Consider the following 288,358-nt stretch of genomic DNA (forward strand, 5'->3'; position numbering starts at 1 on the left):
ATAGATTGTCTGCTTTACCTGGTGGAGAATCTCTATGTGGGTATGATAAATGTGACAAGATTTCAAATTTAACAGGGCATATCTATATAACCATTTATCTATGCATTCATCCATCAGTCATTCATCTTAGTAAAGCTTGGTCTGAGATGCTCTGGAGATAGGGAAATGAAAAAGACCCCACCAGAGGAGGGGAGGCCGATGTGACAATCAGAGATCACAGGCTGGTGTGATAGGGAAGGTGCAGTCTAAGCACAGGTGCACTCTGAAGTTGGGCAAGGAGAGAAGGGAAACTAACACCTCCCCCGGAGAGTGGTCGTCCAGCGTGGACGGGGCAGAGCACACAGAGCCCTCGCTCTTATGAAGAAGGTAGCAGAGGTATGGAGTATTTGGGGAAGAGCCCCGAAGAATATGTAACTCAACCTGAGAGTGGGAGAGAGAAAGGAGAGATGAAGAGATAGAGAGGAGGAAATACTAAGAATACGTACTTTATGGGGAGGGGTGTTGGGAGAAGGGGGTGAGGTTATGGACATTGGGGAGGGTATGTGCTTTGGTGAGTGCTGTGAAGTGTGTAAACCTGGCAATCCACAGACCTGTACCCCTGGGGATAATAATAAAAATATATGTTTATAAAAAAAATTTTTTTTAAAAAGAATATGTACTTTACAAGCTAGCTGATAGTTTTTAGAACTGCATTATATTCACAACAAGCTGGTGATTGTACAGCAAACAGAGGCTGGATTTTTGTCATGAACTCGAGTGCAAACAGGGCCACTTCCCCTGCTATACTGGCAACAAGAGACCAAGGTCTCCCATCTTGTCTCCTACGGACATTTTACACTGGATTACTCTGCTGCAGGGAGTTGTGCAGTGTATGGTCAAATGTCTAGCAACATCCCTTGTCTCTACCTCCTAGATGCCAGGAGCAGTCCTCCGGTTGTAACAACCAAAAATGGTGTCTGGCCTTTGTCAAAAGTCTCCTGGGCGTCAATATCCCCACACCCCAACTAAGAACCACTGCCTCAGACTGAAGTAATTTCATCAAGTATTTTTAAAGTTTAATAAGCTACTAAGCTGCAAATGGAAAAATTAAGGTTGATAGAGAACCAACTTAAATATTTTCCTTCTATTTTGATTGCTGCTAAATGTATTGTGACGAAACTATCAAATTAACATGTCTAGAGGCTGGGTTTATTCTCATTTCCATTTGCCAGTCATAACAGTGTCTGAGACATAATCCAGGAAAAGGGCTCAAATCTGACATGGGCATCACTTACTCAGGGAAGTGAGAGCCTAGGCTAAATTCTAAATACATTTATTCACTTAAGCCTTCTTTGCAACAAATGTAATTTAGGGTGTTTCAGTCTTCAAGGCCACCACAGCTCCCAGAAAGAAAGTTGGGGACTCTGGTTTCCTGATGCCTCTTCCTGGCCTGCTGGCACAAGGTCCTGGAGAGGTGACCCATCTTTTTTTTTTTTTTTTTTAATTTTATTTATTTATTTATTTGACAGACAGAGATTACAAGTAGGCAGAGAGGCAGGTAGAAAGAGAGAGAGGAGGAAGCAGGCTATCTGCGGAGCGGACAGCCCGATGCGGGGCTCGATCCTGGGACCCTGGGATCATGACCTGAGCCGAACGCAGAGGCTTTAACCCACTGAGCCACCCAGGCGCCCTGAGGTGACCCATCTTTGATCATCTTCCTCTGCCCCAGACAGGAAACTGTCAAAAGTGAAGGTAACCCAGAGGATGCTGGGATATTTTTTGTTTACTTGCTGGGAAGATTCCATCCTGCCTCTCTGCTTTTAAGTGCTGGAGCAAACTTAAGTCATAAACCATGATGCACTGGAAGGTACTATGTAAAAAACTGAACATTCTTTATTTTATCTTTTTGGGAAGAAAACAGGAAATTGGAAGAGGCATGTTTATACTTGAAACTCATTATCTAAAAAAAATGAAACCTTTAGGATGAGAGCTGGGTTAGGAGTAATGAGTCAAGGACGTCCTTAATTATGTGTAATTGATCAGATTGATTCTGCTGCCACTATAAAAATAATCGAAGTGGGTTTTTATTTTCTCTTTAGATGGTTTCTTCCATTTTTACTTCCAAAATGATATTAAGAGTTTTCCTAAACAACCACATATGCACATACCTACACATATATGCAGAAATGGCCCTCTCTTTTTAATGATATCAAATTAGAGCATATTCTACACGTTTTCCTATAGATTGCAATTTTTTTCTTAACAGTATATTATGGAGACTATTCTATATCAGTCCATAACACTGTAATTTGTTTTTTTAAATAGTTGTATAGTATTCCATTGAATGAATGTACCATAATCTATGTAATTAGCACCTAATGATAAACATGTAAGTTGTTTCTAGTGTTTTGTTGTTAAAAATACTGTAATGAACATCCATATTCATATAGTCTTTGTGACTTTTTTTTTAAGTCTTTGTGACTCTTAACATAAATTCTTAGAAACCGAGCTGCTGGGTCAAAGATATGAGCATTTAAACTTTTTTTTTTTTTTTTTTTTTACGATTTGTATTTATTTATTTGAGAGAGAGAGAGAGAGCATGAGTGGGGAGGAGCAGAGGAACAAGCAGACGCCCCACTGACTTTGGAGCCTGACGCAAAGCTCAATCCCAGAACCCTGAGATCATGACCTGAGCCAGAGTCAAGGCACTTAACTGATTGAGCAACCCCTTTGTTTTCAATACTAACAAATTATTTCCTATACAGGCTATTTTAATTTATCTTCTCACACTGTAAAGAGTGATTGTTTCCCGAGATCTCAGCTAGATAATATAAGACTTTCTGTACATTAAGAATATTGTTTTTAAATTTTGCATTCCTTCGATTGCAATTGAATATGAATATATTTTCCTATGATTAGGCAAACATATATGTCTGCAAACAACTTTTTCATGTCTTGGCAAGTCTGTTTTTTCTTCTTCCCTCTTCTTCCTTTTCCCTTTCTTCCATTATTTTCCTGTCTTGGTCTCTTTCTCTTTCCTCTCTAAGGACTCTCAGAAATTTACCTTTTATTTGATCATGTCTGCTGCAAATATTTTTTTCTGAGTTTGTTTTTGCTTTTCAACTTCCTCTATGGTAACGTTTCACATAGAAATAGTTAATATAGGCAGTCAATTGTATTCATTTTCTCTATGACTTCTGTATTTTTAACATTTTATTTATTTATTTACTTATTTTTAGAGAGCACAAGAGAGCAGGGGGAGGGGCAGAGGGAGAAAGAGAGGCTCAGGCCAATTCCATGCTGATTGTGGAGCCCAATGCAGGGCTCAATCTCATGACTCTGTAATCACGACATGAGCCAAAATCAAGAGTCAGGGACGCCTGGGTGGCTCAGTTGGTTGGACAACTGCCTTCGGCTCAGGTCATGATCCTGGAGTCCCGGGATCGAGTCCCGCATCGGACTCCCAGCTCCATGGGGAGTCTGCTTCTCTCTCTGACCTTCTCTTCATTCATGCTCTCTCTCACTGTCTCTCTCTCAAGTAAATAAATAAAATCTTTAAAAAAAAAAAAAAAAAAAAAGGAAAAAAAAAAAAATCAAGAGTCAGAAGCTCAACTGACTGAGCCACCCAGGCGCCCCTCTATGACTTTTGTCTTATGCTTTGAAAGTCTTCCCTTACTTTGAGGTTAAAATGAAAAAAATTATTTTATGTTTTCTTCTGGTATTATTACAGTTCTACTTTTCGTCTTTAAATCTTTGGGCTATCTGGATTTTATTATTGAATATGGGTTGAGGTGGGAATCCAAGCTTTATTTTTTTCCATATGGCCAGCCAAGTGTCCCAACAACATTTCTTTCCTCTCCAGATAGATTTATCACCTTTGTCTTATACTAAACCTTCACATTTAGAACTATTTCAGAAGTCTTAATTCTTTTCCATTTATCTTCACGCCTTCATCTACCAGTAGCAAACTGCTCATAATGTTTTAATATATGCTTTTCGTTTACTGTTTTATTTTGTGTATTTATCCATATCTCCTTCTAACTATAAATGTGGTTTATTTCTAATCCTTTAGGTGTAGTAACAAAGGTACAGGGTGTTAGGATACAACTATTTTCTTTTAAAGATTTTATTTATTTATTTGACAGAGAAAGAGAGAGAGCACACGGGTAGTGGTGGAGGGCAGAGGAAGAGGCAGAAGCAGGCTCCCCACCGTGCAGGGAGCTGGGCAGGGCTGGATCCCAAGACTCTGGAATCATGACCTGAGCGAAAGGCAAATGCTTAATGGATTGAGCCACCCTGATGCCCTAGGACACAACCATTTTCATAGTGAGAACCTTTTTGGACATTTATACTAGTTTGAGAATTCCTAGTAATTCAACTTAAGCCATTGAATGCTCAGCTAGTTTTGATCATCTTTCAAACTCTGAGCATTACCTTAACTCTTAACACCAAGTTTATCTTTCTCATCTCACAGTTCACCTCAAGAGCTTGAAACCAAAGTCAGTTTGCTGATTATAGCAGGCATGAGGCGAGATGAAACAGTAGGGTCGAGTTAAAAGCCACATGGAAGGTCATTCAGACAGCTGAAACCTCCAAGCCTGGATAGCAAGCTGCCAGGTAAGAGGCCTAATACCCCAAGCTTACCATTTATGGGGACACAGGAACAAAGTTGTCAGGTAATGCAAAGGACTATTTGATTGTATCAGAGTTAAAAATCTAGACCCGACTAACAGGATCCTGTACCCAATTCAAACTCAACAGAGCAAGGAGTCCTGGGCCCTCAGGCAAGTCCCAGACTTGAGTTCATTAAAAAAAAAAAAAAAAAAATCCAAGGCACTCTTAACAAAAGGGGTTACCTTTAAAGAAGGTAACTATTTATTGCTATAAAACCACAAATGTATGTCATGAATCTTCTTCCTTGTCTTCCCTTAAAGAGACCTACCCAGGAATGTTTCCCACTAGCCACATGAGTTCAGAGCGGGCTCTGGAGATCAGGACACTAGTGGAACCCATAGAAATCTGCATGGATGATCCTGGAGATGCTGGAGTGAGTCCATGCCCTCTGCAACCATTCTCTCGTTCACAGGAGGGAGTTCCTCACTTGCTCCGGGACTTCTAAATTGCTTATGGTGGGGAGAGGGATGATTTGCTGGCGTTCATATTTGTGTGTTGACATCTCATGGGTTCCAGATGGGTCATTTACTGGCTGTGATACCACAGGCAGCTACTTGGTTTCCCTAAGCTTCAGATTCCCTTTTTGTAAAGTGGGTTTTACAAAACCTTAGGTTTACCTCCTCGGGTTGTTGTGAGGATTAAATGAGCAAGGACATTTCATGTACTTTAAACACGAACTGCCATATAGTAAGTCCTCAATGAATGGTAGGGTTGTTCATTGTTATTATCATTATTACTGCCACCATTTTGTTTAAAGAGCAGGATTCCATAGGGGGCAAACAGAAAATAACTTTATTGAGGGAGAGGTGGGGTCACTGGGTGATGGGCTTTAAAGAGAACACGTGAGGTAATGGGCACTGGATGTTGTACGTAACTAATGAACCGCTAAATTGTACCTCTGAAACTAATAATACACTCTATGTTAATTAAATTGAATTTAAACTTTAAAAAAAAGGAAATAAATGTCTTTCCCTACTGCCCACTCAAACCCACTCTGGATGGCTAATATTTCCCTGTCCCTTCGATGAAATCTAAAGTAGGTCCTAGGATACCTCCAGTCACTCTTGGGCACAATAAAGTTCTCTGTCACATATAGTCACAGAACAGTCACATTTTAGCAATTGCAATGTCCAGTTCTGTGCAAAAATCTACACTTGAAATTCATTTCCCCTTTCCCTGATGTCCGTCCTCATTCATTATGTGAGTCCACAAAGGGAAAAGTGTTGCGTGGGCTTTGATTGGTTTTTTCTCTCTTTCCAACCTAGGCTTGCCCACCTCTGCACCCTGACTCCCCACCTCCCTATCCCACCCTTACCACCAGAGGAGCTGAGCCCTCTGTGATCTTCCTTGACTATCACCGGTTTTAGAGTTCTCTGGAGATAACAGATGCTTAATATGACTATTTCTGTCATGGAATGTTGCTGCAGGTTTCTTGGAGACCCTGTTTGGGAACATACTAGCAGTGCCCCTGACACCAGTCTGGGCAAGGTCTCTCTTGGGACTGGTCATTGTAGGCCCTGATGACCTCCCACTTTCTGCTTATAGTCCAGTGTCCCTGGTACAGGCCTTTCTAAAATGACTCCTGTGCCTGCCTCCCTATTTGACCATCTTATCCATGGAAATCACATACCTCTCATCTGCCATCCCCGGCATGTCAGCTTGCTCCTAATGAAGCTACTCTCTTTGCTCTACCCACACGTTCAAAGTCCCAGCCTGGGATGCCTGGGTGGCTCAGGCATCAAGTGTCTGCCTTCGGCTCAGGCCCTATCCCAGGGTTTGGGGATTGAGCCTCACATCAGCCTCCCTGCTTGGTGGGAAGTCTGCTTCTCCCTCTCTACTCCCCCTGCTTGTGTTTTCTCTTTTGCTGTCTCTCTCTCTCTGGGTGTCAAATAAATAAATAAATAAATAATCTTTAAAAATTTTTAAAAAGATTTTATTTATTTATTTGACAGACAGAGAGATCACAAGTAGGCAGAGAGGCAGGTGTGGGGGGGGGGAACAGACTCCCTGCTGAGCAGAGAGCCCGATGTGGTCCCAGGACCCTGAGATCATGACCTGAGCAAAAGGCAGAGGCTTAACCCATTGAGCCACCCAGGTGCCCTAAATAAATAAAATCTTAAAAAAAAAAAAAAAAAAAAAAAAGACAGTCCCAGACCTTTAGATTTTTCAGAAATGGTGCCCTACCCCTTTGACCCCAAACTCCAAGAGACACTGCGCAAGCTCTCCTTAATGCCCTTCTCAGGAAAATACTCCTATTCTCTTCTCATTCCTTTTCCAAAGATGTCTTCCCCCTCCTTGCCTCTGTTACTGTAGGGTCAAAATGGTTCTTAGCTGCTTCTTTGCATGTCCTGTGGAAGCTGGTTAGCATCTCACTCTTGAATATGGGTATTCTTGCTAATATTTTTTCTCAGCTGGAATGCAGGACTGGAAAGAGTCTCTTTTAAGCATCTTGTTATACTATTAGTGTCATCTTCATAGTGTTGTTATAGGTTTGTTTGTTTTGTTTTTTAAAGATTTTCTCTATTTATTTGAGAGAGAGAGTGAGAGAGCATGAGCAGGGGTAGCGAGACAGGGAGAAGCAGACTCCTTCCTGAGCACGGAGCCCAGTGCGGGGCTCCGTCCTGGGACTCTGGGATCATGACCAAAGCAGAAGGCAGATGCTTAACCAACTGAGCTACCCAGGTGCCCCTGTTATGGGTTTCTTTTTTGTTTTTTTGTTTTATTTATTTATTTATTTATTTATTTGATTTTTTATTTTTTTTTATAAACATGTATTTTTATCCCCAGGGGTACAGGTCTGTGGATCGCCAGGTTTACACACTTCACAGCACTCACCAAAGCACATACCCTCACCAATGTCCATAACCCCACGCCCCCTTCTCCCAACCCCCCTCCCCCCAGCAACCCTCAGTTTGTTTTGTAAGATTAAGAGTCACTTATGGTTTGTCTCCCTCCCAATCCCATCTTGTTTCATTGATTCTTCTCCTACCCACTTAAGCCCCCATGTTGCATCACCACTTCCTCATATCAGGGAGATCAAATGATAGTTGTCTTTCTCTGCTTGACTTATTTCGCTCAGCATGATACGCTCTAGTTCCACCCATGTTGTCGCAAATGGCAAGATTTCATTTCTTTTGATGGCTGCATAGTATTCCATTGTGTATATATACCACATCTTCTTGATCCATTCATCTGTTGATGGACATCTAGGTTCTTTCCATAGTTTGGCTATTGTAGACATTGCTGCTATAAACATTCGGGTGCACGTGCCCCTTTGGATCACTACGTTTGTATCTTTAGGGTAAATACCCAGTAGTGCAATTGCTGGGTCGTAGGGCAGTTCTATTTTCAACATTTTGAGGAACCTCCATGCTGTTTTCCAGAGTGGCTGCACCAGCTTGCATTCCCACCAACAGTGTAGGAGGGTTCCCCTTTCTCCGCATCCTCACCAGCATCTGTCATTTCCTGACTTGTTGATTTTAGCCATTCTGACTGGTGTGAGGTGATATCTCATTGTGGTTTTGATTTGTATTTCCCTGATGCCGAGTGATATGAAGCACTTTTTCATGTGTCTGTTGGCCATCTGGATGTCTTCTTTGCAGAAATGTCTGTTCATGTCCTCTGCCCATTTCTTGATTGGATTATTTGTTCTTTGGGTGTTGAGTTTGATAAGTTCTTTATAGATTTGGGACACTAGTCCTTTATCTGATATGTCGTTTGCAAATATCTTCTCCCATTCTGTCAGTTGTCTTTTGATTTTGTTAACTGTTTCCTTTGCTGTGCAAAAGCTTTTGATCTTGATGAAATCCCAATAGTTCATTTTTGCCCTTGCTTCCCTTGCCTTTGGCATTGTTCCTAGGAAGATGTTGCTGTGGCTGAGGTCAAAGAGGTTGCTGCCTGTGTTCTCCTCAAGGATTTTGATGGATTCCTTTCGCACATTGAGGTCCTTCATTCATTTTGAGTCTATTTTCGTGTGTGGTGTAAGGAAATGGTCCAATTTCATTTTTCTGCATGTGGCTGTCCAATTTTCCCAGCACCATTTATTGAAGAGGCTGTCTTTTTTCCATTGGACATTCTTTCCTGCTTTGTCGAAGATTAGTTGACCATAGAGTTGAGGGTCCATTTCTGGGCTCTCTATTCTGTTCCATTGATCTATGTGTCTGTTTTTGTGCCAGTACCATGCTGTCTTGATGATGACAGCTTTGTTATAGAGCTTGAAGTCCGGAATTGTGATGCCACCAACTTTGGCTTTCTTTTTCAATATCCCTTTGGCTATTCGAGGTCTTTTCTGGTTCTATATAAATTTTAGAATTATTTGTTCCATTTCTTTGAAAAAGATGGATGGTACTTTGATAGGAATTGCATTAAATGTGTAGATTGCTTTAGGTAGCATAGACATTTTCACAATATTTATTCTTCCAATCCAGGAGCATGGAACATTTTTCCATTTCTTTGTGTCTTGTTATGGGGTTTAAGTGGGAAAAAATGCATGTAAAATACTTAGCATGGTGTCAGGCACATCATAAGTCCTCAATAAACATTAGGAGGTATTTATGTAACAAACATTTATATGGCATTAACTGAATAATCTAAGTGCTTTATAGGTAATAACTCTTTGAGTCCTCAATACAACTCTATCACCCTCATTTTATACACAAAACTGAGGCACAGAGAGGCTATATATCTTGCCCAATATTAAACGGCTGGTAAATAATGAAGCTGGGATTCAAATCCTGACCGTCTGGCTCCAGAGGTCATATTGTTAACCACTGTGTTATTTCCCATTCCTGATAATAGCTGTTGTTATCCTCATCATAATGATTATTTGATATGTATGAGACCAGGCTTATGTGAGCCTCTGGGCCAAATCAGTTTCACAAGCAAGCTGTCTGAATGTACAGTTTGACTTCATCTAATTTAACTACTCTCCCTCCCTAGATCAGAGCCAATGGCTGGCCTGGTTTTTCCCAATGAGGTATTGACTGAGAATGAATACACATAGGTCTGGTTCATAGATAGCTGCATTCAGTATTACATCACATTCCAGAAATTTCAGCTTTATGGATCCTGAACACCCGTGTGGGTATCCCTGAACACCAATGAGGATGAGGACGGCTCCTTCAACTTACCCTCATACAAAAAGGAGCATTGGCCTAGATCAGAGTTTATAGACACTTCTGTTTGGCCTGATAGGCAGGAACTTGGGAAGAGCAAGTTTGTTTACAAAGGAGGGACCTGTAGATCCTGTCGAGTGATTTCCAGCAGAAATAAGAGATCAATCATCCTCAGGGGGTATTACAGGAGTAAAGAACTAGGGACACCTGCCATCAGACAATTAGCCCTATTCCTTTGTCCTAAGCAAAGTCCCACTCCGTGTGGCTGATTCCTTTCCTCTTGACTTCTGGTGTATTTTTCATAGTCAATTGATACAACTAATTCAAGCTGAGCATGCTTCCAAGGTTTGCAACAAGAAGAACTTAATACAATATTATCCTCAACTAATGATAACCTAAACTTTCTCATCCCTAATGGTTATGCATGTCTCTTGGTTCTGTTTCTTTTCATATGGCATTAGCTAGAAATTCCAAAATATTATTAAATAATAGTGGTGATAGCAAGAATTCTTTTCTTGTTCCTGATAACGATAGTAATACCTCTAGAGCATTTTTGGTATGCTCTGTCCCTATCCCTCTGAGAATGTGATAAAAGCTAAGTCTAGAAAAATGCACATACACGCAAAATTTGTTGATAGTTTTAGAAGTTTCAAGGACTATGGACCACATAGAAAGTTTTTGTGAATTCCATTAAGTGTGTGGTTGGCTACTGACTTAAGATAATTTTTTTTACCATATTACTAAAGATTCCCTTGTGTGCTAGTTTAGAAGTAAGAATTTTTAAATGTATGAATTTCATAAAATATCTTTTTACCAATCAATTTATTCATATCTTCTTTCTCTTTAGCCTTCCTGATGCTGAATTATATTAATACACTTATCAATCTCAAACCACCCCTCATTCCTAGAATAAATTTTACTTGGATTTGATATATGTTAGTTTCAATATTCTGTCAGGTTTTTTTTTTTTTTTAAGACTTTATTTATTCATTTGACAGAGAGAAATCACAAGTAGGTAGAGAGGCAGGCAGAGAGAGAGAGAGGAGGAAGCAGGCTCCCTGCTGAGCAGAGAGCCCGATGCAGGACTCGATCCCAGGACCCTGAGATCATGACCTAAGCCAAAGGCAGCGGCTTAACCACTGAGCCACCCAGGCGCCCTATTCTGTCAGGTTTAATCTGCTAGTGTTATATCTGAATTTACTAAATGCATCAAAATGCATGTCAGAAATATTTTTGAGCATAAGGAATTATAAGAACAGTTATTTTTTAGTTGAACCTCACTTGGCAAAATACACTGTCATCAAGGCATTTTTTCCCCTAAGCATCCTGGTAAAGATTAAAGAGTCAGAAGCTGAAAAGGAGCATCTGATCAAACTTACTCATTTTGCAGGTTAGGAGGGAGCTGTTTGGAGAGGTTAAGTGACTTGGACAAGATCACGCTGCTTAACAGTGGCCGGCGTTGGAGGTACAAGCACGTTGCTGAGGCTGAAAGAGAAAATCAGGGGGAAAGACTTGCCTCCATTCCAGTGGAACAGCACTTTAATTCTATGAGAGAGTGAAAAGAGAACCAAGATTTGTTTCTGAAACAGTGGAAGTTTCACAAAGAAATGATGTCAGCATTTTATGGGGCACCTGGGTGGCTGGCTCAGTTGGTTAAGTGAGGGAGTCTAGCTTTCAGCTCATGTCATGATCTCAGGGGCATGAGATCGTACCCCATGTGGGCCCCTTTACTGGACCTGGAGTCTGCTTAAGGTTCTCCCTCGTCCTCCCCCTCTACCCCTCCTGCACTCTCATGTTGTCTTAAAAAATGATATAAGCATTTTAATAAATGAAAGGTATTATTATCCTCTTTGAGGGATTAAAAAATTATTTGGCTCGATTTTCCCATATCTTTCGGTTCCAACCATCTCACTTTATATGTGTGGAGCTGAAATTCTGAAAAAGCAGAGTTTCGGCTCCTTGGACAGTTTTCCCCAGTACACACCAGGGATGCCTTCCTGCCAAGAATGGACTCAATGCATTGCCAATAGGGATGAAAGAAACACAGAACAAAGACAAGAGGCTTCGAGGCTATATATTTTAGAGAGTCGCCAACTTTTAAAACTATCTGGAACTAGACTAACACATGTGTAGGACCCAGGCAAGGGAGGAGCTTCCTTTGCTTGCTATTGGTACAAGTTCACGCTGCTTGTCTCTTAGGGTCTCCAACGGGGTTCTGTGAATCCCGACCGGCTTTGTGCTCAACCTGTCTACCCACCTGCTACCCCAATCCCTTCCTTTCACCTTGTTAGCACAGAGCCAGCTGGAGCCTTGCAGAGCAGCACAGCATGAAGCTGAGGGGTGGGAGGGTGGGGGGGTAGGGGCAGCCCAGCACCTGATTTCGAGTGTGGCCCAGGACTGACCGCGACATCTGTACTGTTTGAACACGTCAGTGAGAAACTCAGCCAAACTGGTAGTTTGGTGTCACATGGCAAAACAATCGGTGAGATGACTGATTTTTTTTTTCCTCCCAACTGCTGTGCTGACACAGATTCTAATCTGATGGTACGTTTTTTTGAACCCTTGCTGCAAAGAGCACACTTAAAAAAAATTTTTTTTAACCATTTAAGGGGCTGTTATATTTACTATTGATGTGACGCTCCGCTCTGTGCCACAGGTAGAGCCGCTAATATTATCCCAATTCAGTAGGAGATGAAACTGAACCCGGGAGGATTGGATCAATTTGCTCCAGATCTCACGGCTTGTCCGTGGTGGGGCTAGAATTCCCACCGCCTGGGGCCTGCCTCTGCCTGCCGAGTCTCCAGCCATGCAGCGCGGCCCCTGTTTCATGTGCATTTCTCTTCCAGAATGTGCACTTTCTAGAAAGAAAGTTGTATATGTTCGGGTTTTAAAATTTTAAATACTTCCAAATATTTGTGGAATATGGGAGCAGTCGATACATACATGTTATCTAAGTTGTAAACATATTTTGAGGAGGAAATTTATTTTCTTTCTTTCATTTTTTTTTTAAAGACTTTTTCCCTTTATTTGAGAGAAAGAACACAAACAGGGTGAGGGGCAGAGGGAGAAGCAGGCCTCTCGCTGAGCAGGGAGTCGGCTGCAGGACTCGATCCTAGGACCCTGGGATCAGGACCTGAGCCAAAGGGAGGCGCTTAACCTACTGAGCCACCTATATGTCTAAGAAATTTATTTTCATGTAGATTTGGAAGATCACTGAAGGGAACTGGAATTCTTTTCAAAGTAAATTAATGGTGTCATTATGGAAATATTAATAAATTAAAGCCTAGTCACTTAAGTGATTATTTGGTATAGAGCCTGAATTTCTTTGAGTGTTTCCACCACACTGAAAGTACATCAATACATTAGCTTTCTTACAAAGTTAGGACATGATTTTTTAAATTTTTCATTATGAAAAGGTTCAAACATACAGCAGTAGAGCGAAGAATGTACAGCCCCCGTCACCCCACATCAGCAAGGATCACTATATGGTCTCTCTTTTTTCCCTACCCTGGACTCTCCCCACCCCTTCCTTGGATTATTTTAAAGTAAATCCCAGACATTAAATGATTTCATCTACAACATTTCACTACATTTCTCTAAAAGATAAGGAAACTGTTTCTCAAGTCACAAGCTCATTATGAGACTTGGAAAAAGTTAACCGTAATTTCCTAGTATCATCTAATACGCAATTAGTATTCAAATTTTTCTGATTGCTCCCAAAATGTCCTTTAGAGTCATTTGTTCAAATCAGGATTCAAACAAGATTCACATGTCAAATGTGGCTGGTACATCTTTAAATCCTTTTTGATCTATAAAGTTTCTGTCACAAGAAATATTTAAATAACTGCTTCATGAAGAATTATCTGGCTTTTGAGGGAATAATTCTATTTATATGTACCATACTTGATTGATTCTAAGGCACGAATAATTGTAAGATGCATTATTATTTTATGTACCACTAAAAAATTTAAAACGCTGACAATTATAATTGTAAGATGCCACCAACTGTGAGCTATGTTCCAACTTCAGAGAGAGAAAATGGGAAAATATATGATTTTAAATCAATGAAATACGGTAGTTGGAAGACAGATAATTCACATGTCATTTTTTATTTCAAAATGAGGTGTGGGAATGGCATATGGGCTGTGCAAAAAATCCTTTACACAGGGATGGTTTACTTCTTTTTTTTTTTTAAGATTTTATCCATTTATCTGATAGAGATCACAAGTAGTCAGAGAGGCAGGCAAAGAGAGAGAAGGAAGCAGGCTCCCCGCCAAGAGAGAGCCAAATGCGGGACTTGATCCCAGGACCCCAAGACCACAACATGAGCCAAAGGCAGAGGCTTAAACCCATTGAGCCACCCAGGCGCCCTGGGATGGTTTACTTCTGTCCTGAAGCAGATACAGAACCAAGAGTGATTCCCGTCCTTGTTTTCAAGGTTGATCATATGTGGTAAAGTCCTTTCCCCTCTGAGTGCTTTGACTCCAAGTTTGGCATACAACGTGAATTTCTTAGAGTGTTTATGCCACATTTAATATACATCAATACATAATGTTTTCTACAAATCAGGGTCTCTGAGAAGGCAATGAAATGCTTACTCTTTGGATGACACGGACTTTAGGATGTTAGGTGAGCCCAGTTTGAAAAACACATATTCATGAGGCCACGCTGTCTTCAAAATGCAGAATGCAATGGTAGATATCTTTTGTTCTTGGTTTGTGTCATCACAGATGAGTGGTTAATGGATAGTCATATTCTTTACAACAGCTGGATGACACAGAAAGGAAAATGAGACTTGGAGAAATTCTATTTGGCCTCCAATGTGGTAGGTTTGGTTTTTACGTCTTAGAGAAGCTGACATCACAGATGTGTTCCTGATAAGGCAAGTGTCTACTTCAAAGAATTTGGGCTTCTACTTGTGCCCTTTTTGTTAACAGGAGACTTCTGATAAGAAAGGGGGGGGGGGGGGTAGGAAGGTATGTAATTGTATCACAGGTATGGATGAAAGCAAGCTCTAAACTCTTTTGCCTCAGGTCCCTGGCAATTTGCAATTTTCAAAAAGCCAAAAACTTTGATTTCTCCCCAGAGAGATTCCAACCTGTGGCTAAAAGTATTTTGCTTCTGGCTATCTCTGCTTGTAAGAAGAATCTGGATTGTTTATTGACCAAATCTGAAGTTGTCCAAAGGCAATTCACTCCAAGGACTCTGAGACCTGGGATATGGACATTTTTAAACAAGTAGATATGTATTGCCCAAATCTTTTCTGTGCATGTGCTCTCCGACGTACAGAAATGGGTTTGTTTTAGCAAAACTCGAAAAACCTACTCTTTAAGGCACAGTATGATCCAGAATCTCTCTCTCTCTCTCTCTAACTGCATCTCCTCCTTCTCTAATTCTCTTGCTTGCTTCTGGCCAGCTTCCCTGACTCTTTTCTCTTTCTAGAATGTGCCAGACATTCCCTTTGCCTTGGGACCTTTTCACTAGCCATCCTCCTCCTCTGGAACACTGTTCCCTGAGACAAAGCCAGAGCTCTGTCACTTCTCAATGAAAACCTTCTCAGTTCTTACATTTAAAATTACAACCGGTGACTCCATCCACTTATTTTGCCGCAACAGAAGATTCAGTGACCATCAGTAAGTCCCTTCTTCATATTAAAGGTTTCCAAAAGGTTATAAAATAATGCTTACCAACTGCACAAACTGGAAAGGCTCTTGTAGAGATAATTCTAAATAGTCAGTATATTTAGTGTACACGTTTCCTAAGTATGTCTCAAAATAACAGAATTATTTGGGAAAGAATTTTTTGGTCAAGTTCTTTTTTTTTTTTCCATTTTATTTTATTTATTTATTTATTTATCTTTTTTTTTTTTTTTTTAAATAAACATGGTCAAGTTCTTTTTTATACAGACTCTCCTTCAAGTTAAGACAACCGCTTCACTCATGGTTGCTGGGCAAAGAATCTTGTCTTCAATCAGCTCATTAAGGTACCTTTGTAAGGATAGTATTTTTTTAAAAGGCACTTTGCCAGCTCGCTCAAACATAACATTGCAAATGGACAGCAAGAAAAACATGGCAAATCACTTCCATATGGCTCAGGGCAATGAGAAATTTTTTTTGATTAACAACACATTCAGTACAATAAAATAACTTCCAACTCTGCTCGAAACATACTAACTTATCTGCTACATCTATTTGCTGTTTGATTTTTCATTGTTTTGACTCTCCCCAAGTGCTCCTCAACTCCCAATTGGTTCATTTTTAAACAGCAGCCTCTTCCAAGACAATCACCTGTTCCTATTTGTCAGCCCTATCAAGCAAATAGTTGCTCTTAACCTTATTTTAGAACCAGCTGCTTTAGACATATGTTTCAAAAATTCAAGGGATGGTTTTTATGGACTCATCCGTTGATAAAATCGTTAACATGTCATCTGCATGTGCAAGTACTAGTTTAAACCTCTGAACTACTCTATTTCCTTCCACACCTGTCTAAATAGTAAATCAAGCAAGTTAGCTCACATCATAAATCTCGTCAAAGACTTTTAATTAATACAGAAAGGACAAAACAGGCACCCTCGCCTTAATGTTGTCATTATCTGGATCTCTCCATTCCTCCCAGACAGAAACTAATCACATCGTTTTTGCGCTCCTGACAAATTGGAAAGGTGTGATGTAAGCCTTATATAACTTTAAACAACATGTCCTTACCCATCAAGAGCTATTTTTTCTTCTTCAAATAAAAGAGAATAAGACTCCAACTGCCTTTTACTGTGTGTTTTACAGTTTCTCTTGGTGTAACTAAACCATCTGTCACCTCTGTCCCTAACGCCTGGAATGAATCAAATCATCTTCCTTGCAAACATTGTTAATCTCACAGTAATCCCTACTAATCACTTTGTCATCAGCAGTCAGAGGGGCTAAAAGTCCTTGATTCTTAATCACAATATTTTAATCATCATTCCTGTGAGATGGCCGTTAGTAATCCCCGAATCTTGGGCTTATTTCTTCCCAATTTCCTAATTACTCCCTAGAACAAAGAACAGGAGCTCTCTAGATGTGAGAAACCAGATCTTTCTGGCTGGAACTGGCTGTGGGGAGACCATGCCTGTCCCAGGGTGGTGTTTCTGATGACTGTTATTTTTGATTTTGGATATTGAAGACAGATTCTTATTCTTGTTTTTCTTTATTTTCCTTTTTATTTTATTTTTTTGTTTGTTTTTGCTTCTTCATTCATGTACTTAATCTCTTTTACCTCTATTGCACTTTTTACCTTGGTAAATTTTTGCATGAGAAACAACTTCTTTTTTTTCTCTCTGCATCCATAAAAGTCTTTGGTTTCTGGGTTGTATAATTTCCTTTTTTATTCTTTCCCAAGCTGAGGAAATTTCCCTCTATTTCTAGTTTGCTGAGAGAGCTTCTGTCATGAATGGGTATTGGACCTGGTCAAATGCTTTTTCTGCATCTATAGATAATGATGATATGAATTTCCTTCTTTAAACTGTTGGTGTGATGGATTACATTAATTGGTTTTTGTCTCGTTTGGATTCTTTTTTTTTTTTTTCTTAAGATTTTATTTATTTATTTGACAGAGAAAGATCACATGTAGGCAGAGAGAAAGGCAGAGAGAGAGGGGGAAGCAGGCTCCCTGCTGAGCGGAGAGCCCGATGCAGGGCTCGATCCCAGGACCCTGAGATCATGACCTGAACAGAAAGCAGAGGCTTAACCCCCTGAGCCACCCAGGTGCCCCTCTCATTTGGATTCTTAAAGTGTAATATTCTTACTCCTTTATATAACTTTACAACCTATTGTTTATTTTTCTTTCTAATTGTTTTCTTTGAAAAGGATGGAAGAAACTCATGAGGTAACTCAGAGGCCTGCTACCTTGTTAAATGGTTGAATACTCCTTCCTCTTCATTCTTAATTTTTTCTCCATCTCCAATTTAAGATTATGTGTCATTTTCTCATTTCACAATGTTTTTCTTGGCCATATTTATATAACACTTATCATAAAGTCTATTTTTATTCTTAAAATTCATGCATTTAATTTATCTTTAAAAACATTGCTGCAGACTACTCTGTGTTGGGCACAAAACAGAAACTTACTCACCATATAGTCTGAGGCTCTATATTGACTAAATACTTTTTGCCCAGAATCTAAGTTTAAATTCTTTACCTCAGGGGTGCCTGGCTGGCTCCCGTGTTGGGGTAGAACTTACTTAAAAAAACAAAAAAAGTTCTTCATCTTTAAGGAAACCATTGAGAAATGGGTCTTTTCCCTTGGTGACTTAAATAATAGTGATCACTTTAATCATTTAGAGTTTAGCTCCTTTTATAATCTCCTTTTCCTAAGCCTCGCCCTCTAGCATATTCATCAATTTATCAAGCATAGATTTGAGACTAAGTGTATTGTAATTATATTTTAAGGGAATGGCATGGAGAGTGAAGAGAGAGAAGGCCTGAAGATGAGCGGTCTTCTAGGGTCTAGCTTAGAAGAGTGGGCTCTGTTTCTCTCCCCTCCCATCAGAGTGATCTCCCTCAAACACAGAGCTGTTTTGTGTGTGTGTGTGTGTGTTTTTTAAAGATTTTATTTTATTTATTTGTCATAGAGAGAGAAGCGAGAGCAAGCACAGGCAGACAGAGTGGCAGGCAGAGGCAGAGGGAGAAGCAGGCTCCCTGCCGAGCAAGGAGCCTGATGTGGGACTCAATCCTAGGACGCCAGGATCATGACCTGAGCCGAAGGCAGCCGCTTAACCAAATGAGCCACCCAGGCGTCCCCACAGAGCTGTTTTTTTAAAAAACAATTTAGTGTTTTTTTTAGTATGCCCACAGAGTTGTGCAGTTATCACCACAATCAATTTTAGACCATTTTTATCATCCCGAAGAGAAGCCGTGCCCCTTCAATCTCACCACCCAATCCTCTCATCTCTTCATCCAGCACTAGAAATCACTAATCTGCTTTCTGTCTCTATAGAGTTCCCGAGTCTGGGCTTTTCGTATAAATGGAGTCAGACACTGTGGTCTTTTGTGACTGGCTTCTGTCCCTTACCATATTGTTCTGAGGTCCATCCATGGTGTAGAATGTAGACATACCACATTCTGTTTATCCACTGATCAGTTGGTGAACATTTGGATTGCTTCCACCTTTTGACCATTATGGATATTAACTGTATGCCCATTCATTTACAAGTTTTTGTGTGGGCACATATTTTCATTTTTCTTGGGTATACTTAGGAGAGGAATTGCTAGAATGTAGGGTAACTATGCTTAATTTTCTGAGGAACTGCCACACTGTTTTTCAAAAAGGCTGCACTATCTTACTTCCTTCCAGCAGTATAAGGGGACACCAATTTCTGCACATTGTTGTCAACATTTATTATTACCTGTGTTTTCTATCCTAGCCAAACTAGTGTGTGTAAAGAGCCCTCGTGGTTTTGATTTGCATTTCCCTTAGGACTAATGATGCTGAGCATTTTTTCATGTGCTTATCAGCCATCTGTATATTTTCTTTGGAGAGATGTTTATTCATATCCTTTGCCTATTTTTTAAATTGGATTATTTGTTGCTATTGACTAGAATATTATGTATTTTAGATATAAGTCTCTTATCACATATATGATCTGCATATACTTTCTGCTATTCTGTGCTTTGTCTATTCAATTTCCTGATGGTGTACTTTAATGAATAAAAGTTTTTAATTCTGAGCAAGTCCAATTTACCTATTTTTTTTCCTTTGATTGCTTGTGCTTTTGGTGTCATATCTAAGGAACCACTGCCAAAGCCAAGATAAGATTTAGCTTTTGTTTCCTTCTAAGAGCTTATCTTTTAGCTCTTACATTGATGTCTTTAATCCATGTTTAGTTAGTTTTTATATATGGTATAAAGAAGGGGTCCAACTTCATTCTTTCGCATGTAGATATCCAGTTGTCCCAGTACTATTTGTTGAAAAGACTATCTATTGAATTGTTCTGATAACCTTCTTAAAAAGCAATTGACCGTAAATGTGAGGATTTTTGTTGGATTCTCAATTTTACTTTATGTGTGTGCACGTGTGTGTGTGCATTATTATGCCACAACAACACAGTCTTAATTAAAAAAATTAAGTTTTAAAATTGAAAAATGTGAGCCCTTCAACTTTGTTCTTTTTCAAGATTGTTTTGGCTATTCTAAGTCCTTTGAGTTTTCATATGAATTTTATTTTATTTTATTTTTTTTTAAAGATTTTATTTATTTATTTGACAGAGAGAAATCACAAGTAGATGGAGAGGCAGGCAGAGAGAGAGAGAGGGAAGCAGGCTCCCCGCTGAGCAGAGAGCCCGATGCGGGACTCGATCCCAGGACTCTGAGCCGAAGGCAGCGGCTTAACCCACTGAGCCACCCAGGCACCCTTCATATGAATTTTAGCATCAGTTTGTTAATTTCTACAAAAATGACAGCTGGGGTTCTGGTAACTATAGCATTAAATTTGTAGGTTAATTTGGTAAATATTACTGTCTTCGCAATATTGTCTTCTAATTCATGAACATGAGATGGCTTTCCATTTACTTAGATCATTCTTAACCTCTTGCCACAATTTTTGCAGTATTCAGAGTATACATTTTACACTTCTTTTGCTAAATTTATTCCTAAATGTTTAATTCCTTTTGATGCTTTCATAAGTAGAATGCTTTTTTAAATTTCATATTTGGATTTCTCATTGTATAAAAATAAAATTGATTTTGCATATTGATCCTATATCCTACAATCTTGCTGAATTTTTTTATTAGTTTTAATGGGATATGTCTGTGTGTGTTCCTTAATATTTCAGCATACAAGATCATGTCACTTGCAAATAGTTTTACTTATTTTTCACCTAGCATGCCTTTTATTTCTTTTTCTTGCTTAAATGCCCTGGCTAGAACTTCAGTTACAAAGCTGAATAGAACTGGTGAGAGCCTCACTTTCTCCCTGATCTTAGAGGGAAAGCATCCAGTCTTTTACCAGTAACCATGATGTTAGCCATGGGTTTTTCTAAATGGCTCTTATCAGGTTGAGGAAATTAGCTGCTCTTCCTAGTTTGTGGATTTTTTTTCTTATCGTGAGGGTTTGTTTTTTCAAATACTTATTTTGCATTTATTAAGATATGTGGCTATTGGGGCTCCTGGATGGCTCAGTGGGTTAAAGCCTCTGTCTTTGGCTCAGATCATGATCTCGGGGTCCTAGAATCAAGCCCCGCATCGGGCTCTTTGTTCAGCAGGAAGCCTGCTTCCCTTCCTCTCTCTCTGCCTGCTTCTCTGTCTACTTGTGATCTCTGTCTGTCAAGTAAAGAAAAGAAATCTTAAAAAAAAAAAAAAAAGTATGTGGCTATTGTTAATGTTTGCTATTCTATCGTTATGGCAACATCACTTGATTTTATTTTTTTTTTTTAATGTTCGACTAACCTTGCATTCCTGGGATAAATCCCTTTTGGTCATGGAAGATAATCCTTTTATAGGATGCTAGATTTGATTTCCTCGTGTTCTCTTAAAGATTTTTGCATTTATAATCACAAGGGATATCGGTCTATAATTTTCTTTTCTTGTGATGCCTTTTCCTGATTTGGTATTAAAGTAAGTAATACCTCTATAATGATCTCATAGAATGAGTTGGGAAGTACACTTTCACTCACAAATTTTAAGATGAATTTATGAATAATTGGATTAGCTTTTCCATAAATATTTGGTAGAATTCACCCAGTGAACTCAGCATTGATATCTTTTTATCGTTCTGTTAAAAACACTTTAATGATTACCAACTATGAGTGAATTAGATACAACATCTGGTACCATGCTGTCCACAATGTCATAGTCTGCATTCCCAGTCTTAGGTTCTACTATTTCCAGCTAATATCCCACTGGCCACTACTGAGAGGCAACTTGTCCACAAGCTATCCTACTTCCTGCCTTAACTTATGTTCCTCATGTACTCTTATTTCTCACTAGTCAGACTGTCATCCTTTCTTAAGACATCTCAAGTTTACTTATACCTTGAAACCATTTATTGACTTTACTGTCTAATTAGTTTAGGCTTTTGTGCAATTTTCTAGCCAACTTTCCTTAATAGGCATTTCAAAAATCTCTTATCGATTTCCAGAGGGAATCTTACTTACTTAAAAGTCTTCACAATAGGCTTCTGTAATTGATTAATTTAAAAAGGCACCTTAATGGGATAAGCCCCATTCCAGTTAAATAGGGACCTGTTAGTTACTTTGGTAATGACACATAACTATCAAATGCTATATGGAATCCACTATGAACAGTATTTCTCTGTGAGTTCTTTTTCCAATGTCAGAATAATTAAAAAGAATTTTTGCTTGAGGAACTCATTATGAATGACTTCTCTGTGTTTCACCATATTTCTGAAGAAAATTTGTCTTAAAAAATTGATTCAGTGCTGGGGGAGGTTCTGCATGCCTTTTTGCTGACTTTCCAAGTCTCAAAATAATAATCTTCACAGTAAGGAATACCAAAGGAGCTAATGGCAGAGTTACAATGGTAATAGTTTTCTAAAAAGTATTTTTTCTTCCAATATCTAAAATAAAGTTGTTCAGTATTTTAAAGCTGATGTATAATTTAGTAATAAGCTATATTATCTTAGTGAATATAATATTTTATGTATAACATTGTTTTTCAAGTTCATATGAAGATTGCATTTTAATAGACTTCTGGAATGTTTATAAGGAAAAAAGAACTATATAGAGCCTGCTTGAAACCCTTTTCTGTTTTGCCATCTCTATTAGGCTTACTACATTAGTGAGTTAAAACTATGACAGAGCGGGGAGCACCTGGGTGGCTCAGTGGGTTAAGCCTCTGCCTTTGGCTCAGGTCATGATCTCAGGATTCTGGGATCAAGCCCCACATCGGGCTCTCTGCTCAGTAGGGAGCCTGCTTCCTCCTCTCTCTCTCTGTCTGCCTCTCTGCCTACGTGTGATCTCTGTCAAATAAATAAATAAAATCTTTAAAAAATTTTTGTTTTTAAGTAATTTCTACACCCAACATGGGACTCAAACCCATAACCCTAAGATCGATCAAGAGTTACATGCTCCATGGACTGAGCCAGCCAGGTGCCTCCTAACATGGCAATGTCTTTTTTTTTTTTTTTTTTAAGATTTTATTTATTTATTTGACACAGAGAGAGACACAGCAAGAGAGTGGGAGAGGGAGAAGCAGGCTTCCTGCTGAACAGGGAGCCTGATGTGGGACTTGGTCCCAGGACACTGGGATCATGACCTGAAGTGAAGGCTGATGCTAACGACTGAGCCACCCAGGTGCCCCTAAAATGGCAATGTCTTAAACAAGGGAGAATTTTGTTTCTCTTGCATAAAAATACAGAGGTAGGCACTGAAGTGTTGGTTTCACAGTTCTGCTTTACAAAGTCCTCTGGGACTATAGCTTTCTCCCTTATCATCGGCTCGTAGTTATGATGTCATCAGAGAGAAAAAGATGAAGGAAAAGGGGGCAAAGTAACTGTACCAGCTTCCTTAGGAAGATTTCTACTACATCATATTTCATTTAGAGCTCATTGGCCAGAACTTAGCCACATAAAATCACCTAGAGAGGGGGCGCCTGGGTGGCTCAGTGGGTTAAAGCCTCTGCCTTCGGCTCAGGTCATGATCCCAGGGTCCTGGGATCGAGCCCCGCATAGGGCTCTCTGCTCCGTGGAGAGCCTGCTTCCTCCTGTCTCTCTGCCTGTCTCTCTGCCTACTTGTCATCTCTGTCTATCAAATAAATAAATAAAACCTTTAAAAAAAATTCACCTAGAGAGGAGCTATGTGCCCAGCTAAAATTTGGGGACCTGAAACTCAGAGCAAGGAATAGAAGATATTAAAGGATAATAGATCCCTTCTCTGCCACAATATTTTAACTCTATTTTATAAGTAAGGAATGTGAAGCTTAGAACTATTTAATTAACTTACCCAAAGCCATCTGGTTAATAAACGCTTTAGAGAAGATTTAAACCCAGATATGTCCTTCTGAATAGTCTATGATTTGGGAGCAGGAGCAAAAAGTGTGAGGTAGTAGTAATTTCTCTCAGAAACCTAGTTATATTGCTTTAAACACTGTCTCAGTTAGTTATTGCCACACAAAAACCATGCCAAATTAAAACAAGAAGCACTTATCTAACTTGGGAATCTGTAAATTGGCTGAGCAGAGTTCTGTGATCCAAGGCAATCTTGGCTGCTCTCTGCTTGGAGGTTGGCAGGGGGCAGATCAAGAATTGCCTTGGTTGTGACAACTTGACATTGCTCCACATAGCCTCTCATCCTCCAACAGGTTAGCCTGGGCTCATTTTTATGGAATAGTAGAAGTCCAAGAACAGAAGCATGCAAGGTTTCTTGAGACATGTGTTCATCATAACTGACTCAATATCATTTCCATTGCATTCTATTAGCCAAAGTAAATAAGAAGGCCAGCCCAGATTCAAGGGGTGGGAAAACAGACTCCATCTCTTGGTGAACCACAAAGTCACACTGCAAAGAGCATGGTTAAAGGGAGACCACTAACAGCAGCTGTCAATGCAACAGTCTACCATCATGTTAATAATACAGAATTGTTGGTTGGAATTGAGAATAGTAAAGGTAATTTTCAACAAAAAAGTATGAATAATATTGTCTTCCTTTAACATGTAATCAATCATAGTTTTGTTTTGTTTTTAGAGGAATTCATGCTCTATAATAGGTCTACTCAGCAGTCATAGACACACACATGAAGTGAAGCATAGAAAAGGGTTGGGATATTTTGTTTTCTGTCAGACTAAACCTGGATTAAGTATAGGAAGGGATACAGAGAGAAAGAGTCTGTGGCTAAAAATTTCTTGAATGTTCTGTGAAATTGTAATTTGTCCTGGATTACATTTTTCTCTGAACTATGTCTGTGTTAAATCTTAATAAAAAGTATATGAGTGTTCTCAGGTTCTTGAGAAAGAAAATGAAAAGAGTTAGGTTTGTTTTGGGGTTTTTTTGGGGGGGTGGTTAGAGGGCAGGCAAGGGCAGAGGGAAAGAAAGAATCTTTTTTTTTTTTTTAATGACCATTGTTTTATTTATTTGACAGACAAATCACGAGTAGGCAGAGAGAGGGAGGAGGAAGCAGGCTCCCCACCGAGCAGAGAGCCTGATGCGGGGCTCGATCCCAGGACCCTGGGATCATGACCTGAGCTGAAGGCAGAGGCTTTAACCCACTGAGCCACCCAGGCGTCCCAGAGAGAAAGAATCTTAAGCAGCTGCATACCCAGTGCAGAACCCAATGCAGGGCTCAAGCTCATGACGCTGAGATCATGACCTGAGCCAAAATCAAGTGTCAGATGCTTAATGAACTGAGCCACCCAGGCACCCTGAAAAGAGTTTTGTTTCTTTGATTGTTTGGACCAGTTTGTTCATTAATTTATTTAGCATAAATGCCTTGCGTTCTCCCCATATACCAAGCACCATATTAGGCACGGAGATATAATGATTACCAAAAATAGAAATGGTGTCTAGGTTCATGGAGTATCCCTGGTGGTTGGGGAGATGAGACATAAATTAAATGATCTCACAAAGAAATGCATCATGACAAAATGTAAAAAGTGATATGAAGTAAAGGTTCATGATGATATGAGACTTTCTAAAATAATACGTTGATGTGGTCAAAGGTATTGAGGAAGTCTTTCTTGAAGAAGGGATGTTCAAGTTGCGATCTGAAGGATAAATCAGAATTAAGAGGGCAGGGGCACCTGGGTGGCTCAGTGGAGTTAAAGCCTCTGCCTTAGGCTCAGGTCATGATCTCAGGGTCCTAGGATCAAGCCCCTCATCAGGTTCTCTGTTCAGCAGGGAGCCTGCTTCCCTCTCACCCTCTGTCTGCCTCTCTGCCTGCTTGTGATTGCTCTCTCTCTGTCAAATAAATAAATAAAATCTTAAAAAAAAAAAAGAAGAAGAAGATTTAAGAGGGCAGGGGTAGAGACTAGGGTTCGAGGCACAGAAACAGCATTCTAAAGGCCCGGAAGTTACAGAAGTTACAGAAACAGAAAGCCTGGCACTTAACAAAGAGCTAGAAGAAAGGCACTGAGCTGAAACATGGAGAATGAGAGGAAGTGGGTTCTGAGGTGAGGTGGAAAAGTTGATGGCTGTCAGATTACATTAGGCCTTAGCTGATATAAGAAATCTTTAGAACCAAGAGGAGTCATAGGAAGTGAAATGAGCAGATTGGCAAATTTGAAAAAAATAATTTTGGGGGTTAGGTCCAAGATTGGTTACTCAGTGGCCAGTTAGGAGGCTATTGCCGAGTACAGGTAGAACATGACAGCTCGACCGGGATGGAGATGGAGGAGAGGGTAAGAAGTAGACCTATTCAGGAGATGGAGGGGATAGCAAACCCATGTAAAGGGTCAGCTATGAGAAGTAAAGAAGAGGAAGCTGTGGTATATTGAATCTTTCACCCCTTCCTACATCTACACTGTTGACTTTGGACTTGAGTATGTGGCCTGCTTTAGCCAATGACATAAACAGAAATGCCACTGTGCTGTTCCAAGTCTGGGATTTAAGCGACATTGTATGTTTCTGCTTTGCTTCTGAGTCTCAGCCACCATCATAAAAGGAACATACCCACATGGGCCTACGGGTCTGAGAAAGATGAGAGACAATGTGAAGTAGCTCCACTCCCCAGATCTACATCAAGAAGCAGAGCATCCTGGAGGCTACAAGCTAGAAGGAGTGGCCCAATGAGCCCAGCCTGGTCTGGGCAAAATCCAAGTAAGCTCTAGATATGTGAGTGACAATAAATGAATGCTGTTTTAAATATTTAAATTGGGAGCTGTCTGTCACTCAGCAATAACTAACTGATACCATAGGGGGTCCAGAGTTAAAGCTCCAGTCTTGGGTTTTAAGCCTGCAAAATTAAACAAATGGTGGTACCATTCACTTTAGTTAATCCATTTCCTGCTTCTACATTCCTTTCTGTGCTATAGAGATAGCAGAAACCACTTCCCTAGTTCTTTTCCTCTCATATCTCCTCCTGTTACCACCACTAAGTTGCTAGAGCCAAAGGTAAGTAGGAAGCAAGGTGGGAGGGAGGAAGTCAGGGTGATGCTATAGACTAAACTGTGTCTTCTTCAGATTCATATTTTGAAGCTCTAACTCCTAAAGATGACTTATTTGGACACAGGGCTTTTCTGGAGGTAATTAAAGTCCTAAAGTTCAGGCCCTGATCCAGGTCCTTATAAAAGGAGGAGGAAACCCTAGAGAGTTTCTGCTTTCTTTTTCGTATTCTCATTCTCTTTCCCACAACTCCCATCTAACACACACCCAACTTGAGTACAAAGAAGAGGTTGTGTGAGCTCACAGGAAGAAGACAACCACATAAAGTCCAAGAGGGGAGGCCTCAGAACATACCTTGGGAGGTCCCTTGCCAGCACTTTGATCTTGGACTTTCCAGCCTCCAGAACTGTGAGAAATCAGTATCTATTGTTTATAGCCCCGCCCCTCCCAAGGTATGGTATCTTGTTATGGCAGCCAGAATAGATTACCAGGGTGGGTGTGAGGCTGAGTGATAGAGAGAAGATGGGGGTGACAGTGTGGATGACAAAGGACAGCTCTGTTGGGAAGAGGCATTGGCTGGTAGAACATGAGCATCTCCTTAGAAGGATGTACTTCAGACAAGTCAGATACAATTCCTCTGTTACTGGCCTAACTGAAGTTCACAGAGTAATTGTCAACCTTTCCAAAGAACCTATATTTTAGCATAACAAGCAACCTTGAAAAAAGTTGCAAGTTCATAGTAAAGTAAGGGAATGCAGGAACATCAACTACTACTGAATCCACATATTCCACTGTCCCGATTAGGGGACTGCTCTGTGTCTGGGGCCACACCCAGGACAGGACTCCATACCTCATCCAAAGTCTGTGAGGAACCAGAGTGAAAAAGGTTGAGGTCAGAGGAGATTTTTCCTCCTGTTGCCCAATCCCTTCCACTAGCAAAGGCTGCAGACTGAGGTTCATGGGCAGAAAGAATTTCCATGATCTTGTTATTTGGCTTTGGGGTTTCTTCTTCTTGGTTGTGGATCTGTGCTGTGGTGGATATAGAGCAAAAGTGGCAGCAGTGGTGGTGGTGGTGGTTGTCCAAAAGGAGAGATGGCCTAAAATCACCACATAGCCCATGTTAGCATCTTTCTTTCTGCTTTTTAGGGTGAAACACTTAGGACATGGCGGATCATAGTAACACCGCTTGCTGTTCTTTGCTGCCTGAGAATTTCATACCAGCAATTATCGCCAAGTTTAAGTATCAAGCCAAAAGAAGTTCTCTGCCCTGACACAGTTCTGATGAAGCAAATTCCATTTGTGAAGTGTGTGTGTGTGTGTGTGTGTGTGTGTGTGTGTGTATGGGAGAGACAGAAACACAGAAGGAGAGACAGAGGGCTGGTTGTGGCATCTCGTTCCTATAGCTGAGCTGTTGGCTGTTGGCTGGTCTGGTTTTGGTTTCCCAGTTCTTTGATGACATTTGACTCTGTTGCTTCCTTAGAATAAGGTCTTTTATAATTTCCTCCCTTTCCCTGCATGATTTCTGCCCATCACTGGGTAAAGCAGAATTATTCCTAATGGGTTTTCGATTTGTTCTTTGGAGCCCCCATTTTTAGCAAGCACACAAAAAACTATTCATCCACATGGCCACCTTACACTAAACCTTCTTTGTTAAGTTAAATTCTACAGGCTGGGCAGCATAAACATTCAAGAAAAAAAATTCATTGTACGGCCAGTTCTAAGAATCTGGCACCAAACAGTCCTCTAAGGTTTGTTTAAACAAGAAACATATTAAAAGAGAGACATTTCTTATGGTGATGATGGCTTGGACCACAGAAGTCACATATTTGAGTCCTGGTCCTTGCAAGAGCATTAAGGGGCCCATCAATGAAGCTTTCCTCCAAGGAAACACCAATTGGAAGGTTTTTTGACTTTGAGAGTTGTGCATTTTTTAATTTTTCTAAGGATAGTTCTGCTTTTTTTTTTTTAGGCTTAGCACATGTCAATCCTTGAGGAGAAGGTCAGAGAAAAGTGGCTGGAAGTGAAAATAATTTGCTTTAAGAACTCAGACCATTATTCTGTGAAATCATACTATTCATTGACTTTCAATCAAGTAGATCTTAATTTTCTAGCCACTTCACTTAGTTCAGTCTCCCTACACAACTTCAGCATTAAGGATCACAGTGAGAAGAGGTGGGGTCAAGATGTTATTTTCCTGGGCTGCAACCCCATGACTTTCTCAGTCTTCCTTTCCCTGCTCTGGGCTGCTCACTCCCTATTTCCTTCTCTTCTTTTTTTTTTTTTTTTTTTTTTTTTTTTTTACTTTATTTGACAGAGAGACATCACAAGTAGGCAGAGAGGCAGGCAGAGAGAGAAAGAGGAGGAAGCAGGCTCCCTGCTGAGCAGAAAGCCCGATGCGGGACTCGATCCCAGGACCCTGAGATTATGACCTGAGCCGAAGGCAGCGGCTTAACCCACTGAGCCACCCAGGCGCCCTCCTTCTCTTCTGCTCAGACCTCCGTTCATACCCACCTTGCTGCAAATCATTGCCCAGGTGTTCATTTCACCATGGAATTGGATCTTCTACTTCATATTTTGCACTGAAGCATACATAGATTTACAGGACGTTTAGAACTGACAGGGTAATTCATTCACTCATTCATTCATATATTCGTCATATGTTTGTGGGTTTTTGTCAGGCAGTGTTCCAGGTCCTTAGTAGCTTCTATTTGGGGCCGGTTAGGAGGTCGGGGGTGGATGTGCAGAGAAGCCATTATAATCCAATCCAATTCTATAATGGAAGTGTGAGCAGAGTTCAGTGGATGCATAGGAGAGGTTGGTCAGTTTTCTGGGAGCAGACTGTGAAGTCTTCCCACAGCTAGCGGTGGGCAGGTCATATCCGGAAAGCAGGTGAAAGAAGAGGATTTCTGTTGGAGAGAACCAAATTCAGGAACCGCTGGTGGCCGATGTTGCTGTAGGGTATACTGCGAACCAGGAAGCCACAGTCAATGGCCCTGAAATGGCAGGAGACCAGCTTGAAGGAGCTTGAATGCCATGCAGGGGTATTTAGAGTTTAAACTAGCGGCAGAGGGAAAATCAATGAAGACATTTTAACAGATTCTTTATGTTAGAAATGATCACTCTGAAATCAAGGGATCTGGTTGGGGGAGGAGGAGGAATCAGGGAGATCCAAGTCAGGGAAAGGTAGAAAGACACTAGTGTAATAATCCAGCCAGTGGATGATGGCCTGAGCTGCGGCGGTGTGACTCTGCGCATAAAGGAGAGAGATACTCGGGACTGAAGGATTAACTGGGTGGGGAGATGGAGGAATCTAAAATGAATCCAGTTTTCCCTGGCTTCATTAATTGGGTAGATGGTTGTACCGTTCATCGACCAGAAATCTGGATATTTACAGAGTGGTTTAGGGCCTGAAGAAAATGACGAATTTGATTTTGTGCTTCTCAGGTTTGAACTGAAGACACAGAGTCCAGGGAAAATGGATGGCACCAGAGTGAGAGAAGTTTGAGAGAAGAACGAGGTTGGAGTTGTGGGGTGGTCCACATTTAAAGATATCATTAGAGATGATCTCCTCAACTCTGAATATTCTAGCTCCTTCAGCTAGATGATTTATAAGGTCTAGATGAGGGTCTGAGGTTCTGTTTTTAAAAAGTTTCGCAGGGGATTCTGATCAGCAGCTAGAGCTAAGAAGCATAGGTCAAGTCCCACCTTATTCCAAGACAGAGCAGGAGACAAGGTCTCCTGGTGTGGGATGACTTTCCCAAGATCATAGATTTCCTTGAGGCTGATTGAGTCTCTGCTTTGTACTCCACTGTCCTTTATCTTCTGTGGTGCTCAAGGTCTCTACCAGATCCCTTTGTCTTATTTAAATTTTAAAACACTGCAGATGGGGGCATCAGTTGGTGGTTCAGTTGGTTACGTGTCTGCCTTTAGCCGAGGTCATGACCCCAGGGTCCTGGGATTGAGCCCCATGTTGGACTCCTTGCTCAGAGGGGAGTCTGCTTCTCCCTCTGTCTGCTGCTCCCCCTGTTTGTGTGCTCTCTCTCTCTCTGTGTCAAATAAATAAATAAAATCTTTAAAAATTAATAATAATAAAATAACCACCCCTGGGGATGGTCAGCTCTTCCTCTTGCATTTGCAACCTGCATGTCAGTTACAAGGGCATATCTGTCCAAGCAGTGGATCTGCTAGATGGAGAGAGAGATCTCTCACAAGTTCATGCCACTGGTTTCCTAACAATCCTGTCTTGCAGAGCACACTTATCAGTAGAGGAAAAGTGGATGTTAGGGGCTCAATCTTAAAAAGCTGCTAGCGACTTTTTGTGGAATCTGGTCTTTAACCTAACATCTTCCTATATAATCTGGCTCATGGATTAGAAAAATGCCTCTATATTTTAAGAGATGCTCAGTAGGAGAAAAGTGGGCCCAGGATCCACAAGTCTTCTTTCAAGAATTTATGGATGATATAGAAACAACAACAAAACAAAACAAATCACTATGTTTAGGAAACTTAGAATCTCATGGGTTGTGGGAGACCATACTAATGAATATCAAGATTTCTCTTCAGTTCTTCTCTCCTTTGGAACATGCATCCCCTTGGAATCAGTCACAATCATGTGACTTGCTTTAACCAAAGAGACTGTAGCATAAGGAATGTGTATCCCCTCTAGACAGAGGAAACATGTGAAACTTTCTGACCCCCACACTTTGTGCCCCTGCTCCCAGCAAACCCCAAAAGTTCACACTGAGGTGATGGTGTCCCAAGATGGTAGAACTTCTGTGAATCTGGACCGTGGAATGGCCATGATGATCAGAGCCCCACTGCTGGTCAGGGTGGGCGATGAAGCACAAATAAGAAAAGAAAAGCCAAAACCATTGTTTTAAGCCACTGAGATTTTGGGGGTGATCGGTTTACAACAGCACAATTTAGCTTAATCTGACTAATGCACTGATCTAGAGGAAATATCCACAGGAAGTAAGCAGCTGATAACTCAAACCCAGAGGTGCCACAAAAGGAAAAGATTTCTGCAGGCTAGAGTAGTCAGAGAAGGCAATGCTGGTCAGCCGGAATAATGGGACACAGGCCGGATGGAGTTCAGCAGAGAGAAATTCAGGGTTATGCACTTGGATCTGAAAAGTGAACATATTCAAAGGCAAGGTGCCAGCCACTCAAAAGCAGTTGGCTGGAAAATTGAAAGTATAGCTTTAGTGGATGGCCTGTTGACCGGGAGGAATTGTCACAACCCTGCAGTTCTGATGATTAAAAAAAATGCAAGCAGAGAACTGTGGCAAATGAAAAGCATGTCTGTATCATGAGGTAATTGCTACATGGCTCTGCACTGATCTGAGCTGTAGCAGAGAACTGGGGCTGGCTCTGGTCTCCGTAGCTCGATGGGATTGAGAGAACCTGAAGAGAGTTCACAGCAAAAGCCAAATTGTCATTCAGTGACCAGCCAAGAAGGGCTAGAGGACCTGGGATGATGCAGCCTAGAGAGGAAATGCTTTGGGATGACTTAAGAAGCATCAACAATGGACATGGACTTCAGAGGAACCACTGCATGGAGGGGGATGGCTGCTTTTACTCTGTTGCCAAGAGCACACACACAAATGGACTTATTAGAGTTAAACAAAAGGAAGAATTCCCTCCCCCAAGGGTTGCCTGACATCAGATAGGGTTGGAGATTTCTCTCTGGAGGGAGTTACAAAGATCAATGTTCTTTCGAATGTAATGGATTCAGTGGGTCCTTCCTGAAGCTAGAAGAGGTTGGAAGGTTCTCAATCTCTTTTCTGCCACAACCCAGATGATGGATAATGTGCACCGGGGACACACTCCCATGGGCATGCGAACATTTTACGCAACACCCAGCATCCTACTGGCAGCTGTATTTCTTTCCTTCCTCTCAAGAAAACAGACCAGAAAACAAGGAAGAGCCATATTATGATCAGAATAACCTCAAATCCTCTTAAAAAAAAAAAAAAAAGGTAAATGTTTTGTAGATATCAATACTTTGACTATTGTAAAAATAACCTGTGATATGGTCATTCAACATTCGTTGAACAAATCATTATTGAGGGGTGTGTGGGGTGGTGGGGGTGGGGGGCATGTTTAAGGCTAAATTAACACACGGTTACAATCTGGTGTGATAATGCTATGGTAATGGGAAATGTGATACACTGGGAGATGGTGGGGAAGGACCGATTAGTCTGTACTTGGAGGCATGCAGAAGGCCTCCAAAAGAAGGTATGTACAAGTGGAGATCCACAGAAGAGAAGAAAGTTGATCAACAGAAGAGGAAAATCAGGAAAGCAGAGAGAACCTTGTGTGTGAAGGCTAGGAGGCTGGAAGCAGAGGGAGAAATAGACAAATGGGAAGATATTTGGACACAGCCCGAGGGGAACGGGTGATGGCAGGAGATGAGGGTAGGGTGCAGGAGGCTAGACTCTCGGGGTCCCATTGGCTGCGTAAAGAGGCTTGAGTTTCATCCTGGGAGCAGAGTGGGGGCACAGAGCTGTTTGAAGCAGGAAAAGGACATCATCGAGTTTATACTTCAGAAAGGTCATTCTGGCTAGAGGGCAGAACATTGATTAGAAGGGCTTTGAAATTAATCTGGATTTGAATCTATGTTCTGCATTATTAGCTCTCAGGTTTTTGACAAAGGAAATCTCCCTGAAAATCAGTTTCCTCATCTGTGAAATAGACATAATGGTGTCTCTCTGACAGGGTAAGTGATGAGAACAAATTCAAATACTGTATATGAAAGGCCCGTGAAGTGTCTGATACCCCGAGAGGGTTCAACAAACACCAGTTCCCTTCTGTACGAATGAATTCATTGTCAATTAGCAAATGACCAATGCACTTGACACAGTACAGAATCCAATAGTTTTTTCATTTGAGAGGGATTATTACATGAGTAGTTTCTGCAGTCCTCTTAAAACTGTAGAGACCAGACTAGATTTTCCTTCAGTCCTTTAATCATCTTTGTGGTTCTTTGTGGAACACTCTCCAATTTTTCAAAATTCCTCTTCAATTGTGGCGACCACAGCTAGATTAGTCACCGTAGAGAATTCCTTATAATTAGATCAACACTGTGCAGTCGCTCGGGCGGCTGGCTCAGCCATGTAAACCCAGTCAGCCGGTCCCCGTCGACAAATAGGTTGTGTTCCAGGAGTTCATTAGTAAGTTGGTTGTTTGGAACACAGAAAGCCTTTCCCCATAGAAACAGAATTATAGATGGTGGCTTGTTTCCCAGGCCAGTGCACAAAAATCTATTTAATGCACATGCAGCTGAACCAGGGCCTGGCAATAATAGTCCCTCAAGCCCTTGACTTGCTTAAGCCCCAGTGGAACTCCTAGTCCTACGGAGCCCCCAAATCCTCTGTGCCCTGGGCTTCTAAGCCTGAGCTCTCTGACGGGGTAAGAAGTAGGCTGCTAGCTTCGAGAGTGAGGACCATTTGCAGCACGATTGTGAAGAACACTTCTTGGATCTAGGCCTTCCCCTGCAATTGTGCTGACTATTATATAAGCAAGTAATCAAGAGCTAGCTTATGAGAAATGCATCTGTAATATGCCGGATACTTGACCTAAGTGATCTATCTAAATTATCTACATTCCGCACAATAATTCTGTAAGGAAAATATTCTTCTGCTCATTCTTCCCGTCTTGCCAGTGACTTAAGATTGTGCAGGGCCCAGGGAAAGGCAGGTAGAAGGGGGCAGAACGGTGTGGGAACCCGGGTTTTCTGGCTTGCAAAGCTAAGAGCTTTTCACTGCACAACACTGCCTCCCAGTGGAGAGTACTTAGCACATAACCTAGCATCGCTAAACCAGCTATGTATAATCTAGCGAAGTAACAAGTTCTTCATTCATACGTCCAACAAAGAATCTTTGAGTGCTTCCAATGAGCTAGGCCTTGGGAACGCAAAATCAAATTAGAGTTGGCGCTCTCGCAGAGTAGTTGGGAAAAGGAACAAGTAAATCAATGACTGAAATCAATGAGACAAGGATATGATCAAATTAAAAAACAAATTACACAGTAAGCCAGAAGAGAGATTAATAGGACTGGGATGGTCATGATGGTAAACTAAGGAAGGCTTCCTGGAGAAGGTGAGATGAGCTGAGTTTTGTTGGATGAGCTGGAGTTAGATGTAAATCTATATGACAAATGGTCAAAGACCATTCTTTGAGGAAGGAACAGCATGTTTAAATGCAGAGGGATAGGAAACCCACCAACTATATGTTAAGCATTTATTTGACCCATCTACATTTGTGGTAGGTCAGCACCATGCAAAGATAGAGTAGCTGAGAGCCTATCTTGGGAGACAGACAAGTGAAAATAATATTTAACATAGCTTTAATTTGCTTCTCTTTCAAAGAGATGTTTTTAGATTCTTTACATATTAAAAATATATATTTGTGGGTTTTTTCCTGTGAACTGCCTGTATTTGTTGATTTTTCGATTGGGTGTTGGTTACTTAAAAAATAATTTGTAAGAAAATGAAAAAACTAACTTGAAACTATACCTGCCTCCGTCATGTTAATTGAAGCTTTACAATAGCCAAGATATGGAAGTAAGTGAAGTGTCTATCAATGGATGAGTGGATAAAGAAAATGTGGCACGCGGGCAACAGGGAAAAGGTCCAAAGGCCGGAAAGGGCAGAAAGGGCAGAACGGGCCGGAAGGGTCGGCGGGGAGTGAGCTTGGGAAGAAAGGACCAAGCAAACCCTTCAGCCCGCCAACACCCCCCCCACACACACAACAAAAGCAAAGAAAGGAAAACAAAAGCCGCCAACAAAATCCCAAAACACATGAAGAAAACTAACCAACTAAAAGGAGATAATTTAACTGCTAATAATAAAACCACTGGCAGCCTCTGCACCAGTCTCTCTTGAATCTATCAGGACTCACCTCATTATGCCTTTAGCTCTGTTCACTCTTCGAAGCCCCCAGACACCAGGTCACTCCTCCTCTCCAGCCCTCCGAATCTCCACACAGGTATCACAGCTTCCTCGTTCTGTCCGTGGCAACGATGCCTCGCCGAAGTCCTGAAACCCTTACACGAGCCCTTGGGCATTAGGCAGCCCCCCTATACTCTCTACCTCATTCCTGAATGTTCTCAGCTTCTTGCCCTGGACAACATATGCATCTCGCCTGAGGTCACGGCTTCCCTGTTGTCCTCTTCCCAATCCCCTGCACCCCTGCCTGGCGCCCCTGAGCCAGGAGGGGCCCTCCTTCCTCCTCGTTGAGGCTTCTTAGCCCATTGCTCCGCATCCTCCGTAGATTCGCCTGGCTTTACTTACTACACAGCAATTCGTAATTGTTCTCACAAGGTTGTCTCAATATCAAAATTACAATAAAGACAGACATTGGCTCACTTTTTATGAAACGCAAAGATTTGCAGTGTTTTTACTTTTTGTTCCCTTCTCTGATCACTGTCTTCAAGAAATTGAGATCGTGTCATAAATCCTTTCATCCACAATTTACTCTATCAGAGAGGTGCTAACCTGTAGGGCTTGATATTGGCTTATCTTAAATTGATCAGATGGCATGAAGCCATTGACCTCGAATGCTGTGGTAAAGAAAGCTGACTGAAAGCACGGAGTGTGATGGTGGGGATCTTGCTTATTGTATTACCAGCATCTCCCAGTAAGACAATGTTCTCAGATCTCAGAATCAGAAATTGTGCTTTTCATGAGCACGTGGCTTATTTTTATCTCAGAAACCTGGATGTTTTCCATTTTATAATGTTAGTTCCCGGGAAACTTAGAATAAATTTATTCTGTGTTGTTTATATCCTTGGAAACAGTCTTGAGCCCATTTAGAAATGAGATGAAATAGCAATCAATGTGACAAGGCAAAGATGTCTTTTAAGTCAATGGTGGTGACTTCCAGGGAAATAAGTGAGAGTAGCAAGAGTAAAGAATGAAAACAACTTTTTTTTTTTAAAGGTTTATTGGGGTGCCTGGGTGGCTCAGTCAATAGGTGCCTGCCTTCAACTCAGGTCATGATCCCAAGGGCCTGGGATCGAGCCCCATATCCAGCTCTCTGCTCAGCGGGAAGCCTACGTCTCCCTCTCCCACTCCACCTGCTTGTGTTCCCTTTCTCATTGTGTCTCTTCTACCAAATAAATAAATAAATAATCTTAAAAAAATTTTTTTTAAAGTTTTATTTATTTTATTTGAGACAGAGAGAGGGAGGGAGAGATAGAGCAAGTGTGGGGGAGGGGCAGAGGAGGAGAATCCCGAGCAGACTCCCTGCTGAGCATGGAGCCAGGTGTGGGGCCTCAGTCTCACCACTCTGAAATCATGACCTGAGCTGGAACCAAGAGTCAGATGCTTAACTGACTGGGCCGCCCAGGTGCCTCAAGAGAGAAAATAACTTTTACTGTTTATTCATCTGTGTTATTTGAATTATTTAAGTATGAATTTCTATATTATTTGTAGAATTAAAAGAAGACAGGTATACATCGAAAAGAAAAAAAAAAGTAGAATATATTCAAGAGGTAAAACAGAACTTCCTAAGTAAGATGGGAGACCCAGAAACCATACAGAAATAAGGGACAGTTCTGAGTCAAAAATTAAAAACCTTTCCAGCAAAAAAAAAACCAAAAAATAAAAACAAGTGTAAACATCAGTGACGAGTGGGAGACAATATTTATCACAAGTATTCTGGACGAAGATTAAGAACCCTAAAATAAATGAGTTCTTAAAAATTAATAAGAAAAAGAAAAGAAACAATAAAAATGAGCAAAGGATTTACACAAGCATTTCACTGAGGAATGAATTATAAGGGACATATAAGTGTATACTAATTGAACTAATAATTGAAGAAATGCAAATTAATAAGAAAGTTTTTTACCTATTGGATTGACAAAAATTCAAAAGATGCAACTGATATATGTTTAACTGATGTAAGTGAGGGAGAAAAGGCATGCTGTTGGTGGTTATATAAAAGATCCCAGCACTTTGGGAAGATAGTTGTGTACTATATGACCTATACCAGCTCCATTTCTTGGGCTCTCTTCTACAAATTCAGAAATACGTATGAATATATACACATACATACACACACACACATTGTAGTACTATTTATAGAAATACAAATAATAGAAATGATTTCAGTGATCATAAATGGGGATATCCATTAATACTAAGCATCTAGTAAGGAAAATGTGGTTGCTCTCTCTATGTCCTCACCTGAAAAGATGCCCATGATGTATTATTAAGGGAAAAAAAGCAAATTGCAGATTAATATAATCCAAGTTGTGGTACTCTCCTTGCCTGTAAAAAGGGAATTTTCATAGGGTATGAATGTGTCTGTATAAGCAGAGAAAACTTTTGGGAAGGACACAAAATGTTGGATAGTGGTCTCCCATGGGAACGGAAATGGGTGTGGAGAGTAAGTGGGGGCCTTTTCCTTTTCATTCCATATACATTTTTCTTCAAAAGCAGTGAGCCTCGGGTTAATTCCTACTTGCTTTGGTTAAGTCTTTCAGTAACCCTCAAACACCACTTGCTTCACACACAATGCCAGTAGATTGGGGATTCTTTCTTTCTTTCTTTTTTTTTTTTTAATTTATTTATTTGACAGAGAGAGAGATCACAAGTAGACAGAGAGGCAGGCAGAGAGAGAGAGAGGGAAGCAGGCTCCCCACTGAGCAGAGAGCCCGATATGGGGCTTGATCCCAGGACCCTGGGATCATGACCTGAACTGAAGGCAGAGGGTTTAACCTGCTAAGCCACCAGGTGCCCCTGGGGATTATTTCTTAATCTTAGCAATTGTTTGTTTCTTTCTTTTTCCCTTGTTTACAGTGGAAAAGTTACCTTGTTTTAAGAGGTAATAGGTGACAAAGCATATTCCATAATTAATTAGGCTATGGGATCAATTAAATAAAATAAAAATAAACCAGTTCAAGAGTATGTCATTAACAATGTTTGTTCAAAGGCAAAACACTACGAAAATATGGCATGGGGTAGGTATTTGGTTTTTGTGGTTTAAGGAGTACCACTTCGGTGACAGGGAAATAATCAAAGGCTGCCTAGGTACACTTGCAGACGTTGTATCTCTTGATGGTGATGATTGGTGGTGGTGGCGACACTACAGTAACAGTAACAGTATTAGCTCAAGATTGTGCACCCTGGGTCTCTTCCTTATGCAGAGACAAGAGGAGCCCTTTCCTGGGCCTTGCTGTGACCCACTTAAGCCTATACTCCTTCCCATGGCACAGAGTCCATATGGCCCAAAGTTCCCCCGCCTGGAGTGTGTTCCTGGCCTTCACATCCAGGGAATAGATGAGTCTTGGTGTTAAGTCTGCTGTCTCAGATGTAGGCTGTGCTGTAGGTATGTGCAGCTCTGGGTCCAAAGTCTGGCCAAAAGGAGGTTGTTTTCAGGGATGAGATGGAACTTGGACGTGTGGGTTGGAAAAACATAGGGGGAGGGGAGGTGTGGATGGGTAGGGAGAGGAGTGCTGGATGCAGGACAGAGCCAAGGATGGGAAGAAAATGGGGTGTGCAGGACACAGGGCAGGGTCAAAGGTGGGAAGTAGAACAGAGTGGGTGCAGCCTAATGACCCTAAAAGTTGCTCCACCAGCGAAGGCAAATGCTGCCCAGAAGAACCTTGGACCGCTACAATGCTGAGAACAGAGCGGGGTGGGGGTGGGGTGTCAAAATGGGGCTAGGGACACCCGGCACATGGAACACTTCAAAATATTTTCTTGTTTCCACCACCATTTCTTTTTGGACCTTAGATTTATTTAAAAGCATAATACCTACCTTCCAAGCCATTGGGTGTTGTAAAATTATTTTCATGATTTCTAACCTAGTTCCACTTGACTGATCATAATTTTAATGATGCACACCCCGCATAGCTTTCTTTCCCCCTGGCCTCTTTTTATATTTATATATAATATATGAAGTATATATTATATTACTTATAGTACCTATCTCTTGCTGATAGACAACCATTTCTCTACCCTTCTAAGCTCTGTGCTGTTTTTGTTTTCCGTCCTCTTCCTAGAATGTAAGCCCCGGGGATAGCAGGGATTTTTGCCCATTTTGTTCCCTGATGTATATTCCTAGTGCTCAGAATAGTTCATGTTGCAAAGTAGATACTCAGTAGTTTTTGCTGATCTATGGATGAACTTCAAGGTTGAGTTCCTTGAGGGAAAAAAAATACAAAATAGAGGCATCGGTGGCTTTCAAACAATAAATTTCCTTGCCACTGAATCTTACCAGGACTTTCCCTTCTTCCTTCTCTCAGAAGACTACAATTCCTTGCCTGTTGGGCCAGTCCAGGGATGAGAATTCTGCCCTCCATTTGGAAGAGTCATCCAAGACATGGCAGCCATTTTCCCCCACTCTTCCGAGCTCCATGCTTCCTTTCCCTCTTGTCATCCCTGATGTCTCTGGCTCAGCCCATTTGCACAAAAGTTTGTTTTGGGCAGAGGACTTTAGCCCCAAAGGTTGCTTTAGTTTATAAATACAATGAGAAATGTTTATAAATATTCATATTTATAATATGAAATAAAAATCATTTATAAATACTATGAAATATGAAATAAAAATCATTCAAAATACAATGAGAATGAAACTCCTTTATGCTGAAGACATTGGCTTTTAAGCCTAGGTTATGTGGGAAAGACAGAGGGCAGAGGCACATGTGACTTGGGAAAGAGGAAGCAAGAATATGCACAGAGGTTTCATCAAATATTTTATTTCTTGGGTTTGGTTGTGATAGCGTATTCATATTCTATCCTTTCTCCACGGATTGATTTAAAGTGATTTACAGGGACGCCTGGGTGGCTCAGTTGGTTAAGCAGCTGCCTTCGGCTCAGGTCATGATCCCAGCGTCCTGGGATCGAGTCCCACATCGGGTTCCTTGCTCCGCAGGGAGCCTGCTTCTCCCTCTGACTCTGCCTGTGCTCACTCGTTCTCTCTCTCTCTCTCTGACAAATAAATAAATAAAATCTTAAAAAAAAAAAAATAAAGTGATTTACAAAGATACAGATATCTAAGCTCTATGAGAGCAGGCACTTGGTTTTGTTCATATCCGCATTCCTGTCTAGGGCTAGGACATGGTAAATTCTCAAGTGTTGTTTGAATGAAAGAATGAGTGAATGGCAACACACTTTTCAAATCTCAATGAAAGCTCAAATATTGGGCTTTATGGGTCAAAATTGGATACTAACCCACCTCTGGACACAGGAGTGCCAGAGGGAGTTCTGGCTTCTTTAGCTCTGTCTTGTGGTTTGATGGGCACTGGCCCTGCAAGGTCAGATTAAGGCTAGTTTGCCTAAGAGAATTATTGTGCGTAGGTATGTATGTGCATGCATGCATGCGCATGCGCACGCGCGCGCGTGTGTGTGTGTGTGTGTGTAAGAACTTTGCTGTCCATATCTTTGGTTGGGGTCAGACTTTGAATTGGGTTCTATATTTGCGAATTACCCTATCCACTTTGTGACTACCACTACTAATCTAGCAAGGAAATCTTCTAAGGAAGAGCAAAAACTCTCCAAGTCCAGTAAGCCTCCATCTCCCCCAAAAGATTATACCCACACTTAGTATTGCCATTTAGAAACAAGTACAATAGGTGTTTAGAACCCTGTTACAATCTCTTTCCACTTTGGATCTGCTTTTAAATATCAAACTATGAATGAAGTGGGTGCACAAGTCTCTAGGATGTTAGAGAGCTGCAGCCTTTTCGAAGAAAGGAGACAGACGTCCTCAGGTACAATCTAGACCTACCTCTATGTTTTGTTTTGCCTTCATTCTCCCCTGTTGCTGCAAATGGTTAGCTAGCTAGGAGTGTGGCATTGTCCTAGGGGTGAATGGAGAAAGTTTATGAAAGACTTAGGGAAGCATCCCATATCTCTCCATGACATCCTCTGTACTCTCACAAACACCTACTAATGAGGAACACATTGCTGTGCAAGTAACTGGACTTCACCTTAGCAGGAATTAAATGGTTTGTTCCCTTTCAGAGCTGGCTCTTAATTTTTTTCCCCAGGTTTCTTTCTCTGTGTCCTTCCTTCCCTTTGTTTTTTGATTTAAAAAAAAAACAAAATCCCATTCTGAAATCCTAGGAAATATCCTAATATAGCCTATGTGATTCCATTACAGGTAGTGAAGTTCTGACTTCAAAATGAATTGTTGAACCAAACTGTGCACACTAATGAAGGAATTATTCTATGAGCTTCTGCCAATAGCAAATATGCCAAAATTATGCTACAAAACACATTTCTCAGAAAACCAAACAAAGGAAATAGGAAGGAACAGGCAAAGCGTTTTTTCTCTTTTATTTCCCCCTGTTGCCTAATTTTCAGCTTTCTTAAGGTCATTTGAAAAAGGACAAGATTCTAGAGACTCAGGCCTCTGCTTATTTGATCATATTTTTTGCAGTTCTTTCTCTATCTTTACCTTCTCTATTATGGCTTGTGCTCACGTAGAACACAATTGTCCTATGAACAATAATGTTTCTATATGAACGGTCTTGTTCTATGTGAACAATATTATTACCAGATGGCCTTACAGTGGCATAATCAAATAGGTCTTTTCTGAAAAAGTCTGTAATAAGATTCAAAAACACAGCTTGTGGGGTGCCTGGGTGGCTCAGTGGGTTAAGCCTCTGCCTTTGGCTCAGGTCATGATCTCAGGGTCCTGGGATCGAGCCCGGCATCGGGCTCTCTGCTCAGCAGGGAGCCTACTTCCCCTCCTTTCTCTCTGCCTACTTGTGATCTCTGTCTGTCAAATAAATGAATAAAATCTTTTTAAAAAAACCACACAGCTTGTAATTCTCAAAGGGTTTAGTTAGCATAGATGCCATCTTATCTGGGGAGTTTGAGACTTACTGTATTTGAAAAGTTTTGGGTCTTTCTCAAAGGAATTATTGGCTCCACTTGCAGGGAAATCAGAGAGGCGATGGGGAAACATACGAAAATGGAACCCTCCTTTCAAAATATAATGTGGGCCACTTCCCACCCCCACCACCCGCAGTCAAGCAAGTTCCTCTCTTTTCTCTATGAGAAGGGAAGTGGGTTGGCTATGCAAAATTGGGGATGGAATGAGTGAATGCAGGAAAGAAGGAGATAAAGAGATGATGAGGGAAGAATGCAACAGAATTTCTATGCCCTAGGTGCTGCTGATTCTCTGAATGGAGCTTGTATCTACAGTGACGGCCTGAGGTTTGCTTTCATAGATTGGGCTTAGGCTCTCTCTTCCTTGGCCTTGCCACCCTCATGTCTTCCAGGTTCCCTCACCTCTAGGCCCTTGTTCATGGTATGTTGTGGCTGACTTCACTACTACAAGAAAGAACACGTTCAGTTTCCATCTGAGCCTTTCTACATAATTTTTGGGAAATTCAAGAAGAGGTAAGAAAAGGGAACAGAAAAGAAAAGAAAAGCACTTTAGGTCTCTGTTTCTTAATTTCCCTTCAAGAAGTCACATCAGTTGAAAGCTTCCTCAATGGGTGAGGTAGCTTGGATTTTACCGGAGCTAATGAGGCATGGATACACAGTTCCCAAGTTCTGCAGTGGGGTGTGATAGGTGAGTACACAGGATCCAAATGACCTAAGTTTGCATTATTTTTTTCTCTGTTCCTCTATTTCTAAAAATATAAATCAAATTCGTGGAGCTTTGAATAAAACAGTACACCAACAAAGAAAATAAATGCGCTGAAAGTGAAAAAAAAAAAAAAAGGAAACCTGCTGTTTGATTTACATCATTTTATTAACGGGTTAGTCAACATTTACTCAGAGCCTACTGGGCACAGAACGTAATAGACATGTGGGAAAATTACAGAAGATATGGGAAGATATTTTTTTCTGCTTGTAAAACTCCAACTCATTTAGTCTAATGAAAGACACCAACTAAAGACATCTGAGTACAGCTAAGAATACGAATAACAGGAGCCTGGCGATGTTTGCTAAGGACACATTAGTCTCAATTGTCTATGATTGCCGAAGGACTGGCTCAATGAGTGTATCCTTAGACCTGAGCTGTAAAAAAGCATCCCATTGGGGATGTTGTGGCATCTCGATGGCTAAAATCAGTCTAACAGCAGACCTCGCCTCTTTTAGTCGCTACAGGAACAACGGTATAGCAGAATGTGGCAACCCTAATGGGCTGGTTTTGTACCCGTCATATCTGATTTTATTTAACTGATGATACAGTCGTGGCCATTGGGGGATTTCTGTCACAGGCTCTGTGACTATCTGGACTCAAGACTCTTCTACCTCCTTTAAAGTCAGAAGAAGAGGGGCGCCTGGGTGGCTCAGTGGGTTGAGGGTCTGCCTTCGGCTCGGGTCATGATCCCAGGGTCCTGGGATCGAGTCCCGCGTCGGGCTCTCTGCTCAGCAGGGAGCCTGCTTCCTCCTCTCTCTCTCTCTGTCTGCCTCTCTGCCTGCTTGCATCTCTGTCTGTCAAATAAATAAATAAAATCTTAAAAAAAAATAAAGTCAGAAGAAGAGAAGTGACATTTCGCTCTGAAGACATCACTGGTAACAGTCTCTTTGTGCCTCTGTTTGGCCAGCTCACATTTTTGTGGGCTTTATGAGAAATGAGGTGGCATCTTTCTGGATCAATCTGGTTTTTCAAGGGGAGTGTAGCTTCCTTATCTGTGCTTCCTACTGGCAGAAATCTGGAAAGCTGCCAGCAATCTGGCCAAGAGGTCTGTTTTGAATGAAAAAGTCTACAGGGTGGGTCCTGACTTGTTGGTAGTGTTTCTGGATCCTTCGAGAGCTGTCGTGCATTGAGCTGCTTGTTCTTTTGAGTGGAGTGCCCTTGAGGCCCCCTGAGCGGCGCTGAACAAGGAATCTCAGAACACCTGTGTGAAAGGCCTGGCTTTGTCTTAAATCCATCGTGGATCCATAGTTTTACAAAAATAAAATAAAATAAACAGAAAATTCAATTTAAAAAACCTCCAAAGGCATACAGAACACAAGCTCAATTCCTTCTTTCTTTTTTGCCTTCTTTCCTTCCTCCCTCCTTCCCTCCCTTTCTCCCTCCTTCTCTCTCTCTCTTTCTCTTTCTTTCAATTCAGCAGACATAAAACTATTCTGCCAAATTGCCATAAAAGTTCTAAATGCTCACTTTGTTTCTGTGCTTACCTCACTGCAGACGGGGTTACAGACAATTGGCAGAATGGAACAGGAACTGGTCCCTGGGTTGTAGTTCCAGTAACACTGGCTGAAAAGAGGAGGGGGCTGTGAATTATTTTCAGCTGATTGTTCGAGAGCCAGAGAGCAGACCCCTTGTAGCTGATTTCGGGTAGCTCTCTACTCTGATTTAAATCAGAGCTTGCAAGGGGCACCTGGGTGGCTCCGTGGGTTAAAGTCTCTGCCTTCGGCTCAGGTCACGGTCTCGTAATCTCTTCATTCAATGAATTGGGTTTGGTAGGGTGGAATCATGAAGAGACTTGATTTTATCTGTTTCATTGTTCCTTCAAACCCCACTCCGTGAGCCCTTTTTTTCCCCCCTGCCATGGAGATGATCTCAGGGAGGCCTTGTAGGTCATAAAAAATCACTGCAGGACTCCTGGGTGGCTCAGTTGGTTAAGCGTCTGCTTTCAGCTCAGGTCATGGTCCCGGGGTCCTGCGATCCAGCCCAGCATCAGGCTCCCTGCTAAGTGGAGAGTCTGCTTCTCCCTCTTGCTCTGTCCCTCCCTGCAGTCCTCCCCACCCCATACTTGCACTGCCTCTCTCAAATAAATAAATAAAATTTAAAAATTAAAAAATTTTTATTTTAAATTTAAAAATTTAAAAATTTATTTATTTGACAGAGAGAGAGAGAGAGAGAGAGAGAGTGCACAAGCAGGCGAAGTAGCAGGCAGAGGGAGAGGGAGAAGAAGGCTCCCTGCTGAGCAAGGAGCCCGACACAGGGGATTGATCCCAGGACTCTGGGGTCATGACCTGAGCTGAAGGCAGTAGCTTAACCAACTGAGCCACCCAGGCGCCCCTAAATAAATGAAATCTTTAAAAAAAAAAAAAACACTTGCACTCGTAAAAGCTGACATATTAGTACTTAAAGCTGAAACCAGGGCCTGAGAAAAAGCTGTCTTTTTCTCAGAATGTCTGCCCAACCTGCGCGGCGTTGGGGCCTCATGCACAGCAGTCCTGGGATGCCTGCACCCAGTGCCCAGTGAGGGGAGGGCTGGAGGCAAGGTACTGGCACCCCCCACCACCCTCACCGGCACTTTTTCAATAGGATCTTCTGCAGGCCATGGTAGGGGGTGGTCTGGGCCTGCAAAACTGCCTCACAACCTCTTCCCCTGAGCTGGGAGGCATCCTGCACCTGCTGTCTACATGGGAGTTGAGGCTGTCTTTCGTTGACTGTTCTTTACACAGCCTTGTCCCCAAGTTGCAGGCTCAGTTTCTTCCAAGCCATAGTTGATTTCTTTTTTCAGTGATTGATTGAATCATTCGCTCACTCATTCATTCATCTTCTGACACTGTGTGTGAAGCCCGACGTCAATTCTCATGATTCAAAACTCAGTCTCAAGGTCAGTTCCTCAGGGGATCCTTCTCTCAGCAACCAGAGAGTCTGGCTCAAGTTTAGCATTATACCTGAGGTACCTCATACTGGAGGTCCCCGGTACTCACCCCTGCTCTAGAACTTTCCCCATGGTTGATACTATGGTCTGGGATATCTGCCCCTCACATTAGACTGTGAATCCTTGACGGCAGGGACTGTGTTCTAGGAATTTTCATATCCCTGTAATATCCAGAAAAAAGTCTATTAGTGTTATTAAATAAATTAAAATAATTCCTAAACTATTTGACTTTACATGATGAGTGTTCTATATTTAGAACTTTATCTTTGCAAAACTCCTCGGAAGGAAGAACAGTGGAGATCAAATCAAATGATCCTCTTCCGAGGGCAGGCTTGGCTGGAGGAGAAGGTGTGTGGTGAGACCTAGTGGCGAACAGGCGCATGATCAGACACACCTGTGTTCAAAGCCTGGCTTTGTGGCTTACCATGTCCCTTCATCTTTCCTTGATGCAGTTTCTGTAAATCGGGGCGAAGAACGGTTCCTGTTCATAGGGTTTCTATGGAGGGCCAAAATGAGATGGGAGAGCACTTAAAATAATAATTGGGACATGGTAAGACTTCAGTAGATGCTACCAATTTTTACTGAATTTCATACAATCGAAGGATTCACCAGGTTTCTTAAACCCTTATTTTCTGTACCCTAAGAAAAATGCTAGAAACTGACATGCCACTGATTGAAAAACCCCGCTCTTAAACCAGAGATGCTAAAGTTTGGGGTGAGTACATTTTGGAATCAATAAGGTGCAATATTATTGTGCCTTATGTATAGAAAAAAAGATTGTGAAGGATAAATAATGAGCTTTGGGAGGGTGTTTATGGGACTGAGGTAGGAGAGGCCGTTCCTTTGCTATATGAGGATATAAAAATTCAAACATCTTTTCCCCATTTCTTCCATTTCAGATGCAAGACCCTAGCCACCGGAACCCTGCTGCATCCAGGCAACTATGAAGACACAGTGTAATTAATATAAGCTAGTCTCTCAAAAACAGACATTTGCAGAGCTAAAAGAGAGTCAGAGCAGGGTAGGAACCCATCAAAACTAAGCTTCTGGGAAATGAAAATCACTAAGGCTAAAATATCCTACATAATTGTTTGCTTCAGGTTTTTAGGCAGTTGGTAACATCAAGAAGAAACAAATGTCAAACGCTTTTCAAGCCAAATTCAGATCAATGAGTGAAGCTCTCTGGGCCACCATTCCCCTCAGTGCCCGCCACGGGCCATCCTATTGCATCAAATCACGGTCACAGGCAGGTCTTCTGTTCAGAATTTTGAACCTCAATGTGTGAAATACAAGAGTACTTTTTTAGATGCAAAGGCAGATCCCGAAAAACAGCTGAAATAATCAATGCAAAAAAAAAAAAAAAATCACAGGCGGAGAGTCTTTTCTTTCACAGAGAATTTGCGACATTAGGTTTAAAAAAAAAAAAAGGAACAAATGTCAAGGGCGGCTGGGTTAATGAGTACAGAGAGTACAGCTGCGCTTACCTCTGGAGACGAGCGCTGACGTGGATGGAGCGTGAGCGGAAAATTAGGGTGGTGATTGCCGCAGCCCCTAACGGGCACTTACTCTGCATCCATATATAATGGGGTGTGATTGGTACCGCCTGCCGGACCAGAGATGCTGGACTGTAATCAGAATGTTGGCTCTCATCAAAATACAGTAAAACAAGGAAAGCAGTGATTACTTAAACCTAAAGCTACGGTCCACAAGATGGCTTTGCTTTCGAAATTCTTTATTGTTTCAGTGTTCATTAAAACAAACAACAACAACAACAAAACCCCACAGGCTATACAAAATTAAGATGCTCTATATTAGAAGCATAGAGGAGATGAGCCTGCACTGTCTGTATAATGGCCAGTGTTTAGAAATGGGCTCCATAAATTTCAATGAGAATCACTGTGGAGTATTTCTTTGCAGGAAGAGAATTCTTGCTGAATGACTGTCTCCCTATCTCCATCTCACTCTGCAGTACTGTTGTGTCTAGGCGGTAGCAGAGTTGCCCCAGGGTATCATAATATCAACAGAGAAATGACTTGTAGATGTGAACAGGGGCTTTCTACTCACTGAGTGCAGTTATGTTAGTTCTTCTGAAGATAAGTTTGAGCCAAGCTTTGCTGCTGCTGCTTCTGCTTCTTCTTCTTCTTTCTTCTTCAGACTTATTTATTTATTTGAGAGAAAGTTGAGTGTGTACGGGGTGGGGGGAGTGGTGGGGTGGTGGGGAGAGGCAGAGGGAGAGAGAGTCTTCAGCAGACCCCATACCGAGTGCAGAGCCTGAAGTGGGGTTTGATTCCTCCACCCTGAGGTCATAGACCTGAGCCAAATCCAAGAGCCAGTCGCTCAACTAACTATATGCCACACAGGCACCCCAAGCCTTGCTTATTTTCTTTCAAGTTTTTCAAAGCTTCCCACGTGTATTAGGATTTAGGTATATTACCAGTCTTCTAACACTCCTAGTAGTTTTCTAGACCTTAATCCTACAGAATGGAATTTACCTTCTTTTTTTCTTTAAAGTTTTATTTAAATTCTAATATACAGCTCAATATTCATTTCAGGAGTAGAATTCAGTGATTCATCACTTACATACAACACCCAGTGTTCATCATGACAAGTGTCTTCTTTAATCCCTACCACCCATTTAGCCTGTCCCCCACTCACCTCCTTCCATAAACCCTCAGTGTGTTCTCTATTGTAAGAGTGTCTTATGGCTTGTTTCCTTCTCTTTCTCTATTCTCCCCCTTCCCATAGGTTCATCTGTATTGTTTCTTAAATTCCACAGTTGAGTGAAATCGTGTGATATTTTTCTTTCAGTGATTTATTTTGTTTAGCACAATACACTGTAGCTCCACCCAAGTCATTGCGAATGGCAAGATTTCATTCTTTTTGATGGCTGAGTAATATTCTGTTGTGTTTATATACCACATCTTCTTTTATTCATCAGTCGATGGACATTTGGGCTGGTACCATGATTTGGCTATTGTTGATAATGTTGGGTTATAACATCAGGGTGCACGTATCCCTTCAAATCAGTATTTGTGTACCTTTTGGGTATATATCTAGTTGTGCAATTGCTGGCTCATGGGATACTTCTTTTTTTAACCTTTTGAGGAACCTCCATACTGTTCTGCAGAGTGGCTGCACCAGTTTGCATTCCCACCAAAAGGGCAAGAGGGCTCCTCTTTCTCCACATCCTTGCCAACATCTGTTGTTTCCTGTGTTGTTAATTTTAGCCATGGAATTCACTTTTAAAAACTACACTTAATTTTTCATTCTTCATGTACTTATTATGTATAGTATAGACATTTTCCCTTTCCGATCTATGTAACAAATGACCTGCATCTTATTGTTTTGTTTGTTGTGAATGAAATCAGCAAGAAAAAGAAAAGGACCATTCTAATTGGTCAAGAGGTCACTACTAACCTAAATTAGCCTGGTAAAATTGAATTTAAAAAATTATTCTCTAATCGTTCTCATGAAAAAGTTTTATTATAGTTTCTCATATTTGATGAAGGAAAAAGGGGATTAGTTTAGAAGTCAGTCAGCAAGTAGACAACAGAGAAAGGAACTTGGTCTTTAGATTTTAGTCTATTTCATGCATTATCCACACTTTTGTGTATATCCCACACACACTCTGACAGCCATCCTTCCAGTCCATTTACAGAACTGGATTCGTAGGACATTTTATAAGATTAGTTCAAGTATATTGATAAACATTGCTTGTAATACATACTTTTCTTATCCTAGGTAAATATTCTTATTCATCTGATGGAGTTTGATTCTTCCCATTAAAAGGTAAGGGAATTCCAAGCAACTAAAAATTCTCTAGATGTTGTATACACCAACTAAATGAAACTACGGTATCATAAACCCTAGGTATCGGATTTTTAAAAATCATTATTTAGAAACTATACATGCTATTTGTTGCTTTTATTATTATTGGACCACCTAAGTAAAAATGATTCAGTATAGACTTGGATGTTTGATTTATGAACTTTTGTGCTAGATAAGCATGTTTGCAGTCTTGCAAGGATCAAATGGCTATAATGTTGGCTTGAACATTTCATGGAAGTTTATTGGCCTGCCTACTCAAGATAACAACCATGGAACACTGTACTTGCCTTAGATAGAGCATGAATGTTCAATATCTTGTATAATGGATCATATATGGAGAGGTAGTCAACTGAAATTACCTAACACTATTAGCCATTCCTTCCCTGTGTTTGTCACAACCTTAGGAGCTGACAGGTAACATTTAGTGAGCATTACAAATGGAGCTATGCACAATTTATGTGCGTTATCTCAGTTTGTAGAACTACCTTGTGGGATAGGTGCTATTACGTATCTCAGGAAACTGAGTCACAGACATTAGATTACAGAGAATTATCAGTGGAGGAGCCAAGATTTGGACCCTGGTCTGCTAGTCTTACCATTTCGTGCCCATTAATGTTAACAGAAATCAACAACAGAATCAAGAAATCACTTGAATTGGTTGAATCTTCAAAAGAGAATATGCTTTTTGTTTTCATTCCTTTACCCTCAGAGTTACAAATAGTCATGATTTAGACTATGTGATGGACCTAAACCTCTTAATATTTTTTTTCTGATGTGCTTGTTTTCAGGACACCTGAAATGTTTGATTTCAGCCTTAAGCAAACACAGTGTTTTCACTAAAAATAGTTAGGCTAGACAAATTGGCTTAGCCTTCTCCCTAATGGTATTGGATAAAGCTGTTAAATGTGTGGCATATAGATACCTAGTAGAGCTTTTCGTAAAGCAAATCATGCTTAAACCCAGGACTAGTCTATCTGGAAGTATGAGGCTCTCTGCTGTCTTCACAAGACAGAGCGAAGCCATGGCGGTCCACCGCTTTTTGTAGATGGCTAATAGCTTTAAATAAGTGCTCACTAGCCAGATCAACAGCACTATTGTTATGAACTTGTCTGCTTGCCTCATTAGGACTGAGCTGTATGCCCAGGGTTTCTAAAGCACCTAGAGACTTTGCCCAGCTGCATTCACTCTCTTCGTGACCTGGGTTACTAGTGTTTCATTTTCCCGACTAATACTTGTTAATGTCTGCTTTGAAATTCCTAAACCTGTCTTGTGCTGAAATTTTTATAGTCGATGACTCTTAATTGAATCACCTAGCACAACAAAGTTGATCTCTGGAGAGAACAATCTGTTTAAGCTTTACCCTAGAAATTCCCCCAGGATTACTTCTGAAGCCACTCCTTTAAAAATGTAAACAGGTGGGCACTCCCCACGGGCTGCAGCCTGGCACGTCCCGCAGCCTCCCAGTCTCCCGCGGCCACCTGCCCAGGCACAGCACAGGGCCTCACCTCAGTATGGCAGCGGCATGGCATAGCATGCTCAACTTCATGCTCAGCATCACAGCTGATGGTGAGACCATTCTAAAAGGCCTCCGGGTCCATTTTCCAGGAGCAAGGAATTACAGTCTACACAGCTGGCAGGACCACGGTTATTTAGCGGCCCGCATAGACAACAAGGGCAGCTTTGCCAATTAGAGAGTTTACCCACATGGATTGGTGGTGTTGGACTTTCAGAGTTATGATGGTGATTCACCAGGCCAAGAAGCTGACATATCTTTTGAACAAAGTAGAAGAAAGAGTGTAAGAACTGGGGACAGAATCGGGTAGGGGAAGCAATTACCACCCATAGTTAGAGGGACCATGGACAGATACTGGCCCACTGCTAATTGTTGCCTAGTTGAGGATGACGTAGATGAAGTGGTGTCTGATGAAAATTCACCTTATCAGAATGTTGAAATTCTGCACTCGAAGTAATTTGGAAATATTCTCATCCTTGGTGGTGAAGTTAATCTCGTGGAGTGATTTGGGTATACCCAGGCCATCATGGGCAGTGAAAGACTATAGCGGCAAAGACACACTGATTCTAGGGGACGGAGATGGGGGCATATTATGTGAAATTGTCAAACGGAAACTAAAGATGGTTACTATGGTAGAGATTGACCAAATGGTGGTCAATGGATGTAAGACATACGTGTGAAAAACATGTGGCGATGCCTGAGACAATCTTAAAGGAGACTGCTCTCAGGTCCTAATAGAAGACTGCATTTCAGTGCTGAAGACATATGCCAAAGAAGGGAGAGAATTTGATTATGTGATTAATGATCTGACAGCAGTTCCATTCTCTGCATTTCCAGAAGATCCCACATGGGAATTTCTCAGACTGATTCTTGACCTCTCAGTGAAGTACTCTAACAGGGTGGGAAATAACATTACACAGCATAACTGTGTCAATTTGACGGAAGCCCTGTCATTCCACGAACAGCTTGGGCACCTGTGTTGTCCGGTAGGATTCTCAGATGTCACCTCTTCTGCCACACTTGGAATTGCCAGTATTTTACAGTTTGTAAAGAAAATGAACCTTGAAGACCAGTATTCTCTAATCATGTGTGCTGCAAATGGCCCTCCTGACCTTCATATGCTGTACATGACACTGAAATGAGTAAGGCAGTTGTGAATTCAAGTTTTCTTTTTTAATCATTATTTTTAATTTAAAAAATGCAAATGGAAAAGTGTATTTTGATGAGGTAGGGTGTTACTTTTTTAAAAGTCAGCTGAAGGATGATTAGATAGCATAAGCAAAGGCTGCTAAATGCATGGAACTCCTAGAATGTGATTTTTGCTTCTTTGTGTGTGGGCTTTTTGTTTTTAATTTGGTAGACTTCAAATGCGGTTGTTTGGAGGCATGAACATCATTGTTTTGTTCTGGAGGGAAGTTCTTGATGGTATTTCCCCCCAAATTACTTATATATTAAAATTTGGTGCTTATAAGAGAGTTAAGAAGAAATGAATGGCAATGCTTTGAATAACATTGAGAAAAAAAGTACAAACAGGTGATCAATTTCATTATCACTTCTTAAAAACAATTTTATATTTTTGTCCATATGTAGACAGGCAGTAGAACTAGTTTTCAGTGAAACATTTAGAAACACCTTGCAGACACAAGGTGTCAATGGTTATTGCTAACAAAATGTGCAACAAAAAATTCATCTTTCCTGTTTCTTCATCTATACAAGCTTTGCTTCAGGATTAGCTCTGATTTTGACTGTGTAGAATTTCTTAATTTTAGAAGAATGCTCTTAATACTTTTGTTCCAAAATAGTCCACCTGGACCACCCACAACCATACTCTAAAAGGCAAGCAAAAAGGCTTTTTACAGAGGCAAAGACTGAATCCCAAAATGGCAAAACAACTAGTTCAAGGTTACTCAATGAATTTGACAGCTGTCCTAGGTCACAGTCCTGCATGCTTGCCATCAGGCTTCAAAGCTGACCTTAGACTGGGTGACAGTGACACACTGCACAATCTGGAGGCCAGTAAAGACTTTCCTGAGAGCATTTGGGGCGAGGGGATCTAGAGCTTATACAATTAACAATTTTACTTGGGACTATATGTGTGCCTATCAAGTTTTAGATACCTACAAAGGGCTTTTTTCTTTCCTTTTCCTAAACCTATGGCATGGTATGGTGTAGAACATGACGCTGTTAAGTAATTCCATATAAAGAAGTTTCCACAGCCCAAAAAACACCGCACATTATATCCCTACTGTAAACATTCTTAGTGGATCAGGAAGCTTATTTGCATATAAAGGGTTGAACAGTCCTATAGTAAAGAAACACCTTTTAAATTTAACTCAGTAGTCTATGAATTTGGTGATTAACCATTTTTTCCCCCTCAGTAGCTCTCAGATATTATATGAAACGAATACTCTTTTTTTGCAGAACACTTCTTTGGCAAAGGCTATTCTAAATGTTTATCAAGGGTATACTCTTTAAACATGGTACATTTTAATGAGATTATATCGTCTAAGATAGCATAAAAACTTGCTAACAATAAAGAGAACGTTCAGGATACAGCTTGTGAAAGTAAAAATTTTATTTTGATTGATTTCTCAATGTATAGTTCAATATAATGCCAGTTTTTAATGGCAAAAATTTGGTTCCACTGAAACTCCATGATGCTACAGAGAGCTACTACTTTTTCCAGGAAGTCAACAGCTGGAAATAGAAAGCACAACTTTCTAGCAGCATGGCAACTTACTAAACTGCAGACCTAACAAGCCTGCAACTTTTATACTAAAAATGGCACAAACATGAGCTGGTGACAAAAGTGAGAAATGGAGAACAAGATGCGAACACCAAAAGGAGCAGTATAGGTACTGTGAAGACAACAAAAAACCAAATATAGCTATAAGAATTTTTAAGGATAATTATAGAAAAGGGAACCAAATGTTTTACTCAAATGTTTTTTAGAGCCTTTCTGTAGAGATACAAATATATATATATATATTTATCCAAAAATATGTTTTATACAGATAAATGCTTCTCAATTAAAGGTGGGACCAAAGCTATAGTTATAACATAAAGCACTGTCTTTTCTAAGATTAGCCAACTGAATTTTCAGTTTAAGATTAATGCAGTTTCTCCCAATATAATTACCCACCATTCTCTTTATAGATATAAATCAAATAGGCATTATTTTTAAAAAGGGTTTGCAGGTTAAACAATATTTTTCTAAGATGCTGTGCATATTGATCTTATAACAAGCCCCATTAAGAATCATTATTAATAAACATATCAAAAAGGGCTATAGTCAGATTTGGTTCTTTATAGTAAATATTTAATTTTCTGATTTTCAGCTCACAAGTGTTGAAAATGCACAAGAAAGATTTTACTTCACAGGTACTTTCATGTTCATGTATTTTGATTCACTATATATGGCAATAATCTCCACACATTGTAACCAATACTATTTTTTTTTTAAATGGGGATGTAACATTAACAACCATTACCTATAATATAAAGCACACAATTATTTTAGTGAATTTACAAATCTTTTTTCCCAGGTGTAAAGACTACAAAAATTCCTAAAAATTAGAGAACACTGAAAACATATTAAAGTTTGACTTCCAACTTTATAGTATTTCCATATTACCCTGAAAGATAACTTAAAAAAATATGACCTTGCTGGAAGAGGCCATCTTGCTAATATAAAAAATTGGTGAGAGCAAGAAATTTTATCACTGATATGTAGAATTTCTGTAAATAGTTATCTCTCCAAATCATTAGAAAAACGTTCAAAGATAAAAAACAAAATAAAATATGGTGGTGGTCCCTAAACTATTCTGAAGGCAGGTAGCTTAGTCTAAGCTAAATATTTTTCTCACTCATAGTAATCAACCTTCCCTCAAATGCCCTTTAAAAAAATGCATGAAACAGTACAATAGCAAGAATCAAAGAGCACAAACTGTATTTTTAAGGACAGAAAAAATCTCTAGTGCTGAAAGATACAGTAAAAAGCGTATTTCTTTGGGGACATTAATCAGTTAGATTATAATTCATTATGAAGATTTCTCTTTTCTATTACGGGGAGAGTCTGCTCCATTTGAAGTTACTGTTCCATTTACACCATTTTCTGAAAAGAGAAAAGAATCAGTATTACTCTCTCTTTATTTAAAAATAAAGATTTTATTCATTTATTTGACAGAGACAGAGAGCACAAGCAGGGGGAGCAGGAGAAGCAGGCTCCCCTCTGAGCAAGGAGCCAGATGCAGGGCTTGATCCCAGGACCCTGGGATCATGACCTGAGCCGAAGGCAGATGCTTAACCGACCGAGCCACCCAGGCGCCCCAGTATTACTCTCTTTTATAAAGAAATGCAAATAAAATCATCTTTATACACAAAAGTACCTTCATAAAAGAAAATTTAAAACCCCAATAAAGATCTGGATGCCCTCAGGTAAAACTTATTTCGCAGTAATAAATCTTTACCAGTATTTAACCAATCATAAAGCCTGATTAAAAAAAAAAAAACAAAAAAACAAAAAACAAAACCCCAACCCAGTAACATGTTAAACACATGTTCAGTAGCAATTTTTTTTTTTTAAAGATTTAACTATTTGAGAGAAAGAGTATGAGGGAAAGGGAGAAGGAGAGAGAAACTGAAGCAGACTTTGCACTGAGCACAGAGCCAACATGGGCCTTGATCCCACAACCATACAATCATGACTTGAGCTGAAACCCAGAGCCAGATGCTTAACCAACAGAGCCACCCAGGTTCCCCTAAAAGTAACTGTCAATTGTATCTCAATAAAACATAAAGCAATTAGTACTGAAAGCAGAAAAAAGTGATAGAGAAAAGAGAAAATTCCAAAAAGAAATGACAAGAATTTTAGAATAGTCTTAAGAGCAGTACTTTTAGTAGCAATAAAGAACCTTTCACATTTGTCTGTAAACAAAGTTCTTAGGGATATGTTTCCTTACAAGATATAAAGTCAGTGTTTAGGATAACTTTAATGTTTAGGAGTATACTATGGCTGCCTTCTTCAAGTTATGATGGAGGTATCTATCGATTGATCTGTAACTATTATTAGACTGACCCTCTCTCCAAAAATGTCCATTAAATTTGGAATACAAAAATGGCTGTCTAAAGGGAAAAAAAACCCCAAAACAAAAACCGAAGGCAGCTCTGTATTTCTCCCTTAAGGCATCTGCCTATTACTGAATGTGCATGCACAAAGCAAGACTCAGAGGAATCAAACAGAAAGCAACTCCTATGCAAATGCAAAACTAAACAGAGACCTGGTTGGTCTCATAATGACAGAAGAAAAAATATGAATCCAGAGTCTGTCAGAGAAGACAGACTATACAAATGGCTGATGTTCTAGGAATGAGGGTAAACTGGAAACAGATCAGCTTTGACAGGACAGAATGATCTACCCATATTCAATCCAGAGCCTCTATAAACTCGACTAAAACCTATACCCATTTTTACATAAAACACCCAGTATTCAATTAAAAAACTACCAGGCATCCCAGAAAGCAAGACCAAGGTACTAAAAACTGAGAGAAAAAAATATATTAGGAATAGATCTTCACTCTTTTCAGCCAGCACCAAGTGATGGGCATCTGCTGGGACAACTGGTACAACTTGCAAGACCGGGGGCAAGAGAAAGCCCTTCCGCAAGAAGCAGAAGGATGAACTGGGATGCTCTGCCCCATACACACAGTTCCAATCTGGGGAGGTAATAAGAAGTACACTGCTTGGGGGCTGGATGTGGGGAACTTCTTGTGGGGCTCTGAGTGTTGGAAGAAGCAAACAGGAATTACTGATATTATCTACAAAGTACCCAACAGTGAATGAACAGTCCACACCAAGACCCTGGTGAGGAACGGTACCGTGCTCATTGACAGCAGGCCATCCTGACCATGGTATGAGTTCCACTATGTACTACCTCTGGGCTTAAGAAGGGGGCTAAGTTGACACCTAAGGAGGAAGAGATTTTAAACAAAAAAGAATCAAAGAAAATTCGGAAGAAACATAATGGAAGGAAAAAGCAAGCCACAATCAGCAGTTCCCTAAGAGCAGGCTTCTTGAGTACACTGCCTGAAGACCAGGCCAGTGTGGCTGAGCAGAGGGCTATGTGCTAGAGGGCAAAAAGCTGGAGCTCTATTTGAGGAAAATCAAGGTCCAAAAGGTAAATAAATCCTCCTCCCTCCTATCTTCAACTCACATAAAGAAGGTGTTTACCTTTGAAGAGAAAAAGAAGAGAAAAGAAAAGAAAAAGGTCCTCAGGTGATCCACATCTGGAGTTATCACACAGGGACTCATAAAATGAGTAATAAAAATAAATGAAAAGATGGAGAATTTCATGAGAACTAAATCTTTAATCCTAGAACTGGAAAATACAGTAACTGAAAATACAGACTTAAATAATGAATTTCATAGCAGATTAGGCGCAACAGAAGAAATCAGTGAACCAGAAAAAAAATACTTAGATTGGGGGCGCTTGGGTGGCTCAGTGTGTTAAAGCCTCTGCCTTCGGCTCAGGTCATGATCTCAGGGTCCTGGGATTGAGCCCAGCAGAGCATTGCCTCTGCTCAGCAAGGAGCCTGTTTCCTTCTCTCTCGATGCCTGCTTCTCTGCCTACTTGTGATCTCTCTCTCTGTCAAATAAATAAATAAAAATTAAAAACAAACAAACTTAGATTAAAACTCAGAAAAAAAGGGATGAAAAATGCAGAAAGCATGGACAGGGTAAAAAGGGTTTAACACATATATTGGAGTTCCAGAAGGAAAGGAGAGAGAGAATGGGGTAGAAGAATATTTGAAGAGATTAGGGTCAAGAATTTTCCAAAAATGATAAAAGAAGTCAAGCCAAGCAAAATTCAGGAAGATCTGTATGACAGAGAACAGGATAAAGACAAAGAAAATCATATTCCTAAAAACAAAGACAATAATTGTCAGATAATTAGATGCAATTATATGCTGCTGACAAGAGATGAAATTTATATTTAAGGACAAAGAAAGGTTTAAAGTAGAAAAATAAAGAAAAAGTTGCACCATAACATCTTACCAAAAGAAAGTTGGTGCAGCTATAGTAAATACAGAAATTTACTAGAAATGAAGACAGACATTCAGTAAGAGGACAAATTCATAATTTACAATAACCCTAAATTTTGATGTACTTATACGTCTCAAAATATTTAAAGCGAAAGCTGGTAAACTACATGGAAAAGTTCAGTATCTCCTGCAATAACTGACTGAACAAATAGAACTCCTTCTACCAAATCAGTAAAGATATAAAAGATTGAAAAATACAACTAACAAATCTGACCTGATATACAACTAATAACCAAGAAATTCAGAAAACACATTCTTTTGAAGTCCAAATGGAACATTTACCAAAACTGAACACATGCTGAGCCATAATGAAAGTCTCAACAAATTCCAAAGAACTGAAATCATTCGGAATATATTCTTTAGCCATAACAGAATTAAGCTAGAAATCAGTAACAAAAAGAAAACTAGAAAATGCCCACGTAGTTGTAAATTGAACAATGTATTAATAAATGATCTGTGGATCAAAGAAGAAATCAGATTGGAATTATAATATCCTAGAGTGAATGATAATGAAAAAGATATCAAAATTTGTGAAATTCAATTAAAGCACTGCTGAAAGGGAAAGCTTGCCTTTAATTGCAAGTAATTCACGAGATGGGCAGAAAATCAATGATGTAAAGATCTATCTCAAGAAGGTAAACCACAAATAGCAAAGTAGCAAATCAAGCCCAAAGAACCACGAACAGAAATCAATGATATGACTAAGAAAATAAAAAAAGAGCCCACAAATGTTAGCTTTTGGCTAATGGGGGGGGGTGGGGGAAGGGCATAAATTACTAACATAGGAAGTAAAAAATACTACTATTCTACACAAATTAATAAAAGAATATTATGAATAATTTTACTGATACATTTGCCAAGTTAGATGAAATGAAAATTCTTGAGAAATACAATTTTCCAAAAGAGACACAATAAGGAATAAAAACCTGAATAATCCTATTATCTATTAAAGAATGTAAATCTATAGGTAAATAGCCTCCTCCAGAGAAGATTCTAGGTTAGATGGCCTCACTGGTAGATTCTTCCAAGCATTTAAGTAAAAAAGAATGTTGACTTCACACAAAGGATAAAACTGCCCAATACTTTTATTTATAAAGTTATCATAACCCTGACACCAAGATGTGCTAAGAACATTACAAAAACAAAACCAGGCTAATTAGAGGCCAATCTTTTATATGAACACAGGTACAAAAATCCTAACAGAGATACTGAAAAACACCAATCTACTAAAAGCTATGTATTATCATCAACTTGGATTTAAGCTAGAAATGTAAGGCTGGTTTTACATTTGAAAATAAATACATTACTAAAAAATACACATCAATATCCTTTATGAATATAGATATAAAAATGCTCAATAAAATACTAACAAACCAAATCAAACAATATCTATAGAGGATTATATGCCATAACCAAATGAAATTTATCCCAGGAATGCACTGTTGGGTTAACATTCAAAAACCAATTAATAGTAATACATGATATCAATAAAATGAAGAACAAAAACCATTTGATGATTTCAGTAGATGCAGAAAAAGCAAGTGACAAAATCTAACATCCTTTCATGAAAAAAATACTAATAAATTAGAAATAGAAGGGAACCTCCTTAAGCTGATAAAAAGGCATTTAGGCAACCCACAGGCAACATCATATGTAATGGTAAAGGACTACACGCTTTCCTGATAATATCAGGAACAAGATAGGAATGTTTGTTCTCTCCGCTTCTACTCAACATTGTTTTGGAGGTTCTAGCCAAGGCTGTTTGGCAAGAAAATGAAATAAAAATCATCCAGATTATGCGGGGGAGGAGTCAAGATGGCGGGGGAAGAGTCAAGATGGCAGAGAAGTAGCAGGCTGAGATCAGCTAGATAGATTATCAAACCATTGCAAACACCTACAAATCCAACGGGAGATTGAAGACAAGAAGAACAGCAATTCTAGAAACAGAAAATCGATCACTTTCCGAAAGGTAGGACCAGCAGAGAAGTGAATCCAAAGCAAGGGGAAGATAGACCGCGGAGGGTGGGGCCAGCTCCCGGCAAGTGGCAGAGCAATGGAGCACAAAATCAGGACTTTTAAAAGTCTGCTCCACTGAGTGACATTGCTCCAGAGGCTAAACCTGGGTGAAGCCCACGCGGGGTCACGGAAGGATCGGAGGTGTGAGTGTCGCAGAGCTTACAGGTATTAGAGCAGGGAAACCGGCTACAGAGACAGAGCCGAGGAGTGAGCTCTCAGCTCCGGGGTTACCTTGAACTGGTCGCAGGCTGGGTGAGCTCAGAGTGCAGCCAGAGGCCAGGGAAACGGGAGTGATTAGGCTCTTTTCTCTGAGAGCGCACTGAGGAGTGGGGACCCCAGCTCTTGGCTCCTCCGGCTGGAGACTGGGAGGCCGCCATTTTCATTCCCATCCTCCGGAACTCTACAGAAAGCCTTCAGGGGACAAAAGCTCCTGAAAGCGAACCTGATCGGATTACTTAGACTGGCCCCTGGTAAGGACAGTGCAATTCCGCCTCAGGCAAAGACACTTGAGAATCACTACAACAGGCCCCTCTCCCAGAAGATCAACAAGAAATGCAGCCAAGACTAAGTTCACCTACCAAGGAGAGCACCAGAATTCCAGAGGAGGAGAAAGCAAAGCATGGAAGTCATGGCTTTCTCCCCAAGATTCTTTAGTCTTGTGGTTAATTTAATTTTTTTTTCTTCTGCTAACTTTCTTTTTTAACTTTTACCCTTTTCTTTTTTAATGTTTTTTAACTAGTTTATCTAATATATATATATTTTCCTTTTTATATTTTTTATTTGTTTTCTTTAAAAAAAATTGTTTTTTTTCCTGAACTTCTTTTTATCTCCTTTATCTCCCCCCACGATTTGGGGTCTCTTCTCATTTGGTTAAAGTGGATTTTCCTGGGGTCTTTGCCACCTTATTAGTATTTTATTTGCTCCTTCATATACTCTTATCTGGACAAAATGACAAGGTGGAAAAACTCACCACAAAAAAAAGAACAAGAGGCAGTACCGAAGGCTAGGGACCTAATCAATACAGATATTGGTAATATGTCAGACCTAGAGTTCAGAATGACGATTCTCAAGGTTCTGGCTGGGCTCGAAAAAGGCATGGAAGATATTAGAGAAACCCTCTCTGGAGAGGTAAAAGCCCTTTCTGGAGAAATAAAAGAATTAAAATCTAACCAAGTTGAAATAAAAAAAGCTATTAATGAGGTGCAATAAAAAATGGAGGCTCTCACTGCTAGGATAAATGAGGCAGAATAAAGAATTAGTGACATAAAAGACCAAATGACAGAGAATAAAGAAGGTGAGCAAAAGAGTAACAAACAGCTACTGGACCATGAGCGGAGAATTTGAGAGATAAGTGACACAATAAGACGAAACAACATTAGAATAATTGGGATTCCAGAAGAAGAAGAAGAAAGAGAGAAGGGAGCAGAAAAAGGTATATATTGAGAGAGGGGAGCAGAAGAAGGTATATATTGGAGAGAATTATTGGAGAGAATTTCCCTAATATGGCAAAGGGAACAAGCATCAAAATCCAGGAGGTGCAGAGAATCCCCCTCAAAATCAATAAGAATAGGTCCACACCCCGTCACCTAATAGTAAAATTTACAAGTCTTAGCAACAAAGAGAAAATCCTGAAAGCAGCCCGGGAAAAGAAGTCTGTAACATACAATGGTAAAAATATTAGATTGGCAGTGGACTTATCCACAGAGACCTGGCAGGCCAGAAAGAACTGGCATGATATATTCAGAGCACTAAATGAGAAAAACATGCAGCCAAGAATACTATATCCAACTAGGCTATCCTTGAAAATAGAAGGAGAGATCAAAAGCTTCCAGGACAAACAAAAACTGAAAGAATTTGCAAACACCAAACCAGCTCTACAGGAAATATTGAAAGGGGTCCTCTAAGCAAAGAGAGAGCCTAAAAGTAGTAGATCAGAAAGGAACAGAGACAATATACAGTAACAGTCACCTTACAGGCAATACAATGGCACTAAATTCATATCTCTCAATAATTACCCTGAATGTTAATGGGCTAAATGCCTCAATCAAATGACAAAGGGTATCAGAATGGATAAAAAAACAAAACCCACCAATATGTTGCCTACAAGAAACTCATTTTAGACCCAAGGACACCTCCAGATTTAAAGTGAGGGGGTGGAAAACAGTTTACCAAGCTAATGGACATCAGAAGAAAGCTGGGGTGGCAATCCTTATATCCGATCAATTAGATTTTAAGCCAAAGACTAAAATAAGAGATGAGGAAGGACACTCTATCATACTTAAGTGGTCAGTCTGTCCAATAAGAAGATCTAACAATTTTAAATATCTATGTTCCTAACATATGAGCAGCCACTACATAAACCAATTAATGATAAAACCAAAGAAACACATCAAATATAGAATAATAGTACGGGACTTTAACATCCCCTCACTGAAATGGACAGATCATCTAAGCAAAAGATCAAAAAGGAAATAAAAGCCTTAAGCGATGGACCAGATATATTCAGATTTCCATTCCATCTCAAAGCAACTGAATACACATTCTTCTCTAGTGTACATGGAACATTCTCCAGAACAGATCACATCCTGGATCACAAATCAGGTCTCAACAGGTACCAAAACACTGGCATCATTCCCTGCATATTTTCAGACCACAATGCTCTGAAGCTAGAACTCAATCACAAGAGGAAACTTGGAAAGAACCCAAATACATGAAGACTAAACAGCATCCTTCTAAAGAATGAATGGGTCAACCAGGAAATTAAAGAAGAATTGAGAAAATTCATGGAAACAAATGATAATGAAAACACAACGGTTCAATATCTGTGGGACCCAGCAAAGGTAGTCCTGAGAGGAAAATGTATAGTGATACAAGCCTTTCTCAAGAAACAAGAAAGGTCTCAAATACACAACCTAACCCTACACCTAAAGGAGCTGGAGAAAGAACAACAAAGAAAGCCTAAACCCAGCAGAAGAAGAGAAATCATAAAGATCAGAGCAGAAATAAATGAAATAGAAATAAAAAAAACCAACAGAAGAAATCAACGAAACTAGGAGCTGGTTCTTTGAAAGAATTAATAAGACTGATAAACCCCTGGCCAGACTTATCAAAAAGAAAAGATAAAGGACCCAAATAAATAAAATCATGAATGAAAGAGGAGAGATAGTAACTAACACCAAAGAAATACACACAATTATAAGAACATACTATGAGCAACTCTACACCAACAAATTTGACAATCTGGAATGAAATGGGTGCATTCCTATAGACATATAAACTACCACAACTGAACCAGGAAGAAATAGAAAACCTGAACAGACCCATAACCAGTAAGGAGATTGAAACAGTCATCAAACATCTCCAAACAAACAAAAGCCCAGGGTCAGAAAGCTTCTGAGGGGAATTCTACCAAATGTTTGAAGAAGAACTAATTCCTATTCTCCTGAAACTGTTCCAAAAAATAGAAATGGAAGGAAAACTTCCAAATTCATTTTATGAAGCCAGCATCACCTTGATCCCAAAACCAGACAAGGATCCCATCAAAAAAGAGAACTACAGACCAATATCCTTGATGAACACAGATGCGAAAATTCTCACCAAAATACTAGCCAATAAGATCCAACAGTACATTAAAAGGATTATTTACCACAACCAAGTGGGATTTATTCCAGGGCTGCAAGGTTGGCTGTTGTATCAATGTGATACAACACATTAATAATAGAAAGAACAAGAACCATATGATACTCTCTATAGATGCTGAAAAAGCATTTGACAAAGTACAGCATCCCTTCCTGATCTAAACTCTTCAAAGTGTAGGGGTAGAGGGCACATACCTCAATATTATCAAAGCCATCTATGAAAAACCCACTGCAAGTATCATTGTCAATGGAGAAAAACTGAGAGCTTTTCCGCTAAGGTCAGGAACATGGCAGGGATGTCCATTATCACCACTGCTATTCAACATAGTACTAGAAGTCCTAGCCTCAGCAATCAGAAAACAAAAAGAAATTAAAGGCATCCAAATCGGCAAAGAAGTCGTCAGACTATCACTCTTTGCAGATGATATAATACAATATGTGGAAAACCCAAAAGGCTCCACTCCAAAACTGCGAGAACTTGTACAGGAATTCGGTAAAGTGCCAGGATATAAAATCAATGCACAGAAATCAGTTGCATTCCTATATAGCAACAGCAAGACAGAAGAAAGAGACATTAAGGAGTCAATCCTATTTACAATTGCACCCAAAACTATAAGATACCTAGGAATAAACCTAACCAAAGAGGCTAAGAATCTATACTCAGAAAACTATAAAGTACTCATGAAAGAAATTGAGGAAGACACAAAGAAATAGAAAAATGTTCCATGCTCCTGGATTGGAAGAACAAATATTGTGAAAATGTCTATGCTACCTAAAGCAATCTGCACATTTAATGCAATCCCTATCAAAATCCCATCCATTTTTTTCATAGAAATGGAACAAATAATCCTAAAATTTATATGGAACCAGAAAAGACCTCAAATAGCCAAAGGAATATTGAAAAAGAAAGCGAAAGTTGGTGGCATCACAATTTTGGACTTCAAGCTCTACTACAAAGCTGTCATCATCAAGACAGCATGGTACTGGCACAAAAACAGACACATAGATCAATGGAACAGAATAGAGAGCCCAGAAATAGACCCTCAACTCTATGGTCAACTAATCTTTGAAAAAGCAGGAAAGAATGTCCAATGGAAAAAAGACAGCCTCTTCAATAAATGGTGTTGGGAAAATTGGACAGGCACATGCAGAAAAATGAAATCGGACCATTTCCGTACACCACACAGGAAAACAGACTCAAAATGGATGAAAGACCTCAAAGTGAGAAAGGAATCTGTCAAAATCCTTGAGGAGAACAGAGGTAGCGACCTCTTCGATCTCAGCCGCAGCAACATCTTCCTAGGAACATCGCCAAAGGCAAGGGAAGCAAGGGCAAAAATGAACTACTGGGACTTCATCAATATCAAAAGCTTTTGCACAGCAAAGGAAACAGTTAACAAAACCAAAAGACAACTGACAGAATGGGAGAAGATATTTGCAAACTACATATCAGATAAAGGACTAGTGTCCCAAATCTATAAAGAACTTATCAAACTCAACACCCAAAGAACAAATAATCTAAGAAATGGGCAGAGGACATGAACAGACATTTCTGCAAAGAAGACATCCAGATGGCCAACAGACACATGAAAAAGTGCTCCACATAACTCGGCATCAGGGAAATACAAATCAAAACCACAATGAGATATCACCTCACATCAGTCAGAACAGCTAAAATTAACAAGTCAGGAAATGACAGATGCTGGTGAGGATGTGGAGAAAAGGGGAACCCTCCTACACTGTTGGTGGGAGTGGAAGCTGGTGCAGCCACTCTGGAAAACAGCATGGAGGTTCCTCAAAAAGTTGAAAATAGAACTACCCTATGACCCAGTAATTGTACTACTGGGTATTTACCCTAAACGTACAAACATAGTGATCCGAAGGGGCACGTGCACCCAAATGTTTATAGCAGCAATGTTTACAATAGCCAAACTATGGAACAAACCTTGTTGTCCATCAGTGATGTCCATCAGTGACATCAGTGATGAATGGATAAAGATGATGTGGTATGTATACACAATGGAATACTATGCAGCCATCAAAAGAAATGAAATCTTGCCATTTGCGACGATGTGGATGGAACTAGAGGGTATTATGCTTAGTGAAATAAGTCCATCGGAGAAAGACAACTATCACATGATCTCCCTGATATGAGGAAGTGGAGATACAACATGGTGGGGGGGTTTGGGGGGAAGGAGAAGAATAAATGAAACAAGATGGGATCAGGAGGGAGACAAACCATAAGTGCCTCTTAATCTCACAAAACAAACTGAGGGTTGCTGGGGGGAGGGGGTTGGGAGAGGGGGGTGTGGTTATGGACATTGCGGAGGGTATGTGCTATGGTGAGTGCTGTGAAGTGTGTAAACTTGGTGATTCACAGAGCTGTACCCCTGGGGATAAAAATACATTATATGTTTATTAAAAAAAACAATAATAATAAATAAAAAAAATTAAAAAAATCATCCAGATTAGAGAGGAAGAAGTAAAACTATTTCCATCTGCAGATGACATAGTCCTGCATACTGAAAATGCTAAAGAGTCCACACAAAAACCCTACTACTAAATAATAATCCTAAGAAGTTCCGGGGCGCCTGGGTGGCTCAGTGGGTTGGGGCCTTTGCCTTCGGCTCAGATCATGGTCCTGGTGGTCCTAGGATCGAGCCCCGCATCGGGCTCTCTGCTCAGCAGGGAGCCTGCTTCCCTTTCTCTCTGCCTGCCTCTCTGCCTACTTGTGATCTCTGTCTGTCAAATAAATAATAAATAAAATCTTAAAAAAAAAAAAAAAAAAGAAGTTCAGGGGTACCTGGGTGGCTCAGTTGGTTAAGTGACCACCTTCGGCTCAGGTCATTGTCCTGGAGTCCCAGGATCTACCCTCATCAGGCTCCCTGCTCAGCATGGAGTCTGCTTCTCCCTCTGACCTTCCTCCTCTCATGCGTCCTCTCTCAAATAAAAAAAAAAAAAATCTTAGAAAAAAAATCCTAAAAAGTTCAGTGATATTGCAGGATAAAAGATCAATATGGAAAAATCAATTATATTTCTATATACTGGCAATAAACATCCAAAAATGAAAAGAAGAACATTCTATTTATAATATCACCAAAAAGAATAAAATACTTAGGAATAAAAAAGATTTGTACAATGATAACTACAAAATTTAACTAAAAGAAATGAAGGAAGACCCAAATAAATGATAAGACATCAATGTTCCTATTTTTCAAGGAAATCGACAAATTCAAAGTAATCCATATCAAAAGCCCAGCTGGCTTTTGCAGAAATTGACAAGATGATCCTAAAATTCATACGGAAGTGCAGAGGACCCAGAATAACCAAATCATGAAAAAGAACAAAATGGAAGACTCACATTTCCTGATTTCAAAATGAACTAGAAAGCAACATTAATCAAGACAGGGTGGTACTAGCATAAGAAGAGGCATATAGATCTAAAGAACAGAATTGAGAGCTCAAAAATAAATTCCTACATTTTGATCAACTGATTTCCTCTCCCCACTGAAAATAAGTTATTTATTCTGCCCTGTAAGCAGCTGATCAACTGATTTTCAACAAGGATATCAGGACAACTCAATAGAGAAAGATTAGTCTTTTCCACAAATGCTGCAGGGGACAAAAGAATATTGTAAGAACAATGAATGTCAAATGGTGCAGCCACTGTGGAAATCAGTTTATTGGTTCCCCTGCAAATGTTAAATATTCAATTAACATTTGTCCTAGCCATTCTATTCCTAGGTATATACCCAAGAGAGCAAAAACAGATGTTCAAACGACAATTTGTACATAAATGTTTACAGCAGCATTATTCAATTAGCTAAAAAGTGCAAACAACCCAAATGCCCATCAGCTAGTAAGTTGATAAACATAATCTGTGAAAGAAACCAGTTGCAGAAGATCACAATTTATACGATTCCATTTATATGAAATGTCCAGAAAAGGCAATCGACAGAGACAGAAAATAGGTAAGTGGTTGCCAGAGGCAGGGGGAAGGAAGGGATAGGAAAAGACTGCTAGTGGGCATGCGGTTTCTTTTTGGGGAGATAAAAATGTTCTGGAATTAGTGGTTCACACGCTTTGTGAATATACTTAAAAAACCACTGAAACATACACTTTAAAGGGTGAACCCTATGGTATGTGATTTACTAGATCCCGACAAAATGGTCATTAAATAAATACCACTGAAAGAAGTTAAAAATAATCTAGGTAAATGGAAGTATATACCATACTCACAGGCTGAAGTGTTCATTCCTCCCTAAAATGATCTACAGATTCAATGTAATGCTAATCAAATATCCCAGGAAGAGTTTCTTTGGCAGGGTGGAGGGCAGAGAGTGGAAAATGACCAAGATGTACTAAAATTTATATGAAATGCAAAGGCCCAAGAGTTGCTGAGACAAGCCTGAATAGGACAGGGCTGGAGGGCATAACTATCAAATATGAAGACTTCTAAGGAGCAAACCAGAGTTGATGCCATCTTTAAAACTGGAACTCCTCTATGTTACAATTCCAAGTATAACACCAAATACTAGTTGAAAAAATTATTGCAATGTCAATGCATTTTCAATCAGAAGCCAGAAGGAGAAAAGAGGGTGGTAGATATAGACTCAAAGATGAAGGATCAAGCAATCAAAAGTTATAGAAAAGCTGTTCTACTCGGACCTAAAGGCAGATGGGAGGGGCTATAAAGAGGTTTTCCTTTTCTTTTTTAAAAAATATGAGTAAGATGCTTGAAAGCACAAACTACCAATTGCTGGGTTAATAATTCAATCAAAAACGGCCCATATACATGGGTCTAGTGGAAAACCTGGGAGAAGAGAAATTTAGTAGACAGCTTTTGGGAAATAACCAATCCTAGGGAATCAATAAATTGTCGAATGGGTAAGTTTTACTTTGCTTCTGATTTTGCTAAAAACAGAATCAAATTTTCTTTGTAAGATTTAGGGATGCTTGAGTGGCTTAGTCAGTTGAGTGTCTGACTCTTGGTTTCAGGTCAGGTCATGATCTCAGGGTTATGGGACTGAGTCCAGCGTTGGGCTCTGCGCTCAGAACAGCATCTGCTTGTCCCTCTCCCTCCCCCTCTGCTCCCTCCCCTGCTCCTGTGCACAGTGCTCTCTTGCTCTCTCAAATGAAAAAAATTTTTTTTAAATCTTAAGTTTAGAATGAAACCCCACAACATTAAAAAAGAAAAAAAGTTTTCTACTTCAGCTTTTCCACGGCTTACTGAATACAAACCTGTTCCTTTTCTAGAAGACCTGCCTTTAGTCACTGTTGGTTTCTTCTTCACAGCTGGTGCCTGAAAAGCAGAATGTTCCCTCCACCTCCGAAGCTGAAAATTAATGAACTTCCACATCATGAATGCTTGGGTAATGCAAATGGATGCCAGGACAGCAATTCTGAGAATATTAAGGTTAATAAACAAAACATTAGAGTATATCAAAGCAATGGCCACTGAATGAAGTATTCTATCTAGCACTGACAGGATTCACTTGGTGCTAAATTCCCAATGGTGACAAGATGATGCTAATAAATAATTATCCCATTAATAGTTAATCTCTAAATTCAAAGAAATCCCTTAGCATTTCAATTAAAACATATGAGATTGCAGCAGGTTTGAAATCACATGAATGTGTTCCCCCCTGTATCTGTCTCTATTTTTTTAAGATGATCTACATCATAAATGGATAATATATCCTATATAGTAGTACAAAGTAAGAAAAATGTTAAAATGGGCTGTACCTTACGGCTAACACATTGAAGTTCCCAGCACTGAAATCCAATTTCTGATTCTCTGCTCTTGCAAGGCCAAAGCCAACCGTGAGTACAGAAAGAATTAAAGTCAGCAGTCTTCCCAAAACAAATAGAACTGCCCACAGAGAAAACCTGTAAGAAAATGTCTTAAGTCAAACTCATAAGATTGCGAAGATAGGAATAGATTCTAATAAAAATCAGATTCCTACTAAGCAAATGCATATTAAAACAATGTGCTATGGTGAGTGCTGTGAAGTGTGTATGCTTGATGATTCAAGACCTGTACCCCCAGGGCAAGGAATACATTATATGTTAATAAAAATAATTAAAAAAAAAAACAACATTTCTTATTGTTCTGCAATAAAGGATTCTGAAGTAAAATGTTTGGGATCTGCTATATACTATATCACACTTTTGGAGATAAATCACACAGCAGCTTTAAGATTCTAGAAGTCCAGTAAAGAAATAATTGACTCTTCGTTTAGCTGATCTCCTTTTTAAAAATGTAACTATTGGGGCGCCTGGGTGGCTCAGTGGGTTAAGCCACTGCCTTCGGCTCGGGTCATGATCTCAGGGTCCTGGGATCGAGTCCCGCGTCGGGCTCTCTGCTCAGCAGGGGCCTGCTTCCCTTCCTCTCTCTCTGCCTACTTGTGATCTCTCTATGTCAAATAAATAAATAAGATTCTTAAAAAAAAATAAAAATGTAACTATTATTAATGACTACTGGCACAGAAAAATTCTGAAAACTGCTGGACAAAAGTTGTCCTGTTAATAAACAGGACACCCAATTCCCACTTAATAGGCCTAGTTTTACTTTCTTTTTTTAACAAGTCATACTATTCCAATTCTGTTTTCAGTCCAATTTTCCATTGAAATATTTTAGTATCTTTTAGGCTATATAGTCTTTTTTTTAAAGGCTATATAATCTTTTATTTCATTTTCTTCTTTCCTATTCCTGTTATCACTTCCCCATTACTCTTCCTCCAAAAGAAAAACATGCATTAAACCAAAGGGCAATTATAACAGAAAACTAAACCCCCCAAAACCTTCAAAATTATAAGTTCCAATATAACATCTCTCCAGCAAAGATGAGACTCCCATTTTAGAGAATAAAATGCCAACCTGAATTGTAAAGTTTTTAAATTTTATTTTAAGCTACTACTAATAGCTTACAGAGTGATCTAATTGCCCCCAGCATGGACCTTGGCAATAGCACAGTCCTTGGCAACAGACTTGACTTTAATTACACAAGAAATAGAATGGCTAAACAACTTACTTACCCTTTCTGATACTTTTCGTCACTAAAATAAAACAGGCGGGAAATGTGGAAAAGAAATTCAACAAAATAATGTAGCACCAGAAGAACAAGTCCTAGATGATTCAAGCTGTTAAAAGGACAAATTTAAAATGTAAAGATGAATTATCAATTAAAACAGACTAACCCACTATCTACCCAGTCCATTTACACATCCAAGCAAAACCCCAACTTACTTTAAAAGATAAGCTCCGGCAATGTGAAAGAGGTAAAGACCAATGTAGACAAGCTGACGAGGAATATCTTCCTGTAGATAGAGATGCATAATAGATTAAACATGCTGAACCATTTCTGTGTACAGCATATTATACTGTTTCATAAAAACTTTATTACAGATTTCACACACACATACACACTAAATTATGATGTAAAATCTAGCTTTTCATCTTGAGTTGTAGTCACAAATGTCTATAAAAACTGACAGTGTTAGGGACGCCTGGGTGGCTCAGCTGGTTAAGCGGCTGCCTTCAGCTCAGGTCATGATCCCAGCATCCTGGGATCGAGTCCCGCATCGGGCTTCTTGCTCAGCCGGGAGCCTGCTTCTCCCTCTGCCTCTGCCTACCACTCTGTCTGCTAGTGCTCACTCTCGCTCCTCTCTCTCTCTGACAAATAAATAAATAAAATCTTTAAAAACAAAACAAAACAAAACAAGAATGGTACAAAGATCAAATGTTAGAAAGGGAGAACATAAGACAGTCAAATAGTACCATATATACTACTATGTTTTGAGACTCTTCGGGAAAAAAACCCAAGATATAATATCAAGTTTACAGTGGTTCTTCCAATTGGAGAAAGAAGGATCTCTGAAAATAAGCTGTCTTAATTTTTAAACTTCCAATGAAATATTTCTCCTTACAAGAGAGAGGGAGAGGTGCCCTGAGGTGGCTCAGTCGGTTGAGTGTCTGCCTTCAGCTCAGGTCATGATCTCGGGGTCCTGGGATCAAGCCCCACATCAAGCTCCCTGCTCTGTGGGGGGTCTGCTTCTCCCTCTTCCTCTGCCCCACCCCCCAGCTCATGCTCTCTCAACTAAAAAATCTTAAAAAAAAAAAAAGAGAGAGAGAGAATGGGAGAACAGTGTCAAGACTTAAATGCTGAAGTTCAACACAAGGGGCAGACAGAGAGAGAGGGAGGGAAGCAGGCCCCCTGCCGAGCAGAGAGCCCAATGCAGGGCTTGATCCCAAGACCCCAAGATCATGACCTGAGCTGAAGGCAGAGGCTTAACCCACTAAGCCACCCATGTGCCCCCGTGATACACATTTCCCCAGATGTGGTGTTTATATCACTGGCAACGTACAACGTGATTGTAGACAGTACACAACAAAACACTTTTAACTATAATTTTAAATAAAATATTTTAAATTAAAACAAGTGGCATGTGACTTGATATGGGAAATACTGCCGTATTCTTCAGATGTATTAATCTATGCTCCAAATTTCTGAGGAGAAAAGGGACTAAGGGGACTCCTGATACTTACAAAAAAAGCTTTACAAGTTTTTAAATTGCTGATTGATCACTAAACTCATTTTATAAAACTTGTCTAAGTCAGTGTAGCTAATTTGCTGAAATAACTGCTGGAAAAACTATTTTAAAGAATATAACTTCTGGGGCACCTGGGTGGCTCAGTGGATTAAGCCACTGCCTTTGGCTCAGGTCATGATCTCAGGGTCCTGGGATCGAGTCCCGCATCAGGCTCTCTGCTCAGCAGGGAGCCTGCTTCTTTCTCTCTCTCTCTGCCTGCCTCTCAGTGTACTTGTAATTTCTCTCTGTCAAATAAATAAATAAAATCTTTAAAAAAAAAAAAGAATATAACTTCTGGGGTGCCTGGGTGGCTCAGTCGTTAAGCATCTGCCTTCAGCTCAGGTTATGATCCCAGGGTCCTGGGATCGAGCCCTGCATCAGGCTCCATGCTTAGTGCAGAGTCTGCTTGTCTCTCTCCCTCCCCCTGCTTGTGCACTCTCTTTCTCTCTCAGATAAATAAATAAAATCTTAAAAAAATACAACCCTTCATCACAGTCTCCCTATTCTTAATGTTAATGTTTAAATAATTAACGCAAGAATGAAATCATGGAACGATGATTTAAAATTCTAATTGTGTCACTTTTCATGGAAAATCTAGTAAATATAGTACATTAAATCAAAACAAGTTCTAAAATTATAACTTCAAGTGACATTTTCAGTTGTTACCCCAACATCTTTTTATTAAAAAAGATCAGCCATATACTTCAGTAAATTTCTGTTCTTTTTTTTTTTTTTTTTTAAGATTTTATTTATTTATTTGACAGGGAGAGAGATCACAGTAGGCAGAGAGGCAGGCAGAGAGAGAAGGGGAAGCAGGCATTCCACTAAGCAGAGAGCCCAATGCGGGGCTCAATCCCAGGACCCTGAGATCATGACCTAAGCTGAAGGCAGAGGCCTAACCCACTGAGCCACCACAGGCGTCCTAGTAAATTTCTATTCTTATAAAAAAATGTTTTAACTACACTGTACTAAAAAATTTGACTTTAAACTGAATATCATAAATATGCCCACATATAAGGCAAAGATTTCCTCCTAAACCACAGATAGAGCCATCTCATGTTTAAAACTTTTCATAACTCTTATGTAATAGGGATCTATATTGATTATTTTGAATAAGAAATACATGTTTGGGGGGGCGCCTGGGTGGCTCAGTGGGTTAAGCCGCTGCCTTCGGCTCAGGTCATGATCTCAGGGTCCCGGGATCGAGTCCCACATTGGGCTCTCTGCTCAGCAGGGAGCCTGCTTCCCTCTCTCTCTCTCTCTCTGGCTGCCTCTCTACTTGTGATTTCTCTGTCAAATCAATAAATAAAATCTTTAAAAAAAAATACATGTTTGGGTAAGATACACAGCCTTAAAAAACCTCAATCAATGTGATTTCCAAGTGTTTATAGAGGGCCTCGCAAAGGAATCAGTAGAGGGATGATGATGTACTCTGGACAAACTGAAAGGTTTCAAAAAGTGGCTCTAGTGATGAATGACAGATATGAACAACAAAGCTGCATGTGGAGAGTGTGAATATACCTTCCATGAAGTGGGGAGGGGAAAAAGCATTATTTCTAATTTAAAATACTCATAGGATATGCAAATATTTATATGTGTATATAATTAAACTAAATAAACTGAATATGAGAAATAAAACATTTGGCTATTTCACTGAGACTTCCCCAAAATTCCACATATTCAAGCTGGATAAGAAATTACATTGTGAATCTTCTTATGGGCAAAATGGAATAATGTTTATATTGAGGCATACATATTGTATGTATTTAAAATATTCTCCTTAAAAGAAACTGAGTTATCTGTGACTAACACACCTCTTGAACTGCTACTAACAGCAGTGTTCCTTTCTTTCTTTCTTCGTTTCTCTGTAGGATCAGTTCAAAAACAATCACTGTACTAGTTTCTTCCAGTAAAGTGTTCTTCCAAAAATAATTTTCATAGAGTAAATTTTAAGAAACTGTTTAACACATATGCAGCTGTTACTTTCAAATTATGTTAATTACTTGAAACAGTTACTTTAGACTGTCATATGTAGGTGTTAAAAATAGTTTCAGTTAAGTTCTAAGTTATGCAAATTATTCCATAAAAATTAGATTGCATTTCTGGAGAAATGCCATCTGGCAGGAATTGATAAAGAAAGGAAAACTTTGAAAACTAAAATGAGCAATTACTTTGAAATGTCCTTCCTTATTTACATGGTCAATGACTAAGAGACATATAGATTAATAATGGAGCCTAGAAGTATTATGTCTATGGGTATATAAGTCTGGACATGGAGAAAGCTTTAAATATTTGAGCCACAGTAGTAAGATGTTAAGAAACAATGATGTTCTCAGCAACACTGCCCGACAGAACTTTCTGCAATGATGGAAATGCTCTCTATCTCTGCTATACAAAATGGTAGACAGTATGGTCACATGTGGCTAAATGAGTACTTGCAGTAGGACTAAGTGTGACTAAGAAAGTACATTTTGTTTTTAATTATAATTACTTTAAATGTGGCTAGTGGATTCTGTTTTGGGCAGTGCAGCTCAAGGACATCTGTGGTTCACACTAGGTGCTTACTGAATATGGAAGGGCTTCTGGAAACTGTGAGCTTAAGGATCTTATCTTAACACCATTCTAAGCCAAAGGTTTTATCATCTTAATCCTTATAATCAACTTAACTAGAAAAACACTCCACTTGAAAAAGAAATCAACATAAAAAGAACTTTCAAGCCATAGTAAATGAACTCTATTTGGTGCAGTTTTCTTTTTTTTTTTTTTAAAGATTTTATTTATTTATTTGACAGACAGAGATCACAAGTAGGCAGAGAGGCAGGCAGACAGAGAGGAGTTAGTAGGCTCCCCACAGAGCAGAGAGCCCCACGCGGGGCTCGATCCCAGGACCCTGGGATCATGACCTGAGCTGAAGGCAGAGGCTTTAACCCACTGAGCCACCCAGGCGCCCCTGGTGCAGTTTTCTAATCATAGCAGACAGCATCAGTGATGACAGACGCACAGGACACAAAAACCATAGACACAATGCAGTAATAAATTAGGTAGCTATACTCTGGATTAACTACTTGCAGTACATATACAAATAAGTGTGGCTTTGGGGAAGTCAGAAAGGAAATGATCATGTTACACTTCTATCCTGAAAAGTAAGGGAGCTTTAAATGTGGACACATGTAAATATATATTCAACAAAGAGAGAGCATAATGAACCCCCACACAGCCCTCTCCAGCTTCAATAGTTGTGAACTCAGGACAAAACTTGTTTTGTCCATACTCCTGTATAGGATTTTAAAAATAATCTCTCCCCCCAAAAGGGAGTAATAGTGTGTGATTAATTTAACAGTATTCCAGAAAAAGATGTGCTGGGATCATAAAATTAGAGAGTATCACTGTGAATGAAGCCTAAAGAGAGCACAGAGGAAAAGAGAGCAGGGAGGAGGTGGTATAAACCAGAGAAACCACCGCAGAGCACAGGTGACCTGCTGTATTTAGTTTCAAGCTACAGGGAGGTAGTAAAGGTTTGAGAGAAGAAAGAGTTGGAAGAAAGAAACTAAAGTGTGCTCAGCAGTATCACAGAGTCTGACCTGAGAAGTACTGAGGGTAAAATGGAAAGAAAGATATCGCACTGCTCCAGTTGTTATTTGTTAAAACAAACAAACAGATATTTTTCTCACATGCTAAAATAAAAAGAATGCTCCACCCATTTCAGGAAAAGCTTCACTGCTGAGTATTTAACTACGGCTTACTTTATTTAATACTGAATTTTTTTTTTACTGGGCCTTAACACATAGAACTGTTAGCTGCAGAATAATCTGATTAATCCATTTGTCTTATCTGTGAAACTCCTAAGAATATCAGTAACATACAACTAATATTACATTATTTGTAATACTAATATAACAGATTTTAAATTTGTTTAAATTTTATTTTAAAATTACCACGAATACAATTTTAAGACAAGTGATTAACATGTCAAATGTAAAAGATTCCACTCGAAGTTAAACTATGACCAAAGATTTTCCCCAAGAAATATGTGAGGATATTTAGTCCTTGTGGAAAGAGCGGAGGTGGGAGAATAAGTGGGGAAGAACTGAGGTGGGAAAGAAAACTTGAGGTTAGAGGCATGAGAAAATGTCCAATTTTAGAGTGACTTTTCAAAAAAAGGAAAAAAACGGCAAGACAACTTGTAAAAATACAAAATCCCAGCTTACTTTTTTGGTTTTCTGGAAGTAGAGTTCAGGAAAAGCATGAAACCAGTAAGCCAACTGGGCTATGTAGAAAAACTTCATTTGAAATCTGCAAAGAAAGGAAAAAAATACCTTTTAAAGCACCTTATTTTTAAAGAATAAAGTAAAAACAAAAGTGGGAAATCAGGATGTACAAAGTAGCTACCTTCTGTTATCATGTCAGGTCTCCCGGCAGTACTCTGCTCCCCTTTAACAACTCCCCAGCAGCCACTTCCCTATCTCCCTAGAATATTCTCAGCACCAGTTGATTCCTCTAGATTAAACAACAGATGCAAAGACATTATCTGCAGAACCTTGCTGACCTGCACGCTAGCAGGGAGGAACGAGATGCCCTAGTTTATTAGTAAATTAATACTGATGTGTCATGCTAGCTACCAGAGACATAAGGAGCATGACTTTGAGGGAATCACCTTACAGACCTTTAAGAATTTCACCAGGAGGAAAGCAGGAAGGGCAAAGAGATGGACACAAAGTGAAGGTGCCTGGAAGAACAATCACCTGAAATTGGTATAATCACAACTGCAAACATCCATTGACTTTTTTCTTAGGGAAATAAGGTAACTCTACTTGCTTGGAACACTGAGAGAGCTCCCAAATAAATGGAGGAAAACCAGGATCAGAAAGAGGAATACAGCATGGAATGTTCCCCAGGAGATTGAGCTCATCAGTCTAGAATCAATAGTCCCTGGAATTATATCCCTCCAGTCCTCTTGTGTTCTCTTTGTTCTCCCTTCTCCTTCTCCTCTAGACTTCTAAAACTGAAAACCAAAATCCAATTGGAAATAAATTTTTTGTGGGAGGAGAGGAGAGATAGTCCTATATAAATATGATGTTTATTGCATAAAAGCTCACTGAATTAGTATCATTTGAAAAAGGCAGAATGACTCAGCAGCATGGGTATTATTGTTGGACTTAAAAACAAAGGTATGCATGGTCATGTTATTCCCTTCGTACTTTTCTCTCCAATTCCCACATCACAGTGCATTTATTGAATGTTGTCTAGTTGACAATCACCTACATATGGCCTGGCACATTGAAGGATATATAATATAAATAGTTCCTACTTGCTGTCAAGTTACACAGAGTCTTGGTGGGCATGGGCACAATATAAGACTTACATAAATGAAACAATTATAGAACATCCAAGACAATGTAGAGATATTACCTAAGATATTATACATAGAAATGACAAATTCAGGAAAGCAAAAGACAACATAGGCTAATGCAGCAAGGGAAAATATGGAATAGCTGTGCTAGAGGTGGGCTTGAAGAATGAGTAACATAGCTGAATGTCTTGGCAACACTGAGCTTTTTTACAGGACTGTATTGAAACCTTGGGGGCTAGGAAGATAAAAAAGAGACAATCGCTACCCTGAAGTTTACAGTGTAAGAGAAGAAATGAAAGGAGTAAAAAGAGACTGGGGCGTGGACGAGGAGCAAAAGTATGGAGAAGATGGAGAACTAACGAGGAGAAAGGTTGAGGAAGAAGGGAACTAAATTAAGATTATTGTTAAAATCAGTTTTCTCAAGCTAATGAACGTGTCGGAAATATTATCACATACATAAAAAATAAGTAAGTGCACAAGAAGTTTTTGTTCTTATGGAAGAGGGACTGCCAATGACATACCTATTGTATGAATTTGCCAAAGTCTTAAAAAGAATGACAAGAATGGGTTCCGCTCAAAAGTGACATGATCATGGTCCATAACTAAGAAAAGCCTGCTAAAATGACTTACGTCATCAGGTTATGGGGATAAGCCCTCCACAAGATAGTTGGGTCTGAGATGTAGTTTTCCTAAGAAAGAAGATATAAAAATTAGCCTATTGAGTATAATGCAAATTTCTTGGACAATAAGACAGTATTTTCATTTCTTGCACATTTATAGTTTCCCAGATTGGGCTCCAAAGAGCCCACTGAAGCTAAAACTTCTTAGTTGTTTTAGTTATCTTTGATTCACTTGAATTGCTTATTTTAGCAAAATGACAATCACTATGAAGGATATGAAGTCAAATAGTGTAATTCCTGGCCTTCAAAATTCTTTCAATCCAATAGGGTAAAAAATACATGTATACGAACAAACATAAAACAATAAAAAAACAGTAATGGTACATAACAGAGGCAACAACACCTACGGGAGAGATGAATTTTGTTTTGGGTGATCAGAAAAGGGTTTCAGGAAAGATGTAGCACCTGACAGGAGAAGGAGGATCAAGGTGCTGTCAAGTTTTATAGGCTGATGTCCACATACTAATCCAAATCTTTTTCTTAGATAACCAGATCTATTCAGTGAGAATTATGGTATATGAAAAAAAACCCACAACCAAAAAACCCCAACAAACCTCTCAAGTGACTTATCTTTAATAAGAATATTTTCCTATTGAAATGTATCTTTGTTATATTTAAGAAAATTATACAATAGATTTTAAGCAGAAATTACATATATTTATAAAGTATCTTTAAAAAAATTAAAGTATCATTAAAGCAGCAGCATAAAATGGCATGAGCCCTGGAAAGATTGAGTCTTAATCTATTTCCAACTATTACACACTTTGCTTGTTTATTCATCTCTAACATGGCGATTAAAAAAAATTATGAGTCCTAACAAACTAAAAAATATGTAAACTCTAGAGTGCATATAAATTTCAGAGACTGTTAATACTATTGTAAACACTACCTTCCCCCCTCACTAGTTAGAATGATACAGTTGAAGGAATGATACAGTTGAAGGATTTGATAGCTTTAACTGAAAAGTCACACAGTATTTTAAGTTGCTTGGACACTACTTGGACTGTTTATAAAAGAAATGATTAGAAACATTACAATTCACATAACCCAGGAAAAGTTATCACTAACTTACCCTTTTTGCTAATATAGATATATCTGCAAATGACTACAGGATATAAAAACATTCAGGCTGACTAAAAATGAGTGAGACTTTCTGAAACATTAAACACAGTTTAAAATTTCTGCTGTATGAAAACTAATGAAAAGAGAGGCTTACTGCTGAAACTTGATTTATACTAGTTCAATAGGAGAATTCCTAATCTCAGATAAGAACAGAATAGAGGAGGGATTTTCTAAGGTTCAGGATTTGCTTATGAGCATTAAAAACAGGACATCATTTTCTGTTCTGGGTATATAACACAAATACTTCAAGGAATGCAAATTTAAGCATAGTATATACTTACAGATATAAGAATGAATGTGCCCCAAATACAAGAAAAAAGGTAGAATGCACTAAGCTGACCAGATTCATTAAACTTGCTGTGTTTCGTTTTGGAGAAGTGCATTCGCCTGTTAATTTTCTAAAAATAAAAATAACCATTAGTAATTAAGAATATATTATAAGGCATATTTAATATGTGACTATTATAAGTACGGAGAGCTAGTATTTTATCAAGTATAGATTTCTAAGATTGTATACTTACATCCAACACATACTCTTGAATTATGGCATGAATAATTATCGCCACTAGCATGTAGAAGAAAACTGTAGCCAAGTCTTTGATACCATAGTAATAAAGGGATGTTGATTCAGTAGCTTGTTCTTCTGAAGGCCAAAAAGGACAGAACACACATATACAAAAATATACATAAGATTATAAGAACAGTACTAAGTACAACATAGTTATGGAAACAAACAAAAGAACACTAACTAATAAATAAGTTCTATAGAAACATTATAGGTGATTTGTTTTTGGATATCTTGAGTCTTAGAAGCAATGAAAATTGAAGACTACCCAGAAATCCAAGGCCTCAAGAATTATAAAAGACTTGACACATGTTAGTTACAGCCATCAAAGACCAAAAAACAGGGAAAGGGAGGCCATACTCAGATCCTTGGGAAGACTATAAAATTACCATTATCCCAGGTAGCGATTAGGTTACATCAAAGTTATATTTAGCCTATCTGTCTGTCTTTTCAAAGAACTTTTGAAATTTTCTACCTCTTTTCAAACTAGACACTTCATTATGATTCTGATAGGAAAAACTGATTTAACCTTTGTCTAAATGAGTTTTGACCTATAAGCACTATACATAGAGGCAACTGTCACTTAAAATTGTCTTTAATGGGGGCGCCTGGGTGGCTCAGTGGATTAAGCCACTGCCTTCGGCTCAGGTCATGATCTCAGTGTCCTGGGATCGAGTCCCACATCGGGCTCTCTGCTCAGCAGGGAGCCTGCTTCCCCCTCTGTCTCTGCCTGCCTCTCTGCCTACTTGTGATCTCTCTGTCAAATAAAATAAATAAAATCTTTAAAAAAAAAAAATTGTCTTTAATGCTCGAAATTGTTCTATTTTTCAAAACAAATCTTAATCAAATACTTATGAGTTGCTATAAATTGTTCTCAAGCTTTACATTTATATTTATGGAAATTATTTGAGAAAAAGAGCATTATTCTTCTCTCTGACATATTCAAATTTCAAAACAACTTTGTGATTTTGAGTGATCTGATATCTAAATCACTAAATCAAATGTGACTGACCCTTGAACAGCACAGGTTTGAACTGCGTGGGTCCATTTACCTGCAGATTTTTTTGCAAGAAATATAGTACTGCCAATGTATATTCTTGTCCTTATGATTTTTAATAAAATTTATTTTTAAAAAAATAACATTTTTTTCTCTTTAATTATAATAATGAGGTATATCATACATTTAACATAAAATATGTGCTAATCAACAGTTTATGTTATTGGTAAGGTTTCTAGTCAACAGTAGGCTATTAGTAGTTAAGGTTCTGGGGACTCAAAAAATTGTATGTGGATTTTTGACTGCACAGGCGTCAAAGCCCCTAACCCTCTGCATTATTTAAGGGCCAACTGCATGTATACAACTATGTAACTGAATTAAACCCAATTAATTCAATGTTATATAACTGGTCCTATATTCTAAATACAGAGCCAATACTTGTCTTGAATATGTTAATATTTAATTAACCAAATGCCCTCATCCATGCTGCTTAACTGTATCACTGTATTCAACTACAATCAACTCTGAATAACAACTTTCACATTGCATAATTTAGAAATAAAACTTTTAGGGCTGCCTGGCTGGCTCAGTTGGTGCAACATGCGACTCTTGATCTCAGGGTCATGAGTTCAAGCTCCACATTGGGTGTGAAGCCCCATGTTGGGTGTTTTAAAATTTTAAGCCTACTTAAAATTAAAAAAAAAAAAAAAAAAAAGAAATGAAACTTTTATAAATAGAGCCTGATATTGTAGTTTATAATTCCTAGAGCTTACTGACATTTAGAGGTAGAGCACAACAAAACACAAAAATAAAACAGGTTTAAAAGGACTTTTACTTTAGGTCTAAAACATAACTCACAGGTCAGAAAAACTGAACTTAAACATTGTATCTTTAGAAACCTTAATTGAACGATAACACTTTAAACAAATATATAGTATCTATTCTTAGAATTTTCTTATGAAAAAGATCAGAGGGAAGAGAAGGCAAAAAAAAATGTTCTCCCATGGAAAGTCAAGTTCATTTATAAAATATACAATAAAGGTCAGACACATAAAATCTGATTTTCATATAATCTATAGGGTGAAGTCAACAAAATACATCATTTCTTGCATTACAAAATTAAAATAATGTTCAATCTAATCATGAATGGAATCTATTAAAATCAACGAATTTAGCATTCATGATAATCTCCAAATTTGCTCACGTAAACTTACTTCTACTTAAATAGAAAATTCTGAAAGAAAACTACCTACCTGTTGCAGGGAGGGTAACATTGTACTGAAGAGTAACAAAAATGATAGAGGCTTTTGCTGTTATCTAGAAAGAAAGAAGGAAAAAAAAAAAAGATCAAGTCAGTTTGTGACCTTATCCCAAATAGCAGATCGAGGGAGAAAAACATTTTAAGTGCTGTCCCCAAATATAAGAATCAAGGGCACCCTAGTTCTCGAGGCACTGTGACAGGCATAACTGATTTCCTGATCACCTAGGGGTTGAGCCTGGGAGTACTGCAGTTTAGGTGAGTTTGTGTTATTCCTAACTTTAAGAATTCAAAGGAGACACTCTTTAGTTTCAGTAAACAGAAATTTGACAAAGAGTCTCTACTCTAGACCTATACAATGAACAAAGTTCCTATAAAAAAAAATTGAAATGCAAATTAACAAAGAAAAGGAAGCACGGTTACCACCACAAAAATAGTTCAAAGGTGGGGGTCTGTGGTGTGTGTGCATTTATCTCTCACACACCTGGGATAGTTAAGTGGTCAATAAATATTTAACTGACCTGATTATTGGTAAAAGTAAAGTGGTCAGAACAGAAAAATGGAATGCTTACTCAGTATTTATGGGCACCAGGTAATGTGCTAGACAAGAATGAATAACAAAGATGAACGATACAATCCCTGACCACCTGTAGCTCAGTTGGATCAGGAAGATGGGTAAACATATTGCTATAATATTATTGAATCAGATATTCTATAATATTGTAAGCCAACAGGTATTCACGATAAACAATGATTATTTTTTTGTTTTTGTTTTTTTCCTGGGGTGGGGAATGAGGCATGTTCTGGAAAAGCTTCTTGGAGGATACGGTGTGGAACTGCTTCTTTTTGGAAAACAGAAGTTCCCTAAGCTCTAAGAAGGGATGGTGAGGGCAGCTTGGGTAGAAGAACAAAAAGCACAAAGGTTAAATAGCAGCAAACAGAGGCCCCGCATGGATTCACATTAGTAAGCAGTAGAAAAACCTAGAAAACTTCTCAAGTGCTAGAAAGGGCCTTGTTTGTTGGACTAAATACTTTAGATTTATTTTGACACAAACTAGACAATTAGGAGGTGGGGGAAGTTCATTTGTGCTTTTTGGAAAGATCATGGATACACCTACGAGGTGGTCTTTCAAGCCCCCTCAAATTCATTCTCCACACTGCAACCAGAATCAGCTTCTGACCATGTTAACACCTTTCCACATGCCCATCCATCCCCCACCTCCACCCTAAAAATTCTTCTCTGGATTCCCATTCTTCCTAGGATAAAAAATACAATCTTTTTTTTTTTTTTAAAGATTTTATTTATTCATTTATTTATTTACTTACTTATTTATTTGTTCACTTACTCAGAGAGCACGAGTATAGGGGGCAGAGAGAGATAGAAAGAATCCCAAGCAGACTCCTGGCTGAGTGCAGAACCCAATGTAGGGCTCGATCCCGCAACCCCGAGATCATGACCTGAGCCAAAATCAAGAGTCAGACGCTCAACTGACTGAGCTACCCAGGCACCCGAGGAACAACATTTTTAATGTGGCCCATACCGTAATCCACCACCCTTCCCCTCTGCCTCTCCACTCTTGACTCAGATCACTGCCTCCTGGATTCCTCCCATCACAGGGTCTATGCACATGCGATTCTATCTGAAACCCTGTTGAAAACCTTCCCCCTTCAGATCTCAGTTCGATCACACCTTTTCAAGAAAGCCTTTGTGAGATTAACAATTGTGTTCCTTTTTTAGAAAACACATACTCTCGGTGTGATAATATCACTAATTTCTGTCACACTCATTAGAAAGTAAGCTCCGTAAGAGCTAGGACCATGCCTGTTTCTTCACTGTATGTTTAGAGCACAGCATGGGGCCTGGCCCATGTTAAGTGACTGATCAATTCTGTTAATTAAATACTACATAAGACATAAACCGGAGTAAGTACACAAGTCAAATATAAGACTTCTGTAAGTGCCACATGAAACATAATAAGGCCTGATCTAAGGCAGTGGTAGTGGGACAGAGACAATACTTTTGAGGCAGAGTAAGGTGTGGGAGTGAGAGGGAAGAATCACAGATTATGTGAGAATACGTAATATCTTGAACAATGGGGTGAAAAGTAATACTATTAATAAAAATGTGGAATACAGGAGGAGCAGCAGCTTTTGGGGAAAAGAGAAAAAACTGAGTTTTAGATGGACTTAGATTTCTGTGAGATATTTGGGTGGAAAGAGGCAGATAAGCCTAAGCCTGGCACTCTGCAGGGAGATTCTTGCTTAAAGACTTGGGAGTCTCTACTTATAGTAGGTAGTACATATACATATACATATACACATATAGTGGGGTACATAAATCATCTATGGAGACAGCATTGTGTTTGCAGAGAAGTAGGACAACATCACAACTGTGGCGTGGGCAGAGAAAAAGCTTGTGGCAAAATAAGAAGAAATGATCAGACAGGCAGAAAGAGAATGAAGACAGCTTGATGCCCCCAAGGCCAAGACGGAAACATTTCAAAAAGGTGTGGTTAATAAAGTCGAAATTTCAAAAGACACTTGGCAGGAAAAGAGTACAATGGACTGGACATTTTAAGAAGCCATCAGCAGTCATGGCTTGAGTGATTCCTATGAAGCAGTGAGAGTAAAAACTACACCACTGACTGAAGAACACAAGAGAAACAAAGTGGTATCCAGTGATGGATGCCAGATCAAGATTTATGTTGTTTTTATGAGACTGAGTGTATGTGGGGGCAATCAGGAAGATGCCGGGGAAAAGGAAGAAATTAAACATTTAAGGGGGTAATGGATAGAAAGATCTGGTAGGAAATAAAATGTAAGGATAGAGCTAGAAGTTAACCTCGAAGTTTTCTTCTTAAATGGGGAAGAAGGCAGTAATGGATAAGACAGATTCAAAAGGCAGGAAAAATGAAGAAACGCACATCTAGTAAATTCTTATTTTTCTCGTGGCAGAGAAAAAAAAGCAAAGCCATCTGCTAAGCATAATTAGGGACTTGAAAGATGAGTATTTATTTCATTCCTATAGGAAAGGAGCTGGCCAGGGAAAAGTAAAAAAGATCACTGGGTGTTACTGATGTCTGAGATTAGAAACTTTTGATCTGTAATATAATCTATCAGTACAAGTGTATGACTTTCTCTGGCAACCTTTAGCAATCCACAAATGCAGAAGCACAGAAAAGGCAGAGGGTGGGCTGAATCCACAGTTGGATATTTACAGGGCTAATATGGAGAAAAGACCAAGAGGGAGAGGGAGCTGAGGCCTGGGGAGTGTGGACAAGTAGTTAAAGTCTGTAGGGAGAGAGCAAAGCAATGAGGGAGCCAAAGCACCATAAAAGCTTAGACTAAGTGGACAGTCAGCACATGAGCAGCAGAATGAAGGAGGTGAAGCGACATGTAGGTTGTGGCTGAGCTCTGCTATACTGCAATTCAGAATCTGGAAACAACGCAAGCCTACGTGATAAAGTCCATTGTATGGCCACTAAAGTGAGTTGCTTAACCGTCGCAGATACAGAAAGGTCACCTGCATAGAAAAGGCCAGCAAGGGTTCTGGTACTACCATTTGGGTCATTCACATGAATGCATCAGAGCAGAATAATGGCATGAGTTTCCAGGGCAACACGGCTTTCATGTGATTATTTTTAATAAAGCTGACTGATGACCAAACTTCATTTTTTGATATCTTTATTCAGACTCCACATGTATCAACACATACATAGTTTCTCTATATACCTGTTTCTAGTTTAGAATATGAGGTCACCATTACTGTAGCTAAGAAAATTTCTCAGGAGCTCTTTACAAATGACAAGTGAAATTCTTCAAAGATACATTTAATATCAAATGCCAAAAGCAACAAAAATTAGATTATAGTTTTATGGTAGGTTTCCAAATAAAATTAAAATCTGGCCTCCAGCTACTTTAGCATGTGGCATTAAGTACAGCAAGAGGAAAAATACCACCTACACACCCCAAAAGTTTATAGAAAAATCATGCTACTAGCCATTTCCAGGCCTCCCTAAACCTCGCACTACAGCCAGCATTACTTTAAACTAATATTACAATCAATTAATAGGAAGACAAATTAGTTTGGAATAAAATAAGCTGCAGAAATATATAATACACTCAAAAGTAAAAATAACTGAGTTTATGACAGTTTTGGATATTGATTAACACTGCTTTCCACTTATAAGAAAAGAAAGAAACTTATTCAGATACATCTTAAACAGGCTCCACAAACTCTAAGGAATTATCTAATTCTATGTTGTATGTAATATCATGAATATCCTAATGTTTCCTTAATTAAGAGGTCACCAGTTTGAGGTTACTATTTTTTTCTTGTTCAAATTATATTGTACTTATTAGAGGCAGGTGTGATTTACTACATTGACTATATACCTAAAAGATAAAGACAATTTCTGAATATCACATTCTACTTCTCCATCACTTTAAGTTTAAATAAAATTATGTTCTTAAAAAATGAGATGGAAAGAAAATATGAGCATTAAGACGAGTCATTCTTAAAAAAAAAAAAAAAAAAAAAAAAAAACCCAAACCCTCCAAAATGGTTCCAAGATTTGTTCCCCCAAATCAGCACAGCACAAACCACCTAGACTCCTGCAAAGAAGCTCCCTTCCAGAAGAAAATATTCCTCTTGGAAACCCCTAACTTCTCACTCCTCTTATCCTCGCCTGGATTCCCAAGCACCCTTCTATTTTTCAACTGTTCAAATATTCCCAACTCAAATATGAAGCCATTAACCAAAGACCATGATTTGTATTATGTGGACAGATACTGACTGTAATTAAAACCATGATTTCAAAATTTACAATCAATTTTTGATAACATGAAGTTTCTTGGAAATCAAACTTAGATTTTTCCAAAACAGACCTTTTTTTTTTTTTTTTTTTTTTTTTAAAAATCAACCTTTTTCCATAGAATCTCTTTAGAAGCTAACCACAGGACACTTTTTTCACCGAAAAATGCTGTCTTCTATTTTCAACTTTGATAAATATCTAATGAATAATAATAGCTACTATTTATGGCATGGCTCCTATAAACCAAGCACTGAACTAAAGCCATGATAAACATTAGTTAATTTAATTCTCCTAGTAACCCAATGAGCCCTGTTTTACAGAAAGGAAACAAGTTCTGAGAAGTTAAATGATCTGCCCTAGGTCACCCAGGGAGCAAGCTGCGGAGCCCTAACTATTACCCCTAACTTGAACCCGGCCCCTTTAGCTACAACGTCTATGCTTCTACAGTATATTTATATTGATTTTTCATTTTAGTTAGTAATACAGTATCTGTTACCACTCCATCAATTTCTCCATAAATCCTCCGATATTTCCTCAATATATTTATACAAAAGCCTAAGAAGTTCTACTGCAAAAACATCAACTTCTCTATTATTCAAACACAAATACTGTAATTCTATAATTCTGCTAATTTTGAGATTCAGCAGCAATTATTTTAAAACTCAAACAGCCAAACTAACTTTGTCAATTTTTTTTTTTTTAAAGATTTTATTTATTTCTTTGACAGAGAGAGATCACAAGCAGGCAAGAGGCAGACAGAGAGGAAGGGAAGCAGGCTCCCTGCTGAGCAGAGAGCCAGATGTGGGACTCGACCCCAGGACCCTAAGATCATGACCTGAGCCGAAGGCAGCGGCTTAACCCACTGAGCCACCCAGGCGCCCCTAACTTTGTCAATTTTTCCTGATATGTATATAACATGCACTCAAATCCTAAAACTTTAACATGTGGTAAGAAACAAATACAACTTGCACAAACTTCCCTCTTCCATATCTTACATTCTCTTTTGAACTAAAAGCTTCTATTTAGATCTTTGTTGTGTCTATTTAGACTTATAAATTTTGTAGATTTACACAGAAATAAAAATCCACTCTCTATTATAAAAAAATCACTGACATGGGGCGGCTGGGTGGCTCCGTCATTTAGTCCTTTGATTTTGGCTCATGTCAAGATCTCAGGGTTGTGAGACTGAGCCCCATGGAAGGCTCCATGTTCAGCAGAAAGTCAGCTTGCCTTCTCCCTCTGCTCCTCCCTGCGGCCACCCCTCCCCAACTTAAAGAAATAAAATCTTAAAAAAAAAAAAATCACTGATATGTGAGGCAAAGTATAGGTGGTGAACTTCCCTAGAAATGTAGTAAGAGACTGTGAAATCTTTTACAAAAAAGCAAAGTTATACCATTTCTAAGTGTTGGGATTTCTGATTAATATTCCATTTCACTCAAAGCACTGTAAATATACCCTGCAGGTAATATTATTCTTAGATTAGATTTTTAGAGTCAGAATTCTTACCATATGGAGATGGGTTATGACAAGTTTTATAAAATTGTTGATTATACTGTACTTACAAAGGTATTACTTCTAATATCAAAATAGAAAGTATATAGAAACAAAATTCAGAAAGTGAGTACAAATGTTTAGAATTGCACTTTTAATATGATACGCTCATATAGTACTTTAAACAACCATGAGCCGCAGTCACACCATATTATCTGATCCTTATAACCTAACAATGGCTGTGAGAATACCACAGGTGCTGTTATTTCCTTAGGTTGAAAAACTGAGGCTTAGACTTGGGTCACCTGATAGGTAAGTAGCACAGGGCCAGCCTAAAAGGGTGGGACATATGTTAGTTTCCTTCTTCTACCTTCAGTTCCATCATACCCACTGCCCCCTTAGCAGGGGGCTCAGCAGAATAAATGGCACTGTCAGGAATAAAAACATCTGTGTAGATCCAGAAAAGCCTGTCAGAAAAGAAGCACAAGTAAACTAAAATTTTAAGTTATCTAATAACATTTATAAAACCCACGTGGACGCCACTTAAAAATTTTATTCATCTTAGTCATAAAAAACCGTATTCAGCTGTCACTGGCAGTCTCATTCTACTAGTTTTTCTCACGAATTTTTAATTCATCCATCAAATACTTTTTAAGCACCTACTATGTCCCAGGTGCTATTCTGGGCACTGGGAACAGCGTAATAAAACCTCAGTTTCTGCCCTCACTGAGGTTATATTCCAGGAGGAGAGAGACAAACAATTCACAAGTAAAATAACTAGTGTATTTAATGGGGCAGAGCATCTATACAGAGAAATTTAGAAGTTCAAGAAGATAAGGAATGGGCGTGTGTACTGAGTGAGGGAAAGAAAACCGTAGGATGTTATATACACGTTCACCTTGCAAAGTTTATTACCCACATTCAACAGCTGTTAAATAAGTCATCAAAATACTAGATATGTGGGAAGAGAATTTACACACTCCTGACATTTCCATCCTCTCCTACTTCACGAAACAAAAAGGGAATCACTCGGCTTCTTGGCACTGCTGTTCAGAAGCGAGATATACGGATCAGACCTTGTTCAAGGGAAAAGCAAAAGCACGGCAAAAAGTTCGGCAAGTGGCAATAATACCAGTTCGGGAGAGAAGAATGAAAACAATCGGGTGTGCCTCAGTGTGCCGAACTCGTGGCGATCACTCGCTGCCCCGGGCCACCGCCCTTCAAAGAGGGAGCGGACGCCCGGTTCCGTCGGTTTCGCGTTCATCCCTGACTCGGTCCCACAGGCGCCCCCCGCCCCCGCGGCCCACCGCCAGGCCTGGCCTCCACTCCTCTCCGGCCCTCGCCCGCCGGACGCACTCGGCCCCCAGGGCCGACCACCCGCCCGCCCGGAGCCAGCTCGGCAGCGCAGGGGCCGCCCCCGCCGCCCGCCGGCCCCTCGCCGGCTGCCACGTAACCCTTCGCGGAAACCAGGAACTGCGCGGCGCGGCCGACGGGAGGGGACGGGGGCGGGGGCGGGATGTGCGCGGCGGCTAAGGGGGCGACGCGGCGGCCCCCGGGTCCTGCGGGCGCCGGCCAGGCCTGCCGGGGCTCGGCAGCCCGAAGCCGGCGCGGGGCACGGCAGGGCAGGGCAGGGCAGGCCTCCACCTCGGGGTCCGGGGGTCCGGTACCTCCCCCTCCCCGTCCGGTCCCCCGCGGTCCTGGGCCGAGGGGCCAAGGCTGGCAGCCCGAGGAGGGAGCGACGGGGCGGTTGGGGCGCGGGACGGACTCACCTCGAACATGAGCCCCAGAAGGAAGACCATCGCCACACAGGAGACGATGTCCGCGTGATTCTGCAGGATGAATTCGTGGCTCAGGACCGGGGGGCTCTTAGTGCTTTTCTTGCGAATCGCCATGGTGAAGCCACCGCCCGTGCCTGCAGGTGCTCCTCCCCGGCTCCGCTCTTTCCAGCTGCTCACCGACTAGCTGCCGCCGCCGCCTCCCCCTGGCTGCTCCTCACAGCCCTGCCGCTGCCGCTCGCTGGGGCTTCACTTCCCATCCCACAGCCAGTACGCAGCCGCCGGGGCCGCCCGGAAAAAAAAAAAAAAAAAAAAAAAAAAAAAGCAAGCAAGCCCACAGCGGGGGTGAGCATGCGCACCCGGGAGACGGCGCTCGCTCGTGCCGGGGTCGCCCCTGCGAGCCCACAGCGCCGCCTGGGGACCGGAGGCCGTCGGCCCACGGCCTCTCCTGGGTAAGGAATCAGAGCGGCACGCCCACTGCTCGGCTCCAGGATGGAGGTTGGCAGTCGTTTGAGGCGCGAGCTTTCTGCGCTGAGTTAACAGGCTGAGTCCGCGGCGGGTCGAGAATGGCCACGTGCTGTGGCGTGCATGGCCGAAAGCATTGCCTTCCCGCCCTCCTGGGCTCTCTGGGCTTGGGTGTCAGTGCTTGCTTTCATATAGATTGTCACTTCTTGTAAGCCACAGCCACCACCACGGTAATCAAAACATGGGACTACAGTCTCACTACACAAGGGTAAGGTGACTTCTTCAGTTTTAGTGTTTTAAATATTAACTTCAGAGTTATTTTATTTTATTTTATTTTATTTTAAGATTTTATTTATTTGACAGATCGCAAGTAGGCAGAGAGGCAGAGAGAGAGAGGAGGAAGCAGGCTACTCGCTGAGCAGAGAGCCCGATGCCAGGTTCGATCCCAGGACCGTGGGATCATGACCTGAGCCAAAGGCATTGGCCTAACCCACTAAGCCACCCAGGTACCCCCAGAGTTATTTTAAACACTGTTGGGGACTTAAAAAAAAACACTTGTTGAAAGCTTGAACTAGTTTTTGTTTTTTTCTTTTTCTTTTTTTTTTTTTTTTTTAAATTAACAGTTCCTGTTCAGTCCCACCTACATCCCCATCCCTCCCTGCCTCTCACTGAAGACAATCAGAATTTGTTTGGGTTTACTTGCCCGATACTTATTAACATTTCTTAGTAATCTAGAGAGATGGTACAAAAGGTTTGTGGAAAAGACAGATCTTCCTCTTTCATCTTTCTACCCAAACCAAGACTCCTTTGTGTTCTTTCTCTTAAATCGCACCACTCTTTACCTGTTTGCCAAATCCAGAAACCACAGTCATCCTGGATTGATACCTTTCAGCATCCTTCCATATCCAAACTATTATCACACTCAGGTAATTCTATTCTTTTTCCCCCTTACCACTGCCACAGCCTCAGGAGGAGACTTATCTTTCAGCTACAAAATTCTCGACAACTTTGTTGAATTGCTGAGTGGTTTAAGATGATGGGTTTTTGAGTCAGAATTCTGCCACTTATTACCTGAATGGCGGTAGACAAGCTACTTAATCTGAGAGACTCGATTTCCTCATTTATTTATGTATTCATTTATTCAAAAAATATTGAGTATCTACCCATACGCTAGGAAACTGGGGATACAGAACTGAATGGAAAATACAAATGAATCTGTTCTTAGGAGCTTTCATTCTAGAGAGGGGAGAGGATCTTTAAACAAGATTTAAAAAGTGAAACAGGTTAAGTTGAGATGAGGGTCTTGGAGAAAAATAAAGGGAATAGGGAAAGCATGGGGAGGTTACAGTTGCCTGAAGACCTTAAGGAGGCAAGGGACCAAGCATTACAGCTATCATTTATAAAGAGAAGGCACTTGTAGTTAACATGTGATGCATTTACATAAGATGATTCCTGGAAAGTACTTAGTAGAGAGTTAGGGCTCTCTACATTTTAGCTCTTGTTACTGTTCTCTATTCTGGTCAAGTGATTACTAGTTTCACTTACCTCCAAATCACCTCCTTTCAGTTTTTACGTTAGAATGATGCATCCAACAGGTACAAAAATTTTTGATGGTTTTCCTTTTCCTTCATGGATAGCTAGGAGTACTGAACAGCCCTTCATGATTGGACCCTTGCCTACACAGACAGGCTCAAACCCAATCTCAGTGTGAGCATTTCTGACCCCACACCTCTAGATCACGCTCTCTTCCCTTGCTCCCCCCAGCTTTGTGTCTGCTGCTGCTTCTGTCTGGAATGTTTTCTCCTATCCTCTTCATAGACCCAGCCTGCTCCCACTGAGCTGTCAAATCTCATTCATGTGTGATCTCTTTGAAACCTTTGCTTACTTCTATGACTGATCTAGGCATTTGTCTCTTAGGATTCAACTGTATATATATATATATATATATTTTTTTTTTTTTTTTTTTAAAGATTTTATTTGTTTATTTGACAGAGAGAGACACGGCAACGGAGGGAACACAAGCAGGCAGAGTGGGAGAGGGAGAAGCAGGCTTCCCACCAAGCAGGGAGCCTGATGCGGGACTCAATCCCAGGATCCTGGGATCATGACCTGAGCTGAAGGCAGAGGCTTAAGGACGATCCACCCAGGAGCCCCTCAACTGTATTTTTTGAATACACATTTTAAAATTTTAAGTTAAAATTTTTTTAACTTAAAAAATTTTAAGTTTATAATTTTTATCACATAGTTCACCTATTTCAAGTGTACAATTTGGTGGTTTTTAGAACATTAACAAAGTTGTGCAGCCATCCCCATATTCTAACTTTAGAGCTTTTTTATCACCCTCCAAAAAAATCTTGTACATGTTACCACTCACTTTCCATTTTCCCTCACGGACTTGGCAGTCCTTGGCAACCGCTCATCTTAGTGCCTCTCTAGATTTGCCTATTCTGACATTCCACATACATAGAACTGTGGTCTTTTCTGACTGGCTTCTTTTACTTAAGATAAATGAGGGTTTTGAGGATCAGCCACGGTGTAGCATGTATCAGTATTTCGTTTCTTTTTATGGGCAAAACAATAGTGTATGGATATATCACATATTATTTATCCATTTATCAGTTCACAGACATTCGGTTTGTTTCTCCCTTTTGGTGATTGTGAGTAATGCTGCTGTGAGCATTAGCGTGTAGGTTTTATAGGGACTTTTGTTTTGGATGTCCACCTAGAGTTGCTGGTCACATGGCAATTTTATGTTTTACTTTTTGAGAAACTGTCAGACTGATTTCCAAAGGCGCTGCACCATTTTACCATCCCACTAGCAATGTCTGGGGGTTCTAGTCTCTACTCATCCTTGCCACTATTTGTTATTTTTCTATCGAGTAATTTTATCCATCCCAGTGGTTTAAGGTTGCTTTTTATGATGTCTTAGACGTGCATTTCCCTACTAATGCTGTTGATTCTTAGCCATTTCATGCGCTTGCTAGCCATTTGTATATCTTTGGAGAAATGTCTCTTTAAATCCTTTGCTATATTCTGGGTTATTATTATTTTTTAATTCATTCAGTTATGAGTTTTTAAGATATATTCTAGATACGAGTCCCTTTTAGATAACCTGATTTGAAAACATTTTCTCCTAGTGTGTTTGTCTTTCTGTTTTCTTGATGGTGTTCTTTGAAGCACCAAAGTTTTTAATTTTGGTGAAGCCCAATTGAACTGTGTTCTATTTTATCATTTGCTCTTTGTGTACTAAGATATCATTGCTTATGGGCCCTGGGTGGCTCAGTCGGTTAAGCAGTTAAATGTCTGCCTCCTGCTTGGGTCGAGATCTCGGAGTCCAGGGATGGCATGCGCTATCTGCTCAGTGGGGAGCCTGCTTCTTCCTCTGCCTTTGCTGCCCCACTCCTGCTTGTGGTCTCCCTCTTACTCCACTCTCTTTCTCCAATAAATAAATAAAATCTTAAAAAGAAGTTATTTAATGCAAGATGACAGAGGTTTGCATGTTTTTTCTAAGAACCTTACAGTTTTAGTTTTTGCATTTGAGTCTATGATAATTTAGTTGTATTTTTGCAACTTCTGATCGCTTCTGTTTTCTCAGTAAAATATGAAATGAACTTATCAGGAGTGGGGATGAGGTTTGAAGAGAGAATGGTGTTAAACTATGGGAGGGTGAATGGATTGGGGGAACATAATCAGACAGCAGAGGCTCCTTGAGACTTGTGGACATAAATTCAAAGTGAGACTTGTTTGCAGCCACACCCCCTGCTTGGATCCAGGTGTGGAGAAGGCAGAAAGCTGGGTTTTGCAAGGCCCGTGTGGCAGAGGGACGAGGATGTTGAGGATATTTGCAGATAAGGGCAGAGCTAATGAAGTGAACACTGTGAGGGGTGGTTGTGTCCCATCCTCTATCACTTTCCAGCCCGCAGTCCACCCTTTCCTGCTGTGAAAGGCAAACTTTTGCAGACTGCATCCCTGAGGCTTTCTTGCCCTCTGACTTCTAGTAAACTTTGGCCAAGGGAAGGCACTGGTCAAAAAGTCAGAGGAGAGTTTTGGGGATTTATTGTCCCTGATTCCTCGTTGCTTTACTGTTTCTGGAGTGCCTGTGTTTTTCTGTGGTCAGCCCTTGTCATGTAACCTTTCTCTCACTGTTTGGCTCTTCCTGGGCTCAGTGAGCTCATTCTCTCCCTGGCCTCTTCAGGCTGTTGGTGGTAATGGCTTTCCACACCCCCAGTCATCAGAAGCTTCCCTATCTCTTGTTCATTCCCTCTACCTGCCCACTCCTCCGTGAAGTGGCACTTTGTCAAACCCTCTCCAAATAAATCCATCTGAACATGCCTCTATTCCTTGCCAGTTCTCTGACAGATGCAGAGAAACAGTGCTAGGGCCTCTGAGTGGGGGGCGCCCATGGGGTTGAAGATGGCTGGAGTGGAACTAGTTGGTTAAGAAGGACGTAGTGAGGGAGTTGGATGCTGGGAGTGAGTTCAGATGTTCTGCAGTCATTGGCCAGGAGATGGCAAAGGCATGATGGAGGGAGGGAGTACTGAGGTAGATGGAGAAGGAATGCATTGGAAGTGGGGAGTCAAGGCACCAGGAGGCTAGGATGCTTGACACACGATTTACATGGATGTTCAGTCACCAAGAATGACTGGAGGAGTAGAATGGGAAGGGAGCCAGGGAATGAGCCAGGTGCTAACGTCTGACATAAATGAAGAGGAGTCCGAGAGTTTAGCAGATGATTACCACAGGGGGAATAGTGGGTGGTATAGTTGGAGGGCATGGGCTTCCAGAAGAGCTGGGGTTTTTGAGCGAGGGAGGAAAACTGTCATCAGCCATAAGGATCATGAAAAACACCCACTCCACCCCTGGTGGTATGTGAGGAGTGGGAGGGAAGAAACAGCCACCTCTTGACAAGGCACTAAGGAAAGCAGGTTTCAGTTTTCAGTCAGAGCTGTAGCCAGGTTTCTGCATAAGAGGGTGAAGAAAATATACAGAAAGCAGTGGAACGTGCAGAGGATTTGGCAGTTGACACAGCTGGGGTCCCAGGGGATAAAGTAGAAGGGTTTAGGGGCGAGGGGCATGGCTTTTAGTTTAAGTCAGCAAAGGGATGAGCAGAATCATGTGGGGAAAGAGAAGATGGTGACAATGGATGACTCTGGAGGTTTGCTTCTGGAGGGTACCAAGGTGGAGAGTGTTTCAGTATATGGTGGAATTATTTTCATGGTCATTTAGGGGAAAGCAGGGAATCTGTTCTAATTCCAACTTTCTTTGTAGAATTGGCTTCTTAAGCAGTTTGTAAGGAGCGGTGACCAGCATTGAATCCTCTCAGAGTGGGTCATGGTAGTGGGGAACTTTGTCTTACCAAGATCCTTGGGTTTCTGAAGGCTTGTTTCAAGCAGATTGGTTGCTCAGGTATGTCCCACTCTGGGACCGATAGAAGCGAGGATGAAGTGGGACTGTTGCATTTCCACCTCTCCTAGATGCCAGAAGGATAAAGGATGAGGAACTATTTGTTGCATGCCTACTACGTTACAGGTATTTTGCTTTCACATGGGTCAAAGCATTTAGTCTTCATGAAAACCCTATGAAATAGGTGTTATTATTTTAATTTTAACAGGGAAACTGAGGCTCAGAGAGGTTAAATAATTTGCCCCAAGTCATGGGGCTGGTAATCTGTTTGCCAAACCCTTTCTTGTTTCATGTAAGTGCTCCTCCAGAAGCTTCACTTAGCAGGAAAAGGTTGAACTTGTAGGGAGAAATGACTATCAACCTTAATCATTCCAGAGGATAGTCCTGCCCTGATGGAAACACAGCACTTTTTTTTGTTTTTGTTTTTGTTTTTTTAAAGCAGGTCATTGATCTGTTTACATGCCATTGTTATATGATTTACAGTAAATATTTAAAATATAAAGTTGCATTCAGATGTAAGGAAGAAATTATATTTCTATGAAGAAGCAAATTCACTCCATTAATAGTTGGAAATTATATATTTTCCTTGAGTATAATTTTTACTGCTGTGGAAATAATAAACACAATTCATAATGCTGTGTTGTTATTAGTAGGAAAGATTGGCAGGAGATGACACATCACACTTGGAGGGGGTTGAGGGAGAGCTGGCTGGTAATGGTTATGAAAGTCTGTGAGCCATCTAAAGCACCCTGTGTCCCGCTAGGGTTAGGACTGTAATCTTCTGCCTCTAGAAGCTTAAGGGGCCCAAGGTAGACTTTCTCACCTTTAACCTATAACTTATTTCACTTTATTTAATTTTGCCTTAGTTAACACATCAGGGGCCTGAGTCAAAGCTTCTCTGGGAGAAGGGAGATCAGTTTCAGAAAGTGGTGCAAAGTGAAGATAGGGAAACAAGAGTGGACATGCTTCCAAGAAGTTTAGCTTTGACGAGGAAGAGAGAGCAAGGAATAAAGGATCCAGGTAGGGTTTGTGTTTGCTTTTGAATGATGTGGGAGGTATGCATGTTTAGATGACAAGAAGGAGGGATGAGAGGGAGAGGTTGAAGACACTGGGGCAATGGGAAGACGTGGGAAGGGACTGAGGTCTCTGTGGTTTGGGATCCACCAGAACATAGGTAGAGAATTCCATTTACATAGGAGGGGACACCAGTTTTCACACGGAAAGGAAGGAGTAAAGGTCAGTAGAGACAAGGCAGTCATGGATCTGAGAGTGGAGGTTCTCCCACATGGGTGATGAGATCAGGAGAAGCAGTGCCAGGAAGAGTGGGAGCCAGATTCCTTTTCTGAATGAATGAATGAATGAATGGGGAGACTAAAGGCAATAAGTGTAGAGGGAAAGATGGCTGAAGAAGCGGGGTTTTTTTTTTTTTAGGAGTAGGGTGGCTCTGTAGTTGAAAAGGAAGGTCCTAAGAGAGCTGAAGGAGATTGATGGTTTGAGGAGAGGGCTATGATACAGTCAAAGCAACTGGTGAAGGGAATGTTTGGTCTAACAGGTGAAGATGAGGGGAGTTTATTTATAATGAGATGGTTTATATTAGTTATAATTCTTTTAGTTGCAAGTGACTGAAAATTAGATATATTGGGCTAAAAGTTAACAGACTGGAAAAAAATCTTCGGGAATTGGAGTGCATTGTGGATCTTAGAAACTAGAACCAGGAATTTGACTTCATCAGGACTCTCAACACATCTCCTTTTTTCTCTTTTTTTTCAGCTTGCTTCGTTCTTTCCCTGTTATAATTGGAATTTACTTACATGGCAGAGAACATGGTCACTTGGAAGTTCTGTCAAAATAATCCCAAGGAGATACCCAGACTAGTCTGGCTTAGTAGCATGATCATTTCTGGGTCAATTTTTGGTCACCCTGTGGCTAGGGTGGGTGCGCTTATTACTGGAAGGTGTGGAGGAAGGGGTGTTGGGCAAAGAAGAACATGAACCACCACAGGTGCTCCAGAGAACATGATTCTGGAGGTCAAGGAACAGGAGGAAGTGATTGGATCAGGGTGGAAAAATCCAGTAGCAGCATGAACATGAGTGAATGAAAGTAATAGAAGGGAGTGACTTGTACTTGAGGCAATGGCCAAGGACTATGGAGATGCACAGCAAGAAGATTTCTGAAATAATCTCAGCAGACACAGATAGAAGGGGCCTGTAGTTGGAATTTGTTGTACTTTCGAGAGGGTCCTAGTTCTCAAGAACAGACAGGAAGATGGTAGTAAGTGGTTCCTGGGGAGGGTAACACATGCAGAACACAGCAGCGGATGTGAGGACCGCTTCATGAGATAATTGGGCCATTACATCTGGCAGGGAGGCTGCCCAGTAGATCCCTTTCACCTGAGGAGAAGGAACTAAGGAAAGCATCTGTCCGTGCAAAGTGCTTTCCTAAATGGCTTCTAACATTAGAAGGCCTGATGCCTCAGGGAATTTGTGACTAGTTGAACTGAGTCGATATTTTGGAGTCATCAAAAACGGTATATGGCTTAGTGCCTAGTAGAATCAAGGTCCTGGGGTGGTGGCCAAGGATTCTTTGGCCCTGTTTCCTTGTTTTCGTCAGCCTGTACGCCCTAAGGCACAGATGAAAACAACTAAAATGTATACAGACCGTTACAGCCTCCCAGGTGTTGTTGATATACATTATTTTATTTTATTTTATTTTATTTTATTTTATTTTATTTTATTTATTTGACAGACAAAGATCACAAGTAGGCAGAGAGGCAGGCAGAGAGAGAGAGGAGGAAGCAAGCTCCCCACCGAACAGAGAACCCAATGCGGGGCTCGATCCCAGGACCCTGGGATCATGACCTGAGCCAAAGGCAGAGGCTTTAACCCACTGAGCCACCCAGGCGCCCCGATATACAGTAGTTTTAACCTCATATCAACCTGGAACATAATGTTATTCCTATTTAAAGTAAGGAAACAGAGGCTCAGCAAAATAACTTAAGATTTTACAACCATCAGATTTTAATTCCCAAGATGAACAATGTGCACTTTATCTTATAAAAATCTCACAATCTTCTGCAAGATTTTACCAAAGAGTAAATTAGGTGTTTTGTGGAGCTTAATTGGTATAAATCAAAGTGAAATAATCAATAATAGGTGAATATATTCTGTTAACAATAACAGGAAAAGTAATAGCAACTAATACTTATTGGATACCAAGGACTCTGCTAAACACTATGGATATTTAACAATCATAATGACTCCTTGAGTTAGGTACTGTTATTCCCCTGTTACTCTCTGCAGAGGAGGAATTGACTGGAAAATACTACTACTAAACCATCACCAGTACTGCTACTCCTACAATGAATGGAAACAGGAGTAGGTCACATATGGGGAAATCCGTTAGTAGTTTATTTTGATTTGGGGCATGAGCACTAGGCTGGGGAAAAGAGAAAGGGCTCTGTCCCTGAGACTGTCTATGATGAATGTTTAGTTTTGTCCCTGTGAAACGAGGCACATTTATCCCTATTATTTATTGCTTCTCCTGAGCATTACTCATAACCATTGACATTTTCTTTGATTTTCAGATTGCATCTACATCCTCAAATTAGGACACAAATACTGCTCTGCTAAGTGGAGTGGGGATTAAAAGAAATGAGTGACCAAGGACTAATTCAGCCTGGGTGTGGAAGAACGGTGATGGTGATGCTATTTACCCAAAGGGTGAGTTGGGAGAGGACGGTAATCAGGAATGTGAAAATGTGGATGGTAGTGAGTTTCTTCGCATTGATGCGTGGTCTTTGGGAGCCAGCCAGGTGAAGAGTTTATGCAGTTAGCCAAGGATTTAGGCCTGGGGCTTTGGTGAATGACTCAAGCTCAAGCATACATCTGGAAATTGTTCAACATTATGGCAATGGTTAACACCACTAAAATGGATTAGATCCTTGAGGTGGTGAATGAAAAGAAAGAACAATGTTATATAGTCTTGGGAGTACCCGTAGCAAAGGGGCTGAAAGGGGATCAGAAGCTTAATTATGTATATGGCTTTTAATAGCAATGATTTTCAGAGCGTTTCTCAAACAACAATTTCCTGTGAAGTCTCCATAAAATCTGAATGATGAAACTTTTCAGCCCACCAGATTTTTTCACTCTGTAATTCCTAATAATTGATTTATTTTAGGCTTAAATGCTCTTGCAAGGAATGTGCTGGTCCAAAGGATGGTATTATTATGAATTATTTCCCCTGAAATTGAAATTCATTAAAAAATACCAAAACAGACAAATAATACAATGGGGAAAGAAAAGGAGAATAATTATATTAAAGAACTGAATTCTGGGGTGCCTGGGTGGCTCAGTCAATGAAGCCTCCAGCTCCTGATTTCAGCTCAGATCATGATCTCAGGGTAATGGGATTGAGCCCCCGAGTTGGGCTCCACACTCAGCAGGGAGCCTGCATGGGATTCTTGCTCTTCCTCTGCCCCTTCCCTCTCTCAAATAAATAAATAAATCTTAAAAAAAAACCACCAACAACTGAATTCCAAGAAAAAATTGTTTTAAGTCTAGCTTCCAGGAAGTCAAAGCAAAAAGTGATCATTGTGAATTATCTACATACCATCCCATGTACAGTTTTTGAAACATGGTTAATTATTAGCATCACATGAATGGGTTTTACAAGGGGTCTGGGAAGCTGTGTATTTTTAAAAATTTCCCTGGGTGATTTTGATGATTAGCCAAATTTGACAAATACTAGTCTAATAAAAGAAACATATCAGTTCACAGGAGAGAAAACCTTTTATCTAGCTCTGGGATCAGAAAGGGATTTCATTCCATGGAAACCAAAGAACATTGAATAATAAAATAGGCAATGTCCTCAATAGCTCTGAAACAAACAAAAAAAAAAACAAACAAAAAACCCAAACAAACCCAGAGATTTTGTACGTATCTCACACTAACCTTTAACAAATAAAAACCAACAACACAATACTAAATTAGAATTCTCTTGATCTGGGAAAACAATCATCAGGGTTGATAGAAAAAATTGTGTTCCTTAGTCCTCTTCAGAAATTCTGGTTCAGTAAATCTGCTTAGGGCCCAGAAATATGCATTTGAAATACTCAAGTGTCCCAGCTAATAGGGACACAAGTGGTCCAAGAGTACATTTTGTGCTGGGAGAATGGACTGCTAATAATATTCCTGGAGGTTTCAGGTTTAGATGCAGAATTTTGAGATCTATCATTTGTGACAGACATTTTTACCATTTTTGAAAACTGATTTAGAGGAAGGAGGCTGGATTGGCTACTTCCACAAAGTATGCTGGGAAGACTTCCGTGGTGCAAAACCAGAGAACTTCTGTTAGTGAAAAGTTTTCTTCAACCCTGGGGAAAACATGAAAAGCATAGGCTTTTCATGTTTCATGCTTCATTTGCCTCTAGTGTATCTGTCAGGCTCAACCTAAAGGGAGGAAGTAGATACTCAGTGGGTTAAAATCTTAGGGAATCATAGCAACAAACATGGGAAAAACTAATTGGCTGGTCTTTTGGTTGAGATGCACTTTCCTCCAAACACTTCAGTGCCAAAGATAGCACAGTATTAATATACTCACACACAGGGGTGCCCGGGTGGCTCTGTCGTTAAGCATCTGTCTTTGGCTCGGGTCATGATCCTGGAGTCTTGGGATGGAGCCCTGAGTCGGGCCACATACTCAGTGGGAAGCCTGCTTCTCCTGTTCCCACTCCCCATTTCTGTTCCTTCTCTTGCTCTCTGTCAAGTAAATAAATAAATTCATTAAAAAAAAATACACTCATGCACAAAGTAAGGTCATATACATGTATATAGTATATACCTTATATAAATAAGGTCATGTACATGTCCAGCTTGCTGCAGCCTAACTTATATTTGAAAGCCTATGATTTGAAAAAAATACTGTTTTCTTCAGAAGAGTACTTTTTCAGGGTCATTAGCCACCCCGAAGTTCTTAAAAACACTAGTGAACATAAGTGAGGGAGTCTGTCATATCAGTATTACCTTTCCTGCAAATTTTGTCGTAAGAAACTTAACGGACAATATAGAGAGTTAGCTGAAGTCTCTGAGAGATAGAGGCAGAGTCTTTTCTTCTTTACATGGGCTAGTTGCCGAATCCTAAATTCAGTTTAGATCTCAATAAGAGAAACTCGAACTATGATAGATCTTGAATACTGTACTATATTAGGGCTGGAATACAACGTTGGGATCTACCACAGAGTTATAAATAGCACTCTGCTGGATTCCGGGTGACTTCAGGTCTAGTTATCTTTAGATGATTTTCATACTGCAGTGAAACTTTAAAGGTCACGGACATCTATGACTCCAGTTCAACCTTAATTCTCCAGGTTCTCCAGGATAGTAGGGGCAGGATTTCCTCTTAGGGAAAACTTTATGCTTGACATTTATATCCACTAAGGAATATGAACTTCAAGATTCTTATCCTTAGGGCTATGAGAACACTAAATAAGCACGAATCTCATTATTTCCAACTGCTGATAATTTTTGCAGGAGAAAATTCTATGACAAAAGTGCTTGTTCCACTGGACTAAAAGAGTTGGAACTCACCCATTGCATAGTATCAGGATTTTGACATTAAAATGTTTAGTTTATATCAAACCATTTACTTAATTTAAAAATTAAATAGCACTAACAGGAAAACTATTTCCCAATCTCTGTTTTTGAGATTCTTTTTCTGGCATTAGTAAAATGCTTATACTTCTATTTCCTGATTTGTTAATTTTAGACTTTATTGACTTTCTGTTATCTGAGCTGATGATTTAGCATTCTCAATCTCCCATTTCCTTTCTTCTATTACCCTAGACCATAATTTTTAGGCAGTGCTTACCTTATTATTGCCTTTGTAAAATTGCAGTGACAGATACTATTTCATAATTATTCCTTCCTTGCGTAGCTTTTGTTTTTTGGAATCCAATGATTGCCTCATGTTTTCCTCACCAGTGTAGTTTTCTATTAACTGGTCATTGTTTCAGTTGGTCAACTAGGGCTGTTGTATGACTACCCAAAGGCTCAAACATACCAGCGAACCTGTCAGTTCCATTTTCCCCTCTGGAAATCTCTCTCTAGGAGCCCCCACTTCCTCCTGCTCCAATTTAGAGCAGGTTTTAGGCACACCTTTGTCTTATAACTTATTTTTGACATTTTCCTACGTTGGATTTACTATTTCAATTGTATACCTTTCTGTTTTTGTTCTTCTGGAGTACATTATCCAGTAGTTCCCTAAAGGGGCATACAGATAATACATTTTGAGTCCTTGCACACACACCATAAATTGGTTGGTTATAAACTTATCGGGCAAATAATTTCCTCCCTCAGATTTTTGAAGGCATTATGCCTTAATACACACTGTAAAAAGTAGTGCTGTTTTCATCAGGCTCTAAGTGATTCCACACCCTCAATCCTACCACCATACCCACAACCCAGAATCTCTTAAGATCTCCTCTTTATCCTGATGGTCTGACATTTTATAATGTTATGACTTAGTGTGGATTGTTTTAAGTAGACTCTCTCAGCTGAGACTCAGGTCCTTCAGTTCTAAGAAATTTTCGTATTTCATTTTGATAATTTCTGACTATTTTGAGTTTTTTACTGGAACCTCTAATACTTTAATATTATACCTCCTCGTTTCCTCCTAAAGCCTTCTATCTTTTCCCTTCTGTTTCCTATGTTTGTTTTGTTTTCCAAAGACTTTCTCAACTTTCTTTCCCAAAATTTGTTTATTTTGGTTATATTTTTTACTTTCTGAAGTTTTTTCATAGAACTGTTTTTCATAGTATCCTGTTGTTTCTTGTTTTACAAATTATAATACTTTTCCTCATCTAAGAATACTAATAATTAAATATTTTTTCTTACACTGTCTTTTTCTCCCTATACTTGCTTATTTTGTTCTTTCATTTCTGATGTACTTTGGATTTCTGTTTATATTGAGAAATACTGACTGGAAACTATGTATGTGTGGGTGGGTGAATGGAAGGGTTTGTCAGACGGTAGGCTTCACTGTAGGGAGATGGGCCATTCTGTTGTAGAACCTATATATAAATGTATGTTAAGAATTTTTAGTCTGTACCATTCACTTTCCCTAGAGAGGAAATTCTCAATCTTCCACTTCGCAGCCATCTGCTTGGAAGCCACTGTTCTGAGGACAGGTAAGGAAAGGGGGATAGACGTTTACTGTTTTTTTCACTTTTTTTTTTTTTTTCCTGCCTTTCACTTCCAAGAATAAATTTTGGTTTCTTTCCTGGGGTAGCAGTTGCCTGGCTGTGTAGCACTCAGGTATGTTGCACATAGAAGCTTTCAGCAATCCCACTTTTAGAACAGAGAACTGCCCCCATCTTCTGCAGCACCTGGTGCCTCTAGGCCCTAACCTCTCAAGGGGTTGTTATGGTGAATCGGCTTTCTTCCTTCCTACAGTAATTTTAAACTATCGTTGCATCACTGCCCTTGCTCTGTTTGCAGTTTTTCGAAATTTGGCTATAATCTGTGCAATCCCCTCTTGCACTCCATCTTCTCCGGTTTGTACCTTTTAGTGTGTGTTTTTTAAAAATCTATAACTCTGTACACTTAATATGTATTTTTTTATTGGCTCTTGGAAAGGAGTAGCAATAAACATGTGGTAAGTCTGTCATAAATAGTACTAAATAGAATTACATTTTCAAAGAATAATGCTTAATGTTTTTTGAAACTGCCTATAATGTTAATGGATTTTAATGTGGATTTGTGGAGGAATCAGAATATTAAAATTTATGAGCAATCTTTCAGGGTAAAATTGGTAATATGCAGTAACAATATGATAATATTTTTGAGAATTTAGTGTCATAAAATCCAATAACGAGTAAAATAAGCATAAACAGCACATAAAAAAAGTCTTTCTTTAATACTATTGACCTTTTTTTTTTTTTTGGCTGCTAAAACACCTCTGTCCTAGTGATTATCCTATCCTTGATCAAGCTTTCTTATAGTTTTGGTATCTTTCCAGAGATACTTTCTGCATACACAAGTAAATACACTTTTATCTATCCCTCCTCCATTCTCCATTTTAATTCCAAATGTTTCAGAAGGCCCAGCACCAAGGCAGCTGGAGCTAAGACTTTCACAATCAATATTTCAAATATTGAACTTTTATTTTTCAAAACAAAGTGTCCTTTCAACAGCCCCCCCCCCCCCCCCCGCCGTGGATTGGGGGAAAAGCCTGATTATGGTACATTTTCCTGCTCCAACAATTCCTGGAAATTGGTAGGAAGTTTCATGCTGATCCATGCTCTGGTAAGCAAGGAGGTACTTGCAAAGGAGGGGACACCAATGTATAGTACTGGCAGAATTAAGAAACATCTGCATTTGAATCTTTTCTCATTTTCTCTAGGATTTTAGTTTCCCTGCTGCTAGCCAATTTTTGTGACTTTTTCTTGAAGTGACAATCTGGAGGTATGAAAACACTCCCAGATAACTTAAAAACACACACAAAAAATCTCACAGAAACACACAGAAAAGATTCGGTTTGCATGAAGTTGGTCCAGTCATTCTGTGAGCTACTGCAGAGAACTGTTTTATATACATTGGAAGGAAAGGAAAGCTATTCATTAAGGAATCAATATTGCTCCAGAATCTTCCTGTGACTCTTATTTATCTGAGAACAGTTCTCACTCATTCTGACCACAGGGGTAGACATGTCACCAAAGCTGGGCTAAATGTAGTATGGTCATGTTTTGTAGATCACAGAGACTGACCCAAGGACTGGATAATGAGCCAGTGTAAATCATTGAGTCCTTCCCCTAGCGTTTTCCAAACTGAAGCTGAAAGAACCAGTTTTGCCTACTGCTTATGGAGTGGTTAGGCTCTGAGTCCAGAGCTGCCTATAGCCGTGTCCTTTACCATGTGATGAAGCCAATCTGCTTTGGGGTCTCTGACATATGAAAAAGGAAATAGGAATGAGAGGTTTGGGCTGTATTGATGGGATCCAAATCTTCGTCCTTGTTCACAAGCCTGGCTCTACCCTTATCCTTCTTAGGTTGGTTACATGTGTCAATGAACTTTGCTTAAGCTAGCTGAAAATAAGTTTCTTTCAGCTGCAGCAAAATATATTGTACCTATTAGCCCCAGCTCCATAGATCAAAGTGCCTTCTAGGAATCTACCTTTGGATGTTCGTTGGTACTTCAAATTCATCTGCAGTAGAATGCAGCTTTGCTTCCTTACCCATTCTACCTACTCCATTTCCTTTATTTTTTTTATCTTGATCATCAGGTCAGCATCTACTCAGCTGTCCAAGCCAGAAACCAAAGCTCTACTAGACTTCTCCCTTTCTACTTGATCCCCATCCTTCAAGATCTAGTAGTTTCTAAGTGCTGTTCCTTTTCATAAAATTTTTAAGATTTTTAATGTATTTATTTATTTGACAGAGAAATCACAAGTAGGCAGAAAAGTAGGCAGAGAGGCAGGCTGAGAGAGAGGGAGAAGCAGGCTCCCTGCTGAGCAGAGAGCCTGATGTGGGGCTCCATCCCAGGACCCTGGGATCATGACCTGAGCCAAAGGCAGAGGCTTAACCCACTGAGCCACCCAGGCGCCCTCCCCCTTTTCATAAATATTTCTCATATCTGTTACCCTGTTTTCTATTACTTTTGAGACTCCTTCTGCTGCTTTTTGGCTTCTCCCACTGACCGAAAAGGCCCAATCTCAGAATCCTTACCCCATCTACTGTTGAATGGGTTCCCTTTTAGTCCCAGATGATTGGTCTAGCATAGTTACCATAAAGGCTGGTCAATAATATAAGACACAATGTCAGGAAAGCTCTTTTAAACAGGGGCAGTGAAGATTAATTACATCAAGCAGGTCCTTTTCTATGAGTCTGAGTCTGAGACCCATGGAGGGCTATTCTGTTGCAAAACAGAAGTTGAAGATATACAGAGAGAAGGCAGAGGTGATGACAAGGAGAATGTAACTCTTGAGTAAACAGAAAATGTGCAAGCCGAAGCTGTGAGTAATCCAAAACTACAGGGTATATTGAGTGGAGGATAAAGTAATTGGCTGATATGAGAGAAACGAAGAGATGAAATTACCATATTGGTTGGGGACAAACTTGCTTTTGAGGAGGGAACAAAGTAAGACTAGAACTTCTCTGGACTGTGCTTAGCCTCTTAATTCCTTAATTATGCATGCTCCAGCCTTTGTGAAGCATGGCTGGATGACAGTACATTGATTCCTGTGAAATTTCTGTGTTTCTGAGCTGCTGCCTGTTTCTAAGACCTCAAGCCACAAAAATGATCTACTCTAGCTATAGAACTTAGTTCCCCAACTGTGTGACACTCTGCCATCTCTCTGTTTATGTGCATATACTATTTCTTCCAACTGGAATAATAATTCTCATCTCCTAAATATCTCTAACTTCTTTACCTGGATCTGGATACCACTTTACTCATCTTTGAAGACTGAGCTCAGGCTCCTCTAAGCTTTCTATAACTCAACCAAATTTAATGGTATTCCGTATTGTGACTGTGCATCTCCATGACTGCTTTTGAGGGTAGAGAATCTCTTTTGTTCCCCAATGTGTCCCCAGTGCCTGATCCAGTACCCAGCGCAAAGCAGATACTCAGTGGGTGCCACTGTTTTTGTTAAAGGTCAGTTGCCTAGACTCTTTCAAAAACCAGGAAATTTAAGGGCCTTCCATTGTCATCCCTCATCCAGTAGCTCCAATTGCAGTTGTGCCATGGTTCCTTAAAAAGACAATGATTACATGGCTTTGTGCAGACTTCTTCAGTTCAGAATGCCCTTCTCTTCCCTGTCCCCTAACTCCTTCCAAGAACAGAAGTAGGGAGACCAGAGTTAAGGAATTTTGCAGTTGTCAATGAAAGAGAGGATGACTGCCTGGACTAAGAAGCACTGGTGGAGACAAAAAATTCTAGAGCTGGAACAGTCAAGAAGTACTTGAAGAATTGGATGAGATGAGGAATGGGGGCATGTCAAAAATAACTACTGGGTTTTTCTGGTTTGATCAACTGGTGTAGTCAGAGATAGGAAAGAATGGAGGAGATGCAGATTAAGAGGTATCTCAACATTTACATACATAATCAGATTTCTTATCTAAATTTTGCTGATATATACTATACTTAGGAAATGGGAATACTGATCTGTTTTTTTGGGTGGTATTGGGGAAAATACTTAATTTTTTTTTTTTTTTAGATTTTATTTATTTATTTGACAGACAGAGACCACAAGTAGGCAGAGAGGCAGAGAGAGAGGGGGAAGCAGGCTCCCTGCTGAGCAGAGAGCCCGCTGCAGGACTAGATCCCAGGACCCTGAGACCATGACATGACCTCAGCCGAAGGCAGAGGCTTAACCCACTGAGCCACCCAGGCGCCTCTACTTAGTTATTTTTTTAATTTATTGTTTTAACTATTTTAAAGTATACTTTTCAGTGGCATTAAGTACATTCACATTGTTTTTGTGGGTAATCATGAGTAGCATCCATTTCTAGAACTTTTTTCATCTTCTCAAATTGCAGTTCCTTGTCCACTAAACACTAGCTGCCCATTTCTCCCTCTCTCCTAGTCCCTGGCATCCACCATTATACTTTTTGTCTCTATGAATCTGACTACTCTAGGTACCTCAAATGAGAATATAGTATTTGTCCTTTTGTACTGGCTTATATCACTTAGAATAATGTCTTCAAGTTTCATCCATATTGCAGCACATGTCAGAATCTCCTTCCTTTTTAAGGCTGAATAATATTCCATTGTCTGTATAGACACCATTTTGTTTATCCATTCATCCTTCAATGGACACTTGGGTTTCTTCCACCTTTGGCTATTGTGAGTAACACTGCCATGAACCTGGGTGTGCAAATGTCTGTTCCAGTCCTTGTTTTCAATTCTTTTGGGTATATACCAGAAGTGGAATTTCTGGATCATATGTTTAATTTATGAGGAAGCACCATAATGTTTTCCATAGCAGCTATACCATTTTATATTCCCACCAGTAGTGCACAAGCATTCCATTTTCTCCAGATTGTCCCCAACACTTTTATTATTTTTTATTATAATAGCCAACCTATTAAGTGAGTGAAGTGGTATCTCATTGTGGTCTTAATTTGCATTTCCCTAACGATTCGTGACATTGAACATATTTTCATGTGCTTACTGGCCATCTGTATATATTATTTGGAGAAATGTCTATTTAAGTCCTTTGCCCATTTCAGAATGGAATTATTTCTGTTGTTGTTGTGGAGTTCACAGTTATTTTGTAACATGAAATGGGTTTTAGGAATAAAACAGGTCTCTAAGGCATGAAAACAAGTGTTACATATAGTATGACAAAGCTAGGGATCTTGGGAAAAGGGGCAGAAAAAGGTGAGGATGTCAAAGATAGTTTAAAAAAAATGTTAAAAGTTTTAGCTTTAGTAAAGAATTAAAATAAAGGACATTCTCAGGATTCTGAGCTCATTTTAGTATAGTAGTTTGGCAACCTTATGGGTTAAATAAGCCTTGCTGGCTACCCTGAGAACCTAACCACTATATTTAAGAACACTACTTGTATAAAAAAAGCCCTTTCTTGCAAATCTTCTAGTTAAAAACAACAACAACAAACTTTTGGTATATAATTCATATATATGGTGACTGTCTATACACTAAAATCTAAACTTGAAAACTAAGTTAGTTATACTATGGGTTATGGAAATAACTATCATATAATGCTTTTATTTATTTTTTTTAAAAGATTTTATTTATTTATTTGACAGAGAGAGACCACAAGTAGGCAGAGAGGCAGGCAGATGAGGAGGAAGCAGGCTCCCTGCTGAGCAGAGAGCCGGATGCGGGACTCGATCCCAGGACCTGAGATCATGACCTGAGCCGAAGGCAGCGGCTCAACCCACTGAGCCACCCAGGCGCCCCATATAATGCTTTTAATTAGGAATTTAATATTTTTTAATTACTATAAGTTGATGTTTATGAATCATTTGGGAGATACATTATAAAAAATACACAGGATACAGAGCTATAGAACTAAAGCCAAATCATAATACAATTGATAGAAACATGAAAACAAAGCTATTATCTACAGATAGAAATAAAGAAGGATTATATAGAAATCTGTTCTGTTAACTGAAGCAGCTGGAAAAAACACTATTATTAGCCATTTGTAATAGATAATGAATCTCCAAGAATAATACCCAGTTTAACCTAAATAAATTTTATGATTTTTAAAGTAACTATAAATCTGCTGAACTTGGATAAACTGTTGGATTCTGAGTTTTTGGTAAAATGCTATAACACTTGGATTAGATAAATAACCTATATTATATACGTAAAATGTTAATATATATTTCAGAAGAAGTAACATATTATTATAAAGTATATCTAGGGTTATTTTCAATGTTCTATACTCTATATTCATTGTAAATAACTGTAGTTGAGAAAACATACCATTCTCTAAAAATAAAAACAAAAAGCTTTCATTAATCTGAAACTAAAGATTAGCTTTCCATTTCTTGTCAGGATCCGTGTTGCTAGCTGTGGAAAGAAAATTAGAGAGTAAAAATTTAACAAAAGATAAGCAATGGATTTTAAGTTATTTTGTGGCTAGAAATTCCTAAAACAATTTTGTTGCTTAATATAAAGGTGGTTTTTTTTGTACATATAAAAGTACTGCTGAAGCTTCTACAGAAAATTCAAGTTTCAAGCTTCTTGATTTTTAAGGATTAAACTTCTATAAAGATTGTTAATTTGCTGAATTAATCTAACACTAGTAAACACTTATAGAATTACTGCTTTAATATTTTTGAGTTTATTACCTTTACTACTGCTAAAATGTTTGGCTGTTCCCAAATCTTCTGCATGTGAAATTCTTTGTGGTCTCGTGGTAGGGAGAAGAGAGGCTATCTTCCCGTTACATGCTTTTGATTGTAGTTGTGGTGGGTAAGAACTGCAACCCCTAAGCAAAATTCTAATTCCTGTGGGAGCTTTAGCTTCCAATTTGTGGTCCACTGGCCTTTCACTACTAACCCTTCATATCGCTTTTTTCTCCTTCTTACAGTGACATTCAAGGAAGGACTCTGGTGGGCGTTATTTTTCCTAAAAGCAAACTAGTTTGTAAAAAAAAAAAAATACATATATATATATATATATATATATATTTTAAAAGCTGGTAATAAAATAATTGAAATTTGGAAATATACTTACAAATTTTTCCTTCTTTTTCTAATTTTTTCAAATGAAGTGAGACATTATGTTCAGCCATTTTATGTAAATGCTCAGGAATATTCTAAAAGAAAAAATGAGGGTGAAAGAAGACATTTCTTTTTTTAAAAAAGAATGAGTTAATCTTGTTGAAATTATTAAAACATGGAAGAAAAGGAAAACTTTAACTTAAATACATTTTTATATAGGAATAATCAAAGTGATTTCACTTTGTATATGTCTTGCTTTAGGCCACTCTATTTTTATCTATATACATATACATAAAATAGACTGTAAGATCTATAAGGACAGTATCAGCATTGGTTTTGTTCATTACTATATACCCAGTGCTTAGCAATGCTTAGCACATAGTGGGAACTCCGTATTTTATGAATGAATAAATAAATAGCTGTAAAAATTATTCTAGAGTTTTGATGGTACTATGGACAATTGGCCCTATGGTTTACTTATTATGTTACATGATAATATCCTTGTACATTTCCCTTGGTTATCCTATCTCTGTCATCCTTTAGTTTTCATCTGGAAACTTCCTTAGACTTCTCTTAAACTTCATGTTTACTTACATTGAGTTGTATTGTTGACTCACTTCTTACTCAACCAACTTAACACAGCAACATCACACATTATTGTTCCCCAAATATAAACTTCCAAAACCAAGCCCTCTCTTAAGCTCCATTACCATATACTATATCCATCACTGTGATCTTCTAGATCTAATTATGTGACTCCTCTGCCTAAGATCCTTCAGTGGTCATGCCCAGGTTATTGGCTAATGCCCATATTTTTTAGGATGGCAGTCAAGGCTACCATGATCTGATCATGTCTGTCTTTCTTGCTTCATTTCCTGAGACTCCTTTCCTGCCCATCCACATGTGCATTCTGTGCTCCTGTCATATGCAATCTCTTTGTGGGTTTTCAAACATATACAATATACATATACAATTCTCTTTTATTACTTGCAAAGCATGTTTTTCCTTCTGTCTACAATGACGTCCTCCTGTACTCTGGCTTGGAAAATTCTTGGAAATGGCTTCTTCAAAACTGGTTAAATAACTAAGTTTTTAAAGCTTTTCCAGACAAGCCTCGGTACCCTGCATCTTCCATCAGGTGAAATTTATTCCTCTTTCTTTTATGCTCTGATATACTGTGTAAAAGTCTTATAGGAAGCCTGGTATGATAGAAAAAACAAGACTTGAGTATCTGACATCTCACTTTTGAGTATGTGCTACCTGTTAGTTGTGTGCCTTTGGAAGTTACTTAGCTCACACTTTTTAAAAGTCTATTACATTGGAATAATTGTATCTTTATGTATTAAAAATTCAAGGCATATGAATTAAGGGCCTCAAATTACATTTGTAAGTGTAAACCAATGAGTACAGAGTCTACCACACAATAAGGTGCTCAAAAATGATTAATTCGGTATTATAAGCATCTGTTGAACATGTCTGTTTTCAATAAACTATGAGTCCTTTGGGGTAGGGATGTATGTCATCTTTGTGTCTCAGTACCTAGTCTACTGTGTGGCATACAAAAGGCATCCAGTAAATATTGAATGAATAAATCTCTCTAGAATACCTATGCCATTCTATACATAACAGGTATGTGACACATTTTTACAGTGAATACAGTGACTACACCTCTAAATGCAGAATCATCATTTTGAAGGGATGGACAATTGCTTGATGACTCATCTGGGAGGGTGATTCCAGAGTTCTGTTGTCAGTACTTAAGTTAGGAATAAAAATCCCAATGTACCAATGTATAGTCTAGTGTGGCTATATTCTATTATTATGAGGAAAGGAGCTCTTTCACAGAATTTAAATATTTATATTACCCTTTTGCCAATGGCATTTTTTTTATCTTTAGCTGTTTTAACCTAAGCACACTGAGTATATGATTGTTTTTTGATCACTTGGGCCAATGGAACATTAAATTTCTTTACTAATTATAATTGTCCCCAGGTACTTTTCACTCTCATGTATCTTATGGCTATACAGTTTGTAGTAGTGGGAGGTGTTTTTTGTAGTGGGAGGTTTTTTTTTTTTTTTAGTTTATTTATTTATTTTTTAGTAATCTCTGAACCCAACATGGGGCTTGAACTCATGACCCTGAGATCAAGAGTCAGCACACTCTTCTGCCTGAGCCAGCCAGGTGCTCCAGTAGTGGCAATTTTTAAACCCAGGTAATCTTTGCTGAAAATGGAATTATACTAATTGATTGCCTCACAGTGCTGTTATATATGTAGTCAGAGGCCACTGAAGTGAGAGCACTTTTTTCTCTACATTGTAAGTTATTCTAGCCATGTTCTTTTATATGTACTTTCTCCTCCTTCTCTCTCGTTAGGCATTGCTACTACTTTCTACTGCTATTAACCTAGTATGTCACTAGCAGATCACCCTTCTCACTTGCTATGAGCTAGGACACCAATTATCAAGATGGCTACAATAATACATAAATCATTACAAAACTTAATCATTAGGGTGTTGATAATAGTCTCTCCTACAAGATGAAGTATGTACGGTTTAATGATAGCTTGGAATGTTTCTTTTGGGTTCCCCAGGTCCGTTTCTATTTGTTTAACTTCTGTGTTCTAGAAAGTTGAGATTGCTGATCTTGAATTTATATAAGCAGCACTACTTATAAAATTAATAGACTTATTCTGTTCTAGATTGTGTTAAGTTTACCATATCTATAGTCTATTATAAAGATTATTCTAATAAAACCATTGCTATGTACAAATAAGATAAATGAAAATTACCTTGTAAATGTTTTTTACAAGCTCCATTACTGTAAATGATTTTTCAAAATTGTCACGAAACAATGTAAGAATTTGCTGTTCTCGGATATTTCTGTGAGAAATGTATTCTAGAATTTTAGCTTCAGCGTTACGGATTACTGGGCCATGTCCTGAATTAGAATTATAAAAATTATTTCAACCAGATAAAAAATATCAAGTACAAATGAAGTTAATTTGTTCTATTTAACCATAATTCATATGATGTACTGAAAAAGCACACTAAGTATATTAACAAATAGGAATTACCTGGAAAACCATACAGATAGAAGATTTAAAAATTATACTCAATGCCAAAAAAAACAGATAATTATATCAAAATCTGTATGGAATATTATTATATATATTAAAAATAAACAATAAACATTTAACAATAAAAACAGCATCCACAAGAGTAAGGATCGGTAACATTTATAGAGTGCTCATTATTTGCCAGGCACTTTTCGAAAGGTTTAATATATATTATTCTTAGAAGAGTCCGATGAGGTAGCAACTATTATTATCCCTTCTTTATATTCAAAGCAGAAGCTGAGATATGGGGGGGTGGCAGATAACTTGCACACAGTTACACAGTGAAGAAGAGATGGAGCTGAAGGGCTGACTTGAGAGCTCTTAATCAATCACTCTATGCTCTTAACCACTGTGTCACACTTAATGTAAGAGATTGAAAAGGGGAATGTAAAAAGTAGCGTTATGTGACTAAGATCTATTAAAAATTCACAAGAACCGCAGTAGAACTTTAAGAATCTTACGTATAAGCTAGTAATTCAGAAATGTCGACAACCCAGATTAGGTTATATTAAAATCTAGTTGCTCTTTAAGACAGTACAAATGAATTTATGACACGAGTCTGCAAGAGGGGTATTTAAAATTTTTGAGAACAAAATATTCAGAGGCGGTCTCACCTGTTATCAAGTAAAGAGCATGGGCTTTGGTTAGAATATTGACAATCATTTACTTGTATGGGGCCATGAGGGTCTGAATCCCTGAGCTTGTTTCTTCAGCTGGGCAGTAAAGTGAAGTAAAGCTACCTGCTTCACTGGGTTTTTGTTTTTTGTTTTGTTTTGTTTTTAAAGTTTTTTATGTATATATTTGATAGAGAGAGACACAGTGAGAGTGGAAACACAAGCAGGGGGAGCCGGAGAGGGAGAAGCAGCCTTCCTGCCAAGCAGGGAGCCCAGTGTGGGGTTCGATTCCAGGACCCTGGGGTCATAACCTGAGCCGAAGGCAGACACTAAATCAGCTGAGCCACCCAGGCACCCCGTCACTGGGTTTTTGTGAAGACAACACAGTATAGGTCCCTGCACAGCACTGGCCAGGCTCTCATATATGGTGGCTGTGGCTATAGGACACAATTTACATATAAGCTCCTGCTGTGTCAGGAATCCGGTTTAAGGATTCATTAAAGCAAACACTCTAAGAACCATTACTAGGTAGCCTCTCATTAGCTTTGCTTCATTCAGTGTGAGTGAAACATATACTCTCTTCTCTTTAAAAACAGCTGTCAGCTTCCATTCCTCTTGTGTCATAATACGAATTCAAATGCCCATGTTTCCGATTCTCTCGGCAAGAGAAACTCATGAGAGAATATAAGGGTACTGACAATACTCTATTTACAGATCTTTCTGTGACTCTGGTTAGGAACAAGTTAGAAGGACTTAAAAAATTAGGTGACCTAGTTTCTTCTTCCTTCTGGGCCCTCTTGTTGAGTCTTATTATCTTTCTCCACTTTTAGGATGGAAGGGAGATTCATGCTGCAGAGCAGTGTGCGACAGCTGAGACACTAAAACAGGTTTCTTTTTCTGGAGAAGTGAAATTAATATAGCTTTAGAGTTGACATAGAAGCTACAGATATTTCAGTAGTGTGAGTTAAAGAAACTGAAGCTTAGAGTTCATGGCTAAAATGTGGCCTGCGACAGAAATCTAATAATTAACAAAAGTGAAGATACCAAAAGATAAATTTATTTCTTTTGTTTAACAGTTCTATTAATAGCTTTAAGGGTATTAAAAAATAAACCTTGTATCTTTATAAAGTAATTAATGTAACTCTCAGCCTTTTTAAAAAAGATTTTAGTTACTTAATTTAGATAGAGAGGGAGCATGTTGAGTGCAGGGGCTGGGGGAGGGATGGAGGTGGAAGGAGAGAATCTCAAGCCCATTCCCCACTGAGCCCAGAGCCCAATGGATAGCTGGATGCGGGGCTGGATTGCACGACCCTGAGATTATGACCTGAGCCATGAGCTGAAGACGAGAGTCAGTCACCCAATCGACTGAGCCACCCAGGTACCCCAACTCTCTAGCTTTTTTAATTGCATGGCTAGTTAAGATTTAGGGGCATAATAAAGCATAAAAAGAATTGCTTTATGGGTATCTCTTCTAACTCTGAAAACATATAAAACACACACATAGACAAATCAAAATGAACCTTCTTCATCATTTCACACAAATGGTTTGCTAGATTTAAGCAACTACCCACCTGGATATATGATATTAGCTTTGATCTTTAATAGCTCTTTTAGGGAGTTCATATAATCATAGAGGTCTTCAAATACAGTTGTTCCTTCCCCTAGGATGCAATCTCCAGAAAAGATAGCATTCTCCTCTTCTAAAAGTAGAGCCATATGATCATCAGTGTGGCCAGGTGTGTATATAACCCTGGTTAAAAGAAAACGAAGAAATAGCAGCAATTAGAAACTCTTAGGCTTAGAAGAAATTATTCTCCAGCCTTATCTCTGGATAAGACACAAGACAGCCTAATCTCAGGGCAGGGAGGTTGGTGTGGGTCCTGGAGCCTGGGGCTGTGTTTGGCCTGGGGTTCAGATCTCAGATCTCAGGGCTGGGTAAAAAGCTCCCTTTTCTCTTGTGGCCCACTGAAAATTATCATCAGAAAATTCTCTGCTTTAAATCAGATTTCCCACTCTGAAGTATAAATTTAATACTTTTCCCTTTTTTAAAAATTTTATAAATAATAAGCATGCACCAATTACAGCAAATGTTGAAAATAGAAAGGAAACTACTTAAAGGAGATATGAAGTCACAATCATTCCACTACTCAGAGACAGTGCTTTTATTATTAAAAAACATTTTGTTTTTTTTTCAATTTCCTTTGCATAGATGTTTATTTTACAATATACTTTGTGGTGAGACTTTGAGAAAAAAGCACTTTCCTAAGTTGCTGTTGGGAGAGAAAAATGTATAGTATAACACATATGGAGGGGAATTTGGCATTTCTAGCAAAATTACATAACCCTTTGACCCACTGCTCCCATGGCTAAAAATTTACCCTGAGATTACACGTTCACAAGTACAAAAAATATATACAAGTTATTCATTACATTATTTATAAAAACAAAATATTAGGAACAACCTAGATACCTAACCATTGGACAGACACTATGGACACATTGTGATACAACCACACCATGGAATACAATGCAACAGTCATCAAAAAAAAAAAAAAAAAAAAAAAAAAAAAAGGATGAAGATCTCTGTGAACTGATATGGAGTAATTTGCAGGATATATTGTCAAGAGGTAAAAAAAAGTGTGGTTCTTTTCATGCCTCTGCTTTATTGCTGGAGCAGGCTGCAAGCTGTATCTATGTTGCAACCCAACTACCTACCCCCTGACCTTATTAGTCCAGTGTTCCAGGCCACACAAGGCAGGCCTCAGAGCAGGGAGGTTGGTGTGGGTCCTGGAGCCTGGGGCTGTGTTTGGCCTGGGGTTCAGATCTCAGGTCCACAGGCCCCTGTGCTCTGCAGCCACCCTGAGGAGGCTGCATGGCCCTGGGCCAGTCTCTGACATCAATTTTGCTGAATGTGCCACAAAGCAGATCCTTGATTCTGCCAGGGCTATAGACCCTTTGCAGGCAGGCAAGTTCTCCTGGTACCTGCCTCTTTTTGGCCATATCACCAACCACCTTTTAGCCACACAGCCATCCAGACTGAGAAGATCCGGAAACTTGGTGGCCACGTGAGCCACGGCCGCAGCCCCACTGGCCAGCATCTGCGGGGGTAATGCTGGTGGCATGTGTCACCACAGCATCAGTTTCAACACCCATTATCCAGGTTACTTTGGAAAAGCTGGTCTGAGACAGGACCACTTAAAGAGGAACCAGAGCCCAACCAGAGCCCAGCTGTCAACTTTGATAAACTGGGAACCTTGCCGGGTGAGGAGACTCAGGTAAATGCTACCAAAAACAAGATGGAAGCTGCTCCTGTCGCTGATGTAGTGTGGTTCTGGGAAAGGGAAAGCTCCCCAAACAGCCCGTCATCCTGAAGACAGGAAAGCAGAAGAGCTGAGCAGAAAATCCATGGGTGTGTGTAGGAGCTGGGTCCTCAAGCCATGGGGGAGGAGGTTCATTAAATGCTAACCAGAGGGGTGCCTGGGTGGCTCAGTGGGTTACGCCTCTGCCTTTGGCTCGGGTCATGGACTCAGGGTCCTGGGATCGGGCCCCGCATCGGGCTCTCTGCTCGGTGGGGAGCCTACTTCGCCCCTCTCTCTGCCTTCTTGTGATCTCTCTCTCTCTCTCTCTGTGAAATAAATAAATAAATAAATAAAATCTTAAAAAAAAAATGCTAACCAGGGCTTTTCTCTTAAAAAATAAAGCATGAAAGAATGTTTACAGTTGCTATTTTGTCCAAGAAAGGTTGGGGAAATAAAAAGGTATACGTATATATTTCCCAATTTTTGTAAAAAGAAACGGAAGATAAAAAACTAATGAATTACAGCTGCCTATGGGGGCAGGCAGGTGGGTTGTAGGGAACAGATATGCAAGCAAGACTTATCTGATAGTAACTTTTTTTATTAGTTTTAACTTCTGAGCTATGTAAATATATATTCTAAACATAAAACTAAAACTATAAATATGAAAGAAATCAATCTTACCATATACTGGAAAGATAGCACAATCATGCTACTATTAATTCAAATAATTCTGAAATACTAAGATTATACATCTTAAATAGAATGTATCTTAAGGTTAAAAGAAATGGAAAGATACTTTGAATTTTACTTAATAGGTTTATTGTTGGCAGTGTTACTGGTTACTGTGTTTCTGAAACTGTTTTGTGTTTACTGTATGACAATATAAATAATAAACTGGTGTTGAAAAGCAAGGTTTTTACGGTGGGATAAAGAAAAAAATACATAAATGAGGAAATTAAGGTTTTGGGGGTTGTTTCTCATCTGAATTGAGGAATCATTTTGAATTCATCATTTCATTTTTTTCCTTAACTCTATGAAAAGCCCCGAAGTAATGACACTCCACTAGTCTTGAGCATGCCTGACACTTAGTTCTGGATGGAACTGAAATACCATTTCCCACTCAAAGAAACCAGGGCTTCTTGCAGACGTGGTTGGCTCCAGGTCTGGGACAGGGAAAGTAAACTGTGATATGGAGACTTTTTTTTTTTTTTTTTTGATTAAACCTATTGATGAAAGTATTCAATATTACATGAAAATAATTCCAAGAGGCATATTTCCACAACTATAAGAATATGTAAGTGTGGGTGTGCTTGTATCTTATGGACAATCTTACGAACAGACAATGCATTTACATACAATACAATACATACAATGCGTTTACAAACAGACCCCCAATCTTTTTTAATCTACAGAAACTCACTTGGAGAACCACCCTTTTTCAGAGTCTGCAGACTGTCTTATTCTTTGATGGGTTCGGAGTGTACCCTCAATTTGTCCCTCTACCCCCTACTCCAGAACTCAGTAATGGTTTTCTTTGATAACCAAGGCAACAGATTTCTTAAATTAGGGGATCAGAAATTCTAATTCTCCAGTCACCTGGGTAGCTAATGCTTTAATCTGCATAAAAACGGTGTTAAAATTCACTTCACATAGGCAGGAGGAAAAAAGGAGATGACATCAGAGATGCTTTGCTAAAGATCAGAGGAACTGCAGCTGTGGCCTTCCCATTCATCAGGTGGCAATTTATCTAGTTCTGCCACTTCTGTGATAGAGTAGACTTTATAAAGATGGCTCTCTAAGGAGATTTAGAACAGTCAACAAAAGCTGTCAGACTGGCTTTTCTTTGAGAAATGGAACTCAGGTCACTAGAAAATTCTTGAAGGTTATATTCAGAATCAAATCCTACTGAAAAACCTGCTTCCTACTTTTTAACCAAAGGGTTCTTGGTGGGTATTGTCCCCATCTCTAATGTATTCCCCCCGCCCCAAATTGGCAAGCAGACCAGATCAACTGGACATCAAATACTTGAGAACTTAAGTAGATTTTACCTTCTGTTTATGGAACTTTTGCTTAATGATGAACTTTTGCTTGTTAATATTTAAAACAATTGGGTTTTACTTACTTGATAAAAATGGAAATAGGAAGCATCGTCATCAGCAAACGAAATGTTTTATTCAGATTCTAGCATAATTATAATTTATTTTTGTGAAAACGTTATTTACTAAATTATTTTTTAAAAGATTTATTTTAGAAAGACACACACACAGAAACAGAGACAGAGTGGGGAGGGGCAGAGGGAAGAGGAGAGAGAGCCTTAAGCAGACCCCACACTGAGTGCAGATCCTGAGGTAGGGCTCAAGCTCATGGCTCTGAGATCGTGACCTGAGCTGAAACTAAGAGTTGGATGCTTAACCAACTGAGACACCCAGGCACCCTTGTTGTTTCTTGATCTGAAAGCTGCTCATATGATTTGTTCAGTTTATAACAATATACCATGTTGCACATGGATGATATACACTTTTCTTTTTGTATATGTTAATAAAAAGCTTAAAATAGGGGGCACCTAGATGTCTCAGTTGTTAAGCATCTGCCTTCAGCTCAGGTCATGATCCCAGGGTCCTGGGATCGAGCCCCACACTGGGTTCTCTACCCAGCGAGTAGCATGCTACTCCCTCTCCCACTCTCTCTGCTTGTGTTCCCTTTCTTACCATCTCTCTCTCTGTCAAATAAATGAATGAAATCTTAAAAAAAAAAAGCTTAAAATAGGGGAGTTTGGGTGACTCAGTCAGTTAAGCATCTGTCTTTGGCTCAGGTCATGATCCCGGGATCCTGGGATCGAGCCTCACATTGGGATTCCTGCTTAGTGGGGAGACTGCTTGTCCTTCTCCCCCACCTCTCTGCCTCTTCTCCCTGCTGTGTCGCTCTCTTAAAACCTTACAATATATGGTCTGTTTATGGCAGATGGGTGGTAATTAACTACCAAGGGCCAAATGTTCTTAATCTGCAAATTAGGTATAGATCTAATATCCATGATTCTGTGATAATTAATAAACCAGTACTGTGATTCCCAAGACTTTGAGATAGGTCTTTAATGTGTGGTGGGGGAAAAGAATTGTCAAGAATACTCTCTTGTAATGTAATGTTTATTATCTTTTGGTTATCATGAACAAATTACAGGAGACACTATCATATTTCCAACAAGAACATTTTAAGAAAATGGCCCAGAAATTAGTTGGGTTTATAAATTAAATTTACAAATCAAAGGCATATTAGGAAAAAGGGAACACTGGCTTGAAAGGGGGCATGGATACCCAGTTATTTTCTCTTTCTCATTCACTTACTTATACTTATCCACTGCCCTCTTTGTAGATATTTATTACCTGTTGGATAAATATTCAGTATTTCCATATGCCAGGGACTGAGGATCTGAAGATGAATCTGGCTTCTGCTGTGTATCAGAGAAAAGCTAGTTTATCATCAAACCTCCTTCCTCTTTCTCCTGGGCATGAAGTTAAACCTTATTTCCCAGCTTCCTTATAGCCAGGAGTGAATGAATTTATTTATGACTGAATTTATAGCCAATGTAACAGAAGGTCTGGTCTATGAAAGCCTCCCATGAAAGATCCCTTCCATGCTTCTTCTCTGCCACCCCCTGGACTGACTGAGGTGAACAAAGCAACCTTGAAACCAACTCTTGAGGATGGTGGATTCACAAGATGGAAGGTGTTTGAAATATTCCTGCAGGGGGGCCACTTGATAATCAGGAATCCTTCCTGGACGTTATATGACTGAGAAGAAAACTTATTTCATGTATGAACCATGATATATTTGGGGGTCGGTTTGCTACAGCGACTGGCATTAACTAATACTGTGAACCTAAGGGGTTGATGACCTTTTATGGAGATACCTACTTATACAAAAATTACAATAAAACTTAATCAGTGCTATGATAAAATAATGTTAAGTTATATGAAAGTAAGAGAGGAAAGGGGCGCCTGGTGGCTCAGTTGGTTAAGCATCTGCCTTTGGCTCAGGTCATGATCCTGGGATCCTGGGATCAAGACCTGCATCAGGCTCCCTGCTCACCAGGGAGTCTGCTTCTCCCTCCCCCTCTGCCTCTCCCCATGGCTTGTCCTCTCTCTCGCTCACTCGCTCTGTCTCTCAAAAAAAAAAAAAAAAAAAAGTCAGAGGAGGGAGCAGTTAATTCTGCCCAGAAAGGGTTCCTGAAATAAGTAACTTGCGAACTGAAGTCTGAAGAATGAATAGTAAGTATTTATGAGGGAGACAAGTAGGGGGAAAGCAGTGATGCATACCTGGTAAAGGGGAAGGCATGAGCAAAGGCATGAACATACATAATGTGTCCAGGTATCTGGATATGGTTAATTGTATTTGCAATGGCAGTGGTAGGAACTTAGACCAGAAAAGTGGTTTGGGGCTAGACAGTGACATGGTAAGGAGAATAAACATGATCTCATATGCACTAAGAATTACTCAAGGTTTCAAGTGACATTGGGTATGAAGGGTAGTTTGGAAAGGGGAGCCTGGAGACAGGAATACTAAATAAGAAGTAGTGGCAGTGGACATGAAGAAAAAGGGACAGCATGGGCAAATATTTTTAAGGTAAAATCTAACACGATAAGATGTGGTGGGTGGGGAAAGGGGGAGTGATAAAGAGGAACTGGAGCCAGCTTCTATCTTAGAAGAAAAAATAAAATCTTAAGTGCTGAGAGCAGTAGGTGTTCTGAAGTCAGAAAGCAAGTAGACTGGGGGACAGAGGAGAACCCTAAGTAGTTCAGTTTTAAAATTACTGAGTATGAAACAACTTTTCGACCTGATTTAGGTCATGGGGGATTATGGGGCTGACCTAAAATGTATTTACTTTAGGTATGGGTCATCTTTTGAAATTGAGAGCATGAGAAAGTCCTGAATTTAATTGATGAGTAGAGCCCTAAACCATTCCCAGCAGGAAATACTAATCTATTTCTTAATTTAAATTTTATTAAAAAACTGGTAATCATGTAACTGAAACAAATAACTTAAAAAGGGTGGATAGAATGAAAACTCTTTCTTTTCTCCTATTTCTCAAGCAACCTGGTGTTTCTTCCCAGAGTAACCTAACAATGTTATCAGATCTTCTATATCCTTCCCGGGATGTTCCTCACTCATATAAGCAAAAATTCAGAAATCTTCCTTTATTCCCTTTTTATAAGACACATACATAACCCTCCCCCTTCCCTGATTAAAGGACATTTACTGACCTGAGAGTGGCACCTTCAGTTTTTATCACATCTCCGTCTCGCAGATAAACATATTGTTGCTTTCCATCTCCTATAATTTCTTCTCTCGGAGGATTCCGTGGGAGTTTTTTAATGCAATATGATGTGTCTAGTAACAAAACAGATGAAATATATTAAGTCATACTCTAAATGATAATTCAGCCTTTTAAGAGATGAACTTTCTTTCCTAATGTTTTTCCTGTATTTGGTTTTTGCAGTAATTTCTTAAGCTATTTCTCTACCCCATTAATTTATTTCAGCCATTTTTATTCTTTCTTGTTTCAAACTCCTTCCTTTTGTAACACTGTTGCTTAATTCATGATTTTGTTCTTCTTTATGTCTGCAGTCTTCCTATTAGTTCAATTTTGCACTTTTGTCATTTCATGTTTCATATCTGATTTCATTAAAAGTATACTCTTTAAATTCTTCAATGAAAACAAAAAAAATAAGAGATCAAATTTTCATAGAGCTAACTGTGAATGATTGCAAAAAATATTAACATTAAGAGACAAGAGAAAATGGGATGGATTATAGCAGCCTATCTCTGGGATTTGAACCATTTTTTTCTACCTCAACAAAAGAGCTTTTTATTCTCTCAGGCACTTCTAGGTCTACATAAAGGCCTTTGTGATTTTCTAATCACTCTTATTTTATATGAAAGTTTGAAAGTAGTTCTTCATAATCATAATCATGTACTCCTAATTTTTAATTTAAAGATATAGCTTAGGTGTCCATAGCTTAGGTACTTTGATATCAAGATGGGTGTTGAAGAGGCAGCAATACAGAACCGAGGAATGTTATTCTGTCTAATCTTAGCATATAGCAAAAGAAGTCATGGCATCATGGCAGTACTTAGTAACAAAATGATGATAACATGGTGTTCTTTCTGTAATTGCTGAAAGAAAGCCCCAAACCCAGGACTGAGATATTACATCATTAAAATAAATTTAACCCATACTACCTCTCACTGACACAAAGAAAATCAATTAACCAATCAACAGCTGGGTGCCAAGTATACTATATATAGTGATTACAAGCACTGTGACATTGAAGTGCTTAAAAACTATCACAGTTGGGGAAATAAAACTTACAGATAAGAAATAATTAGAGAGCTATACTCAGTACCATTTAATGTATGCTAAATGGGCATTTCAGCTAATAAAAGCAATAGTTTAGAGAAAGGAAAACAATTAGGAAAAAATTCACAAATATGACAGAACTTGAAATGTGGCTAACAAGATGAATGATTTGGGAAAAGGTACAGAGAATGATTTATAGGCAAGGGAAAAGTATTAGGAAAAGCATAGAAATGACAATGAGCATGGCAGATGTGCAACAATGTATGCTACCAACTTGTCTAATGCAAAACACTGGCTAAGACATGGAAATAAAGACATGGATATTAGATGAGCTCAGATCATGGAAGGCCTTAAATTGCCTTTCACAGAAAAGAGGAATTTAAACTCTACCATATGTGTGCCACTGTACTCTCTTTAGAAAGAAAACCAAATAGTGTTAACTGATCAATACGGCAGCTCTAGGTGGGACACTGGAGGGTGAGAGATCAGAAAGACCAGGAGGGGATGACTTGTTAATAACCCAGCTGGAAGAATGTGAGTATTAGAACTAAGGTGACAGCAACGAAACTTGGGAGAAAAAGACATTCAGAGAAAAACTCATAAGGCACAGAAGTCAGGCTAGTATAGGAGATAAGGAGATAGAAATATTGCAAATATAATAAAAATAAAACACACTGGGACTAGACCTACTCTCTCCAGCCCAAACTCTATTATTTTATATCTTAGAGGCTGAAGCAAAAAATAATATATGCTATTCTGGGAAATGGCATTACATAATAAGGCTGTCTTCATTCTGGAATGAGATGGGGAGGTTTTTCGGTATGTGTTTATTTTTAATCCGTATAATTTTGTCTTTCAGGAAAGAAGGAGAGGTATTATATTTCTAGTTATGTGAGACCTCTGGCACACAATCCTTCCAAAAAACTCACCATTATCTCGAAATTACAAAACAAATGTCATACTATGAAATAACTTTGTGTCAGTTTTTAAAGTTATGTACAAACATGAAAACACACACATCCTACTCACAATAACAATCTGTCTAGGCAGGATGGAGAAGGGCATGCTGAAAGCAATCATATAATAATTGTTATATTTAAGAAAAGCTTATGGAGATATAACACAATATTATAAAATTCATCCTTTCAAAGAGTACAATTCAGTGTTTTAAAAATATATCCAAAGAGCTGTATAACTATCATCACTATCTAATTTTATAACATTTTCAAAATCCCTCAAAAAACCCCTTTACCCAACTGTAGTCACTCCCTATTCACTCCTCCTACCAGCCCCTGGCAATCACTTATCTACTTTCTGTCTCTATCATATGACTATTTTAACAGTAGAAAATCTTTCTTGTTAAAGATTTGAATAATGGGTTATAACATCATTGTTAATGCTAATTATGGGAGCTGATGCAAACACATGATATTATAATACTTTCTAATGAAAACACAATCTAACTGAGAGGCATAGAAGCAAACAGTTGACTCTTAAGACCGGGATGGGAAATATATGGCAAAGACCCAACTTCAGCAGCAAAATAAATCACATATTTATCAGGTCACAAAATATATTTTATAAGATTTACTCAAAAAGAAGCCAAAACACTGGGGCAGCCTGGGGCTATATAGTTCTCATGTCTAGTAAAATTGTGGCTTCCTGCCAGCCACTGGGAGTTCTAGAATTATACACTGATTGTATCTTAAATGTTTGAAAGCAAGATTGCTGTATCTTTTCAAAGGAATCTTAGAAATGACATTTGTAATTTTGGTGTTGCCAGTAAAACCACAGGTTGTTAGCATCATAAAGCAGCTGACAAATTTCTGCCATACTAATAATTAACTGAAGTAGTAAAATGATATGGAGCAAAGAAAATAGTAGAACAAAATGGAACAAGAATGCTAGCAATTAAGGGTTTAGAGAATGAAGAAATACATGGACTCTTGAGGGGAGATTCTGAAAGGTACCTCTGAACTGTTTCAGTGCTGGGCAACTCAAGGTCTACATCCAGCTGGTCTAGCTTCAATACAGTTCAGAATGAAAGTTGATGAGCTAGTTTTCAAAGTATTAAAATTTTAGTGGCTACGAGGAAAATCGCCTTTATCTTCTTTAAATCATAATCTATTATGCAAATATTCATTATTTTGTATGGAGCAAAAAATGATTTAAAAATTTTAAAAAAGATTTTTTTTTATTTTTGAGAGAGAGACAGTGAGTGTGCATGTGCGTGTGCACATGCAGGGGGAGGGGCCGCGGGAGGAGAGAATCTCAAGCAGATTCTTCACTGAGCATGGAGCCTAACACAGTGCTGGATCTCATGATCCTGAGATCATGACCTGAGCTGAAATCAAGAGTCAGATGCTTAACCAACTGAACCACTCATGTACTCCTAATTTTTAATTTAAAGATAGAGCTTAGGTGTCCATTAACAGATGAATGGATAAACAAATCCTGGTATAGTCCTCCCATGGATTACCACTTGGCAATAATGGAAAAACCTACTGATACTGAAACATAGGTGATCTCAAAAACATGACGCTGTGTGAAAGAAGCCAGATAGTGATTCTGTATGCTTCCATTATGTGGTATTTTAGAATAGGCAAAATTAATATAGTGAAATAAAGCAGATCAGTGGTTGCTAGAGGGGGAATCATTGCAGACAGGCAGGAGGAGACCTCTTTTTGGGGTCATGAGAGTATTCTTTATGTTGACTAGATTGGTCACAAAGATGTTTATCAAACTATATTCTTAAAATGGCTAAATTTTATGTATACAAATTCAAGGTCAATAAAGTTGATTTATGAAGGAGAAAAAGTAGGCCATAAACATTTAAAATGTTTAACATTAATATTTAATTTAACATTAAATTAAAACTCATGCTAAAAAATTTGGCCAAAGCTAGTCAAGAACCTTCAGCATAGTTTTTTTTTAAATTTTAATTTTTTATAAACATATAATATATTTTTATCCCCAGGGGTACAGGTCTGTGAATCACCAGGTTTACACACTTCACAGCACTCATCATAGCACATACCCTCCCCAATGTCCATAACCCCACCCCCTTTCTCCCAATCCCCCTCCCCCTAGCAACCCTCAGTTTGTTTTGTGAGATTAAGAGTCACTTATGGGATGCCTGGGTGGCTCAGTTGGTTAAGCAGCTGCCTTAGGCTCAGGTCATGATCCTAGCATCCTGGGATCGAGTCCCACATCAGGCTCCTTGCTCGGCGGGGAGCCTTCTTCTCCCTCTGCCTCTGCCTACCACTCTGTCTCTCTGTGCTAGCATGCTCTCTTTCTCTCTCTCTCTCTCTGACAAATAAATAAATAAAATATTAAAAAAAAAAGTCACTTATGGTTTGTCTCCCTCCCAATCCCATCTTGTTTCATTTATTCTTCTCCTACCCCCTTAACCCCCCATGTTGCATCTCTACTTCCTCATATCATATGAGATCATATGATAATTGTCTAGCATAGTTTTTTTAATTCACAAAATGTAATGGGTAGATAGACAAGAGAAAGGTGAGGAGACGTTAGACTGAAAGATGGTTTCTTGTGGCATACAGTCCTCTAGGATTGTACAAAAGGAGGCTAGAGGATAACAAAGTGAGGTTAAAGCATTTTTTTTAATGGGCAGCCTGGTGATCTGGGGTGCTTTGGTTGATAACACCTTGGTGTCCTAATTGTAGTCTCAAGTCCTAAAAAAAAGACATTTAAAAATATTTAAAAACATAAGATGAATGTGTATGTATGTCCCTTCTGTGAATGAATGTTCCTGACCCTCCTGTCCTTCATTTGCCCTGAACTTGCCAAGTATACCCCAATTCCAGTAGCTCTGCTCCTGCAATGTCTTCAGTCTGGCATAGGCTCCTCTCAGATACCTGTATAGCTTTCTCCCTCTCCCTAGCCACCTTAGATACAAGCTACTGCCTTCTGTCACTTTATTTTCTCTCCCCTTTTTCTTCACTTAGCTTTATTTTTCTTCATAGCACCTATCACCTCTGACCTATTATTTATTTACCATTTACCTTCCCTACTAAAATGCAAGCTTCAGGAGAGCAGAGTCTTTGTTTTGTGCACTGCCACATCCCTTGCACCAAGAACAGGGCCTGGGCAAGAATGGTCACTTGAATTTGTTAAAGGAAGGAAGGAAGGAATTGATGTGTGTGATTGTGAGATGGGGGTAAAAGGACCAAGATGGTAAAGTGTCAGAACTTTCAGGGATGGAGAACTGTCAATACAATGATCTTTCCCCAGGATTTTCGTGTATCATAGTAATTGCCTTAAAGTTATAGAAGACCTGAGATCATGTTTAGAGTGTGGACAGTAATAGAAGCTACCTCACAGACCCATGTAGTGTTTATCACAGTGCTTGGCACATAGTAAATGCTCAAGAGTGGTTAGTTAGTATTAACTCTGAAGCAGCAACTGTCATTATTACTACTACATACAAAATCCACTAACATTCTCCCCTGGGAAAAGGGGAAAATTAAGAGGGATGAGAGTTTTGAAATAGAAAATAGGACTTTTCTTTTCCTCTTTTGTTAAAATTGGGGGCAGTATCAAAAGTATATTAATTTCTAAAAGTACCATTAAGTATATGAGGTATTCAGTAAATGACTGACCGGCTTACTTAGTTCTGTAACAGAAATAAATATTCTGAGAACATAGTTTTTCTCAAAGAGCTTAATTAATGTTTTCTGTTTACCATTATCGATGCTTTTACAAATATCTCCTATGCCTCCAGTATGATCATGGTGCCAATGAGTCACTATGATTTCCTGGATTGTTGTGTTAAATTCAGTCAGAGCCTGCTTTAAACAGCTGATATATTCTGGAATTGCTGGTTCTCCAGTGTCAATGAGGATTCTCCTGAAAATTAAATGGACGGTAATCACACAATTGGAACACAGAATTAATAGAAGCATATTTCTCACACAGATAATTCCCATTACATTTAAGAAACTGCTTAAATTGCTTGGCTTTCAACCTGCTTGAAAACCAGCTATATGACATTTTGCCCTAACTATTGTAATCTCACTGTAAGAAAAGTTCTCTGAAAAAATCTTAGAGCTCCATATAAGTCTGAACTTGGCAAGTTCAAGGCACAATAATATTGAATACTTACATACCACTTAAATATGGCACTACTCCAAAGACCTTACATACTTTAACAATTGTGTTATTCATCACAAATATTTAAAAGAGGTATTTTATTATATAACTTGCCCAAGGTTACTCTGCAAATAAATGGCAAAGCGAGCATTCAAACCTGGGTATTCTGTCTCCAGAATATGTGCTTTTATCCACTCTGCCTTTGAGATCTTTTACAACATATTCAGACGTCTCATAGATATGAAAGAATTAGATTCAGAGGTATTCCTCAAGAAACCTAGTCTTCTGCACTACATGCAAAACTTATCATTAAAGTTTTACATGGCTTCCTTCCACATGAAAATGAAAGGAATAGGGAAGCATGGGGAGATGTCTGAGTTGCTTTATTTCTTTACCTAAACAACCCTATCAGTTATATTTTTCTGCTTGTGGTTCTGAACCTTCTTTATTCTGTTTGCCCTTCCTCACCATTTCATGGGATGATGGTCTTTCTCTATAAAATTTTCCTGATTTTACATATATGTAAATAATATATATAAATATGTATATAAATATAACATATATATGTGTATATATATATAAGCAGGACATCTTCCTCCTCAAGAACCAACTCATAAATTTTTAATTCATGCTGCTTCACAATAGTACCTCCCTAATTCAGGTTGGGGGAGAGAAGGTTAGTCTTGATGAAAAGCCTCAGTCATTCACTCATTAATACATTATTAACTATAAATTATCTACTATGTGCCATGCCTTTCTTGCAAGACAAAAAATCCTGTTTGCATTCTAGTGGAAAGTGGGAAGAGGAATCTATGAGAACAAACAGTAACAGGGACAGATAAACAACATTCTGCAGAACATTCAAATGGGGTAAATATGACCTGAAATATCTGAATGGCTATTTTATATTGGATGGTTTGTTTCCCTAACCCTGTTCCCTGAGATGCACAGCCAAAAAAACCAAACTCTCCTCCAATGGGGGAAGGGTCGGGGTGGAGGTGGGACAATGGCCTTGTGATCCACAGGGTTTTATCTACACCTTAAGTTCCATAGAGCAATGGCTCTACTTTACAAGTACATAGAATTATAACTGCCCCTTCTGGAGAAAGGGAAACTAGATGGATATACTGGCCCACAAATACATTATGAGGTTCTGTAGGCAGTGGATATATATGGAGGTGGTGGTTAAAAAACATTTAGGAGGCACAATCAACAGGATTTTTTTTTAAACAACTGGATCTGGAAGGAAAGGGAAAAAATGATTTTGAGGTTTCTAGGTAAGATGACTGGTGTGTGATTAATTAAGACTATAAACACTGGAGGGAGCAAATTTGAGATAAATATGGTTTGGGTTATGATGAATTTTGATGACGCTGCCAGCCATCTTTCCTTGCTTTTTCTTCATAGCACTTATTACCATGTGACATATTATATATATACTTGTTTATTAATTTTGCCTATCTCCACACCTTCTCACAGCTTACAAATTTAAGTTTGAGGGGAGAAATCTGGTCTGATTTTGCCAGGATCTAGATGGTGGCATGTACTTGATAGTAAATGTTTGTTGGATGAATAAATAAGGTAATGGCTATCTTTCATTTTATTTAATCATCAAAACAATCCCAAAATTTTACTCTCATTGTACAGATGAGGAAACTGAGACCTTGACATGTCAGACATATATGTAATACCGTAACTTGCCTAGACTTACGAATTCCAGCACACCTTTGAACCCACACCTTTCTAACTGCAATGCCCATTTTCTTTGAATATGGGGAATACTTCAGTAGGTTTTGATGGACAACTTTAGGTAATGGGTTCTTAACCTTTTTGATGTTTTGGGCCCCTTTGGCAGTGTGGGCTATGGACTAGTCTCAGAATAATTTTTTTGGAGTGTATAAAATAAAACATGTTAGATTACAAAATAAATCAATTCTATTGAAATAGTTATCAAAATTAAAAAACATTATGCTATAGTGTTACATGTGCTTCTTTACTACCATATAAAGTAACAAGATCAGCATCAAAGCTTAGAATAATCATAACTTCTTTTCTTTTCTTTTTTAAAAATATTTTATTTATTGTTAAGAAAGAGAGAAGGAGTGCGTGTGCATGCACGCACAAGTAGGCAGAGCAGCAGGCAGAGGAAGAGGGAGAAATAGACTCCCCGCTGAGCTAAGCAGGGAGCCCAGCAGACGCTTAACCATTGAGCCACCCAGGTGCCCCAATGATCATAATTTCTAAATGGAGATGAATACACATGCAATTTTGAGATATCTATCATGACTATAATATGCAATGAAAATATTAGAGAAAAAAATCATAGGTACTGCTACTACTACTATGGTTTGTTGTCCATATTTATAATTGAATAAAGGCTAATTTTCAGTTTGAGGTATTTTAATAAGGGCATAATTCAGCCCCTCCCACCCCGCCCCGCTAAGGTGAGACTCCCTGAACTATATCGTTTTTAGGACCATAGAGTTCCAATTAAGAACCCCTGATTCTGGTAGAGGAGGAAGAGAAGAGATGATAAAATCAGGTCTGAGTTACTATGAATGAATTATTATTTGTTGATGTACTCCTAGTAATCTAGAATAGTCCTGGCCACAAAGTAAGCACTCAATATATATATGTTGAATAAGTTTAGTTCAAATTCTAATGAATGATTACCATGTATAAGATACTGTGTTATGTTCATTATAAGATGCAAATCATTAGGTATTTTTCTGAGCACCTACCATGAACCTAGTGTTGTCTGGATGCTATGATGGAAGAAGTGATAACAGTAGCTAACATAATAGTATGCTTTCCATATGCTAGGATTTGTTAAGTGCTTTTGATTAGATTTTTCATTTAAATTTCACTGAATCTTCATAATATCCTTTGAGGTGGATGCTATTCAATTCTCAGTGTACAGATAAAGAACCTGAAGCTTAGATAATCAACTGCCTTGTCTGAAGTCATAAGCTAGGGTTTGGATTTAGGTGACAAGAGTACAGAGTCTTAACTCTAATTACTACATTAGATTGCCTTTCCCTATTAAAAGATAAACTATTTGCCCTCCAGGGAGTTACAGTTTTGGTAATAAAGGTTAAAACTGCAGCTTTTAGAGTTTCTTGAGCAGAAGAGAAACATGGAAATACACTTCAGAAGATCTATTATTTATCCATTCAAATGTTACTGAGTACCTATACACTAGGCATCACACTAGGTTTAGTAATGCTTTAGGGAAAATTCATTTGAAATCCAAATGAATTTCCAAATGAAATTCATTTGGTATTCCCTAAATTCATTTAGGGAAATTCATTTGACACGAAGGAAGTTGGTAAGATCACCTAGGTAGGGAATATAGATGAGAATAGGAGAGACTAAGATTACATCTTAAGGAACTCACACACTTAAAGATCTGGTAAAGAGGTGGATTCCATGAAGGAGATTGAGAAAGAACAGCCAGAGAGGTAAAAGGAAACCAGGAGAATGTGGCATTAGCAAATCAAGGAGGGAATGGTCAACAGTGTCAAAAGATACTGAAGTTCAAATAAAATGGGAATGGAAAAATGCCATTGGATTTGGTGATATAGGAGCCAGCTGTGATCTTAGAACAGTTTTGTGCAGACAGGTGGATACCAATATCTGAACCTCTTACTTGAACCCAGTTAGTATTCATTGCTTGCCATCTGACTTCTACTTTATACAGTAGAGTAGCATTATCTACACACTAACTTACTTATTCTGGCGTGACTATATGGATTCATCCATATATGTATCACATATGAGTGATTCCACTGGCCATTCCAGTGGCCATTCCCATGACTTTATGTGAGTAAAGTGGGAGACCATGAATGTCTTCTCTCAGTTACTTTCAGGTTCTTTATGTCTCTTTTTAGCACAAACACTTTGCTACACTGAATGTGGTTCTAGTGTTTAAAGATAACAGTATGTATTTTTCATACAACATGGCCCCTAAATGCAAGCCAACTTCTTCATCTGGTTTTCAAACAGAACCAGCCATCTGCTTTATTGCTGGAAGAAAAAGCAGGCTGCACCAAACTTCTTGTGATTGTACATGATCTCTAAGTACATGATGTACTTAGATGTACATGATGTACATGATTGTACATGATCTCTAAGTACATGATGTACTTAGATGTACATGATGTACATGATTGTACATGATCTCTAAGAGACTTTTTAGGGCAATTTTGACTATAGTCAATTTTTAGAATAGGTACTGATGTTAGAACTAGTTTAACATGACACACTGAAGAGAGAAGAGAATGCCTATGGACTTCTGGGGTGAGGGAGTCCCAGACAAGACAGACTCCACTCTAAAGTATTTTTTTCCGCTGAATTCTCTATCGTCCTAGATTCTGGAGGCTGCCTAAAATAAAGCTCCTGTACCTACTGGACCCTGCATTGTTTCTTCTGAACCTAACTTCTGCCTGTCTGACTTCAGTACTTCTAGTTCCTTCATTCTGCTCCATCTAAAATTCTGATTTACTGGAAAAAGGCAAATCCAGCAGATACTTCAAGTGGAAACTCCAATTACTACTAAACTGTTTTTTAGAAATCAGTTATGTTAATTTTAACACATCTTGAAATATACAGTTAAATTCTACGCTTAAGGGGAACTGTATTTTATTTTTATTTTGTATTACCTAGGGTATACTAAAGACGAAGCATATAAAATTTTGTTCATGCACATTTGTGAAGTACACCGTATCTTACTCACCACTTAGGCAAAATTACACTAAAATAATGCAGCTGAACAAGAGAAGAATCTTAGAAATACATATAGGTTATTCCATATGCAAAGTAACTTAAATGAGGTTACACAATAGTAACGAAAACTAAAATTAGTCTGCTCCTCTTTCCCAAGAACTACGGGGCTCCTTGGTGTTTCACTCCAGCAATTTGGAAGCATGAAAATCCTGCCCTCTGCCGCTTAGTTAAGAAAAAGGCCTCAGCACAATTAACCACTTTTGTGAAGGGCAAGTTAGACTCTTGAGCAAAACACTAGTGAAAAGTCAGAAGGTGAGCAAAGTAAATGCTTTCTTGGATTTCTAACTCCAGGCGATCCTAATTTCTCAACAGCTTAAACACAGTTTAAAACACTCAACAGCTTAAACATTTAACATTAGGCAAAGCCCATTGGGTTTCAAAAGCTGGTAGTTTTGATTTTTCTCACTATTTCACCCTCATTAGTCATTTCTGAGGTAGGTTACCAGCCGGTATTGCAGCGATTTGGGGGAGGCCTGGAATGGGGGCGTCGGAAGGTGGTCCTCGGTGCGGCTGCCTGGACCGGACTGGACACTGAGCTCCAGGTTGCAGGGCCGCCTTCGCCGAGCAGTCGTCCCAGCCCCAGCTCTGGGCGTCCCGCAGGCCGGGACGTCTGTTAGAGAGGAATAGGGACGTTTACCTGGTGCCGATCCCTACCAAGTAGGTGTTGGTGCCCTGCAGGGTCATGGGTCCCGGGTTACAGCCCAGGACGCGCACCACCCGGCTGGAGAGCCGCTCGATGCGCTGCAAAACAGCCGACATGACCGCCTCTGCAGCCCGCGGCGGCGCAACGACTTGAACACGGAAGCGGCGACTAGGCGGATGCGGAGGACGAGGTGGGGCGGGGCCAGCAGTCGCCCAGGAGGCGCGAGCAGGCGGAGGGGAAATCGCCTGCTGTGCGGGGGGCGGGGCCAGAGGTCACCTGACGCCGCCCGGGCTCCGTAGGCGGAGGCGGGAGCGCAGTCCAGGGCGCGAGGCGTGAGGCGTCTCGAGGCGAGGTTGCGTTCTGCTGGCCGCGCGCCATTTCCTGTCACAACGAGGTGATTTCACAGCAATTTGTGGCGTTCATCCCAGTGGACGAGAGACCGTGTAATCTGGGAAGTCTTGTGGAGCACAGGGCAGGCCGATTTGGGGTTCGTTGCGGAGCACTAAATTCTTGGAAGGAGGGCTTCTTATTTTCAGGCAATGGCAGTGTGTGTGTGTTTTGTGTGTGAGGTAAGAAACCTGTTTGCTTTTTATGATAAATAGGGGCAACTAGTATTTACTTAGTGCTCACTGCCATGCTAAGTCCTTTTTCTAAACACTATCTCACTTAATTCTCCTAAGGACACGAGGAGGAAGACACTTTTAATGTTTGTTCTACAGATGAAACGGGGATTCGGAGACTTGGCGGGGTGCCAGCTGTGTGAACCCAGTTCAGGGTCTGAAGCCGTGTTCCTGGCTGTCTTGCCCCAACACTTGTCCCCCTCTCGTTAGATTCAGGGAGCTTGGGCCTCTCTCCTTCTGCTGTGTTCCTGCCCAGAGACCTAGCTCGGCCTTGAGTTTTGTCCCATTTTCGCTAATGAGGAGCCCTTTTCTAATCTGCTAAGCTTGGACTATCCCAGTATTAACCACCCCTTCCTATTAAAAAAAATTGAGTTACGATTTGCCTAAAAGGAAATGCGCAGATTCTACAATCCATTTCATTGAGTAATGATAGTTGTACGTAAGCTACCGCAAAAGAGATACATACCTTTGTCCCATATCCGCTGTCCCGATTTGTCTTTTTCAAAACACGTAGGAGAATAACACATTAGATGCTTGTGGTTATAAAATTTAGGAAACATATTTTAACACTTTTTTTTGCAGGTGTTTCTGAAGAAGAGACTACCATTTTACAGTATTTGTTTTACAAATCGTTAGTTTAATATTCTGGATTTCTTGAAAGACACACCTGTTTTATGGGTGACAAATTTCTTTGCCTTGTGTCTCAAAGATGTACTTGTAATGGAAAAGTGTTTCAAAAACCTTTGCTGAAAGGGCAATATGCCCTTTAAAAAAAATGTTTGAAGAACCATCAAAATTCCTCACATCAGTTACTTTCAACTCCCCAGTTTTATTTATTTGTAGTCTCTTAATGGCTATTCAGTCAGGAAGCTATCTCCATTTTCTCTTTTGAAAAACCTGGTGCTGGAAATTCAACAAACCTTTGAGAAGAGGGTGGAACAGCAATTTCTGGGACTGGTGGGCAGTTCCATTTTTTTATCCCTTGGTTTTTTGTTTTAAAATAGAGTTTCCCTTGTGGCTTACAGCTCTGTTTCTTTTAATTCATTGCCAAGGTCTTCCATCTGCCAAATGGACTTAACAAATAATTTAAAACTCTAGTGACCTCAGTTGAGTCATACAAGGAGCTACCACCTGAAGAGGGGGAATAGAATTTGGGTAGTTAACTTGGTTTAGACAAATTAAAATTGGGATGATTGTGGGATATCCTGGTAAAGAAATCTGTAGTAGACTTTGGGTAAATATGGGTTGAACTTAGAAGAGAGTTCTAGGTTGCTACTACAAAATTGTCTTTGTGGATATGTTTAGTATGTGACTTGAAGTTTAAGCTCTTGTCCAAGAAATAAGAATGATTTTGGGCAATCTTCCGGGGTCCTTGCCCTCTTCGGGAGCATTGTACCCAATAAAACTCAATAAACTTTGCTTTCCTGCCCACCAAAAAACAAAATAAAACAAAAAAACCCAAAGATTTTATATTCTGTTCAGTTACATTTATAATTATTTATCATCTACCTACAGTATGCATAGTATTATTATAGACATATGGGGTGGGTGTTAAAATTATAGTTGGCTTTCTAGAGGCGTATTACCAGGAAGGAGACATACATTATCTTATTTTAAAGAATATCTGAGTAAATCCTAGAGAAGTATAGTTGAAGTGATAGGATTGCAAGGAGGAAGAGAGAGAGTCAAATTAATTGGGAAGATTGGGAAAGCTTAAAGGTGGTAGGGTTTTGAGCTGATCCTTAAAGGACTTGATATAACCTTATCAGGTAGATGGAGGTAGGAAAGGCATTCTAGACAGTAAATAATCTTGAGAAAAGGCTTGGAAATAGAACAACTGTAGTATTTATTTTGGGAAACCAACAATCATGTTTTTGGGACACAGGTTTTAAGGTGTACAGTTTGAAAAAGGTAAGACTAAGTTAAAAAATACTTTGTGAATTCTTTATCAGAGTACTTCAAATGTAAGAATCTCTCTCCTTCCTTTTCAAACACTTGTTGTCTACTTTGTCTACTTGGATATTCTGTGAGGTAAATTGTATTTTCTTAAAACTTAAATTTTGAATACAGTTAAACCTTGTAACCTAGTCAGCCTGTGAGAGGAGCCATGTTATTCCTTCTCCCAATGTGACAGTTATAAAGGGGTGTACTGTAGTTGCAATGATACAAACTCTCTTATCACTAGATGAAAAAATCCCACATATGACTAACAGATGACTTCAGTTTCATTTTAGTATTCGTGCTGAAAGGTTTACACGCCCTTTAATGGTACTCATTTTCAGTGAACAAGAAATAAAAGATTCCCATGATGAAGATTTTCCAGGAGAGACTTTGAGTTAAAGAAGGCTTTTTATACTTGACAAGTAAGTCTCCATTTTATATGTGTTGAATTTGGTTGACAAATGAAAGTTTGGTAGTTTTTACTTCTTCATACATATGCCTTATGACCAAGAGATTATGTACAGTGAGCAAAGGTCATTTGGCTGGCAGCTGGTTAGCCACATAGCTGAGTTGACCTCTGAATGAAAGTGGATTGAAACTGTCCTATTTAGTCAGCAAGTGTCATGAATTCTCTGTAAAGTCAAACTTTATAGGTGGTATTATTTCTCCTAAGGTAATAATTGGAAAAAGTGATTAACTGTAGGGATAGAGATGAACTAGCCTTCATACAAGTTAAGTCACTATGTGGTTATTGAAGGAGGTGTAGGCTTTCTTTATAAGAGCTGCTATATTTATTTTCTTGCTTTGTAGTTTTCTTTTTGGTTGGCATTATGTTCTGCCTGATTAAATTAGGAATAGAGACATTGCCATGTCACATTAGTCTGTTGAAAATGTTTTGCTAATAATGGAGTTTCTATGTTTCTTAGAAAGTATTTTTCTTGTCTTGTAAAATTTATTTCAAAACTGCTAGTATTTTCTATATCCATAGCCGGGTAAAGGAAATTCTCTTTGTGGGGAGAGTGGTTAAGAAATGTACATGTGTTGGGCGCCTGGGTGGCTCAGTGGGTTAAGCCGCTGCCTTCGGCTCAGGTCATGATCTCAGGGTCCTGGGATCGAGGCCCGCATCGGACTCTCTGCTCAGCAGGGAGCCTGCTTCCTCCTCTCTCTCTGCCTCACTCTCTGCCTGCTTGTGATCTCTCTCTGTCAAATAAATAAATAAAATCTTTAAAAAAAAAAAAAAGAAATGTACATGTGGAGTGCTTAGGTATTAAAATCTGTAATGTTAAGGAAATTATCTATATTAAAATGATTTACTTATTAGAGATAACTCATCTAAATACCCAAAATCTCTAAGTCTCAGTGTTTTGGTCAATAACACCCTTCCCAAAGAGATTTGTGAGTATTAAAGTAAATGTATGTATAGTACTCCACACACTGAGTAGATACTGAGCAATGATAGCTACTGTTATTACTATTTTTCCATTATATATGTGATGTTCTTTTCCTCCCTACATAGTGAAGCTTAAGAAGTTACATTTTTTAGAATATTAGAGTAGGACTGGATGCACATTAAACACATCCAGTATTACCATGGTAAGGAATTTGCCAATATTTTGTGGAACTTTTGTTTCTGGAGGACATATTTGAAGTCTGGTACATTAGATTTTCAAACTAGCTGTTCTTTCCACCTGGAACACTTTTACACATGATATTCACATGACTAATTTCACTACTTATATGCCATCTTCTCTGGGAGGCCTGTCCTGATCATTCAAGACCTGAACTGAGATCAGGAGCCAGACACTTAACTTAATCCACCCAGGTACTCTCTGACCTGACCATTCTAATTAAAAATGCAACTCATGATGTGCCGGTCTCTACTTCCAACACCAAGGTTTGTATTTTTTCCTTAGCACTTATCACCTTCCAATATAATATTCAATTAATTAATTTATTTAATAAATAATATTTTTATTGTTAATTGACGGTCTTTCTCTGTTCAGATGTAAATTACACAAGGGCAGGGATTTTTTGTTTGTTTGTTTCTTTTGTCATTTGCTATATCCCCAAAGCCTAGAACAGCACATCGTAGGTTCTAAGTAAGTATTTTCAGTTGAACAGAACCTTCTGATTAAGTCTCATCCTTCTAAACTCCATACTTATGTCTTTCATTTTAAGATAAGAAACTTAACACATGGAAATTCATGGCCTGCTCTTTTGGGAAAACTCAGATTTTAAAATTACTGTTATCCATCCCATTGGTCATAGCATTCTTGTCAGGGAAGCTAGTGACAGTGATTTTTTTTTTTTTTCCATTATGAAGAGTGAAATACCTTTTAGTTTTATTTTGAAAACTTTAAACAAAAACTTGTAAGTGGTAAAATGACAAGAACACTAAGTATTAGCTGGTGTGTGTTTTCAGTAACATTTTCACCTCCTGGTTTTTAAAGTGATAAGCATTCTTTATAGAACATGTAGGGTGTTAGTCTACTTGGGCTGCCGTAACAGAATAACTACAGACTTTGTGACTTAAACAACAGACATTTATTTTTTCATAGTTCTGGAGACTAGTAGTCCAGTATCAAGGTGCCAGCAGGGTTGGTTTCTAGTGAGGCCTCTCACTTTGAGTTGCAGATGATTGCTTTGTAGCTGCATACTCATGTGGCCTTTCCTGTGTGGGTATGGGAGTGGAGTGTGTGTAGGGGGGAGGTCTCTGTTGTCTCTTCTTTTTATAAGGACATCAGCCCTATTGGATTGGGGCCCTGTCCTTATTACTCCTTTTAATCTCAATTACCTCCTTAGAGGCCCATCTCTAAGTACAGTCACATTGGTGGTTAGTATTTTGTAAGAACTTTGGAGGGAAAACATTCAGTTCATACATATAGAAAAGAATAAGAAGAGGAAAAAAATTCATTTATAATACTATTAATTCCCCAGATAAAACTACTGTTAACATTTTTTTATTCCTCCAGTCATATTTTTTTTTTGTATTTTCAAAGCTTTGTGATCATGCCATAGTATTTTTTTTTTTAACTTAACATTCTTTAATGTGAAGTCAAAGTTTACAAACTCAGATGCTTATAGGGTTCAGGCAGGCAAGGTAATAATGGTAACCAACATTTATTGAGTTCTGTTTGCCAAGTACTTTCCTAGAAATTTATATGTATTATATATGTCCTCTTTCTTAGTCTTCACCGCAACCCTATGAACTATATGCCATTATTTTTTCCATATTTCAAGTGAAAGAAAATAAGGCATAGGGAGGTAAAAGAACATGTTTGAGGACACAGCTAGTAGGTAGCTTTATTGTCATTGAGACCCAGCTGCTGAGATGACTGAAAAGGGGTCGTGGGCTACTGTGGTGAACTTGAGAGAACATGCCCCATCTAGGGCATCCACAGCTCATGAAGAAAGGTCAGTCTATTGTAACACATCTTTCAATTTTTTGATAGCAGTGAAAAATCTGTGTTTTACATGAAACATTGGCAATTAGGAAAGTTAAAAAAACATTGTTGAATAGAACTTTTTTTTTTTTAGCTTTGAGACATTTTATTATAAAAAGCTAGTACTTCTAAACATAAACTAGTAAGAACTTAAAACTCATTGCACTTTTACTTCACTTTTTGTCTTGACCTTGTATTATATCTTTAGCTTCATTGATTTTTCCTGCTGTATAAGGAGGTCCTCCCTTTTAGGGTGATTAAAAAGTACAATTTGTAGAAGAGCATCTCTTTTCCATTATTGGTAGTAGAGCTTACACCTGCTGTTAATGCTGCCTCTTGTTTGGGCACTTTGTGGTCAAACCCACTTCTGTAATAGCTGCCACTGAAGGTAGATTTTGGTAGACTTTGAAAACTTGTTTTGCTTGAAGCTCTATATGCTTCATGGCTTGCAAAACATAACAGCCTGCAAATCCCGCAGCAGTAATGGTCAGTCCATTTGCTACTACTACACTGCCCATAGCTCTGGCTTGGTGCCCCTGCATCCACCGAGAGGTTTATCCCAGCCCAGAGCCTGCAGCCATCAATTCCATGCCTCTACCAGAAAGCACCACTGGTAGGTACAAAGGGCCCAGACACAAGTACCCCAGGAAGTATGGGAGCAGCTGCCAAGTCAGACAGATCTTGTCTGTAGATTGCATTCAGCCCATATTTATAAAATAGGGGTCACAATAGTAATAATACCTGTCTCCAAATTTTGAGATGTAAGATTTAAGTGGGGGTTTCTATGTATAAGGTTTAGTTTAATACCTGGCACATAGGGCTAAGTAATTGTTAGCTAACATTTGTCCAGTCATTGGAATTTTTTAAAAGTATCATTTACTATTACTATTGTTTTTATTTTAGGAGATTATGTAAGCAATATATGGGTACATGTCTTTTATAAAAAATTCCAACAATATAAAAGAATAATTAATTATAGGATTGAAGTTGCATTTGCTTTCCACTCCCAACTTCCTTCCTCTCTCTGTATAGAATTAAAAACCCATAAATGTTATATTTATCTTTCTGGCATTTTTTTTTCCACTTTATATGTCTTGGGAGATCTTCTGAGGCCAGTTTATACAAAACTTCTTCATTCTTTTTAAAGGCTATGTGGTGTATTCTTTACTCTGGTGTACCATAATTTATTGAACTAGATCTCATTTGTCATTTACACAGTTTTCAAATAGTATATATATTTGTGCACATTTGTGACATTTTTCCCTAGGCTTGATTTTTAGATGGAATTGCTGAATTAAAAGCATATTAACTTAATATAGAGAACACACTGATGGTTATTGGAGGGAAGGTGGCTGGTGGGTGGGTGAAATAGGTAATGGGGATTGAGAAGTGCGCTGTGATGAGCACTGGGTATTGTATGGAGTTGCTGAATCACTATGTTGTACACATGAAACTAATTTCACACTGTATGTTAACTGGAATTAAAATTTAAAAACTATATTAAGAATTTTCACAGCTATTTCACCTTTGTTAAATATTTTTTAGTAGCTTTGTAGTATTCCATTTTGTGAATCTACCATTATTTACTGATTCTTATGTTGACACAGATTGTTTCTAATTTTTTGCCACTGTAGATGGACCTGTGATAAATATCTTTGTTAGTAGGTTATGGTTTTTAAAAGGTAAGTAGTCAGGACGTTTTCAACTAATAAGTATTTTTCTGAGGCTTTTCTTTCCCAAACTATTATAAGAACCATATTTAGTCATAATTTATTATTTCTAGGAAAATAGGGGTTTGATAAAATCATGGCCTAGGGTTTTTAATATTACAATCAAGATTTTTAGAATCTTTTATATATATTTCATTTTAGGTGTTGTCATCTGTAATGAAGATCACTGAAAAACAGAAGATTGAATAAAGCCTTGTAACATTGGACCTGGATAGGAGATTTAGAAAAGAAAATTACTCACTTTGGTTTTAGTGTTTCAATTTCATAATATTTATTCTTTTGAATAAATTTAAGGAGTAGAACTTAAAATTCAGTGCTATACTAACAGATGCACTATTATTATTATTATTATTATTATTTTGTATAAGAGAAGAAAATAGATAACCAAGAGCTCTAGTGATTCATAATGAAATACACTAAATTGCACTTTATGTTGTCAGTTCTTGGCATTATAATCTATATAACTGATTTAATTGTGGACATTTGGGTATCTGTCAGGTTTTTCTATGAAGGACGAAATGTTTTTGGTATTTTAACAGTAACCTTTATGCTCTTTGGAACACTTGTGGTGCAGTGTTTTAGTTACTCTTGGTTCAAGGCTGATTTAAAGAAAGCAGGCCAAGAAAGTCAGCACTGTTTTCTTCTACTTCATTGCTTGCAAGGAGGAGTTTTTACAAGGTGAGCATACACTTTTGATCATTAACATTATTTTTCTTTTATGTAAAAAGAAACTACCTTTCTGTGTTTGGGTAGTCAAATGTACAAAGTTCCCCTACTTGCATGTAGCACAAAGGTCACTTGCTCCTCACTATCAGTGGTTATATGAGTCATTGCTACTGTTAGAATTTTCTAGGTTCATTAATAGAATGTTTTAATTTACCTTGGGATACCTGGGTGTCTCAGTTGGTTAAGCATTCAGCTTTTGATTTCGGTTCCACTCATGATCTCAGTGTTGTGGGATCTAGTCCTGCATCAGGCTTGGTTCAGCATGGCGTCTGCTGCTCTCCCGTCTCCTTGCCACCTTCCCCTGCTTGTGTACGTGCACACATGAGCGTGTGTGTGTGCGCGCACACGTGTGTGTTCTCTCTCTCAAAATCTTAAGGGATGTTTTCTTAAATTTCAATTCAATTAATATATAGTGTATTACTAGTTTTCAGAGGTAGATTTCAGTGATTCATCAGTCTTACATAATACCCAGTGCTCATTACATCATGTGTCCTTAATGTCCATCACCCTGTTACCCTATTCCCTCAGCCCCCCTTCCCTCCAGCAACTCTCAGTTTGTTTCCTATGGTTAAGAGCCTTTTATGGTTTGTCTCCCTCTATGACTTTGTTTTGTTTTATTCTTCCCTCCTATCCTCCCACAATCCCGTTTTTTTTTCTATTAAATTTCAAATATGAGTGAGGTCATATGATTATTGTCTTTCTCTGATTTATTTTGCTTGGCATAATACTGTCTGGTACCAGCCACGTTGCTGCAAATGGCAAGATTTAATTTTTTTGGTGGCTGAGTAATATTCGTATATATCTATATCTGTATCTATGTATCTATACAGGTGTGTACATGTGTGTATGTGTGTATATACACACATACACACCACATCTTCTTTCTTTATTCATCTGTTGATGGACATTTGGTCTCTTTATATAGTTTTGGCTATTGTGGACATTGCTGCTATAAACATTGGGGTGCACGTGCCCCTTCAAATTAAGTTACTTTTTCTGGTATGTACTCACTTTTTGTGGGGAGATGACTCATGTCTGTGTCTTATGAATCTTTTATCTTCTATTTTGTATTCCAATCCTGATTATATAAATATAGTTTATCACATGCAACTGTGTTAGATCCCTTAATTTTTTAAGTTTCTTTTATCACTGATTTCACGATATGAAATTTTTATTGTAATAATTGCAGTAGCCATATGGTTAGTTAGGTACAGAATCATATGCAGAACTAAAAATAACTTTAAGAATCATTTTGTTTGAGGACACCTAAATGGCTTAATTGTTAAGCATCTGCCTTCAGCTCAGCTTATGAACCCAGAGTCCTGGGATTGAGTCCCATGTCGGGCTCCTTGCTCAGCAGGGAGCCTGCTTCTCCCTCTGCTTGCTGCTCCCCCTGCTTGTGTTCTCTCTTTTTCTCCCTCTCTCTCTGACAGATAAATAAAATCTTAAAAAAAAGAATCATCTTATTCATCTTGTTATTTTATAGTTAAATTAGGAATCTAAATAAGTCCTGAGAATTCTATGATTTTCCATATGTCTAATTTCATTTGATCTTATTATTATCTTAAGGCATTTAATTCTGTTAAAAGCAATATATATGTAATAAAGAGAAAAATAAAGACAAATATTAGATGGATAATATTTTTTTTTGTTACAATTAGATTTTGAATTTAGGCTGTTTTAACTACCATCTTTCTTTAGAGATATTTTAGTGACTATAGAATTCTAATATGTAGTTATTTTGTCTCTGCATATTATAGTCTCTGCATATAAGTCTCTTGGTTTCTGTTGTTGCGCTTCAGGAATTAGATATCAGTTTTACTGCTGTTCTTTTGTTTTTTAAAAAAATTAATTTTTTTTTAAAAAAGATTATTAGAGAGAGAGAGAGAGTGAGAGATCATGAGCAAGAGGGAAGGATAGAGGGAGAAGAAGACTCCCTGATGACAGGGAGCCCAGTGTGGGACTTGGCCTGGATCCTGGGATCATGACCTGAACTGAAGGCAGATGCTTAACCAACTGAGTCACCCAGGTACCCACTGCTATTCTTTAAAAAGTATTTTATCTTTTGGGGTTTATATACAGTTTCCAATATATCTAGGTATAGATTTTTCTTTCTTTTTTTTTTTTTTTTGCTTGGGATTTGCTGGCCTTCTTAATTCTGTGGATTATTATCTTCCATCAGTCTTGCACAATTCTCAGCCATTATCTTTTCTAATGTTTTCTGTGCACATTTCCTTGTGGGACTCCAAGCAAATGTAAGTTAGATCTCACATTATCTAATATGAGTGTTTCATGTTAGGTGTTTTGAATTTTTATTTTTGGACTCTCTGTGGTGTGTGGTACATTCTGTGAATAATTTTCATAACTCTTTTTATTTCACTAGTACTTTCATTGTGGCCAAAATGTTATTCCATCCAACCTCTGGGTTTTATTTTACTTTTTAATTTTAATTTAATTTTATTATTTTTGATTTAAATTCAGATTGTTTAACAAATAATGTAGTATTGGTTACAGAGGTAGAAGTTAGTGATTCATCACTTATATGTAACATCTAGCGCCCATCACAGAATTGCTATCTTAATACCCATCACCCATATAACCCATTCCCTCACTCACTTTCCCTCCAGCAACCCTCAGTTTGTTCTCTATAGTTAGGAGTCATTTATAGTTTCCCTTCCTCTCTATTTTAATCTTATTTTTCCTTCCCTTCCTCATGTTCATCTGTTTGGTTTCTTAAATTCCAAATGTGAGTGAAATCATAAAATATTTGTCTTTCTCTGACTTACTTTGCTTTGCATAATAAATTCTAGTTCCATCCATGCACTGCAAATGGAAAGATTTCACTCTTTTTGATGACTCAGTAATAATCCTGTGTGTGTGTGTGTGTGTGTGTGTGTGTGTATGCATGTGCACGCAACATCATCTTTATCCACTCATCAGTCAATGGACATTTGGGCTCTTTCCCTAATTTGGCTATTGTTGATAGTGCTGCTATAAACATTGGGGTGCATGTGCCCCTTTGAATCAGCATTTTTGTATCCTTTGGGTAAATAACTAGTGGTGCAATTGGTGGGTGGTAGGGTAGTTCCATTTTTACCTTTTCTTTTCTTTCTTTTTTTTTAATTTTAATTTTTTAAAATAAACATATAATGTATTATTAGCTCCAGAGCTACAGGGCTGTGAATTGCCAGGTTTACACACTTCACAGCACTCACCATAGCACATACCCTTCCCAATGTCCATAACCTCACCCCCTTCTCCCCAACCCGCTCCCCCCAGCAACCTTCAGTTTGTTTTGTGAGATTAAGAGTCACTTATGGTTTGTCTCCCTCCCAATCCCATCTTGTTTCATTCATTCTTCTCCTACCCCCTTAACCCCATGTTGCATTTCCACTTCCTTATATCAGGGAGATCATATGATAGTTGTCTTTCTCCGATTGACTTATTTCGCTAAGCATGATACCCTCTAGTTCCATCCACATCGTCGCAAATGGCAAGGTTTCATTTCTTTTGATGGCTGCATAGTATTCCATTATATACATATACCACATCTTCTTTAGCCATTCATCTGTTGATGGACATCTAGGTTCTTTCCATAGTTTGGCTATTGTGGACATTGCTGCTATAACCATTCGGGTGCACATGCCCCTTCAGATCACTACGTTTGTATCTTTAGGGTAAATACCCAGTAGTGCAATTGCTAGGTTGTAAGGTAGCTCTATTTTCAACTTTTTGAGGAACCTCCATGCTGTTTTCCAGAGTGGCTGCACCAGCTTGCATTCCCACCAGCAGTGTAGGAGGGTTCCCCTTTCTCCGCTTCCTCGCCAGCATCTGTCATTTCCTGACTTGTTAATTTTAGCCATTCTGACTGGTGTGAGGTGGTATCTCATTGTGGTTTTGATTTGTATTTCCCTGATGCCGAGTGATGTGGAGCACTTTTTCATGTGTCCGTTGGCCATCTGGATGTCTTCTTTGCAGAAATGTCTGTTTATGTCCTCTGCCCATTTTTTGATTGGATTATTTGTTCTTTGGGTGTTGAGTTTCATAAGCTCTTTATAGATTTTGGATACCAGCCCTTTATCTGATATGTCGTTTGCAAATATCTTCTCCCATTCTGTCAGTTGTCTTTTAATTTTGTTAACCATTTCCATTGCTGTGCAAAAGCTTTTGATCTTGATGAAGTCCCAGTAGTTCATTTTTGCCCTCGCTTCCCTTGCTTTTGGCGATGTTCCTAGGAAGACGTTGCTACGGCTGAGGTCAAAGAGGTTGCTGCTTGTGTTCTTCTCAAGGATTTTGACAGATTCCTTTCTCACATTGAGGTCCTTCATCCATTTTGAGTCTATTTTTGTGTGTGGTATAAGGAAATGGTCCAATTTCATTTTTCTGCATGTGGCTGTCCAATTTTCCCAACACCATTTATTGAAGCTAAATGGACATTTATTGAAGATAAATGGACATTGTTTCCTGCTTTTTCAAAGATTAGTTGACCATAGAGTTGAGGGTCTATTTCTGGGCTCTCTATTATGTTCCCTTGATCTATGTGTCTGTTTTAGTGCCAGTACCATACTGTCTTGATGATGACAGCTTTGTAATAGAGCTTGAAGTCTGGAATTGTGATGCCACCAACTTTGGCTTTCTTTTTCAATATTCCTTTGGCTATTCGAGGTCTTTTCTGGTTCCGTATAAATTTTAGGATTATTTGTTCCATTTCTTTGAAATAAAGGGGTGGGATTTTGATAGGGATTGCATTAAATGTGTAGATTGCTTTAGGTAGCATAGACATTTTCACAATATTTGTTCTTCCAATCCAGGAGCATGGAACATTTTTCCATTTCTTTGTGTCTTCTTCAGTTTCTTTCATGAATACTTTATAGTTCTCTGAGTATAGATTGTTTGCCTCTTTGGTAAGGTTTATTCCTCAGTATCTTATGGTTTGGGTGCAATTATAAATGGGACTGACTCCTTAATTTCTCTTTCTTCTGTCTTGTTGTTGGTATAAAGAAATACAACTGATTTCTGTGCATTGATTTTATATCCTGACACTTTACTGAATTTTTGTACAAGTTCTAGCAAATTTGGAGTGGAGTCTTTTGGGTTTTCCACATGTAATATCATATCATCTGTGAAGAGTGATAGTTTGACTTCTTCTTTGGCGATTTAGATGCATTTAATTTCTTTTTGTTGTCTGATTGCTGAGGCTAGGACTTCTAGTACTATGTTGAATAGCAGTGGTGATAGTGGACATCCCTGCTGTGTTCCTGACATTAGTAGAAAAGCTCTCAGTTTTTCTCCATTGAGAATGATATTTGCAGTGGGTTTTTCATAGATGGCTTTGATAATATTGAGGTATGTGCCCTCTATCGCTACACTTCGAAGAGTTTTGATCAGGAAGGGATGCTGTACTTTGTCAGATGCTTTTTCAGCATCTATTGAGAGTGTCATATGGTTCTTGTTCTTTCATTAATGTGTTGTATCACATTGATTGATTTGTGGATGTTGAACCAACCTTGCAGCCCTGGAATAAATCCCACTTGGTCGTGGTGAATAATCCTTTTAATGTACTGTTGGATCCTATTGGCTAGTATTTTGGTGAGAATTTTCACATCTGTGTTCATCAAGGGTATTGGTCTGTAATTCTCTTTTTTGATGGCATCCTTGTCTGGTTTTGGGATCAAGGTGATGCTGGCCTCATAAAATGAGTTTGGAAGTTTCCCTTTCATTTCTATTTTTTGGAACAGTTTCAGGAGAATGGAATTAATTCTTCTTTAAATGTTTGGTAGAATTCCCCTGGGAAGCTATCTGGTCCTGGGCTTTTGTTTGTTTGGAGATTTTTGATGACTGTTTCAATCTCCTTACTGGTTATGTGTCTGTTCAGGTTTTCTATTTCTTCCTGGTTCAGTTGTGGTAGTTTATATGTCTCTAGGAATGCATCCATTTCTTCCAGATTGTTAAATTTGTTGGCGTAGAGTGGCTCATAATATGTTCTGTATTTCTTTGGTGTTGGTTGTGATCTCTCCTCTTTCATTCATGATTTTATTAATTTGGGTCCTTTCTCTTTTCTTTTTGATGAAGTCTGGCCAGGGGTTTATCAATCTTATTAATTCTTTCAAAGAACCAGCTCCTAGTTTCTTTGATTTGCTCTATTGTTTGTTTGTTTTTAAAATTTCTATTTCATTGATTTCTGCTCTGATCTTTATGATTTCTCTTCTTCTGCTGGGTTTAGGCTTCCTTTGTTGTTCTTTCTCCAGCTCCCAGCTGGAGAATGCCACAGAGACCTGGTTCTTTCTCCCAGCTCCAGCTCCTAGGTGTAGGTTTAGGTTGTGTATTTGAGACCTTTCTTGTTTCTTGAGAAAGGCTTGTATCGCTATACATTTTCCTCTCAGGACTACCTTTGCTGGGTCCCACAGATTTTGAACCGTTGTGTTTTCATTATTATTTGTTTCCATGAATTTTCTCAATTCTTCTTTAATTTCCTGGTTGACCCATTCATTCTTTAGAAGGATGCTGTTTAGTCTCCATGTATTTGGGTTCTTTTCAAATTTCCTCTTGTGATTGAGTTCTAGCTTTGGCACATTGTGGTCTGACAATATGCAGGGAATTATCCCAGTGTTTTGGTACTGGTTGAGACCTGATTTGTGACCCAGGATGTGATCTGTTCTGGAGAATGTTCCATGTGCACTAGAGAAGAATGTGTATTTTGTTGTTTTGGGATGGAATGTTCTGAATATATCTGTGATGTCCATCTTATCCAGTATGTCATTTAAGGCCTTTATTTCCTTGTTGATCTTTTGCTTGGATGACCTGTCCATTTCAGTGAGGGGAGTGTTAAATTCCCCTACTGTTATTGTATTATTGTAGATATGTTTCTTTGATTTTGTTATTAATTGGTTTATATAGTTGGCTGCTCCCATGTTAGGGGCATAGATATTTAAAATTGTTAGATCTTCTTGACAGACCCTTTGAGTATGATATAGTGTCCTTCCTCATCTCTTATTATAGTCTTTAGCTTAAAATCTAATTGATCTGATATAAGGATTGTCACCCCAGCTTTCTTCTGATGTCCATTAGCATGGTAAACGTTTTCCACCCCCTTGCTTTAAATCTGGAGGTGTCTTTGGGTCTAAAATGAGTTTCTTGTAGGCAGCATATTGATTTTTTTTTTTTTAACCCATACTGATACCCTGTGTCTTTTGATTGGGGCATTTAGCCCATTTACATTCAGCATAACTATGGAAAGGTATGAATTTAGTGCCATTGTATTGCCTGTAAGGTGGCAGTTACTGTATATTGTCTCTGTTCCTTTCTGATCTACTACTTTTAGGCTCTCTCTTTGCTTAGGGTTCCCCTTTCAATATTTCCTGTAGAGCTGGTTTGGTGTTTGCAAATACTTTTTCAGTTTTTGTTTGTCCTGGAAGGTTTTTATCTCTCCTTCTATTTTCAGTGACAGCCTAGCTGGATATAGTATTCTTGGCTGCATGTTTTCTCGTTTAGTGCTCTGAATATATCATGCCAGTTCTTTCTGGCCTGCCAGGTCTCTGTGGATAAGTTGCTGCCAATCCAATATTTTTACCTTTGTATGTTACAGACTTCTTATCCTGGGCTCTTCTGGATTTTCTCTTTGTCGCTAAGACTTGTAAATTTTACTATTAGGTGATGGGGTGTGGACCTATTCTTATTGATTTTGACGGGGGTTCTCTGTACCTCTTGGATTTTGATACTTGTTCCCTTTGCCGTATTAGGGAAATTCTCTAAAATAATTCTCTCCGTATACCTTCTGCTCCCCTCTCTTTCTTCTTCTTTTAGAATCCCAATTATTCTAATGTTGTTTTGTCTTATGGTATCACTTACCTCTCGAATTCTCCCCTCATGGTCCAGTAGTTGTTTGTCTCTCTTTTGCTCAGCTTTTTTATTCTCTGTCATTTGGTCTTCTATATCACTAATTCTTTCTTCTGCCCCATTTATCCTAGCAGTAAGGTCCTCCATTTTTTTTATTGCACCTCATTAATAGCTTTTTTGATTTCAAGTTGGTTTGATTTTAGTTTTTTTATTTCTCCAGAAGGGGCTTTTATTTCTCTGGACGGGATTTCTCTATTATCTTCAATGCCTTTTTTGAGCCTGGCTAGAACCTTGAGAATCATCATTCTGAACTCTAGGTCTGACATATTACCAATGTCTGTATTGATTAAGTCCCTAGCATTCAGTACTGCCTCTTGTTCTTTATTTTTGTGGTGAGTTTTTCCGCCTTGTCATTTTGTCCAGACAAGAGTATATGAAGGAGCAAATAAAATACTAAAAGGGTGTCAAGGACCCCAGAAAATGTGCTATAGCCAAATCAGAAGAGACCCCAAATTGGGGGGAGAAAGGAATTAAGAAGTTCATAAAAAAAAATTAAAAAAAGAAAACAAAGAAAAAAAATATATATTAGACTGGTGACTAGAACAGGGTCACCCTCTTAATTTTGGGAGTATTTTGGTCTCTTAGAAGAAACTACCTCCCAAGATTTTAAAGAATGAAAAACATATATAAGGATAAACACAATGAAGGGATAGAGTATGACTATAAAGATGAAAAAATTTTTTTTTAAATTTCTAAAAAAGGAGTTCATAAGGTAAGTTGGTTTGGAGAATAAAGAAAAAGAAAATGGGGAGAATTTGCTTATGCTAGAGACTAGAACAAGCCCGGTGATAGATTTAGGGTGTATTTTGATCTAGTAGAAGAAGTTGTACTTCAAATTTTTTAGGAAAAAAAACCCTATGTGTAAATAAAAGATAAAGTTAGATACAATGAAAGATAAAATATGACTATAATAATGAAGGTTTAAAAACGATTTTTTTTAATGAAATGTATTAAGATACACTAGTTAAAAAATGTTAAAAGAGGAAAGGGTAAAAGTTAAAAAAAATTTAGCAGAAGGAAAAAATAAAATTAAAAAAATTAATTAACCTTGCAAGACTAAAAATTCATGGGGAGAGAGCCATGAATTCCATGCTTTGCTTCCTCCTCCTCTGGAATTCCACTGTTCTCCTTGGTAAGTGAAATTGGTCTTGGCTGGATTTCTTGTTGATCTTCTGCAGGAGGGGCCTGTTGTAGTGATTCTCAAGTGTCTTTGCCCCAGGCACAATTGCAGCACCCTTACCAGGGGCTGGGGTAAGTAATCCGCTCAGGTTGGTTTTTTGGGAGCTTTTCATAGAGTTCCGGAGGACAGGAATGAAAATGGCTGCCTCCCAATATCTGGCCTGAAGGAGCGGAGAGCTCGCGCCCCACTCCTCCGTGCGCCCTCAGAGAAAAGTGCTCAGTCACTCTCATCTCCCTGGCCTCTGGCTGTGCTTCAAGCTCACCCAGCCTGTTACCAGGCGTCTCTGTCTCTGGCACACAGCTTCGCCTGGAGTCTCCAAACCCTGCAGATCCCTGAGCTCTTCCCCAGGGGTCTTCCCGGATCTTGTGGGGACCCCACCCACAGAGCAGTGGCCTGTGCTACGGATTACGGTTCAAGGTAGCCGGGAGTTGAGAGCTAACTCCTCGGCTCTGTCTCTGTAGTCGGCTTCCCCACTCTAATCCCTGCAAGCTCTGCGACACTCAGACACCCCTGATTTTTCTGTGACCCCGTGGGACCTGGGGATATGCTGTCCCTGCATGGGCTTCACCCCGGTATAGCTTCTAGAGCGATGTCCCTCAGTGGAGTAGACTTTTAAAAGTCCTGATTCTGTGCTCCATTGCTCCGCCACTTGCTGGGAGCCGGCCTCTCCCACTGCAGTGTCTTCCCATCGCTTTGGCTTCACTTCTCCACCAGTCCTACCTTTCAGAAAGTGGTCAATTTTCTGTTTCTAAAATTGCTGCTCTTCTTCTCTTCACTCTCCTGTTGGATTTGTAGGTATTTGGAATGGTTTGATAAGCTATCTAGCTGATCTCCTGCTACCTGATGTAGTCTCAGCCTGCTACTTCTCCACCATCTTGACTCCTCCCATTTTTACCTTATTGAGGAACCTTCTGTTTTCCAGAGTAGCTGCAACAGTTTGCATTCCCACCAACAGTGCAGAAAGACTCTTTCCCTGCATCCTTGCCAACATCTGTTGTTTCCTGAGTTACTAATTTTAGCCTTTCTGACCAGTGTGAGATGGTATCTCATTGTGATTTTGATTTGTATTTCCCTACTGATAAGTGATGTTGAGCATTTTTTTATGTGTCTGTTGGGGATTTGTATGTCTTCTTTGGAGAAATGTTTGTTCATGTCTTCTGCCCATTTCTCAACTAGATTGTTTATTTTTTGGGTGTTGACTTTGATGAATTCTTCATATATTCTGGATGTTGGCCCATTGTCAGATAAGTCATTTGCAGATATCTTCTCTCATTATATTGATTTCCTTGTAGTTTTGTTGATTGTTTCCTTCATTGTGCAGACATTTTTTATCTCGATGAGGTCTCAATAGCTCATTTTTGCTTGTTTCCCTTGGCTCCAGAGATGTGCTAGTAAGAAGTTGCTGTAGTCAGGGTCATAGAGGTTGGTGTCTGTGTTCTCCTCTAGGATTTTGATGGTTTCCTGTCTTATATTTAGGTCTTTCATCCATTTTGAATTTACTTTTGTATATGGAGTAAGGAGGTAGTCCGGTTTCTTTCTTTTGCATGTAGCTGTCCAGTTTTCCTAATACCATTTGTTGAAAAGACTGTCTTTTCTCCACTGGACATTCTTTCCCACTTTGTCCAAGATTAGTTGACCATAAAGTTGAGGGTCCATAAAGTTGACGCTCCAGAGTAGGTCTCTACTCTGTTCCATTGATCTATGTGTCTGTTTTTATGCCTGTACCATACCGTCTTGATGATCACAAGTTTTGTAATACAGCTTGAGGTATGGAATTGTGATGCCTCCTGCTTTGCTAGTAACATACTGTCTTGATGATTACAGCTTTGGAATACAGATGGAAGTCTGGAATTTTGATGCTTCCCACTTTGCTTTTCTTTTTCAATATTACTTTAGTGATATGCAGTCTTTTCTGGTTCCAAAGAAATTTTATTTTTGTTTCTTAAGGTTCTGTGAAAAGTGCTGGTGGTGTTATTTTGATCAGGATTACAATGAATATATAGATTGCTTTCAGTAGTAAAGACATTTTAACAATATTTGTTCTTCCATTTCCAGAGCATAGAATGTTTTTCCATTTGTTTGTGTCTTCAGTTTTTTTCATAAGTATTCTGTAGTTTTCAGCATACAGATCTTTTTACTCTTTTGGTTAGGTTTATTCCTAACTATCTTCTGGTTTTTGGTGCAATTGTAATTGGGATTGATTCTTTGATTTCTCTTTCTGTTGATTCATTATTGGTGTATGGAAATGTGACAGACTTTTGTACATTGATTTTATATCCTGCAACTTTGCTGAATTCCTATATCAGTCCTAGCAATTTTTTGTTGGATTCTTTTGGGTCTTCTGTGTAGAGTATCACATCATCTGCAAAGAGTGAAAGTTTTATTGCACTTCCAGTGCAATATTGAACAACAGTGTTGAGAGTGGACATACCTGTCATGTTCCTGACCTTAGGAGAAAAGCTCTTAAGTTTTTCCTCATTGAGAATGGTATTAGCTGTGGGTCTTTCTTTTTCCCTTTCTTCCTTCCTTTCCTCCTTTATTCCTTTTCTTTTTTTTTAAAAATATTTTATCTATTTGTGAGAGAGAGAAAGAATGAAAGAGAAAGAGCATGAGCCAGGGGGAAGGGCTGAGGGAGAAGCAGACTCCCTGCTGAGCGGGGAGCCCCATGTGGAACTCAGTTCTCAGACCCCAGGATCATGACCTGAGCTGAAGGCATACACCCAGATGAGTGAACCACCCAGGCACCCATACCTGTGGGTCTTTCATATATGACTTTAATGATGTTGAGGTATGTTCCTTCTATCCCTACTTTTTTGAGGGTTTTTATCAAGAAAGGATGCTGTATTTTGTCAGATGTTTTTTCTGAGTCTATTGAGAGAGAATCAGTGGTTCTTATCCTTTCTTTTATTAATGAGGTGTGATATGTTAATTGATTTGTGGATATTGAACCACCCCTGCAGCCCAGGAATAAATCCCCCTTGATCATGATCATAATCCTTTTAATGTCCTGTTTGATTCAATTAGCTAGTATCTTGTTGAGAGTTTCTGGATCCATGTTCATCCTGGATACTGGTCTGTAATTCTCCTTTTTAGTGGAGTCTTTGTCTGGTCTTGGAATCAAGGTAGTGCTGGCCTCAGAGGATGAATTTGGAAGTTTTCCTTCCACTTTTATCTTTTGGAACAGCTTGAAAAGAGTAGGCATTAATTCTTAAATGTATGGTAGAATTCCCCTGGGAAGCCATCCAGCCCTGGACTCTTGTTTTTTGGGAAGTTTTTGATTGCTGATTCAATTTCTTTGCTAGTTATGGGTCTTTTCAAATTTTCTATTTTTTCCTGTTTCAGTTTCGGTAGTTTATATGTTTCTAGGAATTTATCTGTTTCTTCCAGATTGCCCAGTTTTTTAGCATATAATTGCTCATAAAATTCTCTTATGTATTTCTGTGATGTTTGGTTGTGATCTCTCCTCTTTCATTTGTGATTTTCTTTAGATCATTTACCTTTTCTTTTTGATAAGTCTGGCTATGCATTTATCAATTTTGTTAATTCTTTCAAAGAGCCAACTCCTGGTTGCATTGATCTGTTCTATTGTTTTGTGTATGTGTTTTTTTTTTTTTTTTAAATTGTGATACCTCCAACTTTGTTTTTTCTTAAGAATGCTTTGGCTCTTCAGGAGCCTTGATGGTTTCTATACAAATTTTAAGATTATTTGTTTTAGTTCTGTGAAAAATATTGTTGGTATTTTGATAGGGTTTGCATTTAATCTTTAGATTGCTTGGGTAATGTGGACATTTTAACAATATTTGTTCTTCCAGTCCAAAAGCATGGAGTATCTTTCCATTGTGTTTTCTTCAATATCTTACAGTTTTTAGAGTACAGGTTAAGTTCATCTCTTTGGCTAAATTTTATTAAGGTATTTTATTCTGTTTGATGTGATTTTAAATGGGATTTTTTGAAAAATTACTCTTCCTGCTAGTTTGTTGTTAGTGTGTAGAAATGCAACACATTTCTGTATGTTGATTTTGTGTGCTGCAACTTTACTGAATTCATTGGTTCTAAAATATTTTGATGGAGTTTTAGGGTTTTGTATATAATGTCATGTCATCTGCAAATAGTGACAGTTTTACTTTTTTTTTTTTAATCAATCTTGATGACCTTTACTTCTTTTTTCTTGTCTGATTGCTGTAGCTAGGACTTCTAATAATATGTTGAATAAAAGTGAATGAGAGTAGTTATCTTGTCTTGTTCCTGATCTTAGAGGAAAAGCTCCAGTTTTTTACTGCTGAGTGTGATATTAGCTTTGGGTTTATCATATATAGTTTTCATTATGTTAAGGTGTGTTCCCTCTATGCCCACTTTGTTAGAGTTTTTATCATGAATGGATGTTATACTTTGTCACATGCTTTTTCTGCACCTTTTGAAATGATCATGACTTTTGTTCTTTATACTTGTTTTTTATATTGATTTTATCCTATGACTTTGATAAGTTCACTTACTAATTCTAGTAGCTTTTTTGTAGAACTTACTTGTTCTAGTAGCTTTTTTGTAGACTCCTTAGGATTTTTTTTTTTTTTTTACATAGATAACCCTGTCATTTTGAAGAAAGAAACCATGCTGCCTTGATTACTGTAGCTTTATAATACTCTTGGAAGTCATGTATGCTTTTCTCCTCTTTCAAGTAGACTTTATTTTTTAGAGCAGTTTTAGGTTCACAGAAGAATTGAGCAGAAAATACGGTTCTCATATATCCTTAACTGTCCTCCCACTACCAACAGCTTTCCATACTAGCAACATTTCTCACAGGAATGGTACATGTGTTACAATTGATGAACTTATATTGTCACATCATCATCACCCAAAGACAATAGTTTACATTAGTTTATTGTTGGAGTTGTACGTTTTGGGGGTTTTGACAAATGTACAATGACATATATCTACCATACAATATCATATATAATAGTTTCACTGCCCTAAAAATCCTTTGGGCTTTGTGTCTTCATTCCTACTGACCCTAACCCCTGGCAACTACTGATCTTTTTATTGTCTTTGTAGTCTTGTTTTTTCCCAGACACAATACAGTTAGAATCATAGCCTATGTAGCCTTTTCAGATTGGCTTCTTTCACTTAATAGCAAGCCTTTAACATTCTTCTGTGTCCTTTCATGGCATGATAGCTTATTTCTTTTAGCACTAAATAATATTCCTTTGTGTGGACGTATTACAAGTTATTTATCCATTCACCACCTACTGAAGGATATCTTAGTCGTTTCCAAGTTTTGGGATTATGAATAAAGTTACTGTGAATATCCATGTGTAGGCTTTATGTGGACATAAATCTTCACTAATATGATAAATACAAAGAAGCGTGGTTGCTGAATCCTGATTCATATGTTAGAGTGTGAAAATGCCAAACTGTCTCCCAAAGTGGTTGTACCATTTTACACTCCCATCAGCCTTGATTGAGACTTCATATTGCTCCACATCCTTGTCAGCATTTGTCGTAGTATTCTGGATTTTAGCCATTCTTATAGGTGTATAGTGGTATCTCATTTTAATTTGCATTTCCCTAATGACATATGATGTAGAGCATCTTTTTTTATACTTGCTTGCTATGTGTATATTTTCTTAGGTGAAGTGTATGTTCAGGTCTTTTGCCTGTTTATTTCATCAGGTCATTCTTTTTTTTTTAATTGTTGAGTTGAAGTGTTCTTTATATATTTTGGATAACAGTCATTTATCACATGTCTTTTACAAATATTTTCTCCCAGTCTGTAGCACGTCTTCTCATTCTCTTGACATATCTTTACTTTCAATCTGTATGTATCTTATTTTATTTTATTTTATTTTATTTTATTTTATTTTATTTTATTTTTTTTAAAGATTTTATTTATTTATTCGACAGTCAGAGATCACAAGTAGGCAGAGAGGCAGGCAGAGAGAGAGGAGGAAGCAGGCTCCCTGCTGAGCAGAGAGCCCGATGTGGGGCTCGATCCCAGGACCCTGAGATCATGACCTGAGCTGAAGGCAGAGGCTTAACCCACTGAACCACCCAGGCGCCCCTGTATGTATCTTTTTTAAAAAAAAGATTTAATGTATTTATTTGACAGCTGTAGACAGCAAGAGAGAGAATACAAATGGGGAGTGGGAGAGGGACAAGCAGGCTTCCCACTGAGCAGGGAGCCTGAAGAGGGGCTCGATCTTAGGACCCTGGGATCATGACCTGAGCTGAAGGCAGACACTTAATGACTAAGCCACCCAGTTGCCTCTGTATGTATCTTTAAATTGAAACTGTATTCTTCTAGGAAACGTAGACTTGGGTCTTGAATTCATGTATTATGTTCTTTTTCAAAATTGTTTTGGCTATATTAGGGTCTTTGTATTTCCACATGAAGTTTGAATCAGTTTTCCAGCTACTATAATTGATAATGTCTTTATAATTTCATTTTTTTCAATTATTTCTTACCATTGAGTAGAAATACAGTTGATTTTTTCCTAATTTGACTCTTGAGACCTTGCTAAACTCAGTCTATTAGTGTTTTGTTTTCTGGTATTTTCTGTTGTTCATCATGTCATTCAGATAGGATTAGTTTGATTTCCTTTTTAAATATATTTATTCCTTTTATTTTTTTGTCTTGTGTCATTCTCTCTGTCTGGTTCTTCCCATAAATTGTTGAATAGATGTGATGACAGTGATATTTTTGGTTTGTTCCTGATCTCAGGGATAAAATGTTGAGTGTTTTACCACTAAGTTCGATGGTGTCCTCTAGGGTTTCTGTAGCTGCCCTTTATCAGATTAAAGAGATTTCATTCTCTTTTAATATTCTTGAGGGTTCATTTAAAAAATATATTGATGTTTAATTTTGTCAGATATTTTTCTTGTATCTATTGAGATGATTGTATGGTATTTCATTAATTCACTTTTCATTGATTGACTTAAGACTATTTTACCAATTGCATTCCTGGTACAGACTCTAACTGATCGTGATTTTTTTTAATACATTGCTGAATTCCTATTTGCAAATATTTTTTTAAAAGATTTTATTTATTTATTTGATAGAGATTACAAGTAGGCAGAGAGGCAGGCAGAGAGAGAGGGGGAAGCAGGCTCCCTGCTGAGCAGAGAACCCAATGCAGGGCTCGATCCCAGGACCCTGGGATCATGACCTAAGCTGAAGGCAGAGGCTTAACCCACTGAGCCACCCAGGTGTCCCTGCAAATATTTTTTTAAGAAACTTGGTGTCCATGCTCAAAGGGATATTATTTTACAATTTTCTTTTAATAGTGTCGGCAGGTTTTAGATTAGTTTTTTTCTAGCCTCAAAACAGGTTGAAAAGTATTCCTTCTTTATTTTCTGAAGGAGTTTGTATAAGGCTAGTATTATTTCTTCCACAGTTGTTTGAAAAAAAAGTGTTAGATGGAGTTATTGTGTGTAGATTTTTGAGAACCAATTAGACATCATTGATACAGATCCATTCATATTTTCTATTTGATTTTTTTGTCAGTATTAGTAAGTTGTATATTTCAGGAAATTTTTTCACTTCATTAGAGTTGTTCAGTTTATTAGTATAAAGTTGTTTCTGATAGTCCCTTATTGTAGTTTTTTTTTTAAGGTTTTTTAAAAATTTATTTATTTGACAGACAGAAATCACTAGTAGGCAGAGAGGCAGGCAGAGAGAGAGGGGGAGGCAGGCTCCCTGCTGAGCAGAAAGCCCGATGCGGGGCTCGATCCCAGGACCCTGAGATCATGACCCGAGCCGAAGGCAGAGGCTTTAACCCACTGAGCCACCCAGGCGCCCCCCTTATTGTAGTTTTGATCTCTATAGGATCTTTAGTGATGTAACCTTTTCTATTCCTGATATTGACATTTTGTGTTCTCTAACCCTCTTTCCCCTCCCTGCTCTTCAGCAGTCTTGTTTGAGGTTTATCAATTGATATCTTTTCAGAGAACCAAATTTTGGCGTTGTTATTTTTTTTTTGATTCCTTGTCTCTAATTTATTTCATTGATTTTTGCTTTTGTCTTTATTATTTTCTTCTTTCTATATACTGAGGGCTTACTTTTTTTTTCTCTCTCTAGTTCATTTCTATGAAAACCTATTACTATTAACCCTTTCTTCTTTCCTAATAAAAGCATTTAAGTTATAAAAATTTTCCAAATCTTTGAATTAGCTATATTCCAGACATTTTGATATGTTATTTAAAAACACATATGACATTATCTATCAGTTCAAAATACGGTTTTTTGCTTTTCTTGTGATTTCATCTTATACCCAAATTTAGGCTGTATTTAAAAAAAAATTTTAAGGTCTTCAGGTCTTTTTATATTGATTTCTAATTAAGTCTGTTATGACAGCTAATATACTTTTAACATTTCAATTTCAATCTCTTGTAATTTATTTTGGTTTGTCTTATACCTCAACATATGGTCCATCTTTATAATTTCATATGTACTTGAAATATATGTGTTCTTTGGTTGATTGTTGTAGTATTCTATAAATGAAGTTTAGTAAATGTAGTTGGTAGTGTCTTATAGAGATTCTACATTCTTAATGATTTTTTGCTCTGTAAGTTAGTTCTGTTGGAACAACTGGGTAGTTTTGGGGGAAAAAAAGCCTGTGTAAATTGTAATTGGATCTTCATGTGAAAGTCAGGCTAAGCACATACCCTAGCATAGCACATGATCTTGAAAAGGGTTAAGCCTATTCTGTGATGAATGTGAAATCTTTAGTAGTAGCTTGATAGAAACATAGAGTTGGGTATTGGGAAAACTTTAAAATATTGCAGTTTTTGTCTTCAGCCTCCCAGTCTTAACGTGACAAAGTATGTGTTCTGATTACTTCTAGACAGAACATCTGAAAGGATAAATTGGAAGACTTTTGTTTCCAGAGTAGCCCTACTCCCTCACTCCTTTAAATCCAAACCACAAGAATAAGAAAAGAATTTTTTGTCTGTATGCCATATAAAGATCACAGATTGTAGAAATACACCAGCATGGAAGTAAGCGGAAATAATAGCAAGTATATGTAACATAAGAATAGTAAAGTTTTGATTAACTTTAGAGTTGGGCTAATTTAAGATTGCACTTTATGGATTATACTTCCAGGTAAGATGCCTGACACTAAAATAAGTTCAACTGAATCAAATATTTAATACGAAAAAACAAAAGTACTATAAGAAAACATGGGGGAATTCCTTTATAACCATGGAATCAGGAAAGAGTTTCTAACCATAACTCAAAACCCATAAACTATAAAAATTATAGATTTGACCTATAAAAATGCATGTCAATAAACAAAAGCAGAAATTCCCAAGTAAACAAAAACAAAAGCAAAACAAAAAGCAAAACAACTTTAACAGGGACATTTGCAACTTATACCCAGCAAAGGCTAGTCTAATATTTAAAGAGCTTCTGAAGTCGAAAGTAAAAGAAACATATTAGAAATAGAATAAAAAAAAGGGAATTTTCAATAGAAAAGTGGGAAGAGAATAAAGTATTGCATAAAGGAAATACAAGTGGTTCTTAAATTGTGTGAAAGAAACTAAGCCTTGTTCATAATTTTTAAAAAATACTAATTAAAATTTTACTGATGTATTATCACTTGCCAGACTGACAAAAATCCAGGTGATAATATACTCTTTTGGAAAGGCATTGGAAAGCAGGTCTCTCATGCTTTGTTGATGGTAGTATAGATTGGTACAATCCCTGTGGAAGGTAGTTTGATTATATGTCAAATGCATATATTTTCAGACCAGAGGTTCCTCTTCTGGGAATTTATCATACTTGCATATATGTAAAATAACATATGTACACAGCTTTTCAGTCATGGCTTTTTTTTTTTTTTGTAAAAGTGAGAAAATGGAAACAGTTTAAATGTCTGCTCATAGAGTTTATGGTACATCCAAGGCAATAGCATATATACAGCTATTACAAAGAATGTTAAGTACTTGATGTACTGAAATGGAAAGATCTCTGAGATATATTTTTTTTTCTGTCCCAGTTTTTATTTAAATTTCAGCTAGTTAACATATGATGTAATATTAGTTTCAGGTGTAGAATTTAGTGATTCATCATTTATATACAACACCCAGTGCTCATCACAAGTGCACTCTTTAATACCCATCACCTGTTTAACCCATCCTCTCCTTGACCACCTCTCCTCCAGTAACCATCAGTTTGTTCTCTATAGTTAAGTGTATCTTTCTTGGTTTGCTCTCTTTTTTTCCTCTGTACATTCATTTGTTTTGTTCCTTAAATGCCACAGGTGAATGAAATAATAAGGTATTTGTCTTCCATTGACTGACTTATTTCACTTAGCATAATACTCTAGCTCTATCCATGTTGTTGCAAATGACCAGATTTCATTCTTTTTGATGACTAATATTCCACTGTGTGTGGGGGCATGCTCTCATGCCACATCTTTATCCATTTTTCAGTTGTTGGGAATTTGAGCTCTTTCCCTAATTTGGCTATTGTTGATAGTGCTCCTGTAGACATCGGGGTGCATGTGTCCCTTTGAATCAGTGTTTTTGTATCCTTTGGGTAAATATCTAATAGTGCAATTGCAGGGTTGTAAGAAGTTCCTTTTTTGAGGAACCTCCATATTGTTTTCCAGAGTGGCTGCACCAGTTTGCATTCCCACCAACAGTGTAAGAGGGTTCCTCTTTCTTCATCCTCATCAACACCTGTTTCCTGTGTTATTAATTTTAGCTATTCTAACTTGTGTGATACAATGAGGTGATACCTCATTGTAGTTTTGATTTCCCTGATGGTAAGTGAGGTTGAGCATCTTTTCATGTGTCTGTTAGACATGGATGTCTTTGCAAGAATGTCTGTTCATGTCTTCTGACCATTTTTAAACTGTATTATTTGTTTTTTGTTGAATTTGGTATTTTGTTGAATTTGAACATGTTGAATTTGGTAAGTTCCTTATATATTTTGGATACTAACCCTTTATCAGATATGTTATTTGTAAATATCTTCTCCCATTTCATAGTTTTAGTTTTAGTTGCTAGTTTTCTTCGCTGTGCAGAAACTTTTTCTATCGATGAAGTCCGAATAGTCTATTTTTGCTTTTGTTTCCCTTACCTCTGGAGACATCTGGAAAGAGGTTGCTCTGGCTGATGTCAAAGCAGTTACTGCTTGTGTTCTCCTCTAGAATTTTGATAGATTCCTGTCTCACATTTATATCTTTAATCCATTTTGAATTTGTTTTTGTGTATGGTGTGAGAAGGTGGTCTATTTTCATTCTTTTGCATGTTGCTATTCAGTTATCCCAATACCATTTGTTGAAGAAACTAAGAAGTATTTTTAGGTGAAAAGAAAAGGTATAAACATTCGGGTGCATGTGTCCCTTTGGATCACTAATCTCACAAAACAAACTGAGGGTTGCCGGGGGGAGGGGGTTTGGGAGAAGGGGGTGGGATTATGGACATTGGGGAGGGTATGTGATTTGGTGAGTGCTGTGAAGTGTGTAAACCTGGTGATTCACAGACCTGTACCCCTGGGGATAAAAATATATGTTTATAAAAATAAAAAATTTAAAAAAAAAAAAAAAAAAAGAAAAGGTATAGACAGAAGGTATGATATGTTGCAATCTGTGTAAAAGAAGGTGGTGAGAAGCTTATATTCTTGTTTATAGCCTTACTTGCATATGCATAAACGAACTCTAGAGGGGCACTTGAAACTACTAACAGTGAATTCTTGTGATCACAGGGGAGGATGAAAACTAGTTAGTAGGGTCAGAAGAGTGGGATGAAATTTTTTCAGTGAATAACTTTTTGATTTTTGAATCATGTGAATATTTTGCCTGTTCAAATAATTAGACAAAAGGAAGAGAAAATTGAATTAGGTTTGCTAATAGTGAAAAATGTCAGGTAGATAAATAAAGACACTCCCTTTTTTGTCTTTCCTTTTCTTTATCTTTGTAAGTTTAGGAAGTGGCAGAATACTGAGACAAATACTGAGAAAGAAGCAAAACTTAAAACAGTAGAAATGGGCCAAATTATTGCAGGGGTTGTGCAGACTAAGTATAGAAATCTTGAGAAATTATGGATTAATTTCCCTATAGGATAGCTAAATTAAGTTTCTGTTGGTAGATGAAAGACAAGGAATATCAACATGAATTATTTATTAGATATAAGTGTCTGTTGTTACTAAGTGTGCTGTTACTGCTCAGGGGTCTGTGGAGAAGAACATTTCTTTTTCCAGAATATAAATTAGATGACACTTTTGCATTTCCATTTTATGTATGATTTGTGATAAAACCTTTTTCTTTGCCTAAGGAAACTTTCCTTTTGATGGGTTTATGAAAGACATTTGAATTATTTAAAATATGGATGTTATTTTTGCTCTTTTACATTGTAAAAAAAGTTCAAATTGTATAAAATAGATTATAATGGGAATGAGTCTCCTTCTCCCACAGATCCCTACTTTCTTCTTTGTAGAGTTTCTTAAATGGACATTAAACAGTTGAACCCTTTTTCTTACCTATTTTCTATCTGAAACACCTTAGAGAGAGGTCTTTTAGTAATGTTCAAATTTCTTAGGTTGCAGTATTGATGAAATTTTAGGGTCTGGACCTTTTACTGCAAATTCTAAATATTTGGGGATTTTCATAGATATCTAATTGTTGATGATCTCTCATTTAATTTTGTTTTGGTCAGAGAACATACTTTTTATGATTACATCCTTCTTAAATTTATTGAGATTTGTAAATTTATTGAGATTAAATTTATTGAGATTTGTCCAGCATATAGTCTAACTTGGTGAATATTCCATGTGCATTTGAAAAGAATTTATAATTTGCCATTGTTCAATGTAGTGTTCTATACATGTAAATTAGGATGATTAAAATATAATGTTATTAAAATCTTCTGTAGCCTTGTATATTTTTTGGCCTTGTTTTTCTTTCGGTTACTGAGTGATAAGTGTTAAGTTCCTCAACTAACTAAGATTTGTCTTTTTCTCCATTTTATTAATTTATTTACTTACTTATTTAAGAGTTTGTTTATTTGAGAGGGAGAGAATGAGAGAAAGAGCCCAAGAAGAGGGAGAAGCAGACTTCCAGCTGAACAGGAAGCCTGATGGGGACTCGATCCGGGGTTTCCAGGATCATGATCTGAGCTGAAGGCAGTCACCCAGCCAAATGAGCCACTCAGGCGTCCCTCTCCTTTTATTTTGGACAAATTTTGCTTAATTATCTTAAAGCTCCATTATTAGGTACATGCAGATGTCTTCATGAAGAATCGATTCTTAACATCGTTATGACAATGACCCTCCTTAACCCTGGTAATATTTCTTGATTTGAAGTCTCTTTTGTCTGAGATATTACTATAACCATACCAACTATTTTTTTGTAATTTCCTTTCAAACTGTTTGAAATTTGATCAAAAACAAAGTTTAAAGAGAGATCTTGCAAAGCACGAAAAGTTTATCTTGGTTTTCTTTCCAATTTGACAGTCTAGTTCAGTTAATGTGTTGAATCAATTCATTTACATTCTGTGTGACTACTGATATAGTTATCTTCTGGCTTTTGTTGTTTCTGATGAGAAGTCAGTTAACATTCTTTTTGTTTCGCAGGATGGAGTTTATCTTTTTTCTCTGTTTTTGAGATTTTCTTTTTATACTCGATATTCAACAATTTGAGTATGATGGGCCTATGTATGGTTTTGTTTATATTTTTACTGTTTGGGTTCTTTGAAACTTTTGGATTTATATGTTGTTTTTGCCCAAATTTAGAAAATACTTTTGGCTAGTATTTTGTCGAGTAATTTTTTTTTCTTTTGCTCCATCATCCCTTTCTTTTGGGACTTGTGTACATCTTTGTTACCAAGATTCTGTGAATTTTTTTCCCCAGTTTTTTTCCCTCTGTGCTTTAGTTTTCTAATTTCAACATCTGAGTCATCTGTTGTATGCTTCTATTAACTAATTGTTAACTGATTTTCCTCTGTATAAGTCACATTTCCCTGTTTATTTGCTTGTCAAATTATTTTTTATTGTGTAGTGGACATTGTGATTGAGACGTTGTAGAGACTGTTTTCTGTTATCTTCCATTGAAGAAAAAGCAGATGGCAATTTACCTTGTTGTGTTACAGAGGCTTGGTTTAGGTTTTGTTAGGGAAGGTGTATTTTGATTTTGTCCTTAGTTTAAGGAAAAATCTCTGAAACATGAAATATGGTCTTTACTCCTAAAGCATGTCTCTTTTGTTGTTTTAGTGGAATGCCTGAAGTATCTACCAAACCCCTCTAATTTGGTGGAACTCAAACTCTAGACTCTTCATTGTGGTAGACAGCTGCTGAAATCTTTGCTTGGTTCTTTCTGGCCATTTTTCATAGTTCTTGGAGTCTCATTCCACACAGACATAGTAAGGGGTCAACCATGTATCTGAGGAGAGTATAGGCAGATTTGGGGGTTCTTTACTGTGTGGCTTCCTCTTTCCAGAGAGTTTCCCCCCCTTTTAATTTCTAAACATTCTGGCAGATTCAGACCCAGTCCTTTGATTCTTTGGGCCAGTAATATTTTTATTTTCTGCTTGAGCTGTATCTGCTTTGTGCCCTTTGGGCTATGGGATATTTTCAGAGGAAAGACAGATAAATGTGTATCTTATACAGTATGATGCCCTTTTCTTAAGGGTTGAATGCCCTCTTGTTTCTTCCTACTTTTGGTTCCTCTTCTGTGCTTTGTTTTCTTATATGTTTTGTTTAGAATTTATCACTGTCATCAGTAGGAGGATTAGCCTGATATAAAGTAATCCATTAATAGTGGAAGAAGCTGGTGCTTTTTTAAAAATCTCAATAAAAGAATATGTTGTGACAAAATATAAAAATGCTCCCTTTGTTTTTTTCCTTTGTCTTCTTAATCATTTGTTCCATAAAACTGAAACAATATCTTATTGACTAAACAATTATATTCATACTCCCCTTTCCCATGAAGTTATCCTTTAGATAAGCAGAACTTTGTATAGGTTTTCCATTATTTGCTACAGAATTGGAAAAATTACTCCCTAAAGTTACTGGAAATGTTGATGTGAACATCTGTAAACACCTCTATCTGTTTTTTTGTTTTAACAGTCAACTGTATGATACTTAACATGTACCAGTTACTGGTCTAAGCATTTTACATGTATTAACTTTCCTCACTGCAATTCATTGAGGTGGATATGATGAATGCTTCCATTTTTCAGATGAGGACACTCAGAAGCAGAGAGGTTAAGCTAGGAAGTGATGGAGCTGAGGTTTGAACTCAGGCATTCTGGCTTTATTAGAATTTGTACTCCTAGCCACTGTGCTTTGCTACTTCTCTCACTCTGTGCTGTGGGTATGTACCTGTTAATATTTGTGAAAGGTTTATAATCTACTTTAGGAAGAGAAATCTCATATTGTATTATGTAATAGTATTATATAATATATATGTGGGAGCTGCCTGTTGTGCCTGATACTCAGAAAAGACTCAAACACAACTTTCCCTGTAAATCTCAGGTATTAAGTCCTAGGGAGTGTTCATCATTTTTCTCTTCTGTACTTTTACAACACAGTATTTATATTTCTATTTAGTTATTTCTTCTGCCTTGTGTTGCCGCTGATACTTTACAGGCTTGACTTTCCTATTAGGCTGTAAGGTCATTGAAGTGGAGATCACACCTTCATCATTTTTGTAGACTTTCTGCTTTGGCATCTAACCCACAATAAATATAATAGACCATGTTATTTAAAACTGTGATAAAAATCTATTTCTTCTTAAAAAATTTATTTAAATTCAATTTATTTAGATTCAATTTAAACATATGCTATAGGAGCACCTGGGTGGCTCAGTGGGTTAAAGCCTCTGCCTTTGGCTCCGGTCATGATCCCAGGGTCCTGGGATCGAGCCCCACATCGGGCTCTCTGCTTGGCCGGGAACCTGCTTCCCCCCCAGCCCCCACCAGCTGCCTCTTTGCCTACTTGTGATCTCTGTCTGTCCAATAAATAAAAATAACATCTTTAAACATATACTGTATTATTAGTTCCAGGGGTAGAGTTTAGTGATTCATCAGTTGCATACAACATCCAGTGCTCATTTTATTATGTGCCCTCCTTAATACCCAGTTAATCACTCAGTTATCCCATTCCCCTGCCCACTTACCCTAAAAATGTACTTGTTTGCCACATGATGAATCTTTGTATATCCATATATGTGTATCTTGTTTACAATAGGAATATCTTATATTTGTGTTTTACTTCCAACTTTTCAAAGTTCTTTTCTATATACTGTCTCTTTATGGAAGAAATATGAGCTTTCATTTACTAATTCATTCAGTAATATTTTTTTGAGAACCTACTATATACCAGCTAATCTAATGTTTCTGCCGTTGTAGGTTACAGATCCCTTGTCCCAAGCTGCTTTTAGGATTTTCTCTTTGTCTCTGAAATTTTTAAGTTTTACTGTTAGATGTTGGGATGTTGACCTATTTTTATTGATTTTGAAGGGGGGAGGATTCTCTGTGCATCCTGGATTTTGATGCCTGTTTCCTTCCCCAAATTAGGGAAGTTATCCACCATAATTTGTTCCAATATACCTTATGCCCCCCTCTCTCTTTCTTCTTCTGGGATCCCAGTTCTAATATTGTTTTGTCTTATGGTATCACTTACTCTTGAATTCTCCCCTTGTGGTCCAGTAGTTGTTTGTCTCTCTTTTTCTCAGTTTCTTTATTCTCCATCATTTGGTCTTTTATATTACTGATTCTCTCTTCTACTTCATTTATCCTAGCAGTTAGAGCCTCCATTTTTTATTGGACCTCATTAATAGCCTTTTTGGTTTCGACTTGGTTAGACTTATGCAGACAGGGATTCTCTAATGTCATGTATGCTTTTATCAAGTCCAGCTAGTATCTTTATAATTGTCATTCCGAACTCTAGTTCCATCATCTTACTAGCGTCTGTATTGATTTGGTCCCTGGCAGTTGGTACTGCCTCTTGTTCTTCTTCTTTTTTTTTTTTTTTTGAGGTGAGTTTTTCCATTTTGTCATTTTGTCCAGAGAAAAATAGGTGAATGAGAGAACAAAATGCTAAAAGAGTAACAACAACCCCAGAAAAAAATAATGATACACTAACCAAATCAGAAGAGACCAGAAAGGAAAGAAAAAAAAATAAAAAGAATATGATCAGGCTCTTGAATAGAACAGAGCTACACACTAGATTTTGGGTTTACTTTGGTCTGTGAGAAGAAACTGCATCCCAAATTTTAAAGGAAAACATATATATGTTTGTATATGTGTTTTTAAAGGAAAACATATATATGTATGTTTATGTTATATATATGTATACACACACACACAAAGTTAAATACAATGAGAGAATAGAATTTGACTGCAAAAATGATAATTTAAAAATATTTTTAAAAAGAAATTGATAAGATGTTGGTTGAAAAAGAAAAGAAAAATTAAAAAAATAGAAAAGAATAAAATAAAATAAAAAAAAATTAACTTTGAAAGACTAAAGAATCATGGGAAAAAAGCCATGAAATCTATGTGTTGTATTCCTATAGCGCTGGAGTTTTGCAGTTCTCATTGATACACTTGGTCTTGGCTGGATGTTCTTGCTGATCTTTTGGAGGAGGGGCCTGTTGCAGTTATTCTCAAATGTCTTTGCCCCGGGGGGATGGCACCACCCTTGCCAGGGGCCAGCCTATGTAATCTGCTTGTGTTTGCCTTAGTAGCTTTTTTCCCCCCTGAGAGCTCTCTGTACAGCTTTAGAGGACAAGAATGAAAATGGTGGCCTCCCAGTCTCTGTTTCCAGAAGAGCTGAAAGCTCAGGGCTCCACTCCTCAGCGAGCCCTCAGAGAAAAGTAGTCAGTCACTCTTGTCTCCCTGGTCTCTGTCATACTCTGTGCTTACCTGGCCTGTGACTGAGAATTTCTGTCTCTGGCACATGACCCCATTTGGAGTCTCCAAACCCAGCAGATTCCTGCAGTGCCCTCCCATGCCACTCCTCCCGGGAAAGAAAGGGGAGTCTGACTGGATCTGCCACTTTTTGGGTCTCTGCTTGAAGAGCGGCGGCCCGACTGTGCTGTGGATCATGCTGTGGATTCATGGCAATGCTGAGCTGAGAACCCACTTCTTGGCTCAGTCTTTACAGCCAGCTTCCCTGCTCAGTTATCTGGGAGCTCTTCTGCACTCAGGCACCCTCAGGCTTTCTGTAACCCAGAAGTCCTGAGACCACACTGTCCTTGCAAGGATTCCAATCCCCCCACTTAGCCACTAGAGCAACATCCCTCAGCAGAGCAGAGCAGACTTCTAAAAGTTCTGGTTTTGTGCTCCCACAGCTCTATCACTTGCTGGTAGCCAGCTGACAGAGGCTCCCCCACCCCCCAGCAGTCTGGCTTCCTGTATATCACCTCAGATTCACTTCTCCACACATCCCACCTTCCAAAAAGTGTTTGCTTTTCTGTCCATAAAATTACTGCTATTCTTTGATCTCCTGTTGTGTTCCTAGGCATTCAGAATGGTTTGATAATTATCTAGCTGAATTTCTGGGACCAGATGAAATTTAGGTCTCCTACTCCTCCTCCATCTTGCTCCTCTCATCAACACATCTCAGATTTGAATATATTTGAAGATAGAATCAGAACTAAGAGAACCTGCTGAGGAGTTTTTTTTTAGGGTATGAGAAAAAAAAATTGTAAATTTTTTCCATGTTTTTGGTCTGAGCAATATGGTAAATGTTAGTACCATTTAACGAAATGGGAAACAGTGACAGAAGGGGCCAACTGAAACAAGATATATATGACTGCCATTATTTTATAGATGAGGAAACTGAGGAGTAAAGAGTTTCAGTAAACTTTGGGCTAGAAGCCTGTTTGCCTTTTTGCAAGACCCAAATTTCTTAAATATCTCAATATGTTTTATTAATAGTTTTACTTGTATGATCTTAACTCATGTTAATTTTAAAATTCTTTAAAAAAAAAAGAGCCTGAGTAAGGGTGTTTTAAAAGCCTTTGAGAAATTACATATTTTCTAGGATGGTAATGGTCAAAGAACCTAGCACCTTGCAGATATCGGGTAATTGTTTGCTAGGTTCAGTCTCATCTTCAACTTTTGACATTTTTAAGAGCATGTATCTGTCTTGTAGTTAAGATACATTTCGTGAATTGGGGACAGCTGGGTGGCTCAGTGGATTAAAGCTTCTGCCTTCTGCTCAGGTCATTATCCCAGGGTCCTGGGATTGAGCCCCGCATCAGACTCTCTGCTTGGCAGGGAGCCTGCTTCTCCCCACTCTCTGCCTCCTTCTCTGCCTACTTGTGATCTCTGTGAAGTACATTAAAAAAAAGTTTCATGAATTGAAAATTGCTGTTTGTCTTTCAGAAAGTAGTGGTTAAGACTAGGAATCATAGGATCAGGTTTGGAGTCTTGGTCTGATCTTTACTTTTAGCTAATCATGCTACCATTTAGCTAATCATGCTACCATTCTCATTCTTAGTTTTCTCATCTGTGAAATTGGAATAATACTTATTCTTCTCACATAATTACTATGAATATGAATTGAAATCATGTATGCTCAACAGTGTTAGCATACAATGCCTATCAAATATGCAATTAAAGTTTATGGTGTTTTTTTTTTTAAGTTTTCTTTTTAATTCATTTGAGAGGGAAAGCACATGCATGAGCAGGGAGGAGGATCAGAGTAAGAGGGAGAGGGAGAAGCAGACTGTGCTGAGCAGGGTGCTTAATGTGGGGCTTGATCTCAGGACCCCAACATCATGACCGGAGCCAAAGGCAGCCACTGAACCGATGGAGCAACCCATGTGCCCCAAAGTTTATGGAGTTTGAATTGCAATAAAGCCATCATGAGATATTCAGAGTTGAAAGAAATTTATAGTGGAGAAAGTTTGTGGGAAAATTCTGTACTATTTTAAAAATAATTTTATTTTTTTATTAGAGAAACCATGTATGTGGGTGCATGAGTGGGGGGGAGGGGCAGAGGGACAAGCAGATTCCCCTCTGAGTGTGGAGCCTGCTGTTGGGTTTGATCCCAGGACCCTAAGATCATGACCGTAGTTGAATGAAGTTAGGCACTTAACCAACTGAGCCATCCATGCGCCCCAGAATATTCTGTACTTAAGTACATTACTTTTTCCAGAATTATTATATATATTAACATACATGTTATAATGAATATTTTACTGAAGGTGAATATTTGTGTTTACAGGTATTGGTTTGCCTTGAAAAAGGGTTATCACGTGGCTTTCAAAAATATCAGCAAAACTGATAACTTTATAGAAGAACAAATTGATCCACATAAAGAGGTTATAGATAGAATGACTGATTTGAGCATGCTCAGACTATTTGAGACCTACCTGGAAGGCTGCCCACAATTTGTTTTGCAGCTCTACATCTTTCTGGAACATGGTCAAGCAAATTTCAGTCAGTGTAAGTCTTTTCTAACACCCTGTGTTAAATGGATCCTCTGAGGATTTTTTTTTTTTTTTAATTTTTGTGTGGGGCGGGGGTGGAAAGGGAGAGGGAGAAAGAGAACCTTTAAGCAGGCTCCATGCTCAGCACAAAGCCCAATGTGGGGCTCGATCTTAAAACCCTGAGATCCTGACCTGAGTTGAAATCAAGAGTTAGATGCTTAAGTGACTGAGCTACCCAGGCACCCCTCAACTACATAACTCTTTGAGAGGTTTTAGAAATTTTCTTATAGTTTCTTTATTTTAAGAATTATTCATTTTTTTTGAAAAAAGTATACTGTGGAAATATCAAAAAGTATATGAAGATATATTGTCTCCTTCTCCCTTCTTCCCATTACTTCTTTTGTCTGCCAAGAAAGGAAATTATTATTGTCAGTTTTTTGATGCTTCTTTCAGAAAAATTTTTAAAAAGCCTATATTCTTTTTTCCTCTTTTTTCTTTTACAGAAATGGTAACATAAAAGTTGTGCTTGCTTTTTGCACTTAACAGTATGTCTTCGAGATCTATCCGTATCAGTCCAGAAGGAACTCCCTCATTCATTTTTATTATCTGCATAGTATTACAAATTATGGATGATTTATTTAACAAGCCCAATATTTATGTTAATTTAGGTTGTTTCTAATATTTTGATATTGTAAAAAAATGCTGAAGTGAGTAATCTTATTCAGGAATCATTTTACATGTGTGAAGTATATCCATAGGGTAAATTCCCAGAATTGAAATCACTGGTTGAAAGTCCAAATGCCACAAAACAATGAAAATTTTGTAAGTAGTCAATATATTGCTCTTCTATAGCAGATTTCCTCATTAGGGTAAAATGTTCATTTTTTAAAGGACAATTAATGTTTTCATTAAACCTTTTTACGTATCTAATTTGAGATGTTAAAAAAAAACCCACTTGCTAAATAGCCCCAGTTTTCATTAATGACTCTGGTTCTATATACACTTGGATTCAGCTCAGAGGAACAGATTATCATTTTCCCTGGAGTTCCTTCTATGCTAGAGGCACCTGTGAGATCAGTTCATTCCCTCAGTCTTTCTGTTTCTCATTTCCCATAAAACTTTAGTCCCTTCTAATAGTTTTACCTTTACTTTGATTGTTAGTCATATATCAAAGAGAACCTACTTATGGGATGTTTTTTCCTTGTGATTCAAGGAATTTGTGGGTTTAGACTTAAAAGTCCTATATCATACAGTTCCTAAGCTAGAAGTTCAATATTTAGAACTACAGCCTATATTATGTTAGATTATCTGATGATTTCAAGTAGTATATAGCATCTAGACCAGCAATGGGATCCAGTAACAGCTGTAGTTATGTTAAGGTTCTGTCCTTGTCCTTTAGTTTCTTCTTGAAGTAAGAAGTTGAAGTGTCAGTTAAAAATAGCAAAAAATGTGTGGTGCAAAAACAATGAATACTGTTAGGCTAAAATAAATTTAAAAAAAATAGCAAAAGATGAGAAATCGAATTATAGACTGTTAGTATAAAAATGATGTAGCCATTAGAAATAGCATTTATAGGGCGCCTGGGTGGCTCAGTGGGTTAAGCCGCTACCTTCGCCTCAGGTCATGATCTCAGGGTCCTGGGATCGAGTCCCACATAGGGCTCTCTGCTCAGCAGGGAGCTTGCTTCCCTCTCTCTTTCTCTCTCTCTGCCTGCCTTTCTGTCTACTTGTAATCTCTCTCTGTCCAATAAATAAATAAAATCTTTAAAAAAAAAAAGAAATAGCATTTATAGATAACTTTTAATATCATAGGAAAGTAATTCTAAAATAAAGTTGAGGCAAAAAGTTTATGAAATTTTCTATTATACTTTTTTTTTTTTAAAACAAACTTTGGTCAGTTTTATTAAAGAAAAATTTTGGATAATTTACTACTACTATGTCTATTCTGGCATGCTTCTAATGATACCAGAATCACCTAGGTCAGTGAAAGCTAGTGTCAGACCCTATAGTATTTCCACATGCTGTGCACAATTCAGTATTATTGCCACTGTAGTATTGGACAACTGTTGTGGACAACATGGAGTAGTATTCTATTTTAGATTTCCTCAAGGCTAGGCAGTTGTTGGTGAGGATCACCAGTTTCGCTTTGCCATGTCTGATCATTTTCAGAGTCCACTTGTACCCCAGCATGTACTCTCCACTTTTCATAGTGAGTTGGAACGTAAAGTTTATTCATTCCAGCAACTTTTTCATCTTCTTTGCAGCCGCCATCTTTTTGCCTTAGATGCAGGACAGCCCCATCCAAAGCAGTTGCCAAAATGTCCAGGAGAGAGAAAGGAAAGAGTTCCCACAATGCAAAGCTCTTCATTGCCAAATTTTCTATCCTACTTTTAAGGATACAGAGAAATTATTATATAAAGAATCTGGGAGAAAATATGCAAAAATGTCAACTGTGGCTGCTTCTGGGTAATAGGATTAGGAAAGGTTTTATTTCATCTTCTTTAAACTTTTCTAAATTAAAAGATTCTCTGCTACTCATATATTGTTTTGATAATCAAGAAGAGTAAAATGTGAAAAAAATCAGGTTATATATAGAAGTACTTTATTTTTTTTTTTTAAAGATTTTATTTATTTATCAGAGGGTGGAGGGGAGAGCAAGCACAGGCAGACAGAATGGCAGGCAGAGGCAGAGGGAGAAGCAGGCTCCCCGCTGAGCAAGGAGCCCGATGTGGGACTCGATCCCAGGACGCTGGGATCATGACCTGAGCCGAAGGCAACTGCTTAACCAACTGAGCCACCCAGGCGTCCCTATAGAAGTACTTTAGAAGACTGAACATATTCTTTTATCTTTGCACTCTCCTGAAATTATACTAAAAAGGAGAATAAAGGAGTAAAGATGGTATAAACCCATAGGGACAAAGAGAATGTAGAGTAGAATAGCAATTAAAGTATCAACAAATGTTTAGAAGATGGAAAGCAGATGGAAAACAGATTATTTAAATAAACTCTACCACTGAAAGCCTAAATTATTTGAATTAATCCTCTCTCTGAAAATATGTAAAACAATTGGATATTTTCAAAAGTCTTCATACACATGAAAGTGGGAACACAGCAGGATTAAGTAAGACTCTGAAGGCATTTAAACCTGGAGGTTTTTTGTTTTGTTTTGTTTTTTACCAAAACTGTAAGTAGCAGATTCAGTTTTGATAGTTTCCAGTGTGTGGACTGAAGACAAAGCTCAGTCCTCATAAGGGAGGGACATCTGATAAAAAGATCTAATCTGTAAAACTGGTACTCCAAAAGGCACCCTCCTCAGGGCAAAGGTGTGAAGTTACCTACCTCATTATCTACTTTCAAGACACAGCAAGGAATATTGCCTTGCTATTGAGTAGCGCAGGGAAACTTAACAGTATAACAATTTTGCAATCAAAATTCTCATTTTTAGTCCCCCAAACAAAACAAAGCTGAAAACAAACTAATAAAAGCTAAGGTATGAATATAGTTTAGAGTGGTCCCAGACTGACAGTGACCCTAGCCATCTTGCACAAATAAGTATAAATCCTCCCTGGAGGAATTCATTTTCTCTCAGGCCTCAAATAATTTTCACAGATAGTTTTCCAAGGAAAATGAATGGTTTACAGTAATTTATAGCACACACACACACACACACACACACACAAAAGCATCATGAGTAAGAACAGCAGAAAAAAAAGCTTATTAAGTTCTTAGATATTGGAATTTAACAGTTACAAAGTATCTGCATCCTATGTCAAAAGAGGTAAGTGATGAACTTAAAAATATGGAATAGGAAACTATAAAAAATGATTTGTGTATTTGAAAAACAAGAGTACAATTTATGAGAATGATAAAATTTAAGAATTGAAATTTACTTAGCAGATAAGACATAGCTGTATAGACAGTGATTCAATGCTAGATCAGAAGAAATTTTCAGATTATACTATATAGAGACAAGGAGATGGAATATATGAAAAAGATATTAAGAAACATGGAAGGTGGGATGCAAGGTCTAATATACATGTGAGCAGAGTCTGTGAAGGAGAGGAGAGGAGAGAAAAAATGGAACCGGTAATTTTGAGAAGTTAATGACTGAAAAAAATTCAGAAATGATGAGAGTCAACTGCCCACAGATTGAGGAAGCCCTTCATCTTACAAGCAACTAAGTAGAAAGAAATCCATGCCTTAGCATATCACTACTAAAGGAAATTCCAAAGAATGTACTTCATATAGAACAGAAGTGTTCCAAAATGCAAGAAGGAATAAAGAAGAAAGAAAATAGTAAATACGTGGGTAAATCTAAATGAAGATTGACTGTAAAATAAAACATCATATGGTTAAGAAAAAGATAGAAGGAAAGTATAAGATAGTGATAACATGTAAGTCTGGTAGAAGATAATGGAGTTAAAGTGTTTTGAATTCCTTGTATAGTCCAGAAAAAAGGTAAAGCAAAGGTGGATCTGGTTTTTTTGAAGTGTAAAACTTAAACATTTAGAGAGACCTTATTTAAGAAAAAGAATATAATATAAAAAATTAAGTATTGTGTTAGTCTGTGTAGACTGACATAACAGAATTCTACAGCATAACCATTAGAAATAGATTTTCTTAAAGTTCTGGAGATTGGAAGTCTAAGATCAAGGTGTCAGCAGAGTTGGTTTTTGGTGAGGGCTCTCTCTTTGGGTTGCACATGGCCATCTTATTGCTGTTTGCGTACATGTTCTTTTCTCTGTATATGGAGAATGATCTCTGGTGTCTCCTCCTCTTCTTATAAGGATACCAGTCCTATCATACTTGGGCCCTGCCCTTTTGACCTTACTTAACCTTAATTACCTCTTTAAGACACTATTTCAAAATGGAGTCACATTGGGGTTTTGGGCTTCATCATATGCATTTTGGGGGAATACAGTTCAGTCCATAAAATGTATGAAAGTAAACATTTAAAAAAATAAATTACAGTAAATTAGATATATAAAAAAAGCTGACAAATTTCACAAGAGGAAGAAAAGTAATATATCTTTATTTTTTGGATAATTCTGATATTTTTGGTTGCATACTGATTGACTTTTGATAATTTTATAATACAATTTTTTTGGAATAGAAAAATTCTGTTTTCTAGCATATTTGATTGAAAGTTTTTTATTTTAACTTGGAAAAGCTTTTAGCTTCACAAATTATTAATCATATCATGTATATTTTTTGGATTGTTAAGTTTGGAAAAACACTGGCAGTTTCATTAGTAATGTGGTATAAGTTCAGAATATATCACATTTTTTGATGAAATAACTAATTTTCAATACTGTTTGAAGTGACAGTACTAGTTTATTATTGAAGTCTCGTTTAGTAAATATTAGTAGTCTTAGGTTTTCTTCACTGGTGTCAGTAATGTCAAACTCAGAAAGAAAATAATAATCTGTATGTGTATAATTTGACAAGGTCATTTCAGACTGAGAGTAATACATAAAGATATGGTTTGGTAAAGACAAGGAATTCAGTTTGGATAGAGTGTGACTTAATGTTAGGTTAGCTAAATGATCAGAAAAATATAGTAGAGCAGGTAGATTAGTAAGAAATGGGAAATAGTGTCAAACTAATAGTGTCAACTGGATAAGTCTAGATAGACCATTATACCTTAATGTTAAGTAATCAGAGGCCCATTGGTGGCAATATAGTCAAGTGTTAATATAAGGCAAACTGCCTGAGAATCTTAGCTCTGTCACTTAGTAAGATCTTAATTATTTAACAGATCTTATAAACATATCCTTCTAATCTAATCTAAATGTATTCTCAACTCAATTTCCCTTAGATCTCCAAAATGACCACACTTCAATACACCAAAAGAAAATATAAGAGAAAGTAGGAGTAGAGACAGGGCATTTAATCAACTACAGTTAAAAATGCCTTATTTTCCCAAATCTTATAAAAATATATGACAGAGTGAATACATTGCTAGGGCTTTCCTAGGCTTGAAAGGAACCTGGGTAAGTGTGAGTCCCTGAAATTTAAGCCTCATTACTTTTGTTATAAATCTTTCTATGAAGTAAAACATTAATATTTAAACTTTGATATACTAAATATGCATATTGTGATTTCTAGCAAAACCACCAAAGAATAAACTACAGTGACTGAAGGAAGTGGGTTATTAGATTGAAAGGGTAAATAAAAATGGCCATACTGAGCCCATCATTATAATATCCAGAGAAGCAAGGATAAAGATAACATTCTATAAGATGTGAGAGAAACTGGTTGGCATTGAAATTCTTAACTGTAATACTTGAAACTAAGAGCTTATAGGTAGAGCAACAACTTCAAAGTTTCAATGGAAAACATTTTTAAAGAATTTTTAAAGATTTTTATTTATTAGTGCATGAATGGGGTGGGGAGTAGAAGGATAGAGGGAGAGGAAAGGGAGAAGCTATGCACTCACTCTCCTTGCTGAGCAGGGATGCTGATGTGGAGCTCGATCCCAGAACTCCTGACCCAAGTGGAAGGCAAATGCTCAACTGACTGAGCCACCCAGGCACCCTGAAACCAATTTTTAACTTTTTTTTTTTTAAAGATTTTATCTGTCTTCTATCTATCTATCTATCTATCTATCTATCTATCTGAGAGGGAGAGTGGAGAGAGAGCACATTGGGGGAGGAGCAGAGGGAGAAGGACAAGCAGACTCCATGCTGAGCACAGAGCCTGATTGAGGGCTTGATCCCAGGACCCTGAGATCTTGACCTGAACTGAAATCAAGAGTCAGATGTGACTGAGCCACCCAGGTGCTCCGCATTTTTAAACTTTCAATTCTGTTTCTAGCAAGACTGTGTATCAAATGTGAGGGTAGAATAAAGACATTTTGAGACATATGGTCTCAAAAATTTTTCCTTAGGTGTAACTTCTCTCGGGAATATCTGGAGAATGCTTGATCAAACATGAGAATAAAGCAAGGAAGACTTGAGAACAGGAAACAGGAATTTAACACCAAAGAGAAGTGAACAGAAGTTCTGGGAAGGCGGGAAGCAAGCCTTGAGAACAGCTACCTTAGATCAATAGGATGCTATTCTTTAAAAAAAAAAAAAAAAGGAAAGAAAGAAAAGGAATAAACTAATAAATGTGTATATAGAGGAGTTTTACTAATTAATTAATTAATTTGAAGATTTTCCTAAGAAATATAAGCTTAGGAAAAACCAAGTAAAGGAAAAGTGAACAGTTTTAAAAGAAAGGAAATATATCAGTGTAATACTTGGCTGAGCAGTAAAACAAACAAACCAGTGCATATGTAGTTGTAATAAGATAAACACCAAATACTGACTTTTACCAAAAATTGTGATGTTACTCTGTTGGGCAGGTGGAGGGAGAGGAAAATGCAAGAAAGGTGTGTACTTATGTATGTGCTAAATTTTCTTCTTTCCAAAGAGGAAATCAAGAAGTAGTGTGTAAAGCAGATAAAGTATTTTTCTTTATTTTTGTTTTGTTTTGTTTTAAAGTATTTGTTTTATTTAAAAATACAACAGTAAATGCCAGAAGAAAAACTAGAAGAGTTTTAGCAATTTCTTCTGGGGGTTATGACAGAGAGGTGAAGAAAAGTGGAGCTTAGTGACTTTTAAATATTATATATGTAATAATTTGTTTTTGTTTATTCAGTTTTTACGTATTTATGTGTTATTTTGGTAGAAGTTAAAAACTAATTAGAAAAAAGGCATAGAAAAAAAAGGAAAAAAGGCATAGGACAATTTAGCAGAAAGCAGAGCTTTAATTAAAATATATTTGAATTAGGGGTGCCTGGGTGGCTCAGTGGGTTAAGCACTCTGCCTTCATTCAGCTCAGCTCATGATCTCAGGGGCCTGGAATTGAGCCCCACATCGGACTCTCTGCTCAGCAGGGGGCCTGCTTCCCCCTTTCTCTGCCTGCTGCTTTGCCTACTTGTGATCTCTCTCTCTGTCAAATAAATAAAATCTTTAAAAAATTAAAAAAAATATTTGAATTAAAGAAGAAAGAAAAAAGTCCAGCTAATTGTATAGTCCAGAGTGGGATATGCTAAAACCAGGAGAGTAGACAAAGGCATTTAAAATCATCATAAACTTTTTCAGTAGGTCAATTTCTTAAAGTCTGCCTTTTTATCCCAAGATATAGACCTCCAATGAGACTAAATGGGAAGGAATAGCATTCTGTGTTCTGCTCTAATTTCTTTTTAATCCTCTAATGCCTTTGCTTTCAGTTTTATAAAAGTTCCCAGCTCTGACAGTGGGGCTAGTGTCATCCTTTTCAAAGCAGTAATGAACTTCTGTTATTTGTTGGGGAAAAGAAGGGATAAAGATGTCAAGTCTATAGAAATTTGTAAGTTTTAGAATATATTTATTTATTTGATTCATCATCTAATAAATGGGAAATTATACTTTCATGAAAATTTTCTATTTAACCTCCCTCCCTTCTCCCTTCCTTCTTACTGCTGCCCCCCATTATGCTGTCTCTTGGTGAATTAAATATATGTTCAAGGTCAAAGCCAAAGAGACTGGCAAAGCTCGGACTGTAACTGTAGTCTCTTAGAGGACTTCCAGAGTGTGCAGTTTCCATTATACCAGTTGCTCAATAAAATTTGTACAGTGAATTTATTTAAAATCTTACAAAGCAGTCTTAATATAGCATTTAAGTACACCAACTTTGAAATCAGGCAGAGTTAGCTTCAAATCTCAGCTTTCTGCAACTTGCTGGTTGTATGACTTAAGTAATATGTGTATTTTCTAAGCATCATTTCTTTCAAATGTAATATGGGAATATTAATATCTATTTCAAAGGAGTAGATGAGATCAGTATATAAAGTACCTGATGTGTTTGTGGGTGTTCAGATAAAGCATGTATGGCATACAGTAATTTAATTTTGCTGTTATTATTCCTATAACAGTATATCTGTTTTTTATTTTTTGTTTTGTAGATGCAGCCATTATGGTCTCTTGCTGTGCTATTTCTTGGTCAACTCTTGATTATCAAGTAGCTTTAAGAAAATCCTTGTCTGATAAAAATCTTCTTAAAGGATCCTGTCCCAAATTCACTTACCTCTTTTACAAGTTATTTACATTATTATCTTGGATGCTGAGTATTGTACTTCTTTTATTCTTAAATGTTAAGATTGCATTATTTCTATTGTTATTTCTTTGGTTTTTAGGGTTATTGTGGGCATTTAAAAAGCAAACTCAGTTTTGTGCTTCTGTAAGTATGGAATTTTTATATAGAGTTGTTGTTGGATTCATTCTTATTTTTACTTTTTTTAATATTAAGGGACAGAATACCAGATGTCCAATGTTTTGCTACTATATTGTAAGGGTACTGGCCACAGTGGGGATATTGGTTGTGTTCTGGGTTTCCCCAGTCTCTGTTTTTAATTCAGACTATTTTATGCCTATCAGTATCACTATAGTTCTTAGTCTTGTCCTTGGAATTATTTTTCTTATTGTTTATTATGGGACTTTGCACCCAAACAGAAAAGAAGAAACAAAACCTGATGAAATTGATGGAAAAACGTCTCAAGAAGATTGTAGAATGAAGTATTTTATAATGGACTAGCTATTAATTTGTGAGATGTTTTCTTACTTCTTTGTTTCATTGGTTAATAAAGAAAATGTTATTGTATGTGTTATTTTTGCCCATTTATTTTTTATTTTACTTTTAATTTGAGATCATTTTCAGTAGATTAACTATGACTGTGAGAGAGCATTGTAGTATTTTATTATTTAAATTAATTTCTCATTTGGTTTTAAAGATCTTGGGTACTCAAATACATTTCCATCTTACCTAGTAGAATTGCCAGCTTGAGCCTGAATTGGAAGAAATGTTCTGGTTCCCCCAAATTAGAAGCCTAGAATTGAGCTTCCCTTCGACTTTTCCCTCATTGTTTCTTTTTTTTTCTTTTTTATTATTATGTTCAGTTAGCCAGCATATATTACATTGTAAGTTTTTTAGTGTTCAGCAATTTATTAGTTGAGTATAATACTCAGTGCTCATTCCAATACACACCCTTCTACATTCCCTCATTGTTTCTGAACTAAAACTAATGCTTGTTGTGGAGAACTGTGAAGGGAGAAGAGCAGAATGCTCATTTTTCTTTCCTCTATTTTGTTGATTCAGTGCATATATTTTGAGTTGGGGGCAGATTGAGTAAAGAAAAGAGAAAAGAAGGAAAGGGGGAAAAAGCAAAACATCAAGTTTACTATATTTGGGAGAGGTAAATATTTTATTTATTTGTCAGAGAGCAGCAGGCAGAGGGAGAAGCAGACTCCCTGCTGAGCAGTGAGCCTGATGTGGGACTCCATCCTGGGATCCTGGGATCATGACCTTAGCTGAAGGCAGACGCTTAACTGACTGGTTAAGTTTACCATTTTTAAGTGTACTGTTACAGCATTAACTAGCATTCACCTTGTGCATCTCTATAACTTTTTCATCTTGCAAAACTGAGACTCTATTCCTACTGAATAACTTTCTGTTTCCTCCTCTCCCGCCTCTGGGAACCACAGTTCTGTTTCTGTTTCTATAAATTTGATTACTTTACATAACTCATGTAAGGGGAATCATAGAATATTTGTTTTTCATGACTGACTAATTTCACTTAGCATATTGCCCTCAGGTTTAATCATTTTGTGGCACATGACAGGATTTCCTTTTTTTAAAGTCTGAGCAAGACTCTATTGTATATATTTGCCACATTTTTATCTATCACTGAATTGCTTCCACCACCTGGCTATTGTGAATAATGCCATTGTGAACATGGGTTTGCAAATATTTCTCTGAGATCCTGCTTTCCTCTCTTTTGGTGGTATACTCAAAATGAGGATTGCCCAATCATATAGTAAATTATTTTTAATCTTTTGAGGAAACTCCATACTTTTTTTTTTTTAAGATTTTATTTATTTGACAGAGATCACAAGTAGGCAGAGAGGCAGGCAGAGAGAGAGAGAGGAGGAAGCAGGCTCCCTGCTGAGCAGAGAGCCCGATGAGGGACTCGATCCCAGGACCCCGAGATCATGACCTGAGCCGAAGGCAGCGGCTTAACCCACTGAGTCACCCAGGCGCCCACCATACTGTTTTTGATAGTGGTTGCACCATTTTACAATACCACTAATAGTACACAAGTGTTCCAGTTTCTCCACATCCTCACCAAAACTTTCTATATTTTGTATTTTTGATAAAGGCTGTCCTAATGGGTGTGAGGTTATATTTCATGGTAGTTTTAATTTGCATTTCTCTATTAGTGATGTTAAGCATCACTAATGATGGTAATGATGTTAGCCATTTGTATATCTTCTTTGAGGAAATGTCTATATCTGATAAGGGGTTATTATCCAGAACACAGAAAGAATTCTAATTTAACAATAACAAAACTAAAATAACCTGATTGAAAAATAGGGAAAGGACTTTAGGTACCTAAATAATATATTAATGGTTTTCTGCATTATTCCTTATGCTAAGTAGTAAATTTCGGTCCTAGAGTAATAGTAAGGACAAGTGGATTAGGCTGAATTCCTGGAAATAATGAAGTTTTTCCATCAAATTTGCATTTTTTTTAGTTTCTTACCCTTTTTTCCCCTTGGGTAGTGTCTTAATGAATGAATCCTCAAACGATAGTTTTCTCTAAACCAGGAGGAAACAATTCCATTTCTATATTTAATCTTATAACTTAATGTAAAACCGCTATGTAGCTTTTAATGTGAAGGATAAACTTACTAGATACAATGCATTTCAACTATCAATGCTATTTGAAAACAATAAGTAAATGTTAAGCACTAACTCTGCTCAGCTCTCTGCTAGGTACTGTTGTGGGTACAAAACAAGTGTATGATAGAGTTCTGTTCCTTGAAAAGTTTACATACTGAAGCATTTATAGAAACTCACCATCTACCAGAATGTTTACTGTTTGTGATTTTCATTTTATAGTAAATGAAACAAATTATTGGATAACAGAAGGGTTATATTTATAGAATATATAAACTGAATAAGTTATCTCTTGTGCTACTCTTTGAGAAAGTTAGGCAGCACTGAAAAACCTTGCAGGAACTAGGGAATCTGCTGTTTACTTTGGGCAACAGATCCTTGTAGTGTGGCCCCCTTATTACATATCTCTCTGTCTCTGCAGGTTTGGTGGTATGTATATATATATATATATGGTTGAGAGAGTGAAGATGGGAAAAGAAGTTAGGCTCACTTAGTAGCACTTCAATCAGAATCTTTGAGTTATAAAGGACAAAATGAAAGTCTTAAAATGAAAGTGCTTTCATTCCATTCTGAAGATTTAAATGTTTATGTGTTACCACTTCCCTTTGGCATAGAAAATTTTAGCATTTTCTGTAGTTTAGGTTTGTTGATGAGGTTTTTTTCTTTTATCTGAACATGTCTTTATTTTTTACTCTTATAAGATATTTTTGCTGAATATAAAGTTCTGGGTTGACTGTTTTTTCCCCCTTTATGCATTTTAAAGATCATTCCACTAATTTCTGGCCTCCATTGTTTCTGATGAGAAGTTAGTGATCATTGAAGTCATTATCTCTTGTTTGTAATTTGTTATTTTTCTCTGGCTGTTTTTAGATTTTTACCTTTACTGTTTTATTTGCAATAGTTTGACTACTATGTTTATGTTTGTAGTTTCTCTTTGTATTTTCCTAATTAGGGTTCTCTGATCTTGAACATATAAATTTTAGTCTTTCACCACTTTTAGAGAGTTTTCAGCTATTACTCTTCACATATTCTTGCTAGCATTTTACCTCTCTTCTTGGATTCCGTTAACATATATATTAGACTTATTGATGTTATCCCATACATCTCTGAGGAGCGCATTCATTTTTTTCCAATTTATTTTTTTTGTTCTTCAATAATTATTGGATTTGTCTTCAAGTTCATTGACTTTTTCCTTCATCTTCAATCTACTGTTAAGCTCATCTAATGGCTTTTTAAAAATTCCAGATATCTTATGTTTATGTTCTAGAATTTCCATGTTTTTTTTAATAGTTTTTATTTCTCAGCTAAGATTTGTATCCTTTTTATTCATTATGAGCATATTTTCCTTTATATCCTTTATTTTAATGGCAATAAGTATTTTAATAATAATTTAATACATTTAAGTAAATAATTTAATAAGTGTTTAAAAATCCTTGTGTGTTAATTTCAATATCTGTATCATCTCAAGTTTGATCTCCATTGGTTGCCTTTTCTCTTGAACAGAGGCCACATTTTCCTGTTTCTTCATATGTCTATTAATTTTCTTATTTCCAGGAAGTTATTAAAGGTGTATTTAGACCTCTCTTGATCCTGTTTGTTATTGAGAAGAATATATATTTTTTTCTTTTAACAGACTGCTAACTTGAACTTTGAACTTTGAAAAGGCTTTATTTGCTCAGCCTTCAGTGTGCTGCTTGGATTCTGCCTCTCAGTGTCAGTCAGAGAATTAGGAAGAGTTAATATGGAATAAGGCTTGCTCTCTTTTGTCTCTCCTCAGATTTTCACCCTCACTTTTCACCTGCTGTGGCCACTCCATACTCTGTCATCTGGGCCTTAACCACTAAGATTGTAGGTTTTCTGTGTTTTTTTACCCAGTATGTTGATTGGGGTCTATCCTCACTCAGTACCATTCTTTCTTAAAAATGTTGACCTCTTCAATGTCTGCCTGCTTTTTCCCTCTCAAGTGCTGTCAGGTATTTTTTCCCTATATTTTGTCCAGAGTTTAGAGTGGTTATTTGTAAGGGCTATGTGCTTTTTTTCATCAATTACAGTTTCAATACTCTGTAATATACACCATTCTTTCTGGGCATTTGCTTAAACATGATGTGTGAATTTCTTTTATTTAGCATTTAATCTTCCCTTATTCTTACTTCCTTGACCCTCACAAAACCCCAGCAATATAGATATTATTTTTTTCCACTACTCTTTAGTTGGGCAAACCATGCATTTGGCAAGTTAATTGCCAAAAGATCAAATCTCATATTTTCTGACCTCAAGTCTAGTTTACTTTCTGTAGAATCATGCTGATGATCAGATTAAGTGACCATCAGCAGCCTAGAGCTGATGCTAAGTTATACATGATTTAAAAATTATTATGAATTACCCAAAACACAATTTTTTAAAAATCTGGCTTAAGTAGTTTTTGGTCTTAGCTCAGGATGTGGCTAAGATTCTGTCACTGAGAGTTTGAATAATTTTATACACACACACACACGCATATGTATATATAAGTATATAAAACGGGAAGTAGCAATTTATGTAATGGAAAAATGGGTAGAAAATAATATACAATTATTGAAGAACTTAAGTATTAAATTCCCCACAAACCTGGATTGAACATTCATTCACTGAACAAACATTTTCCCACTGATTTTACAGATAAGGAAAGGTAGGATGTTTTGGTTAGTCAGCAAGCTTTTAAAATGAACTTCATATTTAGTGAATTTACTTTTATTCATTTTATTTTTTGGTTTTCTGTATCATTCAGTCATGGCTTTATAGCAATTTTAAGTCTCTCCGAATAAATGTAAGCTTTTCTTAGAGTATTTGGTGCATATAAAAAGCCTTTTGAAATTTGGAAAAAGCGTAAGAATAATTATGAGCAATACTCATAAAAGAATACTCACATATACTGTATTAGGATTCTTATACATCTAAGAGGGGATTTATTATAGGAATTGGCTCACGTGGTTATGGAGGTTGAAAAGTCCTGTGATGTGCTGTTGCAAGCCGGAGAACTATTAACACCCGCAGTGTAATTCAGTCCAAGTCTGAAGGCCTGAGAATTTGGTGGCTAATGTAATTACTGATCTGAATTTGAAAGCTTAAAATCAGAGGTGCCAATGTCTAAGGGTAAGAAAAGATGGATGTCTTAGCTCAAGTAGAAAAAACAAATTTGCCCTTACTCTGCATTTTTATTCTATTAGGCCCAATAGATTGGATGATACCCACCGGCATTGGGGAGGGCATTTGCTTTACTCAATTTACCAATGCAAAAATCTTATCTCGTCAAGAAACATCCTCATAAACACACCAAGAAATAATGGTTTTTTTTTTTTTTTGAAGATTTTATTTATTTGCCAGAGAGAGAGAGAGAGAGCGAGCACAGGCAGGCAGAGTGGCAGCAGAGGCAGAGGGAGAAACAGGCTCCCCGCCAAGCAAGGAGCCCGATGTGGGACTAGAGCCTAGGACGCTGGGATCATGACCTGAGCCCAAGGCAGCCGCTTAACCAACTGAGCCACCCAGGCGTCCCAAGAACTTTTTAATAGCTATCTTGATATGCCTTCATTCAGTCAAGTTGACACACAAAATTAATCATCACTTGCACCTATCTGCATTCACGTCTACTTCAGATATGAATAAAATGCTTCCCTTAGTCTAGTGGTTCTCAAACTTAACCGCGCATCCAGAATCACCTGCAGGATGATTAAAACGGATTTCTGGGCACCATCTACAGTTTTTTGAACTAGAACTTAGGTGGGGCTTGAAATCTGTACAAATAAGTTCCCAAATGTTGCAGATGTTGTTACTCTGCCTACAGGCTTTGAGAAGCGCTTGCTGACTTTCGAAGGCTTAATGCTGTTAATAACTAGTTGCAAAATAGCCACTAGAGGGCAGTGGAGCCACGGACAAACTGGGTGTGCTGCTTAATAGGTTCCCTGGTTTATGCTATCAGCTACAATATTCCTACAAGCCATGAGAATACAAAAGCCAAACATTAATTTCCTGTACAATATCTTGAGACTCATTCTCAATTGTAATATAAACCAAAGCTTGTCCTTATGATTGCGGGGGTTGGACATGTAAAATGCAGCGCTAAAGCCCATTTCGTGATCATGGTAATTTAAATTTGAACTTCTCTAAGTGGGCATTTGCGCATATACCTAGTAGTCTTTGAGGTTAACAGGAACCTTTTGTGGTTTCCCAAAGAGACTACATTTTGATAATAGGTTTAGTTTGTTATGGAGATAGTTCTACACTTAAGTGTTATTTATTGTTTTAAGACACTTTTATTTTATGAAATTAAGACCTAAGTACTTTTAAAAAATATTATAAATTTAGTGGATTAAGTTTATACTCAACCTCAGTTGGTAGAACATAAAGATCCACATGGTATAGGGGACTTGTTTTTTTCTTCTAGATGTGTTGCTTTGATGGTAGACAAGGATTAGAGAAAAATCAAAAGATATAGTCTGCATTGTACATTTTCTGTGTGCCTGACCTAGTATAGAACTTGAAAGCTGCCTTTATTGTGGCTGTTATTACTTTTAAAAAATTAATTTTGATAATAGCTATAGAATCATAGACATCTTTCTGAGTATCTTGACACCTTGTCTTGAATCAGCAATTGATTTTCATTGTATTGCAGAAATTTTGATTTGAAAGCCCAAAGACTTGAGTTTGATTCCTTGCCTTGACATTATTACCTATGTGACTCTGATAAATCATTTAATCTCTGTAAGTCTCAGTTTCTGCATATGTAGAATGAGAATTTATGCAATAACATCTATCTTCCTGGGCTATTTTGAAAAATCAGTGAAATACTATATATGATGATGTTTTATAGATTGTAACCATTCTTGAAATTTTCTGTTTTTGACATTCTTCTACCAATATGGAGTATATTTTGAACTTGGTTTTGATGTCATTATATCTTTGTAAAATTGCTTCCACATGTACAAAATAGGAATACTCACATTAAAAACCTGGAATTATATCACAAAAAAGTTTAACCCTTTTGCATATAACATCTTAGTTTTTCATTACTTTTTTCTTGTGTGGTATGCATGGTTCCTCATTTGTAGATAATATGATCTATAGATATGGCTAAATACAACTAGTTATTAATGAGATCAGGATTAAGGCTTAAATTGCAAATCACTATTTGGCCTTTGGGAATATGCATAATATGTTCATGTACTGTGTATACATATGAACATGCATTTTTTTTTTTTTTTTTAATGGGAGAAGGAGCCAAGGGTCTTTACTGGGAAGAAGAAACTTTACATTTTGAGTAAGTTAGTGCAAAGGTTCAGTGGGCCAACTTGTGGGGGCATCAGCTTGTGATGGGTTCCACAGCTAAGGCATTGCTAGATCTTACCTTTGTGCAGCCACAAGCAGATGATGGCACTGTGTACTATTCGTGGATGCAGCCCATTTATTTGGTGATAGATGGGACTAAATTAGGGACTTCCTTGGTGCCTGAAGCTGCCTTTGGGTCTAGCAAATTATATGGATCCAGTCCCTGCTGTTCAGCCTTCCTCTCCAGTCCTTTTACCTGCTTGCCATCAGTAGGAGCACCATTTCCAGATGCCACGGACTGCAGGGACTGCATTGAGACCTTGGGCCCTGACGGCCTGTGTGGCCAGCACTCCAAACTCCATGATGTAAATTTGAAGCCATCATGCCTATCACAATACATTTATATGAATGGTAGGATTTCATTAAATAACTATGGGTAAGTACTATTTCTCTTAATTGTTTTATGGACCACAGAATCTCTTAGCTATGGTTGTTTTAAGATTAAACATTAGTTTTCCTTATAGTTTTTGTTTCTTGTCTAGTAGTATGTCTTGCTAAGTAGACTATAAATTTACATAGATTAGGGATTATATTTCTGTGACCCTCAGAGGACTTTGCATAGAGTTTGCAATAGCAGTATAGTATGTTACTTTTTCTGATTCCCTGAAAACAGGAATAGAGTGTATTTCATTCCACAGAGCACTAGGAAAATCCTCTGATTCCTTTGGAGGGCAATGAATCAAACTATCAGGGTTTACTTCTTAGTGCTGTATATGTGTTTAGCACTGTGCTGAGAAAGGGCTTGGTAAATAATCTGTTGCTTATTGATCAGTCACCTTCAGAGAGTGATTTGTGTTTTTGTGGTAGTCTTTGGATTAAAAAATCCTTTTCAAAAAATTGTGGATAAAATAATTTGTTTGCATTTTCCAAGTATATTAAGATTATTGTGGTAGTCTGTCTTTATGGAACAAAGTTTTACTGCAGTGTAATTTGCATACAACTTACCTATTAAAATGTGTATAGTTCAGTGCCTTTAGTATACTCACAACATGTTCAACCGTTACCACAATCAATTTTAGAATATTTTTATCATTTCAAAAAGAAACCCTGTACCTTTATCTATCAATCCTGTGATGGTTAATTTGTATGTTGAAATGGCTGGGCCACACACAGGGCCCCGAAATGTGTTGGAACATTTTTTTTTTTTAATTTATTCATTTGACAGAGATAACAAGCAGGCAGAGAGAGAGGAGGAATCAGGCTCCCCACCAAGCAGAGAGCCTGATGCGGGGCTCCATCCCAGGACTCCGGGAACTTGACCCGAGCTGAAGGTAGAGGCTTTAACCCACTGAGCCACCCAGCTGCCTCGTGTTGAAACACTATTATGGATATTTCTATTAAGGTGTTTTTGGATGATATTAATTTCTAAATATACGGACTTTGAGTAGATAGTCCTCTATATCATGGGTGGGCCTCATCCACCCATGTTTTGAGGCTTGCATACAAAAGGCTGATTTCCTCTAAGCAGGAAGGACTTCTGGTCTTCAGACTTGAACTATATCATCAGTTTATCCTGGGTCTTCAGCCTGCTAGGCACCCTGAAGGTTTGGCCTTTTCAGCCTCTACGTTGTATGAGTCAATTTCTTAAAATAAATCTGTTTCTTCATATATACATATATCCTATTGATTTTGTTCTCTGGAGAACACTATTACAACCCTCCACTCTCACCTTCTTTTCCACTGCTCCCAGCCCTAAACAACCACTCATCTACTTTCTGTCTGTTGATTTCCCTATTCTGGATTTTCATATGAATGAAATTATATAGTATGTGGCTTGTGACTGGCTTCTTTCACTTAACAGTGTTTTCAAAGTTTATTTATGTTGTAGCATATATTAGTACTTCATTTTTTAATGCAGAATAATATTCCATTGTATGAAAATATCATATTTTGTTTATCTGGTTGTTCATTAATGGACGTTTGGGTTGTTTCCACTATTTTGCTATTATAAATAATGCTTCTATAACCATTTGCACAAGTTTCTGTGTGCACATGTTTTCGTTTCTTTTGAGTATATACCTGCAGGTGAAATTGCTGGGTCATATGGTAATGTTATGTTTAATTGTTTGAAGAACTGCCATTCTTCACCAAAGTGGCTGCACCATTTTATATTCTTATCAGTAGTATATGGGGGTTCCAATTTCTCCACATCTTCACTAATACTTGTTATCTGAGTTTTTGATTCTAGCCACCTAGTGGGTAAGAAATGGTATCTTACGGTTTTGATTTGTATTTCCCTGATGACTAATGATGTCAGGCATCTTTTCATAAATTTATTAATGGCCATTTGTACATTTGGAGAAATGTCTATTCAGAACTTCTGTTCACTTTTTTACTTTGGTTATTTATCTTTTTTTACTGATCTGTGAGTGTTCTTTATACATTCTAGATTCAAGTCCCTTATCAAATACATGATTTACAAATATTTATTCCCATCCCATGGGTTATTTTTTTCACTTTCTTGATGCTGTTCTTTGAAGCACAAGAGTTTTAATTTTGATGATGCATAATTTATCAATTTTTATTTTGTTATTCATATTTTTGGCAAAATGTCTAAGAATCTTTTGTGAAATCCAAGGTCATGAATATTTGCCCCTATGTTTCCTCCCAAGAGTTTCATAGTTTTTGTTCCTACATTTAGGTCTTTAATCCATTATGAATTAGTTCTTGTATATAGTGGGAAGAATCTAGCTTCATGCTTTTGCATCCAGTTGTCCCAGCACTGTTTTTTGACAAGACTATTCTTTCCCCATTGACTGGTCTTGGCACCCTGTTGAAAATCAGCTGGCCACAGAAATATGGGGTTATTCCTGGACTGTCAGCTCTTTTCTCTTGTTCTATATGTCTGTCCTTGTGCCAGGCCCACACTGTGATGATTACTGTTACTTTGTAGTAAGTTTTGAAATTGGGAGTGTGTTTTGAAATTGAGAAGTGAGTCCTTTCCTGTGAGAGAAAAAGTCCTTTCTTCTTTTTCAGGATTGTTTTGACTATTCTGGATCCTTAGCAATTTCATATAAATTTTAGAATCAGTTTGTTAATTTATACAAAGAAGTTGCCTGGGATTCTGATAGGGATTATGTTGAATCTATAGATTATTTAGGAGAGTAATGTTATCTTTTTTTTTTTTTTTCTGGGAGTAATACTATCTTAACAGTGTTAAGTCTTTCAGTCCATGAATGTGGAATGTTTTCCCATTTACTTCGATCTTCCTTAATTTCTTTCAACAGGGTTTTATAGGTTTTTGGAGTATGAATTTTACACTATTTTTGTTAAATTTATTCCTAAGTGTTTTATTTTTCTTGATACTGTTTTGAATGAAATTGTTTTGGTTTCATTTTCAGATTCTTTTATTGCCAGTGTATAGAAATACAACTAATTTTTGTGTATTGATCTTGTATCTTACAAACTTGTTAAACTCACTTATTAGTTCTACTAGTTTTCAGTGGTACCTTAGGATTTTCTATATATAAGGTCATATCATCCGCAAGTAGAGATTATTTTACCTATTTCCTTCCAATCTGGATATCTTAATATCCATATTTAATTCTCTTGGCTAAAACTTACAGTACAATGTTGAATTAGAAGTGATGAGAACAGACATCTTTGTTTTGTTCTTCATCTTAGGGTGAAAGCTTTCAGTCTTTTACCATAAATTATGATGTTAGCTGTGGGTTTTCATAGATGATCTTATCAAGTTGAAGAAATCCCCTTCTATGCCTGGTTTGTTTAATGTTTTTTATCATGAATGGAAGGTGGATTTTTTTCAAATTCTTTTGAGATGATTTTGTGATTGAAATGATTATTGGTGACTTGTTTTTTGTTCTGTTGATATGGTGTTTTACATTAATTGAGTTTCAGATGCTAAACCAACCTTGAATTCCTGGGATAAATCCACTTGTATGGATCTTTTCTTTCTTTTCTCCTGATACTGTCTTTGTCTGCATATTGTTGTATTTAATGGTGTCTCATCATTCTCTGAGGCTGTTTATTTTTCTGCATTCTTTTTCCTCTATGTTCTTTAGTTTACATAATATCCATCAATCTGTCTTCAAGTTTGCCAATTTTTTCTTCTGCCAGTTCAAAACTACTGTTGATGCCCTTCTAGTAAATTTTTTATTTCAGTTATTGCATTAACTCCAGAATTTCCATTTGGTTCTTTTAAAAAACAAATTCTATCTCTTTTTTGATTTTTCTATTTGGTACAACAGTGTCAATATACCTTCCTTTACTTCTTTAAACATGGGTTCTTTATTTCTGTGGACATATTTATAATGACTACTTTGAAATATTTTTCTGTTAAATCACACCTCTTGTTGCTGCCACAGGAAGTTTCTGTTGCCCGCTTTTATTTTTTCGGGAGTATGTGTCATACTTTTCTGTCTCTTTGCATGCTTCTTAATTTTTGATTACTGTTAGAATAATTAAGATAATAAGATTATTCTTATTCAAGGGTAATTTAATATATTATTCATAATAATATTATTCTTATTTTGATTATTATCTTTAATTATCAATATGGTAATTTTATGGACAATTTACATAATATATTTTAGTAACTCGGGGCATTGGTACCCTCATTCTGGGGCTTGTTATTGATACCTGCTTGTATATTTGTTTAGTGATTGCCTGGATCATTTTAGTGCAATCTATTCCCTGCTTCCCCCACCCTCCTCCCTCCCACCAAGGTTAAGAATCTGATGTTGCTCCTCAAGGAGGCACAACTTTTAGGTGTGCCCACAGTCACTTTGGGTTGATAGCAGCAGTGGTAGGGCCCTTTACCACTCTTTGCCTGACCATATTCAGCTGTTAAAACTCCAGTAATTGCTGCCTGGTTGTCTTTTTTTCTCAAAAAATGTTCTAGGGCATAAATTCCTCTACAAATGAATCCAATCAAACTGTGGCTCTCTGGACAGAATAGTTTCTGAGATCAGTGTGGTATTTGTTCTGACCCCAGGAGGGCCCCTCCCAGCTGTCTTATTCTCCAGTTCTCTAAACTGCTGACCAGCCCACAGTCCAAGCCATTTCTTTATTACATATACAAATCTCCTTCCAATTGCCTTTTACTACAGCCTCCACTATTCTTGAGAGAGTGCTCTTAGGTTAAACTTCTCCAAGCTCTGCTACAAATGAAATCAATTTCTTTGTGGAGAGATCAGGAGCTATCTGTTTTATGGTTGCTTCTTCCTTAGGCAAAATCTTTGGGCTACGACTCTGGAGCTAGAAGTGGGAACAATGGCAAACTTTTCTATTGGTGACTCCCCGCTGTAGGAGTCTCAGTTCCACAAGTGGAAGTTTGGTGGAAGAAGGGAGCTCTCACCTCTTGACCATACTTTATCTCCAGCTATAGGCAGCTGGGGATAAGATGAGAAACACTGAAATCTTGCTAGCTTCTAGAAGAAAGTTCCTCCCTCTGGGAGAAAACTGGGGAAAGAAGGAACCATGTGTTCCTAGCTGCAGCAGTCTTGAGTGGAGTGTGTGCCTCACTGTTATGGGTGTGGGGTGGAAGAAATGGTCTTGATTCAAAACCACAGACTCTCACTTATAGGCAGTTTCTTAGGTTTTGTTGAATATATGTTTCTTCATTTGCTGTTTACATATAGGGCCATTTCCAGAGGCTTTAGTTGCTTGCTTTTTAGTAATTTTGTCCAGTTTGACTGGGAGTGAGTTAGTGGAGCTCTTTGTGCTGTTAGGCACTTTCATAGCAGTCTGTTGCTCTTGACAACTGTCCATTAACCTGATATTATGAAGATTCATTCAACTCAAGCCAATAAGAAAGTCTCTTAATTCGTTATGGGAATTCAGGGCTGTTCAGGCACCCACTTAAATAGAACTCTTTTTTTTATAAGAAGCTGTCCAGATAACTTCATATCTGGGATGCTTAGAGACTCAGCTCCCAGTTTAGTTTTTTCTAAACATTTTTCCTATGATATAATTTTTTTTAAAAAGATTTTTTATTTATTTATTTGACAGACAGAGATCACAAGTAGGCAGAGAGGCAGGCAGAGAGAAAGGAGGAAGCAGGCTCCCTGCTGAGCAGAGAGCCCGATGCGGGGCTCGATCCCAGGAACCTGGGATCATGACCCGAGCCGAAGGCAGAGGCCTTAACCTACTGAGCCACCCAGGCGCCCCCCTATGATATAATTTTTGTATCATTATCATTTGTAACATTTTTTGTCTTTCAACAAAGTAATTGTATTTAAACATTGACCTTTTTAAGTCAGTCTTGGTGACATGGTTTCTTGGGTTTAAGTTTGGGGTAGCTTAACGGCTAGCATTTTAAGTTGTCACTCACCTCCTTGTTTATATTATTAGCAATAGTCAAGCTGGCAGACTTGGGCAGTGCAGTTGTAGATAAAATAGAGTTCTGCATTTGTGGTCTTATTCAATTGGTACTTCATGTGGAGTTGTCTGGCTGGTCTAGAGGCAAATCTCTGATGTGCTGGCCTGGATTACTTACTTGTGATTATTTGGGACAGGCAGAGACCCTTTATTTTGTACTGCTAAGTAGTAATGTGTAAACCAAGAGCAGAAGCCCTTTTTAGCTCTATTGTATGGGAAAGCATAACATTTCCCTTTTTTTCTTTAAGATTTTATTTATTTATTTGAGAGAGAGAGCACAAGCAGGGAGAGGCACCAAGAGAGAGTGAGAAGAGATTCCCTGCTGAGCAGTGAGCCCGATGCCCAACTTGATCTCAAGACCCTGGGACTGTGACCTGAATTGAAGGCAGATGACACCTAACCAATTGAGCCACCCAGGTAATCCAAAGAAAGCATAAAATTTCTATTTCCATCCCAGAAAATACTCAGTTATCTTTTTATTGTATATATCATTCTCTTTATAAAGGAAGAAATACTTTACCCTACATAGAAAGCAAATTTGAGTCATTAAGAGATAAAGCAAGATTTAAGATGCTTAGAGATAATTATAACAAATTTGTGATATTAAGAGCCAAAATTCTTATGTTTTATTTTATTTATCATGCTAGTGACTCAGATCAGACTTTTTGGCATCCTTCACTAGGTATAGACAATCTAATGTCAATAAAATGTCTTACTCTTGGTTATAATATACAAATGTGTGTTGTCGTTATGTACCTTATTCCCTTCCCTGTTCACGGTTGGTAAATTTGGCCTATATAGGGACATTGAGAAATCTTTAGAGTTAAAAGTCTTTTAAATTTTCAGTTGAAATGAGTTGGTGCTTTTGTCACACTTGTTTTGCCAACTGTTTTCTTTTTGGCTGTGAAGAATGTAAACTTTTATCATGGAATTTTTCATACAGCTCAGGTCCATGCATTATATAGCTGAATTGTGCTATCTTGGCCCTTGTATAGTGGGCCTTAATTAATAGGAATCACTTCTTCAGGAAATAACACGTGTTTAAAAGAGGGATGGAAGACAAGGAAGGAAAGGAAAAGAAGAAAAAAAAAAGCAATTCTACTACGGACATAGTTTAGACATGGGATACATGCAGATGAATTTTTTTCCTTTTTTCTAGTGAAGAATTTTGAAAATCAACTGATAGATCATGTATCATTCTAGATCTTGTCATTTTATCTATGTATCTATCTATCTGTTTATTTATAGAGAGGGAGAGAGGTAGGGAGGGGCAAAAGGAGAGGGAGAGAGAAAATCTTAAGCAGTTTTCTTGCCCCCCACCCAGTGAAGAGCCCAATATGGGGCTTATCTCACAACCCTGAGACCCTGACCTGAGCCAAAATGAAGAGTCAGATGTTTAACTGACTCAGCCATCCAGGCACCCTTTGACCTTGTCATTTTAATCTAGAAGTAAATAGAAAACAAATGTGTTTTTTTTTTTTCCCTTTAAGGTATGGTCATGACATCTTGAAAAAGCATTTTCAGTAAATTAAAAATAATAAGCGATTGCTCCCTCTGTTTTGACTACTGTCATTGTGCAGAAGGACAGCATTCCATGGAGTTGTTTTAATTACCCTGTTGGTATGCACCATGACATCTGGTGGCATTGGTGAGCTCACCTGATGGACCACAAAGAACCCTGATTTATGAACCTATAACTGGGTTTCCAATAAACATTTGTCAAAATAATGTATTAGTTCAAACCAAAGCCTCCTTTATTTATTCATATAAAAGAGCACTTAACTTTCAACAAAGAATTGCCTATCATCAAAAACACTCTATAAATGAATCAAATTTATGAAGACATGGTTCTAGAGGGTGACTGTTCACAGACTACAGCTTATTTTAACTCTTTAGAGGATTTAGTGTTCTAGCTTGCTTGTTTTCATCATATTATTTCGTATCTTTACTTTCAAGTAATGTGTATTTTAATATTCACTTGTTAAGGTGCTTGTTACAGAGTGAATACAGTGGGTTTTAAAACATCCTTATTCAGTTGTGAAACTAGTATATCTATAGCAAGTATCATTCTATAACTACTTCAAATTCTGTTAGAATAATGTATTTTTATCTGTTCTTATTCAATGTACTTCTAAGTAAGAACAAAATGTATACTGCCCTCAAACTAGTTTGTAAATTGCTAAGGCTTCTGATGAGGAAATTGTTACTGATCTTTATTTTAAAATTTTTAACTGTTTTACTTTTTTACTCATTAACAGTTTAGCCTGTTTCTGTTGAAAATTCTTATTGATAAGTAAGATCTGTAATTTATACAGCATGTATTCCTTGGAGACTTCACTTTGTAGAGTACATTGTTACAAAGCACCATATGAAGCATTGTTTTAATGTTTAATAGTTACTATCTTCTTTTTTATTATAGTATATAATATCCATAACATAAAATTTACCATTTTGACCAGTTTTTTATTTTAATTCCAGTTAGTTAACATGCAGCGTTATATTAGTTTCAGGTGTGAAACTAATGTAGTGATTTAACGATTCCATACATGACCCAGTGCTCATCACAAGTGCACTCCTTAATCCCCTCACCTATTTAACCCATCCCTCCACCCACCTCCCCTCTGGTAACCATCAGTTTATTCTCTGGGGTAACAGTGTTTCTTGATTTGCCTCTCTCTCTTATTTTCCCCTCTGCTTGTTTGTTTTATTTCTTAAATTCCACATATGAGTGAGATCATGTGGTGTCTTTTTCTGACTTACTTCACTTAGCATTATACTGTCTAGCTCTATCCATGCATTACAAATTGCAAGATTTCATTCTTTTTTTATGACATTCTTTTTTATGATATCCGATTGTATATGTGTGTGTGTGTGTATGTGTATATATATATACATATATTACATCTTCCTTATCCATTCATATGTTGATGGATGTGTGGGCTGCTTCCATAATTTGGCTATTGAAAATAATGTTGCAGTAAGTATAAGGATGCATGTATCCCTTTGAATCAGCATTTTTGTAAGTTTTGGTGGTGTGATTACTGGATCATGGGGTAGTTCTATTTTTATCTATTTGAGGAATGTCTGTACTGTTTTCCTCAGTGACTGTACCAGTTTGCATTCCCAACAATAGTGCAAGAGTTCTTTTTACTCCACATCTTCACCAATACTTGTTGTTTCTTGTGGCTTTGATTTTAGCCATTCTGACAAATGTGAGATGATAGCTCATTGTGTTTTTGATTTGTGTTTTCCCAATGATGTGTGATGTTGAGTATCTTCTCACGTGTCTGTTGGCCATTTGTATGTCTTTGGAGAAATGTCTGTTTATGTCTTCTGACCATTTCTTTTTAAAAGATTTTATTTATTTATTTGACAGACAGAGATCTCAAGTAGGCAGAGAGGCAGGCAGAGAGAGAGAGAGAGAGGGAAGCAGGCTCCCTCTTGAGCAGAAAGCCCGATGTGGGACTCAATCCCAGAACCCTGAGATCATGACCTGAGCCGAAGACAGTGGCCTAATCCACTGAGCCACCCAGGAGCCATTAAAAATCTGACCATTTTTGGGCACCTAGGTGGCTCAGTGGGTTGAGCTGCTGCCTTCGGCTCAGGTCATGATCTCGGGGTCCTGGGATTGAGGCCCGCGTCGGGCTCTCTGCTCAGCAGGGAGCCTGCTTCCCTCTCTCTCTCTCTGCCTGCCTCTCCATCTACTTGTGATTTCTCTCTGTCAAGTAAATAAATAAAATCTTAAAAAAAAAATCTGACCATTTTTAATTGGGTTGGTTTTTGGGTATTGAGTTGTATAAGTTCTTTATACATTTTAGACACTAAATAATGGGTATGTCATTTGCAAATGTTTGCTCCCATTCAGTAGGTTGCTTTGGGTTTTCTTGTTTCCTTCACTGTATGGAAGTGTTTTATTTTGATGTTTATTTTTGCTTTTATTTCCCTTGCCTCAGGAGACATAGCTAGAGAAATGTTGCTGCAGCTGGTGTCAGAGATTATTGTCTGTACCGTCTTCTAAGATTGTTATGATTTCAGGTCACATATTTGTGTCTTTAATCCATTTTGAATTTACTTTTGTGTATGGTGTAAGAAAGTAGTCTGGTTTCATTCTTTGGCATGTAGCTGTCCAGTTTTCCCAACACCATTTGTTGAAGAGATTATCTTTTTCCCATTGCATATTCTTTCCTCTTTGTTGAAGATTAATTGACCTTATACTTGTGGGCTTATTTATGGGTTTTCTATTGTGTTTTATTTATCTATGTGTCTGTCTTTATGCCAGTGCCAAACTGTTTTGATTATCACAGTTTTTAGTATATCTTGATATCTGGAATTGTGATACCTCTAGGTTTTATTTTTACTTTTCAAGATTGCTTTGACTATTTGGGCCTTTTGTGGTTCCATATAAATTTTAGGATTGTTTGTCTAGTCTGTGAACTAGAATGTTGTTGGTATTTTGATAGGGATTGCATTCAATCTGTAGATTGTTTTGAGTAGTGTAGACATGTTAATCATATTTATCATCAATTTATTAGCATGTCTTTCCATTTCTTTGAATTGTCTTGAATTTTTTTTTTTTTAAAGATTTTATTTATTTATTTAACAGACAGAGATCACAAGTAGGCAAAGAGGCAGGCAGAGAGAGAGAGGAGGAAGCAGGCTCTCCGCAGAGCAGACAACCCGATGCAGGGCTCGATCCCAGGACCCTGGGATCATGACCTGAGCCGAAGGCAGAGGCTTTAACCCACTGAGCCACCCAGGTGCCCCTGTCTTGAATTTCTTTAATCAATATTTTATAGTTTTCAGAGTATAAATCTTTCATTTCTTTGGTTAGTTTATTGCATTTTGCTTTTTGGTGCAATTGTAAATAGGATTGTTTTCTTAATTTTACTTTCTGCTGCTTCAATAATAGTGCCATAGATTTCTGTATTTTGATTTTCTATCCCGCAACTTTACTGAATGCATTGATTAGTTTTAATAGTTTTTTTTGTTGGCTCTTTAGGGTTTTCTACATATAGTTTCATGTCACTTGCTGATAGTGAAACGCTTACTTCTTCTTACCAATTTGGGTGTCTTTTATTTCTTTTTGTTGTCTAATTGCTGTGGCTGGGACTTTCAGTACTATGTTGAATAAAAGTGGTAAGAGTGGATGGACATCTTTTCTAGAAAAATCTGTGATCAAGTCAGTCAGATCTGTGTCTTCATTTGTTACACAGGGACATAAAGGAATTTAGAAAATCCTTTTCTCACATACAAAGCCTTACTTTCAGGACGACTTCTTATCCTCATTGACTTGAAAATTCTATTTTGTGGTCCAAGTGATTACTAAATTTTATTTCTATTTTAATGTTGTAACAATCTTAGTACCACCCCAGTTTTCAAGAAAGGTAGATGATTTAGGATATCTGAAAGAGGAAAGTTGCTGATATACTTCAAAAAATATTCTTGCTATATGTAGATCAAGTGACTGTTTTAGTTAATCTGGTTTCTGTATGACAGTCTATAAATGAAGAAGGTTAGATGACCTCAAAAGAAAATGTGGCCTATGGCTATTAATAGTAACCTAGTAGTATCTAAAATGTTCCTTGGTTGTGTCCACTAATGGTATTCTGTGTGTGGACCTTCAGAGAACCCACTCAAACTTATCAAGCCCTATTTTTCTGAGATTTGGGTAAAGCAGAGGGTCCAATCCTGCTGTAGCATGAAACTTTTATACCTGGCAAAAAAGTAATTTTGGATATTGACAGATTTTTGCAAGACCTTTTATTTTTTTATTTTTAAATATTTTATTTATTTATTTGAGAGAGACAGAATGAGAGAACGAAAGAATGAGAGAGGGAGAGAAAGAGAGAGAGTATGAGAGCAGGGAGGGTCAGAGGGAGAAGCAGACACCCACCAGGCTGAGAAGGACTTGATCCTGAGACTCCAGGATCATGACCTGAGCTGAAGGCTGTCTCTCAATCAACTGAGCCACCTAGGCACCCCTCTCTATTAGACTATAAGCAACTTGAGACCAGGACTGTGTTTTATTTTTTTATTTATTTTTTTTTTTTTCAAGCTTTAGTTCAGTTTATTTTTCTTGTATAAAACTATGTGGTAGCCACAGCTGGAGCCTGGGTCCTCTGAACAGAGACTCTGGTGTGGGTCTTCACAAGATGGTCCGTGAACTCCTGATAGGGAGACTTGGTGAACACAGTCTCCTTCCAGAGATCAGGGGTGAGATAGCTGTAGGTCTTGGAGATGGCATCGAAAGTAGCCTTGGCAAAGTTCCCTAGGGTGGCAGTGCAGCCTCTGGCCGAGGTGTAGCAGTCGTCAATACCAGCCATCATCAGCAGTTTCTTGGGCACAGGGGCCGAGACAATGCCAGTGCCTCTGGGGGCGGGGATGAGACGCACCAGCACAGAGCCACAGCGGCCAGTCACCTTGCACGGGACAGTGTGGGGCTTGCCGATCTTGTTCCCCCAGTAGCCTCGCCGCACAGGGACAATGGAAAGCTTCGCCAGAATGATGGCTCCGCGGATGGCAGTAGCTACCTCCTTGGAGCACTTGACACCCAAACCGACGTGTCCATTGTAATCTCCGATGGCGACAAATGCCTTGAACCTGGTCCGCTGGCCCGCGCGCGTCTGCTTCTGCACAGGCATGATCTTCAAGACCTCGTCCTTGAGGGAGGCTCCCAGGAAGAAGTCGATGATCTCAGACTCCTTGATGGGCAGGGAGAAGAGATAGATCTCCTCCAGGGACTTGATCTTCATGTCCTTGACCAGGCGGCCCAGCTTGGTGACAGGGATCCACTCCTTGTCCTCGGCCTTGCCACCGCGAGCTCCGCGGCCTCGGCCCCGGCCCCGACCACGGCCCCGGCCCCGGCCTCGGATGCCGCTGCCGAAGCCACCGCGGAAACCGCCGCGGCCTCCCATTCCAGGGCCCCCGGGCCCTCCGGGCCCTCCCGCAGCACCGGCGTCATCCGCCATTTGGTGTTCTCTCGAAGAGCCAGGACTGTGTTTTAATAGCTTTTGTATTTATAGAGTTTAGCATGATAACTGGAACTTCATAAATACTTAAGGCATGTTTGCTGTCTGTGTAGATTTTGCTAATATCAAACAAAAGAGTTGTGAAAGAGAACACAAAGGAAATGATGTTAATCTCTTTTTGCTTGGGATAATACCCCATGATAAAGGAACCTAATGATTCAGATTTCAACTTGTGTTGACCCTGAAAGGATTTTGAATGGCCCAGTTTAATAATAAGCAGGGGTAGTGGGGAGAAGCAGATTTCTTGGCAGACTGATGTAGGTAGCATAAAATACCATGAAGTGTTTAAGCGAACAAGCCAGGAACCCTATAACATTTATGACACTGAAAAGAGTTTAAAAACATATGCTGTGTAAGGTTTCATTTGATGTACGGCAAATATTCTGAATTGTGATGTCTTCTGGACATAACATCATACTGAAATACCATGGCCACTCTTTTTTTATTCATACAAATATTTAAAAAATAAAAGAGATCTTGTGAGAAGGTGAGTAGAACAATTAGTCCTTTGATTTCTAATTTATGAATTATAAGCCTTAACTTTTTAAGACTTGAAAAATTTTTCAAATTTTTCCATTTATAACCAGGTTATAAGGGGGATAGTTTGGTATGAGAGCTTAAAGAATTTTAAAGAATTGTTGGTTCCAGTTAAATAATAGTTTTGAGAATTGATAGTATTTTCTTAATGCTATATCCATAGGTTTGATAGGAAATTAATAGATCATGGTAATATTAAAGTAAAGGTTATTTATGCATGTAAGATAATTTTTTTTTAAAAGATTTTATTTATTTGAGAGAGAGCCTGCATGCAAGCATGAGGGTGGGGAACACAGCCAGGGGCAGGCAGGGGCAAAAGGAGAAGAAACTGATTCCTCACTGAGCAGGGAGCCCAACTCAGGGCTCTTTCCCAGGACCTTGGGATCATGACCTGAGCTGAAGGCAGAAGCTTAACTGAATGAGCCACCCACGTGCCCCAAGGCAAATGTATTTTTGTGATAAACCTACATAGTAATTACTATAAGAGAGGTCTTGTTGCTTTGTTGAAGGCCCCAGTATTGTGATTACTGAGTGCTCAAAAATGTTCCCTAAGGTTATAAACAAATCTAGCCAATAGATATGGTGAGGCAAGCAGTTTATAAATGTCTTTGAGGGGTTTTAATTTGGGTTGCCCAACTGAAAAAGGAGTATTATTTGGCATGTCTACAGATACAATGGTATGCAGGGCAACAGGGCTATGGCCTAATTCAGCCAGAAAACATGCGTTAACAAATTGGCTCTGTCCATGATGAATTATGCCTGAAAGAAGTTAACTGAGTGCAATCTACTGGCTATGGCCATAGAGCAACACAGCTTTTTTTCTTCTTCCCTCCAGGCTGAGTTTTCTTTTAGCGCAGCACTTAACAAACACCACATGCAGAATTGGATGATCCTGATTGTTGTAAAATGGACTCAACTTGTACATTTTGGGAAAAAGAAGAAATGCTTGGATTACATCTTATATGTTAATTTTTTGGAATGTATGTGGATCAGACTCTGGGAAGGAAATTGATAGCTTCATGGTGAAATGTTGGCATACCATTTCTAACTTCTATTTCTCAGTTAAAAAGAGGAAGTATTCATAGTCAAAACACTGACTTATTTCCTACATACAAAGACAATGAATGGACAAAATGAGTGTGTCATTGTAATATTTGGAATCAAAGTCCAGCATGAAGTCAAGCTATTTAATTAGACCTTAAACCAGTTGGTTGCAGTGGACTCATCATTTCTTTGTAATCTTTGTTAGGTTTAGTAAGAAAGCAGAGCTTGGCTGTTAGTACAGAGTCATCTTTATGTAGAATAGAAGTATGGAGATTTAAAATCTAGAGTACTGGTGTATTAGACATTATTTCATACCTTTTTCTTGGCATCTTTGAATAATAACTTTCTAATTATTTTTCTTTGCCCAAAGAATAGACACAAGTCACCTTTAATAGCACATTTGTTTATTGAGGTCATACCTCCAATTTCATGCTTGATTGAAGTTCTCAATTGATAATTTGCCAGTTTTCTAGATTAAACATTCCAATAAGACCTTACATTTCTAAGAAAAATAGCATAAGAACTGTGTTTCCAAAACATTTCTTATAGACTGGGCTAGGGTATTCTTCAGTAGCAAAGAATGCCCAAATTATCAGTGGCTTAACATAGCAAAGATTTAAGTCTCATTCATGCTACATGTCCACAAAGGATCTCTGCATAAGTTGACAGAGATTCCGTTTTGACAGATGCTTTCATGATTACATGGAAAAGGAACACGTTATATCATACCCTGACACTTAAATCTGCCACTTCATATCCATTCACATTTTATTGACCGAAGCAAGTCAATATTTTCCTATCCCAAAGTCTCAAAGATTTCTCCTGTGTTTTCTTCTAGAAGCTCTATAATTTTCATATTAAGTCTATGAGCCATTTCAGGTATTTTTTGTGTTTAGTATGAGGTAAGAATTGATTTTCATTTTTTTCCCCCTGTATGGCTTTCCAGTTATTCCAGCACTATTTGTTTCATTGTTCTGGATCTTTTAATGTTCCATGTAAATATAATTAACCTGTCAGCCTTTACAAAGAGGCCCCCTTTACAAAGAAGCCTCCTAGGATTTTAATTAAGATTGCATTGAATCTTTTGGATCAGTTTAGGAAGAGATGATTTATATCTTAACCCTATTGAGTTTCCTAATATTTCCTCATCTGTACAGGTCTGCGGTTTTTCTCAGCAATGTTTTATAAATTCACTCTACACATTTTATTAAATTTATTATTAAATATTTAATTTTCATGCTAATCAAGTGGTATTATTTTCTCAATTTCTCTAATTGTTCATGCTAAGATATATAAGTATAACCGATTTTTAAACATTGATCATGTATCCTATAAACTTGCTAAATTCACTTGTTAATTCGAATGGCTTTTTCTTCATTGATTTCTTAGCATTTTTATGTCCACAATAATTTATTTTGCAATTTAAGACATTTCACCTTTTCCTTTTCAAACTGTATGCCTTTTGTATCTTTTTTTTTTTTTTTTTGCATTATTTCATTAGTAACACTTCAAACTGAATGTTGAATAGAAGTTGTTAGAGCCAATATCTTTGCATTGTTCCTGATCTTCAGAGGGAAAATACTGTCATTATTAAATAGGACGGTAGAAGCAGATTTAGTAGATACCTTTTATCAAGTTGAGGAAGTTTTCTTCTCATCCCAGTTTTCTGAGATTTGAAAATTATGAATGGTTATTGAGGTTTGTAAAATACATTTTCTATATTTATTGAGATGCTCAGATGTCTTTTCTCCTTTATTCTGTTAATATGTGAATTTCATAGATTTTTTTTCACATGTTATACCAACTTTGTATTCTTGGGAAAATCCTACTTGGTCATAACGTATTATATTTTTTAGGTATGACTGGATTTTATTTGCTTATATTTTATTAAGATTTCTGCCTCTATGTACATGAAAAATATTAATCTTAAATTTTCTTTTCTTATAATGTCATTGCCTCTCAGAATTGTCTCAGAAAATCAGTTGAAAAGAGGTCTTTCCTCCTTTATTTCCCAAGTTCTTTCTAAAGAACTGATATTATTTGTCTCTTAAATATTTGAAATAATAATAATTACCTTGAATAAGTGAAGCTATCTGGGCCTGAAATTTTATTTGTGAGAATGGTTTAATTCTAAATCAATTTCTCTAATTGATATGGCATCTATTTAGAATATCTGTTTCTTCTATAACCAATTTTGGCAATTTGTCTAAATTTTGACTAAATTTCTTTCTCTTATTCTAAGTGTCTGTAGAATCTTCATGATTTTCCTTCTTTTGATACTAATTGAGTTTTTTCTTTAAACTGGAATTTCTTTTAAATTTTATCAGAATTTTCAAAGAACTAGTTTATATTTCATTGACTTTCCTCTTTTGTTTGTCTTGCTTTTGTTGTGATCCACTCTTAATTATTTGTTTTCTCTTACTTACTTGAGGTTTAATTTTCTTTTCTTTTTTTGATAATGGTTTCTTTTGTGTACAAAAGCTTTTTGGTTTGATGTAATTCCATTTGTTTATTTTTGCTTTTGTTTCCCTGGCTTTGGAATCAGATTCACGAAAATATCACTAAAATCAATGTCAAGGAGCTTACTGCTTGTCTTTTATTCTGGGAATTTTATGGTTTCAGGTCTTATATTCAAGTCTTTAACCCATTTTGGGTTTGTTTTTTTTTTAATGTATGATTTAAGATAGTTTAGTTTCATTCTTTTGCATGTTGCTATGCAGTTTTCCGAACACCATTTATTGGAGAGACTGTCCGTTCTCCATTTTATGTTCTTGGTCTCTTGGTGGTAAATTAATTATCCATATATGTGTTGGTTTGATTCTGAGCTCTCTATTTTGTTTCATTGATGTGTGTGTTTGTTTTTATGCCAATGTCATACTGTTTTGATAACTATGGCTTTGTAGTATAGTTCAAAATCAAAAATAGAAAATCAAAAGTACAATACTTTTGGCTTTGTTCTTTCTCAAGATTGCTTTAGTTATTTGTGATCTTTTGTGGTTCCATATAAATTTTAGAATTATTTGTTCTAATTCTGTGAAAAAGCCATTGGAATATTGATACAGATTGCTTTGAAACTGGCCTGCTTTGGGTAGTATGGACACTTAAACATATTACTTTTTATATTCCAAAAGCATAGAATATCTTTCCATTTACTTGTGTCATCAATTTTTTTCATTACAGTCTTATAGTTTTTAGTGTATAGGTCTTTTATATCATTGGTTAAATTAATTCCTAGGTAGTTTATTCTTTTTGATTTCTTAATTTATTTTTCTGATAATTCATAGATATTAGTGGAATATTTTGTGAAATTTTGTGATTTCTTTCCTTGTTATATGTGAATTCAGATTTTTCATTTCTTCTTGAGTTAGTTTTGGTAGTTTGTGTCTTTCTAGGAATTTTTCCATTTTATTTTTCTAATTTGTTGGTATTCATTATATTCTCCAATAATCCTTTATATCTCTATGAGGTTAGTAGGAATGTTTTTCATTTTATTCATAATTGTAGTATTTTGAGTCTTTTCTCTTTTTCCCTTTGATAAAAGTCTGCCAATATTATTTATCTTTTCTTTTTTTTTTTTAAGATTTTATTTATTTATTTGACAGACAGAGATCACAAGTAGGCAGAGAGGCAGGCAGAGAGAGAGGAGGAAGCAGGCTCCCTGCTGAGCAGAGAGCCCGATGCGATGCGGGGCTGGATCCCAGGAACCTGGGACCATGACCTGAGCCGAAAGCAGAGGCTTTAATCCACTGAGCCACCCAGGTGCCCCTATTATTTATCTTTTCATAGACCCAATTTTAGGTTTCATTGATTTTCTCTATTTTTCTAGTCTTTATTTTATTATTTTAGCTATAACTTTTATTATTAGATTATTGGATGAAATTTTTAAAAATAGGCATGTATAGCTATAAAGTTACTCCTGAACACTGCTATTGGTGCATTCCATATATTTCGGCATGTTGCATATTCATTTACTTTCATATCAAACTGTATTTAAAATTCCCTTACGATATCTTTCTTAATTCATTGGTTAAAAGTACATTGAAGACATTAGGAGAAGGAAGGGAAAAATGAAGGGGGCTGGTGGAATCAGAGAGGAAGAGGAGCCATAGAGACTATGGACTCAGGGAAACAAACTTAGGGTTTCAGATAGGAGGGGATGGAGGGAGGGATTAGCCTGGTGATGGGTATTAAGGAGGGCATGAATTTCAATGAGCACTGGTAAGCAGACAATGAATCATGGAACACTACATTAAAAACTAATGAAGTACTGTATTGTGACTAACATAACATAATAATAAAAAAAGTACACCATTTAGTTCCCACATATTGTAAATTTCTCAAATTTTCTTTTCTGGATTTTTCCTCAGACTATTGTTGGAGAGTATGCTTTGTTTGATTTCAGTCTTTTAAAATTTATTGAGACTTGTTATATGGCCCAACATATTATCTATATTGGAGAATGTCCCATGTGCATTGGAGAATGTGTATTCTGCTGTTTTATAGATGCTTGTTAGGTCTAGTTAGTTTATATTGCTCAACTTGTGATTTCTTTGCTGATTTTCTATGTAGTTCTATCCATTTTTGAAAGTGGGATATCGAAGTCTCCAACTCTTATTAAATTGTCTATTTCTTTTTTCAATGCTGGCAGTTTTACTTCATGTAATTTGGGATGGCTGTTGGGTGCATACATATGCATATATATTTATAATTGCTGTATCTTCTTGATGGATTCATGCTTTTATCATTACAAATGTCTTTCTTTGACTTAAGTAACAATACTTGTGTTAAAGTCTAATTTGTCTTATATTAGTGTAGATGCTCTGGTTATCTTTTGCTGACAATTTGCATTGTATATATTTTTCCATCATTTTACTTCTAGCATATTTTTATCTTTGGAATTGAGGTGTCATGTAGTCACTATATAGTTAGATTCTTTCTTTCTTTCTTTCTTTCTTTCTTTCTTTCTTTCTTTCTTTCTTTGTTTTTAGAGAGGGAGAGGGAGGGGTGAGAGGCAGAAGGAGAGGGAAAGAATCTTTTTTTTTTTTTTTGGTAAAACAGATTTTTAAAAAATTATTTTTATTAACATATAATGTATTCTTTGCCCCAGGGGTACAGGTCTGTGAATCATCAGGCTTACACATTTCACCATAATCACCATAGCACATACCCTCCCCAATGTCCATAACCCAACCACCCTATCCCTACCCCTCCCCACCCCCAGCAACCTTCGGTTTGTTTTGTGAGATTAAGAGGCTCTCCCTCCTGATCCCATCTTGTTTAATTTTTTTCCTTCCCTACCCTCAACACCTCCCCGCTGTGCCTCTCAAATTCCTCATATCAGAGAGACCATATGATAATTGTTGGAAAGAGAGAATCTTAAGCAGGCTCTATAGCCACTGTGGAGACTGACTTGGGGCTCAGTCCCACAATCCTGAGATCATTACTTAAGCTGAAATCAAGATTTAGACACTTAAATGACTGAACCACCCAAATGCCCCGTGGTCATGTTTTTAAGATCAAGTCTGCCAATTTCTGACTTTTAAAGGCAGAGCTTCATCTATTTACATATAATATAATATTGTTAAGGTTAAAATTTATACTTTCCACTTTACTGTTTGTTTTTTATATTTCTTCCCCCCCCTCAGTTCCTTCATTAATGCTGTCTTTTGTGTAAAATAGTTATTTTCTAACATATTTTAATTCCCTTGTAATTCTTTTGGTATATATACCTATAATCTTTTTTAATTTGACTATACTTGACACACAGTGTTACATTAGTTTTGAGTGTACAGTACAGTTATTCAACATCTCTAGGTGTTATGCGGCTCCCTTCTGTTATCATTCATTGCTGCTACAGTATCAATGACTATATTCCCTATGCTGTACCTGTTATTACTATGACTTATTCATTCTATAACTGGGAGCCTATATCTCCTACACCACTTCCCTTTTGCTCATCCTCCCTTTCCCTCTGGCAACCATCAGTTTGTTCTCTTTATTTATAGGTCTGATTCAGCTTTCTGGTTTTTTTTATTCATTTGCTTTGTTTTTTAGATTCCACATACGAGTGAAATTATATGGTATTTGTCTTTCTTAGTCTGACTTATGTTACTTTGAATAATACCCTCTAGGTCTATTCATTTTGTCTCAAATGGCCTGATTCCATCCTTTTTTTTTTAGGCTGTGTATTTATTCCATGTGTATATGTGCGCGTGCACACACACACACACACACCCCACATTCATTTATTGATAAACAATTAGATTGCTGAAGTATCTTGCATAATGTTGCAATAAACATAGGAGTGTACATACTTTTTTGGATTAGTGTCTTCATTTTCTTTGGGTAAATATCCAATAGTGCGATTATTACATTAATTATTTCTATTTTATTTTTTTGAGGAAACTCCATACTGTTTTCCACAGTGGCTGTACCAATTTACATTCCCACCAACAGGGCACAAGGGTTCCTTTTTCTACATATTTCTTGCCAACACATGTTATTTCTTTTTTTATTTTAACTATTCTAACAGGAGTAAGGTGATATTTCTTGGTGGACAAATTCAAGTGCGATCAAATACATGCAAGCATTTTGAGTGGAGTCTTCTAGGGAACCACCACACAGATAAAATATTAGTTCTTGAGAATGAATTTTGTTCTATTCCTTCTGTAACTGGGAATGTGAGCTGTGAATTTTTTCAAGACTAACTGGGCTGGGGCATGGGACTAGTCCAAATTAAAACAAAGCTCAATTTCTTACTGAGATTTAGCTGTTTTTCTTTTTTTTTTTTTTTAAGATTTTATTTATTTAACAGAAAGAGATGACAAGTAGGCACAGAGAGAGAGAGAGAAAGAGAGAAGAGAGAGAGAGAGGAGGAAGCAGGCTCCCTGCTGAGCAGAGAGCCCGATGCGGGACTTGATCCCAGAACTCTGAGATCATGACCTGAGCCAAAGGCAGAGGCCCAACCCATTGAGCCACCCAGGCGCCCTCGCTGTTTTTCTTGATTGGATGCTTCCCAGATTGCTATAAGCCTTTTACAAATTTCCAGAGTTCTGAAAAAGTTAATTTTGACAGGTTTTGGGCTCATTTTTGGTTGCTTTTATGGAGGGCCAAACTTATGGAGGTCCTTACTCTGCCAATTTTGTGGTCGTCACTCTGCAATCAGTTTTGATCTTAGGAAACACTAATGTTGACATCCAGTTAAGTGAAGTATTATCCCCTCACCCCAGATTCCATTATTTATTCTATCTGTATTCATATCCATATTGTAGACGAGTACTACAAAAAATTGCCCTCAGTTATCATGGTTATATTTTGAATTTCTTCAAAAAATTTGTGGAAATTTGTTTTCTTTCTTGCTATATAAGGAGTTATACAGTATTTTCATTTTTCCCCTCTTGGTCCAAAGCTTAAAATATTTACTATTTGGCCCTTTACAGAAAAAGTTTGCTGACTTCTGTTCTAATTCAAAGTCCAGGGATTTCGTTCTATGTTTCTTCTAGAAGTTTTATAGTTTCTGGTTTTCCGTTTAGATCTATGATCCATTTTGAGTTAATTTTTTTATTGAAGATATGGATCCACATTTTTTTTTTCTGTATGGATATGCAGTTGTTCCATCACACTTTGTTGAAATAACTACTTTTCTCCACAATATTGTCTTTGCACCTTTGTCACAAATCAGTTTGTCTATATGTGGGTTTATTTCTGGGACTGTACTCTTTTCCTTTGATCTGTTCATCTTTTTTTTTTTAATAATTTTTTATTTTTTATAAACATATATTTTTATCCCCAGGGGTACAGGTCTGTGAATCACCAGGTTTACACACTTCACAGCACTCACCAAAGCACATACCCTCCCCAATGTCCATAATCCCACCCCCTTCTCCCAAACCCCCTCCCCCCAGCAACCCTCAGTTTGTTTTGTGAGATTAAGAGTCACTTATGGTTTGTCTCCCTCCCAATCCCATCTTGTTTCATTTATTCTTCTCCTACCCACTTAAGCCCCCATGTTGCATTACCACTTCCTCATATCAGGGAGATCATATGATAGTTGTCTTTCTCTGCTTGACTTATTTCGCTAAGCATAATATGCTCTAGTTCCATCCATGTTGTCGCAAATGGCAAGATTTCATTTCTTTTGATGGCTGCATAGTATTCCATTGTGTATATATACCACATCTTCTTGATCCATTCATCTGTTGATGGACATCTAGGTTCTTTCCATAGTTTGGCTATTGTGGACATTGCTGCTATAAACATTCGGGTACACGTGCCCCTTTGGATCACTACGTTTGTATCTTTAGGGTAAATACCCAATAGTGCAATTGCTGGGTCATAGGGCAGTTCTATTTTCAAGATTTTGAGGAACCTCCATGCTGTTTTCCAGAGAGGTTCAACCAGCTTGCATTCCCACCAACAGTGTAGGAGGGTTCCCCTTTCTCCGCATCCTCGCCAGCATCTGTCATTTCCTGACTTGTTGATTTTAGCCATTCTGACTGGTGTGAGGTGATATCGCATTGTGGTTTTGATTTGTATTTCCCTGATGCCGAGTGATATGGAGCACTTTTTCATGTGTCTGTTGGCCATCAGATGATATGATACTATATGTGATCTGTTCATCTTATATTTATGCCAGTACCATGCTGTTTTGAGTACTACAGCTTCCTAATAATTTTTGAAATAGGTAGTGTAAGTTCAACTTTATTATCACTTTTTCCCCCAGAATTGTTTGGCTATTCTAGGTCTAGCATTTCTTTAGGTCTTTAGCACTGTTATATGCAATTTAGAATTTGTTTGTAAATTTCTGTAAGAAAGCCTTGCTGAGATTTTTATCGGGATTGTGTTGAATATATAGATCAATTTGAGAAGAGTTTACATTTTTTTTTAAAAAGATTTTATTTATTTATTTGAGAGAGGGAGAGATAGCGAGCAAGAGTTGGGGGAGAGATTAGCAGAGGGAGAAGGAAAGGCAGGCTTCCCACAAACAGGGAACTCGATGGGATCATGACCTGAGCGGAAGGCAGATGCTTCAACTGAACCACCCAGGCAACATGAGGAGAGTTTACATTTTAACAATATTGAGTCTTTAGACCTGTGAACAAGGCATATCTCTTCATCTGTTTTTCTCTCAGTAGTATATTATTTCTAACTCCAGGGTCTTGGAGGACTACACATACTGTAGTACTAAACATAAGCATGGGAGACCTGATTTTTGATCTAGGTTCTCTGGTTTTAAATTTCAGCTTCACTATTGAATACACTGTAGCTCCGTGCATTTCCCTGAAAATGGCAAGATTTCATTCTTTTTTTTTTTGATAGCTGAGTAATATTCCTGTGTGTGTGTGTGTGTGTGTGTGTGTGTGTGTGTGACATCTTCTTTATCCATTTATTAGTTGATGGACATTTGAGCTCCTTCCATAATTTTACTGTTGTTGATAATGCTGCTATAAATATTGTGTATGTACCCCTTCAAATCTGTATTTTTGTATCCTGTTAGTGCAATTGCTGGGTTGTAGGGCTGTTCTCTTTACCTTTTTGAGGAATCTCCATACTTTTTTCCAGAATGACTGCACCAGTTGGTATTCCCACCAACAGTGCAAGAGGGTTCCCTTTTCCCTGAGTCCTCACTAACACCTTCCTGTGTTGTTAATTTTAGTCCTTCTGACAGGTGTGAGGTGGTATCTCATCATGGTTTTGATTTGTATTTCCCTGCTGATGAGTGATGTTGAGCATTTTTTCATGTATCTGTTGGCTATCTGGATGTCTTATTTGGAAAAGTGCCTATTCATGTCTACTGCCCATTTCTTAACTGGTTTCTTTGTTTTTTGGGTTTTGAGTTTTATAAGTTCTTTATAATTAAAAGTTTTATTTGATGTTCCTTTCCTAGCTCCTTTAGGTGCAAGGTTAGGTTGTGTATATGAGACTTCTCTTGCTTCTTGAGGTAGGCCTGTATTGCAACATATTTCCCTCTTAGGACTGCATTTGCTGAACCAAAATGGGATGATTGTTAAATGAAATTAAATGATATTATGTATGTAAAGGTCTTAGCATACACCTTGTATATTGCTGTTGTTATTAAATGAAAATTGGGAGACAATTAGGAAAATATAAGGTATAGTAAAGTTGTGGTAGATATGTTACCCATGGATAGCAAACAAGGACAAGGAATTATAAAATATATTCCTTTCTCTAAAAATCATAGTTTTTATAAGAGTTTTTATATGGTAGCCAAATCTAGTATATGTAATTGCCAAAATATATTTTGAATCTGTTTAGATTTCTCCATCTCTGCTGCCCTTTTCTTAGACCACTATCATTTCTCACATAAATGACATCATCATTTCTTGCATAAACAACAATCCAGCTGATGTTTTTTTGGTTTTATCTCTTTTCAATCGATTTCCACATACTAATGACAACAAATGGTTTTAGAAATGTAAATAGGTTTATGTTCTTAGCTTAAAACACTTGACTAGTTTTCCTTTGTATTTATAAATAAAATCAAAACTTTGTGTTATGGACTACAGGTCTTACATATTCTATCCTATGGTAAACCTTTCTAATTTCAATGTTATTTTTCCTTATTATACTGTATCTACTATACCCTCCTCTCAGGTTTTAGGTGTCATAGTCTTGTATGCTTTTTATTTAGGTCATCTGCTTGTGATGAGGGATAGAAGCAGAAAACTGTACACCTTTAGCCCAGAAGGATGACCTATATAGCCTGAGTAATTTTAATAAGGATCAGATGCATGCTAGTTTCTACATTCTTTAAGGGTCTCATGACTGCCTGTACATCTCACTGATAGTTAATATCAGGCTGAATGATAAACATCAGAGAAATCTTGCAAAAGTTGTTTTATGAGTAGAAATTCAAGGAGAACATTTATTATCTATTACTCTCTGCACATCCCCTCCCCTTTGAGCACTAAGCATATAACCACCAACTTTGTACAGAAAAAGTGCAGCTCTTTCTGCTCATGGGTCCTATTCTTATGCTACTTAAATAAACTTACTAGATCACACCATAAAACATCTGAAGAATTCTTTGTTGACCATTGAGCTCAACAATTCCAAAATATTTTTAGTGGCTCAGACAGGGACAATGGAGTGAATCCAAAAGAATCAGTGCAATTTGGCAAGTCTTCGTTACTACCAGTCTTTTTTACCTGTTCTTTCTCTTTTTTTCAGAGATGTCCTGAATAGTACAACCCTTCAAGATTTGTCTTGCCCAAGTGCTCTGGAAAGAATGTCTTTCTTGGGGCTACAATATGGAGAAGGACAAATTCCTGCCACCCAGGCAGATAGCAGCACCTTGGCTGTAATGGTGTTGGTTCAGAAATCAGGACCTCCCTCTTTTTACTTGTTCTTTTAATATTTGTATTCTTCTAAGGTAATGGGTGGCCAGATATGTCATTAGGACAATCGCCTATCTTAAAACTCCTATGTAAGTCTTCCTCCTGAAAAGCCCAGTGTAATATCTTGCTGAGCATAGAATCTAAGATATGTCTGACCGTGTGCTTCCCAAAAGGACCAGTTGGAGCTTTTACCCAGTTGGGGTACTCATCCAACTGGGGACCACTCCTTTGAGACTGGATCATTGATAAAGCTCATAGGAAAGTTGTCTGGATTAGGTAGGAGTTCCATACTTCAAGATTTTTCATGTCTCTCATTTGCCCTTACCCATGGCCTATTTAGTGTTTTTGGTCCTGCTTTCAGATTGAAAGGACTTCTAACTTAGATATGTGATAGTTAATATGATATAAAATAGCTGCCTGTTCTTAACAAAGGCCAGTACTCTACCCCATTAATACTAGATAAAGAGGCTTACAAAGGATATTATTTTTGGTCACCAAACATATCAACAACCCCAAAATGTAATACCCCAATCTTTGGGCCAGTCCATTCACTGGCATCTGCTGTAGTCTAGAATGCAGTGGGGGAACTGAAGGGACATAGCACAAAGTTTCAGAGTGGTTAGGAAAGAGGGATGCCTCTTGCCACTCTGAATCTCAGGAACTTTCAGCAATATATCTGATGGGACACCGTTTAGAAGCAGAGGCGAATTTTGGTAATGGACTCCTAGTTAGTTAACATGCTGTCCTCATTTTATAAGAATTAACTGTGGGATCAACTTTCTTGATCTCAAAGGATTCCTTTTCAGGCTATCTCCTAGCACATTGGAGTCAATTTGGATTTAGAGAAAAAGCAGCCCAAGCTGTTGGGCTATAAAAGATAGAACCTCCCCCTCCCCCCAGGGTGTCCAACTCTCTTGTAAACAGGTTGCTGCAAAGATCCTGTACCTGCCTCCTGCTATTTTTGCTGAGTCATGTGTGTGCTCTGTTTGCTCCTTCTTTTGTGTGTTTGATCTGGAATATATCTAGAGAGTACTGGATGAATGTTGCTTGACTTTTGTCATATGGGATTTTCTCCCTCATTCATTTCCTGGTTAAAGGCTATAATAATTGGAGCCAATTGTCTGGTCAGTTCTACCTTGGAATGGGGACTTGAAGGAGAATTCCAAAGCATCTGCCAAAATTCCTTTTGTTTTGGGAAGGTTCTCTGTCTTTTCTGCCCTGACATGGACTGCCTGTTTTTATTTTTGTTGGTGGGAAGAAAATGTATCTCTTCATCTGTTTGACCTGACAAATTTTAGGGCTGGGAGTCTTCTTTCTTTGCCCTCTGGCTTTTATTTGCCTCCAGCCTTGCTGGCAGCATATCAACTCTTCTGCCTCCTGTTCTCCTTCCTCCTATTTCTGCATTATCATAGGTACAGCTTGCAAAACTGGCTCCTATACCATCCTCCATGCCTCTGGCACTGGTGACTCCTATTCCTACTACCATCACTATCACAGAGCAAAGGGCATACCAAACTGTTGGGTCACCTCCTTATGAGGTTCAAGCTGGAGCATCTCCTGAATCAATATGAAAGGGTCCAATGCTTCCCTTGGCTTAAACTTCCCACTTCATTTCCTCACAGGTGCCTCTGGTAAAAATTGACAGTGTGGAACAAATTGATTGACTTTTAGTATACAAGGTGCAACATATTCAGTATTTAAACTAATTTAAGATTGCTAGTTTAATTAAGATATACATGTCTTTAGATTTATCAGCATTTACTATAAAACTTTCATTCTTCCAAAGTTTACTAAAGATCAGTCAAATAATTTCCTATTATCTCTGTTTCAATTTGTCAGCAAAAAGAAGACTTAAATTATGGTTAATTTGTCTGTCTCATAAGAGTGTTCATGGATAATTGTTAAAAGGTTGAATAAATAAAAAGTTTTATCAGCAAAACTTTTAAATAGCTTTCATAATTTTTAGTAACCTGAACTTTGAAGTTTTGCTAAATTAACAAATTCAATTGAATGCATTGGATATCTAAGTCTTTTCCAAACAAGATAAAATACTAAAGCACTGGTTACTGAATGTAGGTTTACCTGCTTTGGCTTCTTATTGTGGAGAAACTGAGGATATTTGGGTGTGCTGATAAATATGCTTTATGCTTTACTGAAAGATTGTACTATGGAAAAACACATTTTACTGAAATTATGAAATGTATTCATGAGTTTCAGATCTAAAAGGCTCTGGTGTAACAGTTCACAATTGGTTACTACTTAATTTTCACTGATGCTTAGGTTTCTAAGAGTTAAAATTCGCTCAATGTAATTAAGACTGATGAAAATAAGGAAAGCAAATCTGTATGTAGGAAAATAGGAGATATTTGAGAAAGATATAAGTAATGGAAATACATTTTGTTGAGAGAAAAATAAGGCAATTTTTTTCTAAAATGAGGCTGGAGAGAAAATGCTTAGGACGAAATCTGAATTAAAAAGGTGGCTTTGAAGGGAAATCTTTGGAAAAGATTTTTTTTTTAACCTTCAAATGCCTTTATTGGAGGAAGAATGAAATTATCCATAAAATTTAATAATCTTTTTGTTTATTTTTTCAATTTTTTTCAGTATTCCAAGATTCATTGTTTATACTCCACATCCAGTGCTCCATGCAATACGTGCCCTTCTTAATAACCACCACTAAGTTCACCCAACCCCACACCTCCTCCCCTCCAAAACCCTCAGTTTGTTTCTCAGAGTCCACAGTCTCTCATGGTTTGTCTCCCCCTCCGATTTCCCCCAACTCACTTCTACTCTCCAATTTCCAATGTCCTCTGTGTTATTCCTTATGCTCTACAGCTAAGTGAAACCATATGATAATTGACTCTCTCTGCTTGATTTATTTCACTTAGCATAATCTCCTCCAGTCCCATCCATGTTGATAAAAAGTTGTGTATTCATCCTTTCTGATGGAGGCATAATATTCCATTATATATATGGACCATATCTTCTTTATCCATTCATCTATTGAAGGGCATCTTGGCTCTTTCCACAATTTGGCAACTGTGGCTATTGCTGCTATGAACATTTGGGTACAGATGGCCCTTCTTTTCACTACATCTGTATCTTTGGGGTAAATACCCAGTAGTGCAATTGCAGGGTCATAGGGTAGTTCTATTTTTAATTTCTTAAGGAAATCTCCACACTTTTCCAAAGTGGCTGTACCAACTTGCATTCCCACCAATAGTGTAAGAGGGTTCCCCTTTCTCCACATCCTCTTCAATACTTGTTGTTTACTCTCTTGTTAGTTTTGGCCATTCAAACTGGTATAAGCCGTCCCTTTGAGATCAGGAACATGACAAGGATGTCCACTCTCACCACTGTTGTTTAACATAGTACTAGAAGTCCTAGCAACAGCAATCACACAACAAAAAGAAATAAAAGGTATTCAAATTGGCAAAGAAGAAGTCAAACTCTCTCTTTGCAGATGACATGATAACTCTATATGGAAAACCCAAAAGACTCCACCTCCAAACTGCTAGAACTCATACAGCACTTCAGTAATGTGGCAGGATACAAAATCAATGTACAGAAATCAGTTGCTTTCTTATGTAATTTTATGTGTGGTCAGGACTGAGGTTGAAATTAATGGATTTTAAAAGTACACTGATACAAGAAATTCTGCTTTTCTCTTTGTAAAAAGGACAAAGTTTTCTTGGATTGATAGTCTGCTCTTGGTAAAGAAAATATAAACAAAGGTTTTTTTCTTTATTTGCCTGGAAAAACAAAAGTTCTTGTGGTTTGTCTTTATCAGGTCTTAGATTACTTAAGAAAGTTAAAGTCTTAGTGTTAAAGGAGCTAAGTTTTGCTAATAACCAAATAACTTCCTGTAGAATCCCTTATTGTCACCTTTGTTAAATATAAATACTAAATTTATATTCATCTGTAATCCTATTTAGGTATGTGCTTTAAAACTTTCTAAGGTTTTTAACAAACCTCCCAAGATTTAAATGGTAAATGAAATCTTTCTGACTAATTAGGTTTGTTTTATTTGGTATGTTAAGTTACTTGGAAAGCACTGTTAAACCAATCATAATAAGCCTTAGGTTGTATTGTAAGGGTAAATGCTCTAACTCTTCTAGAAAATATATGAAATTCCTGAAGTTTTACTATGTCCTGGTATAAGTTCATTACTTAAATTACTGAAATGTGTGTCACAGAAATAACCAGAATTTCTTTATTTTATTTTATTTTATTTTATTTATTTATTTGACAGAGAGAAATCACAAGTAGGCAGAGAGGCAGGCAGAGAGAGAGAGAGAGGAGGAAGCAGGCTCCCTGCAGAGCAGAGAGCCCGATGCGGGGCTCGATCCCAGGACCCTGAGATCATGACCCGAGCCGAAGGCAGCGGCTTAACCCACTGAGCCACCCAGGCGCTCTGAGAATTTCTTTTTTCTTAAATTTTTATTTATTTATTTTTAAATTTTCAGCGTAACAGTATTCATTGTTTTTGCACCACACCCAGTGCTCCATGCAATCCGTGCCCTCTCTAATACCCACTACCTGGTTCCCCCAACCTCCCACCCGCTGCCCCTTCAAAACCCTCAGATTGTTTTTCAGAGTGCATAGTCTCTCATGAATAACCAGAATATCTTTGTCACTTGTCACTTTCATTATAATGAATTCTCATATCAGATCTTTAACCATGTCCATTCTGAGTTTTGTTTTGTTTTTGTTTTGTTTTGTTTTGTTTTGTTTTGTCATCTATACTTACTTTTCTGGACTAGAAGTCCTAGCAACAGCAGTATGTGTTGCAGTATGTGTTTCATTTCAAGAAGATTCATAAAATAGACTTTTGACAAATACAGGTTTTTGATATCTGTAAAATCATAATGCTGAACTGGGTAAGAATTTCCAGAACTAATGGGAAAACTTCATTCAAACAGAACAAAAATTAACAACATAGGACTGAAGAATTAAGGAAGATGGTTATAGTATTTTATGACTCTTGTAAACATTGCTGGTTCTTTAATGTTTTCCCTTCTAGTTTTAGGGAAACTTTCTCTTAAGATATCCATGACTTATAGAAATATAATAAAATATTCGTTTGTGAACAAATTGAAACATCTATTTTGCCTACCCATACCTTCCAGAATTCAGAAACTGTCAATGAGTATTCCTTTCTTTCATGGGAATTATAATTATTTTCATAAGTTCAGTGAGAATCTGTTCTCCTTGTAACACCATTGGAAACATTGCTTATATTACCAAGGTTTCGACTGGAATGTCATATTTGAGAGAGATGTGCATAGACTCAGGTATGACCAGACAGTTTTAAGGAATTAAGGTTGACTTTATGGAGCCAATAAAACCCCTTGAGAATATTGACCTGATACCTTGCTTACAGAGTTCTCACCAGCCTTACCAGGTGAATAAAGAATGTTACTTCATGGCAGGTGCAGGAAACCTTGGGATATTTTGGGGACTTCAAGAAGAGAAATATACCAAAATCCACAGGTTTTGCAGGCAAGTCTGACAACAAATATTTGGCTTGGATCTGACCTTGAGAGGCTATTAAAAGTTCAATCTAGAGATTCTTTATGAAAAAAAGTTCTGGCAAAGCAGATTTTAAGTGATTTTAGTGATCAAACACTATTCTTGCTAAGCTTATATAAATAATTAGGCCAGGTTTGTTGAAATTGGACTTATTTTACAAATAATTTAGTCTTGATTTGGCTATCTCTAGAAATAAAGATGAATTGAGTGAGAAATTATGTTTCAATTAATGCATCTATATGGATATTAGATTCTAGATTTGATTGTCTTTAAATATTTGTTGTTTGCCTAAGTTATACAACTGGAGATAAACTTCAGAGAGATTGCCATAATAGCCCATATATATATATATATATATATATATACACACACATGATTATTCTGCTTGTATCTCTGTGGGTATCAATAAAAGGTACCCCATGGGCATATGATTATTTAAGCAACTGGACAATGGGATGGACTCTCCAACAATTGTGTAACCCAGCTGTCATCTTGATCAATTCTATGTGGCTGGGATAACAAAATTGTTCCTTAACAGTCAGTGTATACCCCATGCAATAGGGTTAACTATGAACATGTGGAGATAATGGATGGCCTCACCTTCCTTAAAATTGGATTGGGAAAATGCACTTGGGGATGCCCTTATCTGGCAGGACACGTCATCTCCCACTTGCGAGTAATTTCTTGTAATTAGGATATTGTTAAGGCTAGACATCAGATAAAGAAAGCTTAATGGTTTTATTCCTTAGCTGTATTTGTCCTGGGAGCCACCTTTATTGATGTAAAATTACAAATAGAGTCTTTAGTCAAGCATACAGTGGCCACCTTTAACCAAACCCAACATGAAGTCACCCCAATACCAGCACATATAGGGATATTTCTGTTACTAAAAGGAATGCTCCTTCCTGGCCTATGGCAAATGTTTCACAAGACTTTCTAGGACATAAGAAGCTTTTTTTTCTATTTATCCTCGGACTATCAAAATTTTAAGTGAATATGCCAACCTACAGATAGGCTGATGACAACAAATTCCCTGGCCATGTAGTCCTTCCTATAATATACCCAGGAAAGATTATATCAAATATGGAATGGATATATGTGGCTTAATCCTACACTAGGACAACTAAGCCAAAGGGATTTTTTTTATGTTGGAAAGAGAAAAAACATATCCTTGATTTATAGCCCAGAGATACTCACCAAATGGGATACCTACCTGCAGAAGCCTGTGACCATACCATTATTTTATAGGCACCTGATTGGTTTACTACTGACTGGACAAGGCAACCAGACATCAGATGGTTAACACCTAATGGAACACAGTGGTAATGTGGATCAAATTTGTGGTCATGGATTCCACCAGGCTGGATTGAAACATGTACTATAGGTCATAATTGGATGCATGGCTCTGGCACTAAGACTACCATAAGTCCAGCTAATCTTCCACATGTAACATAATGATGGACAGGATCCATATTATGTTGGTATGACCATCTATCTGACATTGATTTTTCTTCTATCAGTAGGTCATATGGCATATGGAGGCCCTTGATAAATACACAGTTGGGGCCTTAAATGACTCAAATAGCATTACATTATTAAACACTAAAGTGACTCAAATGTGTAAAGCCTTTCTACAAAATAGAATGGCATTATATATTTTAACAGCAGCACAAGGAAGAACATGTGCTATTATTAAAATGGAATGTTGTGTCTACATTCCAGATTATGATAAAAAGATAACAAGATTACTTACTGATATAAATAACCAAATTGGTGCTTTTAAAGGCCCTACATAACACATAATTATTGGTTAAATTTCTGGTTGGGAGGTGGACTACAGTTTATCTATAGGATTTCTTTGTCATACTTCTTATTTTTATTATAGTTTTAATCTTAATATGTTGACTCTTTTACTTTGTTATCTCCTATTGTTGAGATACTTGAAGGACTTCCTGACTCCTTTGCCCAGCTGACAGATAATCCTCATGACTCAAAACAAATTCACTCCAATGTCCACTCTGCACTCTACAGCAATGGCCTTCCATAATAGTTATTTGTAAGGACAGATAGTGACCAACTTTTTAGTTACAGGGATATCTTTACAACCCCTGTCCGCTTGAAGAAATTCAAGAGGATGGGCCCTTCATCCTCCAACAACCTTAAAGATCTAAGGTCCAAAAATTGGTCAGGGGGAAATTATGAGGGATAGAAACAAAATAATGGACCAGCTAGCCTAAATGCCAGGAAATGCTTCAAGCCCAGCTCCTGTGTAACCTGCCCCCAAACCCAGCCCTGCCTTCAGAGGAGTCCTGGGGCCACCTCTGGTCACAAGGACAGTGCACCAGGCCTCAGGGAAGTCATGTGGTTGGCAGAGGTGGCCAAGGCTTCCTCACCTGCATCCTGGGAACTTGGACAGCCACTGGCCTGGGTCCTTGAGATTGCTCTCTCATATTCAAGACAATTCAGTACCAAGAGAAAACACTGGAGATATAGTGGTGAGTGAAGAAAAAGCACAAGGGCAAAGACTGGAGACATTCCTTGACTGTGATTTAGGGAGAAAAGCAAGCTGTTGGACTTCGAGGATCAAAACATAAGTTTTTGCACATCAGCATTCCCCACCATGCTGTGCATTTATCAGTCACTTAAAAAACATATATTAGAAAAAAGATGGTAGAGGAGTAGAGGACCCTATTTCAACCAGTTCCCTGAATTGAGCTGGATATCTACCAGACCACTCTGAACACCCACAAAATCACCATGAGATGTAGAGATCTGGATCTCTACAAACATTATCTCTGGTGGTTGTTCTTGAGGTATGAAGCGGGAAGCCGTGATTCTGTGGGCAGATATCAGAAGATAAACAGAAGGGGGAGGGAGACTTCATGAACTTGCTCAGGAAGGCAAAAGTCTCCCATTCTGGGGACTGGGCACAGACTCACTGGTAATGGCAGGGTAAGAACTTTAGGACAGCTCCCCAGATTGTAGCCTGGAGCTACAGGGGCACATGTGCAACCCGGAGGCAACTTGCAGTTTCAGAAGCACAAAGGGCAGAGACATGCATAAACCTGAGAGCAAGGGCTGGGGGTGTTGCTGTGGGGCACACAACCCAGCAGGCTGCAGATTTTAGCAGCATGGACAGAAAGGGAGATAATGTGGGCTGGAGAGCTCAGTGATGAGCAGATTTCTCTGTTCTGAGGCAGAGTTTTGGATATGGTCATATCTGCTTTGACTCTTAGAAGAGACTCAGAAAGCTGCCAGGGAAGGCCACCAGCGAACAAAAGCCCCCCCAAACTGGTTTTCAATAAGCCTTCCCCCCCAACAGGGGGCAGGGCAACTCTGCCCAAACAGGGTTGCCCAAGTAACAGTGCCACAGTACCCTCCCACTGGAGATAGGCTGGAAGAATAAAAGGTTGACAACCCTAAGGTCCCTATAAAACAGGTGTATTTTGCTTGGGTTGTGGTCAACACTTTGGACTCTGTACATTCCCTCAACCACCCCACAACAGAATGACTAAGAGGAGGAACTCCCAACAAAGGAAAGAAACAGAGACTGTGGCCTCTGCCACAGAACTCATGGATATGGACATAACCAAGACGTCAGAAATAGGTTTCAGAGTAACAATTATGAAGGTGATATCTAGGCTTGAGAAAAATATTAATGACAATACAGAATCTCTAAGGGCAGGAATGAGATTTAATCAGGCTGAACTTCAAAATCCTATGAGTGAAATGTAGTCTAAACTGGATACTCTCACTGCCTGGGTGAACAAGGCAGAAGAATGAATGCTAGCTAGAGGATAAGATGATAGAAAAGAAGGAAAGTGAGGCAGCATGGGAAAAACAAATTAAACCCCAAGGGATCAAACTGAGAGAGATTAGTGTCTCAATAGAACATTCTAATATCAGAATTACTGGGATCCCTGAGGGGGTGGAAAGAGAGAAGTCCAGAAGATATATTTGAGCAAATCTTAGCTAAAAACTTTCATAATTTGGGGAAGGAAACAAGCATTCTTGTCCAAGATGCAGAGAGAACTCCTCCCATGATCAATAAGAACATACTGACACCACGGGATATAATAGTACAATTCACAAATCTTAGATTCAAGGAAACAATCTTGAAAGCAGCGAGGCAGAAGAGGTTTCTTATGTACAGAGGGAGGAACATCAGAATAACATCAGACCTGTCCACAGAGACCTGGAAAACCAGAAAGGGCTGGCAAGATGTATTCAGGGTACTAAATGAGAAGGACATGTAACCAAGGATACTTTATCCAGCAAGGCTTTCATTCAGAATGGATGGAGAGACAAGAAGCTTCCAAGACTGGCAGAAACTGAAAGAATATATGACTACCAAGTGAGCCCTGCAAGAAATATTAAGGGGGGGATTCTAGAAAAGGAGAAAGACCCCAAGAGTGATATAGAACAGAAATTTACAGAGACAATCTATAGAAACAAGGACTTCACAGGCAAAATAATGACAATAAAATCATGTCTTTCAATAATCACTCTCAATGTGAATGGCCTAAATGCTCCCATGAAATTGCACAGGGTTGCAAATTGGATAAAAAGACAGAGCCCACCCATATGCTGTCTACAGGAGATTCACTTTGAACCTAAAGATACATCCAGACTGAAAGTGAAGGGATAGAGAACCATCTTTCAGGCCAATGGACCTTAAAGGAAAGCTAGGGTAGCAATTCTCATATCAGACAAATTAGATTTTAAGTTAAAGACTGTAGGTAGAGATACAGAAGGACACTATATCATTTTTAAAGGGTCTATCCAACAAGAAGATCTAACAATTGTAAATATCGATGCCCCCAATATGTAAGCCAACTATTAACCAAAATAGACATATTGGTAATAATACATTAATTGTAGAAGACCTCAACACTCCACTTTCAGCAATAGACAGATCATCTAAGCAGAAAATCAACAAAGAGGAGCTTTGAAAGACACACTGGACCAAATGGGCCCCATAGCTATATGCAGAATGTTCTACCTTAACACAATACTCATCCTTCTTGAATGCACATGGAACATTCTCCAGAATAGACCACATATTGGGTCACAAATCAGGTCTCAGCTGATACCAAAAGATTGAGATTATTCCCTACATATTATCAGGCCACAATACTCTGAAACTGGAACTCAATCGCAAGAAAAAAATTGGAAGAAATTCAAACACTTGGAAGTTAAAGACCATCCTACTTAAGAATGTTTGGGTCAGGGGCACCTGGGTGGCTCAGTGGGTTAAAGCTTCTGCCTTTGGCTCAGGTCATGATCCTAGAGTCCTGGGATTGAGCCTCATGGCAGGCTCTCTGCTCAGCAGGGAGCCTGCTTCCTCCTCTCTCTCTGGCTGCCTCCCTGCCTACTTGTGATCTCTGTCTGTCAAATAAATAAATACAATATTTAAAAAGAAAAAAAAAAAGAATGTTTGGGTCAACCAGGAAATCAAAGAAGAACTTAAACAATTTATGGAAATCAATGAGAATTAAAATACGTTGGTCCAAAACCTATGGGATACTGCAGAGGTGGTCCTAAGGAGGAAATACATTGCCATCAAAGCGTCACTCAAAAAAAAAAAAAAATTCCAAATATACAAACTAAGTTTGCACCTTAAAGGACCGAAAAAGAACAACAAATTAAAGCCTAAGCCATGCATGAGAAGAGAAATAATTAAAATTAGAGTGGAGATCAATGAATTAGAAACCCAGAAATAGAGTAGATCAACAAAACTAGAAGCTTGTTCTTTGAAAGAATTAATAAGATTGATAAACCACTGGCCAGATTTATCCAAAGGAAAAGAGAAAGGACCCAAATTAATAAAATTATGAATGAAAGGGGAGAGATCACGACTAACAACAAGGAAACAGAAACAATTGTTAGAAAATATTGAAAACAATTATATGCCAATAAATTAAGCAACCTGGAAGAAATGGATGCCTTCTTGGAAACCTATAAACTACCAAGACTAAAACAGGAAGAAATTGACAAACTGAATAGACCAATAACCAGTAATGAAATTGAAGCAGTAATCAAAACCCTTCCAAAAAACAGGAGTCCAGAGCCTGAAGGATTCCCTAGGGAATTCTACCAAACATTCAAAGAAGAAATAATACCTATGCTCCTGAAGCTGTTTCAAAAAAATAGAAACAGAAGGAAAACTTCCAGACTCTTTCTATGAGGCCAGCATTACCTTGATCCCCAAACCAGGTACAAACCCTATAAAAAAGGAGAATTACAGACCAATATCCCTGATGAATATGGATGCCAGAATTCTCAACAAGATCTTAGCTAATAGAATGCAACAGTATATTTAAAGGATTATCCATCACAATGAGGTGAGATTTATCCCTGGGATATAAGGGTGGTTCAATATTTGCAAATCAATGTGATAGAACACATTAATAAGAAAAGAGACAAGAACCATATGGTACTCACAATTGATGCAGAAAAAAATATTTGACAAAATACAGCATCCTTTCCTGACTAAAACTCTTCAGAGTGTAGGGATAGAGGGAACATTCCTCAATGTCATAAAAACCATCTATGAAAAGTCTACAGTGAGTATCATTCTTGATGGGGAAAAGCTGAGAGGCTTTCCCTTAAGATTAGAACATGACAAGGATGCCCACTCTTGCCACTAAAAGTATAGATTGCTCTGGGAACCATAGACATTATAACAATGTTTATTCTTCTGATCCATGAACACGGAACAGCAATGTCTAGCAACATGTCTAGCAACAGCAATCAGACAACAAAAAGAAATAAAACTATTCAAACTGGCAAATAAGAAGCCAAATTCTCTCTCTTTGCAGATAACATGATACTTTATGTGGAAAACCCAAAAGGCTCCATCCCCAAATTACTAGAACTCATATAGCAATTCATTAATGTGGCAGGATACAAAATCAATGCACAGAAATCAGTTGCTTTCCTATACACTAACAATGTAAGTGTAGAAAGAGAAATTAGGGAATCTATTCCATTTATAATAAAACCAAAAAACATAAGATAACTTGGAATAAACTTAACCAATGAGGTAAAGGATCTATACTCTAGAAACTACTGAATACTTATGAAAGAAATTGAAGAAAACCCAAAAAAGATGGAAAAACATTCCGTGTTCATGGATCAGAAGAATAAACATTGTTATAATGTCTATGGTTCCCAGAGCAATCTATACTTTCAGTGCCATCCCGATCAAAATATCAATGGCATTTTTCAAAGAACTGGAACAAACAATCCTAAAATTTGTATGGAACCAGAAGACCCCAGCTTGCCAAGGAAATGTTGAAAAAGAAAAACAAACCTAGGGACATCATGTTGCCAGATTTCAAGCTATATTACAAAGCTGTGATCACCATGTGCCAGCATGGTACTGGCACAAAAACAGACACATAGATCAGTGGACCCTCAACTCTATGGTCAACTAATCTTCCACAAAGCAGGAAAAAAATATCCAGTGGAAAAAAGTCTCTTCAATAAATAGTGCTGGGAAAATTGGACAGCTCTGTACAGAAGGATGAAACTTAACAATTCTCTTACACCATATACAAAGAAAGCCCTAAATGGGTGAAAGACCTTAATATGAGACAGAAATCCATTAAAATCCTAGAGAAGAACACAAACAGTAACCTCTTTGACACTGGCCATAGCAACTTCTTTTAAGATGCATCTCCAAAGGCAAGGGAAACATAAGCAGAAACAAACTTTTGGGATTTTATCAAGATAAAAGTCTTCTGCACAGCAAAGGAAGCAGTCAACCAAAGAGGCAACCCATGGAATGGGAGAAGATTTTCACAAATGACACTACAGACAAAGGGCTGGTATCCAAGATCTATAAAGAACTTCTCGGGGCGCCTGGGTGGCTCAGTGGGTTAAAGCCTCTGCTTTCGGCTCAGGTCATGATCCCAGGGTCCTGGGATCGAGCCCCGCATCAGGCTCTCTGCTCAGCGGGGAGCCTGCTTCCTCTTCTCTCTCTGCCTGCCTCTCTGCCTACTTGTGATCTCTGTCTGTCAAATAAATAAATAAAATATTAAAAAAAAAAAAAAGAACTTCTCAAACTCAACACCCAAAAAGCAAATAAGTCAAAAAATGGGCAGAAGACATGAACACACACTTCTCCAAAGAAGACATGTGAAAGGCTAATAGACACATGAAAAAATTATCAACATCATTAGCCATCAGGGAAATTTAAATTCAAAACCACATTGAGATACCCCCTTACACAAGTTAGAATAGCAAAAATTGACAAGGCAAGAAACAACAAATGTTGGAGAGGATGTGGAGAAAGAGGAACCCTCTTACACTGTGGTGGGAATGTAAGTTTGTACAGCCACTTTGGAAAACAGTGTGGCATTTCCTCAAAGAGTGAAAAATAGAGCTACCCTATGACACAGCAATTGCACTACTGAGTATTTACCCCAAAGACATAGATGTAGTGAAAAGAACAGCCACGTGCACCCCAATGATCATAGCAGCAATGTCCACAATAGCCAAACTGTGGAAGAAGTGGAGATGCCATTCAACAGACGAATGGATGAAGAAGATGTGATCTATATATACAATGGAATATTACACAGCCATCAGAAAGGATAAATATCCAACTTTTGTATCAACATGGGAGGGACTGGAGGAGATTATGCTGAGTAAAAGAAGTCAAGCAGAGAAAGGCAATTATCGTATGGTTTCATTTACTTGTGGAGCATAAGGAATAGCATGGAGGACATTAGGAGAAGGAAGGGAAAAATTAAGGGGAAAAAATCAGAGAGGGAGAGGAACCATAAGAGACTATGGACTCTGGGAAACAAACTGAGGGTTTTAGAGGGGAGGGTGGTGGGGGGATACCTGTGATTGGTATTAAGGAGGGGACATATTGCATGGAGCTCTGGGTGTTACACCCAAACAATAAGCCACAGAACACTACATCAAAAACTAATGATGTACTGTATGGTAAGTAACATAACATAATAAAAAAAATTTTTTTAAAAAAGCAGAAAAATGTTGACCTATAGCCTGTGGGGTTTTGATAAGGATCAAATACATGCTGGTTGCTATATTCCTTTTTTTTTTTTTTTTAAGATTTTATTTATTTACTTGCCAGAGAGAGAGAGCCAGTTAGAGAGGGAACACAGCAGGGAGAATAGGAGAGGGAGAAGCAGGCTTTTTGCCCAATGTGGGCTTTGATTCCAGGACTCTGGGATCATGACCTGAGCCAAAGGCAGACGCTTAATGACTGAGCCACTCAGGTGCCCTGGTTGCTATATTCTTAAAGGGTGTCATGACTGCCTGTACATGTCACTGATATTAATATTGAACAGAATGATAAGCACCAGAGAAATCTTGTGAAAGTGGTTTTATGAGAAGTTCATAAAAAAACATATTTTTTTAAATCTAATAGTCACTGTGCACACCCTCCCCCTTGAGCACTGAGCATATAACCACCAGCTTCATATAGCAAAAGTGCAGCTCTTTCTGCGCATGGATCCTATCCCTGTGCTACTTAAATAAACTTGTTAATTTATACCATAAAATATCTCAAGAATTCTTTCTTAATCATTGAACCCAATAATCCTACAACACTTGACTCCAAGTGATTTTTTTTACATGATTAGCTCATTTTCATCTTTCAAAATTGAACTTAAGTCCTTAGAAAATTCTTCCCTGGTCACCCTATCTAAAAATCATTCCCATCCAGGCACTGTTATTTCCTATTATAGTGCCTTGTTAATTTTTCTTTTGTAGCATCTTTTTTACCTTTATAATTACATTCTGTTTGTTTGCTAATTTAATCATTTATTGACTGTCTCTTATCTACACTAAAATGTTCATGAGTATAGTGATTATCACTTTTATTTATTGTAATATAACCAAATGAAACAGTGATTCTTTACCCCCATATAACCAGTGTCTGGAACTTTGGTAAACGAATGATTGAATGAATGTATGTGAAGGTTTCAGAGATAATGAAGAAATCCATGAAATCTGGGCCATACATATTGGTACCATTAGACAATATTTGTGCTGTGTTTAACAGAATACATTTGATGGTCTGGGATTTTTGTTTGTACTAACTTGATATCGGTAAATGTAACTAGGGATTGAGTGATCCTAGAGACTGTGCATTTTGACACACCTCTCCTAAGTCATTACTAGAGAATTGAGTTACACTGGCCTATTTACAGTGTGGTTGCAGTTTGGCATGGCCAGATCCATGGCTGGCCATCTGTGTCTTAGGTGCTTCTGGTAGCTCTGGAATGGTGAGACAAAAGCACTCCTGTCTTTCTAAAGCTGATGAAGAACAGACTTCTTCCCTGGAATGGGGCCGACTGGTAATGTGCCTCTAAGGACTGCACTGAGTAAACCTTTAGAGCAAGGTATAGTCAAAGCTGATTAAAATCACACTATTTCATAACACTGCTTACAGGCAAGGACATACACCAGGAAGCTCGCTGCAGAGAAAGAGAGCTGGCTGCCCCATGAACAGCAGCCTGGATCTGTTCTTTCACCCCTTGAGCCATTTGTTTAGTATTGCATAGCAATCAATTTCCTGCTTCGTTTCTTACACCTCCAGGTTCCTCTCTGAGTCTGGCTTAATGATAAGATGTCTTAGTTGAGATAAAGTGATTGTTTCACGTTTCTTCCTTGAAAGAAAAGATTTAGTGACATCTTAGGAAAATTGAGCAAAATAATCATATCTCTTAGAAGTCTTTAGTATCTGGGTGGCTCAGTGGGTTAAAGCCTCTGCCTTCGGCTCAGGTCATGATCCTGCCATCGAGTTCTGCATCAGGCCCTCTGCTCAGCAGGGAGCCTGCTTCCCCCCCCTCCCCTGTCTCTCTGCCTACTTGTGATCTCTGTCAAATAAATAAATAAATAAAATCTTAAAAAAAATTAAAAGAAGTCTGTAGTATCTTAATAACATATGAAGAATTGCCATTCTTTCTCTGAGACAGGACCATATTTCCAGGAAGCTGTCCACTAGCATTCAAGTATTCTCTATTCTAGTATATTCTAGTATTCAGTCTCTGAGTGGTGATGAAAAGAGTGTTGCTCCTGGAATTTAAAGATGGGTTCAAATTATCACTGATACTTAAAAATGTGAGCACTTTAGGAAAGTCACTTAACATCTCTGAGCCTTCATTTTTTCATGTAAAATAGACGTAACAGCTGCTTTACTGAACTCATACTGTTGTTTTAAAAATCAAATCAAATAAGGGATGTGAGGATACTTTGTATGCTGTAAAGCTCTTTGCAAATGTAAAGTACTTTTGTCCTTATCAAAGCTTTTTCTCCTCTCCTTTCTTTAAAGAGAATGTTAACATTCTCCAACCGTTAGTTAATTACTCCTCTAGGACCACACTGGCCGCCCCTCCCACCCCCAGACAGAACAGGTGTCAGGCTCCATGATTCCATTTGAAGGAAAGTGGAAAGGAAAGCCCAGAGTCTTTGAAGTGACCCGTCAGGTTTCAAAAACAAGGCTGGTTCATATAAAACCCTATTTCTTGTCAAGTTTCTTCTAGCAAGGCCCCTATGGAAGTACAAACTTCAGATAGCATACACTTGGAAGAATGTCATTAGCATGTGTTTATTTATTTATTATTTTTAAAAATTTTTAATTTTTTTATAAAGATATAATGTATTATTAGCCCCAGGGGTACAGGTCTGTGAATTGCCAGGTTTACACACTTCACAGCACTCACCATAGCACATACCCTCCCCAATATCCATAACCCCACCATCCTCTCCCGAACCCTCCCAAAGAATGTCATTAGCATGTATTTATTAAGGGGGATCCTAGATGCATTAATCTAATAGACCTAAATAGATCTAAACCATTACTTAAGTGTAAAGGAAAGCAAACACCTTCATATATACATATATATCTATATGTATATATGAAAATGCACATAATTAAAATCAGCTTAATTATAATTAAAAATCAGTTTAATTCATTTTATGGCATAATATTTAAAATTTTTTCCCAAGCAACAATTTTTTACTAAAACCAGCCTTATTTTCATCCTCTAAATTTCATCAGTACAATTTTAGTGGTTTAATTATATAGGTGTTGTTTATTTATCCTAACTGTCAAAGAAGAAGATCTTGTCAACACTATTTTAGTTGGTCTGGGAAGAATAGGAATATTTGTGGCCATGAACAATACAAGTAGAAGATAAAATATTCTTTCTTAATATTTGAATCTGCTAATTTCCCTCAAGCTACTGTACTTACTTACATTTGCCGCAAAACTTAGAAATATAATTTACTGGCTGTATTTTTATAATAATTTAATAATGATAAATAATATAATACTTTATATTAAGAAAAGAAAAAGGGAATAGGTTCAAATTATGACACCAGGTATATAGGTTAGATAATCATTTTAATTTGATAACTTCCCAGAAGAGCGAAATGGACACTTTCAGTACTCAGTGAAATTTGGTTCTGAGCAGTAATGTTAGCTCTAGTTGTTGGCAACAAACAAGCTATAGCTTGTTTTCTTCCATCCCTGCTCCCCACCCCAATTTAAGACTTTATCTACTCTGAAAATGTAAAAGAACAGAGTCCTCACCGTGCCCCCAACATACATGCACGCATACACACATACACAGGCTGATGACCAAGTTCCTGAAAAATTCTTTGGCAGGAAAATTCACAGTTAAAGGATATAAGGCATTATCAGATAAATAGAGTTAGAAAGATTAAAGATTTTAGGATTCTATAAAAGTACTTGTAGGGGTCCTGGGTGGCTCAGTGGGTTGGGTCTCTGCCTTCTACTCGGGTCATGGTCCGAGGGTCGTGGGATCAAGCCCCACATCCAGCTCTCTGCTCGGCAGGGAGCCTGCTTCCCCATTTCTGCCTGCTTCTCTGCCTACTTGTGATCTTGCTCTCTGTCAAATAAAGAAATAAATAAAATCTTAAAAAAAAGTTCTTGTAAATAATCTTAAAGTCAAGAAATTAAAACAACATAGTAAATGAAATAAAGATAGTAACATTTAACTATTTCATATTAATAATAATGGACACTTTATAATTACTTTCCATCAATCAATAGCTTGTTTCTTCTTTTTTTTTTTAAGATTTATTTATGTATTTGAGAGAGAGAGAGAGAGAATGAGAATGCAAGCATGTATGCACATGTACTAGCAGGGGAGTGAGGCAGAGGGAGAGAGAATCCCCATAGGGACTCCCTGCTGAGCATGGAGCTCAATGTGGGCTCCATTGTAGGATCCTGATATAATGACCTGAGCTGAAATCAAGAGTCGGATGCTCAACTAACTTAGCCTCCCAGACACCCCTCAAATGCTAGCTTCTTAGAAAATTTTTAGGACCTTTATCAATATTTCAGTGAGATGTAAAAATATATCCACTTGCCTTATGGAAGATAGCACAAATACTAAAGGGCTATTTTTTGTGTGTCTGATGCCCTGTTTGAATGCCTTTTGAACTTTAATGACCCCAAATTGTTGACTCCAGTCCCCGGTTTTTACTGTGGTTCCAGAAATACAGCATACCTTAGAGACTTACCTTAGAGACATACCTTAACACTTACCAAGCTTTGTATAACATTTTTTACCTATTTGACAGAACTAAATAGATATTCACTTCAATGTGAATAAAAACATACCACCAGCTTTTCTGTATAGCTCACTGTTTTCTCTCCTTACAGAAGTAGAAGTGCAATTCCAAGGCCCAAAGTTACTTTTCCTCAGCTTCCTTTATCTCTGGAAGAGGAGCTGATGAGAAATCACTAATCCCTTCTTTTTTTTAACTTATCTTTCCTAGGCATGACTTGTAACTTATGGACTCTGGAACTCAAATGCTCATGGTTGCTGGAAAAAGGTATGCAGGAGACTAGAATTTCTGATAAGAAAAAATCGTTGGAAAAAAATTTTTGTTCTTGGGGAAAAGTATTTATACTTAGTATTTTTAAAATATTTTCATATCTCAATTAGGTGGGTGTATGAGACTTCTCTCTGAGAGAAGTTTTGGGTGGGGATCAAGTGGGGATGGGTCTTAGGGAAGAAAGGGGGAACAAGAGCTCTTGAGTCCTTGATGAAGTGGAGAGGAGTTTCTATTAAAGGAGCTGGGGGTGGTGCTGAAGGAAGAGCACTTGGAATGCTGAAGATAAACATTGTCCATTGCACTGTTTTAGCCAAAGTAAAAATAAAGTCTCCATTCTCAAAGAACTGTAAATCTAGTTTCTATAGCAAGGATTTCTTGCCATGGAGTTGTGAATCACTGAATACATTACCAAAATAATTTGTAGTCTTTTGAGAAATTTTTAATGAAAAAAGATCACAATGTCTTTAGAAGTGGATTAGGTTAGATAGAATAGTGCATAGAGAATATTGGGAGAAATGAGCTGAATATACTATGATTCTGAATAGTGACTAAGGAAATACAAAACAGATCATTTTCAGTTAGGAAAAAACTGACTACTTTCAACCACTGTATCTTTTAGAAATGGAGTATCTAAACGCTTGATTAATTTTTTCCTCTATTGTTTTAAAAGTTAATATGGTACCTGGCACATAGTAAGTACACAATACTTGTATGTTGTTTTTAGCACAACATGACACAAGGTTATTGTTTTCAATCTAAAACTTAGGGAAATGAGGCTTATGTTTGCTATTCTCTTCATTAGGTTTTATAGCTCTATTCTTTATTCAGGACGGACACTTCTTACTTAGCTTTCTATTTCCTAGTCAATAAACGTATTTTAAATTTTTTCATTACAATCATAGTAGTTTATTAGGGATGCCATATCAAAATACCACAGGCTGGGTTGTTTAAAAAGCAGAAGTTTGTTTCTTCACTGTTCTCGAGGCTAGAAGTCCATCATGAAGGTGTCGGCATATATTTTTTTTTCTGAGGCCTGTCTTCTTGCTTTGCAGGTGATGCCTTCTGGCTATGCCCTCACAGGATCCTCCCTTAGTCTCTGTGTGTGTATTGTCTGGGTCCTAATCTCTCCTTCTGATAAAGACCAACCTCATTGGATTAGGGCCCAATCATATGACCTCATTTTACCTTCACTACCTCTTTAAAGGTCCTATCTCCAAATACAGTCTAAAGTAATGGGGGTTAGGACTTTAACATATAAATGTGGGGTGAGGGACACAATTCAGTCCATAACAAACACCTTTTTTTTTTTTTTTTTAAGATTTATTTATTTATTTGAGAGAGAGAGAGAGAGGGAGAGAGAGAGAGAGAAAGAAGGACACTGAGCATGAGCAGCAGGAGAAAGAGAGGGAAAGGGAGAAAGAGAATCCTCAAGTAGATTCCCTGCTGAGCAGGAGCCAGATGCCGGGCTCCATCCCAGGGCACTGAGATCATGACCTGAGCCAAAACCAAGTGCCAGACACTTTAATTGACTGAGCCACCCAGGTGTCACCATAACAGCCTCCTTAAGTAAAACGTACTGCTTCAGTTCAGACAGACCTCCAAAATCGGTATGTGAAAAAAACTCAGATGAGGACTATGTTGATTTGAAAATCTTAGGGGACTGTATCATCTTGCCAACTATATTTAAGAACCAAAAGAAATTGAACACTATTTAAAAATAACATTATATATTCTTTTTCAAATTCTATAGAGGAGCCATGGGCAGATATTTATACTCTAGAACATTAGGATGGACAAAAAATAGCATCTAGTGAGTAGCTATGATTACATAGTAAAAGTTACTTTATAATCTTGAATTGTGGTATATGGCCTTAAATTTTGGTGGGCTTAATTTAAATGAAAGCACTTCTTGAAAGATGTAACTCAAATACAAAAGCTCATTAGGGCAACAAATACTCACTAGTATTAATAGAAATGTGAGTAATAATATCACAGAGGTCCTGCAAAATTTCTGTGCTTTCTCTATCCTTAAAGTAAGGTTAAAAGGTCTAGTATAGTTTCAGTGACAAGGATATTTTATTTTGAGCTGAAGGAAGTTCCACATTCATCATGATCTGGATTTTCCTTTGTGTGGACTCTTTGAAACATGGTAGCCTGATCTTTGACAAAATTTTTCTAGAAGTTCTCTCTTTGTGCTGTTTGAGTTATTTGGTAAATGATAAATTGTAGTCCGTAGCTCTTCCTCCCTCCTCTCCCACCTTGCTCTACTCCCATACTGATCATATCTCAGGTTTCTTCTTTCTGCTGGAGTTCTCAATTGGACTTGGTTGATTTTCTCATCCAGATTTCATTAAGTAGCCTGCTCAGATATCTTGATAATTTGTTAGCCTGAATTCTTCTCTAAATTGCCTGGGAAGTTTATTTCCTCCTTTTATGCCTTCCCTCAAAGTTTTTCCTGGATATAATAGAACATTTTAAGCTCATACAATTCTTTCACAGAATCCTGAGAAGATATCATATCTTGGAAAAAGCATCTTCATATTCTAGTAAAAAGGACATTTCCTTGAAGACTGGCTTAATAGTTCTCTCTTCAGCTCCCGGAAACACCAGGTTCTTGTGGTTCTTTCATGGGACCACCCTGAAGAGCTTCTTTAGATGGGGGTTCAGTCACTTCTATGTCTCCCAAACACATTGCATAGCCATGTCTGTGAATGTCATTGCTGTCATCTAGAATTTTAATAGATAAGCCATGGGGAAATCTACCAGACACCTGGAAACTTAAGAATCCTTTGAAAATTGATCATTCATTTGTGGGATCTATGGACACGCTCTATTAACTATCCAACTTCCTTCCTCTTTCCTCTACTCCTGCAAAGGTTATGCTGGAAAAAGGAATTTACCACAAAGAAATTTAAAGGCAAATTATATTTCCTTCAGAATGGTCCAGTTTATTTTTTGATGATATCATATATACACATATATTTATAAATTATATATTTATGTATAACATATATTTATAATTTATTTTGCAATTGGTTTTAAATTAGGGTATATAGTTAGAATAAATAATTAATTAGGAAACATTAGAGTCAGAGACCTCAGAGTTGTAGATAAATGTTTGTTGACAAAAGTGAGGTTGTATTACAGCTTATTTTGGGTCTTTGTTTTCTAAAGAAAAGCTATTAACTGTGTATTGGGCCAAGGCATTTGTATAATAAACTCTCAGATGTTGAGTTTGTACTTTGGTTTCCCAAGTTTTGACTGGATCTTGGTATATCCTCCAATGTGTGGACTATAGAAATCAGGAGATGAAATTTGAACTAATTAGTTTTGTGATATGTCAGACCTTTGTTAAAGATCTATTTGCTTTTGTTTTATTAGCAAATCAAACACTGACTTCTTTTGGTTTGTCTACTATGTTTTTTCATTGTTAAACAAAATTCTTCCAATGACCTAAATAGATAACATAAATTTTGCCCATTTTTGGATAAAAGATATCAGTTTAGACTAATTTAAGTCAGATAAAATGGCCTAAATGGTTCTTATATTTAAATTATGAGAAATTTAGAGGCATGGAAACTTACTTTATTTTATCCACATAAAGTCTTTATGTTGATTTATGCTACTTCCTTTAAGAATTGTAATAGCTCAGTCTGGTTAATTTTCTAGACTTTCCATTGTCCATATTAGAAGATCTTTTTCTGTTACAACTAATTTATGAAACTCTTCAGGTAACATTGCTGTCCTAGCAATGTAGAAATGGAGCTTAGCTGTTTAATATATTAACATTAATAAAGATTTAACTACTTTTAAAATAAAATGCTTATAACATTAAAAATGAATAAAATTTTTTGATGCATTTGTATCCTATTCTAAGTATAGTTTAAAAAGAAAAAGAATTCCTTGAAGCTATTTTTCAAAGACCATTTTTTTCCTAAAGGTTAACAAGTAAATACAACACAGGCTATAGGCTCATAATATGTAGCTTCTCTAATGATCCCCCAACTTTTAAAATTTGTTAGACATAAAAGCGGTGCTAATCTGATTAGTAACTGTGATTGAGTAAATCTACTGTAAAAATGGACCGTGTTCTGGTTTTTAACATGATACCATGAAAGTCATTTGAGACTGCCTCTGTGGAACATAAAAGTCTCTTTGATGGAATATTTATTCCATGATTAAAATCTATCTCTATATACATATATATGTGAATGTGTACATATATGATTTGTATTATTTATTTTCATAAATAGTTATAAAATTTAGTTCTTGGAAAACTGATAGGCAGGAAAGAAAAACAGTATAACACAAACGTCAGTCAAGTCTCGTTGTGAGCGTGGTTACAAGATACTGAGACTCGAGATTATCCAGTGCTCATTTAACTTCCATCCTTCTCCCTGACTCCAGACACAGGTAGAAAGAGGAGAGCTAATGTCTGAGAGGCTATTGTGTATAAGCATTTTTCATATGTCCTTCATTTAGTTAGAAGGGTGGAAGGAAAGATGGAAAGCTTGTGATATTGAAAAAAATCTGTTACGTGTATTGTGAGACATTACAGCTAGGCTGTAGCGTATTTTTCATGTCACTTCAGTAGTTACAGATACTTCTTTTAAAGCAAAAAAATTCATTCCTTGGCATCCACATACACTGCAATTAGACTTTTGGCAAAAGTCTCTGGCAGTTTAAGCAAAGTCCAGAGAAATGTCAGCACTGCTTATTAATGTATTTATTTGAAAAAAGGAGGTCATTTTTGTATTATTAATATGTATGAAAACATACCAAGAAAGGAAAGGTTTTAAGCAAGTTAAATAAAAAAGTTGCTTAATTTATAGTTAACCTAGAATTTAAATGGAATTTTCCATCTTTATTATAGTTAGATATCTGTTAAAATATCGAATTTTGTGATTATTTTACTATTTATAAATCCAGTGAACACGTTATTAATAAATAAAATTACTTTAACCTTTTATAATGCTTCTTGCACAAGATTTTCATTATTAACGATGTCATAAAACATGAGTGCTGAACATTATGTAAGATACTTTATGATATATGACATAGGAACAATTGGCTGAACAAAGTTAGGTTTTTATTTCACCTTGGCTGTTGGCATTTTCCCTTCGTTCCATGGAACTTTTTGAAAAAATTGATTAAGTTCAGTACTCTTAAGGATTTCAAACAGTACACTGTTCATTTTATGGAGGAGCTTGACATTTTCAAAGAAGATAAAGGTTAATGAAAAATTTTCAATGAATGAAGAAGTAAATTCCAAGTTAACTTTGGATTTTGGATGCATGGTTTATCAATTCATACATCCCATAGTTCACAGTGATATCAATTCATACATCCCATAGTTCACAGTGATATCATATGATTGGTCTCCCTATTGCAGCGTATGAACATATAAGGAGAAAGCCAGTAGTGGGAATACCATATGGGGAGTGGGGCAAGGACTTCCAAGGTTTGGGGCCATGGGTTGAATACCTAACCATTTGATTTAATGTATAAGGATTGGTGGGGGTAGGGGAAGGAAATCGTGCTTAGGAGAATAGAGTATGTAATGACCATGAAGATTAAATTATCCCTACTTATATTATCTGTTGGGTCATTAAGAGTCCTGAGAATAAAGTCTGAGTTCCCATTCTAAGATTTTTTTTTTTTTAAAGATTTTATTTATTTATTTGACAGAGAGAGATCACAGTAGGCAGAGAGGCAGGCAGAGAGAGAGAGGAGGAAGCAGGCTCCCTGCTGAGCAGAGAGCCCGATGCAGGACTTAATCCCAGGACCCCGAGATCATGACCTGAGTTGAAGGCAGCAGCTTAACCCACTGAGCCACCCAGGCGCCCTCCATTCTAAGATTTTTATTTGCATTTTTTTTCCATCTCTACCTATTACTTCCCCAAGAATTTTCAATTATAACCATTTAGAAGAAATAAACTGTTTTCATTGTTAAGAGAAAGAGAAAATCTCCCGTGGAAAGCCATAATAACTTTTACCAACAAAATAAATGACACACACACAAAATGACACATCTGGTATTTCTTTGTCATATATTATCACAAATGCTTGTGTTGTGGTTCATCGTTTTAAAAAAGGAATGGAATTTATTGCCCCAGTGTGAACTAAATCCTAGCTCCTCTGCTTACCAAATGTGTAACCTTTGCGAATTACTTAATCTTTCTCTGGCTCAATTTCTTAATTTGATATAAAGGAGATAATAGGGTTTATATTTAAATAGGAAAATATAAATAAGGCATTTAAAACAATTAGCATGACGTAAGTGCTGGCTACAACTATTATTGTTGTTTGTTATTACATACTTTAATTTCCAAGAACTTCTGTAGGGTCTTTAGGACCTAGTTCTGTGTTAAGAAGTAGAACTTTTTGGACGAAGGGCCTGATTATTTTTAAGCCTCTTGATAATGTGTTTTTACTGTTTCCCCAAAAAGATTCTCCTGATTTGTGTTTCTAATGAACCTGTGAAAGTTTCCATTTCACCTCACCAAGACACTATTATTTGTAATTTGAATCTTAATTTATGCTTAAATGTGATTCTACATTATGGCTTTAATTTTTCATTTCTTTGATGATTAAATAGGTTAATTTAAAAAAATGAATTTATTTACCTATTTGTAGAAGGTCCTTGTCCTGTTTTACTTTGAGTTCCTGTTTTGCTTATTTATTTTTATGAGGCCTTTGTTTATTAAGGACATTAGCCCTTTGTCATATTTATTGTAAATATTTTTTCTTTTAAATTTTATATTTCATGTACAGAAGTTTTAAGTGCTTATATAATGAAATCCCTTGATCTTCTTCCTTTGTGATTTCTTCCACTGAAAAGCCACCATTCTTAAGATTTATGAAAACAACTGCTAGTTCTGGCTAAGTCCTGATTAATAGAGTAATTTACTCATGAGCTTCAAGGACTTGGAATCATTTCTTTGTATGAGCTTAGGAAGTCACTTACTCTTACTATAATGAAGATTATCATCAAAATTCATAGCAAAAGTCTCTTATTAAATATAAATTCATCTAACCATATATATATATATATATATATTCATATACTTATATAAACAAATTAGGTATCCAGTATCTGTTGATATAGGACATTACATTTTACAAAACACTTCTAACATACACTCTGTAATTTCATCTCCTACAACTACCTTTCAGAGTGGAATAAAGTGGAATTATTATCTTATTATTTTTCCAATTCTCAGTAAGTGTGTAGCTTCTCTTAGGTTGTACAACTAGCAAATAGAGTTTGAACTTGAACCAAGATCCTTCAATTCCAAATCTGTGCTTCACTCATTTGTCTTCCTGTTTTTGAAAAACTACATGTATATCAAGTAAAATTTTTAAGGATATAACTTCTTTGGGTTTGAACATTTCAAATTCTTGCTGCTCCAGATACCCTGCTAGAAGGAAGGAAAGTATGTTTGTTGAGCTAGTATTTATATTTAAAATATTTACACTGGGCCATTAGCTTGATTAAAGTATCCTTTGATTCCTTTTCATTTCCCCCCTTTTTCAAAGATTTATTTATTTAGAGAAAGAGAGAAAGTGTGCAAGTGAGTGAGGGGGGAAGGGCAAAGGCAAAGGGAGGGAATTCTTAAGTAGACTCCCCACTGAGTGCAGAACCAGAAGTGGGGCTCCATCCCAGGACCCTGAGATCATGACCTGAGCTGAAATCAAGAAACTGATGCTTAACCGACTGGGCCATCCAGGTGCCTCCTTTCTCATTTTCCCTTTATCAGGAACTATATCATGTCTTATTTGCAATGACTTCTTTTCATTCATCTCATCTCCATGTTATAAGCCTGCTCTCTCTCTCTCTCTCTCTATTTAAATCACCTTTCAGGAAGGCTCTGCATTTTTACTCCCATAGCAATCTGTGCTGATTGGCCAAATCAGTCATACTTCTTTCTCTGTGAATGATAAAACCCATGTTTGGTTGTCATAAATGTTTAGACCCAGGATGCTACATATTAATCATTATCTCCTTTAATTTTCAAAGTAGTTCATACTATAAATATTGTTATCACCTTTTCCATTTTACTGGTGATGAACAAACTTAGGTTACCCCCTTGCCTAAGACCTCACAACTAGTAAATATTTGTTCCATGCTTGGAGTTCAGGTGTTTTCCTGCTGCATCCTACTGACTCCTGGCAGGGATGATTGAAATTCTTTTCACCTGTTATGATCCTAGAAGCAGTTTTTCTCCTGTGTCTGAGCAGCTGTAAATGCACTTCTTGGTTCCCATCCCATAAACCTAATTCCATCTCAGGGTCATTCTGCACAGCTTGACTTACACATAAAAATTAACTTTTAAGAGGTTTACTTTAGCTTGATAGCCATCTATTCACTGATCTAGAAAGCAGGTATCCTGAGTGCAATTTCCTTTCTATAAATGAATACATTGCCCCACTCTTCTATGAGCTCATTCTTATAGAGTATCACATTTGCATTATTGTTCCAGACTAGATGAGGACATACTGACCTACAGTTTTCAAACCCTCTTGGTCTTCAAATTTCCACAAACAACAGGGTTTGGGCATTCATTAGACCTGGACATTGAATTTTTTCTTCCTTTTGGGTATAAGTGAAAGAAAAGAGAAATGGAAAGTACTTAGCAAAGATAGGCATGAATAATTATTAGAGTGGAAGAAAAGATTTGTAAAAAAGGATGAAAGGCCCTAAATTCCCACAATATAGACCAAAGTTAATTGAGGGGGGGAAATCTTTACTTATAGGATATTAAAAAGGAATTATGTTGAGGAGAGAATGAGCTGAAAGGAAATTTAGTTGTAGTAGTTTTTAACATAAAAAATATATAAAAATTTGGAATGCTGTGAATTCACTGGGATATTCACATTAATATTACTAACGTCTATTAAATGTTAGTATGTGCTAGACAGTTAATTCATTTACTTCTCAAATAACCTGTGATCAAAGTATACTCTTTTCTCTGTTTTAGAAATGAAATTTAGAGAGAGGTTAATAACTTGCTTGGGATGACAGAATTGGTAAGTAGTGGAACTGCTCACAAACTTAATAGCACTTCCCAGGCTTTGTTATTATTTACTTGTTTACTGTCCACCACCTTCTCTACCAGAATGTTAAGCCCTATGAGGGGAAACCAATATCTGTCTTTAAAAACTGCTATATCCCCAGTGCCTGGCTCAGGGCCAGACACTTAGAGCTTGCTCATTACATATTTATGAAATGAGTGAATAAAATCATTCTAATCTCAGAACCATACTAATCCTTTTGCAATAATGTGTAAAAAGCTTCTCATTGGTTAGATGAATGGATAAAGAAGATGTGGTATATATATATACACAGAAAGGAATATTATTAGACCTTAAAATTATGAAAACTTGCCATTTGCAACAACATGGTTGGAGCTAGAGAGTATAATGCTAAACTAAATAAGTCAGTCAGAGAACAACAAATACCATATGGTTTCACTCGTATATGGAATTTTAGAAGCAAACGAACAAAGGAAAAATAAGAGAGGGAGACAAACCAGGAAAGGATCTCTCTCTCTCTCTCTCTTTTTTTTTTTTTTAAGATTTTATTTATTTGACACAGAGAGAGAGCACAAGCAGGGAAGTGGCAGACAAAGGGAGGGGGAGAAGCCGACTCTCCACTGAGCAGGGAGCATGATGTGGGACTGGATCCCAGGACCCTGGGATCATGACCTGAACAGAAGGCAGATACTTAACCAACTAAGCCAGCCAGGTGTCCCCATGAAATAGACTCTTAACTACAAAGAACATATTGATGGTTACCAGAGGAGAGGTGAGTGGGGGGATGGGTGTAATAGGTGATGGGGATTAAGGAATGCACTTATCATGATGACCACTGGTTAATGTATAGACTTGTTACATCACTATATTATATACTTGAAACTAATATAACACTGTATGTTAACTATACTGGAATTAAAATAAAAATCTTAATAAAGGGCGGCTGGGTGGCTCAGTGGGTTAAAAGCCTCTGCCTTCGGCTCAGGTCATGATCCCAGGGTTCTGGGCTCGAGTCCCGCATCGGGCTTTCTGCTCCTAGGGGAGCCTGCTTCCTCCTCTCTCTCTCTGCCTGCTTCTCTGCCTACTTGCAATCTCTGTCAAATAAATAAATAAATAAAATCTTAAAAAAAAATCTTAATAGAAAAATTCTCATTGGTTTGTCATGTCTTCCTTCAAGCACCTTTGTATAATTTCCCTGAAGCTTTTGTAGATTCAGGGGAGAGGTGTAACTAATTAATAGAGGATTCCTTCCCATGCCCAAATATTGAGCTTACCTCTATGTAGAGATGGTGGAAAGAATGTTTAGAATTTTACCAATTTGAATTAGTTGTATTTCTCAGTATTATAATTTATAGCAATTATTTTCTATAACCTTCATGAAATTCAGGCAAATGGGCAAATAACAGTGTCTCAGCAATGACTGAGACAGATATGTCTTGGCCTGCATTGAAATTATTGTTTATTTATTAGTTTTGAGATTTCTGTCAGATCCTCATTAATTTTCAAATTTAATATAATACAGGACAAGTTATTTCCCCAAAACATTTTAAGTATCAGAAATAAAAGGTAAGGGGGGCACCTGGGTGGCTCAGTGGGTTAAAGCCTCTGCCTTCAGCTCAGGTCATGATCCTGGGGTCCTGGGATAGAGCCCCACATCAGGCTCTCTGCTCAGCAGGGAGCCTGCTCCTCCTCTTTCTCTCTGCCTCCCTCTCTGCCTACTTGTGATCTCTGTCTGTCAAATAAATAAATAAAATCTTAAAAAAAAAAAAGAAATAAAAGGTAAGGTGTGCTTGGGTAGTTCAGTCGTTAAGTGTCTGCCTTCGGCTCTGGTCATGATCCTAGGGTCCTGAAATCGAGCCCTGCATCGGGCTCCCTGCTCAGAGGAAGTATGCTTCTCCCTCCCACTCCCTCTCCTTGTGTTCCCTCTCTCTCTGTCAATTAAATAAATACAATCTTTAAAAAAAATTAAGAAAATGTAAAATATATGTAGATGTTACTCTCCGGTTTGAGATGTATTAGTAAAAAAATTGTGAGACATGTGAAGTGTCTTGTAGAAGGCATAATCCTCAAACTCCAGCCCACTGTTCTCAACTCTGGCTGTGCAATAGAAGCAGGGGTTCTTAAAAATGTGTCTAGGACCTACCTTAGACCATTATATCAGAATATCCAGGGTTAGGCCATTTTATGTTTAAAAAAATACAACAATTTTTGTTACTATTTGCAGATGACAAGTTACTAGACATAGAAAATCCTGAAGATTCCACCAAAAAGCTACTAGAGGTAATAAATGAATTCAGTAAAGTTGCAGGATATAAAATTAGTAGCCAGAAATTGGTTGTATTTCTATACGCTAATGATGAAGTAGCAGAAAGAGAAATTAAGAAAACAATTCCATTTACAGTTGTACCAAATATAATAAAATAGCAGAGAATAAACAAAAGAAGTGAAAAGACTTGTACAAAGACAACTATAAAACTCTGATGAAAGGAATTTAAGATGACACAAATAAATGGAAAGATATTCCATGCTCTTGGATTGGAAGAATTAATATTGTTAAAATGTCTATACCACCCAAAACAACCTATAGATTTGGTGCAAGCTCTATCAAAATATTATTTTCCAAAAAAGTAGAACAAATAATTTGTATGGAACCACAAAAGACTTCAAAGAGCCAAGGCAATCTTGAGAAAGAAAAATAGAGCTGGAGGTATCATAGTTCCAGATTTCAAGATACATTACAAAGCTATAGGAATAAATAAAAAAAAAAACAAGTTTTTAAAAATCATTTTCACTATGGCTTTGATTTGAATACCTTCACAGTACCTTTCCTCCTCACTATACTTCCTTCTTTTTTTTCTTTATCTTTTCAGGGACACTTAGTGTCCTGAAAAAGCATAGAAGTCAATATATGGTCTCATTAGTATAGTACAGAGGACTTTAATTACCTTCTTTCTTTAAATGCAGTCTAAAACACAAGAAATATTATATAATACCTAAGACCTACAAAGAGATGTAAAGAATAATGCAATGGATATCCATAGATTCACCACCAGATTAAAGGTAATGGCATATTATCAAGTCATAGTTGAAACTCCATGTGTACCTCCCTCAAATGCACTAACTTACCCAAAATAACCATGTGTTTTCCCTTTTTTAAAATTATATGCTCATATATTCCTAAGCAACATATGGCATTATTTTGCAGTTAAAAATTTTGAAACTTTATAAAAAACATATATATTATTTTACAACTTACTGTTATGTTTGTGAGATACAATTATGTTGTTTCTGCCCATTGATTTTCACTGCTACATCATATTCTATTTTAATGTACTCCAAATTCATATTATCTTTTGAATAGCCAGCTCCCACTGGTGATTTATTTTTACATATGATGCTGCTAATTATGATTTTTACATCCTGTTGCAATTCATTTCCTGAAAAAATTTTAATACAAGACCTTATATTTTGTCCCAATTATATTTTATTTAAAAATTTTTGAGATAGAGTTTTCACTTAAAAATCTATCTTGTTAGTTTTGTCTGATCTTTTCAGCTTATCAACTGTTTTTTGGATTAATTTGGTTACCTGTTATTTTAACTCGTCTTCCATCTTAGAATTATTCACAATTTGATAAAATCCTTTTACGTATTATTTAAGCCATTGATAAGAATTATGTTAGTAGGGTAGGACCTGTTACCCAGTGATGGAGAGTCTATAATTTACCATGCTAGAGTATGGATTTAGCATGGATTAAAGCAAACACACTGGATTTATTGTTGAGAACTAGATTTGAGTTACTAGAACATAGATGCTACTTTAAACCACCACAGATTCAAGAAAGATCCCAAGACTGAAAATACTACTCTGGGTTTTCTCTCAAATAACACTCATTGAGCTGAGCTAGTTAATAAGATGAATGAGTGAGTGAGCATCTATGGAAATGGAGTAAAGACAAAATCATACTGGTGTTTTTCACCTCAGAGTTAATCCTAATATGATCACATCAAATTTTTATTAATGGTTTCTGCAGTTGGAATTTAAGGGTCTTACATCTGTCAACCACAAGGAGGAGCTATGGCCTAGTCAGGAAGAGTCTTCCTTCTTCCAATTGGGAGAGGCAGCTCAAAGATAATCTTCTAGAAAAGAGGCCATCTTGGAAAATGACCTTTCTTAAAAATGACATTTATATAGGAAATTTTAAATGGATAAGCTAGTCTTTATTTTCAAAGGGAAAAGAAACAAGATAGTTACATATCATCCTAATATAACTCCTCTACTAAGAAAAAGGTGAGTTTTCTCTTCTTTTTTAATTGATCAGATACATGGAACAGAGCAATTAGCTAATTCTTGTTAATTCATCCAGAACCATTCGGCTTTAGAATGGACAAGGATCTCAGCATCATCCAGTTCGCCTCTTTGCCTTAAAGCATTCAGGTATTAGGGTTTTAAGATATATAATGTGGGCTCAATAATTATTTACTGAATGAATGAATGAATGAATGAATGACATAAAAACCTGTAGTCCAGATAGGTTAATTAAGTTGACATGGGCACACAAGCAGTCAGCCAACAGAGTAAAGATCTGGGAAGAGGAGTGATACTACACAAAATCCCAGGTTTCTACTTCTTTGGATTTTACTTCTTATAGAAAATGTTCTCCCTCCTGCATGCCCTGCTTAGGTATAGTCTAAATGTAAGTTACCTACTTTAGCCATGTTCAGAGATGCAGTAGTCTACCTTGCGTTGTAGCAAGCTCCCATGCACTACCCATATGTTAACTGGAGCTGGCACAACTCACGTGTTTTGGGAGGTTGAAGAGGAGATTCTTGCACTAAATGTAATTTTAGAATAGATGATCTCAAAAACTTTTCAACTCTAAGGTTTTAGTTTATTTTGCTTCATTCTATCCTTATTCAAAGAAAATATTTTTATTATGGAAAACTTAAACATACAAAAAAGTTGAAAGAATTTTACAGTGAATACCTGTATACCCACCACACAGACTCTACCACTAACATTTTGCTATATTTGTCCTGTCATATCTATCCATCTTATTGTTTGGTGCATTAAAAAGTAAAAGATAGACATCAGTATGCTTCCCCTTAACCATTTCAGTATGGTAATAGATAAGTAGAGTTCAATATTTGTTTAGCTTGTTCCAGGTAAAATTTTCACACAAAAATACAGAAATCTTAAGGGGCATTTGCTGAATTTTGACACATGAATACACCCGTGTCACCTAAACCCCTTTTAGATATGGAGCATTATCAGACTAGAAGTTTCCCTCAAGTCCCTTTCCAGTCAATCCATGTCCCCTCCCAAAGGTAACCACTGTTCTTTTTTTCCCTTCACATCAGATTAGTTTGCCCATTATAGAACTTTATATAAATAGAAGTACATTACCTTTTTGGTAATGGCTTCTTTTATCCAACACACTGTTTTTGAGATATTCACCAGTGTTGTTGCCCATCTTGGTAGTCTCTTTTATTTCTTAGTAGTATTCCTTTACTAAATAAATATACCACAGTTTTTTAAACCCATTATAAGCCAAATATTGATGGATAGTTGGTTTTTTCCCCAGTTCTTAATTATTTCAAATAAAGTTGCTGCAAATATTTTTGTACCAGTATTTCTATGGACATATGTTTTGTATCCCTTAAGTAAATAATGTGGTCAAGAATTGCTGGGTTATAGGTAAATGTACATTTGGTTTTATAAATATTATTTCATTGTTTAAAAACTAAATATTTATTGAATATCTAATATCTAATTAATTATCTAATATCTAAAATATCTAATATGTCAGGTACTAATATGTTAGGCAGTGGGGATATAGGAAAGATCAGTTGGTATCTTAATATGTGTCATGTTTTTTCCCTTACTGGTTTAACATCTTATTTTAAGGTTTTCTTTTATGAAATTGATCAGGTACATTTTCTAAATTATTTAGTGATTTTTATTTCAAAATAATAGGCCTCATTAGAGACTATTCCCACTACTGCATAGTGGTTAAGCCCACAGGCTCTGGAGCCTGGGTTAGAATACTTGGGTTCAAATCCTGATTCTACCACTCACAGCTGTGTGATCTGGAACAGGTTATTTAAGATTATCCTCCAACTACTTACTGTTATAGCTTCTTGTATATACCTCTGATACCACTCATTTAGTTTTATCACAATTATTTGCACACTTATTTGTTTCCTCTACTAGACTGTGGGCTTCTTGAACCGCACATATATTTATTATTATGTTATTTAACATTATTTTATAATGTTAGTACCAAGTTTATTACATAGAAGATAGCAAGTGCTCAATAATCGTTTGGTGAATAAATGACTTACTATAGCTTTTGGGGGTTAAGACATAGTTCTCAACAAGGATTTGTAAGAATTTATTTATTTATTAAAAAAATTTTTTTTAATTCATTTATTTACTTGGGGGAGAGACAGGGACAAAGAGAGTGAGCGAGAGTAATGGGAGGAGCAGAGGAAGAGGGACAAGCCGATTCCATGCTGAGAACAGAGCCTGAGGTGGGGCTCAGTCCCAGGACCCTGAGATCATGACCTGAGCCGAAACCAAGAGTTGGATGCTTATCCAACTGAGCCACCTAGGCACCCCAGGGATTTGTAAGGATTTAAATGAGAAACTTTGAAGTAGGAAACCATATAAACACATGCTATCGTATTATTGTGACTCTGTCAGAGTATCAGTGTTCAGAGCAGGATGCTGAAGAGATGAGACAGAGGACAGAGAAATCTTTTGGAAGTGGGGTATAAAATAGAAGGCTGCCCTGGAGGCAGGTCATTGAGCCTGAGCCCTTGCAAGGGGGCTCAAAGGTACAAGGTTTTTTGTAACAGACCGAAAACGAAGGAATGAACAAGAGAAACAAATTTAGCAAACTTCACCATTAGTCATGTCCTGGTTGTGCTGCTCTCAATAATAGTTTGGAGGCAACAAAAACACCTACTGAATTATTGTTACCCTTGGATTTCGTGGCTCCTATAAATTAAGAGAGAAACAGTTCTCTTAGGGTCTCCAGGCCATGAAGGATGCATATTCTCTCTTTTTGTTTCTCTATTTCAACATTGAACTAATTAGAAGCAGCTAATGTGCAGGTGATGAAAACAATAATCAACTAATGTTGATGTTGAATGAAATGTCTTGAGGTTTTTAACTAGTATCTCTTGTTTACATGTTCATGATCCCTCACAAAATCTGCCTTCCTAGTCAAAGCTTGAAATCTTGAGATTACTGCTGAGAAAAAAGTTCAGTGGTTTGATGCTAACAGTTCCACAAAAATATTGGTTCCTTTAGAGAAGACTAAAAGAATGCTGAAAAGACCAGCTGATTTAGGACCAGGCATGATTATAGAAAATATTCCTCGAGAGATGATTGTTGAACAATAATAATAATAATAATAATAACAGATTTGTTCAGTACTTACTAAGTGCCATGTTCAGTATGGAACAATTGTATATTTATTATCTCTCTTTGTTCTCATAACCCTTTTATGTAGTATTAGTGCAATATTTTATAGATGGCAAAGTTGAAGCTCGGAGAAGGCAAAGAAAGAGTACATATCAGGTATTTTATGATGTTATTTTGTTAGGCACTTATCATCGACCTCCATTTTTTTTTAAATTTTTTATTTTTGATAGATATCTCATATAAGTGGGATCATGCAGTATTTGTCTTTTTGTGATTGGCTTATTTCCCTCGCCACAACATCCTCGAGATTTATCTCTGTTGTAGCCTGTGACACGATTTCTTTCTGCTTTGAGGTTATTTATACTTTTATTTTGATTTTTGTACTGTTGCTAAACATTAAAGAAAAATGGCATAAACTTGTCTGTTCTGAAGGGCTGTTTCCTGATATAGAGGTTGTGCAATAATGTTAAAGAGAAAAGTGTTGCTTTGAAGAATAAAATGTGGGTGAAATAATATGACCCAATTCCATATTTCTTACACTTACATGACTTGGGGTTATGTTGGACAGATAGTGAGGGAAATTTCATAGTCTAAAACCCATATTCTGTATCCCGAAGGACTGAGTTTTGCCTGTACAACTGTATTTACAATATAAAGCAGTATGCTTCCAAGGAATTTCACTAAGAAAATAGGAATTTTAACCTCTGTTTTGGAGGCCGACTCTGCAGATTTGTGCTTGGAAGCTAGTGTTTCTCTTTACTTTTTATATGCCACATGGAAAATATATTCCCTGGGAGATTAGGACTCTTAGGAGATTTTAAGACTTGGTCTTTAAATATATGGTCAGATAAGTCACTGTACTATGTTTCTAATTTTCCAAGCATAGGAGTCACCATCCATTTTATAAAAATTTGTTAATACTTGGTTAAACATGAAGACAAATTTATCTGCAAGATTTTAGTGTACCACTTGGACAAAAACTGTTAGTGTAGCAGAGACAAAATTGCATTTGTTGTGTATTGTTTTTTTCTCTTTTGTTTTTTGAAATACCTTGCTCAACTTCAGAATTTTGTATCTGTCTAACTAACAAGGTAGTCTAATTTTAGCAATGAAAAAGAAACTATTACTTGCTGAATGATCATTTGTGTTCTGGGTTAAGTAAGGCACAGTCCCCAAATTTCAAGGTTATCTGTCCCTAAGAAGAGAGCCACCAGCAGATGGCAATCCCCCTACATGGAATCTCTTTCCAGACCTATGGCAAGTACCTAAGTAAACTGATACCCCAGGGAAGTCACATGCCATTTCAGAGAAACCTGATAGCTTTGGTTGGGTAAGAACCCATTTAACATTATCTGTCAGCTATCATCTCATCTCTCCATTCCATCTGACTATTCTCCAACTCAGCATTTTGTGTATGTCATCCCTAAAGGTCAAACATGGCTACTGGGGTTTGTGCTTTGAATGTGGTCCCTCGGTTGGTCTTAGGAGCACACATTTTTAACAAGCAACTTATGTTAACTGCTCTCCACAGTGACCTTGATGGGACTATTTGCTGTACTCACCTCTCTGATCTCCTGGGCTTGACTTACCTATGTTTTGGAATGTTAAGCATTGAGTTACCATAACTTGTGAGCAAAACTTGAGGCAGAATATGTTGTTGATGTTTTATCTAAGTAAGAAACTTGGAGATTTCCCCATAACAAAAAAGCTTTTGAATTTTGTTGGCTGGTTTAGTTCTCTTCATACCCCTCCTTTATCTTCTATGGACCTCTGTACTCTTGCTTACAAAATCCACCTACGCAGTACTGTACCCTTCCGGAAACCGGTTGAGATGTGGAAACTCTTAAGTAATTTGAGGCCTATGGCTGATATTTTCTTTTATTTTAGTGCATATTTTAAGATTTATCCTCTTTGTAGGAGATTTTCTCTGATCTTATGCTTTTTCCATTGATGTATATGTATTAAAATACTTTGGGCTGAAACAGAAAACCTATATCAAGTTAAATTGAATATAAAAATATTTGTTATTTTCTATAATAGAAAATCCTGAAGTAAAACAGCTTACAGGGTTAGTTAATTCAGTAGATAAACACTGTTATTGGACACTGAGATTCTTTTGTGTCTCTACTTTGTCATTCATAGCTTTTGCTCCATTCTTAGGCTCCTACTTGTGGTCATAACATGGCTGTTAGCAGATAAGCTTGATCCAGGAGAGAAGATTCACTTTGGTACTCCCAAGTCCCATGAGAGGCTTATGCATCCTTGAAGAAACTACTGGGAAAGGGATAAGAGATTAGTAAGCTTGATTAACAGTAATTCTTTGGACTGGAATGAAGGTTAAGGAGAAATGTTTACTACAGTATCTGTGGAATTCATTTGTTTCTCAAATCTATTTAGAAGTTGATCTATACACTCTTTTAGTCCCTAGGAAATTTGAGGAAACAAGTGTTAAAGGAGTAGTCATTTCTAATGAAAGAATAAATGCCTTTTATGTGAGTAAAAAATTTCGAATCTAAATTCATAGAGCTTGGGGTAGGTCAGTTGCTGAAAAATGTGTATCATTTTGTCTATCCTTTATGGAAATTACTTGAGGTATTATTTGCACTGTGAATCTGGGCTTTTGCTTTAATAATTTCAAAACAGAGAATAACCTCAGGTTTTTAAAAGAAAACATTACCTATGGATAATATTCTGTGAATCTGATGAAATCATGGCATTCAATTTTTCTTTATTTTCTGGGCCTTATATTCCAACTGTATAAAAGGACTGGGTGATTTCTTAGCTTTTAATAAGGATATAATTAAAAATACAAGTTTCTGCCTATTTAAGTACTTAATCAGATTTCTATGAACTTTCTATTTATGTACAAATTATAATTTAGTCTTAAGCTGTGTCATATTCAACATTATCTATTTGAGATTTTAGGAAACAACTTATTTGGCAGTAACATCAAACTTACAAAAAAATTGCAGGAACAGCACAAAAAAACTCTTGTATATTCTTCATTTACAACCTCCATTGAGGTTTTACCATTGTCCCGCTGGTATCTTCTATAGTGTAAGGCTCCGGGATCACACCCTGCAACCAACTGTCATGTCTCCTTAGGGTCTTTAAATCAGGAACAGTCCCTTAGTCTTCCTTTCATTTTCATATCGTTTTCAGATCACAGATCAGTCATTTTGTAGACTGTCCCTCTGCTTCTGTTTTTGAAATTTTTCCTTATGATAAGGTTATGCAGTTTTTGGTAAAAATGTTACAGAAGGGTGCCTGGGTGGCTCAGTGGGTTAAGCCATTGCCTTCGGCTCAGGTCATGATCTCAGGGTCCTGGGATCGAGGCCCGCATTGGGCTCTCTGCTCAGCAGGGAGCCTGCTTCCCTCTCTCTCTCTCTGCCTGCCTCTCCATCTACTTGTGATTTCTCTCTGTCAAATAAATAAATAAAATCTTTAAAAAAAATGTTACAGAAGTGATGCTCCATTCCAATTGGATGGCACTTGATGTTGATTTGTCCCCTCATTGGTGGTGTAAATTCTGACCACTTGATTGCTTGAGGAGTCTCCATAGTGAAGATTTAAGATTTAATTTTTTTTTTTTGTATTTAAGTAAGTGTTTTTAATGGAAATACTTTGAAACCATACAAATATATATTCGTCTCCTCACTTTCACCTGCAAGTTTTAGTGTCCATTGATTTATCATGCTTGAATTATCAGTATGATAGTTTCTAAGTGGTGCTTTTTCTTTCTTTCTTCTTTTTTTTTTTTTTAAAGATTTTATTTATTTATTTGACACACAGAGAGAGAGAGAGAGATCACAAGCAGGCAGAGAGGCAGGCAGAGAGAGGGGGAAGCAGGCTCACTGCTGAGCAGAGAGCCCGATGCCAGGCTCAATCCCAGGACCCTGAGATCACGAACTGAGCCGAAGGCAGAGGCTCAACCCACTGAACCACCCAGGCGCCCCTAAGTGGTGCTTTTTCTAATTCTCTGATTTCTTCCACATTTATTAGCTATTGTTATAAGCAGAGTTTTCTTTTCTCTCCATTTATTTATTCATTTACTTACTTATATCAGTGTAGACTTATTGATTCCTATTTTATTCATAGTTTATAATCTGCAATTGTCATTATTATTTTGACATTTGAATTGGCCTGGACTTGACCTTAAGTTGCTCCTTTAAGCTGGCTTAACATGTCCTTTTGACATGTTTTCCCCATTGTTTAAGCATTTCCTTACTTCTTGGGGTCAAAAATGTTTTAGCCTGACCTTGTACTCTTCTTGCCTGGCCCTGGATTCAGCCATTCCCCCAAGAAGCCCTACTTCTGGGGCGCCTGGGTGGCTCAGTCGTTAAGTGTCTGCTTTCAGCTCAGGTCATGATTCCAGGGTCCTGGGATCAAGCCCCGCATCAGGCTCCCTGCTCAGCAGAAGGCCTGCTTCTCCCTCTGCCTGCTGCTCCCCCTACTTGTGTGTGTGCGCGCTCTCTCTCTCTTTCTCACTATCAAACAAATAAATAAAATATTAAAAAAAAAAAAAAAAAGAAGCCCTACTTCTTTTAGTGTAAAGTGAAATTTACAAACCAAGATCAGGGTGCTCAATGTGTTCATTGCAATTGGGATGTTGTTCCCAGGTCAGAGCTTAGTAATACACACAAGTACACACATCCCATTGCATCTGTATTTATACATTCTGAGAATATAAGTTCATATTAATAACTCCAGTACCTTGGGGTTCTTCTCAGTAATTGAGAAACCTGGTTCTCATTATCACCAATGTATTTACTCATTTGCTTGATCCTTTTTATATAGCCAACTACTGATCTTGTCAGACCACGCCTGCTGCCCTGTTCCAACACTATCTTCACGTGGGCTGTTGTTACCTGCTATAACCAGGCTTCTTCACCACATGGCTCCAACATCATCTTTACCAGGTGCCATTACTGAGCTGCTCAGCCTGCCTTTTCTCCACAGCTTTGATATCATTGTCCTGCAGGCCACTGTTACTGTGCTAATGAAGTCTGCCTAATGAATTTTGGACTAAGAAAGGAAAAAAGGAAGGAAGGAAGAATGGAGACTGAAGAAATTATAGATTAAAATAGATAACAGGGATTTTAACAATCACTAAAGTTAGGATGCATGCCCATGGTTTGCTATTTATTCTTTACTAAATTTCATATTAAAGTGTACTTTCCCAGAAAATTAGAATAATCCCACCTTTAAAAGAGAAATATACAGACTTGAAATACTATTTAAAAAAGCACAATGAAAATGATTGCATGTAACCTGGATTTGGCATATGAAGTCACACATACTTCTAATATAACAGATAAATGCGGCCTCCCACTATGAATACCTTAGAAGTAAATATAGCATGGGTTCTGTCTTAAACTGCCTGAGTTGCCTTTGTATGATTGGTTAAGTTAATTAAACTCTATGTGCCTTAGCTGCCTCATCTGTAAAATGTGAATAGTAACAGTATTTATCTTCTGGGGTGATTTTGAGGATTAAATAAGTTGATAAATGTAAGACCTTAGAATAATGTCTGATATTTAGTAAGCATTATCATAATTGTTGCTATTATTATTATTTTTATTGCCAAATCCTTTTTTTAATACAAATATTTGTTATTTGAATTTTTACTGTCATATCTCTAACTTCTTTAAAAACCCTCACAAACCTTAGTTTATGATATAAATGTGATATAAATGTATAAGTACATTTATACAAGTATTTATTTGAATTTTTACTATCATATCTTTAATTCTTTAAAAGCCCTCACAAACCTTCCCTAAACTTAATTTGCAATATTTTCTTCTCTACATAAACTAATAATTTGATTTTCTCCTTTTCCTTCTCCTACATTTTGGAAATGAGTTAGTCTATGTCCCTCATCCCTACAACTCAACTCTGCTTTGTTTTTAGCCATTTTATGCTGTTTGTGCATAAATATCTGAGTTCTGGACTCAGATAAGACTTTGGGGACTTTGTAGAATCTAGAACATCAGAAGATCACATAACGGTTCTTTTGTTGTGGGCTCTGGTCTTGGCTGTGTGACGTTGTGAAAGTGTTCAAATACCTTGTGAAAGTGTTCAAATACCTTGATCCCCAGTTTTCTTCAACTATAAAATGGAACTAAGTAGTGTTACCTCATAGAGCTACCTCATAGGGCTACCAATTTAATGAATGAATGAATGAATTAAATTTAGATCTAATTGACATATAACATTATATTAACTTCAGGTGTACAATATAGTGGCTTGATATTTGTGCTTATAGCAAAATGATCACCATCATAAGTCTAGTTAACATCTATCACCACACAGAATTACCACAATTTTCTTCTGATGAGAATGCTTAAGATATACAGTCTAAGCAACTTGCAAATGTATGGTATGGTATTGTTAACTATACCATGTTGTACATTGTATTCCCTATTTATTTGTTTATTTATTATTTATTTTTTTAATAACTGGAAGTCTGTACTTTTTAACCCTCTTCAACAAGTTCACTTACCCCACCACCTCCAGTTCTTACAACCACCAATCTATTTTCTGTATTCATGAACTCATTTATTTGTTTTTGTTTTTTGGTTTTTTTTTTAGATTCCACTCATAAGTGGGATCAAGTGAGATTTTTCTTTTTCTTGTCCAACTTATTTCACCAAACATAATGTTTTTAAGTTCTATCCAAGTTGTTGCAAATGGCAAGATTTAACATTCTTTTTTGTGGCTGAGTAATATTCCATTGCATGTATATAACACACCTTCTTTATCCATTCATCTAACAATGAACACTGAGCTGTTTCCATATCTTGGCTATGATAAATAATGTAGCAACGAACATGGCGGTGCATAGGTCTTTTCAAATTACTGTTTTCATTTTCTTCAGTTAAATACCCAGAAGTGGAATTGTTGGATCATATGGTATTTTGTTTTTTAACTTTTTGAGGAAACTCCATACTGTTTTCTACAGTGGCTGCTCTAATTTACATTCCCATCAAAAGTACACAAGGGTTCCCTTTTCTCCACATCCTTGCCAATAGTTGTTATTTCTTATCTTTTTGATGATAGCCATTCTAACTTGTGTGAGGTGACATCTCACTGTAGTTTTGACTTACATTTCTCTGATGATGAGTGATGTTAAGCACTTTTTATGTACCTGTCAGCTATCTGGATGTCTTCTCTGGAAAAAGACCTATTCAGATCTTCTGTTCATTCTTTCTTTCTTTCTTTTTTTTTTTTTTAAGATTTATTTATTTATTTATTTGACAGAGAGATGGAGAGCACAAGTAAGCAGAGCAGCAGGCAGAGAGAGAGAGAGAGATAAGCAGGCTCTCTGCTGAGCAGGCAGCCCGATGCGGGGCTCGATCCCAGGACCCTGGAATGATGACCTGAGCCGAAGGCAGCTGCTTAACCACCAACCCAGCTGCTTAACCAATTGAGCCACCCAGGCACCCCTCTTCTGTTCATTTTTAAATTGGACTGGTTTTTTGCTATTGATTTGTATGAGTTCTTTACATATTTCAGACATTAACTCCATATCAGATATATGATTTGCACATATTTTCTCCCATTTAGTGGTTGCTCTTTCAGTTTGTTGGTGGTTTCCTTTAGTGTGCAGAACTTTTTAGTTTATTTTTACTTTTATTGCTTTGCTTTTGATTTCAAATCTAAAAAATCATTGCCAAGATCAGTATCAAGGAGCTTACTGCCTATATTTTTTTGTAGGATTTTTATGTTTTCATGTTTAAGATTAAATCTTTGATCCATTTTGAGTTAGTTTTTATTTATGGTGTAAGATAGTAGTTTGCTTTCATTCTTTTGCATGTGGCTCTCCAGTTTTCCCGACAACATTTATTGATGACTGTCCTTTCTTCTTTGTTATAAATTAATTTGCTATATATATATGGATTTATTTCCAGCCTTGCTATTCTATTCCATTGATCTGTGTGTGTTATGTGTCATTTAAATGAGACAATTTCTTAGAACACTTAGCACAATGCCCAAAAAATGTTAGTTATGATTATGATTATGATACAAAACTGGAGGGGTTGATTCTAGCTTCCTCTCTTTTAACTTTCTTCTCTCCCTCAGATGTTTTTCTTCCAGATCTTAAATAGTAGTTCTAATGCTGAGAAAAATGACTATATGCAGCTTCAAAAAGTTAGTGTTTGTGGAGAAAAAACTACAATATTGGATGTTTTAGAGGGATATGTGAATTTAGGATTGTGGAGTCCATGACTGACAACTACTGAGAGCCAGTATAATGTTTTTAGGAGGGTAGAATCTGGAGCCATACAGCCTGGGTTTTAATCCTTGTTTTTCTGCTCCCTAGTTTGTGCGATCTTGGGCAAGTTACTTAACCTCTCTGTGCATCAGTTTCTTTATGTATAAAGTGGGTTTGAAATATCAGAATATTTAATAAATAGTTATTTTGTAAGACTGTTGTGAGAATTCAATAAGTTAAAATACGTAAAAGAATTAAGATGGGGGCCTAGCACTGTACACATGTAAGTTCTTCAACTACTGATCTTTAATGGCTTTTCCATCAGCATGGGAGGTTTTCCTGTGACCACAATCAAAGTGTTCTTATTTCCTTTATACTCAAAATGTTCTTTTCCTTTACACTTAGAAAGTTAAATTTTTATAGTGTATGAATTATGTATATATTATAATGACATACATATTACACAATTATATTATTTATATAATATTTTTTTTACTTATCCATTTTACTGACACAATATGATTGATTGTGGTATAGGAGAAACTTTTTCTCTTTAGCCTCTATCTGTATGAATAAGTGAGATGGGAATAGAACCAAAGCACATCTCTGATGTGATTCATTGGGGAATGTCTAGATGGCTGAGAAGCAGTGATCGATGTTTCCCTTTTTCCTCCACGTGACTCAGATGCTTAAACAGGCATGGAGAACTGAGTCAACTGAATGTTTTGGCTCAGTCCATTTTGTTTGTGGCATAAAATCCCACACAGTCTCTTAAATCTCTGGTGCTGTTTTCTTCTGTTTAGTGCACCTGAGGTTAAAGTTTTATATTTTAGACTGAAAGTCACTAGCAAAAGAGATTTTTTTGAATGGGTTTCAAACTGTTTTCATATAATACCTTTTTTTTTTTTGCAAAGTTTTTTGTTTATTTTAGATAAATTAGGCTTTGGATATAATCACTTTTTAAAACATAGATTATAATTAATATCTGTTCAGATTTATTATTATTATTAATTTTTTATTAACATGTAATGTGTTATTTTCCCCAGGGGTACAGGTCTGTGAGTCATCAGGCTTACACATTTCACAGCACTCACCATATTATATATCCTTCTCAATGTCCATCACCCAACTACCCTCTCCATACCCATCCTCCTCCCAGCAAACCATAAGAGACTCTTAATCTCAAAAAACAATCTGAGTATTCAGATTCTTTTTAAGAGACAGCATGGAATAATAAAAAAATTCATTTATTAAACAAATGTATTTTAAGCTTCTAATAAATGTCAGCCAACTGTGCTGGGTGAAGAAAGTATGTGTGCATACACACATTGCTGCCCCCTCCCGCTCTTGATGAAAAGATATTTCTTCTCTTATAACGTCTGGTGGAGAGACAGATATTAATTTAAGAGTCATGTAGATAGAAGCATAATTATAATTGGGGTAATAACATGGTATTGGAGAATATATAATTGTATATTAGGAGAAGCCAAAGAAGTCTTCCTGGAGGCGGTGGCCCTTGAGCTGAGATCTGAAGGATGAACAGATAATAACACTGAAGAGGAGTCAGGGACTTAAGGAAGGAGATTATTGCAGACGGGGCATCTATATGCAAAAGTTTTTGGCAGGAGGGAGCATGGACTGGGTTCTGGAGAGCCCAAAGAAGGTGAGAATTGCCAGAGTTCAGAGGCAAGAAGGAGTGTCGTGAAATAATGAGGCTATAGAAGGAGTGTCGTGAAATAATGAGGCTATAGAATTAATTTAGACAGGAGCCCAGAGCAATTAGGGCCTTGTGGGCCATATTAAGTACCCATGTTATCCCAAGTTCCCTGGGAAGGGACCCCTCAGATATTGAGAGAAGCTTAGGCCTTGGATTCTAGTAGATGGAAAGAAATGAAGAAATGCTAAAAACAAAAAAACAAAACAAAAAAACCCCCAAAGTCCCCTAATAATTAGGGCTATAATATTTATACTCTCAAAATATAAAAAATGCAATTCAGTATAAGCATTATATTCACAAGAAAGTTACAGAATTTACCAAAGATCAGTTTAAAGTATACCTCAGATGGTATGGGTTGGTAAAAGGACACCAGTTTAAAGTTGTATGATGAGCTATCTTCTCTCAATCCTGGCACTATGTCTCTGTGACTATATATAGATCCTCATTTGGAGGTAGGGCCAAACTTTCAATCTGTGGCTTTTTATGAATGTGAGGCCATGTGGTCTCTGTGACAGGTTGTGAATAAGTAACTATTAACATGTCCCGCACAACGGAAAGGGATGCAGCCAGATGTGTGTATTAAAAAAACCCTCTAATTAGTACTGTATGTTGGCTACTTGAATTTAAACAAAACAAAACAAAAGTGCTCGATAAAAATGGACCCGATTTTAGAGGGACCAGCAAGAATCCAGAGTTCTCATTTAGGAGACTATGGCAGTGGTCCTGACAGGAAAGGCATGTTGTGGCTGATGGTTGTGGAGTTGTAAAGACACAGATAGCTTAGTTAGGTCTTTGTTTAGGATGAATGATAGTGAGCAACCACGATTTTGGACTTCATGGAACCAAATCCCCAAATTAGAACTAGAATTAGGGAAATTGACTGAAAGGTAAACAAAAATCACTAAATGACACCAACATAGTGATTCTTTTTTTTCTCCATATAAAAAAATCTTTTTATGTTTATATATCTGGATATATTTTAAACTTTTCATTTTCCAGACAACTATTTGTATGTATAAATAATCACCTGAGTATGGAAATAACACAATTTACACACGTCAGTCCTAACACAGACTAACTCTTTGGTTTTGTTTTCAATGCAGAAATTTAACAGAATTTGCCAACAAATATTTATTGAGCACCTACTATGCACCAGGTAATAACAGATTTTAGCTTATGATCTGTAAATTTTTATCCCCACCCCCATACCTTTATAACATGAGTGGTAATTCTGAAAAAATTTAAACCACTTCAACTTCATTTTGAATAACTTGGAAGTTAAAAGTATTAAAAACATGAAAGGAAAAAGAAGTTACTTTTTTTAGTTTTTGAATATTGTATGCCAGCTGTCCTAAATGTTTTAAGAATCCTTTTAGCCTTTTCACCCTGCCTTCCCACTGTGTGCCCAGAATAATTGATTATCCGTGTGTGATCCTACAAGCATTGCAGCAAAAAGGACAGAAAACAATGAACAAAGATAATGGGTTCTCACATTTTGCCCTGCCTACCTTTTTCTTTCAAACTAACTTAAGTTAATAAAACTTCCCATGAAAGCCTTTGAAATTTCATCATGGGTTTTGTGAAAGAGGTGAAAGTTGACCTAGAAGGGCCTGACCTATAACTTGACAGCTACTGGAAGTCTAGCCTCATAATTCAGAGGTCCAGGGACAGCTTTGCCTATAAACTCAAGTCTTCATTTCACTGACATTTTCAGGTTTAGTCTCCTTGAAAATGCTAACAAAAGTGAAGCATATCATTTCTCTGCTTGGGATAGCAATGGTGATGTTTATGGAACCATTTGCTGTCTCAGGGGTAATCTCCCGGATAATTTGGATTAACCTTATCGGGTCTCTAGATACCACATTACTCAGGGTGGATGATCTCCAGAATAACCTTTCCAGATCCTAAAGTTTTAACCCCAGCACCATGTTTTATCAAAAAACTTTCAACAGAAATCCATTGAAAACTACCCACCCAGGCTTACTTCAACCCTTTTGGTCTGAAGTGGCCTTCAGGCAGGCAAGAAAACATAATGTTTTCTGTGAGTAATTCTAATTAGAAAGTAGGGCAACCTGACATTTTCCTCTATTGACTTTTTCCATGAGACAGTTGTTATGTATCAATGTGCCTCACTCCTCCTATTTGTCTGGGTTTTGAAATTGATTACCTGCAAAAGGGGGATGTAGTACTTTTGTTAGTTTATTAGCTGGTGGAGAGAATTTACTTAAAGGAGTGAAGAATTTTCCCCAAGGAAGAATTTGTCTTTTGGAGAGGCAAGTGAGAGAATCTTTTACGTGTATTGATCAAAAGTCCTTCTGGACTTTTTTGTTGTTGTTGTTAAGGAAAGAGAGAGGTTAGATGCCTTCTGAAGCTGGGATCAACCCTGAAATTCTGTCACAGTCAAGACTTCTACATCCTAATTAAGCTTGCTTTTGTGAAATCTAATTATGTTCATAATTACTTTCTAGTCTTATAAAGCTAGAGCTTAGAGTTCCAGTGTAAGACTATGAATTTCACTATCTCAAAACTGAAAAATAGTAATTACAACAATGAATTTATTTTATTTTTCTGTTTTTTAGAAAGTGCAGGCCCAGGTGAATCACTACAGTTTTTCAGGAAAATATTCATCCCATTTGAATCAGTTTAAAGAGGGAGAGCAGAATAGCAGCAGCTAATAAAATTAATGTCATATCTGTAATTGATAAGAGTACTTACGGTCTCAATTGAATGGGATAATAGAAGGAAAAAAATCACTTTGCATTCTTTATATTGAAACTTGTCCTTCTGAAAGTGAGATTGTATATATACATTTACCCGATGCTCATTATTTTCTAAAATTAATCTGATTAGGGTCCATTTAAACATAGGGCGAAGGAAAGTATTAAGGTTGTCTGTGCTCAAAAAATAAGATCCTATTGCTGATTTACTTTATAAAATAGCTTGAACTGACCAAGTTATGAGATCCAACAGTTTAACCTTAGAAGGGACAGACAAAACACTTTTTTCAAAATAATGATAGTTTCTATTTCCCTTTGTGCTTGAGGGTTTGCATGTATAGTCTCATCAATCCTGACAACATTGTAAACTATATATTATCATCTCCATTTTGTAAAGGAGAAAAACTGAGACTCAGACTCAGGAAACCAAGACACCTGCCTGGGTTCACCTATCTGGGTTGAAATTCTGCAGTGGAGGAACTGCCATTGTAACCTTGTCTGTCTCTGATGCTCATATTCTTTCCACTATGCACCACGCCTACAAAATGCTTGGTTGCTTTCTGCTGTATCTACTTGAGAAGAAAACTAGAGAGGTTCACGGGAAAGGCCAAAATATGGGGATGGGAAATGGAAATGATTATGGGTGCAGTGGTGTTTTCACTGGAGAGTTACATATTTGGATAATAATGTGTAGAGCTTTAGCCAGGCAATTAGAGGATGAACCACTTAAGCTAGCTAAAGGAATTTCCATTGAGCTTGGGAGTACAATTTATTAGAAAGATTAAAGACTGGTTGGACCATTTCCTTGTCTCAGACCAATGGAATAATGGAAAGAAATTTTGCATTCCAACAACAGAACAATTCCCTGCTAAAACTGGAGTGTGATATTTAAATAAATAATAAGAATGATAGTTCTCATTTATGGGACTCATCCTAAGTATGAAGCTTTTTAGAAATGCAATATTTTTAACCTTACAACATCCTTGTTTTATTATTTCTGTTTTACAGTTGGGAGAAAAACAAAGAAATCAAGTATCCAGGAGTTTCCCTTAGGCTGACAAATATGTTCATCTTGATCTTGAGTCTGCATTCTTTTTCTCCAAAGAGAATATTTGATATACTTCCTTACCCATTGCAGGTTAATATATCTGAGAAGAAAAGCTTTAAAACTATATTTTAAGAGTAACAAGTTTTGCATATCATATTGGAGGTACCAGCATGTTAGGTGGGATAGAGTAGATCTTAGAGAGGAGAAAACTTTTCTGATTTTACTTTTGTATCTTAAGCTAGTATGGTCCAGAAACAGTGGTGGAAACTTTGGAGGACCACTTTTGCTTTGAGGTAGGCAAATGGTCTTAGACAAGTCATGTAACTTTGCTGGGCCCCAATTTTCTTTGCCTACTTCAGTGCTTGGCATATAGCAGCAATGAAAATGATACATGATATAATTAAGCTCAGATTGCTAATTTTTGGAGTTTCTTTCAGTTCTAAATTCTGTTACTCAGGCATAGTAGCTTTGGTTTCTTTATTCTTTCAAAGAGGAAAATTGTGCCAACCTATTTGGCAAGGTTATCATGGGAATTAACTAGTGTATTTTCCAAGTTATGGAGGTCCTACAGAAAAAGATAAGAAGAGCACATCTTCTTTCCTTTTAAATAGTTATGATAACTTTTATTTTTTTATTTTTTTATTTTTTTTTTAATTTTTTATTTCTTTTCAGCATAACAGTATTCATTGTTTTTGTACCACACCCAGTGATCCATGCAATCCGTGCCCTCTCTAGTGCCCACCACCTGGTTCCCCCAATCTCCCACCCCCGCCCCTTCAAAACCCTCAGATTGTTTTTCAGAATCCATAGTCTCTCATGGTTCACCTCCCCTTCCAATTTCCCCCAACTCCCTTCTCTTCTCTATCTCCCCTTGTCCTCCATGTTATTTGTTATGCTCTACAAATAAGTGAAACCATATGATAATTAACTCTCTCTGCTTGACTTATTTCACTCAGCATAATCTTTTCCAGTCCCATCCATGTTGCTGCAAAAGTTGGGTATTCATCCTTTCTGATGGAGGCATAATACTCCATAGCGTATATGGACCACATATACATTTGTCTGCTGAAGGGCATCTTGGTTCTTTCCACAGTTTGGCGACCGTGGCCATTGCAGCTATAAACATTGGGGTACAGATGGCCCTTCTTTTCACTACATCTGTATCTTTGGGGTAAATACCCAGGAGTGCAATTGCAGGGTCATAGGGAAGTTCTATTTTTAAATTCTTGAGGAATCTCCACACTGTTCTCCAAAGAGGCTGCACCAACTTGCATTTCCACCAACAGTGTAAGAGGGTTCCCCTTTCTCCACATCCTCTCCAACACATGTTGTTTTCTGTCTTGCTACTTTTGGCCATTCTAACTGGTATAGGTGATATCTCAATGTGGTTTTAATTTGAATCTCCCTGATGGCTAGTGATGATGAACATTTTTTCATGTGTCTGATAGCCATTTGTGTGTCTTCATTGGAGAAGTGTCTGTTCATATCTTTTTTAAAGATATGAGCATTTTAAAAATATGACTGTCTGTTTTGTGTGTGTTGAGATTGAGGAGTTCTTTATAGATCCTGGATATCAACCTTTTGTCTGTACTGTCATTTGCAAATATCTTCTCCCATTCCGTGGGTTGCCTCTTTATTTTGTTGACTATTTCCTTTGCTGTGCAGAAGCTTTTGATCTTGATGAAGTTATGATAACTTTTATTAATATTTTGCATTGATCAGATGTTACAAATGTGTCAGGTTAACTATAGAGAAAATAGAACCTTCCCAGCAAGTTCAAAATCTGAATACTCTAGTAATGACACTAGTATTAGTAACCGAGTTTATTATTTTTTAAAAATTTATTTATTTAATTTGAGAGAGAGCAGAGTAAACAAGAACACAAGTAGGGGGAGAGAGGCAGAGGGAGAGGGAGAAGCAGGATCTCTACTAAGCAGGATCTCTACTAAACAGGCAGCCCAATGTGGGGCTCAATCCCAGGACCCTCATGACCTGAACCAAAGGCAGATGCTTAACTGACTGAGACACCCAGGTGCCCAGTGACTGAGTGTAAAATGTGACTTCATGCCAATGTTTGAGAGAATCTGGTCACATATATTGTAGCACAGGAAAGAATCAGACTGGCATCAGCCCAGACACGGCTAGAAGGAAGAGAATTCTCTGAAACCTTGTTCTATTAGTGGGATTTTCATACTGCTCCTTGTCTTTGTGGTTTGGGATGGTAGCCATTGTTGCATGGTCTCATAAAAGATGGAAGTCAGATGTTTTGTGCACTAGGCTTGTAGTTTGCTGTATGAAGGTCAATCATCCATCTTGCTTCCCATTTTATTAATTTTTTGAAAAGTTGATAACTTTTCAAACTACCATCTGTTTATTGTGGAGATTGATAATGACTATACAATCATCTGAGAAAGTTCTATTTCTAAGACAACTATATGGAAATTACATATTTGCTAAGCCTCTGAAAGATCAAAATAAATTAGAGGCTCATATTAATAAAATGTTCCAAGTGGAACTTATATGATTTTATCACTCTTTTCTTTCCTAAAAGCCTTATGAACAAAAGAAAAGAAAAGAGAAATAAGGAGAAGACTGTTTCTCTGTTGGCAATGAGAAGTGTGTCATTTGCAAAATCTCCTGAAAACATGGTATTTTCTTAAACCACGAGAGTGGACTTTTGTAGAAGTGTTAGTGGATTTCCCAGATTTGTACTAATAACATGCAGTGATTCCAAATTATCATTATACATTTACATGTAGAGAAAATGAATCAACAAAAACAATGTTATATGGGAAAAATACAATAGTCAGATATTGGGTGATGATTTTCCATTAATTAAATATTCATTTATTCATCAATGCATTTATTCATTCAACCAGTAGTAAGCTCCTAGTACTGAGCTAGGTGATGAGGATAAAAAGATAACTAGTTTCATGTTTTTTCATTTAATTTGTTCCTAATTAAAATTTATAAAATTTACTTTGATAAATAACTTACAAAAGTTAAAAATAAGCTATCCCTATATTTCTGTTAATATGCACATTTCTCTTTATTTATGAATTTATTCTCTGCCAGAAATCCCTATGAATGGGGGAGAACCTTGAGTACTCTGAAGTATCTATAATGAGAAATATACACAAATTAAGAAATAATCAATAAGATACTAACACAAAAGCATGGTGCTTCCTAGAGACTCTCCCCATTGCAAATGCAAGAATCTTTTAATATTGAAACATGAGCTATGTGACTGTAGTATTGACTCTCCTCAAATATTTAAAAGGGTAAACCATGAGTGTATCTTAGATTAATACTTTAGAAAAAAACTTTCTTTTATTTAAGAACTGGCTTAAGAAAAAAGAAAAAGAGAGGATTGGCTCCATATCTGAAAAGTCAAGACCTTCACTCACATGGTCTGATCCAGGGACTCAAATGATGTCAGTAAGGTTATCTTTCTTTCTTGGGTCTGCTTCTGTGTATTGGCCCCATTTTTTGAGCAGGTGCCTCCCTCATGGTGATAAAATAGCTATCAGTAGTTCTAGATTTAGGTCCTATTGTGCCAACAATTCAAGTGTAAGGGATTTTTTTTTTTTCCAGTAGTTCCAACCAAAGTGTAAGGATTGAGTTTCAGTGGCTCTGGTTTATCTGTCTTGGGTCACATGCCCATCCATGGAGCTGGTTAGTGTCAGTCTCATCCAAACTACACGAGGATGAGGAATATCAGACTTCTATTACTAGAAGGAGAAGGCAGTAAGACCATGTCCATTATCTTATTTTTAGCAATATGTAGTATCTAGAAAGAGCCTATCTGTTCTCTGCCTTACATCACAGCAGAGGATTCCACGGTCAGCTGCCTCTCTCTCACCCCAGTGCATTAATTTTTCGCTATCTTACACATTTGGGTTTGCTCATTAGTCTCTTTATGAGACCATGGTTTACAACCAGGGATTTTCAGGACTGTGAAATCCTTAAGTAGAGAATGTTTCCATTTATAGAAGAAAAATTGGTCTGTGCTATTTGGCCATATGGACTGCCTTAGTGAAAGACATATATTATGTCATCAAAATCCCTTGATATTGATATAAAATCAACTTATATAGAGCAGGATATATATTTTGCATCCTCTTTATAAAGAACATTTAATACTATGTATCCTCAAAGAAAAAGCATCATGAAGTTGTATAAACTACATTAGAAATCATTTTTCATTTGGAAATTAAATTTTGCATCCAACTGGGTGGTTATACTTAATCTAATGATTTCTGAGTGTTTAAAATAGTAACATCTGCCAGTGGACTCATAAAGGAATCTATACATCATAAGAATCAGAGCAGTATGAAACTTTTAAATTTAACTTCCCATGAGGATGCAAGATTGGTATACTCCATTAAATAATATATATAAGAAATTATTCAATGAAGTTTCATTATATTGGTGACCACCCACTACTATTTTATTTTTGCATGAGTTTCTGAAGTCTGAAAGATTAAAACTCTTTATTTAAACTAGCCCTTGTTATAATGTGAGACCCTCAGGATTAAAAAAAACCCATTATTTAATATTAACTATAAAATGCTTATTGGGGGTAGTAGAAACTAAGCTAGATTCCTAGTATATCAATAAACCATTAACATATAGGAAGAAAAACTCAGGAGGACTTAAATAGAGCATAGGAGGCACAAAAACACCTCAAAATATATAACACAGGAATAGTTACAACACAATATAAAAGCAATACTCTTAGAGTGGTATGAATTCCATACTCTGAAATAAAGCTAAATTATCTGAAAGCATTCATACTACCTGAACTTTTAGAATTACTGGGGAGTATACTAGGGCTTGGAAGTAGGAGCCTCAGAAAGTTTACTATTGTTTATCAGAATATTTATTCTTAGCAAGCGGGTGGGTGGGTAAGTACCCTTTTTTTGATTCTCACGTAGATTTGGGTTTTAGTTTAATCTCTCTAGCATGAAAAATGGTCCCTAGTTTATATCAATAAAAATTTCTGCTTTGAAGTAATCTGGACAACCTTACTATAAAAACTCCCTAAAACAAAGAAATCCTTTAAGCAACACAAATTCCAGAAGACTGCTTGGAACTTTCAGGAATGAGAACTGCGATTTAAGAAAAGCCATGAGTAACAACTTCACTAGGAAACTTTGATTTCGTGAGTCTGAAACTATGTCTTGCATTGGATTGTCTTACAGGGACAACTTTGTCAGCAGAATTTGTCTCAAATTCATTGTGATGTTTTCCATTTTGTTTTTCAATGGAGTTGATTTTAGGAAGTGACTGCTAGTTCTCATTATCATAAAGAATGATCAGTCATAGGATATTATTTCCCTTTTCCAGTTTTATTTCCTATTTGTTTGACTTTTTAAAAATTATCTTGTGCTTTTTACAATGTGTGCTCTGTGTGTGTGTGTGTAGTGTGTGATAATACTGCAGCTATTCTGAGTTCTGGACTATGCAGCATTCCAACCAATAATGCAGAATTGATATATGATGAATACAAATTTTATTATTATTGCATATATAATAATTATTATTTTCACCATTTTTTCAGTATGAAAGTAGTCATTTATTAAATGACCAGTTATAAAAATAATCATGGTAGATACTTTAGTTCATCCTTCTAATATGCCTATTGATCTGGTCTTCCCTGTTACCAGCATGTCTACCTTCTGTAAAATGGGTGGTCTTTTTCCTTCATTCCCTTTTGAGGAGAAGATAGCTTGAAGGTCAATAAAAAGTTGTTTGCTTCTTCGAAATATTTTCCAGCCGTACGGATCTGCTGAATCAGATCCTCCATGCAGATGATGCCATACTTACCAAGATATTGAGCAATCACTGTATCACCTGTCAGGGCAACTCACTTGTTGAATTTGCCTTCACCACACTCTTAGATCAATTCATTTACCACTTCAGGGGTGGGTCCCCCCATGCTATATATGGTTCCACAGTTCTGAGCATGTTAACTGAAGCTTTGTTGAGCTTAACAAAGGTGCCATTGAAGAAGCTGCAACACCTCTGGAACCTTTCGGCTCACACCACTGCTACCTCTGATCCTGATGACAAGCACCAATATGGGTTCTGCAGGTACATAGGAGTTTCCAACTTTTCTTGCCATCCTGACCTTTTGAATCTCAGTTCTCTAGATCTGCCTATATTCTTTGTGGTAATGCTTAGCTTTTTGATAAATAGGGTTTCTCCTTGCTTTTCTTTTCTTTTTTTCTCCTTTTCTCTCTCTCTGTCTCTCTCTCTCTCTTTCTTTCTTTCTTTCTTTCTTTTTTTTTTTTTTTAAGATTTTGTTTATTTATTTGACACAGAGAGAGAGAGAGACAGCGAGAGAGAGAACACAAGCACAGGGAGTGTGAAAGTGAAACAGGCTTCCTGCTGAGCTGGAAGCCCAATGTGGGGCTATATCCTGGGACCCCAGGACCATGACCTGAGCCAAAGGCAGACACTTAACAATGGAGCCACCCAGGTGCCCCTCTCCTTGCTTTTCGAAGCATTTTTTGAGCAAACTACTTTCTCAGACATTTGATCTTCAACTCTGCAACTCTGAGAAATTGCTTTGCTTTTTTCTTAAGGATTTCTGGCACCATAGAAATCCTCTTTTTCTTCTCTTCTGCATCCTCTGTGGTTCCAGCTGGAAAAGACTATTTTTACCATTTAAAAAAAGATTTTATTTATTTATTTAATTTTCAGAGAGAGAGAGAGAGAGAGAGAGAGAGAGAGCAAGCACACAAGCAGGCAGAGTGTCAGGCAGAGGCAGAGAGAGAAACAGGCTCCCTGCCAAGCAAGGAACCTCATGCGGGACTCGATCCCAGGACCCTGGGATCAGGACCTGAGCCGAAAGCAGCAGCTTAACTGACTGAGCCACCCAGGCATCCCTATTTTCACCATTCTTAATGCACTATGCTAATAACTTTAACTTTCATAATAAATCTAAAAGGCAAATATTTATATCCTCATTTTACAGACTAGATAATTAAGACTTGGATAATTTGGATTAAAACTTGGGTAAGTATTATGTTAGCTACAGATTTTTTGTAGATGTCCTTTATCAGGTAGAGGACATTCTCTTCTGTTCCCACTTTGCAGAGAATTTTTATCATGAGTGGATGTTGACTCCTGTAAAAGTTTTCCTTTTTTCATTGAGATTATCTATGTTTAAAAAAATTCTTAATAATGAATTACATTGATTGATTTTAAATATTGAACCAGCTTTCTATTCCTTGAATAAACCCCAGTTTGTTTATAATGTATTATATTTTTATATATTACTGAATATGATTTGTTAGAATTTTGTTGATGATTTAGGCATTTGTGGTCACATGGATATTGGTCTGTAGTTTCTTATAATGTCTTATTTCTAGTTTTGGTATCATTGTGATGGCAGCTCTTAAAATAAGTTGGGAAGTGTTTTCTCAATTCATTTTCTGGAAGAGATAACATAAAATTGATCTTTTTTCCTAGAAATGTTTGATAAATATGTTAGGTAGAAATCTCCCGTGAAACCATCTGGGCCAGGAGTTTCCTTTGTGGGAAGGTTTTCAATTTCTTTAATAATATAGGAATATTCAGGTTATTTATTTCTTTTTCAGTGAGTTCTGTTCATTAAAGTCCTGGCCCATTTGATTTAAGTTCTTGAAATCACGAGCATAGAATTGTTTGTTGTATTTCCTTATTATCCTTTTAATGTCTGTAGGATCTCTTATGCCTGCTACTGGTGATTTATATCTTCTCTTTTTTCTTGGTCAGTCTGTCGAGAGGTTTACAAATATTATTGATCTTTTCAAAGAACCATATTTTAGTTTCATCAAATTTCTGATTAAAATTTTGTTGATTTTTGTTCTCAGATTTGGCTTTTTCTAGTCTCTATTTGGTTTGGGTTTACTTTTTTCTTCCTTTTCCACTTTCATTATCGAGACCTTTTTGTTTCTTTCTTTTCAAAGACTTTATTTATTTGGAAGAGAGAGATCACAAGCAGGCAGAGCGGCAGGCAGAGGGAGAGCGAGAAGCGGGTTCCCACTCAGCTGGGAGCAGGTTCAGTCCTGGGACCCCAGGATCATGACCTGAACAGAAGGCAGATGCTTAACCAACTAGACCACCCAGGTGCCCTGAGACCTTTTTTTTTCTAACATAAGATTTAATGTTATACATATCCCTTTAAGAACTCTTAGCTGCATGCTGTAATAGTTTTGATATTTTATCTTTTCATTTTCATTCAGTCAAAATATTTTCTAATTTCCCCTGAGACTTCCTCTTTCACCCATGGTTTATTTAGAAGTGTGTTGTCTACATTTTACAAATTGAGGGTTTTCTGTTTTTTTTTAATTAAAAATCCTATTTACTTATTTGTTGGAGGGGTGGGGAACAATCAGGGGGAGCCCCAAGCAGAGGAATAAGCAGGCTCCCCACTAAGTAAGGACTTCAGTGCAGGACTTTAATGTTAGGACCCTGTGATCACAACCTGAGCTGAATTCAGGCAGATGCTTAACGGACTGAACCACCCAGGAATTCCTATTTCTCTTTAGATTATACAGTTTAATATCTAGTTAATCATAGTTCAAGAACATACATTGTAAGATTTCTATCCTTTTAAAGTTGTTATTGTTTTAGATTATCATTTTTTCTTTAGCTAAGAATGTCCTTATTTTGTCATCATTCGTGAAGGGTATTTTTGCTGGATGTAGAACTCAACAGTTCTTTTCTTTCTATGCTTTAAAGATGTCCTGCTTTAAGGATGTCTTAGCTTCTTTGTCTTTTAAGGAGAATTCTGAAGTCAAAATTTTGTTCTCCTATATGTAATATATCATTTTTCTGTGGCTGCTTTCAAGATTTTAAAATTTATCTTTGTCATACAGTTACTTGGTTGCTATTTGTGCAAGCTTTTCTTTGAGTTTATGCTGTTTAGGGTCTGCTGAGCTTCATGAATCTCTAAATATATGGCTTTCAACAAATTTCTTCAAATTTTTCTTTCTGCATCAATCTCTTTCTTCTCTCCTCCAGGGAGTTTAATGACATAAAACAAGAGAAAAACAAGTAAGAATAAATGGGTGTCTCTCATACTCTTCAACTCACTGTGATCCCTTTTCCCAGTCTTCTCCCCAGAAAGATAGGTTTTCTCAGAGGTTTTGCTGCCTGTATCCATCCTCAGTTTTGCATTGGGGGTCACTCTTGAGTCAAAGCTGGATGATAAAGGAGGAAATAAGATGGCAAAACTTACTCCTATTATAGATCATTCTTTAAGCCTTGGTTCCCTTGTATAATTTTTCACAGTTGCCTTCTAGTTGCTTTTTAATTCATATAGAGTTTTTAGTTACACTAGTGGGAGAGAGAGCTGTAGTAGGGTTACTCCATTTTGGCTGGAGTTGTCATCTTTGATTTCTAAAAATTTACATCTTGCAGATGCTTCTATATCAACACATACCAGTTTGCTTATTTATTTTAAAGTGACAGAATACTCCAATTTATAAATGTGTCATAGTTTATTTAAGAAGTTGTTTATATATATTTTTTGTTATTAACAAAAATGAGACAACTTTTTATCCATGTGTTTTGGAATATTTTGGGGAGTATATCTGTAAGGAAAATTGCTAGTTAGGGAATACCTTCACCTTGACAAACAGTTGGAGAATGCCCATTTCTGCACAGTCATGCTCAACTAGAAACCTAAAAATTTTTGCAGTTTGATAAGTGAAAAAGCTATCTTGTTTTGATTTACATTTCTTTGTATAATGGTCCAAGTTGAACATTCTTTCATAAGAACAATAAAGCCACTGTGTGCCTTTTTCTAATAACTGCTTGAGGTTTCTGTTTAGTTAGAAGGGTCAGTTCCTCCCCACCCTCAACCCCACCCAGATTTTAAATAAAGCCACTCAGACCTTCCTCTGGTTTATTTATGATTTTATTTAGTGTACATTTTTCACCATTGGCAGCCAATGGAAAAATGGTGTATTAAGGGTGTATTGGCTCATGCACCCTTCAGTAGAGTTTTCCTACCTGTCTGACAGGACTAAGTATAATTCTGGAATAGAAAGAACTTGATTATGTGATTCCCAGACTTGAGCATGTTATTAAACTGTATAGAATATTCCATGAGGACTGACAAAGTGAGATGAAAAAAAAAATCCCACATCACATTAACTTCTGTGCATGCATGTAGTCACCTTTCAGTTCTGGGACTAAAAGAAGGGACACTGGGGGGTGTATTTTCAAGGCCATGCTGCTCTCTCCATTTGCTGACCTGAGGTGATTTCTGAACCTACTTGATGGCTACAGTGAATATTGGCTACACAAGCCATTGGTTGAAAAGTAAACACTTATCTACATAAATTATCTACCATTAACCTTAAATGGTGAATTGAGGAAAGTAGAGAAGATGGGTTTGTTTCTCCTTTCTGGTTCCTTCTGAAATGTTAGCTCAAGAAAAATGGGGAGAATAAATGTGTTCCCTTTAATAGACATGATTTTCTGTAGTGATGTCTATATAAAGGGTATATCCCTTTCTCTGATGAATGTAAGAAAACTTAGAAAGTTTTCTAAGATATTAGATTTATAAGTATACAGTATTTAAGATTTCTTATTTTAAAATTTACATACAGTAGGTTGGTTTATTTACCTTAGACTTTTTGAGTGATTGCAGAATCTTGGCATTAAATATTCCTTTTTTTTTTTTTAAGATTTTATTTATTTATTTGACAGAGAGAAATCACAAGTAGATGGAGAGGCAGGCAGAGAGAGAGAGAGGGAAGCAGGCTCCCTGCTGAGCAGAGAGCCTGATGCGGGCCTCGATCCCAGGACCCTGAGATCATGACCTGAGCCGAAGGCAGCAGCTTAACCCACTGAGCCACCCAGGCGCCCGGCATTAAATATTCTTGACTGAAACTGAAGTCTCAGCCTCCAACAGAACTGCATTTCTTAGTTAACTTTTTATAACAAAGATTTTTTTTGTTCAATTACTTTTGCCATCAAAATTGTCTTCAAAACTTGCTTCCTTTTGTATACTTCATTTTGATATTACCTGTTTTTTTCTTTTACCCTATATATTCTCTGTGTCAAGTATTCTTAATTTTTACTTCTTCTAAGGGTCCTATTTAGCTTTCATTTGTACATTTAATCAAAAAGAGTGCATTTCATTTGGCAGTTAGAGCTTTGAGTTAACAATTAGAAAACAACATGGATTATCTTTATGTAATATTAGGAAGTTACTACTGATCTAACCAAGTCTTATCTTCTTGTCAGTTCTGTATGTCAACCCAGTTTATTCTAAAAATGATTAACTATTAATATTTTAAAAGGTTTACATGCAATAAAATGAGCTCTTTTTGGTGCACAGCTCAAAGAGTTTGACAAATGTATAATTTGCATAACTACCAATATGATCAAGATGTAGTTCTGTCACCCCCCTCAAGTTTCTCTGTGCTGTCCCTTAGTTGTCAATCCTTTCCCCATTTTCAACCTAAACAACTGATGATCTGTTGTCTTACAGCTTTGCCTTTGTCAGAATCATGTGCAACATTTAAAAACTAAGATGTGAAGCATGCTAACACGTTTCAGTCACCATTTCCCATCAAAGTCACTATGCTCTGTCTACCTGAGACCTATAAGGTTTCTAGTTGGAGTTCCACAGATTGTTTCATCTCTGGCCAATCTCTGTGGACTCAAATGCTTTCTCAAGAAGTCAGCCATCTTAGATCTTTGATCAAAGCATTGTCATTATGTTGTTTTGTATAAAAGTTGAAGCGGCTAAAAACCATTAATAGTAATAGAATAGGTTGCACTTCTTATTTTACATTGCTTTTCCAAAATCAGATATGCCTTTATGGCAGTCTAGGCTGACACCATACCCATTGCCATGACTAAGGATTTTCTATAGAGTAATGTACCCATATATGGAGAATTCCTCCCATTTTCTCCACCTTCCCTTTTTCTTCTTGTCTCCACAACAGCATATGTACCCTGAAGAAAGGTAGAAAATATTGATGAGCATAGCAGAGTTGGGAGGGGAACATAATCTCATTAGTATCAACTCTTGAACAGTATAGGAATAGTTACTTGTCTGTGATTGATATCTAGATCTACTTTAGGCACCACAGTAATAATTTGGGAATGGTTGTTGCTTTTTCTTATACATAAACATGACCTCTAACTTAAGTCTATTTTGATCTTTATCACTTATTTAAAAGATCACATCATATTTATTCTTTGCTTTGTAAGTTTTGCAGACCCTTAGCCAAAAATATAATATTCTGATATAACTTCATCTTATTTGACTATTTGAATTAGCTTAAATGCTAAAAATAGATTTATAAAATAATTTCTGCCAGAGTTAAAAGGAAGCTATTATTTCAGAAAATTGCGTAACTAAAAATTGACTTTTAATGGCAATTGTCTTGTAATTTATTTATAATTTTCTCTTAATTTTTTGTAATATTATTAATCTCTGGAGGTCCAGTTGAAGTGAAACCTACATTTTGGTGCAAGTAGATGAGGCCCATTTTTCAAAAGTTTTCTGTGGCACTGAAATGAACATAAACTATTTCTCAAGTACCTTGTATGGAGACTGCTTCAATGAGGAGTACTTCGTCATGCATTTATACAGTAAACTGTTACTGAATATCTTTATGGCATCAGGTTTAATACTAGGTACTGGGGATATGGAAAGATTTCATTCATTGCCTTCAAGGAGTTCATAATAATAACAATTCTAAAATCCGTGTTTTTAAATCCATATAATCTTTCTTTCCTTCACCAATCACACCTAAACATCCCAATAGTTTATTTTTGCTTTTGTTTCCCTTGCCTCTGGAGATGTATCTAGAAGGAATTTGCTATGGCCCATATCAAAGTGGTTACTGCCTGTGTTCTGTTCTAGGATTTTTATGGGTTCATTCAGATCTTTAATCCATTTTAAATTTCTTTTTGTGTTTGGTATAAATTTCTAATTTGTGTTTAGTGTAAAAAAGTGTTTTGTGTTTTGTGTTTGGTCCAGTTTCATTCTTTTGCATGTTTCTGTCCAGGTTTTCCAACACCATTTGTTGAAGAGATTGCCTTTTTTCTATTGTGTACTCTTCCATGCTATGTTGGAGGTTAATTGACCATATAGTTATGGGTTCATTTCTGGGTTTTCTATTCTGTTGTGTTGAGCTGTGGGTTTACCTTTGTGTTAGTATCATACTGTTTTGATTACTACAGCTTTGTAGTATATCTTGAAATCTAGGATTGTAATACTTTTAGTCTTGTTCATTCTCAAGTTTGCTTTGACTATTTGAGATCTTTTGTGGTTCCAAACAAACTTCAGGATTGCTTGTTCTAGGTGTATAAAAAATGCTGTTCATATTTTGATAGGGGTTGCATTAAATCTGTAGACTGCTTTGGGTAGTATAGACATTTTAACAATATTTGTTTTTCCAATTCATGAGCATGGAATGTCTTTCCATCTCTTTGTGTCATCTTTAATTTCTATCATCAATATTTTATAGTTTATAGAGTACAGGTTTCTCACCTCTTTGGTTAGGTTTATTCCTAGGTATCTTACTGCTTTTGGTGAAACTATAAATAGGATTGTTTTCTTAATTATTTTTGCTTCTTCATTATGTTGTACAAAAATTCAGTGGATTTCTGTACGTTGATTTTGAATCCTAAGCCTTTACTGAATTTATCAGTTCTAGCAGCTTCTTAGTAGTTTTTGGATATTTTATATAGCGTGTCATGTCTTCTACAAAGAGTGAAAATTTGAATTCTTTCTTAACCATTTGGATACCTTTTATTTCTTTTTGTTGTGTGATTGCTGAGGTTAGGACTTACAGTAAATACTATGTTAACTAACAGTGGTGGGATTGGACATCCCTGTCTTGTTCCTGATTGTAGAGGAAAAGCCCTCAGTTTTTGACCATTCAGGATGATATTTGCTGTGGGCTCTTCATAGCTGGCCTATATTATGTTGAGGTATATTCCTTCTAAACCTATTTTGTTAAGGGTTTCTATCATGAATGATATTGTATTTGGTTAAATTTTCTCTGCATCTATTGAAATGATCATATGGTTCTTAACACTTTCTTTTAGTAATATGGTATATCACATTGATTGATTTGTAAATATTGAACTGTTTTTTGCAATCCAGGAATAAATCCAGGCTATTGTGGTGAGTGATTTTTTTAAATGTATTGTTAGATTTGGTTTACTAGTATTTTATTGATAGTTTCTGCATCCATGTTTATCAGGGATATTGGCTTATAGTTCTCATTCTTGGTAGAGTCTTTATCTGGTTTTGGTATCAGGCTAATGTAGGCCTCAGAATAAGTTTGGAAGTTTTCCATCCTTTTCTATTTTTTAGAATAGTTTGAGAAGAATAGTTAGCTTTAAATGTTTGGTAGACTTCATCTGTGAAGCTATCTGGCCTTGGACTTATGGTTTTTGGGAACTTTTTGATTACTGATTCAATTTCTTTGGTGGTTATTGGTCTGTTCAAGATTTCTATTCCTTCCTGTTTCAGTTTTGGTAGTGTACACATGTTTAAGAATTTGTCCATTTCTTCCAGGTTGTCTAAGTCCAACTATGTTGGCATATAGTTTTCATATTTTATATTTTCATATTTATATTTCCACAGTTTATATTTCTGTGGCATTGGTTGTTATTTCTCCTCTCTCATTTGTGACTTCATTTATTTAGGTACTTTCTCTTTTTTTTTTTGATAAGTCTGGTTAGAACTTTATCAATTTTATTATTTTTTTCAAAGAACCAGCTCCTGGTTTCCTCAATCTGTTCTGTTGCTCTGTTTTTTAGTTTCTATATCACTTATTTCTGTGCTGATCTTTATTATTTCTTTCCTTCTGCTGGCTTTAGGCTTCATTTGTTATTCTTTTTCTACCTTTTTTTTTTTTTTTTTTTGGGTGTAAGGTTAGGTTGTTTATTTGAGGTTTTTCTTGCTTCTTGAAATAACATCTGCAATGTCTTTTCACAACAGTGCCTTGAATAGTATGTGATTGAATAGCCAGGGAATGAGAATCTTGAGGGAGATCTTTAGAATTGTGCCTACCTAAGGCCCAAATTACCTGATTTTTAAACAAAAGTGCTAGTCATCATTATTTATTTCCTAATACAAGTTTGTTTTTCTTGGTATTAAGTAATTTTTAACACATCCCTTTTTTACATAACTTACAAACATACCACACACACACCTCATATATGAGATAATACATATTTAACATATCTTTTTGGTAGAAGAGTTATTAGGGCCATCTCTGTTAATTCATCACATGTTTATTAGATATATACATTGTGCCAATAACTCTAGTTCTGAGTGCTGAGGACACAGTGATGTAAAAGTTGGAAATTTTACATACAAAGGACACATACTTTTGTCTGTCTATCACATATTTATCTAAGACTTATGTGTTAGGGACTCTTCTAGGTTATTGAAATACAATGGTGAAATAAGACACATTGCTGTCATGGAGTGTATATCATATGTGGGAAATCTGAAACTAAACATGAACAAATGAATAGAACATACTTTTTTGGGTGATTATTAATACCATGAGAAAAAGTAAAGCAGAGTAAAAGAAGAGAAAGTGATAAGGTCAGGGAGTGCTGTTTTAGGTAGGATAGCAAGGGAAGGTTTTTAAAGGTAGAGACTTGAGTAAAGTTAGAAAATTTTAGTGAAGACAGAAAATAGGCCAATGGTGACCACACAGTGAGATAAAAGCTATGAGAGAAGTGAAGATATATATGAGAGAGTAGGGGCATGCAGGGCGCTAGCATCTACATCAGAGGCCAGGGAAGCCTGAAGGAGGAGTTGATACCTAGGTCAACAACTGAAAGATGGGTGTGAATTAGTAAGACACTTGGATAGAGGAAAAGCATTTTCAAGGCAAGTGAGCAGCACATGGGAAAGCATATATGTTAGAAGAGGCAGAAAGAAAATTGTATATGGTTCAGAATGACTGTGCTTGTAGAGGTTTTATAAGATTACTGGAAGCAGTGTGAAATATGAATATGTAAATGGAAAGACTAAAGGAAGGGAGAAGAACTACAGCCACACTATATGAAGACTAGACCAAGGTGGCTCTGATGGGGATAGAAGGAGGGGCAGAATCTTGAGATAATATGGGCATGCAATCAATAGGATTTAAAAGTCTTCTGGATGTGGACACTGAAAGGAATGGAATCAGTTGTCTGTCATGGGTGACTTGTTATAGTAATTCATGGAGATAGGAAATATTGGAGGAAGAATAGACTTGGGGTAAAAGTTAAGGAGTTTGGTTTTTGACATCTTGAATCGGGTTCTCAAGGAATAAAATTTTTAAAAGATTTTATTTATTTAATAGAGAGAGCAAGAGAGTGAGTGCACAAACAGGGTAGGTGGCAGAGGTAGAGGGAGAAGCAGATTCTCTGCTAAGTGAGGAGCCTGACATGGGACTCCATCCCAGGGGCCTGGGTTCATGACCTAAGCTGAAGGCAAACACTTAACCAACTGAGTCACCCAGGTGGCCCTCTCGAGGGCTAATTTAATGAACATTTTCAACAGGCAATTGGATATTCTTGTTTGGAGCTCAGACTAAAAAATTAGAGATTGTCATCATATTAATGGTAGTTGAAACCACAGGCATAAATGAGATCACCCAGGGAAAATGAACAGAACAGGGAGAGAAAATGGGTTAAAAAGAGGGGTGAGGGATGAGACCCTGAAAGGGAAGCTAAGAATTGACTTAAGAGGTAAGTAGTATCACAGAAGCCAAGAAAATTCCCTAATTCTTTCCTTTTAATACCTTAAAAAATCTACTATATCTTCTGACATGACAAAATAATTAAACAAAAAGATTAAGCAATTAAATGCAAGTAACAAACAATACCATTCTTGCCCTGACTTCTCACTCCACTGTCCCAAAATAATATAGATCAGTGGAAAGTTTTGTAGCACACACAAAACGTAAGAACTCATGGAAAATTAAAAATCACCAAAATGAATGTATCATGAGTGTTTTCTCAAGAGTGATAGAAGATCAATTGCATTACAACCAGTTGAGGTATCTGTGAAAATGAACATTCCCAATATTTATCCCAAGTCTGCTGAGCCAGAATTTTTGCTGTGAGCAAGAAGTTTTAATCAAGTTTCTCATGTGATGTTTATGTACATTTTTGTTTTTCAATTGAGAACCAATGGTCTTCAAGAAACAACTTTTCAAATGTTGAAAACCTTCTGGGGCACCTGAGTGGCTCAGTTGTTTAAACCTCCATCTCTTGATTTAGGTTCAGGTAATGAATTCAAGGTGATGAGATAAATCCCCTTGTGGGGCTCTAGGCTGTGTGCAGTCTGCTGGGGATTTTCTCTCTCCCTCTACCCTTCCCCCTCTCATGATCTGTCTCTGTCTCTCTCTCTAAATAAATAAAATCTTAAAAAAAAAAAAAGAAAATCTCAGAGAATAGAGGGAAAAACAAAATAGATATTAAGGTTAGCTGCAATTGGTAATTATTAGAAGTAAGAACATCACTGAAGTGGAATATAAATCTGATATATAATTATATACCTAATAGGTTTATATAACAATGCATAATAATAACACATATTTTAGAAGAAGAAAAATGACATGGAATTTATGAAAAATGTAGGAGAGAAAAATTTCCAGTAATCAAAAAACTATTAACTACAGATAGAAGGGTCGTAGAATCTTTGTTCATACTATTTTTTTGCATTTTTTATTGAGTTCAGCATACATGAAAAACACTAATAACAAAGACACAACTCAATGAATTGTTACAAAGTGATACACCTGTTGTCAGATCATGAAAGAAAGATCAGGAAAGAAAATATTACCAGCTCCCAAATCTTCTACATAGGGTCATCCCTAGTCCCAAGTTTTTCTCCTCCACAAAGGTAACTACTTTGACTTCTAAAACCATGGGCTATTTTGCTTATTTTGGAACTGCATATAGATGGTATCATATAGTATGCATTCTTTTATTGTACATATTCTCTTATGTCTGTTTTCTGACATTCATCATTATTTTTGAATTTTATCTATGTTGTGTATAATAATAGTTTCATAGCTGATAGTATTACTTGTATCAGTATACTATAATTTATTATGCCGTTGGTAGACACATGAGTTTTTTTCAGTTTTCGATAACTATTACACTCTGACATTTAAAAACATATTTTGGTGATCATATGTACATATTTTTCTTGACATATACGAGGCAGTAGGAGTACTGAGTCATAGAATATACATGTATTTAGTTTTAGTAGATACTGACAATTTTTCAAAGTGGCTATACCAATTTATACTTCTATTAGTAATATATATAAATTCCAGTTGTTTTGGATACTAGTTAATATTTACAGGGGCGTCTGGGTGGCTCAGTGAGTTAAAGCCTCTGCCTTCAGCTCAGGTCATGATCTCGGGGTCCTAGGATCAAGCCCTGCATCAGGCTCTCTGCTCAGCGGGGGGCCTGCTTCCTCCTCCCTCTCTGCCTGCCTCTCTGCCTACTTGTGATCTCTGTCAAATAAATAAATAAAATCTTTAAGAAATTTTTTTTTTACATTGTCAGCCTTTTTTTTTTTTTTTTTTAAGTGAATGAGATGGAGGAGTGTGGGGAGAGGCAGAAAGAGGTGGACAGAGAATCTTAAGCCGACTTCATGCCTAATGTAGAACCTGATGCGGGGCTTGATCATCTCACAACCCTGATATCATGAGCTGAGCCAAAATCAAAAGTCAGACACTTAAACTACTGAGGCACCTAGGTGCCCCTACATTGTCAGTTTTTAATTTTAAGATCTGGTGGGTGGTATCTGTTCGGTTGTTATCTTATTGTGGCTTTGATTTTTGTTTCCCTTTTGATTTATGAGGTTTATTGGCCATTTGGATATCCTGTTTTGTGAAGTGGATTACACAAATCTTTTGCCCACTTTCTGTTGGATTGTTTTGCTTCTACTGATTTTTAGGATCTCTTTTTATGTTAGGAATATCTACCTTTGATTGGATACATGTATTACAAATGTCTTATCTCATTTACTAGCTTGCCTTTTTACTATCTTAATGGTGTCTTTTAATAAAAAGAAATCCTGGGGCACCTGGTTGGCTCACTGGGTTAAAGCCTCTGTCTTCGGCTCAGGTCATGATCCCAGGGTCTTGGGATCGAGCCCTGCATCGGGCTCTCTGCTCAGTGGGGAGTCGGCTTCCTCCTCTCTCTCTCTGCCTGCCTCTCTGCCTACTTGTTATCTGTCAAATAAATAAATAAAAATATATTTAAAAAAATAAAAAGAAATCCCAATTTCAATTAAGTCAAATTTATAAATCTTTTCTCTCATGGTTACCGTTTCTGTAACTAGTATAAAAAGTGTTTTCCTGTCTTGAGGACATGAAGGTATTTTCTAGTATTACCTTTTAAAAGACTGATTTTTATTGTCTTTTACACTATTCTACATTCCATTTAGAATGGTTTTTCTGTATAGTGTGAAGTAGGGATACTCATTTCTTTTTAAATTAATATTTAATTGATTTAGCACATTCACCATCCATTCTTTATTGCACCACAGCACCAGTTTAGAAAAATCAAGTGATTACATAGTTATGAGCTTTTTCTGTATTCTTTATTCTGTTCCCTTGATTTATTTTTTGAGCATGGATGGGAAACTGCCTGGGAATACCAAGTAGTGTAGGTTTAAAAATTGACTCTATTTTAATTATTGTAGCTTTATAATAAGCCTTGATATATGATAGTATAAATCCTCCAACATCATTTTCCTTCTTCAAGATTATCTTGGTCATCCTTGGCTTTTGGAATTTCTATAAAAATTTTAGAATCATTTCCACAAAATATCTTGTTGGATTTTGAATTGGCATTGTAGTCATTTAATAGATAAATTTGTTAACTAACCTTTTTTTTTTTTTTTTATAACATTGAGACTTCCAATCCATGAACGGGATATATCCTTCAATTTATTTAAATCTTTTTCTTTCTTTCCTTCTTTCTTCCTTGCTTTCCTTCCTTTCTCCCTCTTCTCTTTCTTTTTATTTCTTTTTTAATTTAAGTATAATTAACTTTCAGAGTTACACTAGTTTCAGGTACAGAGTATAATGATTCAACAATCCTACACATTTCTCAAGGCTCAGCAAGATGAATGTACTTGTAACCCCCTTTATTTCTTTCACTTATCCTCTCACCCACCTGCCCTCTGGCAAACACCAGTTTGTTCTCTGTAATTAAGTCTGTTACTTTGTTTGTTCTCTCTTTTTTTTTTCATTTTTGTTTCTTAAAATTCCATATATGAGGGAAATCATATGGTATTTGTCTTTCTCAGACTGGCTTGTTTTCCCGAGCATTATACCCTGTAGCTCCATCCACCTTGTTGTAAATGGCATGATCTCATTCATTTTTATGGCTGAGTAATATTCCATTATATATTTATACAAATAAATCACATCTTGTTCATCCTTTCATCTATAGATAGGCACTTGTGTTGCTTCCACACCTTGGCTAATGTAAATAATGCTGCAATAAATATAGGGGTCCACACAACCTTTTTTTAATTAGTCTTACTGTTTTCTTTGAGTAAATACTAGATAGTAGAATTTACTTGATCATATGATAATTCTATGTTTACGTTTTTGAGAAATATTTATACTATTTGCTATGGTGATGCACCAATTTGCATTCACACCAGTCATGTATGAAGGTTCCTTTCTCTCTACATCCTTACCAACACTTGTTATTTCTTGTGTTTTTTTTTTTTTAATTTTAGCTATTCTGACAAGCATAAATTAATATCTCATTGTGCTTTCAATTTGCATTTCCCTGATGGTTAGTGATATTGAGCATCTTTCCAGATTTCTGTCGACCATCTGTATATCATTTTTGGAGAAATATCCTTTCAGGTCTTCTGCACAAGACCTGTGCAGATAAATAAATAATCTGGTTATTTATTTATTAAAATACTTTTTATTATTTATTTATTTATTTATTTTTATCTTTACCATTTTGAGTTGTGTAAGTTATTTATATTTTGATGTTAACTTTAATTGTATATATCATTTGCCCACATCTTCTCCCATCCAGTAGATAGTCTTTTTTTTTTTTTTTGTATTTTTCCTTCACCATACAAAAGCTTTATTTTGGTGTAGTCCTAATAGTTTAATTTTACTTTTTTTTTCCTTGCTAGAGGAGACATATCTAGAGAAAATGTTTCTATGGCTGATGTCAAAGAAGTTACGTTTTCTCCTAGGACTCATGGTTTCCGGTCTCACGTGTGGGTCTTTAATCCATTTTAAGTTTATTTTTGCATGTAGTGTAAGAAAGTGGTCCAGTTTCATTTTTTGCCTATAGCTGCCCAGTTTCCCCAGCACTACTTATTGAAGAGACTGTCATTTTCCCATTGTATATTCTTGCTTCCTTTGTCATAGATAAATTGACCATAAAAGTATGAGGTTATTTCTGGACTCTCTATTCTGTTCCATTGATCTTTGTATCTATTTTT

The 288,358-nt window shown here is 37.5% G+C and overlaps 4 protein-coding genes, 1 long non-coding RNA gene and 4 pseudogenes across 9 annotated transcripts; 4 read left to right on the forward strand and 5 right to left on the reverse strand.

Annotated features, from left to right (window-relative positions):
• The first annotated feature begins 51,661 nt into the window (after window positions 1-51,661).
• Window positions 51,662-52,805, forward strand: LOC132014559 (spermine synthase-like; annotated as a pseudogene).
• Window positions 52,806-54,214: 1,409 nt separating this feature from the next.
• TRAM1 (translocation associated membrane protein 1) lies at window positions 54,215-91,331 on the reverse strand. Of its 2 annotated transcripts, none has more exons than XM_059394702.1 (11): window positions 91,055-91,331; window positions 82,976-83,039; window positions 80,682-80,800; window positions 80,442-80,558; window positions 78,989-79,047; window positions 77,217-77,301; window positions 71,666-71,736; window positions 71,455-71,559; window positions 70,163-70,306; window positions 69,659-69,819; window positions 54,215-55,777 (listed from the first exon to the last, which is right to left on the reverse strand). In XM_059394702.1, exons 1-11 carry the CDS (start codon window positions 91,175-91,177, stop codon window positions 55,704-55,706), a joined length of 1,122 nt encoding a protein of 373 aa, XP_059250685.1. In that variant the 5' UTR covers window positions 91,178-91,331; the 3' UTR covers window positions 54,215-55,703. The 2 variants fall into 2 exon arrangements, with proteins under 2 accessions (XP_059250685.1, XP_059250684.1); XM_059394701.1 differs by having other exon boundaries at window positions 80,682-80,803; window positions 91,055-91,330.
• LOC132014075 (small ribosomal subunit protein eS8-like) lies at window positions 57,262-58,304 on the forward strand (annotated as a pseudogene).
• Window positions 91,332-91,467: 136 nt separating the features above from the next.
• LOC132014076 (uncharacterized) lies at window positions 91,468-144,099 on the forward strand. Of its 2 annotated transcripts, none has more exons than XR_009403206.1 (3): window positions 91,468-91,793; window positions 100,512-100,647; window positions 143,918-144,099. It is a non-coding gene; the product is annotated as an uncharacterized LOC132014076 (long non-coding RNA). The 2 variants fall into 2 exon arrangements; XR_009403207.1 differs by lacking the exons at window positions 91,468-91,793; window positions 100,512-100,647 and adding exons at window positions 136,356-136,611; window positions 138,945-139,025.
• On the reverse strand, window positions 102,531-136,266 carry LACTB2 (lactamase beta 2). 3 transcript variants are annotated; one of them, XR_009403205.1, is made up of 8 exons: window positions 136,037-136,266; window positions 130,208-130,371; window positions 124,406-124,532; window positions 117,420-117,598; window positions 114,908-115,056; window positions 112,132-112,213; window positions 111,744-112,034; window positions 110,658-111,462 (listed from the first exon to the last, which is right to left on the reverse strand). XR_009403205.1 is itself a non-coding variant. In XM_059394704.1 (7 exons), coding segments are annotated over exons 1-7 (825 nt in total). In that variant the 5' UTR covers window positions 136,159-136,266; the 3' UTR covers window positions 102,531-102,682. The 3 variants fall into 3 exon arrangements, 2 of the variants coding, with proteins under 2 accessions (XP_059250687.1, XP_059250686.1); XM_059394704.1 differs by lacking the exons at window positions 110,658-111,462; window positions 111,744-112,034 and adding an exon at window positions 102,531-102,684; XM_059394703.1 differs by lacking the exon at window positions 111,744-112,034.
• Window positions 142,220-142,564, reverse strand: LOC132013143 (mitochondrial import inner membrane translocase subunit TIM14-like; annotated as a pseudogene).
• An 83-nt stretch (window positions 144,100-144,182) lies between the features above and the next one.
• XKR9 (XK related 9) lies at window positions 144,183-183,585 on the forward strand. Its single transcript, XM_059392876.1, has 3 exons — window positions 144,183-144,454; window positions 173,755-173,975; window positions 182,891-183,585. Exons 1-3 carry the CDS (start codon window positions 144,183-144,185, stop codon window positions 183,517-183,519), a joined length of 1,122 nt encoding a protein of 373 aa, XP_059248859.1. The 3' UTR covers window positions 183,520-183,585.
• A 19,842-nt stretch (window positions 183,586-203,427) lies between these two features.
• On the reverse strand, window positions 203,428-204,349 carry LOC132013146 (small ribosomal subunit protein uS5). The gene has a single exon (XM_059392877.1). The coding sequence runs from the start codon at window positions 204,327-204,329 to the stop codon at window positions 203,448-203,450; it is 882 nt and encodes a 293-aa protein (XP_059248860.1). The 5' UTR covers window positions 204,330-204,349; the 3' UTR covers window positions 203,428-203,447.
• A 68,144-nt stretch (window positions 204,350-272,493) lies between these two features.
• Window positions 272,494-273,091, reverse strand: LOC132014560 (60S ribosomal protein L7-like; annotated as a pseudogene).
• Between the last annotated feature and the right edge of the window lie 15,267 nt (window positions 273,092-288,358).

The sequence above is a fragment of the Mustela nigripes genome, chromosome 3 (genome assembly GCF_022355385.1).
Source record: "Mustela nigripes isolate SB6536 chromosome 3, MUSNIG.SB6536, whole genome shotgun sequence".
NCBI classification, from domain to species: Eukaryota; Metazoa; Chordata; class Mammalia; order Carnivora; family Mustelidae; genus Mustela; species Mustela nigripes.

What these genes read in the sequence shown, in the direction of transcription:
- TRAM1 (XM_059394701.1), bottom strand. Translation starts at nt 91,177, where the DNA reads ATGGCGATTCGCAAGAAAAGCACTAAGAGCCCCCCGGTCCTGAGCCAC. An exon ending in TTCTGGGGCTCATGTTCGAG is followed by an intron (nt 83,040 to 91,054) that starts GTGAGTCCGTCC and finishes CTTTCTTTCTAG; the next exon opens with ATAACAGCAAAAGCCTCTAT. An exon ending in GTCTTCTAGAAAAGGAACAG is followed by an intron (nt 55,778 to 69,658) that starts GTTTGTATTCAG and finishes TTCTCTTTTCAG; the next exon opens with AAAATGGTGTAAATGGAACA.
- LACTB2 (XM_059394703.1), bottom strand. Translation starts at nt 136,158, where the DNA reads ATGTCGGCTGTTTTGCAGCGCATCGAGCGGCTCTCCAGCCGGGTGGTG. An exon ending in ACTGAAGGTGCCACTCTCAG is followed by an intron (nt 117,599 to 124,405) that starts GTCAGTAAATGT and finishes TCTTTTAACCAG; the next exon opens with GGTTATATACACACCTGGCC. An exon ending in AGCTAATATCATATATCCAG is followed by an intron (nt 115,057 to 117,419) that starts GTGGGTAGTTGC and finishes ATTCTAATTCAG; the next exon opens with GACATGGCCCAGTAATCCGT.
- XKR9 (XM_059392876.1), top strand. Translation starts at nt 144,183, where the DNA reads ATGAAATACACTAAATTGCACTTTATGTTGTCAGTTCTTGGCATTATA. An exon ending in CAAGGAGGAGTTTTTACAAG is followed by an intron (nt 144,455 to 173,754) that starts GTGAGCATACAC and finishes TTGTGTTTACAG; the next exon opens with GTATTGGTTTGCCTTGAAAA. An exon ending in TCAAGCAAATTTCAGTCAGT is followed by an intron (nt 173,976 to 182,890) that starts GTAAGTCTTTTC and finishes TTTGTTTTGTAG; the next exon opens with ATGCAGCCATTATGGTCTCT.
- LOC132013146 (XM_059392877.1), bottom strand. Translation starts at nt 204,329, where the DNA reads ATGGCGGATGACGCCGGTGCTGCGGGAGGGCCCGGAGGGCCCGGGGGC.